The sequence below is a fragment of the Caretta caretta genome, chromosome 5 (assembly GCF_965140235.1).
Source record: "Caretta caretta isolate rCarCar2 chromosome 5, rCarCar1.hap1, whole genome shotgun sequence".
In the NCBI taxonomy this organism is placed as follows: domain Eukaryota; kingdom Metazoa; phylum Chordata; order Testudines; family Cheloniidae; genus Caretta; species Caretta caretta.
In genome coordinates this window covers 129,603,217-129,870,304 of record NC_134210.1, presented here as the reverse complement: position 1 = coordinate 129,870,304, position 267,088 = coordinate 129,603,217, and the positions used below count along the sequence as shown (strand labels likewise).

The window sequence follows — 267,088 nt, the reverse complement described above, 5'->3', positions numbered from 1 at the left end:
AGCTCAATGGTTTGAGCATTGGCCTGCTAAACCCACCGTTGTGAGCTCAATCTGTGAGGGGGCCATTTAGGGATCTGGAGCAAAAATTCGGGATTGGTCCTGCTTTGAGCAGGGGGTTGGACTAGATGACCTCCTGAGGTCCCTTCCACCCCTGATAGTCTATGATACAGTACACATCCAACTGCAGAATTCCTTTTGACTTCTTTACTTCAGGTAACAGGTTGGTTTGGAAAACTGATGAGGACAGTTGCTCACTCATCAGAATTGATGGTTAATTTACCTGAAGTGTCTTCCAGTACTGCAAGAAAAGGCATCTAGTCCAGCCTTTGCAGGTGCATGAGTCTTTACTATTTCCATGGAGCAAACAGAGTAAGTTGTCCTGGAAACAACTTCCAACTGATCAGTCTTAACCCAGTGCGGTTTCACTCCTGTGTGATCAGTCAAGGGGCAGAGAGTAAGCTTCAATTCCTATGTATCTTCACTCCCCCTTTGAGAAGATTTTCTAGAAAAAGATTAAAGGACACTGTCAGTGTCAAATTGGTCCCAAATGCAGGATTTTAAAAGTATTACATTTTTTAAAGTTCCCACTTTTTTTTGTTAACATTCATACATTATCCTATAGTGTTTAAAGCACAAGCTTTGCAGCACTGTTCTAGTGCACAAGTGTTCAAGTGAAATTGACTGGAAACTAACTGAATGCCCAGGTGAAACTGACATGTTCATGGTCCAATGCAAAAAAAAAAAAAAAGCAAACAGTGATATGAAATATGGCATGCATGTGAGGTGCTTTTTTGCAGCAAACATATTAGTTTTAAAATACTGAAGTATTAACCAGAGTTGTTTTAGAGCTGCTCACTCTGGCCAGTGCTAATTGAAACTTCAGTGTAAACTCCAGCTGAAGTATTAACCAACTCATTCCTCACTTGCCTAGCTTAGCCTCCAGCCTTTCCAATTTAGAATAGAGAAGGAACTCTGTGAAGCTACTTAAATGTTTACTCAGGCTCATTTGCTTACACAGGAAACTGATAAGACTTTACAATTTAAGTATTAGCTGCAGGAAGCTTTGATGGTGGTGAGTGCCCCTAAAAGAAATGACTTAAGTAAGCTATTGATTATGATCTCCAATACTCCTCACCCCAGCTTACTGGTTATCACACCTATTGCAAAGCAGCTACTTTTGGGAGTTGAAGCATTTCAAAACACCAAAAACCGTGCCAGAGGCATTTTAGGGTGCACAAAGTAATTCCAAAGTTTGACATTTGTTTTCATTTTAAGCCAATTTAAATGACACACAAAGTCACTCTCCTGCTGGTAATAGCTCATCCAAAGTGACCACTCTCCCTACAATGTGCATGGTAATCAAGGTGGGCCATGAGTTTGTGTGTGTGTGTTTTTTGGAGGGGGGTGAGGGGGTGAGACAACCTGGATTTGTGCAGGAAATGGCCCACCTTGATTATCATGCACATTGTGTAGAGAGTTGTCACTTTGGATGGGCTATTACCAGGAGGAGAGTGAGTTTGTGTGGGGGGGGTGGAGGGTGAGAAAACCTGGATTTGTGCTGGAAATGGCCCAACTTGATGATCACTTTAGATAAGCTATTACCAGCAGGACAGTGGGGTGGGAGGAGGTATTGTTTCATGATCTCTGTGTGTATATAAAGTCTGCTGCAGTTTCCACGGTATGCATCCGATGAAGTGAGCTGTAGCTCACGAAAGCTCATGCTCAAATAAATTGGTTAGTCTCTAAGGTGCCACAAGTACTCCTTTTCTTTTTGCGAATACAGACTAACACGGCTGTTACTCTGAAACAATCCCCTAGTATCCCATACTTAAATTACAACTGAGACCAACTAACACACATTGGAGTAACATGCATGCATACATCTGCCATCTGAAGTGCTATTATACATTAATTCTTATACTTAACACACCTAGAAATGCTGCTACAGCAGTACAATTTATCCATCCTCTAGTCCTGAGGTGCTTTGCATGGTTATTATTTCTTTAGACTAGTGGTTTCCAAACTGTGCTCAGTGGATCACAGATCCCTTGCTAGCAGTCCCCAGAGCTGTCCTGTCACATGGTGCTCGCTCCCCAAGTTTCCAGCTGTTAAACTGAACTAGCAACACCTAAATATACAACACTATTAATGTCAACCTTTCCATGCAAACATTTGTAGTTGCTAGGATGGTTGTGAAGGGAGGAGGTCTGTGACGCACTATTAGAATGCATCTCACCCTGTGAGAAAATCTTTCTGATCTGAACAGATGTTTTGCAAGGTGTGGCCTGCATCTTCTATGTCCCATGCAAGGCCAACCACACTCAGCACTCAAGCAGTATTTGCCAACTCTTGCCATTGTGTTGCATGTCTCATGAAATTTGCCAAAATTGTGTTGCATGTCTCATGAAAAATGCTCCAGCTCCTGGAGTCAATACCTGAGAATGTCTTCTTTAATTTAAATAAAGTGTTTTCCTCTTTGGGTGTGGGGATTTTTTTTTCCCAAAAAGGTACTTGTCTGTACCCTAAACACTGAAAAATCAGAAGACTCCAAAATGTATTATTATTCTTTAAACTTCTTCTGATTTGGGTGGCTCATGGTTTTGGAATGCTTGAAGGTTGGCCACAGGGCAAACTCCATTCACACAGGAACATTCCAGTGAGTGATGCTGGGTGGACCCAGATGCTCACAGAGACAGCAACCTCAGGACTACTGACACAGATGTTCATAGACATGTGAAAGATGAGGCATCCCCTAAGGGAAGACAACCCCCATGCAGAACCTCTCAGAAACCCCGATAGATCCCGCTATGCTTGTACAGACCCCCACCCCTCAGACTCCTGAGGCCCACCTCTGCCTGTTCCATCCACCACCCCCCAGAGACCCAGCTTCTGCCTGTTCTGACCCCTCAGACTCCCCTCTGCCTCTTCCAGCCCCCACTCTACCCCTCAGACCTAGCTCTGCCTGTTTCATCCCCCACCCTCCCGAGATTCAGCTCTGCCTGTACCGGCCCAGCTCTAACCTAACCCACCTCTCGCCCCTTCCCTTGCCCACGGTCTGTGTGTGACTCCGCGGAGCAGGGGCAGGCGTGGCCCGCGGGAACGGGAGGCGGTCCTTCAGCCGTTAGAGGCCGGGCTTATATCACTCCCCTCCCCCACCCCCAGTCCTCCCCTCTCCCGCTGGCTGCAGGACGCGACTCCGCCGGGTGGCCACATGTCCGCGCTGCGGCCCCAGGCAGAGGGGGAGGCGGCGCCGGGGCCCCCGCGGCACAGCGGGGAGCTGAGCAGCACCCAGGCGTCCACCCGACTCCTGGCCTATAGCGACGCGCTGCTCTCCATCATCGCCACCGTCATGGTGCGTGAGTGCGGCCTGGGCCCGCGCGGCGCCGAGCTCTGCCCTGGGGAAGCGCGCCGTTGCCTAGAGTGACCCCCAGCCCAACCCTTCCAACCGCCCGTCCGCCCAGAGTGACTCCCGGCCCCACCCCCTTCCACCCGCCCCCCCAGAGTGACCCCCGGCCCCACCCCCTTCCACCCGCCCCCCGTGCGCCCTGAGTGACTCGCCACCACCCGCCCTCCCAGAGTGACCCCCGGCCCCACCCCCTTCCAACCGCCCCCCGTGCGCCCTGAGTGACTCGCCACCGCCACCACCCGCCCTCCCAGAGTGACCCCCGGCCCCACCCCCTTCCAACCGCCCCCCGTGCGCCCAGAGTGACCCCCGGCCCCACCCCCTTCCACCCGCCCCCCGTGCGCCCTGAGTGACCCCGGCCCCACCCCCTTCCACCCGCCCCCCGTGCGCCCAGAGTGACTCGCCACCACCCGCCCTCCCACAGTGACCCCCGGCCCCACCCCCTTCCACCCGCCCCCCGTGCGCCCTGAGTGACCCCGGCCCCACCCCCTTCCACCCGCCCCCCGTGCGCCCAGAGTGACTCGCCACCACCCGCCCTCCCACAGTGACCCCCGGCCCCACCCCCTTCCACCCGCCCCCCGTGCGCCCTGAGTGACTCGCCACCGCCACCACCCGCCCTCCCAGAGTGACCCCCGGCCCCACCCCCTTCCACCCGCCCCCCGTGCGCCCTGAGTGACTCGCCACCGCCACCACCCGCCCTCCCAGAGTGACCCCCGGCCCCACCCCCTTCCAACCGCCCCCCGTGCGCCCAGAGTGACCCCCGGCCCCACCCCCTTCCACCCGCCCCCCGTGCGCCCTGAGTGACCCCGGCCCCACCCCCTTCCACCCGCCCCCCGTGCGCCCAGAGTGACTCGCCACCACCCGCCCTCCCAGAGTGACCCCCGGCCCCACCCCCTTCCACCCGCCCCCCGTGCGCCCTGAGTGACTCGCCACCACCCGCCCTCCCAGAGTGACCCCCGGCCCCACCCCCTTCCACCCGCCCCCCGTGCGCCCTGAGTGACCCCCGGCCCCACCCCCTTCCACCCGCCCCCCGTGCGCCCAGAGTGACTCGCCACCACCCACCCCCTTCCACCCGCCCCCCGTGCGCCCTGAGTGACTCGCCACCGCCACCACCCGCCCTCCCAGAGTGACCCCCGGCCCCACCCCCTTCCACCCGCCCCCCGTGCGCCCTGAGTGACTCGCCACCACCCGCCCTCCCAGAGTGACCCCCGGCCCCATCCCCTTCCAACTGCCCGTGCGCCCAGAGTGACCCACCACCACCACCACCCGCCCTCCCAGAGTGACCCCCGGCCCCATTCCCTTCCAACTGCCCATGCGCCCAGAGTGACCCCCAGCTCCACCCCCTTCCAACCGCCCATCCGCCCAGAGTGACCCCCTCCAACCGCCCTCCCAGAGTGACCCCCGGCCCCACCCCCTTCTAACCGCCTGTCCGCCCAGAGTGACTCCCTCCAACCGCCCTCCCAGCATGACCCCCGGCCCCATCCCCTTCCAACCGCCTGTCCACCCAGAGTGACCCACCGCCACCACCCGCCCTCCCAGAGTGACCCCCGGCCCCACCCCCTTCCAACCGCCCCCCGTGCGCCCAGAGTGACCCACCGCCACCACCCGCCCTCCCAGAGTGACCCCCGGCCCCACCCCCTTCCAACCGCCCGTCCGCCCAGAGTGACCCACCACCACCACCCACCCTCCCAGAGTGACCCCCGGCCCCATCCCCTTCCAACTGCCCGTGCGCCCAGAGTGACCCCCAGCTCCACCCCCTTCCAACCGCCCATCCGCCCAGAGTGACCCCCTCCAACCGCCCTCCCAGAGTGACCCCCGGCCCCACCCCCTTCTAACCGCCTGTCCGCCCAGAGTGACTCCCTCCAACCGCCCTCCCAGCATGACCCCCGGCCCCATCCCCTTCCAACCGCCTGTCCACCCAGAGTGACCCACCGCCACCACCCGCCCTCCCAGAGTGACCCCCGGCCCCACCCCCTTCCAACCGCCCCCCGTGCGCCCAGAGTGACCCACCGCCACCACCCGCCCTCCCAGAGTGACCCCCGGCCCCACCCCCTTCCAACTGCCCGTCCGCCCAGAGTGACCCACCACCACCACCCACCCTCCCAGAGTGACCCCCGGCCCCATCCCCTTCCAACTGCCCGTGCGCCCAGAGTGACCCCCAGCTCCACCCCCTTCCAACCGCCCATCCGCCCAGAGTGACCCCCTCCAACCGCCCTCCCAGAGTGACCCCCGGCCCCACCCCCTTCCAACCGCCCATCCGCCCAGAGTGACCCCCTCCAACCGCCCTCCCAGAGTGACCCCCGGCCCCACCCCCTTCTAACCGCCTGTCCGCCCAGAGTGACTCCCTACAACCGCCCTCCCAGCATGACCCCCGGCCCCATCCCCTTCCAACCGCCTGTCCGCCCAGAGTGACCCACCACCACCACCACCGCCCTCCCAGAGTGACCCCCGGCCCCACCCCCTCCAGCCGCGCATCCGCCCAGAGTGACCGACCACCACCACCCGCCCTCCCAGAGTGACCCCTGGCTCCATCCCCCTCCGCCTGCCCAGAGTGACCCCTGGTCCCACCCCCTCCAACTGCCTGTCCGCCCAGAGTGACCCACCTCCCTCCATCCACCCGCCCAGAGTGACACCCGGCCTGACCCCCCCGCATCGCCCCTCCTCCTGGAATGCCCCTTCCCCTCTGCCTCAAACCCCCCCCCCAGAGTGCCCCTGCCCCCCTCTGCCTCTACCCACCAGAGTGCCCCCCTGCCTGCCCTGACCCCCTACTGCCTCCACCCCCCAGAGTGCCCCTACCCCCCCACCTCCACCCCCCGAGTGCCCACCACCACCTCCTTCCCTGACTTCCCTCTTGGAGTGCCCCACCGCCCGCCACAGCCCCGGTCTCAGAGTGCCCCACACTGCTACACAGACCCCCCCACTTGGAATGCCTCTGTCCCCCACCCCCTGGAGTACCCTCCATCCCCCTGGAGTGCCCTGCCCCTTCTGTCCTCTCTAGGAGTGCACCCACCCTCCTTCCACCCCCCTGAGTGCCCCCATCTCCACCTCCCTCTGCCCCCTCCCCAGAGACTGTCCCAAGTCCTCCCTCCACCTAACCCCCGAAGTGTCCTAGCTCCGACCCCTACTCCGCACCCCTGGAATGTCCCCACTACCTGACTCCTCTGCCCCTTCTCCTAGAGTGTCCCTGCCCCACCCCCCAAAGTGCCCCAAATGCCCCCAGCATCTGCTCCCCTTTGCTTCCACCCCTGCAGACTACCCTCGCCCCCTCTTTGTTCCCACCCCTTTGCTCCCCTTTGAGCCCCTATCTCCTGGAATCCTTTCTCTTATTTGGCCTCACCCCCTTGGACCCTCACCCTGTTTCACTGCCCCCTCATGCTCTTATCTATCCCCACTCCACCTTGAGTCCCCCATCCCTTATCCCCCCACCACCACCCACTTTTCACCCTCTCCATTGTTCTCTAGGAAGGAGCATCTTGAATAGTGTCCCTATTTAAGCCACTGTCCAGGTATGGGTTTAGAGCGAAAAGAGGCCCGAAGCTCTTCACAGTGTATTATTTTTATTGCATTAACACCCAGAGGCTGCTGTCAGGATTGGAGCCCCACTGTGCTGAGTGCTGTTCAGATATACAGGCAGCCGCACTCTGCCCCAAAGTGATTATATTTTAAGGCAACAGGAGTGAGGGAGAGACACCAACCTGTAAGCAAGTTACATATACATGTGTAATGCAATTAGGAAAATACGTAATTTCCAGTAGCCCAAGCTTACCCATCATTTGTTGGTTGATCGTCACTTGGTTGTTTCAGCTTCTTTTCAACATCTCTGCAGGACACTGCTTAGGAAAGGTGCCCAGGTATCACAGTGCTAGGGGAGACTGGACATAATGGTTGATTGTCTATACGGAACTTTGAAGATAAAAGTCACCCATATATGTGCAGAATGTTACCTAGCATGGTCTAGTACATAGACATCCAGTGTTCCTGTGGCAAAGCAGTGCAGGGGATAGGCAAGAGTTTTCACCAGCACCACATTTCAAAAGTTTCAATTTTCTTCTTGTCAGCAGCATTAATTTTACATCATTCCCATCCATAAACCTATATGGAAACATATTAGGCTTTTCATCAGTCGCACCTTGGCACATCCCAAGATGCCACAGTTTTTCCACACTTTCTTAAGGGAGGTTGTAAATGAGTGAGCCATCCCTAGTCTTCTGATTTTTCTGGAGCAGTCTCCTTGGTTGTGATTCCAGGTTATTATATTCATCTACCTACTCTAGAGTTTGTCCATTATTGTGGTGTTCGGTTGCATCCCATTTTTGGTAATCATGTCAACGTACATGCTTTGTGTTTTCATCGCATTCAGGAATAGTCCATATTCCTCACCAACTGGTTTCATAAAAAATCCAACAGTTGTTGCATTGCATCAGTGGTTGTAGTAGAGAGTGTTGTGTCTCTTTCATATCTGAGGTTGGTTAAGAGGAGTCTGCCAATGCAAATCCCAGCTCCTTCCAATTTGTCAAAACCATCCAAGGCTTCCCTTGTAGTAAATTCTGCATATATGTTAAAGAGGCTTGGAGACAAAAATACATACTTGTCTCAGTGGAAAACCACTCATTCTTGCGTACTCCACTGTGGTCTGTTGGTGGTAGTAGAAACTTTCAATAAGTTCAGTAAGATGCTTTACGCTCCCATGCCTGCCAGTGTCTTCCAAAGACTGTCATATTGGACAGTATCAAATGCTTTTCTGTTGTCCTGCATTATAGTGGCTCTGGTGAGGCATTCAGTTTGGTACAGTAGTCTTTCCACCTGTATTTAATGCCATCACCCTGAGTGAGGACTCTGTCATCATGATCTTTTTCTATGAGCGCAGGGAAGATATTTTGGTAAGAAGTCTGACCACTGTGAACATACCTTTTGTTTTACTACTTTTTTTAACAGTACTCATGTTCCATACATTTTGCCCTTATATATTTCCTCTTGTCTTGTCTAGTCTGCCTTTGAATCTTTCTGCTCAGTTCCTTGTATTTTCTCCTATGTTCTTTCATTTTCAACCTATTTTCTTTTACTATGCGTTGTTTTTCCACCAGCTCAAACACCTTCTTTGTTAACAATGGTGCGCTCCAATGCTGACTTTTTGGAATGTGTACTTTGGTAGTTTTGAGCATAGTAGGTTTCATTTTATTCTAGAGTTTGTTGGGGTTGTTCTCCTCCACTTGTGCCAATGCCTCAAAACCATTCTGGACAGAAGTTGGATCATTTTTGTTGATCCTGGTCAAGTCCAAATTCAGGGGACCTAATGAAAATCCTATCTCTTTAAGTTTTAATTTTATGTTTGAAGCTAACAGTTGATGGTCTGACTTGCAGTAAGGAAAGTCTTTGTCCATTGGAGACTCTATCTCCAGCATCACTTTATCATAGTCAATTTGGTTCTTTGTCACACCATCTGGTGACCTCCATGTATATAAACATCTAGGACATAGAGTGAAGATGGGGTCTGTAATGACCAGGTGATTAGAACAACAGAATTAAGTAAACACCTTCTTTTCTCATTTTGTGAACCAAGACAACTGTTTTCCATTACTTCTTTATGAGAATGCTGAGCAGGTGCCACTATAATACAAATTTCAGAGTAACAGCCGTGTTTGTCTGTATTCGCAAAAAGAAAAGGAGTAGTTGTGGCACCTTAGAGACTAACCAATTTATTTGAGCATAAGCTTTCGTGAGCTACAGCTCACTTCATCGGATGCATACTGTGGAAAGTGTAGAAGATCTTTTTATACACACAAAGCATGAAAATACCTCCCCCCACCCCACTCTCCTGCTGGTAATAGCTTATCTAAAGTGATCACTCTCTTTACAATGTGTATGATAATCAAGTTGGGCCATTTCCAGCACAAATCCAGGTTTTCTCCCCCCCTCCCCCCCCAACCCTACTCTCCTGCTGGTAATAGCTTATCTAAACAGGGTGAAAGCTGGAGGCATGTAGGTAAGAATAGCGGTCAGTAGGTTTCAAATCAGCGGCACTGCTATGGGTACCCGCATGGCCCCACAGTATGCCAACATTTTTATGGCTGACTTAGAACAACGCTTCCTCAGCTCTCATCCCCTAATGCCCCTACTCTACTTGCGCTATATTGATGACATCTTCATCATCTGGACCCATGGAAAAGAAGCCCTTGAGGAATTCTACCATGATTTCAACAATTTCCATCCCACCATCAACCTCAGCCTGGTCCAGTCCACACAAGAGATCCACTTCCTGGACACTACAGTGCTAATAAACGATGGTCACATAAACACCACCCTATACCAGAAACCTACTGACCGCTATTCTTACCTACATGCCTCCAGCTTTCACCCTGACCACACCACACGATCCATTGTCTACAGCCAAACTCTGCGATACAACCGCATTTGCTCCAACCCCTCAGACAGAGACAAATACCTACAAGATCTCTATCAAGCATTCTTACAACTACACTACCCACCTGCAGAAGAGAAGAAACAGATTGATAGAGCCAGAAGAGTTCCCAGAAGTCACCTACTACAGGACAGGCCTAACAAAGAAAATAACAGAACGCCACTAGCCGTCACCTTCAGCCCCCAACTAAAATCCCTCCAACGCATTATTAAGGATCTACAACCTATCCTGAAGGATGACCCAACAGTCTCAGAAATCTTGGGAGACAGGCCAGTCCTTGCCTACAGACAGCCCCCCAACCTGAAGCAAATACTCACCAGCAACCACATACCACACAACAGAACCACTAACCCAGGAACCTATCCTTGCAACAAAGCCCGTTGCCAACTGTGCCCACATATCTATTCAGGGGACACCATCACAGGGCCTAACAACATCAGCCACACTATCAGAGGCTCGTTCACCTGCACATCCACCAATGTGATATATGCCATCATGTGCCAGCAATGCCCCTCTGCCATGTACATTGGTCAAACTGGACAGTCTCTACGTAAAAGAATAAGTGGACACAAATCAGATGTCAAGAATTATAACATTCATAAACCAGTCGGAGAACTCTTCACTCTCTCTGGTCACGCGATTACAGACATGAAAGTTGCGATATTACAACAAAAAAACTTCAAATCCAGACTCCAGCGAGAGACTGTTGAATTGGGAATTCATTTGCAAATTGGATACAATTAACTTAGGCTTGAATAGAGACTGGGAGTGGCTAAGTTATTATGCAAGGTAACCTATTTCCCCTTGTTTTTTCCTACCCCCCCCCCCCCCAGACGTTCTTGTTAAACCCTGGATTTGTGCTGGAAATGGCCCACCTTGATTATCATACACATTGTAAGGAGAGTGGTCACTTTAGATAAGCTATTACCAGCAGGACAGTAGGTTTGGGGGGGGAGGGGGGGAGAAAACCTGGATTTGTGCTGGAAATGGCCCAACTTGATTATCATACACATTGTAGGAGTGATCTCTTTAGATAAGCTATTACCAGTAGGAGAGTGGAGTGGGGGGAGGTATTTTTTCATGCTTTGTGTGTATAAAAAGACCTTCTACACTTTCCACAGTATGCATCCGATGAAGTGAGCTGTAGCTCACGAAAGCTTATGCTCAAATAAATTGGTTAGTCTCTAAGGTGCCACAACTACTCCTTTTCTTTTTATAATACAAATAACTTCCAACTTTTTGTATTATTGTCTTTCTGCTAGAGATAGAAAGCAACACATCAGGTCAGTTCATGGTGTTGCAATATTAATACCAGTATTGGAATTTTTAAATACCAATAGTGCTTATAGGCATTTGGATTTAAAGTGCTGTGGTATTCAGTTTTAATTTTTTTAAAAAATGTTTGTATTAATACAAAATGTTTTACATTTCACTGGAAGTAGAATTGGTTAAAATAATGACACCACCCTGAATTTTAATAGCCACTTAAATGTCTTAGACATCACATCCATTTCAAACCTTACCACTTTTAGTGAGACATATGAGACTTCATTGAAACCTGAAGTATTGGAATTAAAACAAGCAACTTAAAAGTTATGCAAATTTTTTTCACATCAGCAAATCTAAGTAATAGTTGCTTTATGAAGACAAGTGAGCTTTATCCCTACTTTGCAGGCAATAAATATATGTATTCCATCAGCAGTCAGTAAAACACTCACCTTGCGAGTCATTATATTATTTCATATGATGTAGAATGAGAGGCTTATATATTCCATCCAATAATGGGATTTTCTTATTTCAGATTTTGCCTGTGGCCCACACAAAGATACATCCAGATCAGGTATCGTATATTTAGTATATTGTTACATGTTTATTCTGTCTCTGTGAGTGTTAGGATGACATTGCAATTTTACTTCCAGGTTCTGTTGTTTTTTTTCCCAGTTAAGACGTTACAAAACCTTAAATAAAACTAAAACCAATAGTTCATTCTCTAATGGGTGAATTATTGAACTGGAGCTGAAGGGACTGAAGTACTAAAGACTTGGTTCATTAGAAAAAAACATGATTGCTTTATAGATTAGTATATTTCAAGGCCAGAAAGAACCATTAGATTATCTAGTGTGGCCTCCTGTATAACACAGGCCATAGAATTTCACTTTATCACCTCTGTATTGAGCCCAGTAACTTGTCTGACTAAAACATCTTCCAGAAAGAAATCCAGTCTTGATTTGAAGACGTTAAGAGATGGAAAATCTGCCTGAATAATGCAAGTTGGAAAATATTTTAGAAGCTATTTATTTTCCCCAACATTATCAATCAGTTTAATGGTTAATGTAATCTGTTACCCACACAAAATTCTATGTTACTCTCACTGTCTAGGGTCACCCACCTTTACCCAGTTCCTAGGGCTCAAGGCGTAACCCTGTTAATTAGGCACCCACCCTTACCCTTCCGTGGGCTCAGGGCATAACCTTGCACTCTGCAGGTTTGCGGGGTCTTTTACCAGTGAAAGAGCCTTACGCAGTAATATCCTACTAAACCTCTATTTATTAACATTCCCAAAACAGAATGCACATGCTAAACATACAATGATCACCACTCCCAATAAGGCAGATGAACTTTTCTTGATGGCCAATCAGGATCAGGTCATCTGGGGGACTCCAGTTTCTGCATGGTATGGTTGGCATGGTGTTGAGGTCTGGCAGCTGATCTTGGGGCTGTGTCCTGGAGTTGGTTCCCAAGAACTTCCTTTTGGACCCCAGTTTATATAGTGAAACTTGAGTCCTGCTTAGCCATGCCTTAGTCAATTGTTTTACTAAAATTTTACTAACCAATCTTAACATATTGTAACAATTCTCTAACCAATTCTACCCCACCACCTTAATTGATTTACACCTAGCAAAATTAATTATGTAACAGAAACAATCAAAGAATCAGACAGAGATCATGCAGACAAAGAATAGAGAAGTGGGGACCATAAAGACAAAACAATAAGGAAATGAGGTTTTTACAACCACAACTATTGGTAAGCGATTGCTTTGCCAGACAGAATGCTATCAGACTACGTTTTCTTTAACCACCTTAAGATCCGTTTCTTTATCTGATGATGGTGGGTACTGTTAGGACAGGGTCGCCTTCTTAATAGTCCAATATTACATTGTTTTAATGTAGTTGAGATGGAATGTGAGGATGTGGCTTTTTGCTGCTTAGCTCAAGGCTGCTGCCCTCCTAATATGGCTGCAGACAAAGGCCCTAGGCCTTACAATATGGCTGCAGGAATCATAGAATCATAGAATATAAGGGTTGGAAGGGACCCCAGAAGGTCATCTAGTCCAACCCCCTGCTCGAAGCAGGACCAAATCCCAGTTAAATCATCCCAGCCAGGGCTTTGTCAAGCCTGACCTTAAAAACCTCTAAGGAAGGAGATTCTACCACCTCCCTAGGTAACGCATTCCAGTGTTTCACCACCCTCCTAGTGAAAAAGTTTTTCCTAATATCCAATCTAAACCTCCCCCACTGCAACTTGAGACCATTACTCCTCGTTCTGTCATCTGCTACCATTGAGAACAGTCTAGAGCCATCCTCTTTGGAACCCCCTTTCAGGTAGTTGAAAGCAGCTATCAAATCCCCCCTCATTTTTCTCTTCTGCAGGCTAAACAACCCTAGCTCCCTCAGCCTCTCCTCATAACTCATGTGTTCCAGACCCCTAATCATTTTTGTTGCCCTTCGCTGGACTCTCTCCAATTTATCCACATCCTTCTTGAAGTGTGGGGCCCAAAACTTGACACAGTACTCCAGATGAGGCCTCACCAATGTCGAATAGAGGGGAACGATCACGTCCCTCGATCTGCTCGCTATGCCCCTACTTATACATCCCAAAATGCCATTGGCCTTCTTGGCAACAAGGGCACACTGCTGACTCATATCCAGCTTCTCGTCCACTGTCACCCCTAGGTCCTTTTCCACAGAACTGCTGCCTAGCCATTCGGTCCCTAGTCTGTAGCTGTGCATTGGGTTCTTCCGTCCTAAGTGCAGGACCCTGCACTTATCCTTATTGAACCTCATCAGATTTCTTTTGGCCCAATCCTCCAATTTGTCTAGGTCCTTCTGTATCCTATCCCTCCCCTCCAGCGTATCTACCACTCCTCCCAGTTTAGTATCATCCGCAAATTTGCTGAGAGTGCAATCCACACCATCCTCCAGATCATTTATGAAGATATTGAACAAAACCGGCCCCAGGACTGACCCTTGGGGCACTCCACTTGATACCGGCTGCCAACTAGACATGGAACCATTGATAACTGCCCGTTGTGCCCGACAATCTAGCCAGCTTTCTACCCACCTTATAGTGCATTCTTCCAGCCCATACTTCCTTAACTTGCTGACAAGAATACTGTGGGAGACCGTGTCAAAAGCTTTGCTAAAGTCAAGAAACAATACATCCACTGCTTTCCCTTCATCCACAGAACCAGTAATCTCATCATAAAAGGCGATTAGATTAGTCAGGCATGACCTTCCCTTGGTGAATCCATGCTGGCTGTTCCTGATCACTTTCCTCTCATGCAAGTGCTTCAGGATTGATTCTTTGAGGACCTGCTCCATGATTCTTCCAGGGACTGAGGTGAGGCTGACTGGCCTGTAGTTCCCAGGATCCTCCTTCTTCCCTTTTTTAAAGATTGGCACTACATTAGCCTTTTTCCAGTCATCCGGGACTTCCCCCGTTCGCCACGAGTTTTCAAAGATAATGGCCAATGGCTCTGCAATCACAGCCGCCAATTCCTTCAGCACTCTCGGATGCAACTCGTCCGGCCCCATGGACTTGTGCACGTCCAGCTTTTCTAAATAGTCCCTAACCACCTCTATCTCCACAGAGGGCTGGCCATCTCTTCCCCATTTTGCGATGCCCAGCGCAGCAGTCTGGGAGCTGACCTTGTTAGTGAAAACAGAGGCAAAAAAAGCATTGAGTCCATTAGCTTTTTCCACATCCTCTGTCACTAGGTTGCCTCCCTCATTCAGTAAGGGGCCCACACTTTCCTTGGCTTTCTTCTTGTTGCCAACATACCTGAAGAAACCCTTCTTGTTACTCTTGACATCTCTGGCTAGCTGCAGCTCCAGGTGCGATTTGGCCCTCCTGATATCATTCCTACATGCCCGAGCAATATTTTTATACTCTTCCCTGGTCATATGTCCAATCTTCCACTTCTTGTAAGCCTCTTTTTTATGTTTAAGATCCGCTAGGATTTCACCATTAAGCCAAGCTGGTCGCCTGCCATATTTACTATTCTTTCGACTCATCGGGATGGTTTGTCCCTGTAACCTCAACAGGGATTCCTTGAAATACAGCCAGCTCTCCTGGACTCCTTTCCCCTTCAAGTTAGTCCCCCAGGGGATCCTGGCCATCCGTTCCCTGAGGGAGTCGAAGTCTGCTTTCCTGAAGTCCAGGGTCCGTATTCTGCTGCTTACCTTTCTTCCCTGTGTCAGGATCCTGAACTCAACCAACTCATGGTCACTGCCTCCCAGATTCCCATCCACTTTTGCTTCCCCCATTAATTCTACCCGGTTTGTGAGCAGCAGGTCAAGAAAAGCGCCCCCCCAGTTGGCTCCTCTAGCACTTGCGCCAGGAAATTGTCCCCTACGCTTTCCAAAAACTTCCTGGATTGTCTATGCACCGCTGTATTGCTCTCCCAGCAGATATCAGGAAAATTAAAGTCACCCATGAGAATCAGGGCATGCGATCTAGTAGCTTCCGTGAGCTGCTGGAAGAAAGCCTCATCTACCTCATCCCCCTGGTCCGGTGGTCTATAGCAGACTCCCACCACTACATCACTCTTGTTGCACACACTTCTAAACTTAATCCAGAGACACTCAGGTTTTTCTGCAGTTTCGTACCGGAGCTCTGAGCAGTCATACTGCTCCCTTACATACAGTGCTACTCCCCCACCTTTTCTGCCCTGCCTGTCCTTCCTGAACAGTTTATAACCATCCATGACAGTACTCCAGTCATGTGAGTTATCCCACCAAGTCTCTGTTATTCCGATCACGTCATAGTTCCTTGACATCACCAGGACCTCCAGTTCTCCCTGCTTGTTTCCAAGGCTTTGTGCATTTGTATATAAGCACTTGAGATAACCTGTTGATCGCCCCTCATTCCCAGTATGAGGCAGGAGCCCTCCCCTCACAGACATTCCTGCCTGTGCTTCCTCCCGGTATTCTGCTTTCCCACTTACCTCAGGGCTTTGGTCTCCTTCCCCCGGTGAACCTAGTTTAAAGCCCTCCTCACTAGGTTAGCCAGCCTGCTGGCAAAGATGCTCTTCCCTCTCTTCGTAAGATGGAGCCCATCTCTGCCCAGCCCTCCTCCTTCATAGAACACCATCCCATGGTCAAAGAATCCAAAGCCTTCTCTCCGACACCACCTGCGTAGCCATTCGTTGACTTCCACGATTCGACGGTCCCTACCTAGGCCTTTTCCTTCCACGGGGAGGATGGACGAGAACACCACTTGCGCCTCCAGCTCCTTTATCCTTCTTCCTAGAGCCACATAGGAAAAGGCATTATCCTTACAAATCAAAATAATTTCAAAAGAAATAGGTGAGACTAAAGAAAATACAATACTAAAGTGGTAAATTTAGTTAAATATATACCAAAGACACATGGTTTAAAAAAAAGTAGGAAATCAAAGACATTCAGTATTGGACTATTTAGATAGCACATATGAAGGTTCATAGAAATGTCTTTATTTTTATGCTCTTTAGCTGAGCATATAAACTTCCACCTAAGCCACTCTGGATAGCATATTCTTATTCTATAGGTGGAGTTGTATCTCTTTCATACAAACATTTATTTCCAGACACAGTACTTAATACCAGGAGTAGTCCCGCTGAAATCAGAGCATTAAGCCTTAAAATCGAGTAGTAAGTGCTTGGAGGATTGAACCTTAGTATAGTTCAAAATAGGATACCAAATTAGTATTGTCCCTCGTTTTCCCTGTAGAGAGCAGGTAGGGCAGGGGTCTCAAACACGCGGCCCACGGGGGTCGGTCCTGGGGCCAGTTTTGTTCAATATCTTCATAAATGATCTGGAGGATGGTGTGGATTGCACTCTCAGCAAATTTGCGGATGATACTAAACTGGGAGGAGTGGTAGGCACGCTGGAGGGCAGGGATAGGATACAGAGGGACCTAGACAAATTGGAGGATTGGGCCAAAAGAAATCTGATGAGGTTCAATAAGGATAAGTGCAGGGTCCTGCACTTAGGACGGAAGAACCCAACGCACAGCTACAGACTAGGGACCGAATGGCTAGGCAGCAGTTCTGCGGAAAAGGACCTAGGGGTGACAGTGGACGAGAAGCTGGATATGAGTCAGCAGTGTGCCCTTGTTGCCAAGAAGGCCAATGGCATTTTGGGATGTATAAGTAGGGGCATAGCGAGCAGATCGAGGGACGTGATCATCCCCCTCTATTCGACATTGGTGAGGCCTCATCTGGAGTACTGTGTCCAGTTTTGGGCCTCACACTACAAGAAGGATGTGGATAAATTGGAGAGAGTCCAGCGAAGGGCAACAAAAATGATTAGGGGTCTGGAAAACATGACTTATGAGGAGAGGCTGAGGGAACTGGGATTGTTTAGTCTGCGGAAGAGAAGAATGAGGGGAGATTTGATAGCTGCTTTCAACTACCTGAGAGGTGGTTCCAGAGAGGATGGTTCTAGACTATTCTCAGTGGTGGAAGAGGACAGGACAAGGAGTAATGGTCTCAAGTTGCAGTGGGGGAGGTTTAGGTTGGATATTAGGAAAAACTTTTTCACTAGGAGGGTGGTGAAACACTGGAATGCGTTGCCTAGGGAGGTGGTGGAATCTCCTTCCTTAGAAGTTTTTAAGGTCAGGCTTGACAAAGCCCTGGCTGGGATGATTTAATTGGGGATGGGTCCTGCTTTTGAGCAGGGGGTTGGACTAGATGACCTCCTGAGGTCCCTTCCAACCCTGATATTCTATGATTCTTTTGTGCGGCCCGCCAAGCTTCCCGTGCCCACCCCCATGCCCCCATCTGCCTACCCCGTGGCGCTGCGTTGCCCGCACCACTCCCTAAAGCAGCCAGAACCATGCCTCTGCGCGCCCCCCCCGGGGGGGGGACAGAGGGCTCCGTGCATTACTCTTGCTTCCAGGCACCTCCCCCCACAGCTCTCGTTGGCTGGGAACGGGGAACTGCGGCCAATGGGAGCTTCGGGGGAGGTACCTGGAGGAGCAGCAAGAGCAGCACACAGAGCCGTGTGCCCCCCATCCCCAGGGACATGGTTCCGGCCGCTTCCTGGAGCGGAGTAGGGCGGCGTGGGGTCAGGGACCAGGGCAGGCAGGCAGTGAGCCTGCCCTGGTCCTGGTGCGCGCCACTGCCACCCCGGAGCCGCTCTAGGTAAGCGGCGCCAGGCCGGAGCCTGCACCCCTTCCCCGCTGCACCACAACCTTCCTGTACCCCAACCCCCTGCCCAGAGCCCCCTGCCACACCCTGCACCTCAACCCCCTGCTGCACCCCTCCTGCACCCCACACCCCAACTCCCTGCCCTGAGCCCCCTGCCGCACCCTTCACACCTGACTACACTCCCTGCCCTGAGCCCCCTGCTGCACCCTGCACCCCGACCCCCTGCCGCACCCTTCACCCCTCCTGCACCCCACACCCCAACTCCCTGCCCTGAGCCCCTACCACACCCCGCATCCCTCCTGCACCCCCTGGTGGCAGGGTTGGGGTGGGGACTTTGGGGAAGGGGTTGGAATGGGGGCAGGGAAAGAGTGGGAAGAGGCGGGGCAGGGGCAGGGCCTCATTGAAGGGGTGGATTGGGGGCGGGGCCAGGGGCAGCAAGGTTGGGGTGTCAGTGATGCGGCCCTCTGGCCAATGCACTAGTCCTCATGTGGCCCTCATGGTCATTTGAGTTTGAGACCCCTAAGGTAGGGAGTATTGCCCATGATTATAGTGTAAAAAGCTTTCCCTAGTGGAATTAATTCTCAGGTACCCTCCATTGGGCTAGAATAGGAGGATTTGTATTTCAAAAGGAGTGCTCTTCCATGTTTTGCTAATGGAGACATCTGTAAAAAATAACCACTTATCCTTTAAATACGTGTATAACTTCACTTGTGATTAGTCCCATTAATATCAGTGTGACCAGTCGCATGAGCAGAGTTATGTATCTGCATGAGTGTTGGTGGGATAAGGTGCTCAGTATGAAAAGCATATTAATTGTAGAATATCTAAGGACTGCAGCTGGCAAATAGTCTTGACACACATCCTTTTGTAATACTTTTGAGATGGAATAATTTCTATCCAGTAGGCTTATACTTTTCACCATACTATACCTTTTTATGTAAATATCTCCAATGTTGGTTGTACAGAATTTGCAGTTAACGTCCCCCTTTTGTACAAATCTGTTTTTGGGATAAAACAAATTATGACAGCAAAACAAAGTTGAGCTTAACATTTATTAAATGATATCTTGAGTTAGATCTTTCTTTAGCCTGCAATTAGATCAGTGCAAGCAGACCCTTGTGTCTGCACGGAGCTTTAATCCAAGAAACAGGTTCTCTGAAGTAAGATAATGCAAGTAGATTGATACCTAACCATTGGATGCCTAGTCAGAAAAAAACTTAAGGCTAAATGTAAATAATTATTGATATTATTTGATTCTGTACCTGTTCAGCTCAGTGGGAGGGTTGCCATTGAATTCAGCATGCTGAGTCAGGATTAGACCCATAATTACAAATAGGACAGGGCCATTGATGAGAAAGCACATGACAGCGCAACTAATATGTTCAAAGGATATTTTGTTCGCTGGAGGGGTTAGTAAAGTTAGCTATAGAACTCGCCACTTAAAAGAAAGGGAGAGAATACAGGTCTATGTTTATCAAAAGGATGGGTTAAAGACATTAAATTATGTAAGATAATGGGAATGCAAAGTAATAGAATAGGGTAGCTACTAATGCAGAAAAAATGGACTTAATCAATAGACGCAGTTGTCAAAGTGGCTGGAAAAGAAAATACTGCGATTGTAAAGCCTTAAAATTCCCAAGGGAAAAATCTCCTCCCCCCTCCCCCAGGAGGGTATTATCCTTCAAGACAGGAAGAATTTTAAGGCTCCAGGACTGCAGAAGAGTCAGCTGTAGATCAACAGGCCCAAATTCCTCCCCTTCACTGATGTGAATATCAATAAACTATTAAGTCAGCGGAGTTCTGCCAGATTTACAGAATTGTAGTGAAGAGCAATATTTGGCCTTAAGTATAAGAAAACCAAGTTTTAGTTTTTTGGGGAAGTAGAGATATAGCTGCTAAATCAGTTCTTGGACTTTGAATACTAGGGTTTAGGTTGGTAATTAACATTTTCTTGGTTTAGAAAATGATTTGCCCTTACATCAGATGGTTTGGTCTTCTGTTCTCCTGTACAGAGCAGTGAGCAAATGAGGTCTAGCAATTCAGATTGCAAGGACATATTTAGCATTTTATTGTATTTAGATTAGAGAGCTCAAAATTGAACCATAATGAAAACAGACCTTCTGTGCAGTGTCCGCATCCTCAAACTTTTACAGCAAGAACCATATTTTAATAAAGATTGTCTTATGACATTTCCCCTCCCACTCAGCCACACTATATTCCTTAGGCAACTGCAGCAAATTACTTCTATTGAAGATGCATTAAATAATTTAACTGGCAAAATATATGTTAACAGTAGGAAATAAGGTAGAGGAACCAGCAATACATGACCAGCAGGTTCTGGGGTCCACATTTGACAGTTTGGGGGACTCTGGCCTCTTGCATCCCGATCTCATCTTCCTTCACATACTGGAATCAAGTCACTGAAAGCAAACATGTCTGAGGCTTCTGAAGAATGCCTGCTCCAAATTCCAGCTCTGGGAAGTTTTGCATGGGGACGTTTGCTGGTCAAGACCTCTCAGAAATGCAGTGTCATGTCATGCCACGTCACAGTGACCAGAGGCATCATGGTCTAGTGAATCAGATATTAGGCTGGAAGTCAGGAGACCTAGAACCTATTCGCAGTTCTGTTACTGCCTTTGGGCAAGTTACTCCACCTCCATGCATGTCTCCTTTCCTACCCTTTATCTTGTCTATTTAGACCAGGGGTGGGCAAACTTTTTGGCCTGAGGGCCACATCGGGTTTCTGAAATTGTATGGAGGGTCGGTTAGGGGAAGCTGTGCCTCCCCAAACGGCCAGGCGTGGTCTGGCCCCCACCCCGTATCCGACCCTCCCCCTGCTTCTTGCCCCCTGATGCCCCCCCTGGGACTCCTGCCCCATCCAACCCCCCCCCGTTCTCTGACTGCCCCCCGGGAACCCCTGCCCCATTCTCCCCCAGACCCCCCACCCCTAACTGGCCTTCACCACCCCATACAACCCCTCCTCTCCTTCCTGACAGCCCCCCGGGACCCCTGCCCCCATTCAACTCCCCTGTTCCCTGCCCTCTGACCACCCCACAAACTCCCCTGCCCTCTATCCAACCCCCTCCCGCCCCCTTACCACACTGCCTGGAGCACCGGTGGCTGGCAGCGCGGCTGCACCAGGACAGGCAGCTGCGCCGCGCAGCACAGAGCAACGGGTCAGGCCAGGCTCTGCAGCCCCGCCACCCAGAGCATTGCACCACACAACAGCATGGCTGTGGGAGAGCGGGGACAGCAGGGGAGGGGCCGGGGGTGAGCCTCGCAGGGCAGGACGGTCCCACAGGCCAGAGTTTGCCCACCTCTGATTTAGACTCTAACTCTGCCAGGGACTCTCTCATTATGTCTCCATATAGTGTACTGGCACCATAAGGATTACTGAAATAATGATGGCAGTATGTGAAGTTGAAGGGCCTGCAGTAGTTAAGAAATTGGTGGATGTAAGGCTCAACCCATATCTTTTCACATAATGTCACAGAGGTAATGATGATATAGCAACGAGTAAAGTGACAAGGCGTTGCCATGCAGAGCTTGTGTTCCAAGTTAGACACAAAGTTTATAACAGCAGAGAGATGCTTATCACTATGTATCCATTCTATTAGTTATTTTTCATCATCTTCATCATCATGTTCCTATTGTGCCTCCGGCGTTTAGGGTAGCAACGAAGCTCCTCAACTCCTGTCTGTTTCTGGCAAGTCTTTCAATGGTTCCCCAGCTGTGTCCCAGGTTTTTCAGCTCGGCTTCCACAGCTCTTCGCCATGTTGTTTTTGGGCAGCCTTATTTTTGCTTGCCTTCAGATGTCCATCTTATTGCTACTATGGTGACGGAATCAGTTTCCATCCGAAGCACATGATCGATCCATCTCCAACGCCTCCTGGCAATGAGGGTGCGCAGATCCTCTTGGCTGCACTGTATCAATAGATCTTGGTTTGAGATTATTCTGGGCCAAAAGATACGGAGGTATTTTTCTGAGGCAGGTTGTATGGAATGAAGACAGTTTGGACATGTCATACTTTCTCATTCCCCAGCATTCTGCATTATAAAGTAGTGTTGAAAGAACGCAGCTCTGATAAATGTTGAGTTTGGTTTTGGTGTTGTATTTTGATGATTTCCAGACAGTTATCTTTCAGGATTTTTTAAAAAGCTAATCCTATAAATTAAGATATGGTAGCAATGTCCCGAATGACAGGTTAGATGTCAGTAAAACAAGCCATTTCTGTAGCTCTTAACAGTTTTACTGCACTCAGAAACTGTAATCTAAGTAATTCCCAAAACCCTAATGATATCTTCCATTCAGCTAACAAATATCTGTTTCATTAAATCAGTGTAGGGTCATCCTAGCACAGGTATACCAGGCTCTTGTATAGCACTTTTCACCAGTAGAACTCAAAGTGCTTTATCAAAATAATTATCATTGTCCTTTCATAGATGTGGAAATGGAGGCACAGAGAGGTGTAGTAATTTACAAAGGATACACAATAGGCCAGCTTGATTAATAGTTACGCTTCTTTAACTGTTAACACAAGTGATTGTCTTACCCCTTAAAAGTGAGCAGTACCAATACCCTCCACGTTTGTTTAGCAATGGTTCCTATTCTTATTTGGCAAACCACAACCTGGCACATCTTATGCAGTCATCTAGGTAATTGGAGCAGATATTCCAGAAGGCTTACAAGTGTCTGATAAGCACACTACTCTGTTTTGTGGTACTGTATGGATGATAAATCAGAAAATGGAAATGGTTGGAAGAAATCTATATTTTAGCAGGCAAGACGTTCTCAAAATTTATTCTGCACTGTGTAAGTTATGACTTGTTTACAGATATTGCTGGCAATTTTAGAATGTAACATTCCTCATGTCTGTATTTTGCAATGATGTGCTTTTTCTATTAATAACACTGTATTTTATTTCAGAAATTAGGTGAAAGTATTCAACAGCTTCTACTAATGAAAATTGCAGTCTACCTGATGACTTTTTTAATAGTAACAGTGGCTTGGGCAGCACATATAAGGTATGAAAAGGGGGAACATTTTTTTGTCTAATTCCTTCTAGGCAGTTAAAGCAAGATTAGTTTAGTGGAAGTGAGTGACCAGAGATGCTATGTCACGTTTTTCTGGAAATTTGCCCTGAGTCCTGATAGAAAGAATGTTTTGATTATAGCCAAAGAGGATTAAAGTATTTGATATTAAGCCATCTTTTTGTAATGTTTTTTAAAGCTACAGAAAACATAAGATAAGAGATGTTTGGGAAATTTCTTTTAGATAATATTGGCAGAAGGTACAAAAATTCATTGTACAATATCACCAACAGGTCTGACCCACCATAGTAGCAGCAAAGTAAAGGAAAATAAATACTGTATCTTTAAAGTCAAGCTATTTTAGATTTGTAGACTGTAAAATACACGTTGTTCCATTAAGAATATAATTTCTAACATATATAGTTAGAGGAATTCAAACAGCAGAATTGGTCTAGAGCTTACGTTTGTCCTTTCCAATGCATACAACATCACTTCTCTCCCCAACAGCATTTTCTTTAAAACTGAGTGAGAAACTGGAGAATCTGCATTTTATAGGGGGTACAGACTGTGCCCCTTCCCAGCATGCTTTGTTAAAAGGAAATTGACAAGGAAGACTTTCCCCTGCCCTCTCTTTCTTTTCCCTTCCACCCCAACCATCTGAGCTTCTTTTCTAATTGAGATCAGGTTAGCTGGAATTTATTTCCTAATTTGTCTAAACAAAACCAGTTTGCTTTGATTTGGCACTGCTCAAGATAAAGAAGAACCATAACCCACTCTTTTTTTTTTTTTTTTTCTTCAAGTCTCGGACAGGTTGGGAGGGGAATATAACTACATTTTGTCCTATTTTTCCCTGAGGCTTTTTCCTAATTTCTCACTGATGTACTGTAAATACGTACAGTAACTAAATAGCAGTGAGAATAACTTGATTCAACTGCTTGTTTTTCTAGTGATATTAGCTTAGTGAAATAACTGCATTTATCTTACTTGAGGCTTTGATACGATCATAAATGGCACTTTTTGAATGCATATGAAAAGTAAAATTTATTACTAAACCTCTTTAAATTATCTTTTAGGAGGGCTACAAAATGAATAATATGTGGGTGAAGAAAACATGGGTTGAATAAATATCTAATTTCTCAAATTGTGAGATGCTAAAATCTTCCCTTTCAAATAGAGAAACTTAACAAGATTTGATTTCCTATGGCTCATCTGTAATACTTTGCCTATAAAATGACTACTACAGAATGCTTTGTTGGGCATTTTTTCCAATGCCATATCTTTATTTAAACCAGCCATTTCAGTCTAGTCATGACGAATATATGTAAATTCGTGGGAAAAAAATTTAAAAGAGAAAATAGTTAAGGAGATAGAGGTAGATGGTAATTGGGATAAAATATAAAATAGTTTTACAAAAGGTAGATCGTGCCAGACCAACCTGATCTCTTTTTTTGAGAAGATAACTGATTTTTTAGACAAAGGAAATACAGTAGATCTAATCTTCCTGATTTCAATAAATCATTTGATACTATTCCACAGGAGAAATTATTAGTTAAATTGGAGAATATGGGATTAATACAAGAATTGAAAGGTGGATGAGGTGCTGCTTAAAGGGGAGACTGCAGTGGGTAGTACTGAAAGGTAAGCTGTCACACTGGAGGGAGGTTACTAGTGGAGTTCCTCAGGGATCGGTCTTGGAACTAGTCTTATTTAACATTTTTATTACTGACCTTGGCACATAAAGTGGGATTGTGCTAATAAAATTTGTGAATTACATAAAGTTGGGAGGTATTGCCCACACGGAGGAGGACCTGAATATCCTACAAGACGATTTGGATGACCTTGAAAACTGAAGTAATAGAAATGGGATGAAATTGTATAATTTAAAGGGCAAGGTCATGCTCTTAGGGACTAACAACAAGAATTTTTGCTATAAGCTGGAAACTTACCAGTTGGAAACAACAGAGGAGGAGAAAGACCTGGGTGTATTGGTTGATCACAGGATGACTCTGAGCTGCCACTGTGATGCAGCTGTGAAAAAGGATTATACAGTCCTAGGACACATCAGACGAGGTATTTCCAGTAGAGACAGAGAAGTGTTAGTACCATTATACCAGGCACTGGTGAGACCTCACCTGGAATGCTTTGGGCAATTCTGGTCTCTCATGTTTAAGAAACATGAATTCAAACTGGAACAGGTGCAGAGAAGGGCTACTAGGATGAACAGAGAACCTACCTTACAGGAGGAGACTTAAGGGGCTTAGCTTGTTTAGCCTAACCAAACAAAGGCTGACAGAAGATATAATTGCTCTCTATAAATACATCAGAGAGGGAGAGGAGTTATTTAAGTTAAGGGCCAATGCTGGCACAAGAACAAATGGCTATAAACTGGCCATCAACAAATTTAGACTTGAAATTAGACAGAGGTTTCTAACCATCAGATGAGTGAAGTTCTGCAACAGCTTCCCAAGGGGAACAGTGGGGGCAAAAAACCTAACTGGTTTCAACACTGAGTTTTATGGAGGGGATGGTATAGTATGATGAGATTGCCTACTGCAGCATGTGGCCCATCTGGTAGTAGCAAAATTCCCCAACAGACTGAGATGGGACACAAGATGAGGAGGGCTCTGAGTTACTGCAGTGAATTCTTTCCCAGGTGTCTGGCTGATGGGTCTCGCCCACACACTCAGGGTCTAACTGATCGCTGTATTTGGGGTCCAGAAGGAATTTTCCCCCAGGTCAGACTTGTAGAGACCTTGATTTTTTTTTTTTTGCCTTTCTCTGCAGCATGGGGTATGGGTCACCTGCTGACATGACCTAGAGTAAATGGTGGATTCTCTGACACTGGAAGTCTTTAAATCATCATTTGAGGACTTCAGTAGCTCAGCTAGAGGTTAGGGGTCTGTTACAGGAGTGGGGCTGTAGGCTGCAATGAGCAGGAGGTCAGATTAGATGACCATGATGGTCCATTCTGGCCTTTAAGTCTGAGTAATGTTTTCTTTAACTCTTTTCTCTGGGTATTGAATTAATGGCTGCCTTGACTGAATGTTTTAAACAGATGAACATAGTCTTAAGCTTGAGCTTGGGCAGTAGTTTGTTCTACATGCAGAGAGGAAGGGAAGGAAAGACAAAGGGGGAGGGAGGAAAGGAGATTGAAGGAGAAACGCTCCCCTAGTTTGGAGGAGCACTGGCAGTGGCTGCTCAGGAGAAGGAAATGAACTTGGGAGTCCTGTCTGCTAGCCCAGAAGAGCATTGGCAGAGATTGTAGGTGGGGGAGAAATAGCACATCCCTTTGAGCTGTATGCTTAGTTTTCCTTGTGCTCATGCACTTTTGAGGGAACGGTACTCATGTCAGTGACCTAGTGTCTAGCTATCTTTTTAAGACCCTTATAAGCGAAACATACCTTCCACCTTTGTGTAAACTGTGCTGGCTAAAATGTTTTTTTCAGCATCCACCTTTCACAGCGACCTCAGATTGCGACATGTCTCTGGAGGACCAGTTGCGATATAGCCTTTCTTGCCTCTGGTGTGATGAATTAACTCCTTAAAGTTGTCAAAGGACGTATCTATATTAATGGAGGCCCTGATCCTTGAAAGATTTAAGCAAGCGCATAACTTTACACACATGGGTAGCTACATTGATTGCATTGTGACTATTCCTGTGAATAAAATTAAGCATGTGCATAAATCTTTGCAGTTGTGGAGTCCAAAAAAAGTCTCATTTGAAGTTAAGAAATTTACAGATGCTTTCTTCCTTCCCCTGAGGGGGAGGGATCATTAAATTGCTTTCTGTGGCACTAATGGTTATAGGTAACACCTCTTGGAGCAGACTGCATTTAGACACATAGATGAACATGATTTGTTGGGGAAGAATCAACATTGCTTTTGTAAAGGGAAATCATGCCTCACCAGTCTACTAGAATTCTTTGAGGGTGTTAACAAGCATGTGGACAAGGGTGATCCAGTGGATATAGTGTACTTAGACTTTCAGAAAGTCTTTGACAAGGTCCCTCACCAAAGGCTTACCAAAGTAAGCAGTGATGGTATAAGAGGGAAGGTCCTCTCATGGATCAGTATGGTTAAAAGACAGAAAACAAAGGGAAGGGATAGATGGTCAGGTTTGAGCGTAGAGAGGTAAATAATGGTGTCCCCCAAGTCTCTGTACTGGGACCAGTGCTATTCAATATATTAATAAATGATCTGGAAAAAGGGGTAAACAGTGAGGTGGCAAAATTTGTAGCTGATGCAAAACTACTCAAGATAATTAAGTCCAAAGCAGACTGCGAAGAGTTACAAAGGGATCTCACAAAAGTGGGTGACTTCGCAACAAAATGGCAGATGAAAGTCAGTGTTGATAAATGCAAAGTCACACACACTGGAAAACACAATCCTGACTGTACATACAAAATGATGGGGTCTAAATTAGCTGTTGCCACTCAAGAAAGATCTTGGAGGCATTGTGGAGAGTTCTCTGAAAACACCCAGTCAATGTCTAGTGGCAGTCAAAAAAACTAACAATATTAGGAACCATTGGGAAAGTAATAAATAATAAGACAGAAAATGTCATAATGCCTCTATATAAATCCATGCTATACCCACAGCTTGAATACTGCCTGCTGTTCTGTCACGCCATCTCAAAAAGGAGATATTGGAAAAAGTGCAGAGAAGAACAACGAAAATGATTAAGTGTATGGAATAGCTTCCATATGAGGAGAGATTAAAAAGACTGGGACCTTACAGTTTGGAAAAGAGATGACTAAGGAGGGGATATGGTAGAGATCTATAAAATCTTGAGGTGACTGACTTCTCCGGGGTGCAACCTGGAACTGAGGTACCGTTGAGCCCTGTCTCACCAGCCTGGGTCCCCGCCCACACTATGATCCTATGATAAGCTGCAGACTCCTCCCAGTCCTGCACTCGCACAAACATTTAAACAGGCAGGGACATACCCAGCTGCAGTTGCATGAATGCCTTTGCCAGGCACTCATGAACCAACAATAGAGAGGCTTCAGCCCCCAGCCTAGGACCCCAGAGCTGTACCGTCCTGCCCTGATCAGAAGCCTGACCAGTGTAAGTTATTACGCAGTCCGCCCCTCCCTCAATGTGTAGAGACAATGCACCAGCCCCTGTTCCTGAGCAGATTTCCCTTTGCACTTCAAAGAACACACTGTTTTAGGTAAAAAATATAAAACAGATTTATTAACTACAGAAAGATAGATTTTAAGTGACTATAAATAATAGCATACCCAACCTGAAGCAGATACCAGCAACTACACGCCACACCACAGAAACACTAACCCAGGAACCAATCCCTGTAGCAAACCTCGTTGCCTACTCTGTCCCCATATCTACTCTAGTGATACCATCAGAGGACCCAACCACATCAGCCACACCATCAGAGGCTCATTCACCTGCACGTCTACTAATGTTATATATGCCATCATGTGCCAGCAATGCCCCTCTGCCACGTACATTAGCCAAACCGGACAGTCCCTGTGTAAAAGAATAAATGGACACAAATCGGACATCAGGAATGGTAACACACAAAAGCCAGTGGGAGAACACTTCAATCTTCTTGGACATTCTGTAGCAGATTTGAAAGTAGCAATACTTGAACAAAAAAACTTCAGAAACAGACTTCAAAGAGAAACAGCAGAACTAAAATTCATTTGCAAATTTAACACCATTAATTTGGGCTTGAATAGGGACTGGGAGTGGCTGGCTCATTACAGAAGCAGCTTTGCCTCTCCTGGAATTGACACCTCCTCATCTATTGTTGGGAGTGGACTACATCCACCCTGATCAAATTGGCCTTGTCAACACTGATTCTCCACTTGTGAGGTAACTCCCTTCTCTTCATGTGTCAGTATATTTATGTCTGCATCTGTAACTTTCACTCCATGCATCTGAAGAAGTGAGGTTTTTACCCACGAAAGCTTATGCTCATATGTTAGTCTTTAAGGTGCCACGGGACTCCTTGTTGTTTTTGTAGATCAAAGTTGGTTACCTAAGAAATAAAGAATATCACAATCTAAGTTCTATACACTAGACAGGATTTGAATCGAGCACTGTGTCACCCTGATCATACAAGCAGTTTGTAGATCTTTCATACACAGGCTGGGATCCCTTCTTTCCTGTCTGGGACCATCCCCTGTTCAGTCTTTGTTCCTCAGGTGCTTCCAGGTGTTGAGTTGTGGGGGGGGTGAGGCCAAGTGATGATGTCGCTTCTCCACTTTATAGCTTCTGCCGTGTGGAGGGAACTTCTTTTTCCCAAGCAAAATCCCCAGCACAGTTTGTGGAAAAGTACAAGCACAAGATGGAGTCCAGTATGAGGGGGACCAGATTGGTGTGCCAGAGGGTTCAGCGGTACCCGAGTTCCAGATTGCACCCCGGAGAAGTCTGTCACACTTGACTGGCATGGAGAAAATGAATAAAGAAGTGTTATTACTCCTTCACATACCACAAGAACCAGGGCTCGCCCTATGAAATTAATAGACAGCAGGTTTAAAACAAAAAGGAAATACTTTCCTCACACAGTGCAGTCAACCTGTGGAACGCATTGTTGGGTGATGTTGTGAAGGCCAAAATTGTAACAGGGTCCAAAAAAGAACTAGATAATTTAATGGTGGATAGGTCCATCAATGGCTGTTCACCAGGATGGTCAGGGATGCAACCCGATGTTCTGAGTGTCCCTAGCCTGTCTTTGCCAGAAGCTGGGATTGGATGACAGGGGTTGTATCACTTGCTGATTACCTGTTCTCTTAATTCCCTCTGAAGCACCTGGCACTGGCCACTGTCAGAAGACGAGATATTGGGCTAGATGGACCCTTGGTCTGACCCAATATAGCCATTCTTATGTTCTTAATAAGTTAAGGAACAGTTTGTGGGAGGACCTAGGTTTAGAGGTTCAGTGATCAGTGTACTTTATAGATTAATAGAGGAATACAATAAAATTAACCCTACAGACATAAAAAAAATTAAAAATATTTAACCAATTTACCTTGCTTTTTTTAATCTAAGTAAAATTCAGCGAGAACCAGACTAATTCCGCCCTCCCCAAAGCCGAATGTAGAGGGGGAATAATCTAAACTGTTTTTCATGCACATTCTGAGATTGATGAATTTAACAAAACCTCATAATCTGGGTCTACTTTGAAAAATGACTCAGATGCTATTCAGAAATCTCAAAGATTTCCAGATGAACCATGCTATATCTGCAAATTAAACCATTTATTCTAACTGCCACATCTGCAAATTTATTTTGGAATGTATACATCGGTCTGGCTTCGTTCTGGTTCATGCATAACTAGTAAATAAAGTTTCTATTGGGGAAAATTTGCCTGTTTTCACATTTGAGCAACATTGTCATCTGCAGTGGAATTTCACAAGTTTCAGTTAGTACAGACTATGACCCTGCACTCAGAGTTTTAGGGCCACTGAAGCACATGAGTAGATCCATTGACTTCATCGGGGTTACTCACATGTTTGCACGATCATGGCCTCGGTGAATAATTCTGCTGATGTGAGAGTCAATAAAGTTCAGCTCACTTTTTCACATCTGGATTGGCTCTGTAGCCATAGTGAAAATGTATTTCAGTGAACAAATTTGATTCAGAATGACATAAGAAACATCTGTAAAGTAAGAAAATGCCCATTTTACATAGTCTCTTTTCTGACCCCAAGTGCCCTTGAAAAATTAGAAAGAGATGATTCACTAGTAACCATCCCTTCAGCAATTAATTTGGATTTCCTTATCTAGCATTTTTATTTTCTTAACAAACAAATGTTTTTATGTTTCAGATAATCAGATGCTTGTTTTTTCAATCAGACAGATATTTATTGCTAGCTGCCAGGGCTGCTTATTATATAAATTGCTGAACACTGGAAATGTGTTTATGATATAATGTTATCAATGCTTGTTTTTACTAAGTAGGTTGGTTCATGGCTTTTTGTCTTGTTTTTGCAGACTGTTTCAGGTGATAGAACTTATAGATGATGTTCTTGCCCTTCTAAATTTGGTGAGTCTCTGTCAATCATAGTTGAACCAGCAAATGTAAGGTTGAAATGTATAAAAGCCGGTAGAGCTACACTTTTTGTTATATTTGTATCCAGATACTGTCAGCAAAGTATATTATATTATATATATATATTAAATATATATTATATTTTAATCTGAGTAATTTAAATTGGCCAAATAGGAAAACAGGCAGAATCATACAGCTTAATTTCCCTGCCTACCTGCCTGCCTTAGCCCCACGCCGTTCCTGGAAGCGGCTGGCTGCTGGCACATCTCTGCAGCCCCTGGCAGGGGGGTGAGGTGGCTCCGCGCGTTGCCACCACCCCCAGCATCATCCCTGCAGTTCCTGGCCAATGGGAGCTGTGGAGGCAGCGCTAGTGGGCACAGGCAGCGCACAGAGACCCGCTCTCCCCCTACCCCCAGGGGCCGCAGAGACGTGCCAGCAGCCAGCTGCTTCCGGGAGCAACGTGGGGCCAGGGCAGGCAGACAGCCTGCCTGAGCCCTGCTGCACTGCCGACCAGGAGCTGCCTGTGGTAAGCACCTCCCAGCCGGAGCCTGCCCCCCTCACCCCCTCCTGCACCCCAACCCCCTGCACCAGCCCGGAGCCCACTCCTGCACCAAACTGCCTCCCAAAGCCTGCACCCCTCACTTCTGCACCCCAGCCCCTGCACCAGGCTCAGCCAATGCACAACCCACAGTTGAGAATGTTACACTGATTTGTGACAATCCTTGAAGGATTTTGGATCTATAAACCACAAATGACACTAATAAAAAATAAAACTCATGAAATGTCCAGGGGATTCTATGAGATTAAGTGCAGTGTGACCATACGACCCCTGCACCCAAACTTCCTCCCAGAGCTTGCACCCCTCACTCCTGCACCCCAACCCTCTGCCCCAGGACTCCGTCCCACACTCCGAACCACTTGGCCCCAGTCCAGAGCCTGCACCCCCACCCCAGCCCAGTGAAAGTGAGCAAGGGTAGGGGAGAGCGAGCAATGGAGGGAAGGGGGAATGGAGTGGGCGGAGCCTCAGGAAAGGGGTGGAGTAGATCCTGGGTTGATCTTAAATTCAAAAAGTGATCTTGTGCACAAAAAGATTGGAGACCACTGCTTTATTCTGTTGTTTTAAACCCCTTCGGTTGACAGTCTGCATGTCACAAAATTTGACATTTTAAAATGATTCTGCTTACAACAAACTGACTTTAAATACCATTATGGTATGTTTACACTGGCAGAGTTACAGTGTTGGCAGTTACAGTGCCACTCAGAGAGCGCTGAAGGGAAACTGCTGTCGTATGTTCACACTGTTAGCTGCCTGTGCAGTAGTGTGTTCACACTTGCAGCACTTGCAGCGGTATTCGGAGCGGTGCACTCTGGGCATCCCACAGAGCATCTCTTTCTCTTCTGCCGCTAAGACTTGTGGGAAGGCGGAAGGAGTCGCGGGGCATCCTGGGTCCTGTCCCAGTGCCCCATGATGCATTGCTTCACATCCCACCAATCCCTGTGCTTCCATCCACATTTGGTGCCATCTTTCAACAATTTGTGCTCTGCCTCTTCGGTCTGCAGGAATGGATCCCGCACTGTTGACCAATATGCTGCTCACTCTCACTAACACGTCACGAGTGGCAGTGAAGTTATTCCTTAAACTACAAAGTCAAGAGCAGTTTGACATTGATCTTGCCACATGTAGTAGCTATGACACAAAATTGCATCTGAAGAAGTGAGCTTTTTACCCACAAAAGCTTAGGCTCAAATGTATCTGTTAGTCTTTAAGGTGCCACCGGACTCCTTGTTGAAATTGCTTGTGGCATTCACGGAGGTGCTGACCACAGTGGAACGCCACTTTTGGGCTCAGGAAACAAGCACTGAGTGGTAGGATCACATCGTCATGCACATCTGGGATGATGAGCAGTGGCTGCAGAACTTTCGGATGAGGAAAGCCCCATTCATGGGACTGTGTGATGAGCTCACCCGCGCCCTGCAGCGCAAGGACACAAGAATGAGAGCTGCCCTGCCATTGGAGAAGCATGTGGCGATTGCACTGTGGAAGCTGGCTACTCCACACTGCTATCGATCAGTCGCTAACCAGTTCGGAGTGGGAAAGTCGACCATTGGACTCGTGTTGACGGAAGTGTGCAGGGCCATTAATCGCATCCTGCTCCGAAAGACCATAACTCTGGGCAACGTGCATGACATTGTGGATGGCTTTGCACAATGAGCTTCCCAAACTGCGTAGGGGCGATAGATGGCATGCATATTCCAATTCTGACACCAGACCACCTAGCCACTGAGTACATTAATCGCAAGGGGTATTTCTCAATGGTTCTCCAGGCACTTGTGGATCACCATGGGCATTTCACGGACATTAACGCAGGCTGGTCTGGAAAGGTGCATGACGCACACATCTTTTGGAACACCGGCCTGTTCAGGAAGCTAGCTGCAAGCAGGGACTTCCTTCCCAGACCTGAAGATCACTGTAGGGGAAGTAGAAATGTCCGTTGTGATCCTAGGAGACCCTGCCTACACCTTAATGTCATGGCTTATGAAGCCATACACAGGGCACTTTGACAGCAGCAAGGAGTGGTTCAACAATACGCTGAGCAAGTGCAGAATGACTGCTGAGTGTGCTTTTGGCTATTTAAAGGCCTGCTGGCGCTGCCTATATGGGAGGCTGGACCTGGCCTATGACAATATTCCTATGCTTTTAGCCATGTGCTGTACGCTCCATAATATTTGTGAAGGGAAGGGTGAAAGCTTAATGCAGGGCTGGACTGCTGACGCTCAGCGCCTGGAGGCTGAATTTGAACAGCCAGAGACCAGGGCTATTAGAGGGGCGCAGCGCAGGGCCATAAGGGTTAGGGATGCCTTGAGGCAGCAATTTGAAACTGAAAGCCACTAATATTTTTTGCTATGCTCGGGAGTGCAGTGCTTGTAATGCTAGGAGGCGATTGTGATGGTGCAGATGATGCACTATGAAGGTTTAAGAAAATTGTCTGTTGCTTTGCAGGGCTCTGTTTGCTTTCAATTAATATAATAAAGATCGCTTTCAAACCAAAACAATTATTTTATTAAAAAACAACAGCCGAAGGTGAGAGCAAACAAAAAAAACCACATCAGCACTGAGGAGGATGGGGGAAGGGAGGGTCCCCGGAGGAGATGGGGTCCTGGGACTGTTAAAGATTTGTGTATGTCCAGGTATCATATCTATCCTTCTCCTTTGGAGTACAGTGCAGCAGGTACTGTACTTCAGCAGGACTAAACTGCAGAGGGCTGGATGTTCAATGCAGTGGGCACTGAGAGTCCGCAGTGCTGGACTGTAACGGGGAAGAGTGGAATGCAGTGAGTACAGCCTGGAGCCAGGAGGTTGATAAGAGTGTGTTGGCGGTGTCTGGGGGACGCATGGCAAAGAGTTTTGCGACAGCGGCTGCAGGGGAGGGCGGATGCGGAGCTGCTAGGTTTGCAATGCTAGTAGCGCCTGGAACATGTCCGCTTGGCGTTCTATAATGTTTTAAGAGCTGCTCCGTGGCTTCATTCTGGTGTGCCGCGTTCTCCTTTCGGTCCCTCTTCTCACTGTCCCGCCACTCCTTCAATTCTTGGTTTTCGGCCGCAGAGTGCATTATGACATCATGCAGAAAGTCCTCTTTGGTTCTTTGTGGCTGCTTTCTAATTTTGCGCAGCTGTTCAGCCGGCGATAACAAAGAGGGAGGCTGGGATCCCAAGGTCATATCTGTGGAGCCAAAATGCAACATTTTACAGAAGCAGTATTGTTTGCAACACACAGACCACTGGTTCAGTGATTTAAAACACAGCCACTATTCACATACCTATCACTAACTGGCTGACTTTAGGCAAGCACACATGAGCCACAAGACCCCTAAAATGGTGAGTAACCACAGGGGCAGGGGAAATGAGTGTACACTGAGCATGTGGCTCTTTGTGGGAGCCAGCACTGTAGCATTACTGTCCCCACATTTTCCACAGGCTGTGTTCATTATGGAAGATATCTCGCAGCTGAGAGTGAGCAGGGAATCAAGGGAGGGTCTTCTCCAAGACTGTGGCTTCCGCCCTGGCCCTTTTGCAGCTCGCCTGTGTGCAGCATTGGTCCCCCCCTGCCCCTCCATGATGGCAGAGTGGCATGGGAAACTTACCCTTAATGGGGCAAGAAACAAAGCAGCTCTGCCAAAGAACCTGCAGCAGCAGACTGCCCAGTATCTCCATGAGAGTTTGTGGAGATCTCTGAGGCAGATTCCTGTGAAGTGAGGGAGTCAAACACCACCCTATCTGCCGCTCAGACTACACATGTGGTGGTACGCGCATCATATAGACACAACCCTATTTTCTGCAACCCTCCTGCCCCCAGCAACTCGCTTCAGTGATTCCCAAAATCAAAGGCACTTACCAGGGGCCTCCTCTCCTGTTTATGCTTCGCCAAGCTCCAACAGCTGTGACTGGCTAGCCTCCTCCGGGGTAGAGAAGAGCTTCTGACAGCATGCATCTCTGACCTCTGAGTCGTCCCCTGCCTCAGGGTCCCCCGCCCCCTCCACATCCTCATCCAAGATTTCCTCCTCCTGGCTCGGTCCACTCTCGATTGGCATGCGAGCCACCGAAATATCCACAGTGGCCTTCGCAGTGGAGGTGGGGTTGCCACTGAGTATCGCGTCCAGCTCTTTGTAGAGCTGGCAGCTCGCAGGCGCAGCACCAGGGCGGCGGTTTGCCTCCTGCGCTTTGTGGTAGGCGTTCCGCAGCTCCTTCACTTTGACACTGCACTGCAGTGTGTCCTGGTCATGGCACCTTTCTGTCATGCATTGTGAAATCTGTCTGTAGGTATTATAATTCCTACGGCTGGAGCACAGCTATGACTGCACTGCCTCCTCTCCCCAAATGCTGATCAGGTCCACCAGCTCAGCATTGCTCCAAGCGGGGGATCGCCTGGTGCGTGGAGCAGGCATGGTCACCTGGAAAGATACGCTGAGACCACTGCACGCATCACCGAGCAAACAGGAAGGGGACTTTCAAAATTCCCAAAGAATTTAAGGGGTGGAGCTCACGGTTCGTCACCTGAGGGCAGGGCAGTAGAGTTCAAACTGATGACCAGAGAAGCAAGAACAGGCATTGTGGGACACCTCCCGGAGGCCAATCGGGGCGCTGTAATCGACCAGGGTGTCTACATTGGCACCATAGCACTGTAGCTCCAGTGCAGAAAGCTCTAAGCCTCTCGTCAGGGTGGGTTTTTTACAGCGTTGCAACTGCACAGTCTCTGCGCACTAAGTGGCTTGGCAGTGTGTACACCTCAGGAGTTACAATGCAGAAAGCTGCTTTACTGCTTAGAAACTTGCCAGAGTAGACAAGGGCTAAGATAACATTACAATCAATGAATTATTGAGGAATTGGTAAAGACATTTAATCCTCTTCTAACATAGCTTTTAAGACAATACATATTTATGTGGTTAATGTTCTCTTTTTTTAGCTTGTTTTTTTTTTAATATGTAAAACATTGGGGATCAGATAGATGTGTACTTTCAACCAGCTCAAATTAGAGATGTTTGAAACCCGGGGGGAAAATATCAAATTTCTGCATTACTACTTTAGAAGGCCTAGGAAGTGAAATAAGATCATAAACTAAATATAGATCTGCTATAAAGACAAAATATATATCTGTATAAAACTAGAGTAGTGATGAAAGACATTCTAATACTGCTAAAATAAGCCTGGAGTTGAAGTGTCAAGGCCAAACAGTCAGCTCTGTTGAATACTCTGACTTAGGGCAGGTCTACGCTTAATGCACTTCAGTGAAAACACTACTATGCTGATGGGAGAGCTTCGCTCGTTGGTGTAGTTAATCCACCTCTGCAAGAGGTGGTAGCTCTGTTAATGGGAGAAGCCCTTCTGTCAACACAGCGCTGTCTACATCGTGGGTGAGGTCAGTATAACTGCGTTGTTCAGGGTTGTGGATTTTTCACACCCCTGAGCAACATAGTTATACCAGTGTAAGTTTATAATGTAGACTTGGCCTAAGAAAACACTTAAGTCTGCTCCATAGTAGTCCATTCCCTGCAGGGTTCAGGTAGCAACTTCAGGAACAAATGCTTTTTCTTAAGGCAATGCCTGCATTAGCAATTAAAATTATTTATTTGTTGGTGTAATCCCTAACAGCGATGGACTCCCAGGACTTAGTCAACCTTATCTAACACAGCTACTGCTCTGTTAGTCGAGCTTGTATTTCAAACATGCTTTTTTTCCCTTCTAGGCATGTATGATGCTCATAACTTTCTTGCCATACACGGTAAGTAAGCTTTACATTTTCATTCATGTTTAATATGGCTGCTTTAACTCTAAAAAATACCTAATCAAAGCATTCAGAAACTCTAGAGAGCATTATTATGACTCCTGAACCCCACTGCAGTGCATATGTATTATTTTTCTGATAATCCTAAAAACTTAACACATTAAAACATGATTAGGGCTTCTTGATGTGCGTTTATTAATTTCATTTTGGGGGGTTCTTTTTAAGAATTTTTTCATTTAATGCAGATGTCCAAAATTGGGCTTTTGGGGGGCTCTTTGTGTATACTGTAATGAGTTGTGTATGTGTGTGTGTATATAATATGTTTGTGTGTGTGTGTATGTGTATGTATACATACACACACAAACATATTATTTATATATATATATATATATATATATATGTATAGTGACAAAGCTCTGTCCTTGCCTCCGTGGGTCCCGTGTTTCCTGGTGGATTTCGCTAGCCACAGAGGCTCACTGTGATCCTCCACATAACCCTTCTCTCTCTAGAGACAAGGGTCACAGTCTACTGAGCCATTTTCATCATAAGCCAGCAAGGGAGGTGAGGAGAAGTTATCCTTCCTTGCACAGTCTCTGTTGTCTCCCAGTCTCAGTGATTAATCAGGGGGCAAACATGGGGGGGGAGCCCAGGCCCACCCTCTACTCCAGGCTCCAGCCCAGGGACCCTAATAGTATCAGCTATTGTAGCTGACCTTTTAGAAACATGACATGTACAATTCCCTGGGCTACTTCCCCCACAGCAGCCCTCACTTCCTCAAGCTCCACTTCACCCTTACCTCAGGGCCTCCTTCCTTGTGCCTGATATGATGTGTACTACTCAGTCTCTCCAACAGCGCAACTTCCTCCCACAGCTCCTGAAGTGCACCCCCACCTGACTAACTGGGAGGCTTTTAACTAGTTTCAGCCAGCCCCTGATTGGCTTCAGGTATCCCAATCAACCTAGCATTCTCCCTGCCTTCTGGAAAGTTCTTGATTGGCCCCAGGTATCTTAATTGACCTGGAACAGTTGCCATTTCACTTATCCTTTGTACCAGGGATTTGTTTAACCTGGAGCTAATATGTCTATCTCCCACTACTTTTCTATAGCCATCTGGCCTTGCCCCATCACATATCCCCCCCCCTCTGCTCAACACCATAGAGTTGGGCAACTTGGGATGCCAGGCATTATGCTCATGACAGACCATCAGCATTGCCATGGTGGCATCCAGCCCTGTGCCGTATGTGGAACTGAAATATTGAATAACTCCCCATTCACTGAGCACCATTCATCTCGTGCGCTGAACAAGGCCAAGATTCTGTGGCAAAAAGTATTGGGTCATGTAACTAAAGACTGTGTTATAATGGATACGCGCAAGAGGACTGAATTCAGGTTGCACAGGCAGACTTATTTCTGGCATTTCCTAACTTTGGGGAGCTGGACTTAGCAATCTCCCCACCCTTCTAATGTACTATTGGTAACATTGTATGTACAGCAGGCTCAGCTGAAAGCAGCTGACATAGCAGTCATGGTGAGGACCATAGCCACTGAGTCCCCAGTCCTGCAGTGAGTATGGTGCGGGTGCAGGGATCTGGTCATACAGAGTCAATTGCAGGATTGGGGACCAAAGCTGGTACGAAGGAGTTCAGGGTTAGTCAGTTGCTTTGGGCCTCTCTCTACCGTTTAACAACTCCTGCAACACCAAATCTATGAACACCCCAATGACCGTGGAAGCCATGTATTGCATGAGTTGGGCATACTTGTAGCTTACAGTCAGTGGAGTTATGCCAAGGAGGAATTTGTCTTGTTTGGATTGTTCAAGTTTTAAGGTTAAATGAAAGTAGAACTAGTAAATTCCTCATCTCTGCTGCTTTCCTTTATTACATCTTAAGGAATTATTTAACCTGTTTACATTTTTCTTGTAGTTTTCCTTAATGGCCTCCTTTCCAGGTGTACCTTTTGGTATTTTCATGTTTAGTACTTGTGCTATTGTCATCGGCCTTATCCAGGTACGGGTGTCACTTGTTTACTTTTTCCATTCATTATTAGAGACTAGATTTTATTAGATTGAAGTACAATTAGATTTATTAATATAGATCTAGAACATTAGGAAAGCTTCATATAAAATTTTGTGATATTGCTATTATTAGTGTATGGTTTTTGTGATAGTGAAAGATTGGTAACTCAGACAAGTGCCAAATCATGTGGTGACTGTTTTCACTATCCCAAGTCAAGCTAGTTATCTTGCAGTATGAAAAAATTAAAGCATTTGAAATGCCAATAAAGACACAGATGCAACCAAATCAGGAAGTTCAAAGCCCATTGAATCATGATAAATTTGTTCTAAAAAGGAACTCGAAAAGTAGCAGTTGATGGACTGTATGATGATGATGATTTCCCCCCCCTTACTGGAGTTCTGAATGGCTGCTCAATATTTTGTTCTGCGAGCTTTTTAGTACAGGTACAAGGGCTCCACCTTATTTTTAACCATTAAGTATAAGGGAACAGCAAATCTTAATGAAACAGTTACCTTTATCGACGGGATTGAAAATTGCACTGGTCACAGGACCATGACTTCATGTATTAAGTCCAGGATTATACTGGACTGTATTGAGGCAATGCTTGTGAGAGACAAGTGACAGATTTAAATCACAATATTTTATGAATCACCAGAGCTAGAAATAAGCTCTCTACATACTTGGAAGTATGGGAACTCCAATTCTCTAATAAAATACATACATTCTAGCCCAGGTAGGTTTCAAGAGTGGACTTCACAATCGTCACTATTACTGTACTATATCTTTCCATTTGAACTCCAGTATGATTTTACTTGCCGCTCTGTTGAACTGCTACACCTTGAACTAAGTGCTTTATATTGGCTGAAAGTTTTGAACTTCAGATTTTAAATGATGTACAAAACATTAGCAGCCTTGAGGTTTTTGAGGAGAGGACTTGCTTTCTGAAGGGAAAATGAAACCCCAGTTCAGCGGTGCTGAGAGCCATTGAACCAAAACGCAAACCACTATGATGGAAACCACTTCAGGCCAGGGGGTGCAGCAGAACCCCCAGCACCTATGCCCCAGTTACTAAAATCTTTGCAAACTTTTTGTAATGTTTACTCTGTGAAGTCTCTCCTTAGTCACACAAATCTTAGTGTGCTAAATTCAACCCAAAGTTTACATCTGCTTCTGCTACTCAGGACCCTGGTAAGTCAAAGCCCAGTGAGGTGAGACTGCAGTGATGCAAGGCAACTGTTACCTCCTTGTCACTGGTGGTGTCAGAGCCAGCACTGTCTGAAAAGTAAGCAGCCCTTGCCACTGAGTGGGTGTGGCTAGAAGATGCACTGATTAGTGAATTCCCTCCTAGCGACTTACTAGTGGAAATCAAATCAGTCCTCGCCAGGCAAAAACACCAAGTGGGAGAAGCTGGCAGTTCCATCCTCCCTCGGAATGAGTTTCCCCCAGAGAGTTAGGTGACTTGTAGGCACAGGGAGATGTAATTTACACATCCTATCATCTAGCTGGCTGAATGTAGTCCAGTACCTCTTACCTCTGCAATGGCTCCCTTTCAGCCGGACCTGAGACTGAGTTCTGTGCTGCTAGATTGTCAGGCATTTTTAACATCTATACCAGCCTCTGAACTTATTTTGCTCAAGGAGCCTCACTCATGGAGCAGGACCGCATTGTGCTAGGCACAGTGCAAACACAGAACAAAAATGTCATATGGGGTGTGGTGGTGGGGAGAGAATACAAAATCTCTGCATAACTATGTGTTATAACTAGGTATAACAACGAGTCTGGCAGAGGCTGAAAAAAACCCAGCCTTCTGACTCACAGTCCCTCTCAAACCACTAGCCCTCTCCCTGATTTAGTAAGTGCAATAGCTCATGGCCTGCCATGGCTAGGAACCAGTTAAAATGGTTTCTGGTCCTGAAAGCATTTCTAAGCACCTGGTCCTGCAGTAGTTATCAGAAGAAGAAAAATGGATTCCTGACTTCACACATTTCCAGACTCCGTTGGCATGAAGAGCATGGAAAGCAGTTGGCACAGCTTGGCCAGCCTATTCATTTTCACTGTTGGTTTGTTTGCCAAACCAAATGCTTTCTTCAGTACTTTCAGAAGGGGTAGCTCAGTGGTTTGAGCATTAGCAATTTAGTGATCTGGGGCAAAATAAGGGACAGTACTTGGTCCTGCTGTGAAGGCAGGGGAGTGGACTCAATGACCTTTCAAATGACCAACTCAATGGTTCCTTCCAGTTAAGAAATTTTATTTTATTTTTATTTTTTTGCGGGGGTGGGGGAAGGGATAGCTCATTGGTTTGAGCATTGGCCTGCTAAACCCAGGGTTGTGAGTTCAGTCCTTGAGGGGGCCATTTAGGGATCTGGGGCAAAAATTGGGGATTGGTCCTGCTTTGAGCACGGGGTTGGACTAGATGATCTCCTGAGGTCCCTTCCAACCCTGATTTCTATGAAATCCATTGTTGGGTGAAATCTTGCCATTTGCACAAGCAAACAAATTTCAATTAGTAGAAATAATTAAAATTATTCTCTCCTGATAAAATTGTAAATTTTTATTTATCCCCCCAGAAATACTGTCTGAAAGATCTCATCACTTTCTTACCAAAGTGGGGTGACCTTGGGCCAGCGGGAGTGGGCAGTGAAACGTTCATGTGTGTGTGTGTTTAAATGATTTGGTGAACAGGTTAAAGATGGAAAGAGATTCATTAGATTGAAAGTTGGGGGGCAGGGACCATGCTTTTGTTTTGAGTTTGTACAGCGCCTAGCACAGTGGCGTCCTAGGCACAATCAGTCCTAGGCACTGTCAGTGGAAAAGTTCAGAGACTGGTTTAGATACATATCTGAAGTTCAAGTATTTACCCTTTGGCCGACCTCTTCAGACCTTCACAAATCCCTTTCCTCTATAGGTCCCACTTTCCCCTGACCTGCAGCATGTGTTTTCCTCTGGGGGAATGCCTAGCTGCCTGCTAGTTGCTGTGGTGGGTCTCCTTGCACTTCAGAATAATAAGGCCCAGGGTCTTGCTCATGTGTGCAGAGGTGGTGATGTACACATCCTCCATTAGTGCACCCTAACATGCATGGTGGAGATGTCTTCACTGCAGCTGGCAGTGAGCCTCTCAGCCCAGGTAGACAGACTCCCACTAGCTCTGTTCAAGTTAGCACACCAGAAATAACAGTGTGGACATTGGGGCACAGGCAGCAGCTCAGGCTAACCACCCAAGTCCAAGTCCTCCTGACTCCCTGGGTCTCAGCTCAGGTGGCTATCCTGAGCCGCAGCCCATGCCACAGCGTCCCTGCTGCTAGTGCACTGGCTTCAGCAGAGCTAGAGCAAGTCTGTCTAGCTGGGCTGGGAGGCTTGGTCCCGGCAGCAGTGCAGATGTACCCTTAGTGTTACGCAGTGCCGGAGCCTGTGAGATTCCCCTCTCCATTCCTGTCAGATCAGCCCTTCTCAGGAGAGCAGAGAGCAGCAGTTAGCATGCTCTGGGGCTTGTTGTATTCGAGGTTTTCTATTGGTTGGGTCCCAATTTAGAATTACAGTTTTGACTTGTGTAAATATCCACTGTAAATCAATAATTTTCTCCTCTCTGCAGGCAGTGATAGTAGCCTATGGCTTCTATCATCCCTACTTGCTGAATCACCAGATACAGATGTCTGAAAACCAGGCCTTCTACAAACATCATATCTTACAGATCATTCTAAGAGGACCAGTCCTCTGCTTTTTAGCCGCCGTCTTCTCCTTTTTCTTTATCCCAATGGTAAGCTCTTTAAACAACAATCATTCTAAAAAACACGTTGTACTGGTTGAAAGTGTGACCTGACAAACTTCATCAGTCACATTCAGTATTCTGCCTAATAAAGTGTCACACTGATTATCGTACCCAACCTTAACCTTGTATAATTCAGCAGTTTAAGCCCCACCACTGAGCAGATCTAAAGCGCGTCTGCACAAAATGCTAGATATTGTAACACAGGGGACGCTCTGACGCCAGCTGACGAGTGGATTAGGTAGTGGTTCTCGTCCCCTCCCGTATCATTACAGCTGAAAAGACAGTTGCGTCATGACTCCCATCTAGGTTGCGACTCCCATCTAGGTCGCAACTCCCTAGGTCTGCCTGAAACTCCTCAGGTTGGGAACCCATAGACTCAGTGATCTAAAGTCTTTCCCATGTCAAATTTCTGTACCACAGAATTTCCAGAACACTGATTTGTTTCTCGATTACCTGCCGTCACGTGGCTTAATCTGAAACACTGTCATCCCGTGAAGTCTTTTAGATCACAGGAAGCAGTATGATGATGTGTCATGGACATCAGAAAAATGCTCTGCTGCTATCCTTGTCTATTTGTTTTAGCTTCTCAGGTCTGGACACACTCTTGTAATGCCTCTTCAGAGGAAGATCTTTCAGGCTAACAGTAACTTTAAGGCAGCAGGTTGCTGATCATAAACAGATGGAACAAAATTAATGTGTGAGGGTAGGTAAAATAAACATCAAATTACATAAGAAACAGGCTAAAAAGCCTGACAAATGTAGTTCCTGTCATTGACACAGCACAAGAACAGCTAGAATCAGTAGATCAGTCAGCAGCTAATGATCAGACTTGCCATCCCAAAACAAACTCCTCTGGCTGAGTCCCAGGCACTCACAGCCAACTCCTATTCCATCTTCATTAAATGGAAACCAGTGACCAGCTCAGCTCCCTCCAGCTCTCAGCATCCACAGACAGAGTCCTCTAAACAAAGTCTCTTTATGGAGCTGCTCCTGAGATACCCTGCTTCTGCTTGATGCCCCTTCAGGCATTTTGTACTTCTTTCGTTTGACTTTTACTTGAGACTATTCCACAGACTGCATCAACCTTTTGATATATTCACAGGGTTGAGGTGACTCGTCTTGAATTACAAAGCCAAAGTATGCAAAAACTTGACAACTTAATTTAAAATAAGCACAACCTGTTTTCCCTTTCTCTGACACCCCCCCCCAACCTTTCCCCCCCCCCCAATTTCCACTATACACAATGCAGAATGAGTCATTCACCAATGTACTCCTCTGTAAGGGGCTAACCCACATCCTGTGCTCTTTTAGGCACTATCTGGAGGACTGAAGTAGTGCTTGTGCTAGTTGTCATGCTGTCTGGAATGACTCACATCTGTGAGTGCCTACCTCAGGGCAAAAAAACAGGAGACACAGCCCAAAGTGGTAGTGTGTTCTAGAATTAGATTTCACCAAGACAGTGACAAATGTGAACTAGATAACTATAGGTTTCAGAGTAGTAGCCGTGTTAGTCTGTATCCGCAAAAAGAAAAGGAGGGCTTGTGGCACCTTAGAGACTAACCAATTTATTTGAGCATAAGCTTTTGTGAGCTACAGCGAATTGGATAAGTATACTAATCTTACCATGGAGTCACAGACAGTGCCCTTAGACCAGGGAGTAGTCAACAGGCAGACTGGGGGCCAAATCCAGACCGCCAGATGCTTTTGAATGGACTGCAAAATATTTTTATGTACTTATTATTATCATTATTGTTATTATTTTTGAATGATTTTCTCTGGAGTCTGGACCTTGACTATACCTTGACCAAAAAATTTGGACCTTGACCAAAAATAATTGATTACCGCTGCTAGACTCTCCAGTCTGTCTTACCACCCAGACAAACTGAACTTTGTGATAAAAGGTCGCTCAAATCAAAAATCACACCACATCAGGTTGCTCCCAGTCCCAAAGGATCAGTCACTTACCGCAGATCAGTTGGTACTTTGGATCTTACACCAAAGACAACGCTGGTAGCCAATTCTCTAGTAAACTAAGTAAAGGTTTATTAGCTAAGAAAAGAAAATGAGAGTTGTTGAAAGATTAAAGCAGGTAAAATATATGTACAGGTAGGTCATAGTTTGTAAATCTTAATAGTGGAGGAGGCAAATATTAGAGTGTGCTCATAATATTCAAGATGAAGATTAGTCTTGAGAAACTGCATGTGAGCTACTGACATTGTAGTGTTCATGTATTTGTTGGATAAATGTGTTAATGTAGTGATTGTTCAGTTCAATCACTGTCATAAAATGTATATTTTCTACTACAGCCAGGGTATTTCAATGTTGCAAATTCACGAGTTGCATGTTAAATCAAGGATAAAAAGAATAATTCATTTTTAATTTAAAACAAAATATTTGTATTTATCTTGTAATAACTGAAAACTAAAACTGTTTTCATTTTTTTCTATAGTCTTATGTTCTGCTTGGGCTTGTTATCTTTCTTCCACACATCACTCGGTTAATTATTTGGTGTAAAAATAAGACTGGTGGTAAGTAACAGTATCCATAAGGAGTGCATTTAATTGTAGATACTCTACTATATTGTTAAGTTGATATATTAAAATATGATGTATTTCACAGTCCCCTTTCTTATCAAAATTTGAATGAAGCTGTTTTAAAAGATTTAAGGTGCAGTAGAATCCACAACAAGCTTGTTAGTAATTCTAGTTCCACTGTTTCTGTTAGGGACACACCAATAAACTTTTAGTTCTGTCCTTCCATTCTATCTCTTTCTGGGAACCTTTTTCCTGGCTATACCTAATTTGAGCTATACCTGAAGAAAACACACACATCAAGCTTCTCCTCCAACCCCTTTGGAAAGGAGCATAGTAACTGACTAATATCAGAAGTGAGATCTCTGTCTGATCACTGGCTCTGGCCCCAGTAGTAGTATCTTCCCCCTCCCCAAATTCATATTTAAAAAATATCACAGAATCTGTTGTATATAGAACAGATACAAGCAAAGTATTCCAGAGGGCAGTGTCAACTACTTGGAGAGAAGAAACATTGGCAATAGACAAGTATTGTATTCTTCTTAGTGAGCTGTAGCTCATGAAAGCTTATGCTCAAATAAATTTGTTAGTCTCTAAGGTGCCTCCTTTTCGTTTTGCGAATACAGACTAACACGGCTGCTACTCTGAAACATGTTTATTATGGTTGTGCATAAGGAACATCCAAGAATGGGGCCCTATTGTGGTAGGCCCTCATAGGGTAGTACATGGTCACTTCCCCAAACAGTCTGTAATAGTTATAGACCAGACAGACACAGGTGAGGGAAGGGGTATAACACACAGCAGAGTGAGCAATGTGATAGCAGCTAATGGCATGCTATTCCACTACTTTGTATGTGTGTGAGAGAGAGAGAATTTCGTTAGGAAGGGATCAGCTAAGAGGGAAGGGAAGAATGGTGGAGGGGGACAGGGCAGGGACGAAGAGGGTAAGAGGGCTAGGTGTGGAGTTAAGCCAAGGTGAAGAGACTGGGGGACAGCATATTGGAACACAGGATTGTCATACAGAGCGAGATCGTTGTTTCACAAAGGCTGTGGTTTTGCCTCTGCCGGTTGCCAACACCTAATGCTTCAGAGGAAGTGAAAGGTTTTCCATAATGCACTGTGAGTGGGGCGAGGGCAGATATTTTTCTCTCAGTGGCGGCAATCCTTTAATGCCTTGAAGCATGAGATTTGCTTACCCTTACTCTTAATACACCCCTCAGTTGTCCTTTCAGTTCCCCCACCCCATCCTTGGTTGGGGTGCGCTCGTCTAAGGCTCTAAGGTCCCTGTTCCCCTCCCAGAGCTGGCTGCTGAGCACAGAGTCCAGCCTTGTGGGAAGAGCTGGGAGCTTACTTCTTGCAAAGCCCAAGCACCCCTTCTCCTGACCAAAGACTGGATTTGCGGGGAAGAAGGCAGCTTCCCCAGCTGCTGCAGACAAACTGTGTAGGACAGGATTGAAGGCCTCTACTGAGCACATGGGACTCCATCCTCCCCATATGGGTGGCTGCTGGCTTGGGAGAGCCAAGGAGCTGGGTGGATGAAGAGCTTGGCCCCAGCTCAGTAAGCACTCAGCCTTTCTGAGCAGCAGAGTGATATTCTCCCACGCGGGCAAAGGAAGAGCACAGGCAGGGCTGCTGGTGCATGCTCCTCACCACAAGGCACCGAAAAGCCTTTGCAGTGAGGCCTGGCTTGCAGACAGATTTTGTACTGGGCTCACAATCTCAGGGTGTGAGATTTGTTATTTTGTCCATTCATTTATTTTTTATTTCAAGAGCTAAACCTTTAGTGTGGACGTAGTTATACCTGTATGAAAGTGCCTTATGCTGGGGATAGCTTATTCCTTCTGCTGTGCAGAAATAGTTATACTGGTATAAGCTCCTTTATACTAATATAACTGCAGCCACACTGTAGTGCTTTCCCTATACCAGTTATAGACACTGCAGTATGCCTGCTGTGTGTCGACATGCCCCAGGCCTTTCCAGAAGAGGCTGTTTGCTGAGCTGGGGCTAGGAGGAAGGGAGGTCCATTGTGCAATGGAAAGGAATGAACCACAGGAAGTGGGTGAAGTCCTTTGCAGGGGAGTGAGTGTATGTTATGGGTGTCCCATGGGACTGTGAATGAAGAGCTCATTGGAGTGGCTCCTTAGAAGCAGCTATGTCATGGGGATTGATACAGGAACAGGCCTCAGGTGAGGGGTACCATGGTTGAGGATAGACTCAAGCAAGGACGTGCACATATGGGAGGTGTTGCCTAAGTGGGTGCCTGTAGGTTGGGAGCACATGGGGTGATTGTTTGTAGAGCTGCAGACACAGGCTCTTGCTTTTTTGGTTTGAAGCCATTAGCAGCCGTACCCTTCCCCAATCCCCCCTCCCCAGTCATGCCAAAAGATCTTGCTGCTCCAGGGAGGTGGGGACCAGGGTAGCTTTCCTGCAAGATTTAGGCTGGGATTTTAAAGACATTTAACTCCCATTGATTCTCAGTGAGATTTGGGCACCTAATTAGTTTAGGCCACTTTGAAAATCCAGCTTTATTGCAAATTTTTCACTAGCTATATCCCTCAATTTATATGGTTACCCTCTTCCTTTCTCATATCAAAATGACATAATAAAACACTTATAAAGTGTAATAAAATAATAAATGACATAATAAAACAACTATAAAGACTAAGGAAAAAGAAGACATTGTATGCACTTTTTCTTTATGGCATTATGGTAACTTTTGTTGTGTGCAGTATGATGCTTTGACATATCACAGCAGTAGAAGCAGATGCTTGGTCTTGAGAGGGACTATAAAGAGATGAGATGCTGGTGTTTGACTCATTTAGCTTTCAAATATGAGTTTTCCTTTGATTCCTGGAAATGCCTGATTACTTCTCTGAATCTGGAAGTGTTTTTTTGATATAGGTAGCTGTCAAAAATATAAAGTGAAGGCTAACTACCTTTAAATCCCTCCTGGCAAGAGGAAAAACCCTTTCACCTGTAAAGGGTTAAGAAGCTAAAGATAACCTCGCTGGCACCTGACCAAAATGACCAATGAGGAGACAAGATACTTTCAAAGCTGGAGGGGGGAGGAAACAAAGGTTTCTCTCTGTCTGTGTGTTGCTTTTGCCGGGACCAGAGCAGGAATGCAGGTCAGAACTCCTGTAAAGGGTTAATAAGCAATCTAGTTAGATATGCGTTAGATTCTGTTTTGTTTAAATGGCTGATAAAATAAGTTGTGCTGAATGAAATGTATATTCCTGTTTTTGTGTCTTTTTGTAACTTAAGGTTTTGCCTAGAGGGATTCTCTAGGTTTTGAATCTGATTACCCTGTAAGGTATTTACCATCCTGATTTTACAGAGGTGATTTTACTTTTTCTTCTATTAAAATTCTTCTTTTAAGAACCTGATTGCTTTTTTCATTGTTCTTAAGATCCAAGGGTTTGGGTCTGTGTTCACCTATGCAAATTGGTGAGGATTTTTATCAAGCCTTCCTCAGGAAAGGAGGTGTAGGGCTTGAGGGGATTTTGAGGGGAAAGACGTTTCCAAGTGGGCTCTTTCCCGGTTATATTTGTTAGAGGCTTGGTGGTGGCAGCAATAAAGTCCAGGGACAAAAGTTAAAATAGTTTGTACCTTGGGGAAGTTTTAACCTAAGCTGGTAAGAATAAGTGTAGGGGGCTTTTCATGCAGGTCCCCTCATCTGTACCCTAGAGTTCAGAGTGGGGAAGGAACCTTGACAGTAGCTCTTCTGTATTTAGTGCACCTGGGACCATCTAATTTGGAGTAGCACTAGAGCTCTATCTTCTAAAGACAGAGAAAGGGCTAATAAAAAATGACTAATGGAAGTCCTCCACTCAGACTGGAGCCCCAAGATCCATTAGAGATTCCTGAGCTGTAACAGGGTTTCTGTCTTGTGACTTATCAAAATATTAAACTAAAACACTAACATTGAGTCATTGTTCACCTCGTACCTACAGTGTGTGAGATGCTTCTAAGATGAGTCCCGTGCCGTGAAGGCCTTCTTATTGAAACAGGCAACATAAGCCACAGGAAAGGAATGGCTGCAGTGGAAAGCAGCGTGATTGAATTGTCAGATTGAGCAGTGCCTTGTTACTTCCACAAGTTTGAGATTTGAGAGAGCAGGGGCATCAGACTAGACTGTTGAAGTTCTAGTGTACAGCTTGTTGTTGAATGTTTTGATTTATACAGAATACAAACTAAACTCCTGAATTATGGTTGGCAGGTCCAGAAGAGGAGGAGGAACGTCATCGCTTAGAGGCCTTCACTTTTTATCTCAATGAACCTTTGAGTAAGGAACGAGTGGAGGCGTTCAGTGATGGCGTGTATGCTATTGTTGCAACCCTGCTCATTTTGGATATATGGTAAGGCTTTGTGCTGACTGACACACCCTGAGTTGTCTGATATAAATGTAATGGTAATAATAATACCTGCCTCTTACATAGCGTTTTTCATCAGTACATCTCAAAGGCTTTACAGTCTTGAATATATTTATCCTCTCGGCCCCCCGTGAAGTAGCACAGGGCTGTTATCCTCATTGTACAGATAGGAACTGAGGCTAATGATTTGCCCACAGTCATGCAGGTTGTCTGTGGTGAAGCAGGGAATTGAACCGGGGGCTTCCAAGTCCTCATGGGGCTGTATGTGGGTACATACGTTGTCAGGTGTTGAAAGAGAATGGACTTATTTTATTTTGATGTATACAAACAATTGCACCAATCCTCTTATCCTAGTTACCCTAGATAAACAAATCATACAACCAAACTATTAACAAAGAACTCTTCTCGCCTCTCCATGTGTGAATCAGTAAACCCTACCCCTCTTTAATGCAATTATACCAGGCTTCACATACTCCATTCTCAGAAGTTTGGAAAAGACGATCTAGCCACATATTTAGAAAGTCAGATGCTGGCTCTGTCAGGCAAAGGGTTAGGAAGCTGAATTCTGTTCTGGTTCTTATATCATCAACAGAAATGATAATTTTCAGAGTAACAGCCGTGTCACGCAATCACAGACATGAAGGTCGCTATCTTAAAACAAAAAAACTTCAAATCCAGACTCCAGCGAGAAATTGCTGAATTGGAATTCATTTGCAAATTGGATACTATTAATTTAGGCTTAAATAGAGACTGGGAGTGGCTAAGTCATTATGCAAGGTAGCCTATTTCCCCTTGTTTTTTCCTACCCCCCCCCCCGACGTTCTGGTTAAACTTGGATTTAAACTTGGAGAGTGGTCAGTTTGGATGAGCTATTGCCAGCAGGAGAGTGAGTTTGTGTGTGTATGGGGGTGGGGGGTGAGAAAACCTGGATTTGTGCTGGAAATGGCCCACCTTGATTATCATGCACATTGTAGGGAGAGTGGTCACTTTGGATGAGCTATTACCAGCAGGAGAGTGAGTTTGTGTGTCGGGGGGTGGAGGGTGAGAAAACCTGGATTTGTGCTGGAAATGGCCCAACTTGATGATCACTTTAGATAAGCTATTACCAGCAGGACAGTGGGGTGGGAGGAGGTATTGTTTCATGATTTCTGTGTGTATATAAAGTCTGCTGCAGTATCCACGGTATGCATCCGATGAAGTGAGCTGTAGCTCACGAAAGCTCATGCTCAAATAAATTGGTTAGTCTCTAAGGTGCCACAAGTACTCCTTTTCTTTTTGAGAAATGATAATGAAGCTCAGCTGGAGAACTTTGTCATTGATATTACACGATCCAGGAAGCTTTCAGATCCTAGGATGAATTTGCAGAGCAGTCAATTATAAGAATTGCTTTTTAACTTGCAAACTGGGGGATCACTGAAACACAATAAACCTGGAAGCCTATGATGTTATTCATAGTTACTCTCCACAGTGGAACTACATGCTTACTGCTCTCAGACTGTACCATTATACCACTAATATGCCAACTAAAATAACTTTTTTCTCAACAGTGAGGACAATGTCCCTGATTCCAAAGAAGTTAAAGACAGATTCCATGACCGCCTCATTGAAGCTTTAAGTGAATATGGACCAAACTTCCTTGCCTACTTTGCCTCTTTTGTAACAACTGGTCTTCTCTGGTTTGTCCACCACTCGCTCTTTCTTTACATAACAAAAACAACTCGATTTATGGGTCTGCTCAACACATTTTCATTGGCTTTCATTGGAGGGCTTCCTCTCGGTTACCAGCTGACCAGTGAATTTGCAGAGAAGTCTCACAATGAAATCGAAGCTATTCAGGTCAGCTGTGTAATCACTTTCTTTGCCAGTATCTTTCAGTTTGCTATATGGATTACAGCTCTGTTCCATGAAAGGGAAACCTTGCATCCTTTGGCTAGGTATGGCGGCAAGGAACATGCTTTTATGTTTGCTAAGCTTGCTCTCTACCCTTGTGTCAGCCTTGGAGCTTTCTTTCTAACCTGCTTGTTAAGTAAGTTCAGCACAGCGATTTTTCACATCATGCAGATTGTAGTTCCATTTGCTTTCCTTGCCTTGCGTATCCTTGTCAGGATTTCTTTGGCAATTATGAAGTCAGTGTTGTCTCTCTCCAGACGGAAGAGTGTAGTGTTAGATGAAGAGGAAACATGTTTGTCTCCTGCTGAAACACTCTCATAGATTTCCATGCAGCACATGTGAAATTGTAACATTATTTCTAATTCTAACTTGTGTTGTTCTAACATAGTAGATGACTGGTCTATACTAAAGTCTACGTTGGCCATAACTGGGGCATCTTTAATGTTTAGCTAAAGGATTTCATGTCCCTTTTTTTTAGAAATGTAAGTAATTCTATTACTTGGGTGAGTGGAGGAGCCAAAGAACAGCATGATCTCCCTCCTTAACAGACTACCCATGAGGAAAAAGTACTACTTGAAGCATTACTGCAGTGATAATGTACTAGAAGCACATCAGAAGATAAGCAGCATTAACCTGTTGCTGTGACATACATTTGAAAGTTAGTAACATGGCAACCACCAGCAGAATGGTTGGAAGCTGATTGTGCTGCTATTGAAGGCAGAGGGAGGGGGGCTGGAAATTGTGAAGGAGACTCCCTCTCGGCATCCAGGTGGGGGAATCCTCAAAAAACCTTTGTTCTACCCATGTAGAATGCTAACCTCCCTTGGCCCTTCCGCAAAGTCACCAATCCTGTGGCTGCACTTCAAAAGTTGCTCATCTTTTGGGTTGCTCTGCTGAGCATGTGCAGGCTGGAGGGGAATGTGTGGCCCATACACAATATTTCCAGACTACCCTAACACAAACACAAATTCATTAAGTCAATCATATGTTATTGTTTCTAAAAAAAAATTTCTTAACATGACAGGATTCATGTGAATAGTTATTTCAGGGTGTGAACCAGCCATATTCACCTCCTCCTGGGAGGAATGTTAAGAGCTGTGGGACCTGAAGTAGCTTTGTCTTCAGCTCTGAAACAAAGCTGCCAGCCAGAGAAAAAAGAAGTTTCTGCACTTCTCTCCATTATCCTATTAGCCCCCAGGGGAAACTCCCTGACAACAGTCTGCAGCTGGAAACATGATTTAGGGGATACTGGGAGCACATGGCTGCTGTTCTTAACCTAATTCCTCAGTATGTGAGGGAGTTGACCCTTTCCCTATTTAGAGGCTGCCCAGGGAGGTAATATGATAACTCCCATAGGCTGCACAGCTCTAGGAGAGAACAAAGGGAACTGACCCAGCAGGAGGAGTTACAGTGCCTAGGTGGAAGGGAACTCCTTTCTGTTAGTTCCCCCACCCTCTTCTATGTGTGGAACTAAGTTGTTACTTTGGGCCATGTGCCACAGGTACACCTTTCCCCTGAAGAAATCTGCAGGCTACATATTTCTCTTGGATAGAGTCATTAGCTTGCCTTGTGTAATGTCTGTACCTGACACTTCTGCTCTATTTAAAACTATGTGAGGAATCATGTTTACTCTTAAACACTATAGCAAATAAGGAGAATAAATCTTATTGAAACCGCTTTAAAAAGTTAGTCCAGTTCAAATTGCCTTGAAAGCACTTCTCCTTTTAGTATAGTGCATTTTAGTACCAAAATGTAGCAGTTGGTATTATGCAACCTATTCTGAAGGGTTGTGTCTTCAGGAATATCAGTTTGTTATGGATTTTTGTTTGGGGTTTTTTGTACCTGGTGTAAGGTGAATGGCTTACAGTGGAGTTGTGTATTATGTTGCATATTGCGTATTATGTTGCATATTGCTGTTCAGTGTGAGATCTGATAAAAGCAGGTTTGGTTCTGTTTGATTTTAATGCTGCTATGCAATTGATGTTTTCGTATTTGTAATAATTACAGATCAGTTAAAAATCAAAGCATCTAATGTATTTCTGTTCAGATTAAATCAAAACCTGATGATTCCAATTAAAACAATGTATTGGGAATATGTTTTTTATTGTCTTGAAAAATATTATTTTTCCATCTTTAACTTGAGCATCTTTGGACTGGAGTCTTAATTCATGTAATGGGATAAATTTACTTGGAACACTGATGTGTTTTGGCCAGAGGGTGAATCTGTAGGCTGCTTTTTATATTCCTTTAACCATTCTTTTCCCCCTTCAGCCAACTATCTCTAGTCACCAATGATGTTAAATGAATTTGAGCCATGTACTCCTATATGTTTGTGAACTCATGGACTTAAGTGAGAAGTCTACTTATGCATTAGAGGGAGAGTTTGAAGATGAGGAAGCAGGGCATACAAATCTGGTCTAATGCAGAAAATATTTGTGTTCAGTAAAGCTTTGATGCTAACATCACTAAATTTGAAAAAAGAAAAGGAGTACTTGCGGCACCTTAGAGACTAAATTTATTTGAGCATAAGCTTTCGTGAGCTACAGCTCAATTCCACTGAATGCATCCGATGAAGTGAGCTGTAGCTCACGAAAGCTTATGCTCAAATAAATTGGTTAGTCTCTAAGGTGCCACAAGTACTCCTTTTCTTTTTGCGGATACAGACTAACACGGCTGCTACTCTGAAACCTGTCACTAAATTTGAAGAAATCCTTACTCTCCTGTGAGGCTAGATTTAGTAGTTTAAAGATAAAATGGTTTAGACTCATAGGTTCATAGACTTTAAGGCCCGAAAGGACCATCATGATCGTCTAGTCGGACCTCCTGCAGATTGCAGGCAACAGAATCGCACCCGCCCACTCCTGTAATAGACCCCTAACCTCTGGCTGTTACTGAAGATTAGTATGAAAAATAAGCAGTTGCACTCCAATGCAGCATGTCATACAAACAGTTTTTGTTCCTGCTCTGAAAGAGCAGTGAATTAAACTAGATAAACTCACTGCCGCACATAATCATGTTGATTAAATAACACTTTTGTTTTGAATCCCAATTATATTGGAAGACTGGTGGCTAGCAACGATTTAAGAGTCCCTTCCACAGAGAGCATTTTTCTGCTTATAACCCAGTTTACAATACTCAATTAAAATTAGCCATTCAGGTATGATTCAACTTAATTTTCCAAACCCCTACATTTGGGGACAAACTTGACGTGAAAGTTCCTTTAAGAGGGAAGAGAGTTGGCGTTAGATTGGTCTGATGTGTCTTTTTGTAAATTCTGATGAAACAAGCTGCATTTTCAAATGAACAGGAACTATGGACTCCATGTCTTTTCAAGCAGATGGGATAGTTTAAACTCCACCTTTTTACAGGTTTCAGAATAACAGCCATGTTAGTCTGTATTCGCAAAAAGAAAAGGAGTACTTGTGGCACCTTAGAGACTAACCAATTTATTTGAGCATAAGCTTTCGTGAGCTACAGCTCACTTCATTGGATGCATACTGTGGAAACTGCAGAAGACATTATATACACAGAGACCATGAAACAATACCTTCTCCCACCCCACTCTCCTGCTGGTAATAGCTTATCTAAAGTGATCACTCTCCTTACAATGTGTATGAAAATCAAGTTGGACCATTTCCAGCACAAATCCAGGTTTTCTCACCCTCCCCCCACACACACACAAACTCACTCTCCTGCTGGTAATAGCCCATCCAAAGTGACCACTCTCTTTACAATGTGTATGATAATCAAGTTGGGCCATTTCCAGCACAAATCCAGGTTTTCTCACCCCCCCCCTCTTTTTTCCAAAAACCACACACACAAACTCGCTCTCCTGCTGGTAATAGCTTATCCAAAGTGACCACTCTCCTTACAATGTGTATGAAAATCAAGGTGGGCCATTTCTAGCACAAATCCAGGTTTTCTCAACCCCACCCCCATACACACACAAACTCACTCTCCTGCTGGTAATAGTTCATCCAAAGTGACTACTCTCCCTACAATGTGCATGATAATCAAGGTGGGCCATTTCCAGCACAAATCCAGGTTTTCTCACCCCACCCCCGCACACAAACTCACTCTCCTGCTGGTAATAGCTCATCCAAACTGACCACTCTCCTTACAATGTGTATGATAATCAAGGTGGGCCATTTCCAGCACAAATCCAAGTTTAACCAAAACGTCGGGAGGGGGGTAGGAAAAAACAAGGGGAAATAGGCTACCTTGCATAATGACTTAGCTTAAGTCTCAATTTAAACAGGAGAGTGAGTTTGTGGGGGGGGGGGTGAGAAAACCTGGATTTGTGCTGGAAATGGCCCACCTTGATTATCATGCACATTGTAAGGAGAGTGATCACTTTGGATGAACTATTACCAGCAGGAGAGTGAGTTTGTGTGTGTATGGGGGTGGGGGGTGAGAAAACCTGGATTGTGCTGGAAATGGCCCACCTTGATTTTCATACACATTGTAAGGAGAGTGATCACTTTAGATAAGCAGGACAGTGGGGTGGGAGGAGGTATTGTTTCATGGTCTCTGTGTATATAATATCTTCTGCCGTTTCCACAGTATGCATCCGATGAAGTGAGCTGTAGCTCACGAAAGCTTATGCTCAAATAAATTGGTTAGTCTCTAAGGTGCCACAAGTACTCCTTTTCTTTTCACCTTTTTACAGCAGGTTTCTACTCAAAATCAGTGAGGATTACAGCTCTTAATTGTTTTTATACATGTTGCTTTTGCTCTAATGAAAATTGACAACTCAGAATGAAAGACTATACCAAACAATGTTATCCATTTTTAATCCATATAAAAATAAGTAGTTATTTCTTGGAAGGGAAAATCTTTACCAGTAGGGTTGTGTGTTCATTTTTGGGGAAGATGAAAGTTGTGGCTCTGGCAATACTGACTGCTCCAGAGAACATCATTTGCCCCTAAAGTAGAGTAGTCAGCCTGGAACAAGCAAATGTGTGACTGACCTCTGCAAATGTTCTCTCTCTTCAGCATAATGCAACTGTGATCCCATAATGATGGCCACTTTTATAATTACCTATCACGGTGTACAAAGAGGCAGGTGCCATTAATAGCTACCTATTGATAGGTTCTTAGAAAATGCAAACAATCAGCTAGCATGTCTTTCTCTGTTTTATTTTGCCTGGCATAAATTTGAAATGAAATGTCTCTGCAATGGGCTAAGTAGAATGGAGTTAGCTCAAAAACAAAACTGTTGCTATGAAAAAGCATGGCAAAAGGTGCAGTTTTCACCTTGGGCCCTCCAAAGTAATGGAGACTAGGACATAGCTATTTTTAAATTGCATGAGCAATGGGTAACTGAGCTACAGCTGCATAAAAAAAAACACTATAGCTGTGTAAAAAAAAGTCTGATTTTTATTTATTAACCCAATGTGAGAATTTAATGCAACTAACAAGTGTGCGCTCTTTATTCTTCCTTTTCCTCTCCATGTGTGATAGTGTAGCAGAACGATTTATAATCCAAGTTTCCTGCTGCATCAATAGGGGAACTCTTGAACATCTGGTCTATCTGTATACCATTAAAAGAAAAGAACATTATTATGTTTTTCCAAAGCAGTCTTTTAGCAACTTCCAACTTAAAACTTCCAACTTAAAATTCTTATTTCTGAATTATTTTGAAAAATTAATAGCATTTAACAGCTTGAAACAGATGATGCTCTGTTAGCTAGTAATTCAGTAGGCCTCTACAATGTGAATGTTGTAACAATGAGTTAGTGGTAATTCCTAAAGCCACTAAGTAAAAGGATTTCAAAACACTCATTTCCCTCATCCAAGAGACGTTATTTTAAACAGAATAGTCTTGCTGCCTTTCTAGGAAGCAACTGTCATTATATACCAACATGCACTTGAGTGACAGATACTGTAGTATACAAACCTCTTCAGCAGTGAATTTGTCAGCCTGTGTCATCATCATGCGTTTTAAGCTAGTTAAAACAGACACAGAGAGAAGATTAGTTAGATGACGCTAAGTCAGGGTAAGGATAGCACAGTCACAGTTCCTCACAATGAAATAATTATAGAATACTTTATTTTTCAACCTTGTCTTTGGAATATTTAAGTTATAGAAAAAAACCCTCTGCTACCATTCTATTTACTGTGTAGTTAAATTGTTTACCTTTAGACAGCTGGCTAATTCCCAACTAGATAACACCTGCACACTGTTCAGTTGTGGTTTTAGCTCAGTAAGTACCAGTTTGGAAGGGCAGTGAGTGTCCTTTGAGCAGAAAGTAGGGTAGGACTCTTGCCTAGAGTGAATCCAAGCAGCTGTTCTCTACTCATTCCTTAGGTTTGGACTTAGGTCCAATCTATGTACAAAGCTGGAGTGCTTTAACTAATGATGCATTTTAATACCAATTTAATTAAAACAGTACAACTTTGTACTGGTTTAAACCTGGCTAATATTAGTTTAAATTTACAGGCACAAGGTATCCTGATATAGACACTTAAGCATGCAGCTATAGCAATTTGTAGTGGGGTTGCATCAGTTTAACTAGGTATACAGATCTAGTTAAACTCATGCAAAACAGTGTGCAGTCAAGCCCTAGCAGGGATAAGGCAGGATCACCTATATGTCGCAGCAAGAAGAGAACTGTTACATCTGGCTGGAAAGCATCCCTAGAAGAGTCATGCTACTGCCCTTTGCAGGATTAAGAAGGATGTAAAGGAAGATATGGAGCTGATGGGGAGTGGGGGTGGTACGGTGCGGAGGGGGAGAGAGAGACTGAGGAGTTCACTTGTCTCAGGTTTATATACCACAAAGCCCAAGATTAATTAAAAAAAAAGTTACAGGGAAGAATAATTTAAAACTTAGACAATGAGAAAGTAAAAGGATATATACAAATCCAGTTCAGAGTTTAAGCACCCACTGGGTTTTACTACTTACAGGTTTTCATGCTGTGCTAATAAAGGAAATTTATTTAGCCTCTCATAGGAACTTGAGCATTAGTGAAAAACACTAAACACCCATCTGCAAATGTTCAAGATGCTTCTTATGCAAACAGCTTAAATATGCAAGCTAATATTTAAAAAACAGAAAATGTCTCTGGCATGCTCCCTAGAGAGGAGAATGGAAAGTAAACTTGCCACGCTTTATCCCTGCAGGAAAACTATTTTAATAGTTTTATTGTCACTGAATATACAACAGTTTAATTCAGTGTTGTCCACTTGTACAAATGTATGGAACACAGAAAAATTTCTGACAAATATAAGGTTTTTAAACGGTATCTGGTTTGCTTAGTGGGGAAAAGCACTAGTAATTATCTTCCTGGGCATTATTACAAAGTCACTCATTTGCTCTGGTCTTGCATTCTATTCCTGCACTTTATTAATTTAACAAATATCATTTGAAAATTATAAAGCTAGTGAGCTGAAAAAGAATGAATAAACCTGTTAATTTACCAGTTAATTCTCAACATAATCCAAAATACTTAGATCTCAACTGCCTACTATAATGTGACTATCATGATTCTTGATAGGCTTGATAAACTTGAAGTAAACTTACTAGTCTTTGTGAATGTGTCCTTTACCATCTGGATCAAACATTTTGAATGCATTTAGTATGGTCTCTTCCCCATCCATACCTGCAGAAAATAACAGATGCCAGTGTGGCTCAGCTGATAAAACATTTCCCACTGGTTGGAATCTTTCACAAGAACAGTACTCAGGCCCAGTAGTACAATGGGTCTATGGTACTGGAAGTGCTGTCTCTACACGTAACAGCATTTGAAAGCTATAGAGGTGTGTTAGAGGAGGAAAAAATGAGAGAATGTATTTGGATTCCATTAGAAAAATGAAGCTGACTGAGCAATTTTAAGGGGGAGTGAAAATGTTAAGACTTTTTTAAAAGAGAGGGGGAGACTGCCTCTTCTGTATACATCCTCTTTGAGACATCAAATGAAGGTCACCTTTTTATTTCTGGTGTCTGCTCAGGTGTAAATTAGTCTATGGTCCTTCAAGAAATGACATGTTTACTGGTCAATATGACTTCACTGAATTATAGCACGCTCTGTAATATCAGGCAGTGGTGTAATTTGCATTTAGTCAGGGAACAATATACATACATTATTTTGAAAATCAGTCTGATATCCTAAGAAATATGAGCAAATTCTATTGTGTAAATTAATAATAAAAAGAATAAAAATTAGAGTTGCAAGGCCAATTTAAAAAAAAAAAATAGGTAGCTAAAAATAGCCTCAAGTCCATCCTTAGTTGTCTAAATAATTGGTTAGATATTTCAAAAGTGCTGAGAACCCAGATGCTGTTATATATTAATGTTTAGCTGTTGTATTTGTCTAAAGTGTAGTGCGGGGTTGGGGCTGACAGGCTTTATGAAGTCCCCAGGGAGCAGAGGTGGATGGCTATAGTAGCAGCGTGGCAGCCAAGAAACAACAATGGGGATAGATGAGTCTGCTCTGGAGAGAGTGTTGCATGGCAAGACAGTTTAAGAAGAAGTTAGAGCCATCCCGAGTGGTGGGCAAACTCTGCCAGGGTCTCGAAATGGCATTACAAGTTTCACAGAGATTTGCCTTCAAGCAGTTAAAAAACTTAAAACCTTAAAGAATTACTTGGCAAAAACTGGAGCTCATGTTCGAACACTATCTCCTAGCAGATGTCAGCTGGATCATGTCAATGTTAATCACTAATTTCCTTTTCAAATACATGTCATTATTGCCATGGAGTAAGGACTGACTCTTGCTACGTGCCCAGACATTTTAATTGAAAAATACCTATTCACATCTCTGATGCAGGTGAGCTTTGAGTATCATTTAGAATTACCAACCTTAAGAATGTTCTATGAGCAGTAAAGTTGAAGTAAATGATTAAAGCCTTTTCAAAAAGGTACTGGACATATGGGGAGGTTCGGATTAAGGCTTGGTGTACTACACTACACAGTAAAGTAGCTTACGTCAAACCTAATTATGTCAGCGTACACATTACAGCCTTATCCCGCCAATATAAGTGCCCTACTACACTGACATAACTCCACCTCCACTAAAGGCATAGGGCTCATGTTGGTGTAGTTACACTGCCTTACTTACATGAGCTGTTGGCTGTCTTGTCAATTTCATGGCTCCAGGGCCATGAAATTGACAAGAAAGCGGGGTAGCTATAGCCCAGCTGCCCCCAGCTCCTTGCTCCCAGCAGGCTGTGCCTGCCCAGCTCCCTGCTCAGAGAGCTGAGAAGCCTGAGCAGCTGCCCCTGTTCCCAGCTGGAAGTGGGGAGCTGAGAGCCCGAGGGACAGCTGGACTCCTGTCGGGGAGCTGTGCAGAGCTGAGCCCTGGCTCTCAGCTCCCCACACTGCCCCTCTTCTGTTGGTGGAAGTGCTCCTGGTGAGGATGCAGTGGCTGTAAGTCTACCTGAGATTGACATAAGTCTGTATTATACACATGCCCTAAGGAACTTCTGAATAATGGTCTATATAGACCAGGGATGGGCAAACTACGGCCCATTAGCTCCCACTGGGGAGCGGGGTCTGGGGCTTTTCCCGCTCCAGCCGAGGCACTGGGTCGGGGGCCGCACCACGCAGCTCAGCCCCACTCTGGCGCTCCAGCCAGGGGCCGCACCATGTGGCTTGGTCCCACTCCGGCGCTCCAGTCAGGGCGCAGGGTTGGGGGGCTGCACCACACGGCTCCCAGAAGCTGCAGCATGGCCCCACTCCGGCTCCTACGTGCGCCAATGGCCCCCTTTGGCGCGCTAATGGGAGCTGCAGGGGCAGTGCCTGCGGATGGGGCAGCGTTCAGAGCTGCCTGGTCACACCTCCACGTAGGAGCCAGAGAGGGGACATACCACTGCTTCTGGAAGCCGCTTAGGTATGCGCCGCTCAGAGCCTGCACCTCTCCCCACACCCCAATCCCCTGTCCCAGCCCTGATCCCCCTCCCGCTCTCCAAACCCCTCACTCCCAGCCCAGAGCATCCTCCTGCACCCCAAACCTCTCCCCAGCCCCACCCCAGAGCCTGCACCCCCAGCCAGAACTTGCACCCCTTCCTGCACCCAGGCCCTAGCCCTGATCTCCCTCTCGCTCTCTGAATCCCTCGGTCCCAACCTGAAGCACTCTCCTACATCCCAAACTCCTCATCCCCATCCCCACCCCAGAGCCCGCACCCCAACCCCAATTTTGTGAGCATTCATGGCCTGCCATACAATTTCTATTCCCAGATGTGGCCCTCAGACCAAAAAGTTTGCCCACCCCTGATATAGATAGTATTAAACTCACCAAGTAACTTTGCTCCAAAGAGATTCAAAAACATTGTGAAATTAATGGGTCCAGTGGCTTCCTTGAGCATGGATTCTAGCTCCTCATCTTTTACATTTGTTTTACCTAAATTAAAGGAAAAGGTCTTTCAGTGTACAAATACCCATACTATTTAGAGTTATAATAGACAAAGCACCCATCTTTGGTTCTAGGCACCTTTACCAACATGTACTCACTGTATAATTGCCCCCCAAAATAGTTTAATCATTTCAAGACAGCTTTCCACTTATTTTCTTTATTTTGCTTTGTAACTTTCTACAATTCTTTAAATAGAATCCCCTCTGGGGGAGGGATAGCTTAGTGGTTTGAGCATTAGTCTGCTAAACCCAGGGTTGTGAGTTCAATCCCTGAGGGGGCCATTTAGGGATCTGGTGCAAAAAAAAAAATTGGGGATTAGTCCTGCTTTGAGCAGGGGGTTGGACTAGATGACCTCCTGAGGACCCTTCCAACTCTGATATTCTATGATTGGATAAATGACTTTAGTACCATAGCACTGCTAATGCTCTACAAAGTCAGTCTTGGCCAAATGTAGGGAATCACTTTGTAGTGGGTGGGGAATGGAGTTCAATAGCTGTAGTTGGCTTCTGAAAAGAAGAGCTGCAAAAATCTGTCAAAAGGAGTTGATAAAGCTGTATGGCTGTACAAATCATGCCTTTCAGGTACAGGATGATTATGGGGAAAATGTATACATGAGGCACCACTAATGACCACCAACCAGATCTGCAGGTGTCAACTAGAAAAAACAAAAGAGGCTGAAAGGGAGAGTATGGAAAATGGATTGGTTTTAGGTAACACATGCATGCAAGTTTCATAGGACTTTCCTCCTTACAGTAGATGGCTCTTTAATCTAGCAGAAAAATCGTTGGAAACTGAGGCTAGACAAATTTAAAAGATGCAATTTTTTTGGCTAGTGACGGTAATTACCCATGGGAACAACTTAGGTAGTGATGGAATGGATTCTCCATCACTTGCAGTCTTCCAATCATTTCTCGAAGAGATGCTATAGCTCAACCAGAAATTATGGGCTTTATGCAGGAATCACTGGGTGAGGTTCTGTAGCCTGTGTCATGCAAGAAATCAGACCAGATGATCATAGCTGTCCCTTCTGGCCGTAAAATATATTAATTCACTCTTTTTTAAAGGGGGGAGGGGTTTCTAAGGATAGGTTAGTGGAGCTCAAATATTATGGAAAATGTGGGAGTTATAGTCCTAAAATACTTCAACATTTTAAAAAGAAACCTTCAATTTTCTGCACTAATAGTGTGACACTATCACAATCCTGATACAGTGTTTGGAGAAATTACTGTAGAATTTGGCCTAACAGAGACAGGAGTAAACTGAGAAACTGGAATTCAGTTTACAATCCCATCTGCTTCCAAAGTTAAAAGGTGTTGGGTCTCTGGAGCTCTGGGTATGTTCTGTCTCTATCAGGTCTACAAATTCAAATATTTACCATGTTAAATAGTCCACCACTTAGCACTTACAACTATGAGTTTAAAGTGAGTAAGTGTACATTAGTAAAGTATATCTCTGCTCTAGTGTACTTACCCAAAGAAGCATAGATATCTTTCAAGTCTTCTTTATCTATGAATCCATCTCTGTTCTGATCAATTAATGTGAAAGCCTACATGACAGAATAAATATACACATAATATATTCATGGTTTTATCTGTTATAGCTTTAGAAAAGCTTTATGTGTACCTGTGTTCAAATACAAGTTTGAACTAAGAGGGAACTGTATTTCCCTATTATTTTTTTACAGTAAATACACATTCTTTAGTAAAAAGTTACATGAAAAATGTGTATGCCCAGCGTGCTAAGCTTTTACTTGTCATATTTCATATTTTCATTTCATTACGTACTAAAAAGTGATGGTTTTGTTTTGTCTCTTAATCAGACTTTAAACTGCAAATCCCTCTCTTTTAATAATAAGTGTAAAGTGAGTATGAATTCTTTTTAAAACAACTCTTATACTAGGGTGCTGAATATTTTTCAGAACAATATTACTCAACTTTGGATTGCTGGAGAGCCACTTGATCATTGAACAGACTCTGAGAACCAGAAGACAGTCATACTGATGTTTAGACATTGTGTTTTGTTGTTGCGTCTCAGTATCATTGCATGGTAATACAACAATGTGACACAAATGTTATATTCTGAGCATGCTCATGATTATATTGTGGCTATGACTCTATTTAACACTCTTTCCTGTTCCTTAACTTTTTCTTGTTGCTGGCAGTGAGGAGGTACATGCGGCACCTGTTTCTTGGCTCATCTGCCTTTCCCCACTCCATATCTGCTTGCTGAGCACTGTGTGTAACATGTCAGGTACCGTGGAAAATCCTTTGTGATTGATCTGTGTTGATCATGGTTGTTCTGATGGAGATAAGACAGCACAAGGCTACTCCCAACCAAGAGCTAAGTGCATTGCTGAAGCCATTAAGTACCACTGCACACGATATGAATTGTTGCTCTGGCAGAGACAAAGACACAGGATATCCTCATATTATGTGGAGAGAGGTCTGAACCAAAGGCACAGACCAGAATCCATCCCACCCTGTTTAACTCTTAAGTCAGTTAATGAATGTGCTTTATATAACAAGCTGACTAGAACCCATTTCTGAACATGTACAACCTTTGAGAAATTCAGGTCCCAATTCTGTATCTGTGACCTGTCTCATTCAAATATATACACCTCCTATATTGTCTTACTTCCTTAAATTCTTGGATCTGTGTCTGCTCAAAGTTGGAGAAGACATTAGAAGATGCTCTCTGAGCACGTTTGGCACCACCTTCCTTCTTTTTGGTTTTTCTGCTAGCCTGAAAAGAGATGAAAGAATAATTTTGATCTACACTGGGAAAGAATAAATATATCATTTACTCCATTGTTCTTCTGAAATACACGCTCCAATTAATACTTGAAGAACAGCAAAACATAAGTTAAAACTTTCTTTCTTTGCTAAGATACTACTCTTAAACATTCATACTTTAGATTTCAAAATTACTGCAAACACAATGCTCTCTCTCAAATCATAGTCCTTTTCCTAGGAGTATCATGCAGATAAATGCCCTGGTCTCCCACCAGAACCATGGTTTCCCACATGGGTTGAACTTACCATCGTTACTGGAGAGAGCTGCTGTGCCTTGCTGTCTTTGGGAATCTTACATTATAAAGTGCCTCTCCTAGGGAGGGGTGGGGCTAATCTTTGCAGCTAGCATGTCCCAAAGGAGATGTCAAACTTCTGGCTCACAAGACTTGCTCCATACATGGACAGACTTCCAACATATCCCCTGGTCTCTAGTGGATAAACAACTGTTGCTTATACTTGAAATCTCCTTAAGTGATCTGCTGTCTAGATTACCAGTGATGAGCTAAAATAGTGATGGTAGCACACTATGATGTTACTATACATAACACTGCATAGCAGCTGTACTCAGTAATGGTAAATTTCTCTGGATTCTCCTAAATATATGTCTCTCTTAACTGCAGAAGTATGGGATTTAAAAGACTTTAAAAATAATTATTTTGGAAAACTGTTACCTTTCTCCTCCTTCAGATCTGTTGCATTCCTTATCTTTTGAATGGTTTATTTACAGATACAGCAAGTTGCTGCGGGTGATATCAGAAACAAATAATCATGTCATGCCATACACCTTCAATGAGGACTTTTATTTTTGAAGAACTTAATTGTTGTTTTCGTTCTGACTTTTTGATGGAGGAGTTTCCTGCAAATTAAGCCTTCCCTCCTACCAACCTACATGCAGACCTCTCGACATAGAGCACACAATGCTCACATGTCCCTCCAAGAGCCCATTCCACCTGCTCCAATCATATTTTTGAAGGGGCCGCTCCCATTATATAACTAACATATTGATACACAAAATACATACCAATTGTACAAATACAACACACAAATATAAAAATGATCTTAAGACATTCAAAGCTATAACTAAATGTAAACTATACAACTTCATTTTCAGCACTACCCTCAGTGCTCAAAAATGTAGTAGTCATCATTAAAAAACATGCTGTGACAATATCAGTCATAGCTCCATGAAACGTTAGTGTGTTTTGTGAAACAGCTTTAAAGTGAGAAATAAAAGAATCATGATTGTAACTGAACTGATCCTTTCATAAAAGATAAATACAATTCACGTATCCAAGGTTTTTGAGTGAACTAAGCCTAGTGTGAAATTACCTGTGAAATGTCAATTAAATTAATTTCATTTTATATTATCATTAGTTAGCATTCAAATACACTCTGGAAATCAAAATAGTGCATCAACTCTGTGCATGCAAATATCTAAAAGAGAGAGAAATAATTAAATTACTGGTTAGAGAGTTATCCATGTCCTCTCAAGACAGTGGGTGCTTTGGGGGATATTTTTATACATAACTTGACCTTTGCCTAATTTTGCCCGTAACTTTATTTTTACTGGAAACTTAGTATTGATATTTATTGGGGAAAAAAGAATAGTGCTCTGTTCTCAAGGTATCAGTAAAGCTATATAGCTCTATTAAATATTTTGTCAGTAGGTTTTAAAAGCAGTACTGGGAACATTAGTATTTCTCATGTTCTGCGAGGAGTGAATCAGGCCCCTGCCTCTGTGGCAGTGCAGTTCCATTGTTCCATAGAGGGGGTGGATTCTAAAGGCCATGGATCTCTCTTGTGGAATTGAGTCAGCTAAAGGCTTCACGTGCACCTTGTGGAATTGAGTCAGCTAAAGGCTTCACGTGCACGATCACTCAGGGTGGGATCTTGAGGGTGATGGGGTGACAGGACTGGTTTCTGTATGCTCCACTGCTCTTGTCTCGAGGAGGGCTGAAGTAGCCTTCCCTAGCAGCTCTGCAGACTTGTGGCAGGGACAAGCTTCCCTTTTCCCACCATGACTCCCCTACAGCCTTAGCCCAGCTATTCAGGCTGGTTCATGGACTGAGGATTGCCTCCCAAGAGCATAGGAGAAAAACATAAGTTGAATTTTACCAAAGTTGCAGTACATCCAGGGTACAGTTTATAACAGGACATTCTAAGCTGTGTACATTGTGAAGAACATAGGTATTGTCATACAGTAACAGATCAACAGTCCATCTAGCCCATTATTTTTCAGTGATTTATGGCAGCGCTTCAGAGAAAGATGTGGTGGTGTGCTTTCATCTAACTACATGATCTATTCCACAGGGGGGGGATATTTCTTCCTGAACCTAACTAGTGACCAGCTTATGCCTTGATTCAGTGAGAGCTCTTTGATTTGATAATCTAGTTTATATATCTGCAGATGCCATTCCTATTTATAAAAATATCTAATATTTTAAACATTTTGTTGCAACAATATTGACAGAGGGTTTCACAGCTTAATTCTACATTATGTGTAGCAGTCATTTCTTTTATCCATTCTAAACTTGTTGCGCTTTAATTTCATCAAGTATAATTTTGTTCTTGTTTTATGGGACAGAAGTAGGAAATGCTGAGCCTGATTCTCCTTTGCCCTGAACCTGTTTGTCATCTACACCAGCGCTTCATGAGAATGACTACACCAGGGTGCAGTACAATAGAAAATCAGGTCTGCTGCCACCACAATGGGAAAATGCAGCTGCTCCCTTGAGGTTTTGCTCCCCTTTGAAGTATCTTCAAAAGTGAGAAGGGAACTATGTAAATAACTTACATTGCCCCTACACACACAAATAGGTTGCACATTTCCATTATGCAAAAATGTGATTTGACACCTCCATTTTAAACTCATGTTAGTTTAAATAAATGTAAGTAAAAAAAGTTTAGAAAAAATATCTTGAACTTCCAGCCAGGTTGAAGACATAAATTTACAAAGGGAAATAAATGTTATGGGTGGTATAGTTAACTTGTGCTGTATTGAAGAACTCTATGGGAACTCTAATTGGCAGGACTCCAATAGTGCCTCACAGCAAAGGGCTAATTCATTCTTATTCTGTTTACTTGACTTTCACAACCCATTGCACAGAAAATATTTAAATGATTCTAGCGGTGGTCTGAAAAAGGTAAACAAAAAGGCATAAAGAGGATTTTAAAATATAATTCCAGCATGCATTAGAGGTTCTTGAAACAATATGAAATTAAGTTGTAGATATAAATATATAATTGTAGGGTTTTTGTATATTTTAATATAGCTATCTGAACATTTCCCTAGAAATCACAGGATAAAGCTTTTTAAAATGAAAATATAAACTATCCAAAGTAACTGTTAATGAGAGACATTTTGCTTTTATCTGTTCTTAATTAACATAATTATTATGAAATTGTACAAGGAACTATGTAATCAGTCTAGCTTTCCCTCAAGCCAAGCTAAGAATGTATAGTGAGATGATTTTTAAGAGGACTTTATTTAAAAATAGTTTCTTACGTTGGATCAGCAGGAAGCATGGAATGGCAAAATCTAAAGATAACACACCAGTCCTTAAACCAGGGCCCTCAGAGAATATCAGAATACAGCATAATTAGCAAATGTTGTGTTTGCAGCTGCCTCTTCTACTGAGAGATGAGATGAGAGAGACTGCTTCTTTCACAGATAATGTGGCACGCTAGACTAAGACACAAAAAAGTTTCTAATATACTACACTTTCTTATAATATACATGTGCCTTCCACAATATGTAAGTTAGACTTCAATTCTGCAATGGATACCCTGTACAGCTATGCTGGTCTGTGTTAGTAGTTCACAATGCAGGAGTAGGCACCAAAGGGTTGAATCTGATGAAGTGGGTTTTAGCCCACGAAAGCTTATGCCCAGATTAATTTGTTAGTCTCTAAAGTGCCACAAGGCCTCCTCCTTGTTTTTGCTGATACAGACTAACACAGCTACCCCTCTGAAACCTGGCACCAAAGGGAAACACTTCTAAACATGTTTTGTTTGTCATTTAAATAAAAATGTCTGTAGATGGAGTTCATACAGTACTTCTTCAAGTTGGGGACAATACATTCAGTTTGATTCTTTTCTGATTTTCTCGCTCATCTGCAACTCTAGATTCAATGGCATTTGGAATAGAGCTTAACTGTTTTAGCATGTCATCACACCGTTGGTAATTCAAACTAAGAGAGCTGCTGCAGGAACAGGTTTTATATATTTAATATTTTTTTTAAAAGTCACCTAGAATTTCTTTCATATAGAATAAAAGGAGTGTAGAGATAAAGAAAAATAAATGAATGAAAAATACTGGCTGATTGTTACTACATGAGGTCACCGGGCGCAGCGGGCGCGAAGGAACGTTAGTGGGGCCACAAGCTGCGCCTGCGGCGGAGGTCCCCGCACCCCCGAAACCTCCTGCGTCACCCGCCCCCGACAGGCTTACCCAGGCAACTGACTCACACGCACCAGAGTCCCACTTCCGCGGCGCTTGCACGTCACACACACGCCTGGCACACTTGCACGCCTGCCACACACACACCAGAGTCCCACCTCAGTAATGAACTTTCTCAGCCATTTAGCAGGCGCAGTTCTGGAAATCTGGTGATTTTATGTGACACGATACCCTTCTGTGTGTAGGTGATGAATATACCTTCCCTTATTTGCACACATCACAAAGTAAGTGGGTTGTGACCCTGCACTCCATGTCCTTGGCACACACACACCATGTCAGACGCAAGCCCTCTGTTGTTTTCCCTGCCCAGAAGAGGTGCCCAGGGGAGTGACTGATAAGCAGGGCAGAGGTGGCCACTGCCACCGTGGGATTCAGGAAGGGTGACCAGATTAAACGGAGAAAATATCGGGACACATGGGAGAAGGGGGAAAAAAAGCGGCCGGAGTTGCCGAAGCAACACACACCCACACACACCCCACGCTGCGGGACAAAGACCTAAAAATCGGGACGCCTGGTCACCCTAGATTCAGGGCCTGGGTAAACTGTTAAACAGCAGAAGTGGCCAGGGCCTAGTGTTCAAAACTGCTGTGACACGTGGAAGCATGAGAGGTCTTGTGTGTATGCGTGTGACGTGCAAGTGTCGGGGGGCTCTGGTGTGCGTGTGGCAGGCGTGCAAGTGTGCCAGGCGTGTGTGTGACGTGCAAGCGCCGCGGAAGTGGGACTCTGGTGCGTGTGAGTCAGTTGCCTGGGTAAGCCTGTCGGGGGCGGGTGACGCAGGAGGTTTCGGGGGTGCGGGGACCTCCGCCGCAGGCGCAGCTTGTGCCCCCACTAACGTTCCTTCGCGCCCGCTGCGCCCGGCTAACGGCTCTGCACGCTGGCCGGGGCGGGACGCTCCCCCTCTCAGGCTGCCCCGCCACCGCCCTCGCCCTGTGCTGCTCTACCGGGCAAGCGCAGGGGAAGGAGCAGGTTGCCGCCTCGTTGTGAGGCGCTGGGGGCGGAGCTAGGCAAACCCGCCCGCTCCAAGAAGGGAGAATCACCCTCGCTCCCAGCAGCCCTGCACGCGCCTTTGTTTGTCTCGCACGCGCGCGCACCCGCGCGCGCACACACCTTCCTTCCTTCCTTCGCCTCCACGTTCCCGTAATTCTCCGCGGGGGTGGGCTCTCTTTGAACGTCACTTCCGGCTCCTTCCGGTTTCAACGAGATGGTTCCTCCGGTGCAGGTGTCGCCGCTCATCAAGGTAATGGGGCTGGACGCGTTGTCCGGGGCTGCTGGGGCTCGAACCGGCTCCCTCGGCCCCGCCAGCCCCCTGGGGCGGAGCCGGGCCGGGCCAGGCCAGGTCCGGGCGGGGGAAGGTGACCCTGGGGGAGGTCAGAGCTGGGCCTCGCGGGGGATCGGCCCAGATCGGGCTGCGCCGGCCCCTCCCCCGCTGCCTTAGTTCGTGTCTCTGAACCGCCTCCTGGCTGCGGGCCCGGCCGGCGCTGGGCGCCTCTTCAATCCGGGGAAACGGGCCGGCCTTGGCGCCGCCTCCGCGCCCCCGTCGTCCGTTAGCGGGCGGGGGCCGGTCTCTGCCGCGTAGTAAACTGCTCCGTGTACGAATGTGCTACTGGTAGCAGTTACTGATACGCTAGACGGTAAGAAACTGCTATGGTAGTAAACGGCTACCCGATGTATCAAATCCCTACAGGTAGCAGCTTCTTGCACTGTACTGTGTGTGAAATTGTGACGTGTAGAAATTATTTGTACATCTAGATTGTAAGAAGCAGCTTTTGTGAAAAGATGCTACTTGATTCTTACATACTTGAAAACTGTTATCATGCTTCAATTTTTCCTTATAGGTCATGTTTTCTAATCTTAATTTTTTTTTTCTGAACTTTCTCCAATTTGACCACATCTTTCCTGAAATGTGGTGCCCACAACTGGACACAATACTCCAGTTGAGGCCTAATAAGCGCAGAGTAGAGTGGACATCCCAGAGTGATGATCTGGTTTTTGCAGCAGCGTTACACTGGTCACTCATATTCAGTTTGTGGTCCACTAGGACCCCCTAGATCCCCTTCCACAATACTCCTTCCTAGGAAGTCATGTCCCATTTTGTATGTGTGCAGCTTGTTATCATTCACAAACTTTATAAGTGTACTCTCTGTGCCATTATCTCAATCATTGATTAAGATTTTGAATAGAAACTTTATCCAGAACTATTCTCTGGAGAACTCCACTCATTATGCTCTTTCAGCCTGTGAATCACTGATAACTACTGTCAGAACTGTTTTCCAACTAGTTTTGCACCGATCATATTTTAGCTAGTTTGCATTTCCATAGTTTGTTTTTGAGAAAGTCATGGGAGACTGTATCAAAAAGCCTTACTAAAGGCAAGATGACCACTCTTCCCCCCCACCCCCCATCCACAAGGCTTGTTACACTGTTAAAGAAAGCTATCGTTTTGGTTTTTACATGTGAGACTGCTTGAATTACCTACATCAGATATCCTTTTTTAGCAAAGTAGGACCTGCCACTGCTGCAGGTAGCACAGTCCTACAGATAGCATTTTCACACACATGTGTAAGAAACAGCAAACTGTAGGGATGTTCTGCTACCTGAAACACTGCAATCTTATGTAGCTAATTCCTACAGATAACAGTCTCACATAGCAGTTTCTCTCACCATAGGTATCTGTAGGAATTAGCTTCATCAGATTGCAGTGTTACAGGTAGCAGCACATCCCTACAGTTTGCAGTTTCTTACAAGCATTTGTGTGTGTGAAAATGCTATCTGTAGGACCGTGCTACCTGCTACCCTTGGCCCGTGCCGCTTCCCGCAGCCCCCATTAGCCTGGAGCGGCGAACCGCAGCCAATGGGAGCCATGATCAGTCAAACTTGCGGACCTGGCAGGTAAACAAACCGGTCCGGCCCACCAGGGGCTTTCCCTGAACAAGCGGCGGACCAGCTTTGAGAACCACTGGTGCAAACATAGCCTCAGTAGGTTAGATCAGACAAAGAGGAACTGCATAGATTAGACATAGGAATGCCTGTGCCTTTAAGAACCCAGCCTTGGGAAGCTGATGCTGAGAGGTGCTGTCTGTGAGAGGGGAAATAAAAAAGCCCCTTTGCCCCCCACCATTTTTGCAAACACTGATGTCTCAGTCCCGCTGGGGTAACCGTTACCCCCTGTGCCCCTGCCTGTGCCAGGTTTTACCCTCTGCCAGCACCTCACCACGAGCCTAACTCCTGCTCCTCCCCCCCCATCCCTGATTTTTGCCCTTTAGCCCCTCTCCTAATGCTGCCTCCAGCTGCTTAACCCCCCGAACAGTCAATTTCTGCCCCTGCTCAGACCCTGGCCACCCCTCTGCTCCGATTCGCCCCCTTTGCCCCTTTTTAACTCTTGTAAATAGCAGTCAGCAGAATTTTTACGGTCAATAAGGACAGGGTGAAGGGCAGTGGCTTCAGCAGATGTTACTGAGCATGCTCAGTTTGTGTGACCATACAAAAAAGCCATTTGGATCAAATAAAAAAGCCTCTTCCTCCTCCCCCCAACAAACTTTTCAAGTACTAGTGTCTCAGTCTCACTGGGGTAACTGCTACCCCCTGTGCCCCTCCCTGTGCCAGGTTTTGCCCCCTGTCACTCTCTGCCAGCGCCTCAGCCCTGGGCTTAACTCCGCCTCTTCCTCCCCTCATTCCTGATTTTGCCATTTAGCCTCTCTCCTAATGCTGCCTCCAGCTGCTTGACCCCCCGACCAGTACATTTCCACCCCCTGCTCAGACCCTGGCCACCCCCAGCTCCGATTCACCCCCTTTGCCACTTTTTAACCCCTGTCAAAAGCAGTCCCCAGAATCTTAAGGCTAATAAGGACAGGGTGAAGGGCAGTGGCTTCAGCAGATGTACTGAGCATGCTCAGTACACTGTAAGTAGCACATTCCTATGCAGAGCAATTTACTACACTACACCTGGCGCTGCGAGCTCAGGGTTGGTATCTGGGCTGGGCTGAGCCGGGCTGGCCTGGAGGAAACCCTCCTGAGCCACGCTTTAAGGTGGGGCCAGCCCTGGGCTGGTACCTATTCCTCCTCCCAGTGGCGTGTGGTGCCTGGGATCTCAGCTACCCAAGCCGCAGGTACCATCTAGCTTGTTCCACTGTCCTACAGCCGGAAAACCAGCATCCCTCTCTGTATGCAAAATAAAGTATTTCCTTCCTTCGGCAGTTCACCAGGTACTCGGCCCTACTGATTGGGATGCTCTACGGGAAGAAGCGATATGGTAAGTGCCAAAACTGCGTTTATTGCTGCAGGAGAAACTATTAAATTTCACTCACTGGCCACTAATATCTAAGACCCTGCTATATTCTGGTGGTCTCTGACGTATAGGAGGTTAGATGATTTGGTAGTCCCTTCCGGCCTTAAACTCTGTGACTGTCTATTTTGACCAATCAGTTCCTAGTGTGATTAGCAGAATAAGACATAAGTCTGTGTTTTCATTTCTTTGCAGTGTTGTAATTGTGTTGGTCCCAGATGAGACAGACAAGATGGGTGAGATAATATATTTTATTGGACCAACTTCTGTTGGTGAAATAGACAAGCTTTTGAGCTACACAGAGCTCTTTTTTAGTGACCTGAAGTTGGTCCAATAAAAGAAATTACTTCATCCACCTTTTCTTTTCATCTTGAATATAAAAACAATTTATTATCATTTTTATTTGAGTATAAACTTTGAAATTACATAAGTTATCAGTCAGAAGTTTATTAGTCTTTAATGATGCTGGTGTATTTGGGATTATATTTGCTAAATCCAGTCAATAGAAAAAAGATTAGGTATAATTAAACATTTGTTGGTAATTTGTCTACTTAGTTTGATGTCTTGAATAGTAAAGTGAGCATACATGAGGATATACAAAATATTAAGCTTTTAATTATATATATTGTGTGGCACCTTGAAATTGGTGAGCATGTTGTCTGGCATGTGCATAAAGTTCTTGTTAGTATTAAATTTAGGCATGGCAAAGAAAAGCCTGAAGGAGGAATGTGAGGTCGCTTTGAAGATGTTTTTCAGGAAGCTTCTCCCAAGAGCAGCATAGGAGAGGAGAATAGCACAAAGGTGCTTGTTTGAAAACCTAACTGGTGAGGGAGGCTGTTATCACTGGCCGATCAGAGATTGGCATTTGAGTAACCTATGCAAAACTGCCTGAAATAGAGGATTGAACCACTTTGACTAAATCAGTTTTTTATCTTAGTTAAGTCACTAGTTCACAAAAAGAACACTGTAGAGATGAGCCATAAGTCCTCGACAGCACTGGCGTGTATGGCATTGTGCACTCTAAGTCAACGGTTCTCAAACTGTGGGTCAGGATCCCTTTTTAATGGGGTTGCCAGGGCTGGCATTAGACTTGCCCAAGCCCCACAGCCTGGGGTCGAAGGCCGAGCCTGAGGGCTTCAGCCTGGGCAGCAGGGCTCAGGTTACAGGCCCCCCGCCTGGGGCTGAAGTCCTTGGGCTTCCCCGCCACCCCCCACCTGGTATGGTGTGACTTGGGTGGGCTCAGGGTTTAGTTGCCCTCCTGTGGTTGTACAGTAATTTTTGTTGTCAGAAGTGGGTCGCGGTGCAATGAAGTTTGAAAACCGTCGCCCTAAGTGTTGAGGTTTGTTGCATCACTATAGCTGCCCCAGTATTAACACTGCACTGGTGTAAAGAGTTAATGTAGTTTTACACCAGTGTAGTATGTTGACACAAGATTTTTGCACTGCTGCATTTACACTGGTACAAAAAAGTATATGAGGCCAAAGTCCTTCCGTTTTAGGATGATGAGTCTACATTAAATGCCTTGGGTAGAGCAGAAATAGTTGCTTCTTAAGCTCTTGTTAATTAGCTGGCAAAAAGTTTGCACTTGTGGAAGATGAAATGTATTTTTTCACTGACTTAAAGATGCAAAATTCTAAAGTATTTAGTGATAATTAACTTAAAACTGGAGCCAGTTGTATGCAAATTTTCCAAGTCCCACTGGCTAAATGAGATTTTTTTTCCCATTGAGGAGGTAGTTTCTAAAAGTCTTATGTGTAGAGTGCCTTAGATAAAAGGTTATGGGTAAATAACATTTTTGTTCAATGACAGACTACCTAAAGCCTGTTGCTGAAGAGGAAAGGAGAATAGAAGGTGAAGAGAAAAAGAAGCGTGAAGAATTGGAACGAATTGCAAAAGAATTGGCAGAAGGTATTTTTTTTAAATGTTAGCATACCCATTCTGTACCCTAAAAGTATACAGAAAAATACTGTTTGAAGGTACCCGCTTTAAAAAAAAAAAAAAAAGACACCGTCAAGTGGCTTAGATGAACATGGATGAAAATGTTTTCACATGTGGCTTTTAATTTAAATGTCTTTATTAAAACTAATACCAGCATGGTGGAAAATACAGATATCAGTGTGTTAGTGCATGATTATCAGAAAATAAAACTCAAAAAAAACCTATTTTAATGTAGTTGTCCAAGCTGAAACACAGTACAAACACTGTACATTTACAGTCCTAAATAGCAGAAAGGGTGACAAACTAGTTATTTTCAAGTACTCAATAGTAAGTCTTTATATTACAGGCAAATAGTTTAATAAATCCTATTTAATTTATTTAAAGTAAGGAGAATAAAATAATCAAACTTTGAGTTTTTTCATTTGAAGAAGACTCTCTTTGGGAAGATTTTTATTAGACGACAGGCTGAACTAGATGATGATGGCAAGATCCTTCTCGTTCTGTGTCTCAGTTTTCACTTCATATTAAGTTTGTACTAATAAGCACCAGATATTAAGAATAAGCTGAAATTTTGCCCACAAGACTTTAACTGTCTTCTCACATCTATATTATGCCAGGTGAGAATGGGCGCTAAATAGTAGGAAGGAAGGTGCTAAGTCAGTTCTGACTTACTGGTGTAATAACACCAGTTACTTCTCACATTCTGGATGTAGAGGCAGTAATGGAATGGGTACATAAAATTATTTTTAACACTTGCAGACTCTGTTGGTTGGCCTTGGCTGTGGAACAGCCTACTTAAAAAACTAATGGGACTTGTATGGAATTTTAGGTACGCGAAACTTAAATTTGGTTGAAGTGTGTTCCTGGGAGTAGCAACACCTTCAGAGAGACTGAGCATGAATCTTCAAAGCTCACACATTGTATTAGTACAGAGGTTACCAGACTTTTTTCTTAGGGTAGAGTCCTTCATTTTCATAAAGTGTATCATGGATTACATAATGGAGAGTGGGAAGATAGGTAAACTGCTTGCTTCCCATTAACAATTGCCTAACATCCCTGTGGTAAGGAGAGCAGTTACTTGCATTAAATATTTAAATGTTAGTTTTCCATATATTATTGGCTCACTGAATGCAGGTTAGCTACTAGAAGTGAAGAGAGTCAGCAGCATGTGGCCCTATGCACAGACTACACTTTGGGAGTGTCTGTATTTGAAACGCTGAATTTTTGAAACATTGAAACTTTAAACCAAACAGCTTCAGAGTGAACACAAGGAAAATGCAAAATCATTTGCTAAAAGCTGGTTAGGGAGAACTGGCAATTTTCAAAGATTTTTTTTTTAAAGAGGTCATCTTTTTCTTCACAGAGGCTTTGATATATCTGTGATGTGTTTGCATTGTAGAGCAGTGAGCTAACCTGACTCTCTCTTCCCTTTCAGCCAGTGAAGAGTCTATACTGAAATGAACAAATTGCATTGGACCTCATTTTCATCTTCAGCAAAATCTGAAGCCTTGAATTAGCTATGTTAAGTTCATTTAAGCACTATATTTACTGTTTCCATCAATAAATACTTGTGAACAGTATTAATTCATTGATTTTTGCATATACTATAGAAAGTACAAGTAAGAGGTATTGATGTAATGTAGGAATAAGCAAATATGTAGCAATAAGCAAATTATGTATCTGGTAACGAAGCAATAACATCCCTTGTGCTAAAGTGACCCCAACATGTCTAAAAATGCAAAGTCACTAATTGAGGCTCTGTCTTGATGGGTGAAAGCCAGTTTAACCATGGTTAAAATCATTGCTACAGCATAAGCCTACAACTCCTGTATTTTTAACCATGTATTCAAATTCAGAACTGCCTTTCCAGTGTCAAAGGTCAGATTGGACTGCCTGTACTCAGGTCTCATTATGTTACTGAGTGATGGGTGTTTCTAAAACTGTCTTGAAAATGAATTTTTTCTAATGAGTAAATCAAAAGGTACAACGTTGTAATGGGCATACCTTACAGTCTAACTCAGGAAACTTTGCATCTGTAACTGTTATGGACTGAACAGTGTCAACATGAGGTCTTGTATTCAGTTTCTTTTTACTTTTAATTTTTTCGTAATGGTGGACCTAACTTCACACCTGTAAACGCCCAATGGGTTAAATGGTTAGCCTAGTGTATAAAGTGTTTAATATTTTCAAGATCACTACCTTCTTTTCATACAACCATATCAGGATTTGAACTAACTTATGGCTATCAGTGTAATTACGTGTCTCTTAAAGTGAACATCTGATGTTAAACACGTCTCATGTCAAAAGTTCACCCATATAAAGATGGAGGGGGCTGGGGAAACAGGTGAAAATACTTGCCATTTACACCTCAAATCAATTGAAATTTAATGCTAGTTTACTTTCTGAAAAAGATGTACTTCCAGTGCTGCTATGAACTCTGGAGTGGGTCAGTTTAAAGTATCCATTTTGGATAGCCAGCACTCTAATATATCTATAAGAACAGCCACATAAGGACATTTGAACATAACTGGGAAATGTCAGACTAAATATGGTCTTCAGCACTTTAGCATATGCATTAATGAGTCTGCTGATCACCCTCTTATTCTTGCAGATTCCTGCTTTCTTCATTGGAAGGTGTGGCTAATATACTGAGAATAAGGCAACTGAGCAAACGTTAACTCCCTGCCTTTTCTGCAGAGAGGCATTATATTGTTTAGATAACCACTGTAAATGTAGATGAATTCCCTTGCTTTCCATAAACATCCATTGAACATATTTAGGCCACAGTGCTGCCTGAATAATCCTATGCTTGGTGAACACAATTTAATAGCAAACTAAAGCAGAAATAATAGTATGAGCTCCTGTAAACCCAACACTTGTATGTTAGAGCTGTGCTCAGACCCCACCTTGTCTTAAGACCGCTCTGTGCCTTTCCCTTGGTGGGGCAGGATGTGTTTCCTCTCTTACATGAGGCTAGGGCAGTGGTACACCAAACTGTTGGGTGTGCCCCCCTGGGGTGCAGAGAAATATTCAGGGGGGCTGGCAGGGCCTGGGCCAGCCCCCATGGAGCACCACCCAGCCCTGCTCTGCCCCAGCTCTGCTCTGGCCATGGCCCCACCCTCAGCAGCTTTGGCCCCAGCCTCTGCACTCTTACCCCTGTCCACACACCCCCACACACCCCAGGAGCTACAGCCGCGCCTCTGGCCCTGGTTCCTGACCATGGTTCCTGGGGGTGTGTGATGTGAAAAGTTGGGGGACCACTGAGCTAGGGGAAGAGGGATTTCTGTACCCCATTCTTTGCAGTAGCAGAGGGCAATACCTCTGAGTATGCATTGGGATGGAGCAGAAAGGTAGTGATAGTGGAGGAAGGTCAGAAAAGAGAGGGAGGATTTATGGGGGAAATGAGGGTGATGAGAGAATTTGGAAACATGAATTCCAGGGGGGAAAAGGGTTACCAAAACATAAAAATGGGAAGGTGAAAATAAAGGAGTAAATATACAGAGCATGTAAGTTTAAAAAAAAATTGAGACCAACCAGTCTATTCCTTCACTGGTGTAAATCAGGCATTACTGACATTCAGTGACAATTGGATGTCATTGTCAACCCCATTCTCCTTTCTCTTCAGTTAGAAGTAGCTATAGATGTGAGTGAGCCACAAGTGTAAAAGCACAGGATGGGACGAGTATCAAGGTGCTGTATTTATTTTTTTTACAAAAGCAAACAGAATATGACTTAACTATAGTAAATCTCTCATAAGCCAGTGACTTTGGGGGGGGGGGGGGGGGGAATGACCTTGAATAAGAGGAGAGCAAGATATCTCCTTACATCCTTTCCCCATCGTTTCCTTTACCATGTTCTTGTAAGTGTGATTGCACAGACCAATCTGAAGCCACATGTTAGATTTAGTTTCTCTAATTCAGCTGTCAGCACTTCAGAGGTGTTGGGGAATACAGGGGTGTTCCAAAGAAACAAGGTAATACATTTCTTTGGACCAACTTCCAGATATCTCACCTACCTTGTGTCTCTAATATCCTGGGATCAACACTGCAAACAACAATGGGGGTTATGCCAAAACCAGAAAGAGGTCTAATGTAGCACATGCCCCAAGCTTAACCATATTCTTTTTTCCATTATTTTGATCAAAATAGGCCTACTTTTTGGCCAGGCAAGTTGCATTATGAACAAACTATATTAAAATAATGTTGCAAAGTCAAACACTCAAAGAATGCCAGATATAAGGTTGCTTTGGCAACTTTAATTTAGCACCCTTGTGCCTATGCATTGATACGCACTCTAATTACATGATCACATGCTATGTTTTTCCCAGGATCCCTGCCTCATTCAATGCACAAAACTGATCATGCTCAGGGAATGAGCAGCTTTTCAATATTTTGTTTTATCCTCATCCTGCAATGTGTGGCCCCATGTAGCACTGACTGCACACTATTCAAACCCCCCTACAGAATTATTCTTGTCCTCATGGGTGTTTCTTTGGCTTCAGTGGAGTTGCAGTTGTTTAGACCAGATCTGAATTTGGCTCAGTTCCTTCAAAAGGTAAAAGTTTACTGATGTGTGAGAAGGACAGATGATTTAACTGTTCTATTGTTAACACTCTCTTGGGCTCTGATTCACCAACACTGGTCTAGATGAAAGCCCACTTCCTGAACTCTGCTCTAGGGGCATCAGTCTGACTTCTGTGGAATAACTACATAGCTGTACCGCCATAACTGAGATCAGAATCTCAGCACAAATATTTGAGTAAAGGGTATCTTTCTCCCTATGAGATGAACGGATCTGACTGTCTTTATGCTTCCCTTTTACATATTGCTGGCTTGTCCATGTGGTCCTGTGAGATACATTGAAGGAGTTAATTCTGCCTCAATTTACCCACCCCAACCTCTAGCTGCACACTAGGTAAATAACAGTTGAATTGGGCACAAAGTTCACCATCTGGCCCTGTAAATACATGCATGGGGGTCTGGGGTAGGGGGAATGGGGAATTCAGACTTCAGGACAACTGCTACAGCCATTACTCATGCAAGTAAATTCATGGAACCAAATTTTGCCCTGTCTTAAATGGTACATCCCGGTGACTTCAGTGGCATTGTATGGAGTGAGAAAGAGGGCAGAATTTGGCTCACTGACCGCAGTAAGGGTGCTCACACAGGTCAGGTAAACAACACTAGGCCCTTTCCATGGCTAGGTGATGAGCCCAGTTTAGGTAATTAAAGGGTTAAATCAAGAATTTATATTCGTACACTGCAACTTTTTTCTCTTACAAGACCTTTCCCAGGGTGCGTAGTTCATACACCAGCAGAAATAGGTTTAAATGATACAACAGGTTCTAGAGGGGGGAGTTCTTCCATTGCAACTTGTCATAGCTGCTGTAAGGGAGGAAACAAGAAATTAGAGATACATTTGCAGCTGCTATAACCGTACTGTAATTTGAAATCCTTTAGTCTTTAACTGAGTCATTTTACTTCTTAACCCTTGGAAGGCTCTCAGTGATGAAGCTGGTATAAATTCCTAGCTATTGTGAAGTGCTACCAATGTGCTCAGAGCCATTTTCTACACAAAACTGTGTGTGCTTCAAAATGCTTCAGGATAATGACTGGCTGGTGGGGACTGGCTCAGCCTTGAATGGTCTTATCAACCACAAAAACGAATTAAGAATGAAGGGCTCAGTCCAGTTCCCAGAGACTTAACTGGGAATTGTGCTGGGCCCAGGGAAAAAGCATTAAACCTAAATAATTTGCATACATAGAATCCTAGCAATGGAGGGCTGGAAAGGACCTCGCAAAGCCATATCAAGTCCAGCCACTCCATGCTGTGGCAAGATCAAGTAAACCTAGATCATCTCTGGCAGGTGTACTTTGTTCAACTTGTTTGTGAAAGCTTCCAATGATGGGGACTCCACAACCTTCATTGGAAGCTGTAATAACTAGTCTTATTATCAGCAAAAGTTTGGCTAGAAAGGTACACTTGGGAGTAACTGCAGTGAGTTCCTTGTTTTTCCCTTGGCCTGTTACGCAGCATGGTAGCCACAGCCTCTGTAGTCTCAAGCATGTGTCCTTTCTCCCCCGTAGACTACACTACAAAGCTGACTCAGTGCAGCCAACAGTTGTAGCTGAGCTGCAAGTGCAGGCAAGGATCAGTAGTGTTCAGCACTATTTGCCACACTTACAGGTGTTAACTAGCCAATTACAACATGAGATCTCCTCCACAGAGGAGTTTATGCAGATGGCCTTTCTGGAGTCGTGTAACCATCTGAGATGTCAAGTGTATGTTTTGAAGCCATTCTCTATTATGACCTGGGCCCTTGACAGAGTGAGTCATGGGCCCAGTTCAGATTGGGAATTTCCCCTGTATCCAACCCTTTGCTTCAGCTATTGGACGAAATGCACAAGTGTGGAAAGAGCTGGGAGTCTGGAGACATTAATTTACACAAGGGACTGGTGGGGTAGGGGAGTTAGCCATAGGAGTAGATTCTGAAGTATTAAAATTGTAAGTATTTCTGACCTTGCTGTGCAGCCATTTTTTCCTCCTCTTTTTTCTTCTCTTCTTCCAACGCTTTCATTTTTGCATCATACTCATCACCAAGAGCCTTCCATTCCTTTCTGTTGTTCAGCAATCTCTCATACATCGGATGAATTTCCTCGTGGAAACGTGAAAATTCCTGAACCAAGCACACCAAATAAACAGTACAACAGTGACTTAGCCAGTGCGGCTCATTCAAAACACCTGTGCCACCAGGTGCCTGCCCCTATTGCTAGTTCAGGCTGGGAAGGGGTTAATTTCGTGACGAAGGGTGCCAGCTACAGGTCTGGCCCTGGACTGGAGTACCAGATAATTAGAGGTTTCAGAGTAGCAGCCGTGTTAGTCTGTATCTGCAAAAAGAAAAGGAGGACTTGTGGCACCTTAGAGATGAACAAATTTATTTGAGCATAAGCCTTTGTGAGCTTCATCGGATGCATTCAGTGAGCTGTAGTTCAAGAAAGCTTAAAGCTAATTAGAGGGAGTGTTTACTCCCTCTGCGTTCAGAACCCATCAGCAGGGACGCAGCTTGAGGCTCCTAATGGAAACTGTTTCAAGAGATCTTGCTAGATCTAGTTACTCCCACATCAAACCTAGCTGAGGAATCACTGGGGGCAGATTAGTACTGACAGGCCTGCTAGGAGGTACAGGCAGTCGGGGCTGAGCGGTAGCCTCCTCCCTCACCACTGCAGTAGTTACCTCTTCCTCTGTCTCATTGCCCCGGGGCTGGAGCTCAGAGCCTGCTGAGGAGCTGCCTCACTTCGAGCTCTGCAGTGCCTGCTGCTGAGGCCTCTCCCCCTCTCCTATGCCTGCCAGGGCGCAAAGTAGGTCCTGAGGCTTCCCCCACCCTTCTGGGAAGGGCTGCCAATACTGTATTTCAGAAATATGGGACAGCCCTCTAATGTTCCTGGGCTTGACTTCGCTGCTCCATCCCTTCCCAGGGGTCTGCTCAGGCTGCTTCCAGCTCTGGTGCTGCAGAGAACCCAGATGGTCACTGTGCCTCCTGGAGTGAAGTGGGAGGCTGCAGCTACTCATCTCCACCTACGATAGAGCTGTGCTCTGCCGGGGTGGGGTGGGTGGCAGATGGGGTGTGGACTGGAGAAATGCAGTAGATGGAGGAGACTTTGCCGCAGCCAGCAGGCGTGTCGCTTCCAATTTCAATGGCGGTGAGGGGGCAACTTCCAGGGGCGGCCCAGTGGTGGCTGAGCTAAAGTTGAGTGGCATGTGTCTGGTCAAGTTGCCAAAGCCTGGCACGTTGCAAAGTAAAGTACCAGAGCACCACTCCAGCCTAGCTTTCAAGTGTCAGTGGCATGCTGGACCGCCGTGGTTGAAACATGGGATAAAAACATCCTGTACTGAGAGTACTGGGCAAGAAATTTTTATTTAAATAAAGGATGTGACATCCCTTCTAATACAGGACTGTACGCACTGGCAGCCTTACCCCTGGACCTCGGAGAGAAGAAGAGCTCTTGGGCTGGCCTCTAAGGAAAGCTCTGTCTTCTGTCCAGACAATCTTTACCCTTAGGATGGAAAGTTCCATTGTGCCAGAGAAGCAGAGTTGTCCACCCTGGTTTTCATCCCAGAGCTTTAGAAGATTTTTTTTTATAAGAACGGCCATACTAGGTCAGACCAATGGTCCATTTAGCCCAGTATCCTCTCTGCCGACAGTGGCCAGTCCCAGAGCTACAGGAGGAGTGTACAGAAAAGGGCGATTTTACACTCCTGACTTCTGGCAGTCAGAGACTAGGGACACCCGGAGCATGGGGTTACAGCCCCAAACATCTTGGCAAATAGACATTAATGGACGTATCCTCCATTAATTTATCCAGTTCTTTTTTTGAACCTAGTTATACTTGTAGCAGTCACATGATAATGAATTCCACAGGTTGACTGTACATTCGTTGAAAAAGTACTTCATCTTTTTTGTATTAAATCTACTGCATATCAATTTCACTGTGTGATTCCTGGTTTTTGTATTGCGGGAAAGAGTAAATAATGCTTCACTTTTTCCATTCATAATTATACAGACTTCTGTCATAGCCCCCTTCGTTGTCTTTTCTAAGCTGAACAGCCTTATTCTTTTTAGTCTTTCTTCATATGGAATCCTTCCTATACCCTTGAGCATATTTTTGCCCTTCTCTGAAGGATTTCTGTTTCCATTATATCTTTTTAGAGATGGGGTGACCAGAACGGGACACGGTATTCAAGGTGTGGGTGCACCATAGAGTTATATAGTGACATTATAATATTTTCTGTCCCTTTCCTAATAGTTCCTCGCATACTGTTAGCCTTTTTTTACCACAGCTGTGCATTGAGTCGAACTTTTCAAAGAACTAGTTACGATGATGCCAAGGTCTCTTTCTTGAGTGGTAACAGCTAATTTGGTAGGTGTAAGTGAGATTACTTTTTTCCAATGTGCATTGCTTTCACTTACCAGTCTTGATTTTATCTGGCATTTTGTTGCCCAGTCACCCAACATCCCCTTCTAACTCCTTGCAGTCATCTTAGGACTTAACTACCTTGCATAATTTTGCATTGTCAGGAAACTTTGTCACTTCACTGTTTACCCTCTATTCCAGATAACTCATGAATATGCTGAACACTACAGATCCTTGGGGGACCCTGCTATTTACCCCTCTCCTTTTTGAAAACTGACCATTTTTCTTTTTCTTTTTCTATCTTTTTCCTTTGTCCACTACTTATTGACACCCTCAGAGAATTCTGATAGATTGGTGAGATTTCCCTTTTACAAAAGCTGTGTTGATTCTTCACCGAACTTCCCCTACAATTTATATGAGATTTCGTTCACTGGCCTGTAATTGCCAGGATCACATCTGGAGCCCTTTATAAAAATCAGCATTATGTTAGCTGGTCTCCAGTCATCTGCTACGGAGCTTTGATAAGTAGTAGGTTACATACTATAGTTAGTAGGTCTGCAATTTCATATCTGAGTTCCTTCAGAATGCTTGGGTGAATTCCATCTGGTCCTACAGTCTTATTACTGTCTAATTTGTTTTAAAACCTCTTCTGTGGACATATCAATGTGGGACACTACTTCAATTTTGTCCTCCAGGAAGCATGTCTGTGCTGTGTGTATCTCCCTCACATCCTTTTGCAGTGAGGACCAATTTAGCTTCTCTGCAATGGCCTTGTCTTCCGTGACTGCTCCCTTTTTATCTAGGGTCTCCATTCGCTATTGGGCAAGCTTCTTGCCGCTGATGTACTTGAAAGAATTCTTACTCTTAGTTCTTGCATCTTTAGCAAGTTCTTTCTTGGCCTGCCTTATTACCCTTAATCTGCAAGAATTTGTGCACCTTCCTGTAACCATCACTAGGAATCCACTCAAAAATCTTAAAGGATGCCCTTTTGCCTCTAATGGCCTCTGTTACACTACTGTTTAGCCATGGTAGCATGTAGCCAGACAGACAGCCCCCCCCTTCTCAGACCAGCATTGCTGGAAACACAGGAGGAAGCCGGAACAGGGCACTTAACATATATTCCAGCACAGCCTTTGAAGCTGTGAAAAGCACAGGTGTGCTGCTACAATGTGCCTCTGGGAACATATACAACGATTAAGCTCACAGCAGGCAGAGGCCCTGTGACAGACATGGCTTTTAGCCCCTACTAAATAGCGTGATACACACACACCAATATCCTAGGTGGGAAAATATTTACCCTGATAAAAGAAATGTCCAGTAGTCGAAACTTACTGTTTCTCTCCCTTGCAAGTGTAAACTACTCTTGCGAAAGCTGGCATCACCCAGACAGACCAGCCTCAATTTGGCATAAGAAAGGAGAAAGAGAATAAAGGAGTACAGAGGTATAAGTAGGGGACCTACAGCACCATGATTTTTGAGTGCTTTTCACTATCTATCTGCTGGTCAGATAAGAGACAGCCTCCCAAGGCTTCTGCAGCTAAGAGGGTCCCTAAGCCTTGTCCCTTATTCGTCTTTCCGCGGAATTGAGTGACCGATCCTGGCTTGGCACCGCTGGAATCGAGAGATGCAAGGAGGGTGAGAAGCACCCACATCTGATCTCCTATATTTAGTGTACACATATTTTGAAATAGAGCTCTATACTTTGTTTTCTTTTCTTTGGGATTGTGGCTTCAGTTTTGTAACTTGTTTGTGTGTGTAACATCTCTACATTTAAATAAGTAGGCACTAGTCATTTTGTAACCATATGATTAGACTCTAGCTTAATAAATGTTGGTAACCATTGTGCATAAGCCTGAGTTGTTTTCTCTGGTTTACTGTAAAGCAGCCAACGTAATTAAAGAACCTCAGCCGTTTTGGCTCTAAAGCCTGGCCATTAGGTGAGAGTACTAAGAGTCTAGCGTTGAGTTGTGCCGCCTCCACGGGGCAAACTCTTGGGGCACCTGTCAGTCAATCCTGGCTGCCTGCTGCGAAGGAGCTCTGAGCTCTAGCAGTTAAAGTCACGGATGGTATAAACGGGCATGGCTGGCACCTCACCAAACATCCTTGGCCGTCGGCTAACATAGCATTCCTCTTATTTTCTTTGATGATTTGGGGTATATGTTTAGTCTGAGCCTCTATTATGGTGTTTTCCAATAGTCCACATGCTGCATTTAACCCTTTGGGCAACTCCTTTTAATTTCTATCTAACAAGCACAGTCACTTTTGCATAGTACCCATATTTATTCTTCAGTGTTGCTGCAGTGGGTTTTTTTTTTTGGTATTATAAGCACTATGACGCTGCTACATTTCATTATATTTGGGTCACCATTACCAAGCGGCTCAGCTTTTGTTACCTCTTTGACCAGATCCTGTGGGCCGCTCAAGAAACACCCTGAGCCACGCTATGTCATGTTTCAATAGGAGTGGAAGTGTTGTACCAGCCCATCTCTTACTCCACTGCCCTATATGCAGTTTGATGTAGAATATTGGCTTTTATTTCCTAGGTCCAGTGCAGTTCATGACCAGAGGTTCAAAGATGGCTCTATACAATTGACCAGGCCTGGGGTTGTCAGGCACTGTGAGGCTGAGCTGCCCAAGGATCACAGAATAAAGGACACCTATAGCACTGGATGCCCTCTGAGCTGGGATCAAGGCTGCCCTGCACTGCTGTGTCGTGTAAAGCTGCTTTGCTAGGCAGAGGATGTGATCCCATATAGCAAAACATAACGTGCATTAAATAATGAAAGTAACAATCCTGGACAGTGTCTTTGGTGAGGGGAAGACAAGCATGTCTCTCGTTGCTTAACATTTTCGCTATCGGTTAAGTCTCCCTGCTGGGAGAGACACTTATATAATTTTTGCTAAAGTACTTTTAAAAAAAATTCATTGCTGCTGCACGAGCAAGCATTCATTCCCTGCTGCGCAACTCACTTACCTTATAGACAAACGTGCACACAAAGTCAATGAAACCGACTTGAAGCTTTGGAAGCTCAGCAGCTTTTCTCCTGTCCATCATAGGCTGAAAGAGAACAGGATTTCTTTGGAGTTCCTTCTGTTTTTCTTTTAGAACTATTTCGCCTTGAAGGGTGTTGCAAATCAGCCTAACACTTCTGTATCATTCTCAAAAGCTTTCTTTTTCGGACCTCTTCCTTCTCCCACACAAACAATGAACTGATGGGGCTAGCTATTGTCATATTTTTTCTTTAACAAGCTACAGTCGCTCTTCTCCACTTCTGTTCCTGGATATTATTTTCTATTGTGCTACAGTCGCTCTTCTCCACTTCTGTTCCTGGATATTGTTTTCTATTGTGCCCCTCACCATAGTACCGGAATAAATGATCTTTGTATTCTCAATAAATGCTAAGGGGCTCCTAAAGTTCCTTAAATGAACGAAACAAACATTTCAGTTTTTTCGCTCTTTTTTTCTTTTTTCAAGCACATTCATTAGCAGAGCTAGATTTTGAGGTAGATTTTGGAACTTGTGACCTATAAGTTACTGAGCTCAGCTTTCATGTCTATTACAGGGGTCTTTTTCCCCGCCCCCAGGACCTCCCGTGTTGTCAAAGCGTCGAGCCCTGTTCATGAATTGCTGTCAGTGAAGAAGTCTGTTAGAAGGAAATGAACTGATTTGAGCTTTCAGCAGCTCATGTACTACTTACGATTGGCTGCTGCTGAAGTACACTTATTTCCAAGTCACCCTGTTCCCAGAATTCACCAGCGACTAGGAACGCTACCTATTTTGGAATAAGAGCTACAGTCAGTTTGGGGATTTTAATCTGAAACACTTCGTCTCCATTAACAGGAGCGTTGCAGTCCCTGGTCCTTTGCAATCATATCTGTCAAACACCAGACTACAGCCAAGTGATTCTCCTAGCAGGATGCATCTGATTCTCTACTCAATTTGTCTTCACTACGAGTAACTGCATGGCAAATCAGGGTGTCAATCGACAACATGCCAATTTGTCACACAGTAACGTCCCATGTGAAAAAAGAAAAGGAGTACTTGTGGCACCCTAGAGACTAACCAATTGATTTGAGCACGAGCTTTCGTGAGCTACAGCTCAGTTCATCGGATGCATTCAGTGGATACTGCAGCAGACTTTATATACACACAGAGATCATGAAACAATACCTCCTACCTCCACTGTCCTGCTGGTAATTGCTTATCTAAAGTGATCATCAAGTTGCGCCATTTCCAGCACAAATACAGGTTTTCTCACCCCCCCCCACCCCCATACAAACTCACTCTCCTGCTGGCAATAGCTCATCCAAACTGACCACTCTCCAAGTTTAAATCCAAGTTTAACCAGAACGTCGGGGGGGGGGGGGTAGGAAAAAACAAGGGCAAATAGGCTACCTTGCATAATGACTTAGCCACTCCCAGTCTCTATTTAAGCCTAAATTAATAGTATCCAATTTGCAAATGAATTCCAATTCAGCAGTTTCTCGCTGGAGTCTGGATTTGAAGTTTTTTGTTTTAAGATAGCGACCTTCATGTCTGTGATTGCGTGACCAGAGAGATTGAAGTGTTCTCCGACTGGTTTATGAATGTAATAATTCTTGACATCTGATTTGTGTCCATTTATTCTTTTACGTAGAGACTGTCCAGTTTGACCAATGTACATGGCAGAGGGGCATTGCTGGCACATGATGGCATATATCACATTGGTGGATGTGTAGGTGAACGAGCCTCTGATAGTGTGGCTGATGTTATTAGGCCCTGTGATGGTGTCCCCTGAATAGATATGTGGGCACAATTGGCAACGGGCTTTGTTGCAAGGATAAGTTCCTGGGTTAGTGGTTCTGTTGTGTGGTATGTGGTTGCTGGTGAGTATTTGCTTCAGGTTGCGGGGCTGTCTGTAGGGAAAGACTGGCCTGTCTCCCAAGACTTGTGAGAGTGTTGGGTCATCCTTTAGACTTGTGAGATCCATTACAATCTACATACAACACAGATTATGCTGACAGCTTGTGCCACACGCTCTCAAAGAAACTGCGGAATCACCTGATCAAGATCCTCTACAGCAAACAGGGATAGATTTAGAATGAGCGCTCAAAAATGGATACTCTCATAAAAAACCAACCTTCCACACAAACTTCCTCGTGGCTGGATTTTACTAAAACTAGACAAGCCATTTACAACGCACACTTTGCTTCTCTACAAAAGAAAAAGGACACTAAACTTTCTAAACTACTACATGCTACAAGGGGCCACAGCAATGGTGCCCACATATCTATTCAGGGGACACCATCAAAGGGCCTAATAACATCAGCCACACTATCAGAGGCTCGTTCACCTGCACATCCACCAATGTGATATATGCCATCATGTGCCAGCAATGCCCCTCTGCCATGTACATTGGTCAAACTGGACAGTCTCTACGTAAAAGAATAAATGGACACAAATCAGATGTCAAGAATTATAACATTCATAAACCAGTCGGAGAACACTTCAATCTCTCTGGTCACGCAATCACAGACATGAAGGTCGCTATCTTACAACAAAAAAACTTCAAATCCAGACTCCAGCGAGAAACTGCTGAATTGGAATTCATTTGCAAATTGGATACTATTAATTTAGGCTTAAATAGAGACTGGGAGTGGCTCGGTCATTATGCAAGGTAGCCTATTTGCCCTTGTTTTTTCCTACCCCCCCCGCCCCGACGTTCTAGTTAAACTTGGATTTAAACTTGGAGAGTGGTCAGTTTGGATGGGCTATTACCAGCAGGAGAGTGAGTTTGTGTTTGTTGGGGGGTGGAGGGTGAGAAAACCTGGATTTGTGCTGGTCCAACTTGATGATCACTTTAGATAAGCTATTACCAGCAGGACAGTGGGGTGGGAGGAGGTTTTGTTTCATGATCTCTGTGTGTATATATATAGTCTGCTGCGGTATCCACGGTATGCATCCGATGAAGTGAGCTGTAGCTCACGAAAGGTCATGCTCAAATAAATTAGTTAGTCTCTAAGGTGCCACAAGTACTTCTTTTCTTTTTGCGAATACAGACTAACACAGCTGTTACTCTGAAACCTGTCCCATGTGAACTCTGCTATTGCTCTGTAGCAATTTCCCGTTTCGGATGTTGTTGCAAGGCACGCTGGAGTGCCTCAGATTTGCAGGCTTGCTTGCTGTGCAGACAAGCCCTAGGGCTATGATATGCATAATCAAACTCTGTGACTCTGGCAGCAAAATCTTCTGTCTACTGCTCCTTCACATCAGCCTATGAGCGTCCCCGATGCTCCTTAACAGGACTTGAAAATGAGGATTAGGGTGGAGAGACTCAAAGCATTAGTGGATTCTTTGTCACATTTGCAAAGACACAGTAGCCCTTTCCCAGTATTACCAATCTGAAGCTTTAACGACTCTTCCCTGCAACACCGAAAAAGTGAGGTTTTAAAATATAAATAGAGTTTTTCTTTTGGTTTTGTGCAGTTGGGATTTAAACTTTCTGTAACAATGAGGACTAAATGCTTTTTAAAGTGAAAGTTTATTGAGATTCTGAGCCACGTGATTCCAGGAGTGCGGGCTTTAAGAAAAACCCTGAATGTTATGAGACTAACAATAAAGTCAGAGTTGCCAGTACTGTTTTCTCTAATGTCACTCTGTGATACTAGTCCTACCCCTGAGTGCGGTCTTTAGATTTCTTTATTTTTACTTTTACTTTACATTTATTTACATTATTCAATGTTATAGAACACCATAAAAAGCTTCTATGAAAAGCTTGGGGGGAGGGATAGCTCAGTGGTTGGGGGGGAGGAATAGCTCAGTCGTTTGAGCATTGGCCTGCTAAACCCAGGGCTGTGAGTTCAATCCTTGAGGGGGCCATTTAGGGATCTGGGGCAAAAATTGGGGATTGGTCCTGGTTTGAGCAGGGGGTTGGACTAGATGACCTCCTGAGGTCCCTTCCAACCCTGATATTCTATGATTGAAATACTGGGAGGAAAGATGTGGTGTTTGTAAGCCCTGACACCTCATCTCTTTCATCGTTGCTCATACAATAAGATCAAACTAAAAGCTCTCGTCTCGTCAAGCTAAAAATATCATTTCTACCAGCATTGTTTAAAACTTGGCCAGCAAAAGTAAAGAGAAGCCTCCTTCATGCAGGCTTCAGATAACAGACCGTTTCAATATATTGGAGTACATTGTGTATCAGGCGTCTGACCTTACTCTGCACTTCCCAGGGTTTAGCGATCGCAGATAAGTCACAGGCAGTCATCATCATAGCCCTGGAGACCAGAATGAGAACGGGAGTTAGTTTGTATTCTAACCACTCAGTCCTGTTTCCATTGGATCCAGGGTCTATTCTGCAATTTAAGAGTACTACACTTGCCACTTCTCTCCGCTGTCCGCCAGGCATTAAAGATGGAGGAGAACCAGCATAAGACATTTTGTAAACTAGGGCCAGGCAGTATTATCGTGAGTTAAACCTACTGTAACTGTGTTTCTTGCCTGCCACCAAAACAGTTTTGTGATTACTAATTTGCTAATTCTCACAAATCTTATGTAAACTTCCTAACAAAGATTTTGTAGCAGACTGCTTTGAGGTTTTATGTCTGTGTTTAATTATTCCAAGTACTACAGAACATATGCTTGACCACTATTAATTATTACTAGACACTTATCAAAATTTAATGAACACAAGAACGGCCATACTGGGTCAGACCAGTAGTCCAACTAATCCAGTATCCTGTCTGCTAACAGTGGTCTATGCTTCAGAGGGAATCAACAGAACAGGGCATTACTGAGTGGTCCACTCTCAACTTCTGACTGTCAGAAGCTCAGGGACACCGAGGAGATGGTGTTGCGTCCCTGACCATCTTGGCTAATAGCCATTGATGGAACTATCCTCCATGAACTTATCTAATTCTTTTTTGAATCCACGCTATATAATTTTAGCCTCCAGAGCATTTCCCTGGCAATGAGTTCCACAAGATGACTGTGTGTGGTGTGAAGTACTACTTCCTTTTTTTTTTGTTTTTAAACCTGCTGCCTGTTAATTTCATTGGTGACCCCTAGTTCTTGTGTTATGTGAAACGGTAAATAACACTTCCTTTCTCCTCTTCACTCACGATTTCCTAGACCTCTGTCCGGTCTGCCCTTACTCATCTGTTTTCAAGACTGAATAGTCTCAGTCTTTTTAAAAAGACATGGAGGACTTGTGGCACCTAAAAAATTTGTTTGAGCATAAGCTTTCGTGAAGTACAGCTCACTTCATCGGATTCATCTGATATGTAGTGTCTGGCTCTGAAAAACGCGTCACGGACAGTGAAATCTGGTCTCTTTGTGTGCTTTTACCCAATACTAGAGAAATTTCATGGGGAAACCAACATTTCTCCAATTGGGAGTCCTGACCCAAAAGGGGTCGCAGGTGCGTCACAAGGTTATTTTAGGTGGTCACCCTTATTTCTGCGCTGATTTCAGAGCTGGGCGGCTGAAGAAGCAGCTATGGGTTGGGGGGTCCAGCTCTGAAGACAGAGCCAGGGGCAGCGCAGAAATAAGGGTAGCAGTACCCCAAACCCCTCCCACACAGAATAACCTTCAATTATAACACAGCAGAAATCATGAAATTTATTATTTTAAAAATCCTGTGACACGGAAATTGACGAAAATGGACCGTTAATTTGATAAGGCCCTTCTCATATGGAATATGTTTTAATTCTCTTCCCTGTGACTCCCACACCACAAACCTCCTGACTCAGTTGACCGTTATTGGGCCTGGTCTTTGGCATCATCAGAGCTTCACACAGTATGACTCTTCCCCACCCTGTGTTGGGGGTGGACGGGGGGGGGGTCACTTCTATACAGGTGGTCAGCATTCAGGCCTCTGTGCTAGTCTAGCTGTCTGGTACTGTTAACCCCAAGGATTCAGAAATCATTTTAGCTTAAAAATCCTGATTTTTTTTTAAAAAGTAAAAGTTGTGTTCTTTCTATTTGCCTTCTATTGTGAACCTTCAGGGTGTACTTGCTTCTTGTTTTCAACTTTTTCTCGCCAGTCATGAGGGTTGCTCTATGTTCCTGTGGTGTAGACACTAGCTACAGCAATGAAAGGGCAGAGCAGCTATTATTTGTAAGTTTAGGTGTATACCAGGCTTCAGATTCATATTGGATGGCACTCTGTTTTCCAAAACTTATCCTTGATTTCATCAATAGGGAGGCTTTGGCCTTCCTTAGAGTTTAAGCCAAAGCAGACTTCTTGCAACTTTTCATTAGTAGACTCTCTGGTTCTGCTTGGGGCTTGCAATAACATTAGCTTTTGTTATGGAATGGCTGCACCCTAAAACTCATCGGATTCTCTTAATCTTGAAAGTTGCCATAAAAACATGCAAACGTAATAAGCAATTTAAAAGAGAAAAGTGGATACTTGCAATTAGAATTTGAATATAAAGATTACTTGACACATATCTAGATGTGACTTCATCCTACTCATACACTTAAACAAAATTCTGCTATGTGTCCATATAATTCTTTAGTACAGAGGAAGATAAAAAGAGATTAATATCTTTTTCTGGCTTATTTTCAAGAATAACCCAGAATGCAAAGCATCTTTGGCTCCGAGAGGCCTTTAATACTAAAATGTTAGCGTAATATTCCTTATAGGAAATACCGCATGCTATGCAATCTATTCTTAATAGACACTTATTTAATAGAGGCATAGTTGTCACTTTAACATTTGCTTATCAAGAGATTTTTATTTACTCACATGACAATCTCTTTTCTTGTCGTTTCCAGAGACAAATATTCAGTCCAGGCATTTTCATTGTCATAGGTCTTGGACTCATCAACAATCTTCTGAAACATAGTTCTCTTTCTTCAAAACACCCAAAGAGGTAGGAATATGAAAGCATTAAATATGGAGTTATCAGACCTCATTTTGTTTTCCCATTGAACCATTGAGCAATCCCTCATTTCAACAATTTCTTATCTACGAGGAATGATCTCCTACATGCTGCTACCCTCCAATGGTCAGAGGCCAGTGAGTCTTTCCTTTAATTCCATTGAGCACTGGATAAGTCCTGTTTTCTACATTGCTCATTGTGCAGAAGCAGGAGTAGAGGGGGAGGATCTTAGTCGCAAGAGCATGACGAGTAGGGGTTGACAAACGACTACCCAACTGTGGGGAGGCGGAGGAGGAACGGAATAGGAGCTAGGGGAGTAGGTTTCTGGATTTCACCTCCCACTTTTCCATCACTAACTGCCAACTAGGCCCAGGCCATGTCCCTTGTAATGCCCATTAAGGGATATCACCCACTGTTGCAATGTCAGAGAGACAACATCAAACATGTCTCAGGATTGTGTGTATAAACTGATTGGCACAACTCTCTCGAGTTAATACCTTCAAACACCAATGTCTTTTTGGCTACGTTTCCCCAGCCAAGTGCCCACCACAACGATGTATTCTTATTTGAATTTTTAATTAGGATAGAGTATTTATTGTAAATAATTGTAAATCACTTAAATGTTGCAAAAATAGGTTTTCGTGAGGTTGACGCTTTGTAACTACAATTTGAAAAGTTGTGCTGTTGCAATTTCAGGTAAAATTTACACCGCTCTAAATTATGACTCACTTACTTGAAGTAAAGTGCCAAGTCCGTAGCTATGATCGCAATTTCCATCAAATGATTCACGTGCTCAAACTGTCTCCTGTTGAGATTCTGGTAGATATTTAGCGACTAAAGGGAAACAATGTTTAGTATGTGATTCTGGACATCCCGTGCATTGCTTATCCAGAATATGGGCTTTAATTCGTTGTTCAACATGTCCAGCTACAGTAATACCCAATACTGGGCTCAATGCAATCATGGAAAGAAACCTAATGATTTAAATGGGCATGGGATGGGGCCCAGTAGTCTGAAGTACTGACTCAGGATATTACTGGAGCCCCATTGTTTTCAATAGGAGTTTGCTCGAGGTAAAAGTTAAACTGAGTTCGTTACTATTTGGCCCATAGAGGGGGAAGGAAAGCCAGTCTATCGGTGTTGTGGGTTCCGAGTCCTCTTACTTAAGAAAGTTGTGAGCTTTGGGACAAAGTCTCCCCCTTATTCTGTTACAGAGGCCCTGTTAAAACTTGGGCAACTCACTCAACTTCTGCACCTCCATTTTCCCCTTTCTGTAGAATTGAAACAGCACAAGCCTATCTCATTAAAAAATGGTGAGGCAAACCAGTAAAGTGCCGTGAGAGCCTGAGGTGGCGTGTGTTGTGTAAGTGCAAAGTATTTTTATGTACAGACTGAACATATTAAATTGCAGAAATTGCTAGTATGTCTTTCACTGTTTCTAGCTAGAGGATTGAAAGTTCACGTTAGAGGGACTGTCTGCGGTACAGGGAAGTATTCAGAGGCTTCAGCTATTTGGAAGTGTCTGATAAACCATGGGAATTGAAGATTCTCCTTTACAGGATTAGCGCTTCATGATTCCCATGTCGTCTGGTTTCAGTTCCATCACATGCATGGACAGTATTAAGGGAAAAGGCTCACAAGTATCTAGAGCAATCTCGGGCTGATTTGTTTCGCTTTTATATTGCCGTAGCACCTGAAGCCCCATTACGGTAGGGACAGTGAAACAGCTTTGACAGGAAAGCAGCTGAACTTTTTAGTTCTGCATGGTTTCACCACGAAGCCAAGAGAAACTCTGCCATTTTAACCGAATCTCACTTTGACTTTGAAGTTGGGTCATATGTAAAACTCTAACTGACCTGGTGGAATAAATTCAAGTCCTCAGAGGTCTGAACCCAAGAAAAATGTTAGGGCAATCCCCTGCAAAGTGAAACTGCACAGGGTTGAATAATTAAAATTCAACTGAAAGCAAATAAAACGCCTCTATAAAAATGTGCATTACAAACCTCTTCTGAAAGCAAGAACTTTCCAAATTCCAAGTGATGTCGCTCTAAAATTGATGAACCATGAAGTTTTGCTAACGGATGTTGAGATCTAATTGTGTAAATAAAAAATTCAAAAGTTAATGCAAGGCTAATGAGTTTTACAATGTGTCTTATTTTAATATTTCGGTTTTTACGGTTTAGATCTAGGTTTAACTAGTGGATAAAGGGTTAACTGAGAACATTTTAACTAACTGGCTTATCAATTGATCAAAAGATTCTTATGGCTTTTTAATGAGCTGTAACACTCGTCACTGCAATACTTGTGAACCATCTAAACACGTACTCATGTATAATTGGCCCTCATTTATAAACGTGAACAAGTTTATTCTACTTTACAAACTCAAGATATTTTATTGATTTAAAACAACAGCAAAAGCAGTAGTCGTTGCACACTTTCCTAGATTTTATCCCAGTGCAAAGCCAGGGGTCGAATCCCTGACCGTCAAATCTTTGTACAACGCTAAATCCTGTACAGGAAGTGGGTGTGAGCGAGTCCCACCACTTCATGAGATAAACCCAGCAAGCACCATGCGGGTGCATTACTCGTCCAGCCACTGCAATAGTGAGGTTGTGTGATGCTCTTGGCTGTGTGCTTTCCCTTAGACTATACCCATGAGCAGACTGTCTGATGTAATAGCAAAGAGTAACTATCCATGGTACACTGATCCAACTTGCTGCTTAGAAACCCAGCGGGTTCGTTCTGACCAGGTCACTCCTGGCTCCCACTTTGGAGCACAAGCTTTCGGGGGTCATGCGTAGCATTTGGCCTCCACCTCTAGTATCGCTCTAACTTAATGTCCCATCTTAAAAAACGAACTGCTGTTTTGGCCAAACACCAATTGCCCGCGCTATAGAAATTCTGCTTCCGTAGCACTGAGATAGAGTGAGTCTACCGTCCTAATAGGAAAACCAAGAGCAGGAGTGGCCTGCCGAAGCGAGGGAGTTGTTCAAAGGTTAGACAGTAGGAAGAGGCTAGAAGTGGTGTGAATTCAGTTCGATCCCACTCCACGACTATATGCACACAATGAATGGAAACTTTTAAAGCAATAGAAAAGTGCCTACTTCATTTGATAAAGGTTGTTGGTGCCCCTGTGATCAATATCATGACACAAAGCTGCAGTTACCATAGCAAGGGCTTCAAGGTCTGTGTAGTAACGCTTCAGTTTGCCAGTCTACGGGGAGAGAATCACAAGCTTTCATTAGTCTTTCTGATAGACACTAAGTCAGAGTGAGTCTGCTAGGTGAGTAGGAGTCTATTACGCTAAACACAATTAAAGAACTAAGCGTGGAATTTGTGAAGCTAGATACAAGACACACTGCAGTGTAAGCTCTTGGGGGTTGAGAGAACATGGCCCATTTAAATATTTTTAGTCTTGGGGGGGCCCTGGACAAAAAGTGAAGGAAACAGAGCCTGCCTGAATCCTGGGAAGGAGAGGGCGGCCGAAAGTGGACACCCCAGGACAGGAACCAGGAGGAACACTATGCGGGGAGGAATCGCCCAAGAAGGACAGGCCGGAACTGGACCCAGTGTCACTTCTCCTCAGAGACGCATGGGTCTGTGAGTCCTGGGGCTTGTAACGCTGCTTGGGAATAAGGATGGAGGCGGCTAGTTAGTTAAGTGGGGAGCTTGTTGCTCGGTGTAGCTTTGCAGGGAGCGGCAGAAGAAGGCCCCGGAGGGGGTTGTTGGGGAAAGTATACTGGCGCTTAAGAGGACCAGAAGCACCCAAGACTTTTCTTTGCTCAGGAGGTCTGATCGCTGCGTGGAGACATATTGCTCGGTTTCTACCCTTTCAGACTGTGCTACCACTAGTTTGGATGTAACCCCGTTCTACTGCCCCCCCTTGTTGTTTTTCTCCTCTCATCCCTCCGTAAACTAATATCTCCCTTAATTATCTGCATTGTACTTTTCCTCTTTGGTGTGTGTGTTCACTTTGCGGATTAGGACCAGGTGCTCCTGGGGTGGAGGGACTATTTCCCGCTGCATTCCTGCTCGCACCGTCTCTTGGGCAGAGTTGCCTGCAGGGCAGACTCCATCTTGGCCACGAGGGCGTTAAACTTACACTAGAGTTAGCACAAGAATTGCAGAAAGGAAAGGGGAAAAACATTTCAAGATCAGCGCATGTTTGTATCTTAGTTATATATAGAAGATATCTTTATGTGTCGGTGTTACTTATCACCGTAGGATCTGAATGATATGTTGAGCGAAGCTAATATATCCACACCCATCCCCTCTCGAGATGGACTCAGAGGAGAAGCACCTCCCATGGGTGGGCTGAAACTGTCTAAGCACAGCTCTTTGTTGAACCTGGCATGGAGTCCCGTTGCCCCAGGGGAATTCACGGAGGCACCATGTCTAATTCCTTTTGCAGCTCCCTAGCACTTCAGAAAGTGAGCCGGTCCTGCTACATCAGAAAAGCATTCAGTGTGGCTAGTCTTGTTTTCTCCTCCATTTAAGACCACTCAAGTTGGACTGTTGTTGTTTATAAAATTCCTTGAAAGGGAAAGGTTCTGCGAGAACAGCTGTTCTTGGGTGTCTGCAGTCTGAGGCTCTGCTGTTAGACCTAAAGGACTATGTTCATCACCTAAAAATAATATCAGGGTCATAAGTTCATGTAGACCAGCCACTAGACGAGGTCCGAAATCCACTTGCCTTGTGTGAATATTTCCCCGGATTAATTTTTGTATAGTTTATGAACAAGACTTTTTCCCGAAAGGATATTCGCAGATACTTGTAAGGAAACTCATTAGATTCCTACTGACAACTTATGAATCGCTGTAAATAGAACTATGCTGTGGAGTTAAAAGGGAAAACATAATAGTTGTACATAAGATATACCATTAAAAGCGTGAACATAGTCTGTGCTACATTGAAGCCATGCCGCCAGTTGTGGTACGTAATCTTTCTGTAACCCTTGCTGACAGAATACATGAATCTTACAAGCACCTGTAGAAATAGAAGAACAGTGAACAGAATTCAGAGTAGTAGCCGTCATAGTCTGTATCAGCAACAACAGAGAGGAATCCCTGTGGCACCTTAGAGACTAATATTTATTTGAGTATAACCTTTCGTGGGCTAAAACGCACTTTATCAGATCCATGGAGTGGAAGATACAGGAGCAGGTATAATGAGAGTGTCCCATTTCAAAAAGTTGACAAGAAGCTTTGAGTAAACTAGGGGGAAATCGTCCTTCATGATTGGTACCCTTCTTTGTAGATCCTTGATGATGCCCTGGAAAGGTTCTAGTCTGGGCCTGTAGCTGATGGCTAGTGGCATTCTGTTACTTTTTCTGTTGGGGATGTCATATGGGTACCGTCTGACTCTGTCAATATGTTTGTTCACTGTTTCTTAATGCCACCCCTGAGATCCATTTTCTGTTATATTTTTCCTACCATTTCAATATTGTGATTAATAACCTAGAACCTTCTTTTGAAAGATGTGTATGGTTACATAGCAAGCTTGGAGTTACGGCTGACAAAAGCAATTGCGTGATATAGTGATTGTACTGTGATACACTTAGCAATAAACTTTTAAAATTTTATTTTCTCTCTATAGACCCAATATTTTATAATACCTTTGTTAAAAAAATGAAAGAATCCATTTATGATTGTTAGTAACGCTCTTTCCTGTTGAATTCCCACCTTACAGTAATGTTAAGAATTAGCTTTTTCAGACAAAGGACTAGATGCTACAGAAGGCCCCTGTAGTAGAGTAGCAAAGTAATATGTTACTTACAGACATGAGCCCTGTTTAGAATCAGTCTTTTCCCCCATCGCTCTTTTCCCGGCTCTGTCACAAAGGTATGCGAGGTGAATGGTGCATGTGAGTAAGAAAAAGGCAGTGATTTTTTTTCTAGCTCAGAGCAAGTTAGTGCTGAAAACTTAGCAAATAGAGCTGTCGTTCTTGGCCCAAGTAGGAAGCCTACTTTTTACTATCAAGTTGTAATGTTAATAATAAAGATCAGATTAGTGATCCCTTCTTGTCTGATATCCTGTCTGACAGTGACTGGTAGCAGATGCTTCCAAGAAGAAGTTTCTTCCCAGCCTTATTTAGAGCTTGGCGAATACCCAGAATAAACATGTACATTGCTTCTAAACTCCAGCGGTGCTAATGGATGTTTACAAAGCAACCCTGCAAGTTTGTCTGAGCCTCATTAAGCACTAGTCTCGGCAAGGTTATCAGTACCACCTCTGTTCTATCAAGCCTCCACAGTTCTGACTGAAGTGAATGAGTGGGGAGAGTTGACGTGTTCTCAGACTTGTGTGCAGAGACTCTGTAAACCGTAGAGCGTACCATACAGTCACTGCCCTATTCTGGTTTTCGAAAAATATCTGGGATTTAGCTGTTTGTTTTATTAAGGTAGAACGAAAACTATTAGTGATGACAACAACACTCATAGTTTCAGTTGGCACTCAGATTCTCCATTGCCTGACACAGTTTGTAATCACTCTTCTCTGGGGCACCTGGCACTGGCCACTGTCACAAGACGGGATCCTGGGCTAGATGGACATTAGATCTGATCCAGTATGTTTCGTCTTATATTCACTTAACCTGAGTAAAATCAGAATCCAAATCAGAATCCTCCATTCTCTTAAAATAGTGGTTGCTGTTTGTCCAGGTGTAAATGACTACCGAAGTAAATAACTACCGAAAAAGGACAGTGGAGAATCTCCGGCGTTACTCTGAGTTTGCAGACCTACCAAAGCCAGTTACCACTAGAGAGCAATAAACATCACTTGCCAGGCTGTAATAGCATTTTGATGACACTACTGCTTCCAGTATTGACGCAGAGGAAGGTAATTCAAAAGATGCTCTTGGCTTTCAACTTCTTCCTTATAGCCAATTTACCCTTCCAATAGGCACCTTACCATCCCAATGGGACTTAACTAGTTTGGGAGTCCCCAGGCATCATTCAGTAACATCTCACCAGAAGTCGACACATACCTCTTGTGGAATCTGGAACTTTTTCACCACCCCAAGCTCGTAGTACATTTGAATTCCACACTTCACAAGCTCTAGTTCTGTACAATTGAAATCGGAGAAGTGGAACTCATAGATCTCGGACTGAATGGGGTCTGGCAGTTCTTCTTTCTGAAAAAGAAACAGATTGGCTTGCTTCCGTGCTGGGTGTGCCATTCCGCAAAAAAAAAAAAAACAAAAAACCACCTAGGTCTTCTCCAAAAGCGCACCAAATTATTGCTTCTGCATTCTCTCAGATTACTCAAATATCAGCATTGCAGTGTACCTTTTAGGTAACAATAAAGGCAAAACTGTTTCTTCCAATAACAGTCCATTTTGTTTTCCCTGCAGGGATTTAGCAGAAGAGATCTTCCTCTCCAAGTGGATTTCGTATGGCAGAGTCAAAAGTAAAAAGAAAAGGAGTACTTGTGGCACCTTAGAGACTAACCAATTTATTTGAGCATGAGCTTTCAACAAGCTGGGCCATTTCCAGCACAAATCCAGGTTTTCTCACCCTCCGCCCCCCGCCCCCCACAAATTCACTCTCCTGCTGGTAATAGCCCATCCAAAGTGACCACTCTCTGTAAAATATGTATGAAAATCAAGGTGGGCCATTTCCAGCACAAATCCAGGTTTTCTCACCCCCCACCACGATACACACACAAACTCACTCGCCTGCTGGTAATAGCTCATCCAAAGTGACCACTCTCCCTACAATGTGCATGATAATCAAGGTGGGCCATTTCCAGCACAAATCCAGGTTTTCTCACCCCCGCCCCACACAAACTTTCTGTTGGAAGATAACCAGATACTGTGCTGAGGGGGGGTCTCAATATAATAATTTGGTTAGCTTTCTCCATCTGCCAAACGCATTCTTATTTGCCTTTACTGTGAAATCAACGGTGCATGGGAACTCACCAGTAATACCGTTAATTCATCTTCTTCACATTCCATTGGTTCTTTCCCCAGCCTCTCTCTTGTTGGCTACAGAGATCACGCACATGTTAATTTTACTAGCCACTCCACAGTCATCTCTAAAGCTGCATGCGTTTTGGGCGGTAGTTAGTCCAACTTTCAAACACACATTATCCTCTGAATATTACTTAGATTTCTTATCTTAAGGGGCAGTTTTACTTATAAAGTGACTCTGAGTGCCGGGGGTGGGTTCCCAAGTGCAGTGCATCACTGTCATCTCAATAGAGAACTGGCTCCATTGTCAAGTGGAAAACCTATGTCCTCCAAACTCACTCTGGGGACTGATGCTCAACATGGGTTCTCTGTCTCAAGCCTCATCACAAGGAGTGGAGGTCCTGTAGGCTCAGCTAAACTCTCAGACTTTGGTTTCGGTGAAATCTGTGGAAACGGCCCTATGGCTAATGGAGTTGTGTAGTGAAGAATTGATTTGTCCCTCAAAACTGCTTATCCCTAATAAGGCCCAAGAAGGAAAGAACCCATTTTAACTCTCTGACCCTATTGTGAGTTTGTAAGGCTAGCATTGAAATATGTTCTTAATGCTAAGTACTGACCATTTGCTTTTCCTTAGCAAACGGCTTACAACGCTGCCAGACAATAGTGTAGCATGCTGAGCGACTGATTGGCCACAGGGCTGCTGCCCTCAAACCCCAGAGGTGACGGCATCGCAATGATAAAGTGTACCTCTATGTCTGAAGCTTCTTTAAAATTAATTGCACAAGTTCTTCAGCAATGCCATTCTTTCAGATCCGCTTCAAGACACATATCAAGAACCATCTCTCTCTGTGCAGGCCTTAGGTAATGAAGCTCTGGAGGCTCCCAGGAAATATCTACATGGATCTGTACCTATTAAAGGTTGTATCACAGCTCTGCCAATGTTAGGGCTGGAGACAATTGAGCGGGGGGGGGGGCATTATGTATGGAAGCTCACTCTGTGGTGAGGTGTGCCTTAGAAGTACACGTAGTAAAACACGCTTTGGAACAAAACATGCTAAATACTTTCAAGTTATTGAAGGCGGACTTCCTATTTAACCATGAAATATTTTTTCTCTGATTATAAACTGAAAAGCAGTACCAAGATTCCCTGAATTTCATCCTTATCACACTTCACGTGGTACAACACCATGTCCTGAGCAATGTCCTTGCGATTGTCCAGCTTGTTCATCTTATCGTAAGTATCCGTGTTGAGGACAGACCAGCCCAGGAACTGGGTCAAAGACTTAAAAAAGATAAGAAACAATGGAACAATTCTTAAGCACTTTAAAGTATGTCATTGATTGCCCTTTCTAGGGAAAATATCATCATACTTTAACACATCTTATTACCAAAAGATTTATTACCAAAAGCTTCCTCCCAGAGTTAACTGAAAAAGACAGCACACTTCGCTTAGTGTATATGGCCCAAAATCTATAAATAGCTAGTAAGGTGGTTTTAATTTGCGACCGGAAACTGCCATACTACCATTAAATTCATTGGCATTCCAAGTTGCTCTTTGAGGAAGAGGAACCTTGCCACTTGCTGAGTAGTAACAAAGTTTCCTGTTCTTGCAAATTTTGAGTGAGAATGCTTGCTTGAGTGAGTAATGCCTTGGTAGCCTTTGTGACTAATCCTGCGAGTAATAATTACTTGTGAGTAAAGGTTTCAGGATCAAGCTTAAAACTTTAACGATAACAGTCATATTTTCTCTAGGGAGACATAAGAACTGCAAGTCGAATCATTCAGCAGAGATACTGGGACACAGACTGACGACATAACAGGTTGTTAAACAAAGTTAGGTCTCGACTTTACTGGAAGTAACTTTACTGGACTTTACTGGAAGTATCTGTCTTGAGTTCCTTTTTGTTATGATTATCTAAAGAGTCAAAGGCCTCATCCTTTAAGGGAACAATTGTCCTGCTGGTTGGCTGGAAATACATCAACAGCCCTCAAAAGAAAGCGGTTTGTTTTGGCTTAAAACTCTTTGAAACTGTGCTGTGCTCCAAAAAACTGAGGCAGCTGCACAGGTGCTCTTCAGCTGCCCAAAGAGCCATTTACTGTCAGCATACACAGGTGAGATGTCTGTCCAGGCTGCACAATGTGTCTCACTGTAGAGGGCCAAGGAGTCAGGATTTGGCAATATTATGGCAATAAATTGATGGTGATATTACAAATGATTTTGCTAGTTCTGGATGCGTGCACAAGATCTAGCTATTCAAAATGCTTGTCAGGTGTTGTACAATTCCCTTCACAAGTTGGGCTTGTTACCACGAACTCTTCAATTGCCTAAAATCTCTATATGAAGCAATTTCTGAGACCTAGAGCTACTGGGTTACACTCCACAAACAAAGAAAATATATGGGGGGCGGTGCACAATATTGGAGACCACATGTACTACTAAGAATTACTGAGTCTTAAGCAGGGTTCCCATTTAACCTCTAAGCTTCTTTCGGAGCTGGTAACCACTTGTACCTCCATGAGAGTCTCATCCTGTTCATCAAATGGCTTCCCATCTTTTCTGTTGTAAAATGTGGCAACACCAACAATTTCTTCTTTTTTGTTTACTATTGGCATAGATAATACATTTTTGATGATCCAGCCTGAGTCATCTACAGGACCTTCCTTGAAGCAAGAGCAAGAAGAAAGACGTTAACTATATAAAATGTATTTTCTAAATGCTCCAGTGCTTTTCTTAAGTGAACTCAGTAATGCCAAAAGTTTCTACGTACAAAAAAGATAACGTAAATACAGCTGTGCCAAGTTTCACAGTACCTGAAATTTAAACATCTCATCTGCAGCGGCATTCATAATGTTGCAGATCTAGAAGATCATAAAAATATTTCGTTTTACAAAAAGGTTACATAAAGTTCAATTCCCGCCTTTCAAAAACAGTGAATTTTAAAGGTAGTTAAAGGGGATAAATTAATCTGACTTTCGGAAATCTACAGTGAAGCCCTTGTAAAATACTTACAAAGCCACTTTCAGCGACATACGTTGGGAGTCCAGTAGCAAGTGCCCAGTGATCTGCTGTTGGGTTTCTGAATAAAACAAAAGATGGAGAATATATATATTTCCTGGAGATTTTTGTGGAGCTGGAACATATCTGATTAATCATGCAACATGCACTTTGACATCTAATCCTTAGTCAGACAGGTAGTCCTGTTGATTTCAAAGGATCTACTTGTGTGAGTTAAAATTCATAGGCACAGAGTCTTATGGACAGATGAAGCAAGTGATGAGTTTGAAGATTCAGAGGTTTCAGTATTGCATGGAGTATTCCAGTCAGTTCCCAGTTTTTCATCTTGTCTGTAACGAAGTGTTACTAGGTAATGCTACTGGTTGTGTATTTAGTGGTTTAATTCTTCAATATTCAACAAGAAAGAAAGAAAGAAAGAAAGAAAGAAAGAAAGAAAGAAAGAAAGAAAGAAAGAAAGAAAGAAAGAAAGAAAGAAAGAAAGAAAGAAAGATGGGGCAGTGTGGAAAGAAGGGAAATGTAACAGTCCTTTAGTCTTGCAGACTTTGTGGAGGAGCTCACCATCAAAAGTAAACAGATACAAAGCAATAGATGACCCAGATGTAGTCAAGATTTCCAGCCCTAGCTTTTTTAAAAAATAGGCTAGATATCGTACTCGCTGTTGCACACTGGTGCTACTAGTACTGGTGTGCTCTGACTAAGGTGTAATTTTTCACAAGGAGAGGCAGCTATATTGACGAACTGAGAGCGCCTGGCCATGTCATATATGGGGGACTTTATGGAGGAAATCAGAGACCAAAGTGGAAGGAGGCACCCAAGGGCTGATAAGGGAGGCAGTATGGTACATGGGCAGGCATCGTAAACAGGAATTCCTGGGCCTGGACGTAGTGCACAGGAGGAAGAGTTGGCTTTTCCGCGAATTCTAAGAGATGGGGGACAGAGATCCTACCAGAGAGTGAAAATGCAGGAGAAAGGACTTTTGAATGGGAGGATGGGAAAACTGGTGATGTAGAGCAGAAGCGGATAGAAATGGACTTGTATCTACAGAAGTGGTGACTTTACTTCTGAGTGGGTGCCTTCACAGTGATAATGGGGCCTGCTTGTTAAATTATATTATGAATTCCGGATAAATAGAGGCAACCAACCTTTTTAACCCTTATATGTGTTTAACCCTACAAGTCCATGTTCCATTGTTACTTCAGCTGTGACCCTGTGATGTTCAGATCTTATCAGGCTGTGTTACGGATAGTCAACGGAAATAGCACTAGACATGGTACTAGAGTTGCTTACTCACGGGATAACTTTAATATCTTCTTTTCCATGTAGGATATAATCAACGACTTTGTAAAAGACTATTTCCTACAAAGAAAAAAATCCTGGTTCAAGCTCGTGGTGAGAGTAAACAGGGGAAGGAGATTAGTAGGTCATTCACTTACTCTGCCATCTGGAGTCCGAGGTCCGGAATAAGGTGGAACTTCACCCATTAGAACTGGCCACAAGTCAAAAAAATCCTGTTTTAAAAAACACCCCAAAAGTTTTAGTTTTAATAAATATAAATAAGTGTATCTGTGTTAGGATATAGGAAAAGGTGGGGTTCTACTACCGCTATTATAATTTGCCTCTGCGATGCTCTCTAAATTAAACCATAATTTACTTTAAAAACATTTATGTTGCCAATTCAAGCACTCAAATTTTAGGAAAATGCCAGAGATAGGGTAATTTGGGAGGCCTTAAATCTGGGCCCTTTGTACATGTGCATAAGACAGCATTTGATTAAACGGGCTCATTTCCACAGGACCTCGTTTCAATCAGTGCACAGGATGGATGGTGCTCTCACTGAATGGACAATTACTCAAACATATTGTTTTCTTCTTGTTGCCAGACCTCATGTGCAGAACACTACTCAAACCCTGTTCTGAGGGCAGAATCATTAATTTCATGCCAAGGTTTTCTGTGCTTTTCCTCAAGATAGTAGCTGAAGCTTCACTTAGAGCAATGCCTTATTTTCACACTATATTATCCACACCGTAGAGATGAGGAACTGAGGCACAGAGATTAAAGTAATTTGGGTGCCCAACTGAAGATACCTAAAGTCTGATTTTTTTTCAAAGTACTTCGCACCATGGAGCACTTCATGAATTCACGGCTGAGCTCCCGTTGGCTGCAGTTGCAGACTGTGATCAGCACTTCATCAAATCTGACACAAGGGCCTCAAGTCAAACACTCATAAAATGCGAAACACGGAAATAGTGACCATCTGTGAAAAGGCTAATGCAAGTGAGTTGTCCAACATCGCACAGGAATTCTGCAGCTGAGGCAGGAAAAGAATTCTATTTCCTAGATACGTGTTCAGATGAATAGCCATCTTTTGTCTTCCTGCAATCCCCTGCCTTTTTCAAACTCTTCCAAACTTCCAAACTCTGCAACCTTCCAAACTCTGCAACCAGACAGGCAGAGAGCAGCTTCCTTCCCCACTCAATCCTGTACATTTAATGAGGCAAAGGTATCCTCAGGCATTCAGACCAGGGAACTGAACTGAAGGTGCACGAGCAACCTTCATTCTGGCACTTTCTTGGAATGCTTGACTTGGTAACCTTGCTGGCATTTCAATCTACTTCGTATAATTGCCTAGGTTTTTAAAAGGTAAAATGAAAAAAACAAACTTCATAAAGTGGCATTACGTTAATTTGGAATCACTTCGGAGCCAAGCCTAGACTTATACATCCACCGAACAAATCCCTATCGCATTTGCATTATACTTTCCATTTAGATAATCATGATCCAGAACTGATTTGTATTGTCACTGTGTCACCAAATGCACCCCCGTATTCACACCGCGCCCACTCATTATAATCTTCGTCCAAAATGTCCTAGTAAGGTCTTTCAAAATTAATAATGTGCTGGGCAATAATATCGTGGTACAATATATGTAAAGTTATGAATTTCCACCCAAATTACATCGGTGGCGCATGTTCAAATCTAAGTAGTGCCAATTAAGCAGAATTGGTCTAGCAGATCTTTGGGCCATCAGCTATAAAGTGGCCTCTTGACAAGAAAAAAAACAGACCTGCAGACAGGATCTTAGCTGGACAGTGCTAAAGAGAGGTTTTTTTGGAGAAAACCCAGGACAGGGAGTGAGTTGGGTCACCCTGCAAGTGAGAACCAAGTGTGGTGGAAGCCAAAGCTGGATGGCGTTTGCTGACAGTCTGCTGGGGTCAGAGCGTCAGTACCAGGGCTCTGGCTACACACAGACACTCAGGATGTGACCATCATGATGAGAGGCAACCCAGTTGGAAACTACAACAGTAACCCATTGTGAGGCGCCCCAGGTTGCAGGGCAGGAGTAATACTGCGCCGCACTGGTCTGGATTGCACTCTGAAATTTCATAGGCTACGAAGCCAAAAAATAATGCCAGAAATTGCCAAATTCACCTTTAGGAGAAATCTAAAGCCCCTTGCTGTGTTATCTGGCCCTACATATGAATCCTCACCTTCTGTTTGGTCCTATCCAGAAGGCCCACTGAATATCTATCACAGTTCAAATATGCTCTCACTGTATAAAAAGCTTTGTGGAACTGCCTCTCGATATCCGTCAGCTCCTCAAATACCTTATTCGCTGACCACAACAGCACCTGAAGAATAGAATCAATTCTGTAGATCGTTCCTCCCGGAAAGCTAACTATACTTGAGACAATACGTGAATAATACTTAGCATTCTAGAAATGCAACAGTACAGTATTTTAAAGTTTTCTAACTACGTGTTTCAGCTTGAATAGCGGGGTGAGACATTTTCATTGACCTTATTGGGAGCAGAGTTCAAAGAACATTCAGCATTTTGTAAAATCCACTTTCGAGCTCTTTAATGCAAAACTGAATACTCCGAAATTAAGGAAATTACCTACTGTTTTAAAATTCATTAGCAGTGGCAATTGTCTGTTCTGTTAGTAACTTGAAGTAAAATATTGCATCGCAGAAATTATATATTAAACTAGTATTAATGTTGGAAAGGTCCCAATTAAATTAGGAATGATAGAATTAACGTTGCCTGCACATCCTTAATTTGGCATGTGCACTAGAAGATAAAATTAGGTTTGTACAGGAAATGTTAATTCTAGCATTTTCAAACGTTTGAATTGAAGCCTTCGCAATCTTAAAGTTATTTTAAAGTAGAAAACTGAATCCCAAAAATAACTCTTCCTCAAAAACCAAAGCCCAAGTTCCATCAGGTGGAACCATACTGATCCCAAATTTGGATATGCATACTGAGTCATAACACAACCTTCTACGACATTACTAAGCTAACTAGTAACAGTAGTAACCTGTCTTTCTTTCCTCTGTTAACCGCCAAAAAGGGTGGAGGGGAAGCGGAATGACTCACCCACTCCTGAGAAGGGAATGACTGTCAAAAATAGCGCAGCTATTTGCTGACAGTAGATACTAATTACTCCTGAGTTCAGTTGCACGTTTTGAAATATACTATTACCAGGATATATTCCTTCTGCCCCTCTGTAGTCTTGCTCCCCTGCTCCTATCAACCCCAACTGCTATAGTTAAAACTCCAATATTAATACGTATTAGTTAATCGTTCACTGTATAAAAGCAAAAAAATTCAGTTTCTTAGTAATTATGTATAATTAACATTTTTGTTTAACGGAATTAAAGAGCAAGTAATGTGAATGCTAAATAATCTTATCAATAAAAATTACTAATAGACTACCCAAACAGTTTTACCACTCAGAAAAACGAATCCCTAATCCTGCCCTCAGCTGACCTATGTGAGTGCCCATGCCGAGCCTAGTGAAACTGGTTGATGGCAGAAGAGAAATACCTGTGAACCTAGACAAGAGTTACTGGGATTGGCCTTTTTAATCTTACCTGGCCTCGTCGAGTCTCACAATTGTGAAGATAACTCAAATGATAAATTTTCAGATTTAAGGAGGCAAAATTCAGATACTTCAGGAAAAGCTGAAATGGAAAACAATCAGTGTTGAGTTTAATAAGTGACCCTGTTAAATCACTGGTTGAGTACCTCTACAACGAGGTTAGTCTGTCACTCAAACGCACACCAACCAACCCGTGTCTATGCTTTGCTTTGTGCTTTTGTAAGGAGAGCCTTGTTACAAGTGTGATTGCTCCTGGTACTTTATTGATGTAAGCTGCACCAATGTAAGGCTATTTTACCACACAGTCACTGTGGTCTACAGCAGAGGTTGTCAAACTTGTTTCATTTGCAGACTCCAAACAACTTTTGAATAGATTTGTACCCGTTTACACATTCTACTGGTTGTCTGCGGATCCCTACTATATAAGCTTTAGACTTAAAAGTTTTATCGTGTTAGCAGCCGTGTTAGTCTGTATCCGCGAAAAGAAAAGGAGTACTTGTGGCACCTTAGAGACTAACAAGTTTGTTAGAGCGTAAACTTTCGTGACCTACAGATGACTTCATAGGATGAATTCAGTGGAAAATATAGTGGGGAGATTTTATATACACAGAGACCATGAAACAATGGGTTTACCATACAGACCTCAACAAGAGTGATCAAGAAAGGTGAGCTATTACCAGCAGGAGAGAGGAATGGGGTGGGGGAAACCTTTTTTCTAGCACTTGACAAGAACAGTAGAAGGGAAAATAAACAAGGGGAAATAGTTTTAATTGCAACAAAGCCCGTTGCCAACTGTGTCCACATATCTGTTCAGGGGACACCATCATAGGGCCTAATCACATCAGCCACACTATCAGAGGCTCGTCCACCTGCACATCTATCAATGTGATATATACCATCTTGTGCCAGCAATGCCCCTCTGCCATGTACATTGGCGAAACTGGACAGTCTCTACGTAAAAGAATAAATGGTCACAAATCAGACATCAAAAAAACTCGGAGAAGACCTCAATCTCTTTGTTCACTCGATTACAGATCCAAAGGTGGCAATTCTTCAACAAAAAAAACTTCATAAACAGACTCCAACGAGAGACTGCTGAATTGGAATTAATTTGTAAACTAGATACAATTAACTTAGGCTTGAATAAAGACTGAGCGTGGATGTTTCATTACACAAACTATTTCCCCTTGTTTATTTCGCCTCCTAGTGTACTTGTAAAGTGCTGACCCACCTTGATTATCACTACAAAATTTCCCCCTCCCCCAGCTCTCCTGCTGGTAATACCTCACCTTTCTTGATCACTCTTGTTGAGGTCTGTATGGTAACACCCACTGTTTCATGTTCTCTGTTAGACGGAATAGTGACTGAAGTGAATTCAATTGTAAATGTTGCACATGCTTGGCACAGCACTTACCAAAGTGTGAGAAAGCGCGCTAAAAAGGGGCTTCTGACGTAACGATAACACTTATAGCTTTAGACCTGTAGGTGAGGTATTTATATGGTTGTTTAAATCGGAAATACAGAATGCCTTTTCTGAGATCTGAAATTTTCACTGTCGTATTTCATAGACCCCCCCTAAACATAAACTGTTGAAAAGAACCACTGGTCTACAGTAAGGGAATTGGCAGGAGTGTAGGTATGCTCTTGCGAACAAGCAGTCTAGCTGATCCTATATATCATAGAAATAGACGTTCTCTGGCTCTTTTGGACACTTACACTTTCATCAGAGCTGGTGAAGAACGTGCCATGTATCTTATTAATGGCCATGATCACAGCAACGAGATCTTTGCCATTCGTAATGGGAGTTGCAAGTATGTTCCTTGTAGTGTATTCGGTGAGTTCATCAACAAATCTGCTGAACTGAGTGCACTGTTTAAAAGAGGGAAAAATGAAAAACGAAATACAATCCAAAATGTAAGTAGTCTTTTAGCCAGAGCTCCAGTCTCTGAGATCTGCCTGATCTAAGTTCAGGAGGGCATCAAGCCGATCTCTGGTATCAAAAAGCGTGTAAAATACTTATCTAAACAAATTTTTTGAGTCCTCACCTCCTTTCTTATGCTACCAAATAGCTATGGTATATCTACCTGTGCTTCTACTTCCTTTGGCTTACCGGTGTCTCTCTCCCACCCTGATAGATGCCATGCACTATAGCTGGACAGAAAGCAGGAGCCTTGAAGCCCAGATTGTTTCAATAAGCTGCAGTCTGCATTGTAAGCAGCAGTGATCTACACAAACAATGCTCTTCACCCTCCATAAGCAGGATCTACCATGAGGGCAGACACTGGGTACGAAGAGTGAAAATAGTCAAAATGACAGGTTTCAGAGTGGTAGCCATGTTAGTCTGTAACGGCAAAAACAATGAGGAGTCCTTGTGGCATATTAGAAACTAAAATATGATTAAGTGGCTTTTAGCCAAGAAAGGTTATGCCAAAATAAATTTGTTAGTCCCTAAGGTGCCACAAGGACTCCTCCTTGTTTTTATTATTTCAGGTGAAACTTACCAGATATAGAGCTTTCCCAGAGGGCACCCTGCTCTGAAATGCGGAATAGAGTAATGGCAAATATAACTGTTAAAATATTACTTTCTTCTCATTTGCTCTTAGCGCAATGAATGATTATAAAACCAAGCCAGCACTTAACATGCTACTCTGTAAGACAGGTCTTACTCTGTAAGTAAGTTTGCTTAGGCATTTGGATACCAAGTGATGAGCTTTTGGCTGAATGAACAGACAGATGGCTGAATAGTTATGAAAGAAGTATATATGAACTAATCCTAGCTATCATATTTGGGTCACATGGATTTTAGATTATAACACAGATTATACACAGGATTCAGTTTAGATTCAGTTTCTTCAACTAGGGTATATAATGCTCACTTATAAATAAGGCTATCAAAATAAGAATAGTGAGATGTTTGGGCAAAGTTTATATGTCACGGATTCTGATGAGAATTCACTTATCACTGCTAAGGATTGCGCTATCCATTGGCTCACAAAACTACCTCTGAAAAGCAGTTGGCCTGCACTGGATGCTAGAAACCTGAGATAGAAAAAAATTCCTTGGTGGTAAAATATTCCTGGACTCATTCTAAGGGCTTGCACTTTCTGTTCAGTGCCTCAGGGTGCACTCAGTGCAGTGTTAGATTGTAGCAAGTGTTTCAGTCTCTCCGCTAAAATGACTTTTTTTAACCTAGATGAATTTTCCATTTTGAGCCAGTATATTACGTGATACAAGGCATTGGTCTCAGACCGCGCGGACTGACCATTCAATTATTAATTCATAACAGAGAACTATTTCACAGAATAAACTGGAAAGTTGTGGGTTTTTTTTAAAGTAATCATAACAACCATATCTTCCGTTTTCAGCCATATGGTTGGTATAGTCAATGAGACTTCTACACCTTTGATTTCTCTTACCCCTGTTCATCATTTCCTTAACTCTACAAACCCTGGTAGTTTTTATGAATCTTTCATTAAAGAAGCAAACCAATGGAAAACCAACCTCATTGACATCCTTTATGTTTATAGTTCTCTTCGTTTGAGCAACATGCCCCACGATGCCCATGTCCAAAGGATAGACAATTTCACAATCTGGAGACACCAAGCATTCCTCCAGCATGCTGTCTTTCTCAATATTGAAAAGCCTGGTAGCCAGCTCTGGTGTGCCGTTCCTTTGCCTGAACATAAAAAGGCTGCAGCGGTCTGCGTGGATGAGAGAGCTGATTCTTCTTAGAGTCTTGAAAACAACCTTCTCCATGTTAATGCTTTCCTGCATGTCTTGAATCAACTCAAAAAGTATCTCGCTCTCCTCTGATGTCTGAATGCTACTCAGTGGCTCTGGTCTCAGTTTCTTATCGAAATATTGCTTGGCAAAAGTAGGGTTACCATCGAGAAACTTCTCCACATCATCTTCCTTCAGACTCATGGTGAACCTCTTAGATTCCCAGATCTTGGGATATGTTATCCCAGGAATACGATCTTTCTGAGAAGTGTTCCTCCTTCCGGTGTGCTTCCCAAACAAAAAGCTCTAATGCTCTACGACGCTGCCCCTGGAATGGTCAGGGGTTGACAATACTTTTTAAGAGTGAATGTCATTAGAATAGTGTTGAAGGTGAATCCGTGGGAGGACAGGTCTTAAGCAAACAGATTAAATGACCCATACTAAAGCCACAAGAAAAAATTTCCCCTTTACCTTACATGCAAGCTGGGTTTTTTTAGAATGTTTAAGAACACCCTCACTTTTTCTTAGATGATACAGATGTATTAATTTTACTGAAATGGTTATATTGGTTTTTCTCTTTCCGGTAGACCTCGCTAACAATGAAATAAGCGCTTTAGAGTCTAATTAAATATACACTGCTCAGGTCTAATCCCTAGCTAAAAAGATGCACATCTTATTATTCTTATGCTTGTAGAAGATCTCAGAGAAATACACTTCAGTGAACGTCAAATCTGTCAGTGAATCTGTTTAGGTGGCATAGAAAAGGCTTGGCATAAGATGTTACAAGAGCCCCACATGTTTACTGCCACTCTACTGAGGCTCTAGATTAGTGATCCTAAAAACAAATGGCGGTTTGATTCTTATCAGATAAGAGCCTAGATGCCCTGGCAAATTGGATCCCAGCTACATCAGCCATTTTTCACTGAAAGTGAGTGGCAAATAGAGCCAATTCTCTTTGTAGGAAACAGATTGTCCTACTACTGGATGAAACAGAAATGATTCCATGAAGAGCCTTTCTTGCTGTGCTCAGGCACTTACATATCTAGTCCTGGCCACAAACAACTTACATTCTCAAACAGTCCAGTCCACATTGGGCTTGTGGTCTCTAGCAAAGCAGTTTGTCCAACATTCCCAATCCATGACAAATCAGTACTGGGTCCAGGTAAAATAAGCATCTTTGCAGATATTCCATGGGGGGCTGTGACCCAACTTTCTGGCCACCACAATTGTATATTTGTAGCTGCTTGGATGTGTGTGTGGGGGGAATCACAAGCACCTTTAGGTCATGATACTTAGCGCAGTGGGACTCCAGTAAAAGATTGAGGGTTCTGAGCATCAGTGAAAAAGATGACTTTAAGAGACAACAAACCTTTCCACCTCTTCATTGAAGTTTATGAAGGTTGCTACCCACATCTCAGATACGGAAAGAGGGACAACTACATGGCTGAGGTCAAGGCAAAAAAAACAAACAACCGCAGCGCGAGAAAAAAGGTCTTTATAGGGTATCAAGGACGCACATCTAATCTTCCTTTACAGCTACGCTGCAAAAGCTAAGCTATTTAGTGATCCCCTGAAATGCATTCATAGAACTGGTATTTCAACATGCTCTCTGCTTGTGTGACTCATTAAACAGTCAAACCTCTTGTTCAAAACTGTTCTCTGCTTGAAAGGCACTGAGACTGAGCCAGCCCCGAACTTATCCGCTTCTGCCTTCTGTGGCAGCTTGTTGTGGCGTTCATTAACACGTATCAAGATAAGATGTCTGGTCAAGGGCATTTAGCTGATGCAGGTGTGTGTGGAATTCCTTTGCCTCTGGCACTCTGTGTCTCCGACATAGTTTTAGTTCTTTAAATCCAACGTCAGCACCTGCGTGTGCACGGTTGCTTATCCATAACTGCACGCGCTGCTAAAAATACGATTTTCTAAAGCACGTTGAGGACAAGGAGCTATATACGTCATGCTGGAATAGCTCAGAGGAAGCAATTGAAATAGACCATGTACTAATACCATAATATAGTCCAGACATTCCTAACTTTGAGAACATGCTTCACAGTAACTCAAATGCCTCTGGATTTATTCTTGTAAGATGACTAATTCCTAAAGTTCCATGAACAGAAAAGCAACTAACCACAAAAATACATAAATAAGGCCTCAAGAAAGTAGAACATATATGATCTGCCTTCAGATGTTGGCTGTGAGTGTTCTCTGTCTGCTGGTCCCACCTCTGCACAGATAATTAGAACAACAGACCTCGATTGAACGACCCAATGAGACCACAACAGCCGTCAGTAGCAAAGGTGCCCAGCCAGGTTTATTGCTGAGGCAGCACGGTCCTAGCTCTCTGGATCAATGTCAAAATTAAACTAGCACATGTACGCCCGTGACAAAGGATGCAGCTCAGTCAGTCCAGTCACTCCCCCCGCCAGGTCAGAGCTAGTCCCTCTGAGACTCCATTTTATATATCGATACATGCTGGTTCGATCAAAACATCTCTATCTATCACTCTGTCCTCCTGACCTTATCCTGAAGAGAAGCCACTGTTTCCCTGTTATCTCTGAGGAATGTTGATATCTTGATACCATCTTGATATCAATGTGTTCTGGTATCACCTTTCTGGAATGAGTCATGCGAGTATCCTAGGCCCAGCACTTCTCAGGAATGTGTGTTTTTACAATACCAGCCCTGTTCTTGCCAGGTTCTCTGAGCCTGCTCACAATTTGTCTCTTGCAAACTTTGTTTTATATTAACAGGGGCTATAGGAACACAACTTTAGTTCACACCTCAGGCCTCAAACCGGGTCTCTAATACAAGAGTTTATGTCTCAGGCTCTCGTTGCTACATGGCCCATACAACATTTTGAAGGCTCCGTTTGGTAAATACAGGGAATTTAATACTTTTATACCCCAGTACGCAGCACTGTTCATTCCAAGACTTAAAATAAGGTTTTTCCTAACGTGATTATTGCCTCCATTTCTGGAGGCCATTTTAAAAAAATACCGGAACGAAAGAACTTTCTGCATACAGTTAGACCACCTCCTTCCAAGAGCGGTGCTTGTGTGAATAAAACAATTTATACATAGCGTACCAGAAATAAATGGCAGTTGCCATGGCAATGTGCTCTCTTTTAATATCTCCATCAAGGCAGTATCTGACAATTGTTTTAATCTGTTCTCAGTAAACTGGAAGTCCTAAATTCTCCATTTTCTGACTATTAAAAATTTAATACTTTAACGCTATGGTTACAAGCCTTACAGAGATTTTGTCCAGCTAAATCTACGTGACTTGTGGTGCAATGCTTACTTATACATCAACCTCCTGAGTTTGGTTGCTTTTGTTGTAATGTGTATGTGTAAATGACAATATTGTTTAATTCCTGTACTCTAGAAAGGCCATAAGAATTGTGCAGGACATACTCTGGAGTGGGTGAGATACGCTGAGCTCTCATGTAGTGGACATTAGCTTGGTGGTGAAACTCAAGCTCCATAGCAGGCGAGGAGAAGGGCTCTGGTCTAAAGACCAAGAGTTCTTTCCCAAGGAAGAGGGACTGAAATAATCGTATTTTCCTGTGTGTTTTTTCCTTGGATTTTCTGTACCCTCTGCAGAGCAAGTGTGCAGGAGAGGACCTGACCAACGGCAGCAGAGCTGACTCTGCAGTAAACCCTGATTTGGGGAGATCTCTCTGGATTAGAGCAGACCAGCAGAGGAGCGACATCCCTTGACTATCATAGCTCCTGATGATATGTCTGCACTACTGTAAGACACGCCTGGCTGTCCCACAGCAGCTGACTCAGGCTCGCAGAGCTCAGGCTAAAGGACGGTTTAATTTTGGTGTAGATATTTGGCCTTGGGCGGCAGCCCAAGTACTGGGACCCTCCAACCTCACAGGGTCCTGAGACGAAATATCTACACATTATTAAACAGATCCTAATCTCAAGCTCATGAGCCTGAGTCACCCACCATGGGCCAACCATGACTTTTTGGTTGCAGTGTAGACAGACCTTATATGAACCTGAGGGTGGAATCTGTGGTGGAGGCTGGAAGATCTTGATTAAAGTGATACACTGATTGGTGTTGGTCATTTTCTTATGTAAATATATATATATTATTCCTATACCTAGTATCATATATATGAAGGAATTTTATGTTTCTTTTGATTATTTTTTATTTCCCCAAATAAAGGGAATGGAGGGACCGGGATGGAAACCATCTGCAAAAATGACGGGAGACTTCATTTTATTTCCCAGAACAGAGTCAATAACAAAAAAAGTTGCTTTTTTAACTTTAAATTAAATATATTTTTTCTTTTTAATAAACCTGTTTAAAATTGATAACTTGTTAAGACGTAAACTTACTATAATCTTTTTTTTTTTTGCTTCCTTTTCGTTTAAATCATTTTAAGCAGTACATGTTTGCTTCTGGATTGTTAAAGGAAATCAAACCACTGAACTGCTGCATATCATTGGTAAAACAGCATATACTAGAAATTGTTGAAGCACTAAACTAGGTATTTGACAACAGTAGCCTCTTCTGCAGGTGCAGAAGGAATATTTTCTTCATTTTAGTTCATTCAACTCGATCAGGTCAATGAGCAGCTCACTCAAAGTTAAGAAACTGCTTGACAGCTAAAAAAAAATCAGGAAATGTTGTTGTACTGTTCCTGAACTATGAGAGGATGCGATCCAACAGTCCCACAATCATGACCAGAAACTTTCAGTCACTAACTACAGATACTGTTTTTAAAGAACAAAATGCGAAGTATATTTTGATAACCTTTTTTTATGTACCCAGAACTTTTAAATTAGTTTTATTTAAGAAACAGAACCCTGTTTTGAGTATTTGTGTTCATTTCCAAGTTTCCAAACAAATAGAGCTTGACACAAATAAATATTTAATTAATATTTAATTAATATTTTAATATTAAAATATTTAATTTTAATAGTTTAAAATTAAAACTATGAATATATGTAAATAAAGGTATATAATTGCTTTAATGTCTGTAGATATGCTATATCTGCCAGGTTAACAAAATTTACTGTGAAGGCTATATTTTGTTGCAAATCAATATATTAAATTTAGCTCATTAAAACGTAATTTAATTAAAATGTAACTGCGAGGGAACGCAGTAGTACAGATGAAAGGTTATGGGCTGTGGAACCATTTACTTCACTGCTTTAAGTCCAGAGCAGGGGAGATATGCTTGGAAGGGTTTCGTTACTGTTATATAGCGGAGAGGAAAGTGAAGTGGTGGTTGAGGTCCAGGGCCTGGTCACCAGACATCCACTGCATCATGCTAATTAGTAGTCACGGCAGAAAAGCCATAGCTGAATCAGAGAATATCAGGGTTGGAAAGGCCCTCTGGAGGTCATCTAGTCCAACCTCCTGCTCAAAGCAGGACCAATCGCCAATTAAATCATCCCAGCCAGGGCTTTGTCAAGACTTACCTTTAAAAACCTGAAAGGAATGAGATTCCACCACCTCTCTGGGTAACTCATTGCAGTGAGAAAAGGAGTTCTTGTGGCACCTTAGAGACTAACCAATTTATTTGAGCATGAGCTTTCGTGACCTACAGCTCACTTCATCAGATGTGCTTCACCACCCTCCAAGTGAAATAGTGTTTCCTAATATCCAACACCTAAGCCTCCCCGGCTGCAACTTGAGACCATTACTCCTTGTTCTGTCATCTGCTACCACTGAGAACTGTCTAGATCCATCCTCTTTGGAACCCCCTTTCAGGTAGTTGAAAGCAGCTATCAAATCCCCCCTCATTCTTCTCTTCTGCAGACTAAACAATCCCAGTTCCCTCGTGGTCTCCTCATAAGCCATGTGTTCCAGTCCCCTAATCCTTTTTGTTTCCCTCCGCTGGATTCTCCATTCTTAGTACTTTGTCCAGGTCCCGCCCGATGAACTCTCAGGGCCCCATTTGTCCCAGTTGTCAGATGCGATTTTGTTGTCGTTGTTTGTTGCTTCGGCACCTCGCTCCGGCAGCTTTTTTTTCCTTTTTCTTTTTTTGCTTCCCACATCTATCCCGATATTCTCTCCGTTTCATCCGGTCATCCTAGCTCAGCCACACACCCCCCACCCATCATTTTTGTTACCCTTTTTGTTGAATAGGTTAGATAGGGACACTGTCTCTGCAGAAGGACACCTAGGTTACAACTAAGAAACTAAGAAAATACTTCCTCTAATGAAGCCATATCTGGTCTTCAGGCAACCACCACGATTTAGCTTTCAGCACTGTCACTCAGGTCACTACCAAGAACTACATTCATTTATTGGGGACGGAGAAGCATTTCAGGTCACATAATTAAAATTGTAATGTTTTAAATGTCTCCTTCAAAGTGCCAGGGCAGTGAACTAGATGCGCTTCATCTGAAGGCCTAAGAAACCAAACGTGAAAAACCTTCTAATGACTTCGTTAATTACATCACTGCTTTCACTAGGAAAACTAAGTGAGCTATAAACAAAGTATTTAGCACGGCTCATTCCATGATCACCAAGCACTTCACACTGGGTGAGCACCATATGTTTTGTGAGGGGAGTGGAACATAGTTCCAATGGATTAGGGTCCTTGACATAGACCCCCCCCACCCAGGTTTTATGATGACAAGGCCTTGTGTTTTAACTGCAGCTTTTATTTCACTCTCATTAAGAATATGAATTATATCTAGCTAAGCTAAAGCTGAGGCAAGAAATCCTCTCATCCCAATGTACAATAACCGCCACCATATTTGTCAAGGGCAAGTCACAATGCTTCTATATTTAGAATAAATATATTTTCACAATGCTTCTCACATAGCCGTGCGAACAAACCTGATGGCTCGCCGGGGGTGGTGATGGGGGGGGTGGAGGTTGGAGGTGGGGGTTCACTTCCTGGCAGAGGAGACAATTTAGGGACTCCATACTGTGACCTCCACTGCTGACGGACATGTTGCTAAATCTGAGCAAGCAGAACAATCCCAGGAAATCCTAGAGCAGTTTATCTATCACTTGTTCTGATAAAGACATATGTGGGACGGGGGGTCTACATTTGCCCCGTCTCCCCCGGCCACACATGCTCTGGGATCTGGAGTCACGTCCTTCATTCAGCTTCTTTTGCAGATAACGCTTTTGCCAGGTCTCTTTTGTACTGATCCTGTTCAAGATTGAACTGGACAGCACTGGTCGGCGGCATTGGTGAATTAGAAACGTTTAACGATCGACACTTTTCTGGATTCCTTTCTTTTTCTGAACCATTTTGATGCGGTTGGAAGACACTATACCAACAGAACACATGTCCTGGCTGCAACCTGTACACAGTGTAGTGACAGATGTTACTGCAACAGACCAAAAGCTTGTGTTGTGATTAGCTATTAGTAGCATATCTATAAACCCAATGGGATTACATGGCACATAAGTATAGCGGCACGTGTCACCAGTGTCTGGCAGGGCCCTACATTAATCGGTTCGATTGGAAACCACAGCCTAAGTGGTACATTTTTTACAAATGCTTATAATTTGCAGAAAATAATCTCAGACTTACTTGTCCTTAAATAGCCACTTTATTTCTTGGGTTGTGCATTTGTTTCAGGTACCCATCCTTTTACGGCTAAGTAACATTCTGGTTACATAATACCTTTGTGTTGCAAAGAACAGTTAACTGCCATATATATATATATATATATATATATATATATATATATATATATATATATATATATATATATATATATGGGCACTTATTAACTAAACATTTCCTTTCCACAACATATAAATGTTTCACATCCCCAGGAAGTTGACCAAATTCCTGGGAGCAGGGATTTGTTCATGGTGTCTTAGATAATGCCTTGTGCTTGAAATAACGGAGCTTGTTATCTTGACACTGTCTGGCGTGGAAGAAGTAGCTGTGTGTGGTCTCTCCAGGGTCACTGCTGAGCGCCAAGACTGGTACTCACAGTGAACCTAAATGTAATGGCTGAATAATTAGTTCCGAGAACAACCATTTGTTCTCTTTCTAGAAAACAGGCAACTATTTAGAACAGTGCTCGAATTAAAGTGAAGCTTTTAAGGTCCCGAATAAGGTGGGAGCGGGGGTGCTCGCTGTGGGACGCACTGAACAAACAGTAAGGTAAGCCCTGCCCAACAGCGATTACAAAGGGCAAGAAGGGAAGTAGAGGCATGGAACTGAAGGAGTTTGCCCAAGGTTACCTAGAACATCTGTGTCGGAGCCAGAACTCCTGACTTCTCTTCTAATGTATTTTCCGTTAGAGCACCTTGCCCCCTGAAAAACATGCCCCAGTGAAGGAGCAGCATATGCCTGGTCTCTGGTTCAATCCCAATGGAGATGGTGTTTCAGGAACAGGAATTTTACAGAGCAGCTTGGCACAATTAGTATCTATGCACCCCGTCTCCAGGGGCTACTCATTTGTGGTGCCCCAGGGCAAAAGCCCCGCTAAAGGCTACAGAGGGGAGGCAGGACTGTAGCACTAAGGGACTCTAAGAGGTTGAAGAAAGCATTCCTCCTGCTGGCCTTTGTGGAGCTCTGGGAGCCTTTGTACTGTCCCAAACTCTCGAACAATGTTTAAGTGCCAGCATCTCTCGCAAGCTACTTGTTGCCAGTGCATGCAGAGCTCTGTGGAAACAGAGGGCAGAGACTGCAGAGGCATTTTCCTTTTCTCCAAGGAGCGCTCAGGGATGGGTTAGCCTACAGTAAGGCACAGCAGAATGCCTCCAGATGCAGCTGACTGAATCATGGCTTAGGATGTATTCTGTGCCCTCGTCTCTGTAGTCGTCGCTCCGCTGGCTGGGAAGGCTGCACCCGTGTCTTCCCTGGCGCCTCTGCGGTGACTGCCGCAGCGAGGGTGCGAGAAGAGAGCAACCTTTGCTCAAAGAAGTAAGGGCTGCAGTTGTACCCCCGGTGTAATTGTTCAGTACCTTGAGGCCAGACATCCATAGTTGCAATGTACAGATAGGGAGGAGCCACAGTCTTGCTCTCTTTACTTCAGTACATAAAGGGGCGCCTGTCCATTGCTCTAGGCTCCCCTAAGAAATTATTAAAGCCAAAGCTCCCTCCCCCACAGTTCCGAAACCCTGAAAAGCTCATCTCTGCAGCAGCCCATGAAAATGCGGAGAGGCCCACATCAGCACTGATCCATAGAAGGGTGTAACATCCTCCACCTGAAATCAGCAGCCGCCTAGGGGAAGCAGCAGGTCCCCCCATGATGCTCAGGTGGGAATTGCAAGAAGCTAAAAGAGAGACTAAGGCTAAGGCGGATACAACCTTTTTTTCAAGCATCTTCTGACTTCATCCTACTTTGAGTAGCTGTGAAGCACCAACAGGTGAAAGGTTTTAATAGGTACCCCGAGTGAGGCGAAAAGAGACTTGAAATTGGCTCCATTGCAAATGCACTGGGGTCTTGGTGTGACAACCTGGGAATAGTGTGTTTGGGATGACCCTCCTGAGATAAAGTCCTCATTTTTATACTCATTGTTTTGTGTCTTAGCCGCTGACACATCACATCTATTGGAAAATTAATGGTATTATATTCACCCCAGGTGAGTGAGTGACTTGAAGAGGGTCCATGTGCATGTCTGCTGACTCATGAGTTTTTGATTAACTGTCCCTGTTTTCCCCCAACACATGTTAAAGAGGCAAGCAGAGTGGAATGTGACAGAGGTGTCCTTACTCTTGCTTCACCAGACCTATTAGCCCTCTGGCCTTCTTTTTCCATTATGCAAAAGCTGTGTTTGTATTAGTGAAGCAGGCAGACACACCACTATGAGGATTACACTTGGTTTTTACATAATGGCTTAGCCAAGATTAAGGGTCTTATTCAGGCACACCAGCGAAAATAACCAATTAGTGACTTTGCAAATTCATTATTTAAAGGCAGCCAGAGGGCAGTTCACACAACACTCTCCAGCTGACCACTGAGAAACGGACTGACTTGGAGGGCTGCAGCTATAATACCCCAGCAGGTAGGTGTCTCTCAATAAAGAAGCAAAAAAAAAAAAAAAGGAGTACTAGTGGCACCTTAGAAACTAACCAATTTATTTTGAGCACAAGCTTTCGTGAGCAAAAGAAAAGAAGCAAGTTAGCATCTCAGGAAACAGCTTCTCCTGCCACGTCTTTCAGCCTACTGTACTTGGCATCTTACGTGAAAGTTGCATTTGCTGATATGTTAGTCTAGGTGTAACTTGAGTTGGAAAATAGTTAACTGAGCATGTCTTTGGGACAATCTGGATGGCCGCTCAGGCTCTGCAGGGGTAAGATTATGAAGTTTCAAAGATCTAAATGACTCACTGTTGGATATCGTGGAAAAAGTTGTAGTAATAGTAATAATTAATCATAATAAAAGGATAATCTCGAAAGACTTTTATCCCCCTGTAAGCCTTTAAGTTTAATGTGGATGAATTCTGATACGCTAAGCAGTTAATACAGCTGGGGATTACTCGGCAAAATTGTGGTAACATTCTAAAGGCAGGTCAGTCATCCAGCATCTGAATATTGTCTCTCAGATGTGAGGTGGTGAGACTATAAGAGGGATTAGTATAAAAGTTAAATTCATTTCATGTTTTAATAAGCCATTAGAGAGCATATGGTTAGGTTGTGAGAACTCTCATGTGAAAGGTAATAACCCTGTTGGACATAGAGATGTCCCAGGGATCGATGGTCGTAAATATGTAAAAACAATTTAATTCTGAAAAATGAGGTTTCACTAAGAGCTCACTGGAACACTTTAATCAGAACAAAATATTAATGGAAAAACAGAAAAGGTGAGTAACTGTATCCATTTTCCAGCTAGATTCATAGCAAGAAAATAGAGCTGGCACAAATGCCAGTATTTGTGACAAGCAAAATACTAATTTAGCAAACCAAAAATTATTGTAGGTGTAGTGATGTACTAATCAGACTTGTATTAGGCATTTTAACTTGGCCAGGTTTCTTAAAGAAGGATTTATTCAATATTATACTTAGAGTAACATGACAGGAAACAAGTTTAAAAATGTGAAGCCTGTAATCGGTATTTATAGCACTAGGTATCCCAATTGTTGCATGCAGAAACAGGGATTTTACTTTAAACTTGACCTTACGTTTAATAACTACCATTGTTTCCATCGTAGTGAATATCTTAATGCAGATAGAAAACTCACGATTTGCTGATAAAAATGAGATTGATGTCCTCTTCCCCAGCCCAAATGCCATTGACAAGAATGTGGTGGGTCCTACCATTAATTACACAAAGGTACAAACCACACAATCGTTTACATTAAAACAGGACCATTGACTATGCTCCCGCAGAAGTTGGTATATTTCAGATGCTATCTAGATTATTTTTTGGCCTTCGATCAAAAACCTTCTTCAGATTTGTGAATCTGCATCTGTATGAAACTCTTCATGTTTGCTTTTGTCTTCCAGAATGAACTATGCACAGTATGTCTTCCTGGCAACACTCCTCTCTGGTATTGAACACTGCCTGGCTCAAAGCTGTACAGTGGATTCTTTCTCTGTGAAAGACAACTTCGATCCAAAGAGGGTAATTATCACAGCTTCATCTACTGTTCACAGTGTGGCAGTAGAAGCTGCACAATTTACATCACGTTTTTAATTTGCATAATCTACTATTTCAATGCAACATGAGCTGGGAAATTAACCTCTTCGCTTTAAAGGTAAAATATATTCTTTCCAACACTGTTTCCATAGTTTGCTGTTAATTCACCAGATTCACCCCCATTGCCTTCTGCTCAGTAAGAACTTCAGCCCAAAAAATCCAAAATGAAGGTTAATTTTCTCACATAAGGAAATTTGTTTGACCTAAAAAGAAAAGGAGTACTTGTGGCACCTTAGAGACTAACCAATTTATTTGAGCATGAGCTTTCTTGAGGTACAACTCACTTCACGAAAGCTCATGCTCAAATAAATTGGTTAGTCTCTAAGGTGCCACAAGTACTCCTTTTCTTTTTGCGAATACAGACTAACACGGCTGTTACTCTGAAACTTGTTTGACCTAGTAACATCTGCTCAATTGCTGGAGGTCCAAAAGCTCCCACTCCCAATGTGCTGCCATTAATGGCGCATCCTGACTCTAAATACACAGGACAGTCATTTCCCCCACGTTAGCAGTATGGCAGATTTGCTTCCTTTGAATCTAGACTACGCTAGTGAGCTGCAAATCCTCAATGAGGAATGGATCTTGGGAGCTGGAGCTGCCGCACAGCGAATCAAAGGGAGATAAATTGGGCTTTAGAGCAGCCCCATTGACATCAGACATCAATCTGATACTCATGAGAGATTCTGAGACTCTGGTTGAATTATGGTAGCAAATAGGTTTCAGAGTAACAGCCGTGTTAGTCTGTATTCGCAAAAAGAAAAGGAGTACTTTAGGCACCTTAGAGACTAACCAATTTATTTGAGCATAAGCTTTCGTGAGCAACAGCTCACTTCATCGGATGCATCCGATTGGTTAGTCTCTAAGGTGCCACAAGTACTCCTTTTCCGGTAGCAAATAGGACCGCCTCTAGATAACATCCATTGGGACAGAAACAAACAGAATCTGTGTTTGGATGTGGCCAGGGCACCACCCTGGGACTTTGGAGGTGGAGGATGCAATTTCCCTGCTCTGCCACAGACTTCATATGTGACCTTGGGCCTCTGTGCCTCATTTCCCCATCTGTAAAATGGGGATAATAGCTGGGGGGGGTCACAGAACTGGAGCGAGGGCAGAGGTGAGCGCAGGACGGGGGCTGGAACTGCTGGGACTTTCCTTCCCAGCCTGGTTCTGGCTCTCCCGATCCCCCGACAAATCTACCTCCTAGGAGTGGTGAGAGAATGAATACAATTGCAGACGCTGAGATACTACAATCACCGGGGGTCACAGAAGTACCCTAGGCTGTAGACTATTACGTTTGATCATAACGTTCCTGCTCTGCTACAGTTTGTATGGGGCTCCATTTCAGTCACTAATCTGAATTGATGACGTTTTGGCTCCCTAGGACAGCGAAGGATTAAGGCAGGATCAAACAACCCCGCTAATCCACCCTCCCTCCATGCTAAAACCACTTTGCAGCCCTCCTAAGGAAGAACCTCTTCCAGAAGGGGCCTTTAGTGGCCCACAGAAGGGTCAAGTACGGCTGACCAGAAATTGTTCCCTCCCCACTTCACTGCTAGACCCCCCCACCTTGGGTTGGGCTGTGAGAAGCAATGGAAATACTCATATGTGTCCATACGTATCAGCTCTGGAGGGCTTGGGGAGAACTTGTGCTCTGACTAAAGGCTGAGAATCCCCCTGATGTATCTGTTCCTGAGTTACAGGCTCCATTTCAGTCTCTAACAGCATGTGACGTTCTAGATCACCTGGCCTCTTAACTCCATACATTCCTTTTACAGACACAAATGCCCCCTAAATGTCCCAATTTTCATGAGTGCCAGAGCAGGGGTGCAAGACTTTACAGTGTAGGCAGATGTTTCCCTTCTGTTTGTGTTCATCTTTGTGCATTACTCCTGTTAGTCCTCCCTGGCTAACTCTTTGTGGATCTGACCCTGCTGGAGTAGCTTCCGTTGATCCCCTTTCGTTTTCAACACATACCATACTTGGTCTTCAGGGATGCTTTTCCTGGGCATTTTCTTCTTGCTCAATCAAATATATACACACCACCACCACCACCAAACTGGCCTCCTTTCCTCAGTTTCTAATGAGTAAGCTTAATGTTTTTTGCCTCTCTGCATAGGAACTTTAACAAGCGTGAGGGCTTCCAGCAAAGTATCAAATTCAGTCTCTTTCAGTAGTGACACGTGTCACAATCTTTTGGTTATTTAGTGAAACTGTGAAAAGAGATGGAATTTCCCATCAATTTATGAATAGCAAAGTGGTCCCTAAAACCTTCATGCAATTTGCTCTAACTGGGTCACTTGTTGCATAGAGGCCAAGGCCTGAAAGGGAACAGAGGATGTGCTACTGTTTGATTTACAGCCATGCTTTGTTTGGGACATGGCTGAGACATGTAAGCAGGGCAATGTAGGGAAGCTTATGCTGCTGCTACCTGCACTGTAGATGACTGGGCCTTCAGCATCCACGGTTACCAGCTCCTGTCACAAGGTCAAAGGTGAAAATGAACAGCAGAACCGTTCTTCCAAGCACCTAAGAAATGCACACACAGGCTTTTCCCTGGTTTTTATAGCACCTACCTACAAGCTTTCTGGCCACCAGCCTGCTGCAGTACGGGTGGTTACAGATGCCTGATCTTCATTAATTGGGATATTTTCCTTTAATTTCAGTATGCAGGGAAATGGTATGCCCTAGCAAAGAAGGACCCAGAAGGCCTCTTCCTTCAGGATAACATCTCTGCTGAATACACCATTGAGGAGGATGGCACAATGATTGCATCTTCCAAAGGCAGAGTGAAGCTCTTTGGGTAAGTGCTTGGCGAACACTCCACTCATGTGCCTGATCGAATGCACTAGTCTGCCTTGTGACTGGGAACGTATCTGAGGTACATGACATGAACTGGTTACCCTGTTCAAGGAGGAAAATCTAATAAAGCTCAGTATGTTAAAACGTCAAATCTTCTGCTTCTAGGGTCCTGGCTTTATTTTCTATTTAGGCCACCAGAGATGATGAGTTCAAAGCCAGCCTGGTCTCTTTTGTGCCATCACACAATCACCATGTATCTGACAGTCTGTGTTCAGAGGCCCAGGACTTGAAAAGCTATGTGTTCAATAATGTCAACAAGTCAATAGGCTCCAGAAGGAGTTTCTGAGTTTTAAGGAAACTAAAGAAAAAAAGAGCTGCGCTATTAACAAAAAAAAAAAAACCCTAAAAACAAGTACTATATTCAAGGTTTGACAACGTTCAGTTGTTTATTCAAATGGAGGTCCTAGGAATTATACCTCAGGCATAGCTTCTTTACAAAGAACCATTTAAACATGTTTAAATGATTTACATGATTTACCTGAAAGATTTGGTGGTTGAAGGAACCAAGTGGGTTTTATGTTAGTGGATTTTTCCACCTGACATTGGTTCGTCTTCTGTTGAAGACTCAAAAAGCCCTCAGATAATATGGGCGGGCACTGGATAGACAGATGGAAACAAATCTAAGATTTTTACCCGTCACCCATGGCTACTGTAAGGGATTACAGCTTGGTTGAGAGACTAAACTGAGGAGAAATAAACAGCTTTCTCAGTGTAGAAAGAAACCCCCGCAAGACCTTCTATATTCTAGCTCCAGTTCTGTTCAACATTAGCTAACAATATGGAAGATGGGTGCACTGAGGTGGTAAAACTCACTGATACAAACCTTAGGTTTGTCAAAAGAGACAAATGGGCAGCACTCCAGGCAGTTTGAGAAAAAGGCCAGGTGAAGTTCAGTAGACAAGTACTAGGTAATGCATGTGGGAAGGAAGACGTTCAGCTATTCAGGGTTGTTGATTTTGGGTAGCCTCCCCAGAAAACCAGGAAATCATCTGTTGCCATGAAGGTATCTGCTTCATGGCTGAAGTTATACTCCTTGTATTCAGTAGGCTTTGAGCATGCAACTTCATCCCAGTGTAAATCCAGCTTTGGGACGAGGGACTAGGATCAGAGAACTCCTATCCCAGAGGGAGGGTGCAGCAAATTCTCCCCGCCTGTGCTCAGACACTGGACAGTTTAGTCAGGGGGTTCATGGTCGCAAACCAGGGGAAAAGCTAGTGCAAGTCAGCCATTTGCATGGTGGCCATTAATTCCTGCGCAAATGAGCAGTAAAACCTACTCCCTTCTGAGGTGGCACCTCCACTAACAAAAGGATGGGTGCACAGCAGAAAGGAAAACCGGGGAGAGCGTTTAGTAGGGAGGATGCAAACTGTTGTAGCTGGCAGAGGACAGTTACTCTCCCCAACACCTTGTCTGCTCAGAATGTGTATGGGGCGGGGGGAGGGGAGTGTGAAGCGAAGGTATCTGCCCTGGGTCTGAACTGCAGGGAATGTGACTTGGAACCCGCTCTGTGGCCCTGGCTGTCCAGTCTCTTGGCTCTTGCAAGTTCCTTACCCTGCTTTCCCCATCTGACCACTACTGTCCCCATTCTTGGCCCTGGTCTGCCTCCACTGCCCACTTGGACACCCTGTGGTAACCACACAGACCATGTGAAGGGCAACCGAGAGGAGTGATATGGTGGGATGAAAGCTTTGGCATCTGCCCAGGGGTCTGTCCTGGCAGGGACATATCTGTTCCGTCTCACCTTGTTGATTGTCAGGGCTGAGGTGACACCTGGGGGAAGGGCCTCTGCAAAGGTTGCAGGGGGTGGGTACAAGTGACACATCTCCACTCATTGTGAACCCTGTCGTATGGCCCTGCCTGGCATCAAAGGACTACGCTAGACTACCCTTTCCCCAGGAAGGCCAGACCTCCCTAGAGGCTGCTGTGACTTGCAGCCGGTCTCTGCATGCTGAGTTAGCCCCAGACGAATGTGCTACCCATGACTTGCTCCTCCTGCGCTGCTCAGGCCTCCGAGCTCCTCCTCCCGTACGCCACATCCTGCTGCTGTTCCCTCTCACTTGCAGAATCTGAGTGTCCGGTTGCCTCCCCCGACTTTGAGCAGGGGGTTGGATTAGATGACCTCCTGAGGTCCCATCCAACCCTGAGATTCTATGATTCTATGACTATCGCAACAGCCTGCTCCCGCCAGGCTCTGCGAGGTGTAGCGGACAAGAGCACTCCCGCTGGCCAAATCTCCCCCCAGTGTGGAAAATGGGGAGCCAGAGAAGAAATGCAGTTTCTGGTCATTTTCAATGCTCCTCTCTATGAGATCACATCTCTGGTGCCCACTCTGCCAGCCACACCAGCCTTCACTCTCCAGTAATCCATTCCTCCTATAGCCCACTGGAATTGTTTTCATGGCTCTCCTTATATAGGGAATTCCTGTCTTAAACTAGTCCACAAGGCTGCTACCCTCCCCACCCTCAAATTCCTCCTTGAGAGACACTATTTATGATGCTCAGCTGAAACCAACCATCTAGTGATATACCTTTGAATGATCGAGGGCCTGTAAGAGCTGCCTGCAGCCTATACCATGCCCTGTATTTATATTGCCATTCACCCTTGTTCTCTGCCTGCTTGAATCCTCTTTAGGAAGAAGTTATGCTCTTTGAGCAGCGACTCTTACTGCTATTTTCTCAGCGGCATGTAGCACAGTAGTAGTCTAATTTTGTCTGAGCCATACACCAATACACAGAATGCATTTCCTGCCATTTCTGGATGCACACGATTTACTATGTGGTGTGGAGGTGGGTAGCAGATGCATCATCTCTCTGCACTTGCATCTGTGCAGCCCACGACTCGTTCCTGCATCGCGATTGGGAAAGGATCACTGTGCTAGGACGTGGAGTGGCTTTTACTTAATGATGAACTATTCTGAAATGGGAACAGTGCCCATGGCCCTACTAAGTCTGTCAGAATTAAGTCAGGTACCTGTACGAGTCCTGAACAGGGCTGTTATTTTGTGCATTGAAACATACACACTGTAGATTCCCATCCTCAGTATCTCTGCTCCTGTTTCAGATTCTGGGTGATCTGTGCTGATATGGCTGCTCAGTACACAGTCCCAGACCCCACCACTCCAGCAAAGATGTACATGAGTTACCAAGGTCTGGCAAGCTACTTGTCCAGTGGAGGTGAGTGAATTTCATTACCTTACCTCATTGGTTAGCTGTGTTGGTTTGTAGCTCGTTGGTGTCGAGGCCTACGTGTTTCAGTGGATGAGCTGCCAAGACCGTTGCACTCATGTGGGACATTGCAGGTCACACAGGTTAGAGTGAAGTGCGTGAGAGCTGGGGACAAAGCATTGTTGACCGGGGGGAATCTGGCTGTGGAATCTGCTTTGGGAGACAACTCCAGAGGCTGATCTTTGGAGAATACTGCAAATCCTTACTTCACAGTGCTTCTCTACCATAACCAACCCCTCGTCCCCAAAACATGATGGGAAAGCCTACTCCAAGAAAAAGAGAGCTCTCTACCTCCCAAAAAGAGACGTGCCAGAAACTCCCTTAAGGACCAAACTATTACTAATCTATTTCAGAAAGGTGGGTCACAGCACAAAGCTGTAGCAATACAGTTCTGGGCTGTCTGGACTTGGGAAATGATGTTTTTCAGGAGTTGGAGGTGTGCTTGCTCCTGTTACCCTCTGCAGGCCTTCCCCACGCACAGCCTGATAACTTGGGCTGTGCACTGGGGGAGGGATTTGACACTTACCCCCATATTCTCATACTGGCAGGAGGCCAAAGTGGCTGGGTGGGTGGTGACAGGAGGAAAATTGTATGGTTGTCCCTTAGCTGCCCTCGGGATTGAGCCCCACTCCCCAGGAACTTTGTGTGCCAGCCAGGTGTATACACCTGCCTAATTCCTGCATGCACCTCCCATGTCCCTTCCCCTGCCAGAGGACTCTCTGCAGCTGTGGTGGCTGGACAGGATTCCCCATTAGTGAGTGCTGAAGGAATATCTGTCTAGTGCACCGGTAAATAAATTACATCAAAACATCCTGGATGGAAGAACAAAGCTGTAAAAACAGGGGCAACATCTTAGAAAAACTCAAAACCTAGACAGTGTTAGGCAACATTAATATAGTCATTACAGCTGGTCTACCTGTGATATATTCCCAGACACACACCCCAGGATGAAATGGAGTTAAGGCGAGAGGACATATCACTAATTTAGGTTAAACTAAATTGCAGGGATATTGTAATTATCCCAAGACCAAGTGTTATCGACTTAGGAAATTCAGATAAGGTTGAGTTATTAAGAAATCCAGACGTGTATTTCCATAACTGTACTGCACGGGCAGCCAGACGCCCTGCACTCTACCAACAGACCCTTCAAACTTCCCATAGAGTTAAAGCTCCCTTAATTTCCTACTTAGGTTACGTTTCTTTTCTTTTTTCTTTTCTTTTCTGCTAGGATTAATTGTCCCTTTTTCCCTGTTACGCTCCATAACTGAAAGTTTTTCCTTCAGCAGAAATGCTCCTGTGCTGTAGTGACACCATACCAAACTTATTTTGCCTTAACTGTCGTTGTGGGCCCAGATTAAACTGATTATTTTTTCTAGATAATTTACACCTCTTCATTATTTCCTCCTCACGGTGTCATGACCAGGCAGGGATAAGGTTGCTTGGGCGCCCTAACTGTGCACTTCCATACCCAAAAGTGTTCAGATTTTTTTCTTGAGTGTTAACTTTGTGGGCTGATAACACTTGGTTTGGAGATAATAACAGCCCAGCAATGCAGTTTCCCTAGACTGATGATAAGTACTAAACCTTAACTACATTTTTATGTTGCTCATCTGGGAATCTCCTTGCTTTTTAAATTGAAAATGTTACCTCTTGCACGCCACTCTCTGTTATCCTATACACACACTCTAATTTCCCTTCCCTGCCCCTGATGCACCCGTGGAGTTGCTCTGGTGCAACAGGTACCTTTTGTAGAATTTTTTTTTTTTTTAGGATTAATCACAATATTTGCCACTTGTCATCACTGCAAAATTTGTCAAATTGCCCATTTCAGAATGGTCACCCTTTCCCATTGTTCTCCACATGAGTGAAGCAATAGCTGCCTGATGGTGCCCCCTGTTCTGTAAGAGATGCTGTCTCATTAACAAGCAGAGCTGAGCACAATTTAGAATTTCGACCACACAGGAAATTGATATTTTGCATTTGGTTTTTGTGCCTAGTAGAGTGAAAAGCCAAAGTGTTAGAATGTCTTGCAGAATGTGAAGTTCTGAAATTGCAATATGGAAATATTAAAATGTTACATTTGGTTCTGAACAAGTTCAACATTAAGCTAAGTTGTCACATTGCCTCCTGGAAGTTGTCCTTTGGATGACTCATACTCTCATTGCTCCCTGACTGAACTACATCTTCCTTGATGCCTTGACCCCAATGGAGCATCACGTGACACGGTCATAGGCGAGATCTTGGTACATCATGGGAGACGCAATTAGTCAGTGAGCCCCAGCCCACAGGGAATGGGGGGCATGAATCACTCTAAGAACAACTCCCATGAGGCACCACCGCACTTTACGCAGATACGCCATAGCGTCAAGATGATTCGACACCAATATTACTGTTTGGTTCCACAAACGGAAAAGTTTGTACTCAGCTCAAATCAACCAAGAACGAAATGTTTTGATTTTCCACTAGAAAACTACAAAACTCTGGCAAAATCTAACTTTTTCCATAGGAAACTTCAATTTGGCAGGAACCAAATTTTTCCAGCAAATTCCTTCCAATGGAAAACTGCAAACCATATCTGAGGAGATGGCAGCCATTTTGACAGAGGGCAAGTTCTTCACTGAATTCTCTGTGCCTACCATTGTTCCCTTCAGTATCTGCTTTAGGAGAAACTTTCACTGAGAACAGAAAAAAATTACTATGGAACCTAAAAACAATAAATATAACTCTATATACTCAAGATTCCAGTATGTTTTAACTGAAAATTTTTTTAAAATGGGCTAGTCTATGATTATTAGTGGCAAAAAAGTCTGACACTGGATTCTAAATTTCTTAAAGGGCCCATTTTAATGGGGAAATTTCCAGAAAATTCTGTGCTCAGCCAAGTGCTATAATTTAGGGGAAGATATAACTTCTTCTTCTATGCTGAAACTCCACTTCAAGTGCAAAACTCAACTCATCCTAATTACAGAATCACTGTTGCCACTTCAGTAGTTAGTGGACCTGCAGTGGAATTGCACAGAAAATTCCAGGAGCTGGCCTAATCCATAGAAGGAGAAACCAAATCCTTTCTGGGACTAATTTGTTTTAATGGAGCAGTCTTATAAATTTTTATTACTTTTGGGCAAATTCTTGGACTAGAATTCTTGCTGTTCAGGCTCTATGATAAAGGCAGACTTGTGCACAGGCTGTATCTGCATCTTGCTACTGTTCCTAACTTAAACAAAACACTTTGACTTTTCTATACTGTCAAATGGTAGAACTGAGGGTATTACAATAGCACCCTTCTCAAAATGGCCACAAACTGAGGGCAGTTGTGCCTTCAATCCCCTGGAGAACAATGGGTGATGGCAGTCATTTGGAGAGAGGGCAGTTCTTCATGGAATTCTGGAATTGATCATTGTATCATTCGGCTTCTGCTGAGATAGAGGATTTTACGACTAATGGGAAAGCTTGACTAACCTCTCCATTTCATCCAAACCCATTGAAATCTTGTGCCTGGCCTCCATTTAAACTCCTCTTGTAGGATTAATGAAAGAGGCTGGTTTGGTCTGTTAATCAGATTGGAGGCAAAGTCTGACAATGTGTGCTAAATTTCATAAAGGGGCTGTTTTTAATTTGAATTGCTAAACTAACAGATGTTCTAGTAAATACATAATTTTTCTGGGTCATTAGTGAATGCTGTAATGTGAGAAGATACTAGATCAATTCCACTATACTTTCCATACATAAGTAAGTTTTGCAATTATAGCGGGGATTCAACCTCTTAACTATAGAGTATCAACCAATGACTCCATAACATATGGAAGAACCTCACTAATTTCAGTTGCATAGCCCACTGGATTCAGGAGTTTTCAATTAAGGGCTCAATTCTGCATTCCTTATTCGCACACAATTCCTACTGAAATCAGTTCTGTGCATGCTAAACAGTATCCTTGTCAGCAAGTTAAGGAAGTATGGGCTGGATGAATGCACTATAAGGTGGGTAGAAAGTTGGCTAGATTGTCGGGCTCAACGGGTAGTGATCAATGGCTCCATGTCTAGTTGGAAGCCGGTGTCAAGTGGAGTGCCCCAAGGGTCGGTCCTGGGGCCGGTTTTGTTCAATATCTTCATAAATGATCTGGAGGATGGTGTGGATTGCACTCTCAGCAAATTTGAGGATGATACTAAACTGGGAGGAGTGGTAGATACGCTGGAGGGCAGGGATAGGATACAGAGGGACCTAGACAAATTGGAGGATTGGGCCAAAAGAAATCTGATGAGGTTCAATAAGGATAAGTGCAGGGTCCTGCACTTAAGACGGAAGAACCCAAAGCACAGCTACAGACTAGGGACCGAATGGCTAGGCAGCAGTTCTGCGGAAAAGGACCTAGGGGTGACAGTGGACGAGAAGCTGGATATGAGCCAGCAGTGTGCCCTTGATGCCAAGAAGGCTAATGGCATTTTGGGATGTATAAGTAGGGGCATAGCGAGCAGATCGAGGGACGTGATCGTCCCCCTCTATTCTACATTGGTGAGGCCTCATCTGGAGTACTGTGTCCAGTTTTGGGCCCCACACTACAAGAAGGATGTGGATAAATTGGAGAGAGTCCAGCGAAGGGCAACAAGAATGATTAGGGGTCTGGAACACATGAGTTATGAGGAGAGGCTGAGGGAACTGGGATTGTTTAGTCTGCAGAAGAGAAGAATGAGGGGGGATTTGATAGCTGCTTTCAGCTACCTGAGAGGTAGTTCCAGAGAGGATGGTTCTAGACTGTTCTCAGTGGTGGAAGAGGACAGGACAAGGAGTAATGGTCTCAAGTTGCAGTGGGGGAGATTTAGGTTGGATATTAGGAAAAACTTTTTCACTAGGAGGGTGGTGAAACACTGGAATGCGTTGCCTAGGGAGGTGGTGTAATCTCCTTCCTTAGACGTTTTTAAGGTCAGGCTTGACAAAGCCCTGGCTGGGATGATTTAATTGGGGATGGGTCCTGCTTTTGAGCAGGGGGTTGGACTAGATGATCTCCTGAGGTCCCTTCCAACCCTGATATTCTATGATTCTAAACATGGAGAATCAGGACCAAAATAATTTTTAAAAAAATACTAATTGCAAAAAAGCCCATTGCTTAGGCAATTAGTTTTGTTTTTAATACTTGATCTCTAGCCAAGTTAATGAAAATCTAGGGAAAAAACCTACAACATATACTATTGTAATAAACTTGTTTGGCATGATTTGGTGTGCAGATTAGAAAGGCTCAACTGTGTTTCATCAAACAAAGCTATCTTTCAATTACCCCATGATCCAAGAATAGTCCTGTGCAAAAAGATAGTTTAATGAGGCTTCCGTGAATCTTCTATATCCTAAGCCCCAGTTTTATTCCCAATGGTGTTTTGGACAGACTTCAGTGGAGCAGGTCCATAAAGGGGCCAAGGAAAAAAGTTTGGTGGTGAAAACCATTGAAATTCTTCCCATTCCAGGTAGAAGTTGAAAAGGGATTTTATAGTTGAAGGTCAGAAAGGATCATTATCATCTAGTCTGACCTCCTGTGTACCACAGCTAATCAGGGGGTGGACTGCATCCAGCTCGATTCCTGGCTGAACGGGAGCGTTTCTCACAGAAAGACATTCCATCCAGATGTCAGGACTCTGAGTGGCAGAACCCTTCATCCCTTGGGAATCTGTTCCAGTCGTTTCACTCCACTCATACATGCGCACACACACTGTGAAATTTACTGACTTGCCTTCCCACCACTGATTCTTGTAAAGCTTGAGTTCGCTGGCCTGCAGTGCTCAGACATCTTCACCTAGGTAGCTACCTACAGCCCATGACTAACGAGGTGTTCTAACATTTCAGGGGACAACTACTGGGTGATTGACACTGATTATGACAACTATGCCATTACTTATGCCTGCCGCAGCCTGAAAGAGGATGGCACTTGTGATGATGGATACTCCCTTATCTTCTCACGCAACCCTCGTGGGCTCCCACCAGCCATTCAGCGCATTGTGCGTCAGAAGCAGGAAGAGATTTGCATGTCTGGCCAGTTCCAGCCAGTGCTGCAGACAGGTACGCTAAAATACTAAAAGTCTCTTACTGTAAGAGTCAGACGCATATTTCCTAATACAACGAAGTCATTGCAACCTAATTAACAGCTCTTTTGACAGCACTTTTGTGTGCAATATTAAGTAAGAGTGTCGCTGCAAAGTGAAAGACTTAGATGGTTGTGCAAACTTAAATCTGCCCCTCATTCCCATCCTATGCAGTAATGAAGCTGATATCCTGTGGAAAAACAGGATGTCATGTCATTAGAGCATCCTAGTGGACACATACAAAAGGACAGATTTAAGGTTGCCTGAGCAACGGGAAGTCTGGCATTTCCTAACGTTCAAGTGTTTGACTTGGCCACCTAAATAAAGTCCTTCTAAGTTAGCTGCGACTCTCTGCCTGTACAAAGCAAAAAGGTAGAAACAGATTCCAGTACTTAACAGCCTCTCCCCATCGTGAGGCGCCAGCAGGGTTTGAAGCCTGGACCTTCAGCACAGACTGCTATAATTAGAGCTGTGCTTCTAACTGCATTAGCTGGCTGTTTCTCTGGGTGTGTTAATGAGTCATGTGCTGGATCTAGAGGGTGCTTGGGGAGCAATCTCACCTAGTTCTCTGTCCTTTGAGCTGGGGAAGTTCTAGGCCCACACAGTGCCCATGGGGTGGGGGAACTGGCCCTTCGATGCCATGTGCTGGAGGCAGGGGGATTTCTTGGTCGGGAAGTCTGGCTTGGTTACCCCCCTCCACCAGAGGTGTGGGACTTACTAACCTATGTGTGGTGCATGGCTACTGAGGCAATGTGCTGAGTGGGGAGGAAGCCCAGCTCTGTGCACTTCCATCCTCCCAGCCCCACAAAGTCCTGCTCTGGCAGGTCTTGGCCCTTCCCAGCGCAGTGTGTGCTGCAGACCTGGCTCTCCAGAATATTGGGTTGGGTTATTCTGGCTTGCTGTCTGAAACTCTTCTTGAAAATGGAAAGGAGAGGGAAAGGTGGCAAGCAGTTTGTCTCCCCAGAAAGCTGAATAGGTTGAAGACAAGGTACTTCAGTAGCCAGAGTGTTATTCCTGTCCTGCTTTTCAAAGGTCTGCTGCACACAATGAAGTGGGTGAGAGCTTTCCAGTCAGAAGGATGCAAGAATCTCTTAAAATGGAAAGTGTTAGATAACCTAAATATAGGGGGACCAACCAGCTCCCTCTTAAAAATAGGTGCTTCATTGAGAGTACAGGTCCCAACATGCATTGCTTCATTAACTGACAGTCACAGGACTGATTCAGTCACAAAGTAAGGAGCTATCTTTGGGCTTGGTCTTGACTTACAGTCCTTACTCAGGCAAAACACTATTGAAGTCAACGGGAATTTTGCCTGGGTAAAGTCTGCAGGTTCAAACTTTGTAACAGTGTTAAGCTGCCCAGGTGTGAGTCGAGTAACAAACAGAAACAAACAGTGGGTACACAGCAAGAAAGCAGGGAAGTGTTAGTCGGGTTCACCCAAAGAGCTGACCCAGAGGCTTCTGGCTACGTACGCTCATTGCTGGCTGTGGCTGAGAAAGGGGCACTGGTTACCGGGCAGGATGTCTGGTGCTAAATTGATATACTAGGCTGAGGTTATGGCCCTTTGTGGCTAAGGACTGCTCTAACATATTATGTGGTAAAGACATGCACAGAGCAGGATCCAGACAGTGCAAGTGAGAGTTTTGGACACTAACCCTGAACTCTATTTTATGAGTACCCCCAAATTTCTGCAGCTGTAGCTGAACTGAGGATTAGAAATGTAGCAGAACACTGTGATGATTCCACACATTTATTTGCATGGAATGGAAAAAAATGAACTAAAGTTTTCTTTCTTTCTTTCCTTCCTTTTGCAGGTGCCTGCTAAGGAATTACACCTGTGATCCTATTTTTAAGACCTGAAACTAGATCTCTGGGTCTTGAAGTTGTCATTCTCTTAAAAATCAAATAGTTTGGACCAATGTTTTTTTCCTGAAAAACATGTTAAAATGTTATTTTTTTTGTAACCCAACTGCAATTTTCAAAGGAATAACGTTAATGTGATGTTTTTAAAGAAACCTCTAAACATGAATTTTGCTATCTACTGCCTGTCTCATTTAACCTACCCTCCTATTTTAACTTTTAAGTAACAAAGCCTGATGGGCCAAGAAGTCTGATGCGAGATTGATACAGTGTGATCCTCTCATTCCAAGTTAATATGGTAGAACATTTAGAACTGCTAGTAAATATTAGTGCTGAATGCCCCAACCGGGGTTGGGGTCCCATTGTGCTGGGTATTTCTAGTCAGACAACTGGCATCAAACAAATTCAAACTAAGAACACAATATAGGATCACACGAGAGGCTGGCTTCCTAAAAGCTCAGAATAATGAATCCCTGGTTCCTCTTAAGGGTTGAACAAGCTCAGCCTCATCAAAGCCCTGTGCAGCTGCTTGATCCAAGCTCCTGGCTACTAGTCCTAACAGTAGGTATCAAAATTCTTCCTACCACCTTCCTCCACCCTCCTGTCTCATCATCTGGGGAACAATAGGTTTTGTGCCAAGGAGTTGCTTTTGTCTGTGCAGAGAGTCAGAGAAGTAATGGGTAATAGACCGTTCCTCTTAGGAAGACGGGGGTGGGGGTGGAGGGGGGCCTGAAAAGGCATTTCTCAGTCACACAATTCCCTTTCCATGGGACATGACTGATCCTCAGATGTTAGTGGTTTTCTGTGAAGAAAGCTAAACCCACTGACTTGATATACCACCACATTATGCTGACTCGTGCAATCCTTTAGCAAGGGCATCTAGTAATTAGTTGGGATAAGACTGCAGCTAAATCAAAGTGCATGGTAAAATACTGGCACTGCCTAGCGCTTGGCAAATGACTGACTTTTCAGTTTGCTGGCAATTGGGAACAATTGGGGAAAAGTTTGGTTGCAAATAGCATACAAATTCCTGTTAAAGGCTCTTCTAGCTTGAGTGTGGATAGTGCACCAGGAATGTGGTGAGCTCTCCTTAAAGGGTAAGCGGTTTGTTCTCCCCAAACCCCTAGTCTGCATTGCCTCTGATATTTAGCTGTAATAGACATATGCTAGTTGAGGATAGCAGTCTGCTCACTGCCCTCCAAAGGGAGTCTTCAATTGTCAGGAAGGGGAGAAAGATTGCTAAAGGTCATGTTTATAGCTATGAGCAGTATGAAAACCGGAGTATGAAATGCATAGATACCATTGACCGGAAAACAATTTAGATACACACTAGTAACCTGTATGTAAACTACTGTCACGTGTTCTGAATAAATGTACGCAGTCCATCTGGTCATGCTGGACTAATGCAGTAGTCAGTGGAATGATTTAACACCTTGCTAATCGCCTCTCTGTCCTTTTAGATAGTATCAGGGATGAGTTGTGTCAACTTAGGACTCCATCTCAATTGATTAGACAAGCTAAAGTCTTAACTAAAGGAAGTTTAGCCTTTGGCGAAGACCCTTGGACCAATATGCCACCTTCTGGAAAACGGGGATCTTTAATGCTCATACATAATTAGGACCTGGGTATGGCCCAATTGCTGTACTGAGTATGGATTAATTTCTTAGACTCCCAGTGGTTGGTAAGAGTTCAGTCTCCTACACAGCTACAGCACCTGGAAAATTATCACCAGTGGTATTAGAATAAGAGACCCAAGGGGCACTGGAGAAACAACTGCAATTTATCACAAGTCCCTTTATTAATAAATCTGCTAAGCAGATAAATAATCACACCAACACTGAACTACCTCAGCAGACCGGGAGCGAGAACAAAGTGTTTAGTCCCGTGATTGGCATTACTTACATCTCCCAGGCCACAACTGAGCCCTAACACTCGACTGCACCCGGTGAGCACTGAGTGCCTGCTGTGCCCTGCAGACCCCCTATGCCAGGGGCCAGGACTTGAGGCACCAGGGGGCCATTGCAGCCAGAAGCAAGGGCTGTCAGTGTCCCAACAAGGGACACCCACCCTTCACATCCAGCTCCACCAGCCATCTAAGCCTGTGGAAGGGGGAGACTGGGAGCCTATGCATTATTGTTAGTGGGCATGTTTCAGAGTGCAATGGGATGGGTCAGTTATTTGACATCCTGGAGCCAAATCCCTTTCTAGTCTTTTAATTTATCCCCATCCTTTACAAGAATCAAACATTGTTTATCCTTCTCTACTGTCTTTGATACCCCCCTCACAATAAACCAGGATGTCCTAGAAATCACAGCAGTTGTCTGTGCACAAAGAACCTCACACCCACTGCTCTTATGGTGAGTCACTGAGGCCCTGGGGAGGGAGGAATATGGGTGCCACCATCCTGGGGGCTCAGGAATTCCCCAGGAGGAGCCTACATTATAAAAAGCATTATAGGAAGAGTGGGTAGCAATGCCTATGGTGAAGGTTGCTGGACACTTCCCATTTTAGTAGCCTGTTTTCAGTGCTTTTACATTTTACCCACCTGGACTGAAATTTTCCATGCAGCAAAAGCTACAGTAGTATGTTTGAAGTATGGTAACCCCAAGCCTGAGCTTTCAGAGCTGCTAAGCACCTGCAACTCCCATTCAGGGCTCACCATTCCTGGAATCCCCCAGGTCTATAAGCCAGGAAGCACTGGGGGAGGGGAAATTCGCTATAGCTCTTAGCAGTGTATAGGATGGAGGAAATACTAGAGTAACAGTTCAGGATAGAATTTCAAAGAGCGGGAGCCTGTGATGGATCCTTATGGGAACGTCATAATAGTTTCATTATTACAGAACTTATAAAGAAAAAACACCCTATGGAATTCACTGGCTAAGCCAGCCTTCCTATAAACACTGAACCAGCCTATGGCATTATACACCTGCTGTGGCATTTAGCTAAGGATTTGAAAGACACTTGCCCGTTGAAGTGTCTAGTTGGCAGCCGGTATCAAGTGGTGTGCCCCAAGGGTCGGTCCTGGGGCCGGTTTTGTTCAATATCTTCATAAATGATCTGGAGGATGGTGTGGATTGCACTCTCAGCAAATTTGCGGATGATACTAAACTGGGAGGAGTGGTAGATACGCTGGAGGGGAGGGATAGGATACAGAGGGACCTAGACAAATTGGAGGATTGGGCCAAAAGAAATCTGATGAGGTTCAATAAGGATAAGTGCAGGGTCCTGCACTTAGGACGGAAGAACCCAATGCACAGCTACAGACTAGGGACCGAATGGCTAGGCAGCAGTTCTGCGGAAAAGGACCTAGGGGTGACAGTGGACGAGAAGCTGGATATGAGTCAGCAGTGTGCCCTTGTTGCCAAGAAGGCCAATGGCATTTTGGGATGTATAAGTAGGGGCATAGCGAGCAGATCGAGGGACGTGATCGTTCCCCTCTATTCGACATTGGTGAGGCCTCATCTGGAGTACTGTGTCCAGTTTTGGGCCCCACACTTCAAGAAGGATGTGGATAAATTGGAGAGAGTCCAGCGAAGGGCAACAAAAATGATTAGGGGTCTGGAACATATGAGTTATGAGGAGAGGCTGAGGGAGCTGGGATTGTTTAGCCTGCAGAAGAGAAGAATGAGGGGGGATTTGATAGCTGTTTTCAACTACCTGAAAGGGGGTTCCAAAGAGGATGGCTCTAGACTGTTCTCAATGGTATCAGATGACAGAACGAGGAGTAATGGTCTCAAGCTGCAGTGGGGGAGGTTTAGATTGGATATTAGGAAAAACTTTTTCACTATGAGGGTGGTGAAACACTGGAATGCGTTACCTAGGGAGGTGGTAGAATCTCCTTCCTTAGAGGTTTTTAAGGTCAGGCTTGACAAAGCCCTGGCTGGGATGATTTAACTGGGAATTGGTCCTGCTTCGAGCAGGGGGTTGGACTAGATGACCTTCTGGGGTCCCTTCCAACCCTTATATTCTATGATTCTATGAAGTAGAGTAGTCTGAGAAGTACTAGCTACTCCATCTGTGGATTACAGTCAAGCTCCTAGAATTCTATTCCTTGGTCAGCAGAGGCTGAGAGATATGGGAGTGAGCTGCCCTCTTTCCAAGTGGCTACCATTTCATTGTCACGGACTTGCCAACTTGCCACAGCACAGGAGGCCCCCCACCTCCCTCCAGGCAGATGCTGCTTTGCTCATGCTGAGAACAATGAATGGCCATTTGGAATGTGGGCCATTCTTCATGACAAACTTTCAGTTATGGAAAACAATGGCAACTTATCATTAAGTACCTTTTCAAAAGCTTCCAGAGCTACTCAAGTGGTCATACAGGCAGGAGGGAGGTATTCGGCGGTAAGTATGTATAGCTAGAGGTGCAGGAGGGGGAGGGATTTGGGTTGTATGCACACAGAGGTGTATGGCAAGAAGGAAGAGGCAGGAGTATTTTAAGGTATGGAAGTGCATAGTTAGGGCAACCACTCAACTTTAATTTTGCCCTGTCAGACTCCTCTAGCTTCCCATGGAGTTAACTCACTGAACTCTTGTGCAACTCTTGAGCAACACTTTAGTTTTTTTCAGTGTCAGCTCCTCCCTATTCTTAACTTAAATTCTCCTTCAGCTGAAACCATGGCAAATGCCTACCTTGATTAAGGTAGTGTAGTGCTTGCGGCCCCTGATAAGATAATTTATTTTGAAGGCTAAGAGTTGCCCCCTTGGCATGGTCTCACTTCAGGATGCAGAATTAAGGTGCCTTAACTCTGCATTTCTATGCATTAACATTGTTGGATTTCTTTTAAGTTTAATGATAACTGTCTTTTCTGGTTTTGATGATCTGTATGGGAACATGTATAACATCCCTATAGCGTATTTTCCTCTGAATTACTGAGACCTACAGCGATGGAATGCTTACACGGTATTATAATGTTCAGCTACTAGGTGGTCTCATGTATAACATACCTTTCCTGAGCTGGGAACAGTCAGACCTGGCAGTGCATTGTATACTTAAGAGAACACATCTCTGGTATCTCTCTCCATGGTGGAAGTGCTGTAGCCAGTACATATCTTGTACAAGAGTCTGCCCTGCTAGTAGAGGTCCTGCAACCTACCGTGTAAAAGGAGTACATGACCTCTGCTCTCAACCATCTTAACTCCATCTTAGTGGTTGTTACCTAGGCCTATAATCAATGAAGTAGCGATACAAAACACATATCCGGGGGTGCTGGTGGGGGGATTGCTGATGATAGTGACACAATCCTGACACTCAAGTGTGGAGGTGGACCAATCACCCTTGAATCCACAATGCCAAATGCTTCCTCCAACTTACTGTACAGCTGATTTCATATTGCAATTCAAGTATGCATGCTTTGTTATGCTGGCGAGGTATTTTATATTATCACAGAGAATATGTTCATAACAGAGGCTTGTTCCTCCATTGTAAAATAGTCTAGCTCTTTTCACTGCAGTGATCTTTCCCTCTCTAAGTACTTTGAAAACACAATACAAAGTGCTCCAATTATGAGGGGCCAGGTTAAACCCACAAAGCACTTTGAGTTATAAAATAGTCATTAGCATGTGCACTGAGGTCTCACCTAGAACTGTGCAAAGTAGCAGATTTTTCAGTTTGGGGGCCACACCAAGTTAATCTTTCAGATCAAGGTCAAACTACACTTTGTTTTGTTGGAGTTTTTACCTTTTTAAATAAAACTGAAGCAAAATTCAGAACAAAGTTGTTTTGAATCCAAGTCAAAATGTTTTGTTTTGAAATATGTTCAGTTTTTTGTTTTCTTTTCTGACCAAAACAATCTGGCAAATTTGACACGAATTCATGCTATGTTTTGTTTGACCCAGATACCCATTTTTGGTATTTTGGTGAAAAAATTTAATCTGACAACTATTGCCCAGCTCTACTGAACTCAATATTCATAACTCCTTTGTTTTGTGTGAGGCTATAATCTGCTGTAAAATACACCATTCCAAGTGTACATTTTCTAGTTAAAACATGTCCATTACCAGCCATCTGTCACATTCAAAAGCATGTAATGCCCAAATCTGATAAATTTATAAAACCCTCTAACTGGATCCTCTCTAACAAACATTTTGCTGGCCATGAGGATAGCCATGGCCCATGATTTCTGTCACAAGGCCTTGGTTTGTTTAAGGCAAGGAACACTGGGGGTTGTAGTCAGCAGCATGAGCATGTGACTGGAAGGAAGCAAGGCCTGCTGGGAAGAGGAAAGTAGGATTTAAAAGTGCAGTGTAAAGGAAGGTGAAGTGAGAACAGCAGCTGTCTGGGGATACTCTCCAGGGACCCAGGTCTGAGCTGGCGCTATGGGGCTCCCTGCTGCAAGGGGCCGAGACAGGGCCTGAGAAGACCAGTGGGGGGGACATCCAGTGAGGGAAGATGGCTTGAAGGTGGCTTCTGAGCAAAAGGGAAAATGAAAGAGGCCAGGGTCTGTGCTGGTGATGCCCTGCTGGGCAGGGGCAAGGTATCCGCGGCCCTCTGAGGCAGAAGGACTTTGCTCATGCAGGCAAGGGCCCAAGAGTGAGCAAATGGCTGCCTGGAAGCTGCTGCACAAAGGGGTGAGCAACATTGTACTCCCTGCTATAGAGGGACAACAGACTGCACTGAAGTCCCAGAATCCTCCAGGGAAAGGGACTGTACTAATCCCTGGGAGCCAGGGAGAAGAACTCCAGCCCCAGGAGGGCAGAAGAGGCTGTTGTGTTCACTCATTGGGCAGTGTTCAGCCCAGCAGGAGCCCAGCCGGCCAGTATCCCACATCCAACCAGTACTGCACAGTCGGTGAGGAAATTCAGACCCAGCCGCACCTCCCCTCGCAGGAGAACACTGTCCTCCAGGTCCAGGGGCATGAACTATTGGCTCTGACTCCATACATTGACACCAGGCTCCTGTTACCCCCAGCATTCGGGCGGACTAGCTCTATTGCAACCACTTGAGTTCCACCAGCATATAAGAGGCCAGGCCAAGGCCCAGTTATTTCTTCTTCACTTTTAAACACTGTTTGGGACGATACTTGTCTTCAGGCTCCAAAGGGTTAGCAGCAAGAACAGGAGTGCAATGTTGTAGGCTAACCCACTAATTCCCTTACTGGTGAGGCTGGGGTTTCATCATAGGGTTGTTGTTTGCAGCACCATAACCCCACTCTGCTATGTGCTGAAGACAGATGCAGATTTCTCTCCTGGTTGTTGGGCAGTTTTGCACTCATGCAAGAGCTTCAATGTACTGCACAGGAATGGAGAAGAGGCCTGGCTTGCTCCAGTAGTCGACGGCACGCACTCTGTAAAAGCCCGAGACCTTGGTTCCTGCCAACAAAAAAGTTAAAGTACAGTCACTGCACAAGACCAACATCTGCTGTGTGCTCAGAGGGGCTGGGACCATCACTATTCCTGTGAGAGACACATTGGTGGGATGGAGTGGGGGATGTGACAGGGGGCTGGCTTCTAACAGGAGTTCTACATACTTGGTAAGTGTGGCTCCTTTGTTCCCAGCCCATGTACTTGGCCAGGTCTACTGCCAGCTGTAACTGATCATCCTGAGGAAGTTAAGTGTAGTACTCTCCCCAGCGACTCCAAAGTCCTATCCTAAGGCAGATCTGTGGGAGGATCCGATTTTACACAGGATGAAGTGAATAGCTGTGGATTGTCTTTAAAAAACGCGAGAAAAGTTAAATGCAAAAAGATGGCAGTGATAAACCAGGTAAGGCATAAGCCAACCTTCCAGCAACATAAAGGTAGCTAGGCTGTTCAGAGGGGAATTATTTCTGTCGAAATACAGAGTTTACTGGATTAAGCTACAAATCCTGTGGGTAACATTATTTGCAACAGTTCATATTGCCCTTGGGGTCTTCACTAAGACACTACCTTTCTTTGTGCTTATCTGTGCAACTTTAACACTGCACTAACACAGCCTTTTGTATTTGAAAAAGCACCTGATTTTAGTGTGTCGTACTCAGTGGCGAGCTGTGACTTTTTCAGCAAGGAATGCAATTCTACACGGGCATGCAAGGTGTGACCACTTGCATGCGTGTTCCGGGGGCTAGAGAGAATCATCCCACAAGCACAGCTAGTCCTGTGGCACGCAATGCATGCATAGAATACATAGGTGGCATGCCACTGGTTGTACTAAATGACGTTGTGCTGTTTCCAGTTGATGGCTCTGTATCTCATTGGAGCACATCACTCAGAAGCCAAGTTCTCCTCTATTCCATACAAACCTGATCAGTTTTTATTAACGTAACTAAGAATGTGCAGTTGAGTCAAGAAACTTGGTCTGGAGCTCTCTGTATTATAGACACTCATCCTGCATTGTTTTCAGCTTCTTCCTCTAAGTCAGTTGCTGTAGCACAGGGGTTCTCAGACTTTTGTACTTATGACCCCTTTCACATAGCAAGCCTCTGTGTGCGACCCCCTTTTAAATTAAAAACACTTCTTTACATATTTAACACCATTATAAATGCTGGAGGCAAAGTGGGGTTTCGGGTGGAGGCTGACAGCTCGCGACCTCCCCATGTAATAACCTTGTGACACCCTGAGGGGTCCTGACCCCCAGTTTGAGAACCCCTGCTGTAGCACTTATCCCTTACTTTGGCCAAATGCTTGTTGACTTCAACAGCCATGTTCCCTGATTTGCAGGGAGCAGCCCTGATGTCATTAGGGCTGCATGTGGTCTCACATTTAGCCATGGGAAGGCTGAGGCTATGTTGTGTTCAGCCCTCTGCCAGTCACCGGCAGCACACGTAGACCTGAACCCACACCCAGTTTTCCAGCTCCGTGGGGAGGGAAAAGCTTTGGCTTGCTGTTTGGTGGAAGGGCAGAATCACGGCTGTAAGACACTTTTGTGAAAAAAAATCACGGTGGGATTGCACCACTTGACTGTCCAGGGTCAGAATCCATCACCTGCGCTGCTCTGGTCATGGCCCCTGTGTAGGACGTTTGGCTGGGAGAACACCCCCAGCGTAAGTGGGCCTATAGCAGGTTTAGAGCGGGCATGGCTGGCTCCCACGCCCAGGGCAGGGCAGGGCAGTGTGCTCTGGCTATCTCTCCGAGAGCCTTTGCCAAGTAAACAGCAGCTCCCAAGATGGTCTAACTTCAATCACAGCAGAAAATCAGAGACCCATATCCTGCTCCTGCAAGACAGCTGCTCCTGGGCTCTTTGGGCTGTGTTTAAGTTCTCTCTCGCGAGCTCGCCCGCCCGCGCCAGCCGCCCCTGCAGTTGTAAGACGTATTGCAAGAGACCCTGTGTTGCGGACAGTTGTGTTCCCAAGTCTCCCTCAAGAGGTCCAACACCCCACGGGATCGCCGCCCATAGAGGAGCTCGAATGGGGAGAACTTCGTGGACGCCTGTGGGACTTCTCGAATTGCCAGTAGTAAAGGAGGGAGCAGCTGGTCCCACTGGTGGAGGTCCTGGGTGGGGAAACGCCGCAATATTCCCTTCAGGGTCCGGTTAAACCGTTCGACCAATCGGTCAGTCTGGGGATGGTAGACCGAGGTCTGCAATTTCTTAATCCCCAATAGGGCACATACCTGACAGAACAGCTTAGACGTGAAGTTGGTCCCTTGATCAGTGAGTATCTCCCGTGAGAGGCCCACCCTTGCGAAGATCTTCACGAGCTCCGCAGCGATAGTGCAGGTGGTGATACTTCTTAAGGGGACGGCCTCGGGGAAGCGGGTGGCGTAGTCCATCAGGACGAGGATGTATTGATGGCCTGCCTTACTTTTTGGAAAAGGCCCGACCAGGTCCATTGCTACCCGCTCAAATGGTACACTTATGACTGGTAACGGGACCAGGGGGACCTTCCGTACCCCTGCCGGGGCTGCATGTTGGCAGTCCGGGCATGACGCACAGTAATCCTTCACCTCACGGTGGACGCCGGGCCAGAAGAACCTGGCCAGGACCCTGGCCACAGTTTTTTCCTGCCCTAAATGGCCGGCAGCTGGGATGTCATGTGCAAGCTTCAGGACTGCCCGACGATGCATCCGGGGGACCGCGAGTTGGGTCCGGACCTCTTGGGTCTGGGGGTCTCGGTCAAGGCGGTAGAGCCGCTCGTGGTTGAGTTCAAACCTGGGCCATTGGGTGGTGCGCTGCGTCCACGACCTCACCATCCACCCGGGCCAGCTGCTCATAGGCAAACTGGAGCATTTGATCCCAGCTAAAGTCCACCAGGTCAGGAGGGGGACCAGCCATTTCCAGGCCATCCTGCCCGGGGGTGGGACCTGGGTCAGCTCCAGGGTTGGAGCTCGAGTCAGGTCCTGTCTTCGTCTCAGGGCGGGCTCCCTCGAACGCCTCTTTGGTGGGTAGGGATTGGAGCACCTCGGCGAAGTCTGGCCAGTCGCAGCCCAGGATCACTGGATAGGCGAGGGATGACGCCACCGCCACATTTATTAACTGAGTTGCTCCATTCACCGTGATGGGGACCCGAACCATGGGGTACGATTTTACGTCTCCATGGATGCACTGAATCCGTACTTCCCCAATGGTCCGCTTGGTGTCCGAGAAGAGCGCCTGGCGGACAAGGGTCTGCCCACAGCCCGAATCGACTAGACCCACCACGGGGACCCCAGCAACTTCCATGGGAGCTGTCAGTTTGGCCACGGAGAGCGGACGGGCCCGTCGCTCCCCGGTGCACACCAGGCCAAAGTTGCAGTCCATCGCAGGACAGCCCCGTTGCAGATGACCGTACTCGCCACATCGGAAACAAGGTCCTACCTCTGGGCGCGCCGGCTGCGTGGGGGCACCAGTGGGGCTGCAGAGTTGGCTGGGGCCCAGTGGTCAGGTTAAGCGTCCAGGGCCGGAGAGTGGTGTGGGTTTGGGGCGTCGGGAAAACTCGGTCCTGCCGCCATCTGGTCGTTGGGTACGGTGGGCTGCGTTGGTTTGGGAAGTGGGCCCCTCCTTTCAAGTTTCTGTGCATTGGGTCCAGGGTTTGGGGGGCAGGCGGCCGGTCCTATCAGGGCCTCTGCCTCGAGAAAGTCCTCCGTAAGTGCGACGGCCATGCTCAGACTTTGTGGCCAGTGCCACAACACCTAAGCCCTCCCCTGGGGCTGGAGGATGTGCACGAATTGTTCGAGGATGACCTGTTCAGTCACCTCAGCTGCAGTTCGACGCTCGGGTTGGAGCCATCGGGTACCTGTGTCCTTCAGTTCCTGGGCCACGGCCCGGGGTCTGGCGCCCGGCGGGTAGACCTTTTCCCGAAACCGTTGCCGAAAAATCTCCGGGGTAATGTCGAAGGCATCCAAGATAGTCATTTTCACTTGAGCATAAATGCGGGCCTCATCATCTGGGAGCCCACAGTAAGCCTTCTGGGCCAGCCCCATCAGATATGGGGCGAGGAGGGTCACCCATTGGTCAGGTGCCCAACCAGCCACTGAGGCAACCCGCTCAAAGGTCACCAGATAGGCCTCCGGGTCATCCTCAGGCCCCATCTTGGCCAGACGGATCGGTGGGGCGGGAGGGGTCGGGGAGGCTGCCCTCTCCAGTTGAGCCCCACCATGGCCCGGCCACCGAGTTGCAAGCTGCTGGAAGCATTGGGTTTGTTGTTCATGGTGCTGGACTCCCAGAGTTTGAAGCAACTGCTGCTGGTGGGCCCCCAGCTGCTGTATGAGTTGGTGCTGCTGCTATTGCTGGCTCTCAGCCAGGAACTTGATAAGCCTTTCCATCTCCATCTTTCCAGTAGGGGAGCTTCAGAAGCCCCCTCGCACTAACCCCTTTCTGCAGGGATAGGGATCGCCTGCCCAGATTCTCCACCACTTGTGACAGGTTTCAATCGGTCCTCCAAGCCCCTAGGGGGCGATGGAGAGCTATGGTTCCACTGGCGGGCCTTAGTCACATCTTTCGGGCCCTGGGGAATTAGCGGGAAAGGTGTGCCGGCCCGAGCCTGCGGCGCGCCCCTCGGGCAGGGGGAGGGCCGGCCCGAGCCTGCGGCGCGCCCCTCGGGCAGGGGGAGGGCCGGCCCGAGCCTGCGGCGCGCCCCTCGGGCAGGGGGAGGGCCGGCCCGAGCCTGCGGCGCGCCCCTCGGGCAGGGGGAGGGCCGGCCCGAGCCTGCGGCGCGCCCCTCGGGCAGGGGGAGGGCCGGCCCGAGCCTGCGGCGCGCCCCTCGGGCAGGGGGAGCGCCGGCCCGAGCCTGCGGCGCGCCCCTCGGGCAGGGGGAGCGCCGGCCCGAGCCTGCGGCGCGCCCCTCGGGCAGGGGGAGGGCCGGCCCGAGCCTGCGGCGCGCCCCTCGGGCAGGGGGAGGGCCGGCCCGAGCCTGCGGCGCGCCCCTCGGGCAGGGGGAGGGCCGGCCCGAGCCTGCGGCGCGCCCCTCGGGCAGGGGGAGGGCCGGCCCGAGCCTGCGGCGCGCCCCTCGGGCAGGGGGAGCGCCGGCCCGAGCCTGCGGCGCGCCCCTCGGGCAGGGGGAGGGCCGGCCCGAGCCTGCGGCGCGCCCCTCGGGCAGGGGGAGCGCCGGCCCGAGCCTGCGGCGCGCCCCTCGGGCAGGGGGAGGGCCGGCCCGAGCCTGCGGCGCGCCCCTCGGGCAGGGGGAGGGCCGGCCCGAGCCTGCGGCACGCCCCTCGGGCAGGGGGAGCGCCGGCACAGGTTTGTAGCACACAGTTCTGCTACCCAAGGCAGACTGGCCGGGGTAGGGGAACGCAGGCCCACCCAACTCCACTGCGTTCCAGCCCAGGGCCCTGACAGTGGCGGGGGCTGAAGGTCCCGCCGCTCGGTCAGCAGGGGGCCATCCGCGCCCGCTGACCAAACACACCCACCCCACGGTGCAGTTCTGCCCCGGGCTACTTCCTCCCCGGTCTCTCAAGCGGCTCTCTCCAGTCCCTCCAGCTCATCCGGCTCCCCCTCTGTGTCGGACTCACGCTGGCCCGGGCTACAGCTACAGGTTACAGGCTACAGGTCCTCCGGGTACTCAGCGGCTGGCAGTCCTGGTCACCACGGGCCTTCCTCCTTGTCAGGTTCCTCCTGGCCCAGGGCCTCCCCTGGGTCGGCAGCAGGATCGCGAGGGAGCAGCCTGTGTCTCCCTCCCTCCCTGGTGCTCTCCTCACTGGGAAAAGGGCCCCGTCCTTGTACTTCCTGTCCTACCCCTCCCCTTCCGGGGACTGGCGTAAGCTTGGTCTGGCCCCGCCCATTCAGGCTGAGAGGGTGGCTCTTTACCCTCTGGTTCAGAGAGAAGCCACCCTGGCTCCCTACAGGGTGATAGTTCTGTGTTATTTGTAACCTGTTGTTGTGGTTACCCGTGGTCATGATCTGATTTCCCTTGGTTAAGAAACACAGATTTGTTTTCTCTATCACTAGATTACAGTGCTGTGTTGTTATGCTGCAGCTGATACTCAGCTGAATCAAACAAGTGTGTATTATTCTCTCGGTCATGACTGTGTGTCCAGCAACACGAGCTGCACGTTACAGGGGATGCTTTTGGAGTGGCTTGGGGGCCTACTAAGGTGCAGAGCAAAGGAGGGGCTGGCAGAGCCCTGAGGAGAGTGCTTAAGTGGCTGGAGGGGTCCGGGAGCTGACATCTAGCTTCCACAAGCAAAACTCCCTCACATGGGAGGTGGGGGACAAGGTGACTCACAGGCCTGGGCATCCTGAGAGAGTATCACACACCTACACCTTGAACTGAAGTACAGCAGCTGATCTGGCCCCTGGTGTCATCTGTGGGGCCTGTCCAAAATGGGATTCTGCCCTGCTTCTGATGAAGTCACTGGCAAAACTCCCATTGCCAATAGCAGAGTCAGGATCAGGCCTGTTCTGGGTAAGCGCCCGGGGCAGGGACCATATCCTCCGGCGCTGTAAAGAACCACGTCCACACACGGCACGTAGTGACAGGAATATTACTACGAATAACTGTGTGGATAACTCAGTACAGCAACATCTGGTGTGAGCTTTCCTTCCCTGTTGGTCCTGCCTGTGTGCTGTGGCAATGGAACACAGGGGCCAAGGATGGAGGTGCTTCTAGTGTTCAAACCACTGTTGACTTCAGTGGGAGTTTGCTTCAGTGAAAACTGAGCAAGGACCTCAGGATTGTATGCTTAGGGACAGACGTGCAAGCACTGTCCATGGTGACCATGACTTACTCACAATAAGGGCTGCATCCTCTAGACCTAAGGGTATGATCCCCAGGAGAGGAACCTGGTCTTATTTTTGGCAATGAAGCACTTTGAACACACCTGGCTCTGTATTCCTTAAACTTAATGACAAATATAACTTAGTACACTTTCAACCGAGTTGGAATGCTGAGGGGACAAATTAAACTGAGTGTGAATGCTGACTTTACCTGGACTGTAGACCCAGAGAGTGAAGATCGTGTCTCTGGCATTAATCCGTCGGTATGCTTTTCCGTCCGGTGAAAACTCAACTTCATATGTTTTCAGACATCTAGGAAAGAAACCAAACACTCAAAAAGAAAAGGAGTACTTGTGGCACCTTAGAGACTAACCAATTTATTTGAGCATAAGCTTTCGTGAGCTACAGCCCACTTCATCGGATACATACTGTGGAAAGTGTAGAAGATCTTTTTATACACACAAAGCATGAAAAAATACCTCCCCCCACCCCACTCTCCTGCTGGTAATAGCTTATCTAAAGTGATCACTCTCCTTACAATGCGTCTGATAATCAAGGTGGGCCATTTCCAGCACAAATCCAGGGTTTAACAAGAACGTCTGGGGGGGGGGGTAGGAAAAAACAAGGGGAAATAGGTTACCTTGCATAATGACTTAGCCACTCCCAGTCTCTATTCAAGCCTAAGTTAATTGTATACAATTTGCAAATGAATTCCAATTCAACAATCTCTCGCTGGAGTCTGGTTCTGAAGTTTTTTTGTTGTAATATTGCAACTTTCATGTCTGTAATCGCGTGACCAGAGAGATTGAAGTGTTCTCCGACTGGTTTATGAATGTTATAGTTCTTGACATCTGATTTGTGTCCCTTTATTCTTTTACGTAGAGACTGTCCAGTTTGACCAATGTACATGGCAGAGGGGCATTGCTGGCACATGATGGCATATATCACATTGGTGGATGTGCAGGTGAATGAGCCTCTGATAGTGTGGCTGATGTTGTTAGGCCCTGTGATGCTGTCCCCTGAATAGATATGTGGGCACAGTTGGCAACGGGCTTTGTTGCAAGGATAGGTTCCTGGGTTAGTGGTTCTGTTGTGTGGTATGTGGTTGCTGGTGAGTATTTGCTTCAGGTTGGGGGGCTGTCTGTAGGCAAGGACTGGCCTGTCTCCCAAGATTTCTGAGAGTGTTGGGTCACCCTTCAGGATAGGTTGTAGATCCTTAATAATGCGTTGGAGGGGTTTTAGTTGAGGGCTGAAGGTGACGGCTAGTGGCGTTCTGTTATTTTCTTTGTTACGCCTGTCCTGTAGAGGTGACTTCTGGGAACTCTTCTGGCTCTATCAATCTGTTTCTTCACTTCCGCAAGTGGGTATTGTAGTTGTAAGAATGCTTGATAGAGATCTTGTAGGTGTTTGTCTCTGTCTGAGGGGTTGGAGCAAATGCGGTTGTATCGCAGAGCTTGGCTGTAGACAATGGATCGTGTGGTGTGGTCAGGGTGAAAGCTGGAGGCATGTAGGTAGGAATAGCGGTCAGTAGGTTTCTGGTATAGGGTGGTGTTTATGTGGGTTTGTGTGTGTGTGTGGGGGGGGAGAAAACCTGGATTTGTGCTGGAAATGGCCCAACTTGATTATCATACACATTGTAAGGAGAGTGATCACTTTAGATAAGCTATTACCAGCAGGAGAGTGGGGTGGGGGGAGGTATTTTTTCATGCTTTGTGTGTATAAAAAGATCTTCTACACTTTCCACAGTATGCATCCGATGAAGTGAGCTATAGCTCACGAAAGCTTATGCTCAAATAAATTGGTTAGTCTCTCAGGTGCCTAAAGTACTCCTTTTCTTTTTGCGAATACGGACTAACACGGCTGTTACTCTGAAACCAAACATCTCAACTGGCTGCTGGTGACCACGGAATGGCCATACCTCCCTGTCCCTGCCATGTCTGTGCAGGAGGGTGAGGAAGAGAAATGCTTGGGGTTGCACACAACTGGCCAGGGAAGTCCTGTGCTGCAGCAGACCCTCCAAACACAAGGAGCAGGGGTCATGGCTTGAAAAGGCCACAACAGAGCACCAGGACTGACCGATCTGCGAGGTGTTGAGAGCCTTTGACAAACTGGTGAGCCCCTTCAGTTTCCCCAGATGCCAGGGGGAGAGACAAGGCTAAGCACCCCAGGGGAGATATTCAGCATCTCACAGGCGTAGGCCCAATATGCAGGAAAGCCAGCATTTAGTGAGGTGAACTAACCAACCCCAAAGGATGCACTGAGTTGGTTGTCCTGTGTTCCCAATCTGCACATTAGTCTAGATAGGTTTGTTTCTGGGGTAGCATGTCTGCAGACAGATGGCTACGTCTTCTGACCTGGACACAATCCTCGCCCTTTATCTCCGCATTCCTCGTTACTCACATCTGGCAGAGGCAACTTGCACAGGACTGGATAAAGCAGCATCTCTTAGTACAGGGGCTTTTGTGGAGCCTCCTATCTCCTCCAGGGGTGCAAGACACCCTGAATTGCCGTTGTGTGTTAGTGAGGCTCCAAGCTCGGCTCATGCTGAACAGGCAGAGTAGCCAAGAACCTGCTCAAGAGTTCCTCCCATGATATCGCACACGGGTTCTAACAATCGTTTTGGTGATTAAAGCTACTGTGCTTTGGAAAAAAATCGACAAAGTGCCAGGGATACTGCCTAGCATTTTGCGGAGAGAGCAAACAGGGCTTAGCCATTTTATGCCTAGGCCTGATAAGATTACATCTGTGTCCTGGTCTTACTTCTACCTCGGTCTTCCAAACGCACCTACCTTGAAGCCACACAGTCATCGTCCCAAAGTACTGCAACCTGCCCCTTTGTCAGAGGGATCAAGTGAACGCCCGCCACCTGAGAGCAGAGAGAGGCCCACATTAATATAGAGGGAAGAAGTGTGTTGCTACGATAACACACTGATGATGCAGCAGCATCGGATCATATTTAACCCCTTTAATACGTAGTCTTGGCTTAACTACTTTGAAGTAAATGGGTAGCTAAAACTTCGGTGCCTCAATATGGACTTCAAATGAAGTAGCCTGGTTTTCCCAAGTAGTGAGCACCAAGGAGCTCCCTTTGATTTCTGTGGGAACCTTGGGGAAAAATCATTCCACTTATTTTGATGCCTCAATCTGGATTTAGACTCAGTTTTAGATCCTTTTTCTCCAACTTCTTGGCCCTACAGTTCTGTAGCCCAATGCTCTCAACTCCCCATATGTATCCCTGACAGTTAAGGGTACTCAGCACCTCACAGGACATGCCTAACGGGTGTTATCACAGCTACGACTGCGTCTTATGTGTGATTATAAAACATCTAAACAGCTTAGCTAAAATGTTATTTATAATGCTTGGCTTTTAAGCTTTAAAGCCTCGGTCCCATTTTCAAGACTAGGAAATGCTGTACTTCCCATCATTTCATTAATGATTTTTTCCAGCAATGGGTAGTTTTGATTTTTAGCTCAGCTGGTTGCCCACACCACCTGCTGTGGGGATGTTTATCCTGGAATGTGAGGCATGGAATCGCTTTGTCATGGGAAAATTTGGCTCCTTGCTTAAATAATTCTCCTATGCTACCTTATAACAATGAGCCGACTGAGGCATTGCTGCCTTCATTAACTGAAGTCTGATAGCTCAATAGGGTATGTCTATACTGCGATTACACACCTGCGGCTGGCCCGTGCCAGCTGACTTGGGCTATGGGGCTGTTTAATTGCAGTGCAGCTGTTTGGGCTTAGGCCGCAGCCCAAGATCTGGGACTTCCCCCCACGCAGGGTCCTAGAGCCCAGGCTCCAGCCTGAGCCCGAACGTCTACACTGCAGTTAAACAACCCCTTTGCCTGAGCCCCATAAGCCCAAATCAGCTGGCACAGGCCAGATCCTTGCAGTGTAGACATGCCCATAGAATTCAACCAGGCTGTACAGGAACAGTGACAAACTCAGCCCGCTGACACTGAATCATGGTACATACTTGATTGGGAACAGAGTGAGGTCTTGCACAGACATGGATGAGGAAGACTGATGGAAGTGGGAGTTCCTGTTTCAAGATCAGGTGGCCATCCCCAGGAAATGGGAATGGTCCGGTCACCACCGGGTCCTGCAAAACCGAAGCCGAATGGAGGCGGTTTGTAAAGAAATCAATATTCACCATTCTTTCTACAGTCATTTTATAGCTCCACTGATTCTGCAGTGTAACGTTGCTGTACCTCTAAATTAGCACGGCCACTTTTAATGGCATTTTAAAAGTTTGCAGCCTGCTAGATCATAACTTGCAGCATTTCTCAGTGAAACAGGAGACTAATATCTATTCCTCTACTTTATCTAACTGTTCAGTGATTGTAGGGCCTGTTTGCCTGACTAATTAGTTAGGACCCAGATATCCAAAATGTAGGTTGTGACCTCGGGGAGGGGGCCAAAGAAGGTCATACAATATGCCAAGGTTTCCAAATTTGGTAATGTTGAAAACAGGAAAAAAAGGACAGGCAAGAGCCTTGTAATGTGTTCCACATGGCCAGCACATTCCTGGGACCTCCGTTCTGTGTAGATTAGTGCAGCATATGAATGGGTACAGCAGACGGCTAAGAGTATTAGACTTCTTCCCGTGTGTGTGTGTGCCTGATATAGGACAAGTCCCCTAAAGAGCCCTTAGGCTGACATGAAGTGCAAGAAGCCATGCACGAACCCCACTGCAGGACTGGAGCAGCGGACCAGTTGGCCAAGCTGAGAGTACGGCTGAGCCTTGCATGGACTGGCCGTTGTTTGGTCTTCGCTGGAGCTCAGTTCTGGTTGTGGGATGACTGGTGGAAAGGGCAGCGTCAGGCTGTTCCTATGCCAATGTGGAACTAGGATGGACACATATGATGTATGGTTTATTAGTGTTGTGAGTGCCTTGTGCAGTTTGTTCCAAAGGGCTGCATCAGAGTACGAAGCCTGCAGAGTCATTGTGATCTTTAGAAGCCAAACATCCATCACTGAAAGTAGTCTGCGGTTTTAAGGAGGGAGCCCAAAAACCAAGGCCATTTGCATGCCAGTTTGAGTAATGACCCAGTAACGCCTTTCTGATTAGCTATCTTTGCAAAGCTCACCACAGTGCAAGGTGCACACAGTGTGCAAAAGAGGCACCTTCCCCGCGTAGTGGAAATGACTGAGTTATAGGAACAGCTACTCGCTTGAAATCAGCGTCAGACCCTTTCGTACCAGTGAGGGTGTTTACAAGCTGTCGACTGGGCAGGGGAGGAATGAGTTAAGTGTCCGGCCTGCAGACAGAGCCTGTAGTTGGCTCTGCCCGTCAACATCTGCCAGGTAATTCAAGCCTGGATGGTGTCCTCTGCAGCTGGAGGAAATAAGTGGGAGAAAGCAGGTTTCAGAGAGATGGCAGAGCAACGATCTCATGGATGCCTGAGCGATGGGGAGGAGGCAGGAGAGTGCTGGATACCCAAACCACGGGAAGTTCCTATCTACTTTGGACTAAGAAGGGGGAGATGCATTGCCCCACATCACCCTTAACTTAGCTCCTACACCTGAGAGTGCAGAAGGAAGCTAGCAGGCTTTTCCTGAGGGGAAGGAAAGTGCGGGCTACAGAATGTTCATTCACACAGTCAGCGGGCAGATGGGGCCAGCTGTCCTCAGTCCCCCACTCCTCTGAATTTAAGTCACCAGCTCTTTAAATGCCCAGTGAACGAGGGCAGCTCCAGACCCCCTGAGGGAGAAAAATATGTTGATTTTTGTCCCTCTGGATCTGACCCCAGCTGGTATCCAGCACAGGATGTTGGTTTTGTTATGGAAGGGTTCTCTCTACCTCTCCGCGTGGGGCTTTTCTGTCTAGTTCCTACTGTGGCCAGTCAGCTCTCTTCCACTAGCTCCTTGGTAAAGCTGGCCCAGGACACATACAGTGCTTATTTGAGACCTTCCGGGAAGCAGCCGCAGATCTCTGCTTTCAGTGGAAGTGGCGTATTGCAATCTGTGGGGACAGAGCCCAGCTGATGACAGTTAAAAGCAACCTGATCATATGGATCCTAAACATCATACCGACTGCCTCACACTTTCATATGCTGTGGGCCTGCAAACCTGCACCGGTCCTTCATCAAGCTCTGAACTACTGACCTTCCTGGAAAGCTGTCCAGTAAATGTAGAGCTTTTCTATTGCCCTGCTAAGCCCTAGTTTCCCACCACCAGTAGCTCCTCTCACACTGCGAGGTAGCTTTCATGAGGCAAAGTTCCCATTCTCCTCTTGATTTTAAGGACAGAGGTGCAGGTTTTCCTGTGTGATCAGCATTCTCCCTTTGCTGATGCCTTCACCAATTCATCTTTGGTGCGGCACTTAGTTTAAGTTACCGATGTACATGGGCACTTCATTGAGCTTCACTCGTCTGTCCAGCCGGGAATATCGATGTTCTGTCCATGCATAGCAAGGCAGAAGCACTCATTGTAGAAAACACCTGGAAGCTGATAACCAAATGGAGTTGTTTCCTCTTGTTTCAGACTCTATTGAAGAAACTGAGCAGCTGATAACTCAGCATTTGGAGGGAATTTCAGACTTAGGTGTGCTTCCCTGATCTCCCACTCAGAAAGAGGGGCAGCAACTTGGCAGCAAGATTCATGCCAGGGCCTCAGCCAGCTTTGGATAGCTCTGAAGGAGGAGGATGACTAAGGTGTAAGGTCTCATCCCACTTTTCTCCTTGTAGTTCAGCTAGTCAAGTTTCTCAGATGGTGGCGATAAGTGTAGAATTGCCATAGATTGTTAATCAAGGTTCCTTAAATCTTTTTAGCCAATCCAGTCTGCACTGTCTTCCAGCAGCCAGACAGGTTTCTCCATTGTACTAAGTACAATGCTTCTCTTTCATGAATTTTGTATAATTAGTTGCTAGTTAGAGCATGGTAGTTACATGCCTTTGGCCTGGTCATGGTTAGGGATCAGAAGTCTTGAGGGAGGGTTTGCAGATATTCTTTAATCTGTAAATTATTACCAGCTCCAGAAACTTGAGAAACTCTGTAATAGGGCATTAAAAAACCACAAAGGTGAAACCCAGCCCGTATTAAAGTCAATGAGAGTTGCCACTGGCTCCAATGGTGCCAGGATGTCACCCAAAATGTCACATTCACTTTCTGGTTTGGATTTATTTTCAGAGGAATGAGAGAGGAGATTACTTGCTTTAAACATCTGTTACTGCTTGACCAAGGCAGGGCAGTCACTTCTTAAACTGCGGGACAATCGGTAAGGCAGGTTGGTGATCTGCATTCTGTCCTTTTGGCATATGTAGGCTGAATGTTTAGTAAAAGCTGCTACAATGCCAAATGTGTTTGAATTGCCCATCTCTGGTGGTTGGAGGGCTGCACATGCTAACTGCCACCTGTCTGAGACTTGTCCTACATTTTATTTTTCCCCTGGTCAGTACTACTATGGACTTAGATTTAAAATCTAATGTAAACAGCGAAGAGCAGACACAAACAAGAGGGTTCCCACTCATCTGTGCAGTCCCTTAGCAGTCTGAAAAGCTTTCGAGCAAGCTGTAATGCACCTACCTGTCTAGGCTTATCATGGTAATCAAGGAGGAAAGAGGTGATAACCACATGACTCAGTCCATGCTAAACTTAGTATCTAAATAATCCTCCAGAACTGTGGTTCTCAAACTTTAGCAACCTGAGGACCCCCATTTTGATTTAAAAAATTTTTGGGACCCCCAAACCCCCTGTTCAGCCCCAGGCTCCGCCCCCCACTCCACCCCTTTCCCCAAGACCCCACCCCTGCCCCACCTCTTTCCGCCTCCCACTCACTCCATCCTCCCCTCCCCCCATCACTCGCTCTCCCCCACCCTCACTCACTTTCACCAGGCTGGGGCACGGGGTTGGGGTGCAGGAGGGGGTGCGGGTTCTGGGATGGAGTTTGGGTGCGGGTTGTGGGTTCTGGGATAGGGCAGGGGGTTGGAGTGTGGGTTCCTGCCGGGTGGCGCTTACCTTGGATGGCTTCTGAAAGCAACGGCTCCTAGGTGTGTGTGTGGGGGAGCAGGGGATCACCGCGCGCTGCCCCTGCCCGCAGGCCAATGGGAGCTGTGGAGTCAGCGCTCTGGGCGAGGGAAGCATGTGGAGACCCACTGCCACCCCCGCCCCCACCAGGGGTGCAGGGACATACTGGCTGCTTCCAGGAGCAGCGTGGAGCCAGGGCAGGCAGGTAACCTGCCTGAGCCCCGCTGTGCTGCTGGACTTTTAGCATCTATAATCTTCCAGCGTGCAGGAGGTGCTGGGAAAGAAGGGGAGGAGTTGAGGGAGGGAGGGGAAGGGAGGAGTTGATCAGTGCGGCCCGCGGACCCCCTGGAGTACCCTTGGGGACCCCCAGTTCCGTGGACCCCAGTTTGAGAAATACTACTCCAGAACATAAACCAGTCATCAGGCTCCTTAGCCATAATGTCACCAGTTCATGAACAGTGTGTTGACACTGACAATTTTTACCACATATGCATCATACCTCGGCATCTCTTATTTGTTGGAATTGCTTTACAGAAGGAAAATCAGGGCTTCCTACTTTCTTCCACTCCAAATAGGGATTGGTTAGGTTGTTGTCCAGGTAGTATGTCACATACACAAGATCTTTGGAAACACAAAGGAAACATGTAAAGCTCCTGATCTGGGTTCAAAAACGAAGGGTAAGACTTTCAAAAGTGCTTAAATGACTTAAGAGCCAAAGCCCAATTTTCAAAAGTGACTTCAGAGCCTGAATCTCACTGAAAGTCAATGAGACTCGGAATAAAATGTTCACAAGTGCTTAAGACTAAATATTTTCAAGCCTTGGTCCTTAATGTTATGCTTTTAAATTCCTATCTAGGCTCCTAAATAGAAGTGTCCTGACTTTCACAGGTGCTGAACCCTAGTAGCAACTGTTGAAGACAACACCAGCAAATCCTATACAGTGTGCAATGTTCAATATCTAGATTACATCGTGATCAATCCCGGAGGGAACTCTTTGCTCGGCAAGACCTGGCTCAGGGGCAGCTGGGCTGAATAGTTTCTGAAAGGGTAGAATTCACAGTATCCCTTAAAGACCGGAGGCAGGTCCAACTCTGGGATCAGGATACACAATCTTTCCTAATACAGTGCTCCCAGACCCCAGAAAATCTGGGGCTGCCAGGTAAGGAGAGATTTCTAGTCACAAATGGAATCTGCTTGGTAATATACAAATTCTAGCTGTGACCTCAGTTATGAAATGAACACTTTGGAAATGTTTAACGTGAACGTTTTCCTGGGGCTCCAGTACACAAATCCCCACACACAGCCCGTTTACCTGCATGCCTGGGGAAATGGGTAATGTTCACTGTTACAGCACTGATGTTAGAGGATGTCTGGTTATCATCACTAGCGTAGATCAGCGTGGTGGCCTGCCAGCTGTCTGACGGCTGTAGCTCAGCAGGAGCGTGCGCGGTGGCTAGTACACCAACAGTGTTGGTGTCGGCACTTTCGTCTTTGCTGATAATATCTGCAAAAACTTGGTTTTCCCCTGAAAGTAAAAATATATTTTTGTCACAAAAGGTAACTAGCCCAGCTGTAGACCTGGGACGAGGTGAAACTCATAACTGTCTATATGCGGGCTGAGCTGTAGATTACTTGGTGATACCAGCATGAATTTGAAGTAGCACTGGTGAAGTCACTGGATTTACCTTGGCATAACTGAAACTGCCCATGGTGTTCAGCTCTGGAAATACAGCCCTGGTTCTGCAAAGCACTGCAACATGTGCATAAATCTCATTTACTGTGTCTGTACAGCACCTCGGTGGTCTGCCAACCTGTTTGGCCTTTAGGTACTACATGCCTAATAATAGTTTTAAGTCAATAAGACTTAAGCATGTATCTAAGAGAATCAGGGCCTAGATTAACACCTTGGCAGGAGCTCAGAAGAACTGAGAGGCCGGAGAGCTTATTAAAGAGAAATATAGCTTGAATGGACCTGGCCCAGGGGGATACCAGTCCACAAAAGGTAAAAGGAAAGGTACTGACCGAGGTGGCATATGGGGTATAAACAGAAGCAATAGGATCAATTTAGAGGGATAACAGACTGTCAGGAAAACAGCCTGACACCAAGACTGTTAATCTCCCAGGGAGAGGGGTGGAAGCACCATTCCTTGTGACACATACAACTGGACTGGACAAATTGCTAGTAAATGTGGAGGAGGGAATAACCCTGCTTTCGCAGGAAGATGGAGTAGATGACTTGTTGATAGATTTTAAGCATGTAACTTGCACGTGACTGGGGATTGGCATTTAGCGACTTAAAACAAATATTTACCATACCTAGCAGTGCCAGCAATCCCATTACAGTGAGCACAGGCTTCCTCACCATCTGGACATGAGGTGGCTTTGTGTTGTTCATCTGAAATCGGGCAGTCAGTGTTCTCTGGGTGAAGTAATGGGGATGATAGTTCATGAAAGCATTGTCATTACTCAGTAAAGTGTAGTTGATAGTGTTGTTGGTTTTGGAAATGAGCAGATTTTGATGTTGGATGATTACCTGTAAAGCGAAAAACTGGCCATCATGCTGGGGAAAAACCACTTCTTGCCAACACTCTAAAGAATAAATTCCTATTTTAAAACCAACAGTCTTGTTTCTGTTGAACTGCATATTCAGCATACATGATCCTGCGGCAGTTCTACATGATGGGCTGGTTCTGTCGGGGACCACTTTAACTCATTTCCGTGCATTCGTTTACCCGCTGAAAACAGCGGAGTAGAGCACCCTAGCTTCATTTGGATATTGTAGTGAAGCTACAGAACTACATCTCTACCCCGATATAACACAAATTCGGATATAACGCGGTAAAGCAGCGCTCGGGGGAGGGGGAGGCAGGGCTGCACGCTCCGGGGGATCAAAGCAAGTTCGATATAACGCGATATCACCTATAACGTGGTAAGATTTTTTGGCTCCCGAGGACAGCGTTATATCAGGGTAGAGGTGTAGTTTCACCCCTATGCTGCCACATGTGTGTGCAGGATGAAGAGCTGTACATGCAATGAAAGCAAAAGCATACAACATTTTGGCTTCAAAATTCATGAAGATCATCTCAGAGTGGCTTTAGTTCAGATAAGCTCTCAGGTTGGCTAAAAAAATTAGGGCATCAGTAGGATTGTGGCAGTGCATTGACTCAGATGTGAAGGATTAACCCTACCTGTGAGAATGCACAGGGAGCAGCGGGCTCTCTGTGAGAATGCCAAGCGTTTCACAAAGGAAGAGTTCTAGACATGCTGTGTAAGCAGGAGGTGAAGGGGCTCAAGCCATGTTAGCTGGACACTGGAATTACAGACAATGGAGATAGCTCTACTAGATTTCTGAAGAGAGTTCCGTAGCAGTCCTTTCGGAAAATCTGGAGACTTCACACCATCCCTGAGAAACTCTTTTATTAATAGTGAAGGTTGACACACACTTCCTCAGGAAGTTGTCTTAAGTGTCCAGAGGATGGAATTATTAGAGTGGTTTAGTACTTATGTAAAGAGCTGTCACTAGAGATGTGATTTCTGCATTTTCTGTCAAAATAATGTTTCATTAGTGACCTCATTGTACTGCATGTATAAGAAGTTAGCAGCATTTTGCCCTTACCGTTTCACCAATTATAATAATTGGGACAGTGATTAGGATCATTCATTAATGGACCACGTATACTATTAATTGCAATACAAGAGGTAGCCTTATGGTCTAAGTATTGGATTAGCACTCTGGGCTTACACCCAAACAGTATGAAATAACTCCACTGATCTTGGTGGAATTGCTTTGGATTTACATGGGCATAACAAAGTGCAGACTTTGGCCCGGTTCCAATTCCTTGCTGAGTGACCTTGGGCACGCCCCTTTTATTTCTCTGTAAAATGGCGACCAATGCAACAAGGAGATAGATCAAAAGTGTAGGCCAGAGCAGAAATGTGAAGGGTTCTGCAGGCAAATCCCCCAAATGTTTACACTTTTTGCAAGGCAATAATAAGGAGCCTGTGAAGAGGCTGAGAGGGGATTCACTTTCTTTAAAGAGTCAGCAAAAATTGGTATGACATAAGCAGTGATAAAGCTATCACAGGTTTCAGAGGAACAGCCGTGTTAGTCTGTATTCACAAAAAGTAAAGGAGTACTTGTGGCACCTTAGAGACTAACCAATTTATTTGAGCATGAGCTTTCGTGAGCTACAGCTCACTTCATCAGATGTATACCGTGGAAACTGCAGCAGACTTTATATACACACAGAGAATATGAAACAATACCTCCTCCCACCCCACTGTCCTGCTGGTAATAGCTTATCTAAAGTGATCAACAGGTGGGCCATTTCCAGCACAAATCCAGGTTTTCTCACCCTCCACCCCCCCACACAAATTCACTCTCCTGCTGGTGCTAGCCCATCCAAAGTGACAACTCTTTACATAATCAAGTCGGGCTATTTCCTGCATAGATCCAGGTTTTCTCACATCCCCCCCACCCCCATACACACACAAACTCACTCTCCTGCTGGTAATAGCTCATCTAAACTGACCACTCTCCAAGTTTAAATCCAAGTTAAACCAGAACATCTGGGGGGGGGGGGGTAGGAAAAAACAAGAGGAAACAGGCTACCTTGCATAATGACTTAGTCACTCCCAGTCTCTATTTAAGCCAAACTGGACAGTCTCTACGTAAAAGAATAAATGGACACAAATCAGATGTCAAGAATTATAACATTCATAAACCAGTCGGAGAACACTTCAATCTCTCTGGTCACGCAATCACAGACATGAAGGTCGCTATCTTAAAACAAAAAAACTTCAAATCCAGACTCCAGCGAGAAACTGCTGAATTGGAATTCATTTGCAAATTGGATACTATTAATTTAGGCTTAAATAGAGACTGGGAGTGGCTAAGTCATTATGCAAGGTAGCCTGTTTCCTCTTGTTTTTTCCTACCCCCCCCCAGATGTTCTGGTTTAACTTGGATTTAAACTTGGAGAGTGGTCAGTTTAGATGAGCTATTACCAGCAGGAGAGTGAGTTTGTGTGTGTATGGGGGTGGGGGGGGATGTGAGAAAACCTGGATCTATGCAGGAAATAGCCCGACTTGATTATGTAAAGAGTTGTCACTTTGGATGGGCTAGCACCAGCAGGAAAGTGAATTTGTGTGCGGGGGTGGAGGGTGAGAAAACCTGGATTTGTGCTGGAAATGGCCCACCTGTTGATCACTTTAGATAAGCTATTACCAGCAGGACAGTGGGGTGGGAGGAGGTATTGTTTCATATTCTCTGTGTGTATATAAAGTCTGCTGCAGTTTCCACGGTATACATCTGATGAAGTGAGCTGTAGCTCACGAAAGCTCATGCTCAAATAAATTGGTTAGTCTCTAAGGTGCCACAAGTAAAGCTATCACAAGTATACAGTGTAGCCATAGCCGTGTTGGTCCCAGGATATTAGAGAGACATGATAATATCTTTTAGTGGCCCAGCTTCTGTTGGTGAGAGAGATGAACTTTCGAGCTTACACAGAGCTCTTCTTCAGGTCTGGGCAAGGTACTCAGTGACACTGCTAAATACAAGGTGGAACAGATTGAAAGGTGTTAACTACTTACGCTAAATAACCTTTCCCAGACCAGAAGAAGGGCTCTGTGTTAGCCTGAAAGCTTGTCTCTGTCTATCACAAGCATACCACAGACAGGAAGTATTTGAGAAATGAGATGTGCCAGCTCACACTTAGAGGTTTGTGCACATCCAAGTGTGCAAACCCAGTCAATTTTTTGGGTCAATACTCCCATGGGCTTTGCAGGGACTTAGAAAGATCCATCAAGTTGCTCATATCTCCTCTCCAAATGTGAGGGTATGGTTCAGCAGATACCACAGGGAACATTCACAGGTTGGTATAACTGGCATGCTCCCAGGAGGAGGTGGTCTCTTCCCCAGCTTTGCAGTTGCCTCCATGGTTACCTAGTTCTGCACTGCCCCCCTAACTAAGGGCCATATGCCCATTGCATGGTCTGACCCTTGGTGCGGGCAGTAATAATGAGGTCATGTCAGCCCTCTGTGCAGAGACCTCACCCAAAGCCCAAGAACTACTGCATTAAGCAGTCAAGGAGGATGTTAATGGTGCTTAGGGCTTTCTGGGAAAGGATGATTTTGTACAGTTGCAGGTGTATAATGCACCGCAAGAAGATAGTGGCGAGCCTATTACAGGGAATGAGGGAAAGTGAGTTTAGCCAATCATGCAGTAGGATTCACGGTAACAGTGTCCCCCGCACATTCTCCAGTTCTCATAGGAGGAGGAGTTTTCATAGGGCTGTTTTCTACAGAGACACTTGGGAATGGGAAGATGAATTAACTAAAGCTGTGAAGTTAAAGCACCTGACACCTTGGTGTGAGAGCATTCAAACTTCAGGATTTGGCTTGTAATTTTTTCCTGAAGTCCATCCAGAAACCTAATAAAACGTTCTTTTGGCAACACACTTGCTCTGCAGATTAGCTTATTAGGTGAAGACACTAAGTGAGCATTGAGTTACCTTCACCACCATGGCTGCATAGGTCACATCAGCTCTCCACGTTTGTGGAACTGACCATCCAACCAGTGGGTCTGCTTCATCATTGTATATAGGAACCGAGGTGAAATTTGGGAACAACTTCTGAATTTGTTCCATTGCTTCTGTTTCTTGCTCTAAGATGTGAAGAGAACTTCCAGCTCCCTGTAACAACAGGAATCCCGTTTCATGCAAAGTGAGGAAGCAAAGTGTCATGTATGGTATTCTGAACAGTGGTTCTCAAACTTATTTGATTAGTCCCCCCTTCTTTGTGTCTGTAGTTGTTTATTGCCCCCACAAGTACATATATTGATTAAAAAAAATCAACATGCAGCTCTCACTAAATATTAAAAACAGTGAAGCACTGATTCAAACAGAACCAACGATTCATTGTAATAAGAACAAAATCAAAATTGCGATTATGGTCCATTTGTTTACAAATAAATATGCACACCGCATCATAGCAAACGGATTAACGTACAGATGGCAACGATTTTGTATAATGCTATACAAGCTTAACAGAAATCCATCAAAATGCACAGCACCATCTAAGGCCCTGGTATGGCTGGGGGAGTCAGCTTTGCTAATTATTCATTGCTGTGGGTTAAATGTGTGCAGTAAGGTTTTTTCCCCCTAAAGCTTCTCACGCTCCCCCTCCCCTCGAATACATTCTGTGCCCCCCCAGGAGGGCCTGCCCCCCAGTTTGAGAACCTCTGCTCTGTAAGACAGAGCACAAGCACGTATGTCCCTGTCAGATTTGTGTGCAGTGTTGTTGTAGCTGTGTCGGTCCCAGGCTATTAGAGAGACAAAGTGAGTGAGGTAATATCTTTTATTGGATCTGAAGAAGAGATCTGCGTGGCTCGAAAGCTGGTCTCTCTCACCATCAGAAGCTGGTCCAATAAAAGAGATCACCACAACTTGCCTGTCAACTTTAACATTTCTAGTCTATCTGCTCAGGCACTAGACTGTTGACAGGTGGTCAAGACTATTATTTTAAAGGGGAAAATTGTTTATTTTCCCCCACTCTCCCACCTGTGAAAGTGGCGGAAAAGCTGTTTTCAAGTGGACACTAGACATGGAAGCATTCAGCTTGGAAGGAGGTTTGTCTATTAGAACACTCTGGAATTGTTATGGTTACGTACTCCATTATGGGCAGAGCCGAATTCTGAAAGTGAAGTTTATAAACCAGAGGGGCTGCACAGTCAACCGTAGCAATACATTGGATTAAGAAGAAAAGGAGTACTTGTGGCACCTTGGAGACTAACAAATTTATTCGAGCATAAGCTTTCGTGAGCTACAGAAAGCTTATGCTCAAATAAATTTGTTAGTCTCCAAGGTGCCACAAGTACTCCTTTTCTTTTTGCGGATACAGACTAACACGGCTGCTACTCTGAAACCTGTCATTGGATTAAGAAATACTCTCATGTACACTTTTCTTTATTAAACAGTTAGAAGCCTTGGACTGACCTTCTTATGTAGGGCTATGTAGTCCAACCTCACACCAGTTGCTCCAGTGAAGAAGTTGGTTCCATTGTGGCAGTGATGTAGAAGACTCCAGCAGATGGGCGACTTTGGGAATGGATGGAAAGAATCTCCCGGGCCTCCAAATTTCAGTAAAGAACTAGCTTCTCTTAACCCTTCTGAGCATGCATCGTAATAATTGAGAAACCCTAGAGTCAGAACAATTATGTATACAGTAGATGGTTACAGCTTAAAATTATAATGGTGTCTTGATTCAAATTACCGAAGAGTATGGTTAGTCCTCATATTGCTGCAGTGGGCTGTGAGCAATTAGAAAGTACGCACAACTAACAGCATACGATGTGTTTGAAGCCACCTTTTTCCACTTTCTCTCTCCATTACTGATCACAACAGGGGTCTCGAAGTCCCCTCCCTTGGTTTCATAGAGTCTTGGCAACAGGAAGCTCCTTTAAAGGATTTTGCCTGGGCAAGCTATCAAGGCACATATCTATTAAAACACATGGCTTTAAAGCAGAAAAAAAAACTTCATAGCACAACTTTAGTTTATAACCAAACAATGAAAAACATGGTTGTATTGGTGTCACCCTTACTCCCCATTCCCCACCCTCATTTCTGTTTTCTCTCATGTTAAAGTCTAACCTGAGACTTTATGAAATTCAGGGCAGGAATGCTATTAATGGACGTTATGTGGATCACACCCAGGGCCAATCCCTTATAAAACAGAATATACCTGTATATACCCTATTATTTATCACCCCACCTGCCCCTACCCTATTCCACCCCACATGAGTTAAATCAAGGTCAAAAGAAACAAACTTACCTTTGACACTCATTGACACATTATCGAAGTCATGATGATCTGGCTCATTCCAAGTTTCAAAATTCCATTTGGCAACATGTTCCAATCCATATTTATCTGCAGATGAAACTACCTTTCATTACTGCACAGTACACTTCCATGTGGCAATGAATAATTCAGGGATAGAGCTCAGGACCAACCTGTAGTCTTCCAAACATAGTGGATTAAATTCTGCCCTTTGAAGTGCCTGTGCAGCTACCATGGATTTCAACGGCTGTGGTATTCCATGGGTGGCTCAACGGCCTGGCTCAAGTCGCTGAATTTGAGCTCTGCAGTGAGCTGTAGCTCACAAAAGCTTATGCTCAAATAAATTGGTTAGTCTCTAAGGGTATGTCTACACTATGAAATTAGGTCGAATTTATAGAAGTCGGTTTTTTAGAAATCGGTTTTATATATTCGAGTGTGTGTGTCCCCACAGAAAATGCTGTAAGTGCATTAAGTGCATTAACTCGGCGGAGTGCTTCCACAGTACCGAGGCTAGAGTCGACTTCTGGAGTGTTGCACTGTGGGTAGCTATCCCACAGTTCCTGCAGTCTCCGCTTCCCATTGGAATTCTGGGTTGAGATCCCAATGCCTGATGGGGCTAAAACATTGTCGCGGGTGGTTCTGGGTACATATCGTCAGGCCCCCGCTGCCTCCCTCCCTCCGTGAAAGCAAGGGCAGACAATTGTTTTGCGCCTTTTTTCCTGACTTACCTGTGCAGATGCCATACCACGGCAAGCATGGAGCCCGCTCAGGTAACCGTCACCGTATGTCTCCTGGGTGCTGGCAGACGTGGTACTGCATTGCTACACAGCAGCATCAACCCATTGCCTTCTGGCAGCAGACGGTACAGTACGACTGGTAGCCGTCATTGTCATGTCCGAGGTGCTCCTGGCCACATCGGCCAAGAGCGCCTGGGCAGACATGTGTGCAGGGACTAAATTTGGAGTGACTTGACCAGGTCATTCTCTTTGGTCCTGCAGTCAGTCCTATTGAACCATCTTATGGTGAGCAGGCAGGCGATACAGATTGCTAGCAGTCCTACTGTACCATCTTCTGCCAGGCAGGCAAGAGATGAGGATTGCTAGCAGTCGTATTGTACCATCTTCTGCCAGGCAGGCAAGAGATGAGGATGGCTAGCAGTCGTACTGTACCATCTTCTGCCGAGCAGCCATGAGATGTGGATGGCTTGCAGTCCTTCTGCACCGTCTGCTGCCAGCCAAAGATGTAAAAGATAGATGGAGTGGATCAAAACAAGAAATAGACCAGATTTGTTTTGTACTCATTTGCTTCCCCCCTTCCCCCGTCTAGGGGACTCATTCCTCTAGGTCACACTGCAGTCACTCACAGAGAAGGTGCAGTGAGGTAAATCTAGCCATGTATCAATCAGAGGCCAGACCAACCTGCTTGTTCCAATAAGAACAATTACTTAGGTGCACCATTTCTTATTGGAACCCTCCGTGAAGTCCTGCCTGAAATACTCCTTGATGTAAAGACACCCCCTTTGTTGATTTTAATTCCCTGTAAGCCAACCCTGTAAGCCATGTCGTCAGTTGCCCCTCCCTCCGTCAGAGCAACGGCAGACAATCGTTCCACGCCTTTTTTCTGTGCGGACGCCATACCAAGGCAAGCATGGAGCCCGCTCAGCTCACTTTGGCAATTAGGAGCACATTAAACACCACACACATTATCCAGCAGTATATGCAGCACCAGAACCTGGCAGAGCAATACCGGGTGAGGAGGCGACGTCAGCGCGGTCACGTGAGTGATCAGGACATGGACACAGATTTCTCTGAAAGCATGGGCCCTGCCAATGCATGCATCATGGTGCTAATGGGGCAGGTTCGTGCTGTGGAACGCCGATTCTGGGCTCGGGAAACAAGCACAGACTGGTGGACCGCATAGTGTTGCAGGTCTGGGACGATTCCCAGTGGCTGTGAAACTTTCGCATGCGTAAGGGCACTTTCATGGAACTTTGTGACTTGCTTTCCCCTGCCCTGAAGTGCATGAATACCAAGATGAGAGCAGCCCTCACAGTTGAGAAGCGAGTGGCGATAGCCCTGTGGAAGCTTGCAACGCCAGACAGCTACCGGTCAGTTGGGAATCAATTTGGAATGGGCAAATCTACTGTGGGGGCTGCTGTGATGCAAGTAACCCACGCAATCAAAGATCTGCTGATATCAAGGGTAGTGACCCTGGGAAATGTGCAGGTCATAGTGGATGGCTTTGCTGCAATGAGATTCCCTAACTGTGGTGGGGCCATAGACGGAATCCATATCCCTATCTTGGCACCGGAGCACCAAGCTGGCGAGTACATAAACCGCCAGGGGTACTTTTCAATAGTGCTGCAAGCTCTGATGGATCACAAGGGACGTTTCACCAACATCAACGTGGGACGGCCGGGAAAGGTACATGACGCTCGCATCTTCAGGAACTCTGGTCTGTTTCAAAAGCTGCAGGAAGGGACTTTATTCCCAGACCAGAAAATAACTGTTGGGGATGTTGAAATGCCTATAGTTATCCTTGGGGACCCAGCCTACCCCTTAATGCCATGGCTCATGAAGCCGTACACAGGCAGCCTGGACAGTAGTTAGGAGCTGTTCAACTACAGGCTGAGCAAGTGCAGAATGGTGGTAGAATTTGCATTTGGATGTTTAAAGGTGCGCTGGCGCAGTTTACTGACTTGCTTAGACCTCAGCGAAACCAATATTCCCACTGTTATTACTGCTTGCTGTGTGCTCCACAGTATCTGTGAGAGTAAGGGGGAGACGTTTATGGCGGGGTGGGAGGTTGAGGCAAATCGCCTGGCTGCTGGTTACGCGCAGCCAGACACCAGGGCGGTTAGAAGAGCACAGGAGGGCGCGGTACGCATCAGAGAAGCTTTGAAAACCAGTTTCATGACTGGCCAGGCTACGGTGTGAAAGTTCTGTTTGTTTCTCCTTGATGAAACCCCCCGCCCTTTGGTTCACTCTACTTCCCTGTAAGCTAACCACCCTCCCCTCCTCCCTTCGATCACCGCTCGCAGAGGCAATAAAGTCATTGTTGCTTCACATTCATGCATTCTTTATTCATTCATCACACAAATAGGGGGATGACTACCAAGGTAGCCCAGTGCATCTGAGTTGAGAGTGCTGTCCAGAGCGGTCACAATGGAGCACTCTGGGATAGCTCCCGGAGGCCAATACCGTCGAATTGTGTCCACAGTACCCCAAATTCGACCCAGCAAGGCCGATTTAAGCGCTAATCCACTTGTCAGGGGTGGAGTAAGGAAATCGATTTTAAGAGCCCTTTAAGTCGAAATAAAGGGCTTCATCATGTGGACGGGTGCAGGTTTACATCGATTTAACACTGCTAAATTCGACCTAAAGTCCTAGTGTAGACCAGGGCTAAGGTGCCACTAGTACTCCTTTTCTTTTTGTGACTAAAAAGTAGCTTATCTTTTGCTCATTCTCTGTGGCTATCAGCATAAGCTTTCTTCCTGTCAAGCACTGTTGTCTATCTTGCCCTTTACACAACCAACGTACGGCCATAGTGGATCCAAACGATCATGTTCACTACATATATACAACGTGCAATGCCTAAACACACGGCTGCCCTGGCACAGTTCTGGTGCCTCCCGAAGCAAAGACTGAGAGGGCTACTAAAGGCCTTGAACTATTCAAAGGCTTGCTATCTGCTATAAACTACAACTACCCTTGCAGCCTTGTTCTCTTAGATGCCCCTCTTCTTCTCTCCTGACCAGGACTTTGCTAAATCATGTCACTTTCTGGTCAGTCTTGAAAATCCATCCCTTCTTCTATTCTCATTCCTGACATTGTCATTGACTTCCAGTGTGACCCTGGGCATGTCACTTAACTTGTTGGTACCTCAGTTCATCCAGCTGCAAAATGGGGGTAATGGTATTTATTTTATCTACTTCCCAGGGATGTGAGAGACTTAAGAGGTTCATTATTGTACAGCGCGTTGAGCTGTGGGTGAACAGCACTGGAGAAGTGCTAATCCTCATGATTTCAGCCTACACAGTTTGGCTTAGCCTAATTTTTTATTGGGCTAAACACTGTATTAGTTGTTTTTAGTGTTGTATTGTCTAATGTTGAGTGGTGAAATGAAAATGAAACTAAAAAAAGATAAGAAGTGGAATTGGGCAAATAATTCTCAGCCTCAATTAGAACTCCTCACTCAATGGGCAGAAACTTAAATGTAGTGAGCTCCATGACTTGTTTCAAGATGTTTCAGTCACTCACCCTTCTATGAAGCTTTTTCCAAAATTGAGTTCAAGAATTGGTATTGCTTAAATAAACCCACTCAAACCTCTCCCATTCACCCAATTGCTGCTAATGCATCCTGAAATCAAGTATAAACCATAGAACTTTGGAAGAATAAAGGACTGATTATTAAACAATGATTATTTAATAACTCACCTATGTATCTCTTGGCCAGAAGTGCAATTAGGCTCCTCCATCTTATAACCTGTTTTTTGTCTTCAAAATCTGTAAAGTATCCTGAAAGGCTTCCCATCAATTCAAATCCTTAAATAAACACAAGAAGTCTAACTCCCCATTTTCATGAACTGGTTTACTTTTGATTAGCTAAGGAAGTTATTGAGTCTTATTGACACTTAAGAATCTGAAACTACAAAAGACACAGGAAATTAGTTACATTAAATGGGCAACCTTTCCTGATGCCACACGCTAATTCCACACAAATAGTTACTTTGGACTTGAGGTCGTTCAAACTCATTGCTTGCCAACAGTCTTAGGCGTTACCACCTCAGGTTATGAATTGGAGTGTGACTTAGAGGTATTGGAGGTGTGTATAGTTGTATAGGGGTAGTGAAAGCAAGATGAGTTTAGGAACGTGTCCTCTTTGGTCCTTTCTTGAGCGTATTTCAGTGAGGAGAGAGTTGATCACAGCTTCCAGTTCAGAAGTCTCAGATTAATGCCAAAGCACTTACAAGCAAAGCACTTATGTGCTGCTTCACATTATTCCCAGTTCTGTGTGCAGAATTTCCATTTACATAAATGGGAATCAAATGTAAGTAGAAGAGAACTAATTTTGGACCAAAATCTGCTCTAGCAAAAGCTGTTTAGTCTGACGATTGTACATTTGATCCAACATGTTTAACTGACCAGGAAAAAGCTGTCTTTACCTGGAATGAGTTTGTTTTTCCAGAGAAGATCCATCAAGTTATCCAGACTGGTAAAGTTGTAGTGAAGTTTTCCATTTGTCACTCTAAAGAATATAGGTAATTTAAAGATACAAAACAAAGAAAATAGCTAAAGTAAGCAAGAGAGACTAAAATATTCACATGACAAAGCATTTAAATTTTGATTGTAAATTCTTCTGGCCAGCAACTGTATTACTGTTCATATAGCATGTGACACAATGGTGCAGGGCCCTGTTTTTGGTTGATCCCTAGGTGCTACAGGAAAACAACTAACAGCATTTGTATAATAATGAAACTGTATCACTTTTATACTTAATATAAACAAAACCTTTGTCTCAAATAGATCAACTGCTTTAGTTATATAATTCACAGCAACATTTCAGTTGTTTAGAAATACATACGTTATTTTTTATTCTGATTTTAAAAGTTTTGCCATAATGTGATTATTCTAACAAAGACAGCATGTGGCTCCAGTATAAAGAAGGCTGTATTACGTGTGGGTAAGATGCCCATTCTCTTCTGGCACACAGGACCAGTATGGTACTTCTAAAGGATTTACATATGAGATTTTTTTCTTGTAAAGTGATAGATGTCTATAGCATCTAAGCACAGGCTTTTCCTTGCCCAGCCCATGGCATTTTCATCTCCCAGAGGAAGGAACATAAGCAACACAGCAGATCGGGTGAGAGATCATGGGCTTTTTACCCATGCTTTCATTTGGACCCTGTGTTATTTGAATCACCAATTTCTTACCCACGTACAAAGCAGCTTTACCAAGATTTTCTCCACTCCATTTGCTTTCTTGCGGCCACCAACCAGTTGCCTAGTACATCCCTGGTCCAAAATGAATATATGCCTAACTTTAATTCTCATGATTTTAGTTCTTGCTCTGGTTGTTTAGCTGGATTCTTCATTGCTTTTAGCACAGCTGAGGATTAATAAATATATTTGCTGGGTAAATGAGAAGGTCTTTCCTAAACCTGTGGAAGCACACACCTACAGTAACTGTGTTCCAATTTTAACAGCCTTTAATATTTTCCACATACAGCATGGGTGTAAGACTGCCATAAAAGCCATTCCCAACTTACATCTAGGGCCAAATTTTTGGATGAGTATCCTTCTAACCTCCTGTAGCGAGGGGGCGTGGCCTCCCTTGGAGACAGACGGAGGGATAGCATGGGCCCCCCCTGGTGGGCAGAGCCGGGACACCCATGCCCGCACGGCCAGAAGGGTGGGACAGGCACCAGAAATATAAAAGGCCAGCCCTCCAGCTCAGTTAGAGAGGAGCTGTCAGAGAAGAACATCTCTCACCCACTGCTGGGGCTGCCATTAGCCGTTTACCCCAGCGAGACGGATGACAACCCTGGGACCCAGGTATCCACCCTCAAACAGGAGTGTAGGAAGTAGCCATGGGGAGCTGAATATAGTTCAGTTCTGTTACTGACAGCTGGACAGTGAATTGCAGCTGGATTTCCCCGCTGACCTGGGCTGAACGCAGTGGCGTCGGGTGGGCCCAAGTCCCCCAACCCCTGCCACCCCACCACAGGCCAAGAAGTCTGCGTTTGTCAGTGGTCCACCAGAGCCAGGACCCCTGACTATTTGCTACCCCGCCCTGTTTGAGGGCCTGGGCAAACAGACTGGTTACTACACTGTCCTGAGTACATGCCAGAACTTCCTGACTTTGCTGCCCGCCCTGTTCGAGGGCCTGGGTTAATAGATTCCTTAGCTTCTCTGTCCTGAATACTGGCCAGAGCCATTCACTGCTTGCTGCCTTGCTCTGCTGGAGGCCCGGGGCTTGTGGACACTCCTGTTCTACCCTGACTGTAGGCTAGAGCCCCCTGTTTGGTGCCCTGTCCAGTCAGAGGACTGGGGCTCCTAGACTCAGTACTGGATTACCCCACTGAGTGGCAGAGAACCCGATGCTAATTCCCCTGTGAATTGTGCTTGTCCAGAGGACTTGTAGCGAGGGGGCGTGGCCTCCCTCCCAGATGGAAGGAGGGACAGCCGTGACCACTTTACACCTCCTTATATGTGCACAACACTCGGCAAGCATTGGCAGTTCCTTACCTGAGCCAGCACCCCAATCTGAACACTTGCACATAAGGATTATAATTTGCCCCACAAAATCAATTTGTCCCAATTAATTTTGCAGGTGTAAATTAACACTCGCTCACAACATTTTTCATGTTCATGTGCAAAATATGCCCAGGCGTATATGTGCATTGGTTATTTTTTGTTTTGTTTTGCCTGGAGGCTGAATATTTAGTCCTGACATTTGTCTTTGGTAAATTTGAAACTTGATTTTTAAATTCGTGGAGGTTTTTAATAACAATATCTCCACTTGGTTGTTTTGGCACATACCAATTGTCCAAAAAAAGAATAACTATAATCCTATGTAACAATATTCTGAAAATGTAATTTATTGTTTCCTTGGCATAAGACCTGCATGTGGACAAATTGATTCATACCATATTCAGAATAACTAGTTAATTAACCATTTAGGGATTGATCACAGTGCAAGAAATGAGTGTAGTGGGTGGAAATGCAAGGCAAAAAGTGGTAAACATGACAGGGAATCCAGTGTTGGATACTTTAAATCATGTAGCAGGGGAAATTGTGAGATGGAACTTCTGCCTTTTTTCTTTAACTGCTCTCCTTTATGGGGCAGATTTGATTGGAGAGTCTGTAAGTTTAGTGATCCTGGAGCAGTGCATGAACTAAGAGGATTTATAAAACTACCTAGAGAAGAAAGACCAGAATGTTGGTGACCTGAAGAGGAACCAGGACTGTCAGTATAGAATCACAGACATGTACCATTAGATGGGACCTCATCCAGTCCCCCATGCTGAGGCAGGACCAAGTATAGCTAGACCGTCCCTGACGGGTGTTTGTCTAAGCTGTTCTTAAACTTCCCCAGGGACAGGAATTCCCCAACCTCCTTTGGAAGCCTATTCCTGTACTTAACGATCCTTACCGTTAGAAAGTTTTTCCTAATATCTAACCTAAATCTTGCTGCAGATTAAGCCCTTTACTACTTATCCTACCTTCAGTGGACATGGAAAACAATTGATTATTGTCCTCTTTATTACAGCTGTTAACATATTTGAAGACAGTTGCCAGGTCCCACCTCAGATTGGTGGAAACTATAGTAAAGACCAGAATTATCAGACACACATAAACATGACTGTTTGGGAAAGAGTCATTGCACCTCTTGTAAAGGGAAGTCCTGCCTCACCAATCTATTTGAGTTTTTTGAGAGAGACAACAAGCATGTAGCCAAGGGGGATCCAGTGGATATAGAATCATAGAATATCAGGGTTAGAAGGGACCTCAGGAGGTCATCTAGTCCAACCCCCCTGCTCAAAGCAGGACCGATCCCCAATTAAATCATCCCAGCCAGGGCTTTGTCAAGCCTGACCTTAAAAACTTCTAAGGAAGGAGATTCCACCACCTCCCTAGGTAACGCATTCCAGTGTTTCACCACCCTCATAGTGAAAAAGTTTTTCCTAATATCCAACCTAAATTTCCCTCACTGCAACTTGAGACCATTACTCCTTGTCCTGTCATCCACTACCACTGAGAATAGTCTAGATCCATCCTCTTTGGAACCACCTTTCAGGTAGTTGAAAGCAGCTATCAAATCCCCCCTCATTCTTCTCTTCTGTAGACTAAACAATCCCAGTTCCCTCAGCCTCTCCTCATAAGTCATGTGTTCCAGACCCCTAATCATTTTTGTTGCCCTCCGCTGGACTCTCTCCAATTTTTCCACATCCTTCTTGTAGTGTGGGGCCCAAAACTGGACACAGTACTCCAGATGAGGCCTCACCAATGTCGAATAGAGGGGGACGATCACGTCCCTCAATCTGCTGGCAATGCCCCTACTTATACATCCCAAAATGCCATTGGCCTTCTTGGCAACAAGGGCACACTGTTGACTCATATCCAGCTTCTCGTCCACTGTAACCCCCTAGGTCCTTTTCTGCAGAACTGCTGCCGAGCCATTCGGTCCCTAGTCTGTAGCGCTGCATTGGATTCTTCCGTCCTAAGTGCAGGACTCTGCACTTGTCCTTGTTGAACCTCATCACATTTCTTTTGGCCCAATCCTCCAATTTGTCTAGGGCCCTCTGTATCCTATCCCTACCCTCTAGCGTATCTACCACTCCTCCCAGTTTAGTGTCGTCTGCAAACTTGCTGAGGGTGCAATCCACACCATCCTCCAGATCATTTATGAAGATATTGAACAAAACTGGCCCCAGGACTGACCCTTAGGGCACTCCGCTTGATACCAGCTGCCAACTAGACATGGAGCCATTGATCACTACCCGTTGAGCCCGACAAACTAGCCAACTTTCTACCCACCTTATAGTGCATTCATCCAGCCCATACTTCTTTAGCTTGCTGACAAGAATACTGTGGGAGACAGTGTCAAAAGCTTTGCTAAAGTCAAGGAACAACACGTCCACTGCTTTCCCTTCATCCACAGAACCAGTTATCTCGTCACAGAAGGCAATTAGATTAGTCAGGCATGACTTGCCCTTCGTGAATCCATGCTGACTGTTCCTGATCACTTTCCTCTCAGTGTACTTGGATTTTCAGAAAGCCTTTGACAAGGTCCCTCACCAAAGGCTCTTATGCAAAGTAAGCAGTCATGGGTGTGACGGCCTCCCCCCATAAGGCTTTATGGAAATATGCTTATGAATATATATATATATATATGACATAACTAGAATATGTTTTATGCTACATATGCCATGTAACATATCTCTGTAAAGGTTATGATCTACTGAATCTACTAATCCTATTTGTATGCATGTATTATTTTTGTGTTCCAAGTTATGAATATTGGGTGTGTACTGGCTTGATTTTTAAGTAGCCTTTGTAAGCATTTGGTCAGCTTCTTGAGAAAGAAAAGGAGTACTTGTGGCACCTTAGAGACTAACCAATTTATTTGAGCATGAGCTTTCATGAGCTACACGAAACAGGAAAAGGACAGTAACTACAGGGGGTGTGAGTGATTTCTGGACCCAGACTAGCAGGAGACTAGTCTGTAAAAAGAAGCTTACTGGAACTGGTGAGGTTTTTATCTGTATTCAGTTTTATTACAGTACTAGACTTAGTCTTTCGTGTTTTATTTTATTTTGCTTGGTAATTCACTTTGTTCGGTCTGTTACTACTTGGAACCACTTAAATCCTACTTTCTGTATTTAATAAAATCATTTTTTACTTATTAATTAACCCAGAGTATGTATTAGTACCGGGGGGGAGCGGGGGGAGGGGGCAAACAGCTGTGCGTATCTCTCTATCAGTGTTATAGAGGGCAAACAATTTATGAGTTTACCTGTATAAGCTATATACAGGGTAAAGCGGATTTATTTGGGGTTTGGACCCCATTGGGAATTGGGCATCTGAGTGTCAAAGACAGGAACACTTCTTAAGTTGCTTTCAGTTAAGTCTGCAACTTTGGGGCACGTGGTTCAGACCCTGGGTCTGTGTTGGAGCAGACTGGCATGTCTGGCTCAGCAACACAGGGTGCTGGAGTCCCAAGCTGGCAGGGAAAGCAGGGGCAGAAGTAGTCTTGGCACATCAGTTGGCAGCCCCAAGGGGGGTTCTGTGATCCAGCCCGTCACAATGGGATCATAGAATCATAGAAGATTAGGGTTGGAGAAGACCTCAGGAGGTCATCTAGTCCAGCCCCCTGCTCAAAGCAGGACCAACCCCAACTAAATCATCCCAACCAGGGCTTTGTCAAGCCGAACCTTAAAAACCTCTAAGGATGGAGACTCCACCACCTCCCTAGGTAACCCATTCCAGTACTTCACCACCCTCCTAGTGAAATAGTATTTCCTAATATCCAACTTAGAGCTCCCCCAATGCAACTTGAGACCATTGCTCCTTGTTCTGTCATCTGTCACCACTGAGAACAGCCAAGCTCCATCCTCTTTGGAACCCCTCTTCAGGTAGTTGAAGGCTGCTATCAAATCCCACCTCACTCTTCTCTTCTGCAGACTAAATAACCCTAGTTCCCTCAGCTTCTCCTTGTAAGTCATGTGTCCCAGCCCCCTAATCATTTTCATTGCCCTCCGCTGGACTCTCTCCAACTTGTCTACATTTGGGGTAAGAGGGATGGTCCTCTCACAGATCAGTAACTAGTTGAAAGACAGGAATAAATGGTCAGCTTTCCTAATGGAGAGAAATGAATAGTGCCCCCGCACCCAAGGATCTGTACTGGAACCTGTGCTGTTCAACATATTCATTAATGATCTGGAAAAGGGGGTGAACAGTGAAGTGGCAAATATCATAATGCCACTATAAACCCATGATATGCCTGCAGCTTGAATATTGTGTCCAGTTCTGGTAACCCCATCTCAAAAAGGACAGAGTAGAACTGGAAAAGTTTCAGAGAAGGGCAACATAAATCATCAAGGGTCTGGAACGGCTTCCGTATGAGGAGAGACTAAAAAGATTAGGGCTGTTCAGCTTAGAAAAGAGATGAATACGAGGGGACGTGAAAGAGGTCTATAAAATCATGAATGGTGTGGAAAAAAGTGAATAAAGAAATTTTATTTTCTCTTTCACGCAATACAAAAACTGGGGGTCACCTGATGAAATTAATAGCAGGTTTAATACAAACAGGAGGAAGTACTTTTTCACACAAGCCCAAGTTAACCTGTGGAACTCATTGCCATGGAATCTTGTGACAGCCAGGAGCATAACTGGGTTCAAAAACGAACTGGACAAATTCCTGGAGGATCAGTCTATCAATGGCTATTGGCCAAGATGGGCAGGGACACAACCCCATGCCAGGGTGACCCCAAACCTCTGACTGCTGGGGTGAATCACTACATGATTGCCCTGTTCTGTACACTCCCCCTGCAGCTTTGGCATGGGCCACTGCTGGAGATAGGATACTGGGCAAGATGGACCATTATGACCCAGTATGGCAGCTCTTATATTCTCAGTCTTCTTTGTCAAGACTAACCATGCCCTTTTTTAAACCTTTCCTCCTAGGTCAGGTTTTCTAAACCTTTTATCATTTTTGTTGCTCCCCTCTGGATTCTCTCCAGTTTGTCCACATCTTTCTTAAAGTGTGGTGCCCAAAAACAGACACAGTACTCCAGCTGAGACCTCACCAGTGCAGGACCACCTTTGACTTGCATTCAGGTACAAAAATTAAGTCTGACAGTCAAGGTCCAAACCTGAACTCGACTGTTGCAAAGATTAGATCTGCTCACTCAGATCCATTGACGATGTTTCCAGTTATGCCTTGCGTCCTACTGAAATATTTGCTTACACGCAGTCAGCAAGTATAACAATGATTAACTTTACTTTCATGCAAAAACCTGACAACACAGTTCAAACAATAAAACAGAAGTGTGTCCTTCTGACTTCAGGGGTCTAATTCAAACAGTATACATTGTAAAAAAAACCAAGTCCCTGTTTCCTTTGCAGGCACATTAGAGATTCCAGGAATATGAATGTGTTGCCAAAGCATCCCCTTGTCTTCCCTCTTAAGCAGTTGTCTGCTGCCATCCACTAGAGAAGTGGCTGCATTTCAGTGATGCTGCATGCGTACAGATGACAGGTTTCAGAGGATGCATTCAATGAAGTGAGCTGTAGCTCACAAAAGCTTATGCTCAAATAAATTGGTTAGTCTCTAAGGTGCCACAAGTACTCCTCTTCTTTTTGCGTATAGATGGAAACCTTTCTGTATTTATTTCTGCTTGTCAACTGCATTAACAGAACCTTGACTCATCTGGAGGCAGATTAGGCAACCTACTCCCATTAATAAGCAGTTACTTGTCAGTGAGAGTACTTCATCCTCACAATCTGGCCCTTTAAGTGTCAACACTTGTGTGGTTGTGCAGAAACGACACCTGCTTCTCACTGACATTTATAATGGTACTATGGCCTGAGCTGTATCTTCCTCACCCTCAATGAAATAACATTACTGTCCTCAAACACTGGGACACTTTGCAATGGCTGTAGTTTTGATAAAACATTAATATGTAGGTTAATAAATGCTGTCACAGAAGTGAACACCTGCTGCTGTAAATGGTCTTGAAGGACATCATTGTAGCTGGCACCCCAAGGAATTGATCAGTTCTTTGTCAAGTCATGATGCATTTGTGGAAACTGCAGGAATCCCAAACAGTGTCTATTCCACTGGGGGGTGAGACACCTAATAATATATCTCCAAACAACCTGGAGACTAGCAGAAGGTAACAGGTTATGAGTCCATGTCTTTGCAGATTTGTTGGAGAGGGTACTTCTTGGAGTGTTCACTGAAAGGATGTGAGAGTATAATATCCCATTCCCGCTCAACCTCTTCTACTGCTGAGTTTACCAGTTTCAATCACCTTAGTAGAGAAAGCACATTATCCAAGTCTGGAGGGAGTTACAGGAGGCACGTGGGCTAGGAAAACCGTGGGTGCTGTCTTGCTGAATTTCAGGAGGAAGGTCAAGAGCTCTGCAGAGACTGAGTTAATATGTTTATTTTTTTCCATTAGGCCTGCTGATAGCCTTCCAAGACCCTAACTCTATTTTTGGTTGCTGTTAGGAGTTAACTTGGGCAGGTTTAAAGTTCAGGCATTTACTAATCACTTGTTGGCTCCAAGAGGGCCCTGTTCTGCTGAGCACTCAAAGCTCCCGTTGACAGTAAATCCCAAGGAACTCTGTACTTTGGGGAACTGGTCCCCAGAGCCTGGAATGGGCGCAGCATCTTATCAATGTCCACTCTTTGGAGGGCTGTTTCTTCAGCCCTTGCTGGGAGGGTTTTGTTCCACGTGCCTTGTAAGTCGATAACTCCTTCAGCTGTGAGTGGGCATGAAAATCTACTGCAGAGTAGATTTAAGGAAGAGATGGTATTAATGAGTAACAGTATGCATTGAAAGGGGCAAAGGGTTTATTTAATGGGTAAAGGATTCCATTCTGAACTGCTGACCACAAGTGCAGCTCATCTTAACTCAAAGGAGTTGCATGCACTGGCACCAGGCTGGCTGCACACGTTGCTTGTCATCTCTGCTGCTACATGCAGTATAGCCAGTTATTCTGGGCAACAGCTGACACTGTTTGAGCAGTAGCAGATCCACAGGCCTTGCTCCTCCTCCAAAATCCCCATGAATCGTGGCACCTGTGATTGCCTGTGGAGCAGCGCAGAGCCCCTGTGTGGGCTCCTGAGTCCTGCCCCTTCCTCAGTGTACAGAAGAACTTTTGTAAAGGGATCACTCAGTGCAACAAAAATAACACACTACTCAGATTCCCAAGCCAAAAGGGACCGCTGTGACCATCTAGTCTGGCCTCCTGTACTTCCTCAAAGTAATTCCTAGAACAGATTTTTTAGAAAAACACCCAATCTTGATTTAAAAATGGTCAGTGATGAAGAATTTACCCCAACCCTTGGTAAACTGTTCCAGTGGTTAACTACTCGCATCGTTAAAAATGCACATCTTATTTCCAGACTGAACTTGTCTAGCTTCAACTTCCAGCCATATGGGTCATGTTAGACCTGTCTCTGCTAGACTGAACAGCCTATTGTTACATATTTGTTCCCTGGGTAGATTCTTATGTACTGTGACCAAGTCACCCCTTAATCTTCTCTTTGTTAAGCTAAATAGATTGAGCTATTTGAGTCTATCACTATAAGGTATGTTTTCTCATCCTTTAATCATTCCTGTGGCTCTTCTCTGAACCGCATCCACTTTATCAACTCACAGGACTGCAGGCTGGGAGCTTCCTGCTTTATCCAGATGCATCACAAACTGTGTGTGTGTAAATTCCCCCTGACAAAATCTGAAAGAGGGAAGGGTAAGAGCATAGGTCCATCCCCTAGTACTCTGGGTAACTCAGTTAATCCCATGACGACCACTTTGCTACAGGAATTGCACAGGTTGTGCTGTTTCTCGGTTCTTCTGCAGATAGGATTCCCCCTTTAACCTGTAGTCTTAAATATAATTGCAAGCCTCAGTCGTACTGTACTTGTACTGAAAACAACCCAACCCCAGTAAATCATCTTCTGATTATTTTCCATTAACACTAAATATGGATCAGGCTCCGAGGAAGTAATTTCAGTTGTCAACTGAAGACTTAACATCTTCGTTCACTTGAATTTGGAAGAAAAAGTTAGATGTTTAACACCCAGCAGAACCTTTGGTGCTCAGATATACAGACACCCTGCCACACACTTCAATGGGAGCTGTGTCTGTATCAGAGGGCAGAATGGGGCCTTGGTTGCATATAATTAGGCCCCTGTTGCTGACAGAATGAGCTAATCCTGCAAAGAACAAGGGGCATCACGCAGCTGGTAGGTGCAAGACATGCTATACGGTGATCCTATGTCCAGCCTCCCTGTTGTGATGGCCTATCACATTTCATCTCTCCATACAAATGACCAGCATGATACGTGTGAAACAAAGGAGCAGAACAAATCTTTTGCATTTTAGAAACAAGTGAGGGTGCCCCTTAAAAAGGCATAACTACTACTCCTTCTTCAAAACTCCTGCCTTTTCCATAAACCATCTGAAAATTGGGCATTGAGCCAAGGTCTTTCTTAATGAGCTAAAACAGAAGCCAATGTTCATTAACATATCACACAGTTTATTCCCCTCTGAAATCAGCATTACTGACCTTTACTATAGCCCTCAAGTCATAAATCACCATGACATGGGTACATTTAGCAGGATACAGGAGAGATATAGAAATGTGAGCAAACAATGCAAGCTTTCAAGCAGATAAGATACGGCCTATGATTCACCACTTTTCACTCAGCTTGCTTCCATCTCCTCCGTCCTTCCCTCAGCAATAGTGCGCTGTAGTGGGAGGGAGGCAGAGACAAAGCATCAGTAGCTCCCTGTGCTGAGGTGAGTTTCTTTGCCAGGAAAATGTTGTTAGTCATTTTTTACAGAGAGTGTACAAAGCAAATTCAAGATTTGGAAGGGGAAACAGGCTAAGAAAAGAAGCAGTTTAGTCTACAGTATAAGGTCTTTTAATAACTGGATACATTCACATTTCAAATCAGGCCATTTAAGCACGGATCATTTGAATACAAGCATGTCACAAAGAGAGTCATGATTTCGCCCCTCTTTTACAAAGACATATTATCATATGATAGGAGGAGCAATCTCACGGCAACAAATGCTTCTGACAGTTTTTCACTACAAATCTAGGGCACCATTTCAAGCTATGCACATTCACTGTCCTCTTGCTGCATGTACTACAAGGACACTTTTCTCGTATCCGATTTGATTTAGGTAATACGATGCCTAACTACATCTCTACAATGATTACAAGTAAATGCTAAATGTGATTTTTATGCTAATCTTGCCAATAACATTCTGATGTAACATATGCTTTCTGCATGAATACACGCCCTGGAAAATAATACATCCTTGACAAAAGATTAAGAGGGAGATTTTTTTTCAAAGGCACAGATGGTAGCGAGGGTGCCCAGCTACGGCTGCCAGACTGAGTTGGATGGCTAACTGCCTTTGTGCTATTGAACTTCTCCGTTTAGCTCGGTATTTTTAAACATGCCCATGAAAATGGTTATTGAAATTCCCTTTTAAAGTGGCTACTGAACTGAGTATGCAGCATTAAATGAGACCTCCTAGAATCTCGTTTTCTGAGTAATGACTCTGAATGATATTGTATAAACTTAATTTTTTTTTCGTTTTATTAACATATGAGAATATGTAGTATTGCATTTAATAACTTCTATATGTTTCATATAATTTTTTCCTTTTGTAATTGATAGTTTTATAGTTATTTGACCTGTCAATTTTAGCTGAAATCAATGTATAATTCCAAAATATATGTTTTGTTGAAAAGCTTATTAACTGTTGTACCTCAAGTAGTTAGAAACCTAGAGATCTTTAAAAGGTGCTTTTGCCATATGCAGTGTAACGCCCTAATCCTGAAAACATCTACTTAGTCAGATCCTCACATACAACAGGACTTCAGATGGATGTAAGGTTTTTCTCCTGTAGAACCCTTTGAAAGATTGGATCTTAAGTTTTTCATTAATTCACTGATTATTTCATTTTTAATTTGAGATCATTAACTACTTTGCCTCTTATTTTTTTTGATGTGTACAGAGAAACATACAAACTTCTCAGTAAAAACAACGAGGAGTCCTTGTGGCACTTTAGAGACTAACAAATTTATTTGGGCATAAGTTTTCATGGGCTAAAACCCATTTCATCAGATGCATGGCATGGAACATACAGTAGGGAGGTATAAATACACAGCATAGGAAAAGATGGAAGTTGCCTTACCAGGTGGGGGGTCAGTGCTAATGAGCCAATTGAATTTAAGTTGGAAGTAGGCAATTCTCAACAGTTGACGAGAAGGAGTGGAAATCACTTTTGTAGTATTAATGAGGCCAATGTAAACAAGGTGGCCCATTTCAAACAGTTGACTAGAAGATGTGAGTATTTAGCAAGGGGAAATTAGTTTATGTAAAAACAACGAGGAGTACTTGTGGCACCTTAGAGACTAACTGACTAATGTAGAGACTGTCTGGTTTGGCCAATGTACATGGCAGAGGGGCATTGCTGGCACATGATGGCATATATCATATTGGTAGATGTGCAGGTGATATATCTACCAATGTGATATATGCCATCATGTGCCAGCAATGCCAAACTGGACAGTCTCTATGCAAAAGAATAAATGGACACAAATCTGACATCAGGAATGATAACATTCAAAAACCAGTAGGAGAACACTTTAATCACCCTGGTCACTCAATAACAGATTGAAAAGTGGCAGTTCTTCAACAAATAAACTTCAAAAACAGACTCCAACAAGAAAATGCAGAACTGAAATTAATTTGCAAACTGGACACCATCAAATTAGGCCTGAATAGAGACTGGGAGTGGATGGGTCACTACAGAAACTAAATCTATTTGTTCGTCTCTACGGTGCCACAAGGACTCCTCGTTGTTTTTGCTGATGCAGACTAACACGGCTACCACTCTGATACTTCTCAGTGAGAAACATACTTAGGAATCTCTCAAGGGACAACTGACAATCTAACAATACTATGAAATCATAACAGCCTAGCTCACAAGTGAATGAGTTAAGATTTATGGTAATGTGGCTAAGTTTCCCAGCTCTACTGTTTCTATGATGCCTACTTCACATATACCTATCTACTTGACATTTCTGCACCTGTCTGGAGTCTGTTTTATACCTCCAACTTTTCCCTTTTACCATGACCTCTACAGGTAACCTTTACCTACAGGTAACCTCTCACATTTGAGTTGCCAATTTGTATCCTGTTTGAAAAACAAAAAATATACAACAGAACCTCACTGATTCACATTAACGCCTGAGGTCCACTGCTACTTACTGAAGTTTAGCAGTAGCAAAAAGGTCAAGAATAAATGTTCTAGGTTAATTTGTAAAGTGTATGCCTTAGTGATATGGCAGCTCAGTACAGCCTCTTAGTTGGGATGTGATGGGACTTTTTGTGCAGATTATGAAGTGTTTAGTGAGGTTCTACTATAAATGTAAAAACAGCTAAAGTCTCTTAAAAATCAGAGCTATAATACAAATCTGCTACATTATGTTCCACATTCCATGAAACACAGATCTGAAGTGAGAGGACTTCATAGAATCATAGAATATCAGGTTGGAAGGGACCTCAGGAGGTCATCTAGTCCAACCCCCTGCTCAAAAGCAGGACCCATCCCCAATTAAATCATCCCAGCCAGGGCTTTGTCAAGCCTAACCTTAAAAACTTCTAAGGAAGGAGATTCCACCACCTCCCTAGGCAACGCATTCCAGTGTTTCACCACCCTCCTAGTGAAAAAGTTTTTCCTAATATCCAACCTAAACCTCCCCCACTGCAACTTGAGACCATTACTCCTTGTCCTGTCCTCTTCCACCACTGAGAATAGTCTAGAATCATCCTCTTTGGAACCACCTCTCAGGTAGTTGAAAGCAGCTATCAAATCCCCCCTCATTCTTCTCTTCCGCAGACTAAACAATCCCAGTTCCCTCAGCCTCTCCTCATAAGTCATGTGTTCCAGACCCCTAATCATTTTTGTTGCCCTCCGCTGGACTCTCTCCAATTTTTCCACATCCTTCTTGTAGTGTGCGGCCCAAAACTGGACACAGTACTCCAGATGAGGCCTCACCAATGTCGAATAGAGGCGGACGATCACGTCCTTCGATCTGCTCGCTATGCCCCTACTTATACATCCCAAAATGCCATTGGCCTTCTTGGCAACAAGGGCACACTGCTGACTCATATCCAGCTTCTCGTCCACTGTCACCCCTAGGTCCTTTTCCGCAGAACTGCTGCCTAGCCATTCGGTCCCTAGTCTGTAGCTGTGCATTGGGTTCTTCCGTCCTAAGTGCAAGATGTTGGGAGGAGGCCATGGGGAAGTAGCCCAGGGAGTTGTAGCTGTTGCACAGCTGTTCCAGGAGGCACTCTAGATAGCTGCATTCCACAGGGCCCTGGGCTGGAACCCGGAGTAGAGGGCGGGCCCGGGTTCCCCCCAAACCTCCCAACTCCTGGTCAGACACAGGAGAAGTCGACCTGTGGGTTCAGAAAAAGGGCCAAGCTGAGGGCTGCGGGGAAGCTCCAAGGCGAACAAATCTGCCAATAAGCGCAAGACCCACCAAGGTAGAGGAGGAACTTTGTCACACTGATGAACAAAATATTTAGATAACTTGCATGCAGCTCAAAAATGGGTTTCAATTGTTCCAACTTATGTACGTGGATCATAGAGAGGAATGGGTGCTTCGCTAAATTTTTAAAAGGCTGAACTTTTTAGAAATAAATAAGTAAAAAGTTCAGATTCCCGTGCATTCACCAATATCTTAGTAATTGAAGAATACAGCAGTATTGCTAATGCTATGCATGCACATTGACCAGTTCTTGCCAAAGGCTCACATCAAACTACGTCTGTTAGGGAGGCTGTCGCCAACTAGCATATACTCTCTCAGTCCTTATGATCCCTGTCAAAAACTCATCTTAAAACAACCTAATTCAAGTAAGTGTTTAGATACTTTAATCTCTGTGCCAGTTCATTTACCTCACAAGTACCCCATACAGTTTTCAATTCAACATGGCTTGTAAACTAGATGAAAAACTGCAAAATATTAATATTGGGTCCCTGAACATAAGTCAATCATATGACAAAAAGCAATAATTAAATAAGCATATTTGATTAGTACTTAATGGTCAAGATTAGCATCTCTTTACTGACTAGTCCATGTCTAACTTTGATTCTTAAAGCTGAGTGTTGGATTGTACCACATAATTTTCTATTACTTATTCCAATTACTATTGCTTCTCTGACATCCTCAAATACTGACACAGGAAAGCAGTTTACTCAGACCTCAATCCTGCAATCTGAGCCATGTGAGTCAGCCCTTGCCCGTGTGTCAAGCCTCATTGATGTTAGTGGTGCAATGAAAGTACAGGGACCTACCTATTCAAAACCCATTACAGGACTGGGACCCTAGCTGACGACTTCATGTTGTGGAGGTAGGCTAGTGACACCATGGTTAAGGTCCCAGCTGGCTTTCCATTATGAGTTGATCTAAAGTTAAATACTCTCCGTTTTTAATTTACTAGGATGACATGCTAGCAGTGGGGCAAACCTCAAAACAAGCTGCCCATCAGAAGGAAGTCTCCATACTTGTCTATTTTTTTTAGCAGTTTAGAAATAACATGGGGGTTCTCACTAGGAGGTCTTGAACAAAATATTTCACAGTGAGCCTTGCGTAGCTTTGCCCTCTCACGTTGTCTAGCAACGGACAAAGATTCTTCCACTGAAATGTTTGAGATATCACATGCTCTTTGAAGTCTTCCATGGGATCCCCATCTGTTGAATGGGTAGGGCCCTACCAAATTCATGGTCGATTTTGATCAATTTCATGGCCAGAGGGTTTTTTAATTGGTCAATTTCACGTTTTCAGATGTTTACATCTGAAATTTCACAGCGTTCTAACTGTGGGGGTCCCTTTTCCGGTAGCGGGGACTCACACCTAGGAGCCCCCCGGCTGGGTTGCTCCCAGCAGCAGGGGGAGATCTGATGCATATCCACAAGCCTCCTCTAGCTGCAGGAACCTTCGGAGAAGAGTTGCCAACTTTCACACGGTAAATAAGCTGCCCGACTTTCACAATAAGCCAAAAATCAAGCTAATCCCATTTCAAAACAAGGCCAAAACAAACCAATCCCTAAGAACCCCAAAACTCTATGTGACTAGATCCCTCCGGCGTGCAGTCTGGGACTGTGGTGGGTCCACTGTGCACCCCTGACTCTCTCCTCCCCTTGCCCCTGCTTGCTAATAAATAAAAATAAGCAACAAGCGACAAACGACAAGCCAAAAACTAGCCAACAAACAATTCACAAGCCAATTAAGCCAAAACCAAGCCCAATTTCTGCGTTTTTTTGGTGGGTTTGGCAGTCTGCTTTGGAGCTTCCTGCACTCAGAGGTGGGTCTGATCTGCCCCCCACCCCCAACCTGCCATGCAAGGGAAGGACAAGTCCTCTCCCTGCCAGGAATTGCAGCTAGGAGCCCCACCGCTTCTGCTGCAGGAACCTTCGGGGCTGCTGCCGAGCACCAGAGCTTCCTGTAGCAGGGGGAGGCACTCAGAGGTGGGTCTGATCTTTCCTTCCTCCTATCCCTCTCCAGCCCAGTGGGACTTGGAGCTAACAGCAGCAAGGGGGAGATTGGATTTCACTGGGAAGGGCTTATTTCACAGTCTGTGACACGTTTTTCACAGCTGTGAAATTGGTAGAGCCCTATGCATGGGATTTAAATTTCTTGTCATCACCCTGAAACTCTATCTTCTAGCTATCTTTCCTTGTTGACCCTTGCTTCGTGGCCAGGCCTCAACAATATTGTCTGCCTGTCAGGGTCTCACTCAATCACCTCTGTGCCTTCTATTTATCCCTCCTGTGCTCTGCACAACCTAAGAGTCCATCCCTGTCCACTTCAAATCCTTCTTTAAAGGATCACTGCTGCTGTGCTTAGTTTTTCTAGCCGGCTTGTATATCGGTGTTGTAGTTTGTTTCCCTTCATCGAACGGCTTTCTACCGGGCTGCCCCTCAATTTTCAACTCCTTGGATTGTTTCTTCATGGATATCTGGAAAACACCTAGCATAGCATGGGTGCCACCATAAACAGATACTGAAGTTCTACCAGGAGCTCAAGACTTCAGATTCTGTGAATCTGTTTGGCTCAGTTGTTGTCTAGAGCCTTTACCCGTGAGATGCTCAGGAAAGACCACTCTTGCCACAGTGACTCTGGCAGTGCTAAGTAGGTGGTTTAATCACTTTTCACAATGCACTTTAGCGTTAGCTTCTCTTGATTTGATGGACCCTGTTGACACTGAAGCCAGAAAGTTGTGCATTTTTGGAGTCTGTGCTCGGTAAGGGAAAAATACTTTCAGAAGAGCTGCCTCTGACCGTTAACAAGGAGCAGGCCTTTCCATCTAAGACCCCAGATTGGATAATATTTTATATATGAACTTTAATTAGGGGAGTCAATGTTTCAGGTTGCTGGGATACACTTACATAAGTACTTGTAGGCTACTTAAAGCTGGCACAGCTGAATCCTTGAGACATTTAACTGAAGGAAGCTGATACGAAACCATATGTTTCCTTGTGCATGAGAGGCAGAGATGGAGTGAACAAGGAAAGCCATTAAAGTTATGTACAATTGAGTATCATCAGCACAAATATTATAGTTAATAACTAGTGCGCGTACTATGTTTGCTTGAATGTGAAATGTGATTTAAATAGAGGTTAATGTGTTTATATGAATGCCTGACTGCTCCACTGCACATTTAAATAATTCAGTGCACTCCAGGGATTTACTTGAATGTTCCAGGTATGGAGTGTACAGGTGCATATATCGGAGCACTGTATCTTGGTATACTGTAAACACTATATTGACAAGTAGTGTTTTGCCCACGAACTGTAAGCTTGTAACTCCCCTTTGTGCAGAGGCTAATGCACTTCTGAAGTCCTGCTTGCTCTGCCACAGATGTGCCTGCAGCAGTGCCTGCCCTAGACCTGTGCTAACCTTCTGCACAAGGGGGGATCTTGCCTCAAGTGACTACTGAGCACCTTGGTTGTTGTTCAATTTAAACACTGAACATTTCAGCCAGGTCTCTGAAGGCTGCATGCTCACCAAGTTAGAACTGTTAAAAATTAAGCAGGTTTTGAAATACCTGATCGTACAGAAAAAGTTGGAGCAATTTTCTGTGCATAAGAAACCCTTTATTCATGCTCTGATAGCTCAGATATGGATGAACTGACTTCTTCCCTCCACCCCCCAGTAGAAAGAAATTCCGTTTTGGGCTTGGAAGAATGAGAAGTTTCAGAACAGTAAAAGCTTCTGAGAATGGGGTCTTGGAATGAAACCCTGATGTTTCAACTTAATAGTACTCAGGTGAAAGCCATCCCTCCCTCCCAACTCAACTCATCTTGGAACTGGAATTTCCCAGTTTGAGTTTGTTTTTCTTTGGCCCCCTTCAGCTCCCCCCTTCCATACTTTCATGTTGTAGTGACCTGGAGCTGCTTGGCACCCCTTCCCATTCCCCAGATATGATTCCTCCGCAGCACTTCCAAACCCTGCTACCCTAGTGAATGAGGTCTTGAGTTAGTCTCAGACAGCACATGGATGACTATATAAGAATTTTGATCATGTTCATTTAAGTTTCAAAATCCAAAGCCATCCTCGCCCAAAGCAGCTGACAGCTCAAATTCAAATTGGGAAAGTGATTCTAAATTCAGCAATATTCTGACTTTGCTCAATATAATTTTGGGGTTGCCAACAGTTACTGTTTAGCCATTACTTATACCAAGATCATACTGAAGTATAGCAGGCAGGAATGTCTATGATCAAGATTATCTAATACTTTCCATCATTACACTGTTTTCGATGGCTAACTTTTCCAAACTTTAACCATTTGGGACGAACTTTTCCCTGCTTGCCCTTTGCCTCAGGCTGAATTTTGGCATATTTCAGCAAAAACAGTCAAGCTGTTTCCAAGAATGAGGCTCCATCATGCACATGTCCTCTGTGGGGTAGCTTCCCCTTAAAGGATCAAACTAAAAGGAAAATTAACCCAAGTTTGTTTTAGAATAATGATTATGAAATCATAATGTTTTCGGAACAAACTTCTGCAATTAAGGTTGTCCTGCAATCTTAATTTTCTCTCCTTGTGCATATGCTTAATACAATCCTCAGCTACGTGATGACATACTATTTATTGTACAGGACCCCTGCTCCATTCAGTACACAAGATGGACTGTGAATGAGGTGCAGTATTGTAGGAAGAAATGGGATGTTCTTTTGTGTTTGAGACCCTGGACTGGGCGCCAGGAGTGCAGAGCTCCATTTTTGGTTCTGCTACAGACTGATCTGGTCCAGACTATCAATATATATGTTTAGGAGGGCAAATGAAGAATTTATGGGTAACCTTAATTCTGGCATTTCCTATTTGTGAGTGCTTGGCTTTGCAACCTTATTTTTTAATGGTGTTTTTAATGTAACATGCATATGTTTTCTGAAGCTAAACAATTATTTGTAGCCAAAAAAACAGAACTTTGAATATTCAGTTACAATTAACTGTAAGTTTTCTAGTTATAAAATATTACTATAAAACCAGGGTAAAACTTCACTGACATTTATTGCAATATACACTAACCACAGTCAATACAGTGAACACTCTATTCAGCTTGAAACAACCCTCAGGTGAGAGTTAGTGTTCTGAGTTAAACTTTTTTTCCAATCAATGTACTCGTTTAATATTTAAATGTTCATTGTATTCTTCCATTCTGCAAACTGGATGAAGGCCTTTGGAAAATACTGTTAGTGGTTTGATCTCTGTAAGCATATGATTTATACCAGTGGTTCTCAACCAGAGGTCCGCAGCCCCCAGAGGGCCATTAGCCAGTTTCAGGGCTCTGCAGGGCCCTGCGGCTGAAGCCTGGAGCCCTGAGCACCCCGAAGCTGGGAGCGGAGCCACAGAACTAAAAGCCTGGAGCTCTGAGCCCCAGCGTCCCTGTAGGGCTGAACCCTGGTGCCCCTGCAGGGCTGAAAGCCTGGAGCGCCAAGCCCTGGTGCCCCCCACGGGACTGAAGGCTGGAGCCTGGAGCTGCGGTGTTCTCACAAGGCTGAAGCCTGGAGCCACTGGGCTGAAACCCAGAGCCACAAGCCCCAGTTCCCCAGTGCGGCAGAAGCCACAAGTCAGCTGCCATGTGGGACTAAAGGCAGGAGCCCTGAGTCCTGGCACTCTGGAAGGCAGAAGTCCTGAGCCCGGTTGCTGAAGCCCCGAAGCTGCCCCCCCAGTTGGCCTGGTGGCTGAAGTCCAGAGCCTCCAGCCCCCCACTCGATGGCTGAAGCCCCAAGCCCCAGCCTCACAGGGCCCTGGAGCTTTTATAGCACATTGGGGGTACCTCAAAGAAAAGGGTTGAGAACCCGTGATTTATACCACAATAAAGCAGTCCTCAGATAAGTACATTTGGTTAGCAGTTATTGGTCAAATAGGCCTGTCTTGATGGACTTGAAAAAGTATTGCTGAGTTAAATGTGTATCGTTAGTAAAAGTTGGGAAGAACTTAGGCTGCTATGATGGTGAGAAGTTTATTCCTGTCAAGGTTCCTTCCCCACTCTGAACTCTAGGGTACAGATGTGGGGACTTGCATGAAAACCCCCCTAAGCTTATTTTTACCAGCTTAGGTTAAAACTTCCCCAAGGTACAAACTATTTTACCTTTTGTCCCTGGACCTTATTGCTGCCACCACCAAGTGTCTAACAAATATAACCGGGAAAGAGCCCACTTGGAAACGTCTTTCCCCACAAAATCCTCCCAAGCCCTACACCCCCTTTCCTGGGGAAGGCTTGATAAAAATCCTCACCAATTTGCATAGGTGAACACAGACCCAAAGCCTTGGATCTTAAGAACAATGAAAAAGCAATCAGGTTCTTAAAAGAAGAATTTTAATTAAAGAAAAAGTAAAAGAATCACCTCTGTAAAATCAGGATGGTAAATACCTTACAGGGTAATCAGATTCAAAACATAGAGAATCCCTCTAGGCAAAACTTTAAGTTACAAAAAGACACAAAAACAGGAATATACATTTCATTCAGCACAACTTATTTTATCAGCCATTTAAACAAAACAGAATCTAATGCATATCTAACTAGATTGCTTACTAACTTTTTACAGGAGTTCTGACCTGCATTCTTGCTCTGGTCCCGGCAAAAGCATCACACAGACAGAGAGAACCCTTTGTTTCCCACCCCTCCAGCTTTGAAAGTATCTTGTCTTCTCATTGGTCATTTTGGTCAGGTGCCAACGAGGTTATCTTAGCTTCTTAACCCTTTACAGGTGAAAGGGTTTTTCCTCTGGCCATGAGGGATTTAAAGGTGTTTACCCTTCCCTTTACGTTTATGACAATTACCTACTATAAATAGAAATTTGAATACAGTGAAGAACGTAAATCCATCAAATTACTCCCACTCCCGAGCTGCACAAGTGCCCTTATCAGAGTAAAACTAAGATAATAATTCAGAACATACGGGCAATAAATCAGTACGGTACAGCAATAAATCAGTACTATAAGTCAAGCGATGATGTAAGCATACGGTTATATGCAGTTTAAGACTGAAATCAATATTCACAATTAACGTTTGAGAGAGCCATGCAGTTTTACTAGAAACAGTTCAGAGAAGTTCCACTTGCAAATTAAAATGTTCTGTTTCAGGTTAGTACACACTAACTGGATTTGAGATAGCTGACCCGGTACTGAGGATGGCTTCTACATGGCAGAAGTGCCCTAAGGACTGTGCCCAAAGGCATATCATCAACTGAAGCAAAGATATTTATATGATCATGCCTTGTGCACACTTGAGACCCAGCACAGGCTCAGTTCTGTAGCACTCATCCAGTGTACCTTTCCACCTCTCCACTACTCACCTGGTGGCAGAGGATCTTACTATATAAGCCAAACCAGACCACTGCTGGACAGTGGTGGCTGTTGGCTACAGAGGCTCCCTGTGCGCACATTTGACTCCATTTAGCTAGAATAATTTTCTGAGTTCTAAACGCCTCCTTGCCACTTATGCAAACCAGGTGAAGAGCTTTTCCCCCACCGCCAAGTCTGCGTTAAACTAAAATTTTAGTAGTCAATATTCTGAACTTTGGTAGTACATCCAAGGATCTCAAAGGACTTTACAGACTAGCCTCCAAACTCCCCAGTGATATAGGTGGCATTCCCATTTTATATATGGGGAAACTGATAGAGAAGGGCCAATTGACTTGCTCACTGTTGTACCAAGTCAGCAGGACAGCCATTAACTCTTTTGAACTTGTCCAGGTTTCAAGTAGTGGTGCCCAGTCTCTGAGCCGTACAGACTTTCCTCTACAAACAGTGCCCAGCAAGGAGAACAGATCAGATGGCATAAAATATGATGTATGCAGGACATAGCTTCCTAAGATAGCCAGAACTTCAAGGATGGCCTAGCTGAGCTCTCAGCCATAGATAATTTGATTTCTAACAGCAGAGCATGAGGCTGATGAGCCTATATCAGCCAAGGCCTCAGATGGCTGCTAGATCTTGCTGCATTGCACACATTCCAGGCTGAACACTTGTGTGGATCCTTTACTGGCTTTTTCTAATTTGTGTCACCTTGCTGAAAAACTAGATCCGACTGACTACAGTACTATTGGCCAGACATTCAAGAGATATCTGCTTCCACTTAGATGTTTACATGGCCAGATTTTCAAAATGGGGCTCAGCACATTGTGTCCAAAGCACTTTTGAGAGTCCGGCCTTAGTGTCACAACAGGAGTTTCTGGGTGCTGGACACTTGAAAAATCTGGCTTCTCCAGCTGGTAGTCCATGGAGTGGCTGGGGGTGGTTTGCAGAGAGCTGTCTGTCTGCAGTGCTGGCTCTCCTCTGTGTTTGTCACATGATGGCTGGCCCTTTTTAAGGGGACGTGAGCCTAACCCCAACTGTGTCTAATCAGCTGCCTCCACTGAGGCTATGAGGCTAGGGACCAAGTGATAACATGAAGATCACCTGGTCCTCATAACAGCCAGCAAGAGCTCAGTTGTGTGGAGAGCTGCAGGAAGCAGACAGGCCCCTTGAGAAAGCCTTAGGGCAAAGGAGAGAACTCAGTTCATAAGAGACTGCCGGGAATAATAGGGGGGTTCTCTCATTAGCCCATGCACCAAAGAAGCATGATCTCCAGCCACAGGATTTCAGGTTAGTCCACACTGACTGAGTGTCATCCCGCGGAAGCAGATAAAACCCTAGAGCGGAGGTCTTGTGTTGAACAGTTTTATTTTGAAGAAATAAAACCAAAAGGCCTAAAGAAAAGGACTGAAATCCTGTGGCTGGAGAGCACGCTTCTTTGGTGCATGGGCTAGTGAGAGAACCCACCTGCTTACAGTTTCCAACTGGCAAAAAAGCATTAAAGAGCAGCTAACGTATCAATACTTTCCTATTATTCAGATAATCAATGGCTGTCGTTACCTCAGGAATACGGTGATGGCAAGTGGGCGAGAAGATGACCTAGTAAATGTTTTTAACATGTGGTCTACACTGTGAGCTAGTCCAAGGGGTTGGAGAAATCTAGCTTGACCTTAATAAGCCTATTCTAGAGGAAAAGAGCAGGAGAAAGGGTATTATTCCAACTTCGAAAAGCCCATTAACTTTTGGACTGAAAATAAGCATGAGAAATGTCACAAGGAGTAATTATCATGTGCCTGGTAATAGCTGAATGGTTGTACAGACAGAATCCATGTATCTCCACTCCGCATCCTCATTCACGTAAAAAAACCCAAACCCTTCTTGACCTGGGCTGTATGAGGAGAGCTGGACTTGGCCCCATTTAGTGCTCACTAATGTTATTTCCATCCCACAGTGATTCTGCAGGCCTAGGGAGGGAGGCACCACCTTTGACTAGGCAATGCGATGGCTTTTTAGTCTTACTGCTTTGTACCTACCAGCTGAGATCCTTCTTGCAAGGCATAAACATTAAAAACCAAATATCACCTCGCTGTGATGGGTTGTACAAATCCCACACTGGTAAGGAAGGGGTTAAAGAGCTGCTCTGGTCCCCCACACCTGCACAGCAGGCAAGGGCTGGAGGAGGAGCTTAAAAAGGGAGCAGAGGAACTGACAGACAGTGGAGGTAAAGGGACCTACACTCTGAACTCCTGAGCCCTTGCGATAGCAGCTTGGTCAAGCCAACGAAGGGGAGACTTGTGACAAACCTTTATCTCTGGGTGCAGTTATTTAATGACTTTATCCGCTGGGAAACGAGGGGACAGGCAGGAAGTGATCCAGGGAGGCAGCATTATAGCGCTTAGGGGTGCAGGACATAGCTGCTTACCCCCAGGCCCTGGATTGGAATCCTGTGTAGAGGGTGGGTCCAGGTTCCCCTGCCCACCCTTGGGGAATGACAGCACACTACACTGGTGTGGGGAATCCGGTTGAGGGAAGGCCTAGAAGACAGAAAGGTTTAGACCATGAGACCTCAACCCAAGGGGAAACCCACAGCCCCTCGCCTAACCCAGAGGGCTACCCCTTTGCTGGATTCTTCATGTACCCCGAAAGGGGCAGACAAATCGAGTGACCATGACAGACACAGAATGCTCCAGGGCTGGAGCAGTGGCCATCAGAGGGTGCCCAGGAAGGAGAGGGCCTTTCATGCCCCCATCTGACCAGCAGGTGGCACCAGCGGTAGGCAAACTTCTTCACACGCTTCCATTAGTAAATGAGTCTTACTTATTATTTGAACTGTGGTAGCACCTAGGAACCCAGTCATGGACCAGAACTCCACTATGCTAGGCTCTGTACACACAGAACAAAAAGGCAGCCCCTGCCCCAAAGAGCTTGCAGTCTAAGTCTTACTATCCTCATTTTTAAAAAAAGGAGTACTTGTGGCACCTTAGAGACTAACCAATTTATTTGAGCATGAGCTTTCGTGAGCTACAGCTCACTTCATCGGATGCATACCGTGGAAACTGCAGCAGACTTTATATATACACAGAGAATATGAAACAATACCTCCTCCCACCCCACTGTCCTGCTGGTAATAGCTTATCTAAAGTGATCATCAGGTTGGGCCATTTCCAGCACAAATCCAGGTTTTCTCACCCTCCACCCCCCCACACAAATTCACTCTCCTGCTGGTGATAGCCCATCCAAAGTGACAACTCTTTACATTGCGTAAAGAGTTGTCACTTTGGATGGGCTATCACCAGCAGGAGAGTGAATTTGTGTGGGGGGGTGGAGGGTGAGAAAACCTGGATTTGTGCTGGAAATGGCCCAACCTGATGATCACTTTAGATAAGCTATTACCAGCAGGACAGTGGGGTGGGAGGAGGTATTGTTTCATATTCTCTGTGTATATATAAAGTCTGCTGCAGTTTCCACGGTATGCATCCGATGAAGTGAGCTGTAGCTCACGAAAGCTCATGCTCAAATAAATTGGTTAGTCTCTAAGGTGCCACAAGTACTCCTTTTCTTTTTGTGAATACAGACTAACACGGCTGTTACTCTGAAACCTATCCTCATTTTATACATGAGGCGACTGAGGCAATGTACGTCACACACAGGCAGTCTACGGCAAAGCCACTAATGGAACCCAGACCTCCTTGAATCCCATCCTGCACCTTAATCAGCAAGTCATCCCTACTCCCCTTCTAAATGCTAACAAGATGTGTCCACTTTTGGACTAACCTAGCGTTTCGTTCCCAGTCATCCAATATACAAAATCAAAAGCCATCCTTCAGCCAAGGACGCGCAAAGTAGAAAAAAATCTGAACTAGGAAGAGGGAGCAAAGTTCAGCGATATTCTGACTGATGCTCAGCATAATTCTCAGATCACCAGCAGTTAATCAATAATCTTAGCCATTATTTAAACTCTGCTGCTTTGAGTGCACAGCACTTATTCCTAAACTTTCACTAAGGTATACAAGACTCTTTATAGCCTGAATGATGAGAGATTTATGATTCACGAATGCATAGTTACGACATTTAATCACTAGGCACATAGAGTAAAGCTTTACTGAAGACTTTTTGTTCAGATAGGTACAAGTTTTAAGCAGCGCACTGAAAATGCTCCTCATGGTACGATTCAGGTAAGAGTTAATTTTTTCTGAATGAAATGTTTCAAGGCAGCAGTTCTGCTCCCATCAACTTCTATGGAAGCAGGGGGTTTTGTTACTTTTGAAAAAGAGGCCATTCATGTGGGTAACTTTATATGCTACATAAATGTTCCTTATACTCGTCAATAAAGGAGGGCTGGAAACTGGGCAACAGTCATGGTAAAATATTGTCAACGTGCTGGGATCTATAGATAAGCCATCTGCACCGCAAAACCCAGTCCTTGAATTGTGGCATTGGCTGGTAGATATTGTTTAAAAGTAGCCTGTAGCAATAGACCAGTGATATTCACACGGTGGCTCATGAGCCACAAGTGGCTCTTTCATGCGTCTCCTGAGGCTCTTTGCAGCACATGATTTAAAACACTGTGTGATTTAATTATTAATCAATCAGGATGCTTTTACTATGTTATTAACGAATTAAGTTATTAATTTATTTGCTGTAAGAATAGATATATATATATATAACTAAATATTTCCCATCATACTGTTTAAACATGAATAGTACTGTAGTAAATGAAACAATGAATTCATACTACCGTGGCTCTTTTGGGGAATGGTGATCACTGATTTGGCTCCTGGACCACTGAGGTCTGACTATCAGTGCAATAGACTCAGCTGACTCTCAAATGTGTCACATTAAAGCTGGGTGTTTGATTCAGTGATGTGCTGACACTATTTATGCATCCGATGAAGTGAGCTGTAGCTCATGAAAGCTTATGCTCAAATAAATTTGTTAGTCTCTAAGGTGCCACAAGTACTCCTTCGCTATTTATAAGATCTCCTTTAAAATATTCCTCATGGTCATTTTTGGAGTACCTGTTTTCAATGAGAAGAGGGGTAATAATGGAAAACCTACTTTGTTTTCTCCACAACTCTTTAAGGAGGCAGCACAACTATGCAAACAAACACCTAATACGAGTGCTTACTAGGAAACTATCCACAGCACATTGTTTAGTTTCTGAGACTGGGTATGAAGACCCTATAAGGGTGTCAACCTCTGGGATTTTTTTTAAAATACCTAATATTTGGGACAATGTGGTCTTTTGCTCTTAGGAATGTTTTTATGAGCACAATAGAGACCTCTTTGGCCGGGTTGGTTTAAGCAGTATCCTGAGAGGACTGGCTATCCAAAGCAGAGAAGGCATCCCAACCTTGCCTTCAGTTGCATGGCAAACTTTTTACAGGTGATTCCTGGGAGCTTTCTGTAATAACTGTCTGCCTCTTTTTAGTATTGCAGAACCATCCTGGTTAGTCACAGCACTTCCACAGGGAGCTCAGATAGAAATAGAAATTCAGATTGGAAATAAGGTGCAACTTCTCCAGTGAGAATTCTCCCTCACTGGAAATGTTTAAATCAAGATTGGATGTTTCTCTAAAATATATGCTCTAATCAAACAGGAATTAATCCAGGCAAGTCCTGTCTCTGGTCTGTGTTATACAGAAGATCAGACTAGGTGATCACAAAGGTTCCTTCTGGCCTTAAAAATCTATGAATACCATGGTGATGGGCATGAGAAAATAACCAGAACAGCTAACGGGAGAGATAACCGGATTCTTTTCTGGCTCTCCCATCATCCCTGTAGTTGTTAAGGAACTACCAATGCAGAATCTGCACCCTGAAATGTACATTTCAACTAGACTAACTACACTTTTAGTAAAACATCAGCTGAGTCATGGCTACTGGTGATGATATGTGTGCCAGAAAGATTCAACTTGACTTCCACATCCTAGGCTACTGTCAAGGTTCCTTCCCCACTCTGAACTCTAGGGTACAGATGTGGGGACCTGCATGAAAACCTCCTAAGCTTACTTTTACCAGCTTAGGTTAAAACTTCCCCAAGGTACAAAATTATTTTACCCTTGGATTTCCACTGCCACCACCAAACTTTATCTGGGTTTACTGGGAAACGTAGTTTGGACACATCTTTCCCCCCAAAATCCTCCCAACCCTTGCACCCCATTTCCTGGGGAAGGTTTGATAAAAATCCTCACCAATTTGCATAAGTGACCACAGACCCAAACCCTTGGATCTTAGAACAATGAAAAAACATTCAGTTTTCTTACAAGAAGACTTTTAATAGAAGTAAAGGAATCACCTCTGTAAAATCAGGATGGTGAATACCTTACAGGGTAATTAGATTCAAAACATAGAGAATCCCTCTAGGCAAAATCTTAAGTTACAAAAAAGACACACAGACAGGAATATTCATTCTATTCAGCACAGTTATTTTCTCAGCCATTTAAAGAAATCATAATCTAACACATACCTAGCTAGATTACTTACTAAGTTCTAAGACTCCATTCCTGTTCTGTCCCCGGCCAAAGCATCATACAGACAGACACAGACCCTTTGTTTTTCTCCCTCCTCCCAGCTTTTGAAAGTATCTTGTCTCCTCATTGGATACAGGAAATACAGTATACCATAGTCTGATCTTTTCTGTATTGGTTTAAGTCTGGAGCAACTCTAGTGCAGTCAACTGCTTCACTGTGCATTTACACCAGCATTTGGATGCTAAGCATGTAAGCAGAAACTTATAAGGGCATCAGAGTTACATGTTGCTTTTAACAATGGTTGCTTCAGCTGTGTGCCCCCTCTACAAAATGGCTCTTTAAGTAAGAGACCTGGAGCTTCCCTTGGATAAAAAGGCAGATCTTATTTCCAGGGAAATCTGTGAAAAAATATCCAGTGACTTCAATGGGAACAGGATTGAGCCATAATACACAATATCAACAGAGTAGTACTTTATGTTTCAGTAGCAACTTATAAAGCAGATAGCAAAGATGGGAGTCCATTTATTATAGGTTACATGATCAGAGTAATATTTTGCTGGGGATTTAGCACCTCTGTTATTTGGATTGGGTTTGTTACATCCTAAAAACAATAATTCAATCCTTAAAGTGATTACTGATATTTTGATTATGCAACATGTAAGTGATGCCTAGTACAAACTGAAACCACTAGCTCCAAATATCACAGCAAGTGAATTACAACCAGCATATTTACGTTACACAACTATTCAAAATGTATCCAGTCTAGCAAAAATTATGGGAGATTTTATTTTTTATAAACAGTAACTAATAGTCAATAATAAAGTAAATTGAACAAAGTGATCTAATCAACACACGCTTCAGCTTTATACTGAACAGTGTATTTCCAATACAATGGCCTCATTCCTCCAATTTAAATACAAAGCCACTGATTGTTAGTGATATTATGTTAAACTGGCTCTGTTTATTGTTTATTCAGTTATTGCTGCTTTTTGCAAATTGCAACACCTCCAATTTTCCAACAACAATACCAAGTCACTATCTATACTCAAGATAATTAATCTGAGAATCTATTAAGCTAACTTCCAACTGCCATACCAATTACCAAAAGTATAATTATCCTTCAGTCTGATAACTGTACATACTGCACTTAGGTGATCATTGCCCATTTTGTTTTTTTGGAAATGTAACTTTTTAAAGAAACAGCTGGATTGTTAGCTTAGATGAAGACTAGCAAGAACAGTGCACTGACATTTCAGTCTACTTTACGGATCCCAGTTCAGTCCCTCAAAGTAAGCTTATCAAAAGTGTCAGTTTGATAACGGAACTGCCTGCTCATTTGCGATTAAAGCCACGGTGCTTCTTGTTGCCTGGCTGCCTGCGCTCACTGATCTGTGAGAAGTCAGTGGAATTCTAATGGGACTTGCATTCTTTGGATACAATCCTTGCATTTTCAGAATTCGTTTGGGTCAGAAAGCATACGAAACCCCTTTTCCTCCTTGTTTTAAAAACTTTGCTGAACTTTGCTATTAGTATGAAAGAAAAGTAGTCAACTACTTTGTTTGTTTCATTCTTTCCTTATTGGTAAACTTTGATCATATGATCTTAAATATGAAACTGTCTGGTATTATTTTGTTCTCATTCTTCCATTCAAATGTATCTTTGTACTGGTTTACTCCAAGGAATTTCTGACCAGGGACATTTTGCTTAGTGTAAACAGCTCAGAATGTTGAAGCCCAGATTTAGGACTGCTAGTACTATAAGCAAAAATAAATATGGGCTTTGCTAAATTACATCATCTTGCACAGCTGAAATAAAGATTACTCCGAAGCATCTACAGCAGAGGTGGGCAAACTACAGGTCACGGGCCACATCCGGCCCCACAGGACCGTCCTGCCCGGTCCTTGAGCTCCCGGCCGGGGAGGCTAGCCCCCGGCCATCCTTCCTGCCCTGCAGCCTCAGCTCGCCCTGCCGACAACGCTCTGGGCAACTGGGCTGCAGGGTTGGCTCTGGCCAGGCTCCCGGGCAGCGTGGCAGCAGGGTTGGCTCTGGCCAGGCAGCACGGCTGCCAGTCCTGGTGCTCTGAGTGGCATGGTAAGGGGGCAGGGAGTGGGGGGTTTGGATAAGGGGCAGGGGATCCGGGGGGCAGTCAGGGGACGGTTGGATGGGGCGGAGCAATCAGGGGACAGGGAGCAGGGGGGGTTGGATAGGTGTGGGAGTCCCAGGGGGCCTGTCAGTGGTCGGGGTTGTGGATAGGGGTCGAGGCAGTCAGGGGACAGGGAGCAGGGGGGGTTGGATAGGGGGTGGGGTCCCGGGAGGGCAGTTGGGGTGGGGGTTCCAGGAGGGGGCGGTCAGGGGACAAGGAGCAGGAGGGGTTGGATGGGTCAGGGATTCTGAGGGGGGCAGTCAGGGGGCGGGAAGTGGGTGGGGGCAGATAGGGGGTGGGGGGCAGGCTGTATGCGGAGGCACAGCCTTCCCTACCCAGCCCTCCATACAGTTTTGCAGCCCTGATGTGGACCTCGGGCCAAAAAGTTTGCCTACCTCTGATCTACAGAGTTATATTAGTAGAAGTTAATGATTATTCAATACAACCAATATACGCTCTCCCTAGGCTGCAACAGTGTCAGACATCATGCCTTCAAACATGTTAGTTTCCATCTTTAACAAGTGTTATGAGTTTTTTTTTTCCAATTGTGTTTTGCTGACTGAACTGAGTTGACAATTGCACAACATAACCTGTTTGGCCCATCAAGAAATGGCCTTGAAGAGGTAATGCACATGTTAGAACTAGGGCTATCAATTAATTGCAGTTAACGCAAGCGATTAATGCAAAACAAATTAACTAGATTAAAAAAATAGTTGTGATTAATTGCAGTTTTAATCACACTGTTAAAATATAAGAATACCAATTTAAATTTATTATAAATATTTTTGGATGTTTTTCTACATTTTCAAATATATTGATTTCAATTACAACACAGAATACAAAATATTTGCACTGTAAAAAAGATAAACAAAATAGTCCTACTTCTTGTTCAGCCAATCGCCAAGAAAAACAAGTTTGTTTACATTTGCAGGAGATAATGCTGCCCACTTCTTATTTACAATGTCACCTGAAAGTGAGAACAGGTGTTCGCATGGCACTGTTGTACCCAATGTTACAAGGTATTTATGTGCCACACAGGCTAAACATTTGTATGCCCCTTCATGCTTTGACTTGTAGGCTCTGAAGTTTCATTGCAGTTATGTTAAAAAAAAATTCTACATTTTTAAGTTGCACTTACAGGATAAAGATATTGCACTACAGTACTTGTATGAGGTTGTGATGGGGGCATCTGCCCCACACTGGTCCATAAGGGGTTTATAGAGCCCTAAGGAGGCTGCACAGGAGGCAGGCAATTAGAGAGGGGCTACAAGGAGTAGCAATCAGTGCCAGGCTGGCCCATATAAGATGGGCTGCGGAATAGAGCAGTTTCAGTCACTCCGTGGAGCTTGAGGAGAGACGACTGGCTGCCTTGCAGGCTGAAGGCAGCAAGCACCCCGAACAGAGCAGGGCTGCAAGCAGAGACCCAGGGAGTAAAGGCAGCTCCTGGCTGGCTGCAGGGATTTGTAGGCTGAGGCTCTGAGGCATGAGCAAAGAGGGTGCTGGGGCTGCAGGGAAGTGGCCCAGGGAGATCTACAGAGGAGTCGGAGGGGGCTCTGCAAGCAGCGGCCATCTACAGGGTCCCTGGGCCGGGACCTGGAGTAGTGGGCGGGCCCGGGTCCCCCCCACTCACCACTGAGGAAGTGGCTGGACTGTCGGACTGCAACATTCCCCTGGAAGGGGAGAGCAGAGAGTTGGCATAGCTGGAGGTCTGTCACCGAAGAAGACGCCGCAGTCCTAGGAGTGACATGGGTCCTAGAGCAGACATGATGGTGGCGAGGCACTACCAGAAGAAGGCGCACTGGTGAGTAGAGCTAATTCCTATGACACCCAGCAGGAGGCACCAGCGTGGTGAGTCGCATCCCATCACAGAGGTGAATTGAAAGATGCTATTTCTTTTGTTTATCTTTATTACAGTGCAAATATTTGTAATAAAAATAATATAAAGAGAGAAGTGTACTCTTTGTATTCTGTGTTGTAATTGAAATCAATATATTTGAAAATGTAGAAAAACATCCAAAAATATTTATAATAAATGTCAATTGGTTTTCTATTATTGTTTAACAGTGAAATTAAAACTGTGATTAAGAATAACTATTTTTTAAAATCTTGTGATTAATTGAGATTTTTTTTATCGTTTGACAGCCCTAGTTAGAACATCAGCAAGCCCTGAAGTCCTGCAGAGATCTTAGCCTGCGTCTTGTGATGCTGGTGAAGAGCTAGAAATCATTTGCACTGCGCAGCAACACTACTGAACCTGCAGACTTATGAACAACCTATTCTTGAGGCCAATAGATAGTACACGTAAAGAGCTCCATCTGCATACACAGATATATATTGCTTTTCATATGATTCTCTCGGTATTCCTTACTACCACTAGCAAATGTATGCAGAAGAGGACAGGATTTGCCATTATTCTGCAAACATAGCTTGGCTCAGACTGGAATGGAACTTGGCATAAACTGCTTGGTATTTTTCGCCCTCCTTATCCATTTTTTGACTGTCCATCTGTCTTGATATCTGCACTTCCCAGCATAGCCGAGGCTGGGGAGACTACAGGTTCTAAACTTAAAAAGGTTAGACTTCAGAACTCACACCCTGACACTGCAGGCTCGTGAGCACACTATCGCTCTATTGCTGAGTTTAATGCTTTAACTGAACCCTCTTGCTGTAGACAGAGAACATCTGGAAGTTATGGATCACCACAAGGTGTGTTGTTTCCAAAACAAGGGTCAAATGCTTTCTTAAGAACTGAATGCCCCTCCCACTGCTGGGAGCATTCAGCATATCAAGTTGTAAGTTTATACTGAATTATAGCATTCAGCTAAGTGGCTTTTCTGGGGTGAGGCATGTACTGTGCTGCATTATTTAGACGAGCATATTGAATTGTTTGTTATCAAAAAGGGTTATTAATTCAGCTCTGTTTTTGCTTAATGTGAATTTATTGTTAAATATTTGCCAGATAACTTTAAGCTGTTGGTTCTTTACAAGCTTTGTTTTTCAGTTTTCTTAACTAGTCTCGTGTGGTTGATCATTCAGTAACTCGTATGGTAATGTTTATAGTTGCTGATTGAATTAGACTTTATTAAAAGCAAAATGAATTGTAAGCAATGAACTTCCATAGTCAATATTTAGAGTTAGAAATATTTGTGCTGAAATACTCAACTTTTGGCCTCTTGGACTGTAATGCACAAATCCTGTCATCATCTACACCATGCTGAAATGGAACCTAACTAGCACTTTCTTTACATCTTAGGAACTGATGTATTAAGTGAATGCACAGAAAATGGAAAGCCAAACAGAGGCTATCAAGATGGATATTGGCCCCTCTCTGTCATTTCCAATGGAAAGAAAAGTTCACATCCAGTCAAGCAGGAGACAGATCATCAAAGCCAAACTGAGGAAGAGCTGTTCCTGCACCACTAAGAGACTGAAGAACATAATCATGGACTTCTTTCCTGTGTTACGATGGCTTCCCAAGTACCACTGCAGAGAATACATATGGGGGGACGTTATGTCCGGGGTGGTGATTGGGATCATTTTGGTACCCCAAGCCATAGCGTATTCTCTGCTTGCTGGTTTGAAGCCTATTTATAGCCTTTACACATCATTTTTTGCCAACATCATTTATTTCCTGATGGGCACCTCTCGACATGTGTCGGTTGGCATTTTCAGCCTATTAAGTTTAATGGTAGGGCAAGTTGTGGACAGAGAGCTACTCTTGGCAGGGTTTGACCTGAACAATGATGATGATGCCATCAGCAACAGTTATGAATGGAACAGCAACAATTCTAATGTAACCGCCTTCAATCTTACTCTTGGGGGGTTGAATGCTGAGTGTGGGAAAGAGTGCTATGCTATTGGAATTGCTACGGCCTTGACTTTTCTGGCTGGAGTTTATCAAGTAAGTTGCTGGCCTCACCTAGGGTGAGGATATGAAGTTCTTACAGTGCATTTGCATGCTTTTGACTTCCACTGTAAGGAATTTTAACACATCAGCTCAGTCAGATGGTAACTGAAATTTATCTTCCACGGAGAATCCTGGCAGCACATTATAAAGTTTATTTTAAAAGTGTTTGATAAATAGGTTTTATTAGCTGCTTACTTGGAACACAATCAGGACCCAACACAGGTAAAATTCCTCTTGGCTGCAGTGGAAGTACTACTTACACTGGGTGCAATTCTCCATTGCATTGTGACCCTTTTATGCTGCCCTGTGGGCACAAAGAGACCTGACACTCAGATTTGGTCATGGGGGAATTTCCAGGTAACACAGACACAGTGTAACAGCTCTAACAACTTCACTTCATGATCCTTCATGTGGCTGGGGCCTCATGATCCCAGTCTTCCCCTGCATCAAGGTGAGGAGAGCTGCTCCCCGCTCCCATTCCCAGCCCCCTGCTTGGCACCCCACAACCCCCTTGCTCTTGCTGTCCCAACCCTTCCCCCTCCCAGCAGCCCCAGATGGCTAGGAGTTGGAGAGTGAGCCTCATCCTGCAGCAGTGGCTTCTGTCCCATGGTGCTGGACTTAGCTGGTTACCTGCTCCAGACATTGCGTCCTGGTGCATAGGGTCACAGTGCCACTCAGGTTTGGCCCAGCTGCCCCTTCACCATGACAGAGGAGCAGCTGGGCCAAACCTGAGTGGGACTGAGTGTAGCCCCATGCACCAGGTCACAATGCCACTTGGTTTGGGGACCCTCTCAAATGGGGGGCCCAAGGCAAACTTCTCCCCACCCATGGGCATGCACGGGGGAACAATATCAGGCAACCCATCTAGACCCATCCCGCAACTCACTGGTTTGGGAAACACTGGGTTAGGGCACTAGCCTAGAACTTGAGAGACCTGGATTCAAATCCCTCCTCTGCCACAGACTCTGTGTGTGAGACCTTGGTCAAGTCGCTTCGTCTCTCTGTATCCCAGTCCTCCATCGGCAAAATTAGGTTAACACCATTACCTCAGTGGCCTGCTGAAGATAAATGCACTGAAGAATGTGAGGTGCTCAGCTGCTATGCTGATGGGGTATGGATAGTAAGTTATCTCAGGTGCCCCGTGCAGGTCACCTTAAAGGGCTTTGATTTGCCAAGGGAAGATGCTCAGCCCTTTTTGCAAGTCAGGCTTATTTACTGCATCTCAAAATGGCCACCCAAGCCCTGAGGCACCCAAAGTCATTACTGTCCGCTGAATATGTAAGGCACGGTGCCCAGGTTGTAAAGCAATCCCACTTCAGTCTGAAACAGGCCTGAACTCAAGAAATGAGCTTGTTAGTTAAAAAACAAAAAAGGAGCCGTATTTTCCCTTAATACTGAAGCAGAAATCTCCATTGTCCTCACTGGGAGTTCTGCTGACAAAGGGATGCCAAGGAGGGCCCCGAGTTTTTCTACTCCCTTTAGTGGAGGTGAAATGAAAATTCAGCTCTGAGTACAATAAAAGCGCTCTGGACTAAATTCTCCACTGACTTACACGAGCATCAATGCAGTCAGGTGGCAGCTCACTTCAATGTGGATGGAGTTAATTTGAATTGATGCAGGGGGACCTGTTCCAGTTAGTCCACTTCAAAAGCCCTCTCATTTATCTCTAGAGCTCATGGTGTAGCAAAACAAATCCATCAATTGTAAAAGCAGGCCTGAAATAACAAGTTACCAGCCCTTTTAAGAATTATAACTTTCAAGGATTTGTCTGCAACTGATGCTTGCTTAGTTTTTTGTAGCACCCTTTAGTTCTCACCCTCTTGCTTTTCTTTCAGGTTCTGATGGGAGTCTTTCGTCTAGGTTTTGTCTCTATGTATCTTTCAGAGTCTGTGCTGGATGGATTTGCAACTGGTGCTTCTTTAACTATTTTAACAGCCCAAGTTAAGTACCTTATTGGAATAAAAATCCCGCGCAGCCAAGGGCATGGGATCTTCTTAACGACCTGGATGAATATTTTTCAAAACATTTCTCAGGCTAACCTGTGCGATGTAATCACGAGCGTGGTTTGCATTGCTGTGCTAGTCACTGCGAAAGAACTAGGAGATCGGTACAAGCATAAGCTGAAAATCCCACTGCCCACAGAGCTGGTGGTTATTGTTGTGGCAACGCTGGTTTCCCACTATGGGAAACTGAATGAAGTTTATGCATCCAGTGTTTCGGGGGCAATTCCAACTGGATTTATTCCCCCTCAGATGCCAAATTTTAACCTGATGCATCGTGTGGCGCTAGATGCTGTTCCTCTTGCCATAGTTGGCTTTGCATTTACAATCTCCCTCTCAGAAATGTTTGCAAAGAAATATGCCTACACGGTCAGAGCCAATCAGGAAATGTTTGCCATAGGATTCTGTAACATTATCCCATCCTTTTTCCATTGTTTCGCAACCAGTGCAGCTCTTGCAAAAACGCTTGTGAAATCTTCTACGGGCTGCCAGACGCAGGTCTCTAGTGTTATCAGCGCAGTGGTAGTGTTGCTGGTGCTGCTCTTCCTCGCCCCGCTGTTTTATTCTTTGCAAAAATGCGTTTTGGCTTGCATCATCATCGTCAGTCTCCGAGGAGCCCTTCGGAAGTTTAGAGACGTGCCCCAGCGATATCACATGAACAAGGTGGACACTCTGGTTTGGTGTGTTACTGTGTTCTCATCTGCCCTGATCAGCACAGAAATGGGGCTTTTGATTGGGGTCCTCTTTTCCATCCTGTGCATTGTTGTTCGTACGCAGCGACCCCGTACTGCCCTGCTTGGTCAGATCCAGAGCACTGCCTTCTATGAAGACAACTGGGAATATGAAAGTCTCTGTCCTGTTCCAAATGCCAAAATATTCCGTTTTGAGGCACCACTTTACTATGCAAATAAAGACTTTTTTCTGAAGTCTCTCTACAGAATGACTGGGTTAGATCCTACTCTGGAAGCTGCTAAAAGGAAAAAGAATGAGAAGAAGCAAAAAGAGCATTTGAAAGAGGGAAATAGAGGCACAACTGTTAAGGGATTGGATCAGGCAGATACAGCCTTACACCTGGTTCCTAAACAAGTAGATTTCCAGACCATCATCATAGACTGCTCCTCAGTCACTTTTCTGGACACAGCTGGTATAATCACATTAAAGGAAATACTGAAAGATTACAACGAGCTAAAACTCACTGTTCTTCTGGCTTGCTGCAACCCCTCAGTGATTGACTCTCTGAAAAGAGGGGACTACTTTGGGAAGGATTGCAAAAAGATGCACGAATTGCTGTTCTATAGCATTCATGGTGCCGTGCAGTTTGCCAGAGACAGAAAGCTTGTGGCAGATGGCTCTGCTGTTTAGTTTCAAAGGCCCATGTATTTCCCTCTGCACAAAGGGAAGCAGGGTGCAGTCACTTAGAAGTAGGCACACACCTCACTTGCTGCGCAGGAGCCATCTGCCTACAGGACATGCTCCCATGAGAAGGTGTGCAGTGCTGGACCGCCGCATCACGTCTGCAAACAGCGCAAACAGGGGAGTGGCCAAGGACCAGATGAGAAGGATAAGGAGTGCACCCAGTTACCTCCTGAACTGCCATTCAAAATGCAGATGTTGGACTGTACAATAGGTTGTGAGTTACTTCTCCACTGTACTGTAGTAACTTACATGCATCAAACTTATGTACCACTGGTCTGGCGTATTTGCAAGTCTGAGCAGAAAAGGCTAGCTGCCTCCCTGGAATGTGCTGGTTTATGGGTACAGGATAGCAGTCTCCAAGAAACCGCTTGTGGTCTGGTTCCTTGGCCACATCACAGTGCTATCTTTTAAACTCTAGCCTGTTAGGCCTTTTTCCTTATCATATCACTACTAAAGGCATGCTCTTGTTTCAATGGGCTTTTAGGCAACCCCGCTGTTTGCTACACACTTGTTATGAGCATCAGCTGGGATGATGTAACACCTCCTTCCCACATGCCCATGAGCCATAACAAACGTGTTGCCCTCAGTTTCATTATTCCTTAGCAAAACCTCCCTCAAAGCTACCACGGAATCATCCATATTAAAAAAAGTCTAGTATTTCTGCCCTTAAAGATGCAGGAAGAAGTGTGACCATTAAACTCAGATTTGCTGTAGCTAGTGAAAATACTTGAAGTGATTTAAGAAAAGGGAAGTGCTTTCATTAGAAATCTTATAGCTACACTAGTTTAACTGTGAGGCAAATCTGACTTTCTGGAACTTAGCTATCTCAAGCTTAAACCCTAAAATTCAGGCCAAGCACATCATGTTTGTAATGTAACTGTCAGACTGGGTGCAGGGCAGGGGGGAGAAATGGGAGGGAAAGAGACAAAGGAGGGAAAAAGATGAAAGAAGGGAAGCCTGAGATATGGATGGGAGTGGAAGAAATGGGACGGTTCTGAACTGGGTCTGAATCTGCAAGTTTTACACTGGTGTATCTGGGATCAGAATGTGGTCTAATGGCTGAAGGAGAACTTCTTAAAACCATGCATTTCATTATGTTGTCAGAGTACCCCCGCTATTTGTATACATTTCAGGCCATAACTTTAATTTGTAAGTCTGTGGTTTCTAATGACAGCAAATAGATGTCTAGGCTATTATGCAGAGTTGGGCTATGTTATTTTTATATTAATTTCTATGAATTTTTATTCCCCATAATATCAAATGGTGATTTAAAATACAGCACACTGTCAGTCAGACACATTAGTATATGTCACACCTATTTGTGCAGTATCTGTAAAAAAATATACACAAGATAGGGCTAGACCAGAAGTCCGTTTAACATGTGGCGCTGAATTGCAGCCAGAAGTTCTGACACTTGGCTTTGGCAGCGGGGCTTCTCCAACGCTCAAGTTGAAGAGCTAGGCCACGGCAGTTTCGGCTCATTCAACAGCTGCTTCTCTCTCCTTTCTCATGCCCCATCCCACAGGCCAGGTGATGGGCAGGATAAGGAAGCTCAGCTTCTGGTCCTGGATGCTTTTTTCCTTTCTTGTTTTGGCCATTTTGTGTGACCCTCCAACCCCATTTCAATGGCAGAACCTTCCCCTTTCTCAGTAGCTCTCACTGTCATTCCTCTCCCATCCTTTTCCCTGGAGTTAGACGCTCCTTCCATTCATGAGTGAAATGTGAGGAAAATGCAGGTGTGAGGAGTGCGTTCAAGGGCTATATTTAGTCTAACTCTAGGGAAGCCAACAGAGACGCACTTAAACATACTCAATGCTATAACTGTGCTCTGTAGTCTCTAAAGAGACTGCTGGTCTCATTCTAGTTTTAAAGCGAGCCCTTTGCCATGATACATAACATTTTGTTTAAGAGCACTACACAGCAGTACCATGCCACTTATTTCCACTCTCTAGATCAACACGGGAAAGGATATTCTAAGTAAAGGTCTCCAGATTTCCCAGTGTCCCCTTCCCTATTTAGTAACACCACAACAAATAATCCTTTCAGAAAGGAAGGGCAACTCATTTCCAACTAGAGATATTCTGGTGACTGACTATCAGAAGTGAGAGCAACACTGGGATGGGGTGTATAGGAGGGAGGTGTCAGAGAGGCTCTGGGGACAGGACTTGCCCTGCCCTTCTGACCTTTTCAATCATGTATAAAAGGGAGAAAACAGCAGTCAGCTGAGGGGGGAGGAGCAAGACTGCCCTAAGCAGAAGACTACTGGAGCCTCTTGGGGAATGCCCATCCAGGAGATCTTTACCCCAACCCTGTGGGGAGTGAAGTGAACTCCCAGGGAGAGACTTAAGAAGGCCTGCCAGGGGTAGGACCCCGGTAAGAAGTAAGGAATCGGGGCCTGTGCAGGAGCCATCCAGTGCAAGTAACTGGGTGTGGTCAGGTTCTCTCCCCCTCTGGCAGAAAACCCTGTGGGGGCTCCTTTACAAACACATTTTTAATGAGGATTAGTGGTTAGGTACTGAAATTCCCCTGCTCGCCTCATTTATTCAAAAAGATATGTGATGTCTTGGTGCCATTATCACAACACATGATGTCCACAGCACAGTAACAAAATAATTCTGGAAAAGCCAGGCCTGACTGACATTAAGAGATCAGAACTGACCAACCATTTTTAGAACTAGTGTTTTTCTGCAGTAAAGTCAATTTAACGTGCAACAACATCATCCATTAAAGAGCTGGTGTACCATGACCACAGCTTGTCATCTTCTCATTGTTACCTTGTGTTCTCCTGAAATGTTTGTTGTAGCCACTTACTATGTATGCTTTGCTGGTCAGGGACCATCTTTGTCATATGTCTATACAAGGCCTAGCACAAAGCGACTGGGGCCAATACACTTCGCTGTATGATACAGCGGGCTGCAATTGGGAGTTAACAGCAATCCCTGGGGAAGAAAAGAGCAAGCTGTTTAACAAAGCTAGTCTTATTCATTCTGTTGGTTTGAGCCCCAGAGATAGAACCTTGAGAAGAAATATAGCTAAGCTTTCCCCTAATGTTGTGAGACTGATCTGGTTTCTGAAAGAAGACGGGGGGGGGGGGGGGGGGGAGGAAACAAAATTAAGACTTATCCTTACCTGAAAAAAAAAAAGTTAAGAGTTCTAGCTCATGCTCCCACATCTTCCAAAAAAGGGAGAAGGGAAGAGAAGCGGGTTAGTCGATCTTTTTTTAACAAAGCATGCTGGGAAGGGGTGCAGTCTGGTGGCTCTTTACAAAGTAGGCTCTTCAGGTTGTTTAGTATTTATCAGAGCAGCATCCCAGTAGAAGAAGGAGAGCTACATGAAGGTACTTGTGGGGAGGACAGGTTTGTTTTTTTCTCTCTGATAAAAGTTGTTTTAACAACCGGAAAAGACTTTAGGAACCATTTGCATTTTGAATGTTTGTTCTGGGAACCGGCCTATATGTAAGTTACTGTGTTTGGGACTATAAATCACTTTCTATGATTAAAAACTGCTTTATTTCTGTTCGCTTACTGTCAGGGGTCAGGGCAGGGTATACTGACTCAGTGTGCAGCTGGTGATGGGCTTTTAATTCCTCTGTGGTTTTATACTATTCTCAACGACTTGGGGTTTAGTAATACTAGAATAAGATACCTAATGAGGCTCTCTTTTTTCTTGTGTAGCTGGCATAAAATTTTTTTCGAGCATGGTGTCTTTGGCATGGACTATATACTTAACAAACTTCAGGTACTGATAAGTAGCATGGGAGGGGTTCCCAACCTCAAGGGGGAAAGAAAACTACCTTAGTTCAGTCTGGAAGCAAAAAAGCTGCCCTTCCATACAGTGTGGGGGAAGAAAGGGAATGGTTACAGCCGCAGGCTGGAAGCTGGGGATGTTTTCAAACAGCCCCTGATTAGTGGTGTCTCACAACGGACAGTTTTTCCCACCAAGAGAAACTATTTGGCTCTACATCACCATTTAGTCATGACTGGGATTTAAAGGCACAGTCTAGCCATAAGGGTTCACAGCTGAATACAGTAATTCCCCTGCGTCTTCTCATGCACTCCCAGGACTCTCACATCACAGATGCATTTCCATTACTTCTAGGGAAGAGCAACCCTACCAAGTGCACACAGGAACATACAACTTACCTAAAATACATAGGCTGAGGTATTTAACGAGGTGAAGCACTGTCAGAGATATTAACATGTCTTTTTGGACAATGTGAATGAGTCAAAGCAAATCTGAGCTCCTAGAGAAGGAAACATGATTTTGTTTCTCTAACACATTCCATTGTTAATTGTTGAGTGTCAGAAATGTTCACTCACCCCACGGTAATTAGTTCCAGTAACCAGTGAATTCGAACTTGTTCAATGCCGCCATGTGGTACCGAAGACACATATGCAAGGTTCAGCTCTTGGTCTTTACTGAGGTCAAATAAATCCGCTCTGCTGTGAGGTAGAGGAGGACTGGAGGTGGGAAAAACAATAGGTCACAGAACAGATCAGTGCAAGAGCCAGGAATAAAATCCAGGCCTCTTCAGTCTCAATTCAGGGTCCTGTCCATGGGGATACACTGCTTTTGCTGGAGTAGTAAGTGCAGCTCAGCAAAGTGGAGTGAGGAAATTGAAACATGACTTGGGGTTTATATCTTCTTGTTACAAGTTAGCATCAGAATACAGGACCGTGAATCATTCCATGGGTAGCAGGGCAGGAAGATTTTGCCTCAGATTACTTAAACTCAAACACGCATAAGGAAAATAGGCAACAAGAGAATTCCCTGGGAGTAATTAACACTGTTCTAAGCATAGTGTCAGCCTGCCTGGCTCCCACATCTACTGAAGCCAACCAAAATCTTCCATAAGTCATGTAGGGGTTTGGTCTGTCCATTGACTTCAGCAGAGTTGGCTCAGGCCTCAAGAAAGCACATGCTGCTGTGGACGTTCTGCCATGCAAGTCTCTCAGTGTATGCACTCCACTGCCATACTGTGCCTCGCCCCTGGGCACATGGGCACGGGTGTTTGCCATGGGACAAAGCAGGCTGAGAAACCCTGAGCCATATTTAATTCTTCATTGATGTACAGTAACACACTCATGTTAACACTGACTCTCTGGGGCCCACTTATTTCATTGAAATTAACAACAGGGGGAAGACTCCGTGTGCCCTTTGCCCCACTTTTGAACCCACAAAGAATAGCTACTATTTGGAGGGAAAATGTTTTCTCCAACAGTTAGAATATGCTCTGAGTTTGTTGGGTTAAGTGCTAACTGTTGGGGTTGCAGCAACAGTGGGGGACTGGACGCAGTGACCCAGGAGGGCCTTTCAGTCCTATGTTCCTAAATACAGGTCTCCTGTGAATGCCCTAGTTCTCATAATTCAGCTTCGTTTTTACAGAAAAGAGAGAACATGCTAAATCATTGCAAGACTTGGGTAAAATATATCCTGATACACTTCATACTTTTCATATACTTATGAAACTTAATAGAACTGAATATTGTGCTGGTTTACTTTGTTACGGGAGCATAGCTTCATTATACTCATAAAAAGAAAAGGAGGACTTGTGGCACCTTAGAGACTAACCAATTTATTTGAGCATAAGCTTTCGTGAGCTACAGCTCACTTCATCGGAGGCATACTGTGGAAAGTGTAGAAGATTGTGTGTATATAAAAAGATCTTCTACACTTTCCACAGTATGCCTCCGATGAAGTGAGCTGTAGCTCACAAAAGCTCATGCTCAAATAAATTGGTTAGTCTCTAAGGTGCCACAAGTACTCCTTTTCTTTTTGCGAATACAGACTAACACGGCTGTTACTCTGAAACCTATACTCATAAAGAGCCTATTGTAATGCATACTCACTCATTGTGGGTAGCTGTCGCCTTCTAGTGGCTGGACCAGATAGAAGTTTGAATCTGCTACTGCTTCCGAGCCAATGGACCTAGAGCTTCAGCTCAGTGGTTCTCAACCGGGAGTCTGTGGCCCCGTGGGGATCTGCAAACCCTTTCAGGGGGGCCACGGAGCCCCACCACTGAAACTCCAAGCTCCAGTGCCGGCCCCCCACCCACTGCAGGGCTGAAGCCGGGAGCGGCGCAGAGCTGAAATCCCGAGCTCCCCTTCCCCCACCCGCCCTAAAGTCGGAGCGGCAGGGAACTGAAATCCCGAGCTCCCCCCACCTCCACGATGAAGCCGGGAACAGCAGGGCTGAAGCCCAGACACAGGCAGAAGCCCTGAGCCCATGGGCACAGTTGAGGGGGCATGAGGGTCTTGCCCCTGCAAACTGCAGTGCCTTACCCAGAGTGGGGCAGTCCTAGGGGCAGCTCTACCCCCCCACACCCCCGACATCTCTTCCTCCTCTCTCAGCCCCCCTCAGGTCCCACCCTCTGGCCAGATCCTAGGCGGGAAGCCAGAGCCAGGCAGTGTGGGCAGCTGCTCCTCTGGCTGGTGATACCATGGAGTGGGCAGTCCTGGCATTCCCCAGTCTGCTGCTGGTGCCCGGGGTTGTGGCTTCTCCTCAGCTCCCAGCCCCGTTTGACTGCTCACACAGCTGGTCAGAGCTGCCCAGACGGGGACCTGGCTCCTGGGCTGGCAGAGCCCTCGGGGAGCAGCCACTGGCACACAGCGACAGGTGAGTGGCCCGCTGAGATGAGTCAGGAGGTGGAGGTGGTGCTCCCTCCCTAAACCCTGCTGTGCGGAGCTGGCCCGAGCCCTCCCAGTCCTTGCCCTCCCCCTCAAAATAGAAGTTAAACTATGCCTATGCTCAAGGGTCTCACCCCTGGCCTGGAGCCCTGAGTCCTGCCTCCCCCTCTGGGCCCTGGAGTTTTTGTAGCATGTTAAGGGGGGCCTCAGAAAGAAAAAGGTTGAGAACCCCTGCTTTAGCTCAAACACCGCTTCACATTACTAAACCCCTTTATTTTGCAAAGACCTACAACGGATTTAGCATGGGTTATCCTATCTCAGCAGCAGCTTTTGTCCTCTGTGGCTTGTTGTCCTGGTATCTGTCCTTTCCCTTTACTTTTCCTTTCTAGTTTACATATATCAAGTCTATAGAATCTCAGAACTTGGTGTTTCGAAGATTTCATCAGTGTTCTCTAGCAAGTCCCAAATCTGGTCTCTGTCAGATCATCTGATATTCCCATGACATGGAAAGAGGAAACTACATTCAACAACTAGACCTACTTCTGATTCAGATTTCCAGTTAAGCCCTTTTGGGGTTCCTGTCTGACTAGATGTGAACTGTGGCCTGATGTAACAGAACCGTTGTTTGTACCTTTTCTGCCTTCCTTTTAATCTGTTTTCCTTTCCTTTTGGAGAAACTGTAAATGGAGGTTTGTAAATTGTAACCAAGATGTTTTCAGCTAATATTAATAATAACCTCAATCATTTAAGAAAAAGTTTAAGAAAGCTGGCTTTAACTTTCCTTTCCTGTACACTTAGAAATATGAAATAAAAGTTTTTTATAGCATGGTGTGGTTCAGAAGTTAAACCTTAAACTGTTCTAAAAATGTGTTGGGGTTTAGCACTAACTATTCAGTGTCTTTGACGATGTCTAAACAATCTATAACATGGACTGTCCACTCCAGAAACATGACAGTCACAATCAACGCTACCATCTAATGTTCTGGCATTTCTAAAAGCACAAGTGTTGACTCCAGCTTTCCCTCATCTTGTTGTCTTGGAGATCTTAAATGTGAGATCTTAGCCATTAATTTAAAGGGAGGGAGGAAAGTGTGTAAAATCTTTAAAACACTTTCTTACAAGTGTTGCCTTGGTGTGAGTTGAATACTGTATGTAAAGTAAAAGGAGTTATTTGAACAGTCTAAGTAAAAACCAATTTCCATTTCTATTAGGTTTTACTTCCAAGGTTTTTCCAATCTCCTAACATTGGCAGTGCCTAGAGATTTAGGTAATTCTACCATGTTTTTCCTAATGTAAAAGAGAAGGTGGGAACCTCACACTCAAAAGAGAGACTGTAGATGTCCCTTAGAAAAGGGTACACTCACTTTTTCCAACACACACTCTGCTGATTCCAATTATTTGGGGGATGCAGAACTACCCCCACCTCACATTTGGCTGAGTGGGATCACATCCTGTCTCATTGTGCTGATGACTGTCTGCCTTAACCTATGCAGTGGTGTAGTAGCCCTGTCGGTCCCACAATATTAGGATACAAGGTGTGAGGCAATATCTTTTATTGGACCAACTTCTGTTGGTGAGAGAGATGACATTTCGAGCTTACACAGAGCTTTTCTTTGGGGCTGGGAAAGGCACTCAGAGTGTCACAACTAAATACCTTGTAAATACTCTGCCAGGATGAGGCATCAGAACCCTGCTCCATCTCCCTGTGGGTCCTGGAGCCCAGCATAGTGTAATAAGGTTACATGGTCACAACTACCTTGTATTTATCTGCGACACTCTGAGTATCTTTCCCACACAGGAGGAAGAGCTCAGTGTAGCTCGTCTCTCTCACCAACAGCAGTTGGTCCAATAAAAGATATTACCTCCCCCACCTTGTCTCCAGCTTAACCTATCACAGACTTCCAGCTGCAGAGTAACCAAGGCACTGCTCTGATACCAGTAACGTGGCAATAGCGTGGATTGGGAACTCTGGCTCCCTAGGCTGCTCGACTGGAAAAGAAATCACACATTTCTCAGGCAATGGGCACATGTGATAGATACTCATGTAAGATGCCACATATTAGTTTACCGGTCTATTTTGGGGTCTGCCTAGGAGGCAGAGCAGTACAATCCTATCCATGGAGGGGGGAGTAAATATGTGAGCCTGTTACATTACAATATGCTGGGTTCCTGGACCCACACCGAGATGGAGCAGGTTCTGATGCCTCAGACTGGGAGACTAAAAGAAAAGGAATACTTGTGGCACCTTAGAGACTAACCAATTTATTTGAGCATAAGCTTTCGTGAGCTACAAAGCTCATGCTCAAATAAATTGGTTAGTCTCTAAGGTGCCACAAGTACTCCTTTTCTTTTTGCGAATACAGACTAACACAGCTGTTACTCTGAAAACTGGGAGACTATTTATCCAATGCAGGAAGACAGATGTAGAGTCCCTAAGGCAAAAAGAAGGTGAGGGGATGAGAGGTGCACTTGCTGGGAAAAGCCCCTAGAGAAAGTCAGCTCAGGAGTGAGTTCCACCTATGGTTTGTTGGGGCTTTAGGCACAATTAAAACACCAAAGTGATGGATGAGTTCTGACTATTAACCCAGGGTGTACTGTATTGGGAGAAGGCCCTGCATGTTCACAGGCCCCTGAAAGGGCTGGGGAAAGAGCTTTCAGCTGAATCTTCTATCCTGTCCTAGGACCCATTTTGCTGCTCGAGACAACAGTAATATAATACTGGTCCATATTCTGCTCTCTGCTACAGCTGTGCAACCCCGCTGCACTAGAAGAAACTAGCAATCAGTAGCTAAGTGTGGGAAGGCACAGGATATGATGCTTTGATGTCTGGAAAACAGAACCTGAAAATCTGACTACCTGAATTGGGTACCTGCCTTCTCAAACTTACAAGACCGGTTTAGCTTACCTGTGGGGACTGTTTAGGCCATAAAGAAAAAAACCTTCCTCCCTCCTTGACTATCCCATGGGTGGTACCAATGCAATATGTAAAGGAAAGCATCCTTGCTTTCCTACAGATGGTATGAACTTCAGTAGGAATCAAGTATCAGAGGGGTAGCCCTGTTAGTTTGTATCCACAAAAACAATGAGGAGTCTGGTGGCACCTCAAGAAGTAGGTTATAGCCCACGAAAGCTTATACCCAAATAAATCTGTTAATCTTTAAGATGCCACCGGACTCCTCACTGTTTCAGTAGGAATCTTTCTTTCGAGTTGGATTTGTGAGTGTTCAGAAAGCAAAGGACGCTTACCAGAAGCCAGTGCTTTTCCAGAAGTGCTTCAGGGGTCTTTCAAACTGCGAAACATCCACGTGTAGCACGTACGATCCAGAGGCCGCACGGAGCAGCATGTGCAGGATTATTACCGCGGTCTCCCAACTCCGAACTGAACCCATGGGGCCCAGGGACAAGGGCCGGGATTAGACTAACGCCGCCCCAGGGTCGGAGCTCTCACTGAGGAGCAGGCATCCCAACAGGCTTCATCCCAGGGGTCCCCCCAGGCATCTCAGCTCCCCAAGCGGCAAAAAACAAGAACAAAACCTGGCCGCCGAACACGGAGGCGCAGCGGTGGGGCGGCCGCCGAAGACTAGTCGCGTTCCCGCCGAATTCCCGCCGCCACCGACGGCGAATTGCGGCCCCACAGCCCGACGCCCTGCCGCCCCGCGCACCTGCTCGGTTCGCTGGTGCCTGGAGCCGGCCCTGTCAACTCCCGCTCCGCGGGGGCCTGGACACGGGGACTCTGTTGTTACGCTAAGCTCCGACTGCTCGTGGGTCCGCTCCTCTCTTGGGCCAGGCGTGGGAGAGGTTCTCCCTTTAGCGGCTCCATCGAAAGCCAAAGCGTAGCTCTTGAAATACAGTACACCCCTCTTCGTGTTACACAAATGGTTTCCCCTGCTTACTTCCTGCTTTCCAAATCTGCCAAGTGTTAAGGCAGACCTGCAAAAATAGGAAAGAAACAGAGACTGGAAAAATCTGCAGAGAACCGGGGAAGCCAGCAGCGCTGGAAACGTGCTTGGAACCAGATCCTGGGGGGATTATTCTAGCAATTCTGTGCCACGTAAGTACTTTACTTGTGGATCAGATTTTGCAGAGAGGTGTTTTCCTACGGCTGGCTCAACCAGAAGCAGAGAATCCAGATGGAGGCACACTGCACAATAGTCCTTGGGCTCTCGAGTTCTGAAGGGAACGTGAAAAAAACAGCTTGTAAAGGAGCACTGCCATCAGGGGCCCGTCGGAAAACCTTTGCAACAGTTTCCTCGAACCAGAAGGAGGATGGAGAAGTGCCACAGGGTCGAGAATTGGGCGGAGGGGTGAGGAAACTGAGTATTTCAAAATGGTATGGAAACGAATGGTAATTTTTGGCAGTGAGTGGAAGTGAAATTTTATGTAAGCTATGGCCAGTGTTACCTCTGTACCCTCCTGGATTTCAGGGTGCAGAAGCAAAGTTATTTTACAAATACACCAAGATAATAGATGTGTGATAGGAAAACATTCTTAAATAGAAACTTTAGTTATGAAACAACACGTAATATTATCCCCAAAGTAAAAATGGGGCAATACTGTAAAATTATATGTTAGAGGAATTCGGGTTTCATAGCAAAGCAGAAATAAAGATGTTTTCTGCTCCCACATAATCTGCAGTGGCTGTATGGTGTAACCACACCTTTTTCCTTTAATACTTCGAAGCAATTTTATATAGTGGCTTTCTTTTCAGTGTATCTGTCTTTCTATATCTTCCTGCCTCCCATTTTTAAATGTGGGTCTTTTCTTCCTTTTGTTGCATTTTGGAGGGAGGGAGTGCATTTTTGTTTTCCAGTTTTTGCTTTCTCTTTGAATCTGTCTGTTACAGCTTGGTTTACTTTTCATTTTAACTTTGCTTCTTTTCATTTACTTTCTCAGTGTCTTCTATTTCCTTGACTCTGTTTTAGTACTTATCTAGTACTAGAAGCTGGTTTTGTCTTTGTCATCCCCTTCCCTTCCCCCTTTCTACTTCCTTCCTGTTCTATTACAGTAGGCATGTCTAGAAAATAAACTCACCTAAGGTGAGGACTAACACTTACAAAATAGGTTTCAGAGGGGTAGCCATGTTAGTCTGTATCAGCAAAAACAACGAGGGGTACTAAATAAATTTGTTAGTCTCTAGGTGCCATAAGGACTCCTCAGACTTACAAAATAGTTACCCTCCTGAGTCTTTCTTGCCAGATGTCCCCATTTTGGTCACATCCCAGTTACCTATATTCTACACATACTTGGTGTATTTGTACTTCTATTGTTTGAAAACTATTTTTAGTGGAAATAAAGAATAATGAAACTGAAAATGTAGGGTTTTTTACACTGAAAAGGAATCTCACAGCACTTCAATTTTGCCCCATCAGTACTTTTTTCTCTACTCATTTGGGGCGTTTGTTCTACATTTGGGCTGTAGCACATGGAAAGAGAAAGCTAGAACAGTTTAGGTTTATAACCACTCAAAGGGTAGCTTACCACTCCTTTTGGGTGAGTCCTGCTGTTGGCTTCTGACAGCTCTGTCCTTCGCAGATTCAGCTACTGCCAGGAGTACATTATGACTTAACTGTATGTACATTTAGGACTGGTCTACACTACAGAGTTAGATCAACTAAGACTGCTTCCGTTGACCTAACTCTGTAAATGTCCACACTACACCATTGCTTCCGCTGATGTAAGTCACCCATTACACCGACATCATAACTCCACCTCCATGAGAGGTGTAGCATTAGGTTGATGTAGTTAAGTCAACACAGTGTCCGTGTAGACCAGTGGTTCTCAACCTATTTATCATTGTGGGCAGCATATGGAGCCCACAATGTGTTATGTGGGCTGCAGGTGGAGAATCACAGCGCCCTGTTCAAACACCCCCACAGTCCCCTATGCCCAGTGCCCCCCATGCAGAGATCCTACCACAGAGCGGGGCCAGGAGCAGAGTCCTGGGTGTGGGCCAGGCAGCAGTTGGACCCCAGGATCCCACTGAGCGGGGCCATGCGGAAGCCAGCAGCCAGACCCAGGACCCTGCTGTGCTTCAGCCGGACCCTGGGACCCATCCACCATGCAGGGCTGGGCAGCAGCCGGCTGTTTGACCCCGGGACCTCGCTGCCATGCGGGGCCAGGCAGCAGCCAGCCCCGTCCCAGATCCGGCTGCGCAGGGCCAGGCTGGGCAGCAGATGGACCTGGACCCTGCCGTGCAGGGCTAGGTGGCAGGTGGACCCCGCAACTGGACCCGCCGGACAGCCAGGACCCGGACCCGGACCCTGCTGCATCAAGCTGGGCAGCCAGGACCCCCTGCACCCGGCCAGGAGTGGAACCCCCACCTCAAACCTGAGGGTGCTGCAGCACCCCTGCAAACCCCTAGTTCACAGAGCCCCCCCCACCCCAAAACCTGCCCAGAGACCCACTCTCCCACACCCTGCCATCCTATGGCACTCACCAGCCCCAAGCCTGCAGGAGAGCTCCTGAAGGCTGCCAGACGCAGTCTCTTCCTCAGCCAGCCCCACCCCCTGCCAGGCCAGAGCAGCTGTGTGCTAACTGGGCTGCATGCGTACACAGGTTGAGAACCACAGGTGTGGACACTGCATTACTTACATGGCCTTTGAGAGCCTGAGCTATCAGCCCTGCGCAGGGCTCACTGCTGGAGCACAATGCCCTAATACTGTCAGTTAAATTGGCAGAAGCACTTCTGGAGAGGATGCACACTGCCGACAGAGGGGGCATAGTGTGGACGTGAAAAACCATAGTAATTACTGTGGTGGCTGTACGTCAGCCTAACTTAGTTGACTTAATTCTGTAGTGTGGACAAGGCCGTATAGACTGCATGAAAGAGCTTTCAGGGCAGATAGTCAATTGCCTAGTATTGTACTACTCTCTGGCTTTTGTCAGAAAGGAAAGAACGGAGGCACTTAAGCAACACTGTAGTGCCTTGGTAGGACTGTAATGCCAGTGTGTTGTGCTTTGTGGTGTAACACCTTGTACATGAGAACCAGGCATTGGGCAAATAACAGGAGTTTCCAAGCTGCAAAGCCCAGGCACGCACATCACAGGTTTCCCCAGTTATTAAAGAGGAAACCTTTATCCACTATTCCTGAGGGGTTATCTTCACCTAAAACACTACAGCTGTAGCACTTCAGTATATACTACCTATGCTGATGGGAGGGATTCTCCTGTTGGCGTAGATAATCCACTTTCCCAAGAGACAGCAGCTAGTTAGACCAAAGAATTCTTCAAGAGAGCTAGCACTGTCTGGACGGGGACTTAGGTTGGCTAAACTACGCCACTCGGAGGTGTGATTTCTCACACTCCTGATGTTAGCTATGCCAACCTAATTTTCTAGAATACACCGGGCCTCAAATTCGCTCCACCCTCAGCCCTTCTAGGTGCAGTCCTTGCCCCTCTCCTACCCCAACAAACAGGACAGCATTTTGGGACAGATCCTGTACATGAATACTTGCTGGAGGGGCAGATGGGCAGTTAAATGGCTTTGAGGGGAACTCCAGGTGTGTTTGCAAAAAGAAAAGGAGTACTTGTGGCACCTTAGAGACTAACCAATTTATTTGAGCATGAGCTTTCGTGAGCTACAGGTGCCACAAGTACTCCTTTTCTTTTTGCGAATACAGACTAACACGGCTGTTCCTCTGAATCCAGGTGTGTTGACATCATTGTACACATCTCCCTTCCCTAGACACCCCAGTCTACTCTACACAAAAGTTCTCCCCTATATGGTCTCTGTGTGTCCCCAGTGAGACCATATACCCCTAAATACACCCACTATGCCCCCCAGAAACCCTATAACCCCTACAAACCCACCAGAGACCCTATACACACTCATTATGCTCCCAGACACCCTATAACCTGTACATGCCCCCCAGACCCTATACCCCTACGTATACCCACTATATTCCCCAGAGACCCCATATCCCCCTACATACACCGACTATACTCCCCAGAGACCCCATATCCCCCTACATACACCAACTATACTCCCCAGAGACCTCATATCCCCCTACATACACCGACTATACTCCCCAGAGACCGCATATCCCCCTACATACACCGATTATACTCCCCAGAGACCCCATATCCCCCTACATACACCGACTATACTCCCCAGAGACCTCATATCCCCCTACATACACCGACTATACTCCCCAGAGACCGCATACACCCACTATACTCCCCAGAGACCGCATATCCCCCTACATACACCGACTATACTCCCCAGAGACCGCATATCCCCCTACATACACCGATTATACTCCCCAGAGACCCCATATCCCCCTACATACACCGACTATACTCCCCAGAGACCTCATATCCCCCTACATACACCGACTATACTCCCCAGAGACCGCATACACCCACTATACTCCCCAGAGACCGCATATCCCCCTACATACACTGACTGTACTCCCCAGAGACCTCATATCCCCCTACATACACCAACTATACTCCCCAGAGACCTCATATCCCCCTACATACACCGACTATACTCCCCAGAGACCGCATATCCCCCTACATACACCGATTATACTCCCCAGAGACCCCATATCCCCCTACATACACCGACTATACTCCCCAGAGACCTCATATCCCCCTACATACACCGACTATACTCCCCAGAGACCGCATACACCCACTATACTCCCCAGAGACCGCATATCCCCCTACATACACTGACTGTACTCCCCAGAGACCTCATATCCCCCTACGTACACTGACTATACTCCCCAGAGACCTCATATCCCCCTAAGTACACCGACTATACTCCCCAGAGACCTCATATCCCCCTATGTACACCGATTATACTCCCCAGAAACCGCATATCCCCCTACGTACACCGATTATACTCCCCAGAGACCCCATATCCCCCTACATACACCAATTATACTCCCCAGAGACCCCATATCCCCCTACATACACCAACTGTACGCCCCAGAGACCCCATATCCCCCTACGTACACCAAGTATACTCCCCAGAGACCTCATATCCCCCTACATACACCGATTATACTCCCCAGAGACCCCATATCCCCCTACATACACCTACTATACTCCCCAGAGACCCCATATCCCCCTACGTACACCGACTATACTCCCCAGAGACCCCATATCCCCCTACGTACACCCACTATACTCCCCAGAGACCCCATATCCCCCTACGTACACCCACTATACTCCCCAGAGACCTCATATCCCCCTACGTACACCAAGTATACTCCCCAGAGACCCCCATTTCCCCCTTCGTACACCGACTATACGCCCCAGAGACCCCATATCTCCCTACGTACACCAACTATACTCCCCAGAGACCCTACATAATCCCCCAGTGCCTCGGGGATTCCCCTCCCATGATCACATGACCTACCCACGACTCCACCTCCGTGTGGTTCTTTTCGAGAAGGAAAACAAAGGATCTCGATTACTATTGGTCCCTGCCCCGAGCGCCCCGCCTTCCTACCTGACGTCATCACAGCTCCCCAGTGTGACAGATGGTGGGCGTGGCCAAAATAGAACGCTGACTTTCATCCGGGCACCGCTCTGTATGTCACACGCTGCGTCCCGGAGGGTGGGTGGGTGGCTGTGCGTGCGAGTGAGGAAGGATTTCTATAAGACACGAGCTGTGAGTCGCTGTTTGTTTGGCCAATCGAGACGCGTTTCTGTGTTGTACGGCTGGTTTGAATCCTAGTAGCTGCCGTTAGGTTCGTTAGCCGGGAGAGCGCCGCTTCAGCCGCGAGCCCGCAGTGTGAGCCCGAGAGGCTGAGCCTCCCCCCCTCGCCGCGAGGATGCCGAGGACCCCGCGCAAGAGGTGAGTGAGCGGAGGGGTGGACGGGGCTGCCTGTCCTGGGCGACAGCCGCTCCCCGGGCCTCCTGCTCAGCCTCCGCCCCTCCCCCCCCGTGTCTCCCTCCGTACCCCGGCACCCCTTCTCCGCGTTGGCAGGCGGGGGGGGTCGGACGCTGAGCTGCCCGGGGCCTGACAAGGTGTTTCTCCTCAGTGAGGTCCTGGCCTCCTCCTTGGTGAGCAGCGTCAACCACGCCCTGGGGAAGCTGCTGGACATTTGGCACCAGATCGGCATCAAGGAGGAGATGCAGCTGGAGCGCATGCAGGCGGTCAAGCAGCACATCGAGGTGAAGGGGGTTGTGGTGGTGTGGGAGGGGTGTCTCCTCACCCTGCACCTCTGTCCATTTCTCTGCCCAGCAACAATCCTGCCCACTCCTCGTTTCCTCCTCGGTGGGCTCTGCTCAGCCTCATCTCTGTGCATTCCTCCTGCAGTTCCTGGGGTTCTTCATGGCTTGTGGGGGCTGCAGCTGGTCCCCTTTCCTCCTTCCCAGACGGGGAGTTGCAGTGGGCAGGTGCAGAGGGACAGATGCTCACAATGGGGAGGGTAGCAGGGGCAGCTGAGCTGCTGGGCTCTTTCTGTTGCTTCCTGTGAGAATGGCAGTCCCATCCCGAGGGCAGGGGATGTGCCTCCTTCCTGCACCTGCCCTACCTGGCTTCTCTTCTCCAGGAAGTGGGGAAAGCAGCCATTCAGAGGGAGGTTTTCTCCTAGCTGGCGCTAAAATCATGTGCCTGTCAGTGACCTAGCTCTCGTCTCAAAAATATTATTTCCTGGGTTGCAACCTGGCCCACTTTAAGCACTGGTGTCCACCTGCTGCTAGATGTACTTTCCTGGGAACTCCCAGTCCATCCGGATATGTCCAGCACACAAGCCATAGAATGCCAGAGCTGCAGCTATGTATGTGGCCTCAACTCTCAACCTGCTGTGGTGCTGTGAGAAGAAATATATCAAAGGTTATAAAAACTACAGTAATGGGGGCCATATAAATACCATTTTCACACCTTTGGGTGCTTCTCTTTGCAACTGGAATATTTCCAATGTAGTTTTTAGATGAACTTTTTTGAAAATAAAGTTTTGCGTTATAGATAATTTGGATTCTGTTAATAGAAGCAGAGCACTGTCTTACACACCTTGCAAGCCATTTCTTACCATATTAGACTCTTCTCTCCTCTCCCCTCTTCAAACCTCACTAGTACTGCAGCTCTTGCCTTAGAAAATAAACAATGAATGAGACAGGACTCTCCCATTAGGAATATTTTCTCTCAAATTCTCACAGCACAGGAAGATTTGACAGAACAAGAAGCAGTGGTCTCAAGTTGCAGTGGGGGAGGTCTAGGTTGGATATTAGGAAAAACTATTTCACTAGGAGGTTGGTGAAGCACTGGAATGGGTTACCTAGGGAGGTGGTGGAATCTCCATTCTTAGAGGTTTTTAAGGCCTGGCTTGACACAGCCCTGGCTGGGGTGATTTAGTTGGGGTTGGCCCTGCTTTGAGCAGGGGGTTGGGCTAGGTGACCTCCTGAGGTCTCTTCCAACCCTAATCTTCTATGATTTGTCACCTGCATGTCCTATTTAGCCGCCTTAGCTGTGCATGCACAGAGTAATTTTAAATGGGTTGCAACTTGGTCAAATAAAACAAATCTTCATCAGCACACTCAATCTCTCTACTCTTTGCAAAATTTCAACTCTGCTTGGGCATTTCAACAGTTAAGTTGGTAAGTTTTTTCTTGTGTGTTGTGACTGAAAAAGTTTGTTCAGACTATGCCTGAAAAACTTCAGATTGAAAGATAAAGGCTTTGGAAAGCTGAGCAACTGTGAACAGGGTTAGAACAGTAACTTCCAGGTATCTTTAAAACTGTACTTTTTTTTGTTGGAATAGTTATTGGTACAGGGTACCACCATGACACCAATTCAATCATAAATTCCTTTATTAAATCCAAAGACCAAATTATATTTATGCAATTGCTCTAAATGTGTCTAAAAAGCCTATATAACCAGGAATTACTACATCCAACCAGTAACAGATGTTCATAAGCATTTAATAAAGACACAAATGGACTAAATCCAGGGGTGCTTAGACCTATGTTAGTTTACTCCAACTTGGGCAGGCAGTTATTAGTAATGAACCCCTAAGAGTTCATCTTTTTATACCCTTTAACAAACAAGTGATTGCCAATTCCTAACTTTAGCTAAAAACTAGTTTTGGGTTGGGAACACTTACGCTTGGCATAGACGAGTTACAACTGAGCACTTTTCTTCAAGATAACATTGGTGTGTCAGGGATCACTATAAGTTTATCGTATCACAACTTTTCTTAGAATCCGCTCTGATAATGAGAAATTTCTTCTCATCACCTACATTGAGTTCAGCATTTTTACAACTTATCTTGCCAGCTACATTTTTTTCCCTTACAGACTTCCCACAATGGCTAACTGACTTTTGTTTTACTTAAAACTACAAATCACAAATTTTCCTTCATTCCTACACTCTTGTACATGGTAGTTAGTGATGTGCTAAAGCTGAATTGTGCTAAGCACCCTAAGTTTCTGCCTCCTCACATTAGTACAGAGATTTGAGCAGACACCAAGCTTACTACAAAACAGACTGATGTTTGTATGATTATCCTAGCTTTCCAAAATGAAACCTTAGGAGCTGTTGGAAAGGGAATGTAAGCTTGGCATACCCTATATGGATGGCCATTCTAAATGTATGAAGTAGTGCAACAGGTGCCAAATCAAAAATGGGCTAGAGATCTTAGGAGCTAGGGGAGTTGGACTGTGGAGACCTACAGCCCAAGGAAGTGGGCCAGACAGATCTGCATGCGGAAGTACCATAGAGGTTAGAGAGAGAAATGGCAGCTTCCACACGCTTAGACCCAGCTTTAGAAACATTTGGGATCCAAAAGTTGGGTCCAGTTACAACAGATTGTCCCCCTAGGAGGATTCAGCCAGATCTGTACCATGGAATTCACTAAATCTACATAAATATACTAGCTCTGCAGTGATGGAAAGAGCAATAAAGTAATCGGTGGTCAATACATTGAATCTAAATACACATTGGGAGCTGCTTTGCTGAGTGAGTAGTGATCATTTTTACAGTTTTTCTGATCATGATGATACTTAAGTCAACAAAAGATTTGTCCAGGCTAGCTAGTTTGAACTAATGAACTACACAGATGTACAGTTTTCTTTACTCAGTTTCTTAATTTAGGTATAATCTTGGTGCAAGATTTGGTTCATACTAGTCATGTCCTGAGCTTAGAGACATTGACCTTTAAAATATATTAAAATACAGCACAAGTGAAAGGTTTAGGCCTGTGCAAGGTCTAGAGAGGTGCTTAGGAAAAGTGATTAAATCTTACAGACCCAGGCCTGCAAACTAGTTTAAATAAGTAACAAGACAGGTGCAGGGTCAAATGTTACAGTATCTTCTATTTTGAGTCAACCATGGACCAAGTAGATCAGGATCATGCCATTTGAGAACTGGGGCTCGTAAATTGGATTTAGATATCTTGTTAGGGAATTGGTAGCATGTACAATTACTGAGGCTGTCTTGTGCCAAAGCTACCCTGAAGCACGGCAGCAGGCAGTTTTGACTTGTAAGATTACATGCATACTAAAGTAACTTAATCAACACTGAAACAGCTTATTGCCATATGGGAGCTACTTGTGAACATTCATTTGTTTTACAATACTTGACAAACCATCCAGTTTTTATGTTAAAGCAAACAAACCAGATACTGCTGGCTTGATTTAGAGATTGGGAAGTATTAGAATTAAAGGGTAGGTCACTAATGATTAGATTAAGAGAGCCCTTCATAAAAAGCAATGGATGCCTCTATACCTCTGATTTAAACATGAGATTTAATATTGATTTTCTTAGCTAAGTGTGTCTGAACAGATTATCCACAGAACAGATGGTAAAGCTTGAGGACCAGAAAATACTGAAGGTCAATGTATGAATTCAACATCTGTAACTTAAGTGCCTCATTTTGTAACAGTAATTAGTATCCCTTTTAAAATACTGTAGTGTTCTAGTGCATTGAGTGCAGAAGTTCTGCCAGGTTGTAGCGATATTGTGTCCCCATAGATTAGAATAATCAGAGCAAATGCCTCATGACTTTCTCTGAGCTCATCTGACTACACTGAAATTTTATCCAATCTATTGGTAACCAGGATGGAGAGTTGTATCTCACTTAGAAGCTCACTGGATATCAGTTTAATTCACAGTCTGAAGTTAGTTACTGGACCAGGCTGAAGTAAATAGCTCTTGCAATCCTGCAAGCTGAGGAGATGAGCTTAAGCCTAAAGCTTTCCCTTTCTCTATTTGTAAGATCTAGAGATGTCTGGAGGCCACTGTCTCCTTGTCTGGGTTGCAATTAGTCTTCAGATATGGAGCAACTATGTAACTGGCATAGTGGAGGGAAGGGAAGGGACAAACTAGTTTGGAGCATATGGGCAGCGTAGAAGGAGAGGTGCACATATATCCATTCATTTCTTTCTTTCATTTAAAAGTGAATTAAAATGACTGCCTTCTAGTTAAGCAGGAGAACATTAAACTTGCTCCAAATCTTTCACATTCAAACGTTCCATTGGGTGTCTGCTTTCATGTTGCTCTTCTTTCAGGCAAGATGATCCTGCAGCATTGTCCCAACAATTTCTGAAAAGTAGTAGTGAAACTTATTAGGATCCTATATTGGAGGAGAAGGCTCGTGCTATTGGTAGTTGATCTTAGTCTCTGCATTATTGATTTGACTTACAGTTCCATTGATGATGGAGACAGACCTGTTGGGTCACAATCTTACAGTTCATAGAAGACAAAAATACCATGCCTCTGATAAACTTTGGGAGTGGGGTTTACTGATGTTAAGCATGAATAAACATATATATACACTGAAATAGATTGTGGAGTTTGTGAAGTGGTACTCAAAACTGGAAGGGTTATACATGAGTCACATAACAAATGCTGGAACATCAGGCATGCAGGTTTTTGTTTTCCTTGCAACAGTTAATATTGAATTTTGCAACTAGTGTCTAGGTGTATGGAGGCAGGAGTGAAAACGTGCTGCAAGGATCAGTAACTAAGAAGAAGCTCCAAAAACTAACGCCATGTGCCTAACTTTCATGTGAATTAAAGACCTCTACTGCTTCTCTCAAACTGCATAAAATGTTGCTCTGTATTCTACTATTTAGAAAATACCCAAGCAAAAACACCTTCTGTCATGCTCACCATGCTGTTTTATCTGATTTTCCTGGAGTTATTTTTTAGAGCAGAGTTATATTTCAAGTAGTTTCCTTTCACGAATACACAAACAGAAACTGAATCTGAGAAGCTTGGAATAGTATCATGTGCTACCATGAACAAGGAACTGCTAAGAGTGCTCAAGTATCCCATTATATAAATGGATTCTGATTAGGGCTGCCAATTGCAGTTAATGCAAGCGATTAATGCAAAACAAATTAACTAGATTACAAAAAAGTCATGATTAATCAGTTTTAATTGCACTGTTAAACAATAGAATACCAATTAAATGATTATAAATATTTTGTACGTTTTTCTACATTTTCAAATATAAGATTTCAATTACAACACAGAATACACATTATAGTGTTCACTTTATACTATTTTTATTACAAATATTTGCACTGTAAAAGAAAAACAAAATAAATAGTATTTTTCAACTCCTCATACATGTACTGTAGTGCAATCGCTTAATCATGAAGAATTAGAATCATGTAGAATTATTTTTTTTACATAATAGCATTCAAAAACAAAACAATGTAAAATTTTAGAGCCTACAAGTCCACTTCGTCTTACTACTTGTTCAGCCAATTGCTAAGACAAACAAGTTTGTTTACAATTATGGGAGATAATGCTACCCACTTCTTATTTACAGTGTTACCTGAAAGTGAGAACAGGTGTTTGCATGGCACTATTGTAGCTGGCGTGGCAAGGTATTTGTGCCAGGTACACTAAACATTCATGTGCCTCTTCATGATTTCACTTGTTCTATTGATAGGTACCTAGAGGCTAAATAGAATAGTCCTGGGGGAATTCTGCGCCACTGCACATGGGAAGAATTTATGTCCTCCACAGCTTTCTTTGCTTCCCTGCAGAATAATGACTTTCTGATGGGGAAGCAAAAGGAAGCCACGAGCAGTCATGTGACCCTCCCCAGCAGTATGTTGTGGGTGCCCAGGGCAGCCGGCAGAGAGGTAACTCACTGTGGAGCAAGGGGAGGGACTGCAGAAGACCCGGCTGGTGGCTCCTACCGTGGGCCAGGCTCAGCTGCTAGTCCCGGCTGGGCTGGGGAGGACGGGACTTCCCTTGCACGGCTTCTGGGGCTGTCATACCCACCCCGGATTTCTCTCCTGGCTGTAGGAAGCTCTGCAAACTCCCTCTCACCACCCCCACCCCTGTGCTTCCTGCACCCATCGGTCCTCAGCTGCAGGGGGAGGGATCACTGTACAAGGAGCTGCTCCCCCATCCACCCAACCCCTGGTGCATCCAGATCCCCCTCATACCCAGTGCCACTTCCCTTGCACCTGGACCACCCTGAGCCACCTGCACCTGGATCCCCACCTTACTGAGCCCCAACCAGCTGCACCTGGATCCCCACCCCACTGAGCCCCACTTCCCCAGCATCTGGACCCCACCACAGAATGCCCTCAGGAGTAACAGGAAGAGGGAGCAGGGGTTGTACAGTGTTTAAGCAGAGATACTAAGAATAGCTGTGTCTTGCTAACTAACATATGGGCAATATGATGTTTTATAGATGCTCCCAGAAGAAAAATAATTCATATAGGTTTCCTGAATGGATGGCGATCACCTGCTCTCCATCCACATAGGGGGAAGGTTTTGGTCTTTACTATGACAGAAGTTCACTGCTACAACTGCCTTTCTGAGAGACTGGAATATGGGAGCAAAGTTGCACACTCTGTGCCAAATGATCAGAAAATGAGATGGGGAAGCTGGAGAGTATTGACACCTCATTTGTGTAGCTGAGTAGAGGCTGCCTGGAGTCAAGAAATACCAAAGCTGCATGTTAAGTAACTAACTACCACAGTGATGTTGCATGATCTTGATGGGGAGGCATAGAGATTCATGCTGAGTTGGTGAACTCCTCTCCCTTGTGACTCATGGTAACTTAAGTTCAGGCTACAAAACTAAATTCTGATGCCCACCTTTGTTCACCCAGATGAGACCCTACTTAAGAACCATAGTTACCAACAGGGTGCTTGTATGGAATTTATTATCTATACTGCAGGAGCCACAGTCCTGGACCAGGAACCCATTGTGCTAGGCACTGTGTGGCAAAGGCCATCCTTGATCCAACGTGCTTTGTCTGTTTTTTATGACATACTTCAATAGCCAAAACCAAATGCACCCAGAAAAAAATACTGTAGTGCTGTTTGTATTTCAATAAGTATTTGAGGGTTATTGAATAATCTCTCCTCTCAAATGAGGTACTAATCTTAGAGTTGCTTGTAATAGGCTGTGACCATTTACATTTACATCTAAAATTCTGAAACTTCATTAACTCATTAATTATGGGCTCCTGCATACAGGATAAGTCCCAAATTTTAACTGACTTTCCTATCAGAGAGTCAGTTGTCTTGGATTTAAACCACTTAAATGCCTCTCAAGTGAAAATATGCCATATGTAGCCCCCTAAGAAGCTATTTATATCTTTACAAAGGAACTAGGAAAAGACTATTTGACTTTTTCAAGGGTCTCTTAGGCATGAATTAGCAAAATGTGCGTTAGGTCAGATTTCATAAATGGATAACAAATCTCTCAGGTAGGCAAAGCCAGCTGCCCAAATTCTAGTGAAATAAAAATAGAGATGCTTGATAGGCATACCTTCTCGCCACTGCTAAGGTACTTTGTAGTTCTTAGGATCACACATGACATGGAAAAACATGCCCCCTACTTAGACTAGTTTCCTAACTAAATGTTAGACATGACAAAGAAGGATTTAAATACTGGGTTGGGCCAGTGGTCCACAGGACCAGTGTCTTGCCTAACAACAGTTATTGCCAGATGCATCAGAGTAAGGTGTTTGAAATCCCAAAATGGACAATTATAGAATATGTGGCCTGTAGCAACTTAACTGATTACACCCCTCAGAGGATGGCTAATTCCCTTAAATCTGAGGGTTTATTGCTTTCTAACACTTTCTTTTTAATCCTGTCTTGTAATTGTGAGTGTCTTCATCCATATAAATACCCAACATGTATTGATCCAGCCATCTGCAGTCTCCAGCTGTGCTTCAGCAGCAAGTTGTAGCTGTATTCCAGTAGCTAGCCCCATATTGCCCCTCAGATCATATGCAAAGTAGCTCCCAACTTTCTGGATCAGCTGGTGATGGATATAGGCAGCAAGTGCTGTACAATAGAATCCTGAAGAATCTCCTAGAGCTGATTTATTCTTCTGTTTCCATGAACATGGTAATACATAGCCTATTTGCAGCTTAGTGGTTTGGCTGTCTGAGGTAGCAAGCTTTGAAAGATTCCTAGCGACCTATTCCACTTCCTTCCTGGTCTCCAAATTGTTGGAAGTCATCAGAATGATCTGAATTTGAACAACTTAAAACAAGTCACTGAAAACGAAGTTAAAAATGAAAACATTGAGTTCTCCTTGACATGTCTTCAGCACTTTCCTAAACACTTAACCTAATCAGATCATTGCACTGACATTTTCTCAGGTTCTCTTGTGCATTTCCAGAACCTTCTCAATGTAACTCCTCTCCTGGAGCATTAATTCATTCATTGGGATGTATCGGCAGGAGTGTCGTAAGCAAGACATGTAAAATCTTTTACTCTACTCCATGCTGATTGGGCATCAGTTGGAGTATTGTCAGTTTTGGGTGCCACATTTTGGAAAGATCTGGACTTTCTCCAGTTTGTCCATAGGAGACCAACAAAAATGATTAAAGGTCTAGAAAACATGACCTATGAGGGAAGACTGAAAAAGTTGGGTTTGTTTAGTCTGGAGAAGAGAAGACTGAGGGAGGCTATAACAGTTTTCAAGAACATAAAAGGTAGTTACAAGGAGGAGAGGGAAAAATAGATTTCCTTAACCTCTGAGGATAGGACAAGAAGCCGAGGTCTTAAATTGCAGCAATGGAGGTTTAAGTTGGATATTAGGAAAAATTTCCTAACTGTTAGGGTTGTTAAGCACTGGAATAAATTGCCTAGGGAGATTGTGAAATCTCCGATATTGGAGGTCTTTGAGAACAGGTTAGACAAACACGTGTCAGGAATGGTCTAGTTATTACTTGGTCCTGCCTTGAGTGCAGTGGACTGGACTAGGTGACCAAATGAGGTCCCTTCCAGTCCTAGTAATGAAGTCTATTACTACTGAAGTCAGCCTGTTAGATTGGGATCAGTGGGGGGACTTAGTGTTGAAGATAGGTCTTTTAAAAGGAAACTAACTAAAATGGTGCATGTGCTGTGACAGTCTACATAAATGGCAGTTGGTTGATCACTATAAATGTCATTAAGTAGCATGAATAAAATTCCTCCCACTTTGTATAAAAGAAATATCTAATTCCTTGCTTTTATGAGAGCTTTTTATCAGTTGATATTGAAGTGCTTTACAGAGGAGTTAGAGAGTAACAGCCGTGTGAGTCTGTATTCGCAAAAAGAAAAGGAGTACTTGTGGCACCTTAGAGACTAACCAATTTATTTGAGCATGAGCTTTCGTGAGCTACAGCTCACTTCATCGGATGCATACCGTGGAAACTGCAGCAGACTTTATATACACACAGAGAATATGAAACAATACCTCCTCCCACCCCACTGTCCTGCTGGTAATAGCTTATCTAAAGTGATCATCAGGTTGGGCCATTTCCAGCACAAATCCAGGTTTTCTCACCCTCCACCCCCCCACACAAATTCACTCTCCTGCTGGTGATAGCCCATCCAAAGTGACAACTCTTTACACAGTGTGCATGATAATCAAGTTGGGCCATTTCCTGCACAAATCCAGGTTCTCTCACCCCCCTCCCAAAAACCACACACACAAACTCACTATCCTGCTGGTAATAGCTCATCCAAAGTGACCACTCTCCCTACAATGTGCATGATAATCAAGGTGGGCCATTTCCAGCACAAATCCAGGTTTTCTCAACCCCCCCCTCACCCCCATACACACACAAACTCACTCTCCTGCTGGTAATGGCTCATCCAAACTGACCACTCTCCAATTTTAAATCCAAGTTAAACCAGAACATCTGGGGGGGGGGGGGTAGGAAAAAACAAGGGGAAATAGGCTACCTTGCATAATGACTTAGCCACTCCCAGTCTCTATTTAAGCCTAAATTAATAGTATCCAATTTGCAAATGAATTCCAATTCAGCAGTTTCTCGCTGGAGTCTGGATTTGAAGTTTTTTTGTTTTAAGATAGCGACCTTCGTGTCTGTGATTGCGTGACCAGAGAGATTGAAGTGTTCTCCGACTGGTTTATGAATGTTATAATTCTTGACATCTGATTTGTGTCCATTTATTCTTTTACGTAGAGACTGTCCAGTTTGACCAATGTAAATGGCAGAGGGGCATTGCTGGCACATGATGGCATATATCACATTGGTGGATGTGCTCGTTCACCTGCACTTTGGATGAGCTATTACCAGCAGGATAGTGAGTTTGTGTGTGTGGTTTTTGGGAGGGGGGTGAGGGGGTGAGAGAACCTGGATTTGTGCAGGAAATGGCCCAACTTGATTATCATGCACATTGTGTAAAGAGTTGTCACTTTGGATGGGCTATCACCAGCAGGAGAGTGAATTTGTGTGGGGGGGTGGAGGGTGAGAAAACCTGGATTTGTGCTGGAAATGGCCCAACCTGATGATCACTTTAGATAAGCTATTACCAGCAGGACAGTGGGGTGGGAGGAGGTATTGTTTCATATTCTCTGTGTGTATATAAAGTCTGCTGCAGTTTCCACGGTATGCATCCGATGAAGTGAGCTGTAGCTCACGAAAGCTCATGCTCAAATAAATTGGTTAGTCTCTAAGGTGCCACAAGTACTCCTTTTCTTTTTACAGAGGAGGTGAGAATTATCACCGTGTTAAAAATAAGAAAACAGGTGAAGTGAATTTGATGAAAGTAATTTTAGCATCTGCAAAAGTGGACATGCATACTGAAACTTGATGTGCAAAATCTAGTGATATTAAGGGAACATAGCTCTAGGTTTAGTCCAAACCTTAATGTGCATAGAAAATTGGGCCTGAGAGACAAGGTAACAATCCTCAGGGACTATTTTCTAAGGATTGCTACCTTCTTTTTTCTCTGAGAATATTTTCTAAGCATATGAAGCTTCTGACTATATCTAGGCCTTCATTTCTCAAACTTCATTGCACCATGACCCACTTCTGACAATAAAAATTACTACATGACCCCAGGAGTGGGGACTGAAGCCTGAGGTTGCTGCCCTGGGTTGGGGGGCCCAAAGCCCAAGCCCAAACACCTCAGGCAGGTGGGGCCAAAGCCCAACCCCAGGGGCTTCAGCCCTGGGCAGAGGGCATGTAACCTGAGCCCTGCTGCTGAGGGCTGAAGCCACTGGACTTCGGCTTCGTCCCCGGGGATTGGGACTTGGGTTTCAGCTTCATCCCCAGGCCCAAGCAAGTCTAAAGCCAGCCCTTGTGACCCCGTTAAAATGGATCCCCTGATCTAGACCTGTGTTCCCTTAATGTCCCAAGATTTTGCACATTGATTTTCAATATGCATGCCCATTTTTGCAGATGTAATGACTTTCACTAAATTATTTTCATGTGTCTTAAGAAACATGATTTAACAACTGATATAACGTTAGTCAAGTCACCTCTTGGCCATTCACCAGAATACTGTGCAGGAATCCAGCTGCTGAATCCTCAGCTGCCTTAAGCCTCCAAAATCTGACTGGACTTCAGGCACTGCAGTTTTCTTGGATCCTCTAGGCACACTTGGGCCACAGACACTGTGTCTGCTCTCTTCTGAGAGCTGCAACGCTGTGGCCTGCTGTCCAGTCCCTAGAACCAGTGCTGGCCACTCAGACTCTCCCCATAGCTTAAACACAACCTCTTTCAGAGCTCCTGCTATGGGATGTTCTGGGTTCATAGTTTACCTTCTCAAGGGGAATATGAATAGTGTAACACAAATGCACTTTGCACAGGATTCTAAAGCCCGTACTGTTACTCACATGAGGAAATACAGTTCCATACAAAAATAAAACCTACATACCTTTATCTGCTGCAGTTTCTTCACCATTCCAGAGCATTCTTTGGGCTGGGGTCAGTCGTCTGGACAGATCCAGGGTCCTTCTGCTGCATGGTTTGTGTTCTGAAACATGGACACTTCTCTCTCCTGCCCAAAAGCTCCCATGTGGCTCTCCCAGTCTTCCCACTGAGAGTATATCTACATTGCAAACAGGAGGTGTGATTGAAGCACATGTAGGCATACCTGAGCTAGCTCTGAGTCAAGTCACTACAAGTAGTAGTGTAACTGCAAGGTCACAGGCTAGCCACCCAAGTAGTCTAGCCTGGAACCATGGGTACGTAGTAGGGCAGCAAACATGTGCTGCCACACCTACACCACTAATTTTAGCCAGCTGGCTCTATCATGGCTAGCTTAGGTGTGTCTACATGTGCTGCAATTGCACCTCCCTGACTGCAGTGTAGGTGTACCATAATCCTTTTTAACCCTTACTTTATCTGTCCTCTTTGGAAATTTTCCGCTCCCCCCGCCTGCCCAACAAGTAGGCAGAAGTGTAGCTACTCCTAGGCTCCTGCTAACATCAATATAGCTATTGGCTAGTCACAGTACAAACATTAAAGTTAGGGATCCTCCATTGTCATGGTTTACACTTAAAATTTAGATTGATCTAGCTACGTTGCTTAGGGGTGTGAAAAAATTCACACCCTGCGTGATGTAGCTATGCCTACCTAACCCTGGTGTAGACATGGCTAGGCTGATAGACGAATGATTCAGTTGACATAGCTACCACCACTTAGGGAGGTGTATTACCTACAGCAATAGGAAAAACTTCCATTGTTAGACACAGTTTTTATCTATGCTACAGTGTTAGTGTTGCATAGCTATAGTGCCAAAGCTATGCTGCTGTAGTCCCTGTAATGTAGATAAGCCCTTAGTCTGGTGTGTTTCTGATACAGGTCCTGTCAGCAATAGTGGATAAACAGAAATAGAGGCATTTCATGATACTGCAGTTTTCATAGTGGCAACCTCATAACATTAACCAGAAGTTGTACAGCAATTTACAAATTATATTGATAGTTTAGCGCTGGGCCCAGTGTTGGGCTTGATTACTGTGAAGTATGTTAGATCTATCCAAGTTATTAATAATTATTTTGTACCCTTTCCTGGGCAGGATCTGTTGAACGAAATGATTACAGAGGAATGCCAGTTAAAGGAAAGAATCGAAAGCAGCATTGAACGCCGTAAAAAGGAATTGACGTCTCTGAGAAATGAGCTGTCACTGGATCCCTACCTGGTAAGATGGGTCTAGGTTTATTATGCCTGACACACAATCTACTAGTTGACTCCAAGGTTAAAGTTGCTGTTTGAAACTGTTCAAATATGGATTAAATGTTCCCATGTATGTGGTCTTTTGATGTAAAATTTCAATGTTAATATTTATGCTCTTTGAATTTTCTATACAAGTTTTGGGTTTTTTCTTTTTCTTTTTGGTGTTTTCTCCCCCCCTCCCCCACCATACAATTTTCATAAGAAATCTAAAGCTGGTCTCTAGCAGAACATCTACCTCTATTATAATTTGCTTTTAAAAGTATGGGTCTATAGGGATCAATTCTGAGCACATCTGCTAAAACAAGTAGTTTATAGAAAAATACTAGACTAAAGGTCACTTTGCTTTTTATATTAACAAACAGTTAATGTAGCTGCAGAGGCCATCAGATCTCTCCCTTCAGAGAAATTCATGAATTGCCTATTGAAAAATGACTGCTACTGTGATCTGAAGACTGAGGGCTCAGGCCGCATCAGTTAAAATGGTTGCCATTTTGCTACAGTAGGAAAATGTGGAAGCTTACGAAGCCTTTGGCAAATATGACCACTGCCTCCTATTGTTCCCGGTGAGAAGGATACTCCGTTGATATCAGGAATGATTGCAGCTCCTCCCTACTGTTTCAGGAGTAGAGAGGATCCCTGTGGGGAATAAAGGAATATGAGGGGCAGGGAAAGCCGGAGAGGAAACTGGGACATGTTTCATAACCTCAAACCCGTTTACTTGTCTTGCACAAAAAATATTAGACTACTTCCTTCTCTTGCCTTAGTATAACTTAAACATGATCTCTGTCTGCTATGTTCAGCAACCACTGTGAGCTGTCATGACTTTGTCCAAGGAAGACCAGTCTCCAGAATTCCATGTTGTCTGGTACACATGGAGCTTAATCCTTGTGTAACCTTGCAGTAAACCCCCTGCGACATGGGACATTGGTCCTGACAAACTTGATTGAGTTGCCTTTGTCCACATAGGCTTGTTTCTTAGATGAGAAGTCATTTTCCTGGTAGCAGTGGTGTGTGCTGTCAGTGACTAATCTGATTTAAATCAAGTCTTAAGTATAATGTGGTGGTGCAGACACAGTTTGGAAAGGAGTTCTGCATTAGTGATGCTGTTCTGCCCAGAGTGTTCCATGCCTGTGTCACTGTCTGGCCCAGTGTAGCTCTGAATGGCCATCAGTCTTGTGAATGGACCCAACTGCTGGACCCAAACGTTTGGTCCCTTTTCCTATCTCTGAGGGTTTCAGGCAACTCCCAGGTGCAGACCCCATGTTTGACATTCTTCTGAGGCAGTGGGACACCAGAGTTTGGCCACCTTAGACCCCAAAATAGTACCTCAGCTCTCCTGGGCCACCAATTGCTTAGACACTTTTTCGCTGGAGTCTTGCAAGCTCCACAACTGTGGCTTCAGGGACAATGTGCCAAAAAACACAGGCTTAGGTATCTGGTTAAGAAATTCCTGTGTGACCTTTTTAAAGCATGCTAGTGTTAGATTTTTTGAAAAACGCAAATTTGAACATAGCCGCCACCACCTCCCTTTCTTCCTTGTCTGATCTTGCTACTCCTGTGAATCCTAGGTTAGGACTAGGAAGCACTGCCTGTCTACCTTAATCTGGTCGTCTTGCACATGCTGGTTGTCTGGCCACTTTGTTTTAAGAGGAATGCTTCTCTAATAATCTTTGTCCCCCTTTTGCCCATATGCTTTGGTAGGGGAGTTCCAAGTCTCAGCCTACCTCCCACGCCCCATTGGCTTCTGTGCAGCGTCAAAGTCAATGGCTCTACCAGTTGAAAACCCTTTGTTGCAGTTGGAGAGAGTCTTTGAATGTTGACTGCCCTTTAAGGCTCTGACATAGTGTCTGTCTTTTCACTAGGTGTCAGATCCCTGTTACAAAATGCTCTAATCCATAAAGGCGATTGCAGCATAAAATAGCCCCCCTGAAACAAAATGAGGTTCACCAAACAAAACGGGTTTCAAAATTTGACACAGACATATATCCCCAACTTGTCACAGCTTACATCTCCATCCCGGAAGACTTACCTCCATATGCTCTGTTAAAATCCTTGAACATCTACTTAGAGCACACTAAAGCCCCTAAAGTCCACCCAGTGCATAAGGTTTTCATACCAATTTGCTGGTTAATTCAGTTACCAAAAGACCATGGCAAAGTGTATGTCTGTTTCACACTCCTTTGACCTCCTTGGCCCGAAACTACAAATCCATGTCAATCAAGGCTTGCTAGATTGGAGATAAGAGTGCATAGCTTGCTTTAGGAATATTTCTATCACAGACTTGCCAAGCAGTTTACAGGCTCCCCTCCTTTCACATTCACACTGTGCTGTTGCTTGGATTGATTATCTGTATAGGACTCCTTGCGCTCCAGAACTTGTTCCGAGGGTTAGATGGCCAAAATCTTGTAACCAGAACCTGTTTAATTGGATGGTCCTTCTTCTCAGTTGACTGACTTTTGACAGAGTGTTTACTCTTAGAAGTGGGCTCATTGTGCTTGAATATTGAGAGATCTTGAAGGTTTGGATCAGGTATACATATACTCATTATATATTAACTCTAGTTTAAAAAAACCAAACAAACCTGCTTATACTATTGGCCCTGTTGCTCCTCACTGTAATTGTGCTGTTTTCTTCTGCAATATCCCTTGAGATTTATTGCACTAAAGAGTGCAAATTCTGCACACAGGGTGTTCTCTTAAAGAATTGAAAACTTGCCTGTAATTTCCCTCTGATCATATGTTGTGGGTTTCTCATGTACCTGCTACTTCTCCTCAGTTTGGATTTTTAACACTTTTCTAGATGTTTCCTCTTGCACCTTGTCCATTCTTCTCTGACACATGATATTGTAGTGATCATATTGAATTGGCTTATCCTTGGAGATTTGTCTCCTGCTCAATCAAAGGAATTGACTGGAATTTTGGACGGTGTCTTTTATACTTGTGGGGATGGGCCTAGCTATGTGATGGCCTGTAAGTAGGGGAGAAAATGGGGTAGGGGACTGTCTCTATAGCTGCCCGAAGGATTAAACTTCTGGGCTACGGGAATTTTATCAGTCTTAGGTGAAACAACTAAGATCCCAAGAATGAGAACGTGAGAAGGTAAGTAACTTCAGCGAACAGAAGTACAGGTCTCTTTCCCTTCTAGTTGCACACACTGAAGTTTTGGTCCATCACACATTGATTGTACCTGACTACTTTTCTTGATGCCAAGTCACAACCAAATGTTGCAAGGCATTATGTATCCTTACGATTACAAAACATGCTTCAAAAACTTCACAGGCTGAAGAGGGTATATCCATCCTTCAGATGGAGAAAGATCTACGACTGGCATTAGACGCTACACTCAAAGAAAAAAATGAGAGGCTGGAGGAATTAAAGCAACTTCAGCAGCAAGATGAAAAGCTCTGTGCTGAGCTTTTTGCTACCCCTTACTATATACCAACTGGCAGCATTCCGAGTCGTTCACAGCTGGAAGAGTTAAAGGAACATGTTAGGATGCGTTCAGATGAGAAGGTAAGTGATGTTTAAAAAAAAAAAAAAATCCAATAAATAGAGTGTGATTTGGGGCTATAGAGGAAAGTGTTTTCCACCTCTGCATTTTAACCAGAAAAGAATGCTAGTTGCAGTGTCCTCTGATCGCTGAGTGTAGCTAATACTACTTAGTTTAATACTGATTTTTAATCCAGTTTAATTAAATCATATTATGGCCTAATTATCCATATATATTTAAAGGCATTATATAGCTGAGACATCTCACCCTGTTTAAGGAGTTCTTTAAAAGTTATTATGGAAAATAATAGTGATGAAATTTTAAAATGTTTGTATAAAGTACAACTTCACACTGTCTAAGAATAAAATTTTAAATGCTGTTCCCATGAACTGAGTTCCCTTTTCTCCCTTTGTGATTACCAGATAGTACTTGGATAATGGCGTACACTTCAGCTTCTGTGCAGTGCTTTTAAGTTTTAGATAGTTTTTGTACAGTATAGTTACAAAGCTATCAATCCATACTCAGAAAATGGAGTGACCTGAACTAGCCAAATCATATTACTTTCGCTATTGCCTTGACATGGTATCTTAATCTACAGAGCCTCAGTATGAGACAATATTCTAACCAATTGTATATAAAATGCTTGTTTTTAATTTTTCAATAGAAACAATGTCTGGAAGTTTTTCTCAAACTAAGAAATGAAATCAGGCAGTATAATGAAGAGATTGGGCATACACCTGATTCTACTCTTGAAAAAGAGGCGCTTTCTGATGATGAGGAACCTTTTTGTCTTGCCAGTAAGAACATTGAAGCTCTTCAAACACTTGTTAATAAGGTTAGATTTTTAAGTGACTAAGAGAAGATATAGGAACTGTTCTTAACGATCACATGTAACACTGACACCTATAATTAGGCTGCGTAAGCATTGCCATTATAATACTTCCTACATCCTTAAGAACATAGGAATTGCTATGCAAGAGCAGTAGTAATCCATTGCGTCTAGTATTTTGTCTGGCAGTGGCCAGATCTAGATGCCTCCCCTCCTCCTCTTTGTGGCTATATGGATAGGATTGCTATCCTGTGCTTGGGGCTCCCTTAGGGCTCAAGCAAAGCCAGGGGAGCAGACAGAGTGCCTATTTTTCCCCCTTCTTCTTAGCCATTAGGCTTCTGAGAAGCTGAAGCAGAGTAGATGGACTAGCTTTTTCTAGCACTCCTATTCACACTCTTTTGAGTGCTCTGGGGATTCAGGGGAGAAAAAGGTAGCACCATGCTTTCCTTTTTTCAGTTTAGTTTGCCTCCTCTCAATTCTGAACAAAACTGCAAGAACTTATTATAATTTTTTCTAGACCAAGAACCAAATACACAGGAACTCAAAGCCCGTTCTTAAAGATAGCTATATTGAATAACTAATATCCAAATACCATATATGGTAGCATCTGTTTTATGATGAACACAAAAGCCACATGTTTCAAGACAATTAAATGCTAAAGTCTTTCAGTGTGTCTTGACTTCCTTGTTCTTTGTTCTCTTCTGTTAACCTCAGAATTGATAATAAATAAGCCATTGGCAGTATATGCGCAATGCCTTTAGATTGGAAATAGAAGGTCTTAATTTAAGTACTCTATCAAATAAACCTGTTCTGCAACAGTTCGCTAACTCATGCTGGTCCATAAAACACTTGAAGCTGCTGGAACCTTGTCTGTTAGCGCTGGTGGGATTGATAATGTAAATGCAGCTGAGTTGGTGGGAATATTTTAAATCCCTGGTATACATGCAGTCTTAGAAATGGATTCTCCTATTTGTTGTTGCATGATAATAGGCCAGCTTGAGAGCTTCCACTATCTACTCTTTAACAATTTTGTTTGAGCTTCCAATGCTATGTCTAACGCTTCACCAGCAATAAATTCATTTAATATAATAAAATTCAGTCTTCAGGCATGTCCTGATAAGAATCAGCCAGAAGGGAAGGGTTATGACTGTTTCCACAATGTACCATAAACTCTGAGTGGCAGTTGCTATTAGTAATGTCAAGTGATGATAATTTGCAGAGTTACTGGCAACTCTTGATTTCTGGTTGTATTGATGATTTAAAGATATCTTTCTATCGGCTTACATCAGGAATGAACTAGACCTTTGGACATTACAATAATATTTGTGTTAAAGAGTATAACCTTGCATCAAAATAGTGACTTATACTTAACTGTACAGATCCCACAAACTTAGTGTCCTCACTGCAATGCTGTAAGAACAAGCTTTCTTCCTTTTTCCACATCTTTACTAGAGCGTGTACATTATTTCTCTTCCATTGTGGGTTGGTTCACCTTGCTATTATACTGTAATTTCTCAGCGTTCTTCTACATTAAGGTGCTATCCTCTCTGAAGTAAGTTTACCTCATGCTATCATACTATGTGCCTTGTAGTTGCAGTTGAAGAAAGAATCAGTAATCTCAACTCGGGAGGCTCTGAAGGAGAAGGTACGACTTCTGTGGAATAGACTGCACTGGCCAGTAGAGAAGCAGGAACAATGTAAAATGAATATTAAAGGCTCCATTACTCAAGAAGTTACCATGGTAAGACAAAACCTTGCATATTTTTCATCAGACTACTTCCCCTGCCTTTCTTCTTACAGAAACTATTTTAGGTTTTTCTTTAAATAGACAAGCTTTGTCACAAAATCCAACTACATAAGAAATGCAAGGCTTACACTGAGAACTCACTCTGAGTGAAGGCAAACCCTTATGTATATTCAGATTCCCCTTAAAGTGGTATTTTTGCTGGCAATTGAACCTGTACTACTGTTGCTTTCAATCTGAGGTTGAAACTCTGTCTTCTGAAGTCAGCAACACTTGGGCATGACTTAGGTGCCCTTCAGTTTTAGAGTTCCTTGCAGTTATTGGTTCAATTTCCAGACAGGGTGGATAAAAATCATTATTTAAAACAAGATTTTTTTTTTAAATTAGGTTAATTTACCTGTTAGTACTCCTTCACTATTTTACCACTTTATGGGCTTAAATTGCTAAACATATGTCTTATACTATTGGTTTCTTAGTTGGTGATAGAATTTCAGATTGTACATTGATCATTTCTGCCAAGATGTTTCACACTCAAAATGTTTATATGCTGAAAAAGACAAGCTCATAGTGTGAACGCAAACTTGAACACGAAATAGGGGAATAAAAGCCCATGCTACATTTATAGTCTGCACCACTTTCTGATATATTGAACTTCTCCAAGTTAAAAAAAGATGACATATATTTCAACACGCTATACTCATCACTTTGAAGTGACTTAAAGCACAAATCTCACTCACGTAAGTGGTTTTAAAAATCCCACCCTTGGGTACCTAAATGCGGGTGATGCCTTGCCTTGTCACAGTGCTCACCAGGCATTGCAAGCTGTTTAGTTTAGTGTGCAATAGCTCATTCAGGATATGTTGGGCTGTACTGACCATTAGTTGAATCTTGAAATCTTGTGTCAGTTTTTGTAACAGCTAATGCTATTAAGACCTTGAGTGGTGGGGGGATCTCTTAATCAAAACCCTGGATGTTGCATAAATGTTAAACAAATGTTTCTGGTGGTGGTAAGTGTTCTCTGAATAGAAATTAAGTAGCTACCCATAGGGCCAATGGGTATCTTGAATTCAAAGAAGGCATCACTTTCTTCTGGAGGCAGAAAGCGAGGCAGGAGAAAAATGTCTCTGGAAAGTAATCTTACTCATTTTGGTTGCTTAAACTTCAGTTATAGCCCAGGGCCTCAGCCAGGTCAAGACCCTGTTGTGCAAATTGACTCATTTGATTGGATAGAAGCTTCTTATTAAAATGGAAGCTGTGGTGTCAGTGCTTCAGGAAATCAGGCCACTTAAGTCTAACTTTAGGGACACAAACTTGAACACATTCTAGTGGACAGTGAAATATTTAAAACAGCATTCAGACTGCATCAGAGCAAATGCAGCGAAAACTAAATCACACTGGGAGGAAACCTGAAGGCTCTGAATAAGAAGTGTGTGCACCACTCCCTGTTACAATCTGTAGGCAGCGGAGGTTGATGGAGTTCTTGGTCCTGGACAATTAAATTGCTCTAATGTCAAATTCAAAGTGCAAATACCTCAAGAGGCCAAAAATCTTGGTCAGTGACTCTTTGCACGAATCTCTTGTTACATCAGAAAAGCACCAAATGTTAATTGTAAGCAATACAAGTTGTGTGTCAAGAGAACTAGATGTCTTTAGCAGGAAGTCTGGCTCTGTGAACCAACAAAGACCAGATTATCGGCAATGCTAACTTGTCAAAGACATGGCAACAAGGCTCCAATATTAATCCCGCCATAAATTCAGAGTACTTTACTCTGCTAGAGTGATGTAATAACCAGAGCAGGAAGCGTTGCAGCTAAACCAGTGGCTCCCCTCTTAAGAGCCTACTTGGGTCAGGATAATTTTAGACCTGGTAATGCCTTTACCTGGTAACTCTCTGCAGTCCATGCCCCCCTGTAATAATGCAAGTACTGCTCTAGGAGTCTTAGTTAAGGTAGATATTGGAGAGGGTAACTTTTACCTCATTTGTGCTCAAAGTAAAACTATTTCCCCCTATTTATTCCCACCCCCGCACTGTTCCTCAGACGTTCTTGTCAACTGCTAGAAATGGCCCACCTTGATTATCATTACAAAAGATACCCCCCCACCCCGCTCTCCTGCTGGTAATAGCTCACCTTAAGTGATCACTCTCGTTACAGTCTGTATGGTAATGTTGCCGGCACAGAGTGCCCAAGGCAAGCAACAGTTGGGTTCGTTGCCTGGTGTGCGTTGCGCCAATGACCACAACGTGGTGGAGAAACAGAGAGATTTATTTGAAGCTTTAAATAGGGCGCAGGGAGACTGAGCTGTCTTAAATCTTGCAGCCCCGAATGCAGATTACAGTATACAATTTATACCTTTGCTTATTTTATTACATAAGCTTATATAATTAATTACCTGTTGCCCCATATAATACTGTAGCCAATCAGCTAAAGCAGTCAGTTGTGTTTTTTCTTAGTAGCATTGCCTGAGCTTTGCCTTATTTGGGTTTATTTGTTATTAGTTTTTGCTAAATATTTTTGCTTTATTTATATGTTTTTTAGGCCGAAGCTGGCCTTGGCTAGCGAGCCGTGTGCAAAGCTGTTTGTTTGTGTGCTAGCTTCCTTATAGTTGTGCAGGGTCACAGAAAGTTCAAGCAGCAGAGGGGCTTCAGTTTGCCTGGGCCTAGAGTAAGAGGGTTTTATTGACACTTGTGGTTTTTTACCCTCTTGAGTTACCTAGAGTAGTGCCCAGTGTTACCAACAGTAACACCCATTGTTTCATGTTCTCTATGTATACAAATCTCCCCACTGTATTTTCCACTGAATGCACCCAATGAAGTGAGCTGTAGCTCACGAAAGCTTATGCTCAAATAAATTTGTTAGTCTCTAAGGTGCCACAAGTCCTCCTTTTCTTTGTACCTATTAAGAGATTCTTGTTTAGTATGTTTCAAGCACTCCAGTAATCAGTGCCTCACGTCAGCAAAGCTTTATGGCCTCTGCCTGTTGATGTGACAAAACCATGCCTCCCACTTGACTGACTGGGTGTAGACACGTGGCTGAACTTGATTACTATTTCAAGTTTGTCCTATTTTAGCCATTCACGTTCTTTCTGCAATACTGACTTCATAAGGCTATTTTATTTTCCTTTTAACTTGATAAGTGTATTGCTAATCAGTATACTCCCATATACTACAATAGTTTCCAGAACACTAAAGGCTCAAAGGCTGTGTTGATGATATGTTAAGATAAACAGCATGAAGCTATCCTATGAGTAAGAGAGCTAGGAATGTTATGAAGATGCATTGTTGGCCTTAATGCAATGTTTTACATTATTTTAAATAACTTTCTAGTGGGAAGAAGAGCTGCTGCGTCTGGAAGAACTGAAGAAAGAAAGCTTGAAGGGAGTGATTGGAAAAGTCAGACAGGAGCTTGACCTTTACTGGGAAAAATGTTTGTATAGCACAGAACAGAGATCAGCCTTTCATCCATATTATGATGGTAAATCTTCACTCTGACCTGCCACTCTTCCATTTCATGTGCAAGGATTGATTGCTATAGACTTGAAGGCCAGAATGGACTATCATGATCATCTAGTCTGACCTCTTGCATATTGCAGGGCACAGAACCTTACCCACCCACTTTTGTAATAGCCCCATAACTTCTGGCAAGTTACTTAAGTCCTCAAATCATGATTTAAAGACTTCAAGTTACAGAGAATCCACCATTTACTCTAGTTCAAACAAGCAAGTGACCCATGTTGCAGAGGAAGGCGAAAAATCCTGCGGGTTGCTGCCAATCTGACCTGAGGAAAAATTCCTTCTCAACCCCACATATGTTGGGTGATTAGTTAGATTCTGAGCATGTAGATGAGACCCACCAGCCAGACACCTGGGACTTAATTCAGAGACCATCCCATCTCTGCCTGTTGGAGATATTTGCCAATAGCTGTCACAGATGGGCCGTATGCCATTGTAGGCAACTTCCTCCATACCGTCTTCTCCATAAAAGTATCAAACTCAATCTTGAAACAAGTTAGGGTTTATTTGCCCCACTACCTCCCTTGAAAGGCTTTTACAGGACTTCCCTCCTCTGATGGTTAGAAACCTTCATCTAATTTCAAGCCTAAACTTGTTGATGGCCAGTTTATGTCCATTTGTTCTAGTGCCAACATTGGCCCTTAACTTAAATAACTCTTTTTTCCCTATCTGGTGTTTATCCCTCTGATACATCTTTAGCAAGCAATCATATTTACCCTCAGACTTTGTTTTATTAGGCTAAACAAGCCAAGCTCCTTAAGTTTCCACTTGTAAGGTAGGTTTTTCCATTCCTCGGATCATCCTAGTAGCCCTTCTCTGCACCGGTTTCAGTTTGAATTAATCTTTCTTAAATGTGGGAGACCAGAATTGCACACAGTATTCCAGATGAGTTCTCACCAGTGCCTTGTTCAATGGTAATACACTCCCCTATCTCTACTGGAAATACCTTACATGATGCATCCTATGATTGCATTAGCCTTTTTCATGGTTGCATCACATTGAGAGCTTGTAGTCCTCTTGTGATAGACCAAGCAGTGCTGGATAAATTTTTATAATGGGGGTGCTGAGAGCCCTTGAACCAAACTGTAAACCCTGGATATAATGGAAACCACTTCAAGCCAGGGGGTGTGGCAACACCCCTAGTTCCAGCACCTATAGATAGATCAATACATCCAAGTCTTTCTCTGCATCCTCTGTCATTACCAACTGATCTGTCCCCAGCTTATGGCAAAAATTCTTGTTGTTAGTCCCTAAATGTATGCCCTTGCATTAGTAAATTTCATTTACTCCAGATTTGCCTAGAATAGTGGCTGTGTACCATTAGCCATTTTATCAGCTGGTGTCCCTCCGTCTTTTTTTTCTATACATGAAAGAAATGTTCAGTGATGGCTATTTATTAAATAGTGTATTTCTCCAAACCAACCAGAATAAGTGTCTTCATACTCTAGTCTTATAAACCGCATTACTCCAGAGTTCACTATAACAAGCAAATGCGGTGCTAGGGATTGTATCCTCATTGACCAGGTGGAAAACAGCAAAGCAGGATAGCCCTGAAACAGTGGACTTTTGGAATTAAAACATCCTATTTATTGGGGAGGGAGGAGATACTTGGAACTGAGCCTAGAGTCACAGACCTTGGCAGGGTTTTGGATTAGCAACAAAACCAGGAGAGTTATGCTAGGTAAATCCTTAAAGAGTTCACTTAAATGCATTACTAAATTACTTATTTCTTAAATTACTAGAGCTTTGGTGTCCACTATGCAACTAGTATTGAAAAGCTCAAATCACAACTATTTTGTATGTGAGTAACTTTGCAGAAATATGTTATACCACAAATAATGAATAAACTAAATTTTTTCAACTCCAGATAACTTTACAGAAGATTTGTTGAACCAACATGATGAGGAAGTTATGAAAATGAAACTCCTTTATGAGAAAAACAAGGCTTTATATGATGGCATTGCTAAATGGGAAGCTACCTGGAAACAGTTCATGGAGTTGGAGGTACCAGTTACTGGAAATTTAGTTTACTCTAAGGCTTTGCTTGAACAAGGGTAGTGTTGCCACTAAGTGGAAGAACTGTGTACTGCAACTTAAATCGATGGGGCACAATTTCTAAAGAGCAGTGGGCTAGTGATAAACAACATCAGCAGAAAAAGGCTGTTGGGTTGGGGAAAAGGCTATTGGGGTTGGGAAATCGGGTCAAGTAAATTTACAAAATCTGAACAGCTACAGAAGTGACTGTTCATAATAACTTTCAGAGGGAGTCTAAGTAGAATTCCCATTAAAGATGGGCAATCTTGAGGGATAGCATTCTCCTTAGTGAGATTTACCTTTTGACTTCACAATATCAAAATAACCCCAGTGGTATGTCAGTTGTAGGTCCTATTTATCCATGCTAAACTTAAGGGAAGCTGGATGACATGTCAGTATTTGACAAATGTCAACATATGTTCCAAGTGCAAGTTGGTATCTAAAGCATTTTGGGTTTTAGTTTTACAAGACCTGTTTAGGAGTGTTGTCAGCACATGTTCTTGTCAAATAATTAATCTGATAAATCTTAATTGTTTCATGGTGCACTTAAGAATCTTTCTTCATTACGCTGAATATATTTTAATTTTTTTTTCCAAAGAGGGAAAGTGCTGTAAATTAATATTGCTATTAAAAGACCTTTTCTCCTTTAATTTTTATCTTATGACTCGGTGAGGCAGCCTGTTGCCACTTACAGCCATCTGGGCTCGAACAATTTCCAAGCATCCTTGTCTCATGTTCATGTAAATACTGTGTTTTAGTGTTGAGGAAATACCTTTCATTCTTTTGTAGCAGATAAATGACTTACAAGTCATCATTGATGGTCTCTTCAGAGAAAGGAGTTATTTTGCTGATCATTCCTGAAATAATGGATTGAATAAGTGAAACTTCCCTAGCATTAAGTACAGAATAGTCTGTTCTGTGGGAACTGTAATGAATTCTATTACTACTTGGTGTTGCTCCTGAAGGCCCTTTGCCATTCTGGAAGGGGAAAAAAAAGGCTTGAAGTATATGTTCACATTTCAGTAAATTTATTTTGTTCAGAAAAAATCCACAAATCCAAACAGATTAGTTAACAGAGGTGGCACTCTATTGAAAGAAGAGAGAGAACGCTCAAAGATCCACAAGCTGTTAACAAAGGTAAGCCCTACCACAGCTGGCATGTATGCACTCTTGAAATTAAGAGTTAAAATTCAGTCGTTTCAATACTATCTAGGCAAACTTGTCTGAGTTGATGGAACATAATATGCTATTGTTATAGTTCTCTCTTAATAGGCTGGATGTTGAGTCAGTTCATTTGCCATGTGATAGATCTGATTTCCATAACACTCCAGAAATTCTAATGCTTAAGGGATAGAAACTGAACTAAATACAATTCCTTCTAATAATGTTGATCCACTTTTGTGGTGATGGTCACCCTTAAACATACTTAAGTGTGAACAAACTTTAAAACAATGCTTAGTCCCTCTTTTTAGACGCTAAAAAAAAACCCCACTCAGAAGCCTACAAGGGAGTGTCAGCCTTCAACCTGTTAAATCGCCTGCACAATACTAAATGCCTGTTCAAGGAGTCAAGATGAGTGTCAATTAAATGTCACTTTGCTGGGTAACACTTTGTAAAACATCTGTCCTGAACTACTGAAATTTCTGATGCTCATCCTCAGTCGGTCTGATATACAGCAGCTAAATTCATGCTCTGGCAATGTCCAGTCCTTCATTTACCTTGAATGCTTCCAGGTCTTTCTCCACCTCAAATTTCTTGGTGTTTTTTTTAGCTAGCGTAACATAAGGCAAATGAAAAGGCCTGGAACTGTGCTTTAAGCCTCACAGTGAGGCAAGACTTGAAATACTTTAAAAGGATATATTCAGCATGTTTTCGAGTATTACACCTACTAGTTCTACAAGAAAAAAGAAAAGGAGTACTTGTGGCACCTTAGAGACTAACAAATCGGATGAAGTGAGCTGTAGCTCACAAAAGCTTATGCTCTAATAAATTTGTTAGTCTCTAAGGTGCCACAAGTACTCCTTTTCTTTTTACAGATACAGACTAACACGACTGCTACTCTGAAACCTGTCATTATGCAAGGCATCTAGTTCTGCAAGCGGTACCTAACAGTAATATAATTAAAATATTTGAGAAAAATCTGTTCAGTTTTGTTCAGTTGTTAAGCATTTGAACAAAACTAAACAGTACTGTGCTTGCTTAAATTTCTGACAATTTGTAGTTTTACAATCACTACTATTTTAGAAGTATTTCTCTTTCCAACTGCTGTGTGGCAGTTGCACATAATTATATAGGTATATACCACACAGCAGGTGAAAAGAAAAATACTTCTAAAATAGTAGTGATTGTAAAACTACCAGTTGACAAAAAGAAAAGGAGTACTTGTGGCACCTTAGAGACTAACCAATTTATTTGAGCATGAGCTTTCGTGATCTACAGCTCACTTCATCAAGGTTCCTCCCCCACTCTGAACTCTAGGGTACAGATGTGGGGACCTGCATGAAAAACCTCCTAAGCTTATCTTTACCAGCTTAGGTCAAAACTTCCCCAAGGTACAAAATATTACACCCGTTATCCTTGGACTGGCCGCTACCACCACCAAACTAATACTGGTTACTGGGGAAGAGCTGTTTGGACGCGTCTTTCCCCCCAAAATACTTCCCAAAACCTTGCACCCCACTTCCTGGACAAGGTTTGGTAAAAAGCCTCACCAATTTGCCTAGGTGACTACAGACCCAGACCCTTGGATCTTAAGAACAATGAACAATCCTCCCAACACTTGCACCCCCCCTTTCCTGGGAAATGTTGGATAAAAAGCCTCACCAATTTGCATAGGTGACCACAGACCCAAACCCTTGGATCTGAGAACAATGAAAAAGCATTCAGTTTTTTACAAGAAGACTTTTAATAAAAAATAGAAGTAAATAGAAATAAAGAAATCCCCCCCTGTAAAATCAGGATGGTAGATATCTTACAGGGTAATTAGATTCAAAAACATAGAGAACCCCTCTAGGCAAAACCTTAAGTTACAAAAAAGATACACAGACAGAAATAGTTATTCTATTGAGCACAATTCTTTTCTCAGCCATTTAAAGAAATCATAATCTAACACATACCTAGCTAGATTACTTACTAAAAGTTCTAAGACTCCATTCCTGTTCTGTCCCTGGCAAGAGCAGCATACAGTTGACAGTTTTAAGCAAGTGCAGTACCTGAAGGAACCTGTTTCTACCTCTCTGAAATTAACCAGGCCTCAAGCTGACTGTCCTAAGCTGCTCAAATGGATAATGAAATACATGCAAACGACCTTTTTTTCATTTGCAAACTTAGTTGGGAGAAGAACTGAAAAGGAGCATTGAAAGCTGGGAAAAAAAACAAGGCTGCAACTTCCTGATCGAGGGTCAAAGGTTCCTGGACTACATGGCAAATCAGTGGGAACAGCACAAACTTAAAAAGGAACAAGAGAGAGTGAGTTTGTTTTTTCTTAAAAGTAGACAAGGGATTGGTACTACACTACAGTAGAACCTCAGCATTACGAACACCAGAGTTATGAACTGACAGGTCAACCACACACCTCATTTGGAACCAGAAGTATGCAATCAGGCAGCAGCAGAGACTAAAAAAGTGCCAGTACACTACAGTACTGTGATAAGTGTAAATTACTAAAAAGATGTAGGGAAAGATTTATTTTTATTTTTTTTAAGATTTGACAAGGTAAGGAACCTGTTTCTGTGCTTGTTTCATTTAAATAGAGTTAAAAGCAGCATTTTTCTTCTGCATAGTAAAATTTCAAAGCTGTATTAAGTCAATGTTCCATTGTAAACTTTTGAAAGAATAACCATAACGTTTTGTTCTGAGTTACAATCTCCATTCCCGAGGTGTTCATAACTCTGAGGTTCTACTGTAGTTTCAGTTAATTTTAACATAATTCTTCATACTGGCTATCTCCAAAGGCCTTCATGAAGTAATAAATGATGGAGGGGCTTTGGTGGGGTAACATCTAGCCAAATATAGTGTGACAGGCAAATATCTGTGTGAATGGCATGTTGTCGGTGCTGTTAGAATACAAATTATGCATGCCCTTGCGCCCTTGAATGTTTAATTTAGATCTCTTGATGGGAAATGTGGACCCTAGGGAGTTTCTGCTGCCCCCTATTGGCTTCAGACCAACAGGTTATTTGAAAAGCCCCTTGTTTAACTGTGCAGCAGCTTTGTAATCAACTGCTGTTAGGGGGTTCAAGTCATTTACGAATGTGATCCAATGGCTAAGCGAAGAATTAGGGTAGGATTTTCAAGAGCTCTTCTCTCATTGAAGTCAATCACATGCCTTATTGCCTCAACTGATTTGCCAACACGAAACTGGTTAGCAGTGTGCCTAGTAGCAGTCTGGGGTAGCCAGCTTCCAAACAGCTATAGCAACCTGCTTCTGGACCAGCGTGGCCTCCTTCATATGGGTGTCCTGACTATGGAGGGACAGGGAAAACTGCTCCAAGCTCTAGAAACGTCACTTTCTTCACATGAAAGTTCTGCACCCACAGCTGGTCATTCCAGGTCTGTGATCCCAACAGTTGGTTTCTGTGGCTGTAATGCAGAAGTGCCAGTCTACATAGGGGGCATCAACAGCTATATTGAGAGTCACAAGCAGTACCAGCCAATTGGATTCTGCCATGTTCGTATTGTCGTCCTCTGCCAGGTGCATTTGGTGGGTCTGAAAATGCCACCAAAATGTCCATCAGCATTTCATGGATGCTCTGCCTGCTTCCCGTCAGGAGTGAAAGTGCAAGCAAGACAAGTTTTTCAAATAGTGCCTCATTTTCATGTTGCTGGCTCCCGTTGCTGAGAGTGTGCACAGCCAAAAAATGCTCAGCTGGATGTTGCAACAACTTCTAGTAGTGCCATATGGGATGGACAGTCAAGTTTTTTCCATAGTGCACCATGAACCAAGGGCTAGAGCAGCTACGGGTGGGGAAGGTGCTCGGAAGCCTGAGTTAGGCTGGTTTGACTTGACTCTGCATAGTGCATTATGGGTGTGACTGCGTGTGTGTTCAGATTCTCAGAAATTATAAACCAAGGGTGAGTAATCCATGTGGGTACTCCAGGTCAGGCTTAGAAACATCGAGCCTGTGGGATCAAGTCCCCACAGACTTGTGCTGACATTACTATGTAGACATAGTCATGTCATAATTGGAAAATTTTAGCGAGTTAGTGCACTCCTTCAATATGCATACCAGTGAAATAAAATTTAAGTCTTTTGTGTTGCAGTTAACGAAGAAGGAAGATTCTGCAGTTCTGAAAACACCCATGAAAAGGCATGCTGGCTCAACCACTCAAACTCCCCTTAAGACAAGGAAGGCAAGTATATGGTCTTTCGAAACATACAGTAGAACCTCAGAGTTACAAACACCAGAGTTAGGAACTGAGCAGTCAACCACGTACCTCATTTGGAACCAGAAGTGCGCAATCAGGTAGCAGCAGAGACCAGAAAAAGCAAATACAGTGCAGTACTGTGTTAAACATAAACTACTTTAAAAAAAGGGGGGGCGTTAAAAAATATTTGACAAGGCAAGGAAACTGTTTCTGTGCTGGTTTCATTTAAATTAAGATGGTTAAAAGTAGCATTTTTTTTCTGCATAGTAAAGTTTTAAAGCTGTAGTAAGTCACTGTTCAGTTGTAAACTTTTAAAAGAACAAACAAGATTTTGTTCAGAGTTACGAGCATCTCAGGAATGGAGGTTGTTTGTAACTCTGAATAAAATCTTATGTTTGTTCTTTTAAAAGTTTACAACTGAACAGTGACTTAATACAGCTTTGAAACTTTACTATGCAGAAAAAAATGCTGCTTTTAACCATCTTAATTTAAACCGTTTCCTTGCCTTGTCAAATCTGAGGTTCTACATTATAGAGACAATGACAAATATCTATAGGGAAAAGGGTATTATGGATTTCCCTCTGCCTGGCTTCTGCCATTAATAATTCATGCAAGTAACTTCTAGGTCAGTTCTGAATCAAATCGCCTTATGTCACCTGGTGCTCTCCAAGACAATTGTTACTTGTCTCCTTGCTTATTCTGAAAGATGAAGGAAAAAGACACTGGCTCAAACTTTTTTCTAGTTATTAAAATTGGTATATTCTGTTGTAATTATAGATACCTTCGTAATCGATTCTTAATTTTAAAAAAGTTGCAAAAGTATTTGAAAATGTGAGTAGGACTGCATTGTTCGTGGAAGGAAATCATAAGAATTCATTCCTCCTCCTTCATTAGGAGATAAAAATGAGTTTGAAAAAGTCTCTGTAAAACTGAGACCCTATACCTAGGGGAGAACTGGAGTTCAGTCTTAGCAACTTTGAGCCAGTAGATATTACTGTTTTCTTCTGATAGCTATGCCAGCTTTGGAGCGCTATGGGAAACTGAGGTTCATTGCTTTGTTGGGGATGAGTGAGCTAGAAAAGGGACAGATTTACTGGAGACCTTCAAGTTGTTGGCAGGATTGGTGGTTTAAAGAAGCAAAACGACACAAACTTAATATAGTCTAGGTTTGAAATGGCAGGAAGCCAGTAATGGATGAGGCATCAGGCATAGCTTCTCTGGAGAAAAGCTGTACAGCAGTTCTGTATTTAAACAAAACTTGGCATACCTTCCAGAAACTAGTCTGAAATGTTTTGTCACCTCATAGATGCTGCTGGAATTAAAGGTCAGCATGCCCTTTACTATCCTAACTTTTGTGTATTTAATGTTAGAAATCTGAAGCTTCTCATTTTTAATCTTTAGTTACATGGAGTCACAAATTTAACTGTGCTGCGGGCAGCCAGCTGCATCAGTCTGACCAGCACGGGTACATGTCCTGCAGCTGTTGCCAGAACACCTATTCCAGTTTGTAAGGTGAGTAAAGCTCTTGGATTGATTTTACTGTAGTTATTCTCAATAATAAAAGCCCTTCTTGTGGGCCCAGAAGAAGTGATACTATCCCTATTTTTATGCAGGGCTCAAGCCCTGAAATTTTGTGTATGTGTACACATACATAAAACTTGAATATTAACTATAGAAGTTTGACTGAACTTATTTTTCCACTTTAACAGCCATGTAATTTTTCTGGCAAAAGTGTTCAGTGTTTAAAAAGCTATACTAGAAACAAATTGCTATTCAGTTAAACCTCAACTTTCACTCTGTCAAAGTAAAGACTACAAATGTTTGGTAAATGGTTATGAAAACCTCCAGTTCGCCTTTAAGTTGACTTCTGTTGAAGTTCCAGCATTTACTGTCTTATTATACCCTTTCTTTCCTTAGTCTTGTAACTTGCACACAAGCTGTCAAAGAAAAGCAGTCTCTGTCTAGTGGGAGAAATAATTCCAGGGGAAAATGTCCCATGATATGAGTTGTGTCAGAAACAACCTGGTCAGTTGTCATTTGTCTAATTGCTGGATGGGTGACTTCATATCACATTTCAAGGACCTATTCAGGGTACATTCTGTTGCACGTAACCATCAATCTTCCACCTGTAAGTTCTTTGGAAAGTACAAATGAAAACCTTTTCCCTCAACCAAGCACACTAATTGTAGTATTGCATAGGAGTGTTGGACTTAATATCTTATATAGATGTTAATTTCTAAGGGAGGAGCAATAAGTGACATCCATTTTTTTTCAACAAGTGAGGGAGCAATAGGTCAAACTTGACAATACTTCTTCAAATAGAATGGTTCAGTTTTTTAGTTTCAATACCTTAACTTATTAAACTGGCATCCAGTGCTCTAGCATGCTATCAGTGTGACTGTCTGCACATGTAGAGGAAGCAGAGTTCTCTATTCCCCTCTCCAGTCTTCTGGGACTTGTGGTCATAAAAATATTGAAGTTGGGTATGTAGAAGTAACCACATCCATTCTTGGACCAGGACAAGTGGATGTTTCTTCCAAACTTCTTGACTTTCCCAGCAGGACTTAAATCTTCTAATGGAAACTTTCAGGCCACAAAGCCAGAATACAAGTGCATTCCTTACAGGGTTATAAACGTTAAGAAAATTTTTCTGTATTATCAACTTTTAACAGGCAAAATATAGACTTTAAAAGACTAATATTTGTGATGAATGAGTTGAGATTAATTGGAAAGTAAAAACTTCTTTATTTTTTCCTTTTTGGAGTTAAAAGTTGACCGGTTTGTTCCTCATCCTTAGCCAGCACAGTCAGTCCCAAATGACTTAAATTCTAGTATGTGGAGCAGCTGCTATGAAGGTCCCTGGGAAAATATATGAATTCATATTTTATGCTACAAGTTAACTGTCAAGATCAATGAATGCCTCCATTATGAGAAAAATTACAGATAAGGAAACTAGCTCTTAATTCTAACGTTAATACAGGCTTTGATCTTAAACATTAATGGCTTTCAGGCAGCTGCTTTGGGTCAGATTGAAGTGGTTGGTTGTCAAGAGGATGACTGAATAATCTGACTGAACTTTCTAGCACTTACTGCCTATAGTAGTGTTAATGGGAGCAGCATGGTTAAAGCCCCTTCATTAGGTAAGAATTGATAGAAGTCAAACCCTTACTGCAGTATAAGGGAAAGTAACACCAAAGATCTGAGTCACCCATGCCACTTCATAGATGCATGTTTTAAAAGGTTCACGATGAATGGATATAAAAGGAGAGAGGAAGGATGGCCTTATGGTTAAAACACTGAAATGTCTCAACCTGGATTCAATTCCTAGATCTGTTTCAGACTTCTTCTGTGACCTAGGGCAAGTTACTTAATCACTTTGCCTTGATCGTCATCTGTAAAATGGGGATGTTTTCTAAAATAGAGGTATTAGTGACATAAAGTCCAGTTACAAAAGTTTAAATTAGGCTAATTTTTGCTCCTAATTATTATTGTGTATTTAATGATAAAAAGTAACTGAGCTGATTCTCCACCTGATGATTCTACATCTTCTTGGTCAGAGATCTGGTACTTTTTAATCAAGGTTGTACATAATCTGTAGTATAAAAGCTCACTAGACATAATGACATTACATTTTGCAGACACCATCTAAAAGCACACCACCAGATTCCCTGCAGCAAGCACGATTACAGGAGGGCAAAGAAAACCAGCAAACCAGCAAATCAAATAATCAATTCAGCTATTTAGACTTCACGGTATGTCTTATTTTTGTCTGACTTTAAAATATAGTCTAATTTTAGAGAGGTGAGTAGAAAACTGACTAGATGTGGATGAGATTAGGTGGTGGGTATATAGAAAACTACATTCTTAGATATTTTAAATTTACCCAAGGGACAGGAAACTAAATCCTCAAGTTCTATGCCACTCTGAGGAATCTAACAAATTCTGTTTTAAAGATATTGTCCAGAGAGCTCTCAAAAAGCAGTTCAGGGTTATCCAGTACATACTGAGAGCATAGGGATCAAGATTCCACAGCTAATTGAGGACTAACCAAGGAGTAACAGGATGCTGGACAGAAAGGGTAGCTATAGATAGGAATTTTGACAGCATGAAACTTCTGGAGCAGGGGATTTATGGATTTATTTTATTACCTGTCTTCATATCTCAAACAAGGGTTTTGTTAAGATGTCTTTCTGGTGAAAACTAAAATCTGAGCAGCATGCGGGAAATGTAATGACTTCCAAGGTTTTTGCTTATTTAGGGGATAACAAATGGATTTCAATTCAGAAAATGAACTGAAATTTAGTCCTGGGAGCAAGGCAGCAACAATCAAAAAAAGCTCACTAATCAGAAAAAGGGTTTGGTGGAGGGATAGCTCTAGTGAACAGACTGGGCTGTGTTAGTAGTGTGATGGAAACCACACAACAGCATTACTTGCTTAAGGCAGTTGTTAAATCTTCTTGGGAATATGTGGTATTGGTCACCATATCACAAATGGTATTACTGCATCCTCAACTGCAGAGTTGGACAAAAGTCCAGGTCAGAAAAAAACAAGGAAAGGATCAAAAGAGGGCACTCTAACTGGATTAAGCTAGCAACATATGATTTTTAACAGCTGTATTAAAACATAAATGAGTAAGTTCTTAAATAAAAACACAAATCAAGGGAAATGGAGTGGGGGGAGAAATCAGGCAGGACCCACTTCATTTAAATAGCAAAAATACATTCAGTAAAATATTGGTGAAGGGAAGTGAGCCAGGCTAAGTTTGAAAGAAGCATAGACTTCCTTTTGCAAAAGACAACTGAGAATTATGGTAAAGCAGGAAGATGGGGTTGTCCTACCTAGATCACTTTAATTGGGTGGGTGTACCACTGACTGTGCTGTGATTATATAGTAATGTTGTCTTGTTACTACTTAATCTTCCTACAATTTCTTAAATATTTTCAGAAAGATCTTTCAAAGAAAACTAGCAATACCAGTGGGATTTTCAATTCTACAGTAAATGAGAACAGATATTAAGGATCCTGCTGCTGCACTCTCTGAAATGCCGGGATAACTCATTTCTTTGTGGCACTTGAGCGCTTTTAACTATTTTCATAGACTTGGGAGAGAAGACGACTTATGCTGTATCCTTGATGCTAGTGCCTTGACTAACTCTGGCAAATGCAGCAAGTCGAAAGGATTTGTGTGGAACCACAACTGTACCTTGAACTCTATTTCCTAGCTAGAAAATAAAAATAGAAAGTAGCACTTAAAAGTAACATGTTGAATTAGTGAGTCTTTAAAATACTCCAACCAAACTTCTGCAAGTCTTAGTGTACAGTTCAAGTATTTACCTTGTCTTTCTTTATTGGTGTGGCTCATTTATTGAACTGGCTCATTTTTTTTACTGATCAGCATTTGTTTTTTCTAGAGTGCTAACATAATCCTTTTTTTAAAAAATATTTATATTCAAGCCTTTGAACTGTCTCAACTCTTTCATGAAGTTCAGACTTGCAGGTTTCATGTACTTAATTATTCTAATTGTTGTACCCTGTCAAGCAATTAACTTTCAAACCTTGGTGCTTTTTAAGCAAGTCTATGCAGGCAATTATGAAGCTAGAAAAAAAAAACATCACACATAAAACCTTTAGTTGAAGTGAAGTGATCACAATCCCTAATCATCTGAACTGCTCAGTGCAACGTTGTTTAATTTCTCTTTTACTTGATTGTATTAATATCATGCCTTGGACTGAAAATGTACCTTCACATTAGTGCTCAACTGCTTTGAGACGATCTGGATAATGTTGTGGCTAGAATAAAAACATGTGTTCAAATATTTCTTAATGTATATAGTCTGATTCTGAAAAGCAATTGAAATAATAAAAATGTGTTATGCTCTTAAATAAAAAGCTGTACTAGTCAAGATGTCTGTTTTCAATGGGATACCACTTCCTGGTTCTGAAGAAAATCTCATTTGCAAAACACGTTGTTTTGTATGCTGTTTTGTAACTAAAAGGGAACAGCTGGCATTCATAAATTAAAAATAGTAATTTGTCTGAGGAGACATTTCATTGTGCATTAGTAAACTTTAAAAGCAGATTTGGAAATTGATCAATATTGAATTTTACTCATGCTGTGTAATTTTTTTCTTGAAGTAGAATACTTCAAAAACAATGAGGAGTCCAGTGGCACCTTAAAGACTAACATTTATTTGGGCATAAGCTTTCGTGGGTAAAAAACCCCACTTCAGATGCATGGAGTGAAAATTACAGATACAGGCAGGGTGGATTTGATTTAAATCACTAGTCAGTTACTTCCAAATTTCAACAGCATCAGCAATAAAACAGCTATTTC

The 267,088-nt window shown here is 44.3% G+C and overlaps 8 protein-coding genes and 1 long non-coding RNA gene across 18 annotated transcripts; 6 read left to right on the top strand and 3 right to left on the bottom strand.

The window, feature by feature from the left end:
- Nucleotides 1-3,144: 3,144 nt before the first annotated feature.
- On the top strand, nucleotides 3,145-54,220 carry TMEM175 (transmembrane protein 175). Of its 4 annotated transcripts, none has more exons than XM_048851484.2 (10): nucleotides 3,145-3,352; nucleotides 11,623-11,661; nucleotides 23,160-23,257; nucleotides 31,226-31,277; nucleotides 37,525-37,560; nucleotides 39,486-39,569; nucleotides 43,168-43,332; nucleotides 45,794-45,872; nucleotides 50,095-50,233; nucleotides 51,796-54,220. In XM_048851484.2, exons 1-10 carry the CDS (start codon nucleotides 3,212-3,214, stop codon nucleotides 52,457-52,459), a joined length of 1,497 nt encoding a protein of 498 aa, XP_048707441.1. In that variant the 5' UTR covers nucleotides 3,145-3,211; the 3' UTR covers nucleotides 52,460-54,220. The 4 variants fall into 4 exon arrangements, with proteins under 4 accessions (XP_048707441.1, XP_048707442.1, XP_074984991.1 ...); XM_075128890.1 differs by lacking the exon at nucleotides 3,145-3,352 and adding an exon at nucleotides 3,444-3,462; XM_048851485.2 differs by lacking the exon at nucleotides 39,486-39,569.
- Nucleotides 54,221-57,495: 3,275 nt separating this feature from the next.
- Nucleotides 57,496-70,977, bottom strand: MYL5 (myosin light chain 5). 2 transcript variants are annotated; one of them, XM_075128889.1, is made up of 7 exons: nucleotides 70,852-70,977; nucleotides 65,128-65,235; nucleotides 63,964-64,039; nucleotides 62,377-62,481; nucleotides 59,664-59,742; nucleotides 58,038-58,086; nucleotides 57,496-57,671 (listed from the first exon to the last, which is right to left on the bottom strand). In XM_075128889.1, the coding sequence occupies exons 1-7, from the start codon at nucleotides 70,975-70,977 to the stop codon at nucleotides 57,570-57,572; spliced, it is 645 nt and encodes a 214-aa protein (XP_074984990.1). In that variant the 3' UTR covers nucleotides 57,496-57,569. The 2 variants fall into 2 exon arrangements, with proteins under 2 accessions (XP_074984990.1, XP_048707450.1); XM_048851493.2 differs by lacking the exon at nucleotides 70,852-70,977 and adding an exon at nucleotides 65,532-65,901.
- Nucleotides 64,185-66,533, top strand: LOC142072237 (uncharacterized). The gene is made up of 2 exons (XR_012668678.1): nucleotides 64,185-64,743; nucleotides 66,013-66,533. It is a non-coding gene; the product is annotated as an uncharacterized LOC142072237 (long non-coding RNA).
- Nucleotides 70,860-77,544, top strand: ATP5ME (ATP synthase membrane subunit e). The gene is made up of 4 exons (XM_048851494.2): nucleotides 70,860-70,981; nucleotides 73,939-73,993; nucleotides 75,836-75,934; nucleotides 77,400-77,544. The coding sequence occupies exons 1-4, from the start codon at nucleotides 70,946-70,948 to the stop codon at nucleotides 77,423-77,425; spliced, it is 216 nt and encodes a 71-aa protein (XP_048707451.1). The 5' UTR covers nucleotides 70,860-70,945; the 3' UTR covers nucleotides 77,426-77,544.
- Nucleotides 77,545-81,261: 3,717 nt separating this feature from the next.
- PDE6B (phosphodiesterase 6B) lies at nucleotides 81,262-114,474 on the bottom strand. Its single transcript, XM_048851496.2, has 22 exons — nucleotides 114,052-114,474; nucleotides 112,267-112,419; nucleotides 110,543-110,632; nucleotides 109,159-109,299; nucleotides 107,104-107,178; nucleotides 106,962-107,026; nucleotides 105,665-105,731; nucleotides 105,466-105,513; nucleotides 105,166-105,315; nucleotides 103,793-103,936; nucleotides 102,664-102,729; nucleotides 101,731-101,877; nucleotides 99,625-99,732; nucleotides 97,851-97,960; nucleotides 96,750-96,837; nucleotides 95,480-95,580; nucleotides 94,611-94,718; nucleotides 92,073-92,136; nucleotides 88,575-88,649; nucleotides 87,851-87,934; nucleotides 82,484-82,640; nucleotides 81,262-81,348 (listed from the first exon to the last, which is right to left on the bottom strand). Exons 1-22 carry the CDS (start codon nucleotides 114,472-114,474, stop codon nucleotides 81,290-81,292), a joined length of 2,523 nt encoding a protein of 840 aa, XP_048707453.1. The 3' UTR covers nucleotides 81,262-81,289.
- A 9,651-nt stretch (nucleotides 114,475-124,125) lies between these two features.
- LOC125637242 (purpurin) lies at nucleotides 124,126-140,036 on the top strand. The gene is made up of 6 exons (XM_048851492.2): nucleotides 124,126-124,224; nucleotides 125,666-125,783; nucleotides 128,522-128,658; nucleotides 131,778-131,890; nucleotides 137,772-137,984; nucleotides 139,822-140,036. The coding sequence occupies exons 2-6, from the start codon at nucleotides 125,667-125,669 to the stop codon at nucleotides 139,830-139,832; spliced, it is 591 nt and encodes a 196-aa protein (XP_048707449.1). The 5' UTR covers nucleotides 124,126-124,224; nucleotide 125,666; the 3' UTR covers nucleotides 139,833-140,036.
- Nucleotides 140,037-144,758: 4,722 nt separating this feature from the next.
- IDUA (alpha-L-iduronidase) lies at nucleotides 144,759-224,694 on the bottom strand. Of its 3 annotated transcripts, XM_048851473.2 has the most exons (14): nucleotides 223,666-224,694; nucleotides 218,113-218,253; nucleotides 175,888-175,970; nucleotides 175,160-175,267; nucleotides 170,718-170,813; nucleotides 169,883-170,085; nucleotides 168,401-168,580; nucleotides 164,204-164,420; nucleotides 163,200-163,412; nucleotides 162,387-162,508; nucleotides 157,896-158,021; nucleotides 156,706-156,782; nucleotides 154,128-154,228; nucleotides 144,759-147,177 (listed from the first exon to the last, which is right to left on the bottom strand). In XM_048851473.2, the coding sequence occupies exons 1-14, from the start codon at nucleotides 223,806-223,808 to the stop codon at nucleotides 147,077-147,079; spliced, it is 1,911 nt and encodes a 636-aa protein (XP_048707430.2). In that variant the 5' UTR covers nucleotides 223,809-224,694; the 3' UTR covers nucleotides 144,759-147,076. The 3 variants fall into 3 exon arrangements, with proteins under 3 accessions (XP_048707430.2, XP_048707432.2, XP_048707433.1); XM_048851475.2 differs by lacking the exon at nucleotides 168,401-168,580; XM_048851476.2 differs by lacking the exons at nucleotides 218,113-218,253; nucleotides 223,666-224,694 and adding an exon at nucleotides 216,605-216,725.
- On the top strand, nucleotides 201,852-217,489 carry SLC26A1 (solute carrier family 26 member 1). Of its 4 annotated transcripts, XM_075128888.1 has the most exons (4): nucleotides 201,852-202,029; nucleotides 208,613-209,043; nucleotides 209,724-210,371; nucleotides 212,213-217,489. In XM_075128888.1, exons 3-4 carry the CDS (start codon nucleotides 209,754-209,756, stop codon nucleotides 213,737-213,739), a joined length of 2,145 nt encoding a protein of 714 aa, XP_074984989.1. In that variant the 5' UTR covers nucleotides 201,852-202,029; nucleotides 208,613-209,043; nucleotides 209,724-209,753; the 3' UTR covers nucleotides 213,740-217,489. The 4 variants fall into 4 exon arrangements, with proteins under 4 accessions (XP_074984989.1, XP_048707427.1, XP_048707426.1 ...); XM_048851470.2 differs by lacking the exon at nucleotides 208,613-209,043; XM_048851469.2 differs by lacking the exons at nucleotides 201,852-202,029; nucleotides 208,613-209,043 and adding an exon at nucleotides 209,050-209,176.
- A 5,265-nt stretch (nucleotides 224,695-229,959) lies between the features above and the next one.
- Nucleotides 229,960-266,572, top strand: LOC125637234 (protein regulator of cytokinesis 1). The gene is made up of 14 exons (XM_048851479.2): nucleotides 229,960-230,227; nucleotides 230,415-230,547; nucleotides 243,623-243,745; nucleotides 247,059-247,292; nucleotides 247,934-248,104; nucleotides 249,690-249,839; nucleotides 253,168-253,315; nucleotides 255,221-255,357; nucleotides 256,429-256,524; nucleotides 258,718-258,855; nucleotides 260,650-260,739; nucleotides 262,156-262,266; nucleotides 264,393-264,506; nucleotides 265,700-266,572. Exons 1-14 carry the CDS (start codon nucleotides 230,205-230,207, stop codon nucleotides 265,769-265,771), a joined length of 1,740 nt encoding a protein of 579 aa, XP_048707436.1. The 5' UTR covers nucleotides 229,960-230,204; the 3' UTR covers nucleotides 265,772-266,572.
- The last annotated feature ends 516 nt before the right edge of the window (nucleotides 266,573-267,088 follow it).

Bases quoted from the DNA above. Each gene is read 5' to 3' on its own strand.
- TMEM175 (XM_048851484.2), top strand. From the start codon at position 3,212: ATGTCCGCGCTGCGGCCCCAGGCAGAGGGGGAGGCGGCGCCGGGGCCC. The intron at 37,561-39,485 runs GTAAGTAAGCTT...TTTTTCTTGTAG, and splicing joins TAACTTTCTTGCCATACACG to TTTTCCTTAATGGCCTCCTT. The intron at 45,873-50,094 runs GTAAGTAACAGT...TATGGTTGGCAG, and splicing joins GTGTAAAAATAAGACTGGTG to GTCCAGAAGAGGAGGAGGAA.
- ATP5ME (XM_048851494.2), top strand. From the start codon at position 70,946: ATGGTTCCTCCGGTGCAGGTGTCGCCGCTCATCAAG. The intron at 70,982-73,938 runs GTAATGGGGCTG...TTCCTTCGGCAG, and splicing joins AGGTGTCGCCGCTCATCAAG to TTCACCAGGTACTCGGCCCT. The intron at 75,935-77,399 runs GTATTTTTTTTA...CTTCCCTTTCAG, and splicing joins TGCAAAAGAATTGGCAGAAG to CCAGTGAAGAGTCTATACTG.
- MYL5 (XM_075128889.1), bottom strand. From the start codon at position 70,977: ATGAGCGGCGACACCTGCACCGGAGGAACCATCTCGTTGAAACCGGAA. The intron at 59,743-62,376 runs GTGAGTTTAATA...TATTTTCTGCAG, and splicing joins CTTTGGAGCAAAGTTACTTG to GTATGGATGGGGAAGAGACC. The intron at 57,672-58,037 runs GTTTGTATACTA...AATGGTATACAG, and splicing joins ACAAATTCACTGCTGAAGAG to ATAGACCAGATGTTCAAGAG.
- PDE6B (XM_048851496.2), bottom strand. From the start codon at position 114,474: ATGAGTCTGAAGGAAGATGATGTGGAGAAGTTTCTCGATGGTAACCCT. The intron at 107,179-109,158 runs GTGAGGATTCAT...TTTTTAAAACAG, and splicing joins TGGATAGGACCAAACAGAAG to GATTTTTTTGACTTGTGGCC. The intron at 105,732-106,961 runs GTGAGTAAGCAA...TGTTTTATTCAG, and splicing joins GAAGATATTAAAGTTATCCC to AAACCCAACAGCAGATCACT.
- LOC125637242 (XM_048851492.2), top strand. From the start codon at position 125,667: ATGAACTATGCACAGTATGTCTTCCTGGCAACACTCCTCTCTGGTATT. The intron at 125,784-128,521 runs GTAATTATCACA...CTTTAATTTCAG, and splicing joins ACAACTTCGATCCAAAGAGG to TATGCAGGGAAATGGTATGC. The intron at 131,891-137,771 runs GTGAGTGAATTT...CTAACATTTCAG, and splicing joins AAGCTACTTGTCCAGTGGAG to GGGACAACTACTGGGTGATT.
- SLC26A1 (XM_048851470.2), top strand. From the start codon at position 209,754: ATGGAAAGCCAAACAGAGGCTATCAAGATGGATATTGGCCCCTCTCTG. The intron at 210,372-212,212 runs GTAAGTTGCTGG...CTTTTCTTTCAG, and splicing joins TTCTGGCTGGAGTTTATCAA to GTTCTGATGGGAGTCTTTCG.
- IDUA (XM_048851473.2), bottom strand. From the start codon at position 223,808: ATGGGTTCAGTTCGGAGTTGGGAGACCGCGGTAATAATCCTGCACATG. The intron at 162,509-163,199 runs GTAAACGGGCTG...GTGTTTCCAAAG, and splicing joins CCATTTCCCCAGGCATGCAG to ATCTTGTGTATGTGACATAC. The intron at 156,783-157,895 runs GTATGTACCATG...CTCTGCTCTCAG, and splicing joins CTCACTCTGTTCCCAATCAA to GTGGCGGGCGTTCACTTGAT.
- LOC125637234 (XM_048851479.2), top strand. From the start codon at position 230,205: ATGCCGAGGACCCCGCGCAAGAG. The intron at 243,746-247,058 runs GTAAGATGGGTC...AAAACTTCACAG, and splicing joins TGTCACTGGATCCCTACCTG to GCTGAAGAGGGTATATCCAT. The intron at 260,740-262,155 runs GCAAGTATATGG...TTTAATCTTTAG, and splicing joins CTCCCCTTAAGACAAGGAAG to TTACATGGAGTCACAAATTT.